The sequence below is a fragment of the Elephas maximus genome, chromosome 20 (assembly GCF_024166365.1).
Source record: "Elephas maximus indicus isolate mEleMax1 chromosome 20, mEleMax1 primary haplotype, whole genome shotgun sequence".
NCBI classification, from domain to species: domain Eukaryota; kingdom Metazoa; phylum Chordata; class Mammalia; order Proboscidea; family Elephantidae; genus Elephas; species Elephas maximus.
Genome location: NC_064838.1, coordinates 56056389 through 56293656, shown reverse-complemented (window position 1 = coordinate 56293656; position 237268 = coordinate 56056389). Strand labels below are relative to the sequence as shown.

At 50.0% G+C, this 237268-nt stretch overlaps 12 protein-coding genes across 22 annotated transcripts; 7 read left to right on the top strand and 5 right to left on the bottom strand.

Annotated features, from left to right (window-relative positions):
- The first annotated feature begins 17391 nt into the window (after positions 1-17391).
- DUSP7 (dual specificity phosphatase 7) lies at positions 17392-24914 on the top strand. The gene is made up of 3 exons (XM_049863068.1): positions 17392-18101; positions 19605-20039; positions 22804-24914. Exons 1-3 carry the CDS (start codon positions 17585-17587, stop codon positions 23109-23111), a joined length of 1260 nt encoding a protein of 419 aa, XP_049719025.1. The 5' UTR covers positions 17392-17584; the 3' UTR covers positions 23112-24914.
- A 57111-nt stretch (positions 24915-82025) lies between these two features.
- On the top strand, positions 82026-84400 carry RPL29 (ribosomal protein L29). Of its 2 annotated transcripts, none has more exons than XM_049862619.1 (4): positions 82026-82084; positions 82497-82541; positions 82878-82942; positions 83918-84400. In XM_049862619.1, the coding sequence occupies exons 2-4, from the start codon at positions 82505-82507 to the stop codon at positions 84293-84295; spliced, it is 480 nt and encodes a 159-aa protein (XP_049718576.1). In that variant the 5' UTR covers positions 82026-82084; positions 82497-82504; the 3' UTR covers positions 84296-84400. The 2 variants fall into 2 exon arrangements, with proteins under 2 accessions (XP_049718576.1, XP_049718577.1); XM_049862620.1 differs by having other exon boundaries at positions 82036-82084; positions 82503-82541.
- A 74-nt stretch (positions 84401-84474) lies between these two features.
- ACY1 (aminoacylase 1) lies at positions 84475-92013 on the bottom strand. The gene is made up of 15 exons (XM_049862609.1): positions 91497-92013; positions 90989-91100; positions 90009-90073; positions 89818-89922; positions 89389-89483; positions 89000-89076; positions 88820-88909; positions 88662-88718; positions 88237-88310; positions 88104-88153; positions 87864-88008; positions 87693-87761; positions 86990-87069; positions 86749-86809; positions 84475-86662 (listed from the first exon to the last, which is right to left on the bottom strand). Exons 2-15 carry the CDS (start codon positions 91080-91082, stop codon positions 86498-86500), a joined length of 1227 nt encoding a protein of 408 aa, XP_049718566.1. The 5' UTR covers positions 91083-91100; positions 91497-92013; the 3' UTR covers positions 84475-86497.
- Positions 92014-93218: 1205 nt separating this feature from the next.
- ABHD14A (abhydrolase domain containing 14A) lies at positions 93219-102080 on the bottom strand. 6 transcript variants are annotated; one of them, XM_049862612.1, is made up of 5 exons: positions 101822-102080; positions 97932-98143; positions 97652-97767; positions 93777-94012; positions 93219-93563 (listed from the first exon to the last, which is right to left on the bottom strand). In XM_049862612.1, the coding sequence occupies exons 2-5, from the start codon at positions 98123-98125 to the stop codon at positions 93381-93383; spliced, it is 729 nt and encodes a 242-aa protein (XP_049718569.1). In that variant the 5' UTR covers positions 98126-98143; positions 101822-102080; the 3' UTR covers positions 93219-93380. The 6 variants fall into 6 exon arrangements, with proteins under 6 accessions (XP_049718569.1, XP_049718568.1, XP_049718571.1 ...); XM_049862611.1 differs by having other exon boundaries at positions 101832-102079; XM_049862614.1 differs by having other exon boundaries at positions 101877-102079.
- On the top strand, positions 101670-106362 carry ABHD14B (abhydrolase domain containing 14B). Its single transcript, XM_049862617.1, has 4 exons — positions 101670-101740; positions 102837-103058; positions 104687-104928; positions 105315-106362. The coding sequence occupies exons 2-4, from the start codon at positions 102848-102850 to the stop codon at positions 105492-105494; spliced, it is 633 nt and encodes a 210-aa protein (XP_049718574.1). The 5' UTR covers positions 101670-101740; positions 102837-102847; the 3' UTR covers positions 105495-106362.
- A 1026-nt stretch (positions 106363-107388) lies between these two features.
- PCBP4 (poly(rC) binding protein 4) lies at positions 107389-118123 on the top strand. 3 transcript variants are annotated; one of them, XM_049863055.1, is made up of 15 exons: positions 107389-107555; positions 112425-112514; positions 112837-112975; positions 113605-113749; positions 113949-113972; positions 114079-114111; positions 114318-114434; positions 114672-114803; positions 115357-115485; positions 115747-115821; positions 115990-116034; positions 116113-116176; positions 116305-116357; positions 116445-116614; positions 117232-118123. In XM_049863055.1, exons 4-15 carry the CDS (start codon positions 113669-113671, stop codon positions 117518-117520), a joined length of 1212 nt encoding a protein of 403 aa, XP_049719012.1. In that variant the 5' UTR covers positions 107389-107555; positions 112425-112514; positions 112837-112975; positions 113605-113668; the 3' UTR covers positions 117521-118123. The 3 variants fall into 3 exon arrangements, with proteins under 3 accessions (XP_049719012.1, XP_049719011.1, XP_049719010.1); XM_049863054.1 differs by lacking the exon at positions 112837-112975; XM_049863053.1 differs by lacking the exons at positions 112425-112514; positions 112837-112975.
- A 726-nt stretch (positions 118124-118849) lies between these two features.
- Positions 118850-119950, bottom strand: GPR62 (G protein-coupled receptor 62). Its single transcript, XM_049862074.1, has one exon. The coding sequence runs from the start codon at positions 119948-119950 to the stop codon at positions 118850-118852; it is 1101 nt and encodes a 366-aa protein (XP_049718031.1).
- Positions 119951-129496: 9546 nt separating this feature from the next.
- On the bottom strand, positions 129497-138045 carry PARP3 (poly(ADP-ribose) polymerase family member 3). 3 transcript variants are annotated; one of them, XM_049862803.1, is made up of 13 exons: positions 137548-138045; positions 137219-137325; positions 136788-136974; positions 136011-136136; positions 135597-135785; positions 135245-135377; positions 134928-135154; positions 134545-134691; positions 134251-134337; positions 133827-134004; positions 133299-133388; positions 131425-131580; positions 129497-130128 (listed from the first exon to the last, which is right to left on the bottom strand). In XM_049862803.1, exons 3-13 carry the CDS (start codon positions 136965-136967, stop codon positions 129959-129961), a joined length of 1683 nt encoding a protein of 560 aa, XP_049718760.1. In that variant the 5' UTR covers positions 136968-136974; positions 137219-137325; positions 137548-138045; the 3' UTR covers positions 129497-129958. The 3 variants fall into 3 exon arrangements, with proteins under 3 accessions (XP_049718760.1, XP_049718759.1, XP_049718761.1); XM_049862802.1 differs by having other exon boundaries at positions 137219-137320; XM_049862804.1 differs by lacking the exon at positions 133299-133388 and having other exon boundaries at positions 129504-130128; positions 137219-137320; positions 137548-138040.
- Positions 138046-138310: 265 nt separating this feature from the next.
- RRP9 (ribosomal RNA processing 9, U3 small nucleolar RNA binding protein) lies at positions 138311-149401 on the top strand. The gene is made up of 15 exons (XM_049862805.1): positions 138311-138503; positions 138788-138870; positions 141396-141505; positions 141883-141950; positions 142030-142071; positions 142295-142421; positions 143050-143174; positions 143264-143356; positions 143758-143858; positions 143943-144077; positions 144150-144212; positions 144410-144555; positions 144630-144709; positions 145342-145415; positions 145553-149401. The coding sequence occupies exons 1-15, from the start codon at positions 138417-138419 to the stop codon at positions 145644-145646; spliced, it is 1428 nt and encodes a 475-aa protein (XP_049718762.1). The 5' UTR covers positions 138311-138416; the 3' UTR covers positions 145647-149401.
- Positions 149402-170597: 21196 nt separating this feature from the next.
- LOC126064241 (IQ domain-containing protein F1-like) lies at positions 170598-176327 on the top strand. Its single transcript, XM_049863074.1, has 3 exons — positions 170598-171570; positions 171749-171862; positions 172784-176327. Exons 1-3 carry the CDS (start codon positions 171436-171438, stop codon positions 173228-173230), a joined length of 696 nt encoding a protein of 231 aa, XP_049719031.1. The 5' UTR covers positions 170598-171435; the 3' UTR covers positions 173231-176327.
- On the top strand, positions 171839-214457 carry LOC126064242 (IQ domain-containing protein F5-like). The gene is made up of 2 exons (XM_049863075.1): positions 171839-171862; positions 213950-214457. Exon 2 carries the CDS (start codon positions 213967-213969, stop codon positions 214387-214389), a length of 423 nt encoding a protein of 140 aa, XP_049719032.1. The 5' UTR covers positions 171839-171862; positions 213950-213966; the 3' UTR covers positions 214390-214457.
- Positions 214458-222637: 8180 nt separating this feature from the next.
- On the bottom strand, positions 222638-224012 carry IQCF2 (IQ motif containing F2). Its single transcript, XM_049863218.1, has 3 exons — positions 223995-224012; positions 223722-223819; positions 222638-222998 (listed from the first exon to the last, which is right to left on the bottom strand). Exons 1-3 carry the CDS (start codon positions 224010-224012, stop codon positions 222638-222640), a joined length of 477 nt encoding a protein of 158 aa, XP_049719175.1.
- Between the last annotated feature and the right edge of the window lie 13256 nt (positions 224013-237268).

Genomic DNA, 237268 nt, shown 5'->3' with positions numbered 1-237268 from the left:
AAAACGAGTTCTAGCTAATGTGGGGCCTGACCCAGACACCACACTGCTCTGAATGAGGATCTGGGGGCCCAGGTTGCTGCTGGGGGTGGGAAACGGGGGTTCCTGGCCCATCTAGACTCAGCTTCTCGCCCCTGACCTCTGAAGACACACCAGGACCCTGAGCTGGCATGACTGTCTGGGATGGAGGCAGGCAGGAGTGGGTGCAGGGCCTCCCAGCAGGGGGAGGGTGGGCTCCAGGTAGCTTGGCAGACAGGGCCACCATCAGGGCCCACCCACGTGTGTGCCTATCGGGGTTGAGGGCTACATGGCGGGGCTTTTCTTGTGGCATCTCCATGAGTGACACCCTGCCAGCCTTTCCCGTGGCTCCCCTGTGGTTTGGGCTACAAAAACAGCCCTTCTGGAAATGCAAACAGTTCTCAGCCCTCATCTCCCCCTCGCTTTGGATTTTGGTAACCGAGCTCCCAGAACACCAAATTGCAGGCCTTTCTCTGTTTTTTTATTAGAAGACGAGGTGAGGCTAGGGGCTTGGGGTTAGGAGATGCATCTCAGCAGCAATTCTCACAATGCCCTCCATGCCCTAATTTTCCTAACACATGACAGAGAGAATAGGTGTCTCATTTAAATTGTTCTCTCCCACCTACCATTTATTAAATTCTCAGGGTTCCAGGAATGAACCTGCACTTCCAGGAGCTGAGGGGCACCAGCTAGGTGGGCCTGGATGACTGAACCAGGCAGCCCCCAGGACAAAGCAGTTGCAACCAACCCCGAACCCTCTTCCTCTGCTCCCCCCACCCCCTGGCAAGCCCTGGGTCACCTCTCCCCAGGAGCCCCTGACAGGCTGTTAGTGGGCCTCAAAAGCCTGTGTCGTCCCAGCCACCCAGCTCTCCAGAGGCTTCCTGACATCCCTGGGACAGCAGGGCTCTACTGGGAGCAGTGGAGTCAGGGGTCTCTGGAGCCTACTGCCAAGTTCTCTGCTCCCTACTAGTCTGTGGCCTTGGCCAAGCAACCTGACCCTTATTTGCCTCTGTCTCTCAGGTAGCAGCTGTCTTGTTAAGGCCATGTATGCACACCAGGTGTTCGGAGTAGTGCCTGGCACCAGGCAGGCATGATCACTGTCGGACTAGTGCTGTTACCCCACCAGCGGCTGGGGGTGGAGGCTCTGGTAGGTCATGTCCCCTCCCTGGAACTTGGCTCTGTGTATCCTGAAGGTTCATAAAGGCTGACAGTCCCAGGGTCTCTCTAATTCTGATACCCTTAAGCAGCCAGAGTAAGTTGTCTCCTGACTTCGTGCCTCCGAACATGTGTGTCCCCAGTGGTGAGGATGGAGTTGGGCCAGTAGGCTGGAGGCTCAGGGCGGCCCCTCCCCACCTGAGGAGGGCCTCAGGCACACCAAGACCACCTCCCTTGCTGTCACCACTAGAGCAGCCCAGGCTTTCGGGTGGGCGTTTGTGATTGCCTGGAATCCCGGAAACCCAGCCCGCTGATCAAGCGAGAGCCGTGATGAGTCATGCTGGCCCTGTTATCCCAGCTCCCTGTCATTAACCTCATCTTCTTCCTAAATGATTTGCTCAAGATGGGCTCCTGATGGCTGCAGCCTTAATTGGTGTATGGCCATTTAAGGAGGACAGGAATCTGCCCAGCACCCCTGCTTTACCCGCCCCATCGGTGGCTGGAGGCAGCCCAGAGCCCTGGAGCATCGCCTACTTCCTGTGAGCATCGCCTCTGGTACAGGGCCTCTTCCCGTTGCCAGCAATGCTCCAGCCACCCCAGCTGGTTGCCCTGGCGCCATGGGCTCATTCATTTGGTCACTTTGGAGAAGTGTTTCGCTGGAGGTTTCACTCTTGCCTCTCTGACCCAAGAGGACCCAGGACATGGGGCCCTCTGGTCACACTTGAGACTGGAGCCAGCCCAGAGAGCCTGTGGCAAAGCCATTAGGAAGCTTCTGTACTAGCCCCTCCTCCAGCAGGAGCTGCCCATATGGAAACAGTCTCCCAAGAACCTATTTGTAAAGCAAAGCCAGGCAGTGTTCTCACTTTGGGGAGGGCCACCTAGAGCCCCTCGGCCTGGAATGCTTTCTATGGTGGGAACCCCCGCCCCACTCTTTCCTACCACCCACAGGAAATCTGCACTGGGAACTCGGCAGGAGAGGGAGTGATGTTCTACAGCTTCCCATTCTTGGCCCCAAGCTTCTCTCAGCACAAGCATGTGTTCCTGAAGGTGGGGCTTGGACATCTTTCATGGGTACAAGGTAGGCAGGGACCCAGCCCATAGGAGCTGGGTCCATGCTGAGCAGTGGCATCAACCCCAGCCCATCAGTGTCCTGGTCTCAGGCCTGGCCAAGGGGTACATCTGCCCTCTACATGATCTGTTCAACTGGCTTCTTCCAGGCTTCTGCTCCCCTGCCCACCCTCCCCTGGCTGGGCCCAGGCTGGGACCTCGTCTTGACCAGACAGGTCTCTAGAACCATCCAGCTCCCCTAGGAGCTCCTATGGCGTGTCACCCCATCTCTGTGTTAAGCCCCTCAACTCTGACCCCAGCCTGAGCCCCTTCAAGGTTGGGATGGTCATGTTTCCTGGGACCAGCAAACCTGCTCACTCCCCAGAATCTTCCTCCCATGACAGCTGCTCCTGGATTTGCTCCTCAGAAGGCTCTGAAACTCGGAGTGGGGCAAGCAATGTAATTAGCTCTCCCTGACCGCTCTGAGCAGCAGCCCCCATGTGGATGTGCCTGCTAAGTGGAAGCAGAAGGTTACCTTCTCTTGCACAGCCCGTGGTCTGGGCTTCTGCCATGGGACTGCTTGGCTGGGACTGTGAAGCTGACCTCTGCTCCTGGGGTTGACCCTGGTCCTGAGATTGGGTCCAGCTCCCCTAGTCACTGGGGTGCATCCTGGAACGGAGACACTTGTGAGGCCCCATTAGGATGACCACAGTCCTTTGAGAGGTGTCCCAAAGTCTCCTGTTGGGGACAGATGCCTCCAGCTTTGGGGTACACTGGTCAAGCCTCAGTTCCACAGGCCCCTCTGGTGGCGGATGGGAGCCTCAGCTTGGAGCAGATTGAGGGAGGGTTCCCTTCAGCCTCACCCAGAAGCCTGGGCCTACCTCGTTTCAGGCCATCCCAGAATGAGCTCTCCAAGGAGCCAGGACTTGCTGAGCTGCTGCCCAGCTAATTTCCTACCTGGTCTCTCCACTTCTGCCCTTGCCCCACCCTGTCCTCAACACAGCAGCCAGAGACTGTTAAGATATATGGTTAAAACTGATAGTAAAAAGAACAATTGAGGAGTCCTCAGGCGGCACCAATGGTCAAGCACTCAGCTACCCAAAGGTTGGCAGTTCGAACTCATCCAGAGGTACCTTGGAAGAAAGGCCTGACAATCTGCTTCCAAAAGGTCACAGCCTAGAAAACCCTATGAAGCAGTTCTCTACACACTTGGGGTTGAAAAAAAAACAAGATAGCTCATTCTTAATTGAGCTCCGCATCCTCGTCCAGGGCTCACCACAGCTATGAGGCTCCTACCACCCTTCTTCCTTCATGCCCCTCCAGCCGTACAGGCACATTACAGCCCCAGGGCCTTTGCACATGCTGTTCCCTGCCAGGAATGCTCTGCATTCACCTCTCCATGCCTCAGGCTTCCTTCTCTATAACATCGGGTAAGAGCAGGTTTTATGCCTACTGAACTCTCATCTATGTATGGCCTGGGGAAATGAGTGGTTGTAGAGGGTGAAGACTGGGCCTCAGCATTGGAGCCCTGCAGGCCAGCCGACCGGCTCCATGCCCAGCCTCTCTGGCTGAGTGGGCTAGCCTGGGAGGGGGCTCCATCGTACCCCGTGAGGCCCTCACCTCTGCTCTCTACCTGCCATCACTCCCTCTCACTGGACGCTCCCCACCTCAAGTGCCAACATGGCTCCTGCACAGCCTCTTCTTTTTTAAAAAAAATAATTTTTATTGTGCTTTAAGTGAAAGTTTACAAATCAAGTCAGTCTCTCACACAAAAACCCATATACACCTTGCTACACACTCCCAATTATTCTCCCCCTAATGAGGCAGCCTGCTCTCTCCCTCCACTCTCTTTTCGTGTCCTTTTCGCCAGCTTCTAACCCCCTCCACCCTCTCATCTCCCCTCCAGGCAGGAGATGCCAACATAGTCTCAAGTGTCCACCTGATCCAAGAAGCACACTCCTCACTAGTATCCCTCTCCAACCCATCGTCCAGTCCAATCCCGGTCTGAAGAGTTGGCTTCGGGAATGGTTCCTATCCTGGGCCAACAGAAGGTCTGGGGGCCATGACCACCGGGGTCCTTCCAGTCTCAGTCAGACCGTTAAGTCTGGTCTTACGAGAATTTGGGGTCTGCATCCCACTGCTCTCCTGCTCCCTCAGGGGTTCTCTGTTGTGTTCCCTGTCAGGGCAGTCATCGGTTGTAGCCAGGCACCATCTAGTTCTTCTGGTCTCAGGATGATGTAGTCGCTGGTTCCTGTGGCCCTTTCTGTCTCTCTTGGGCTCGTAATCACCTTGTGTCCTTGGTGTTCTTCATTCTCTTTTGATCCAGGTGGGTTGAGACCAATTGATGCATCTTAGATGGCTGCTTGCTAGCGTTTAAGACCCCAGACGCCACTCTTCAAAGTCAGCCTCTTAATGAGGCTTCCAGCCACCAGGCCAAGCCAACAGTCCCCATCAGACAGGGAGGGAGACAGCCAGCCCATATGCCAGGCCTCCCTGCCTGCTCCCTGGCAGGGGCAAAGGTGGACTTTCGGGAGCAGGGCCTCTCTGGTTGGTGGGGAACAACAGGCTGAATTTGAACCAGCATCTTACTGGTGGCGAGCTGGACATGTCAGGGCTTTTACATGCCTTCATGGACCCTCCTACATCCATATTCCTAGCCTGCCCCCCTGTTGGCTTAGCGCCACAGCCAAGCAGGGCCTGGCATTGTGGGCTTTTTCTGTCTGAAGGAGAGGAGCAGGAGCTCTGACGTGCCTCTTGCCTCTCTCCCGAGCAGAATACTGCCCTGGGGCCCCCTGCAGGGGCTTTAAGCCTAGCAGCCAACCTAATGGGGGGTGGGCAGCAGGGCTTCAGGGAATAAGTCTTCCCCGTCCTTTCTCATCCTCCTCCTCCCTTCCTCCTCCCTTTCGTCCCCCTTCACAAACACATGTTTCCAATCCCCTCTCAGGCCCCCTCCGGCCCCTTCCCATTTCCTCTCTGAGGCATCCACTCACATGTGGAAGTCATTAGGAGACCCTCGGGGCTCAGAACCCAACCCCAGCCTGGGCTTGAGGAGGGGGCCCTGTCCACAGCCTCCATGCTGAGACACAGCGGCTGCCCCGTGGCTGGACTCTGTCTGGCCCTGTGCAGCCACGAGCTGGAGACCACAAGGAGCTGCCCGTGGCCAAGAGCCAGCTGGTGCTGGTGGGAGGGGGCGGGGCCAGGCAGGGGCCAGGCATCTCTGAGCATCTCATGCCCCTCCCACTTGCTCTCCTGGTGCGCTTTTAATCTTCCTACTTTACCCAGTGGGAGTAGCTTCTGATCCCACTGGGGCAGCTGGAACTTTGGGTGAAAAATGAACCTCAGGGCCCCTAGAGCAGGCCAGAGAAAGGGTATGGGGTTCTGAGCAGCTGACTTGATGACCCTCCCTTTCCTAGGGAAGAGAACTGGGGCTAGGACGGTCACTGAGCAACAGAAGACCCCATTCTCCCCTGAAGGGCGCCCTGAGGGCCCAGGTGTCCTGGGCCACTAGTAGGTGTCGTGCAAAAACCTGGTGCTATAGTCACCAGAGTTTGGGAAGTACCAGGAGGAACACAGTAAGATCAACTACTTCCTCGCAGGACTTGTCAGAGTCAACACTCCTGGGCAGCACAGCTGGGGCCACAGAGTTCACAGTATTCTCTAAGCATCTGACCACATGTCCCTGCTTATCACGGTGCCTGTGGGCCTAGTGTTCTGTGGGACCCACTGGGAAAAAGCTGTGGGAAGTTCCCTGAGGGGCCAGGAGGGAATGTCATAGCCTCCTGATGGGCAAGGTTCTTTCCCTGAGGGTGTCCTGTGCTGGGTCTCAGCAAAGGGAGAAGGTCGAGTGGGGTGGCCGGCTGAAGAGGAGGGAGCAGGAGGCCAGCAGGGCACTGGTGTGGCCAAGATTTGGAGGTAGGACTGCATAGAGCCAGGCCAGGGCCCTGGTGCTTCGATTCCCTCCCTGCCCTGGTGTTTCTTCCTTATGGGAGGACAAGCAGGTGGGTAGGCAGGCGTAGGCACAGAGGCAGGAGGCTAGCGGGCAGGGCCTTGCCCCATGGGATGAGACCTGCACAGGCAGGCCCGGGGTGTAGGGAGAGGCCGTGCTACCACCCCCACTTCGACATCCGCCTGGAGATGGGGCAGCCACGGGCTCCAGGCTCAGAAGAGCTGCTGTGTCTCAGTTTCCCACCCTTTGCCCACACTCCCTGCACAGCTGCTCACTGTCCCATCCCCAGCCCTCTGCTCCAGGAAGCCATCCCACAGGGCTCCGCAGGCCTCTCCCTGCTGTCCAGGCACAAGAAGGCCTGAACAGGGGGCCTGTGCCCAGCCCTGGAGTGGGCCCTTCACAGGGCTGTTTCCTCCCGCCTCACAGAGGTCCTCCGTGGTAAACTGTGCCCCCATTTCACAGAGGAGGACACAGAAACCCGTAGAGGGGATGTCGGTGGTGGAGTCAGGATTGGAACCAGATTTCTCGGTCAGGCTCCCCCATCCTCACTCTTCTCCACCTCCCCACCCCCTTGGGCACACTGGCACCTTAGTGATCTGAGGGCCACATAGGGCCATCCCACTATGCACAACATGCGGCCTGGCCGGTGGTCAGCCCTTGACATTGTCTGACATGGGTGGACCAGGCCAAGCCTACTCTGCTGCTCACAGTGGTGGTCACGGGTCCATGCCTAACTCTTTGGTCCAGAGAGGCCCAGCCCTCTACAGTTCCGATGCAGAACCTGCTGCACCACTGGGAGGTAGGCAGACAGTATTGTCCCACTTCGTAGATGAAGAGGTTGAGGCCCAAAGACTCAAGTCTACAGCAGGCAGCAGAGCCATGTCCCCTCCAGCCCCGCAGGCCCACTGTTGGCCCCAGCTTTCATATTGCTACCTCCTGCCTGCGAATCCAGCCACTCCCTAGCCCTAGTTCTTGTACCGGGCCTGGTGGTTCTGGTGCGGCTGCTGCTTCAGAGTCTTTGGCGGGGGGGGGGGGGTTCCAGTTACCGCCAAACTGCCCTAGCAGCCCCTACTCCCACTTCCCAACATCAGCCCTGGGCTTTAAGCACTCTAGGGCTCTGGTCAGTGTTGTCCTGTCTGGGGGTGGGGTGGGACTATGCTGTCCTTTGCCTGAGCCACGGCTAGCGGCAGGGAAGTGGGCAGGGGTACCCCAGGTGGAGCTGGCCCCCCATCCACCTGTCTCCACCTCAGAGGACCCCACTAGGAGGCCTGAGAGAGTTCATTGGACCCCTCTGCTCTTCTAAGGGGACCTTAGTCTTTGCGGGAGGAATCTCCCAGGTCTTGGGGCATGTGCCACCATGGCAGGGGTGGGGCTGGATGGGACCGGGCCAGGAAGAGGAATCCCCCAGACTGTTTCCTGGTGCCACCACCAGTACCTACCAACCCGGGAATAGCCCATGGGATGGCACTGGGTGTGAGACCTGGGATGAGGGTGGGCTGTGAGGCCTCAAGCCAGCAACCCCATGCCTGGGCCAGGCCAGCTGGTTCCCGGGCCTGGTCATGGTCACCATCACTGTCACCATCAATGCCTCGTAGGAGGGATTCCTGAAAAACAGGGCTGTGTGGGACTGTGGGGAGGGGACCAGACAGGCCTAGGCGGCAGGCAGATGCTAATGAGGCAATTAGGCCTGGCAGCTACAGAGAGACTTGCGCCCCACCCCTTGGCCCACCTGAGGCAGACCCAGCCCAGGCCTCTGGCACATCCGCCTGCCAGGTGCCCTGGGAATTCCCAGCCTTCCCCACACTCCCAGGCTTAAAGGTTCGTCTGGCTTCACTGTCAGGAGACTACCACTGCTGGCTCTCCAGATCAAAAAGCAACAGCCTAGTTTAGCAAAGACAGAACCAGGGTAACCCCCTTGCCCCGCCACTCCACTGCCACTCCTTGCCTTTGCTGTGCCTGGGAATGCCTGCCAAGATGCCCTCCTGCTCCCCACAACTTTCAAGCCATCGGGGGATCCAGGCCCTTCCTGGCAGAGGTAGCCGTGGAAGGATCAGAAGCTTCAAGCAGGTGGCCACAGGTGACATGGTGGCCAGGTAGACAGGCAGTCAGGGACCTCTGCTCCCCAAAGTCCTGGCTTCCATCCGTTAGAGCCCCAGGTGGGCTCATGGGGTGCTGCCCACAGGCCTTGAGTGTTATGTGAGGGAGGCCAGCCCAGGGAGAAGATTCTGGGGAGGGGGAGGCAAGAGGAGAGGGCTCTAACCTCACTGATAGCTTTGCTGTCCATCTGGGCTTATCTGAGTTCTATCCCTCTCTCCTCGGCCTGCCTCCGGTAGCCCAAGGAAATTGGACCAGCCCTCCTGGTTTCCCTGGGCTGTTGGCTTCTCCTGGCCCCCTAGAGATGACCTCAGTGTCAGCAGATGGGGCTCCCAGTTGAGTCAGAGCTCCCCACCCAGCCCGGTCCCTCCTCCTGGCTCGGGGCATGGGGTGTGGGGGTGTGCAGGAGTAGAACATAGGCTTGGGATCTCAGGGGCCCCTGGGTCCACAAAAGAGGTGGGAGTTTTGGCTCAGCCCACAGAGGAAAGATGAGCTGTGGCTGGTAGGGAGAGAAGGGCCCTGTCTGAAACAAGGAGATGAGGCCTACAGCCTAAGGCTTGGGCCAGGCCTGATGAGAGAGGCATCCATCCCTCCATGGCAAGGAGCCTTCTGGCTTTAAGGCAGCTCAGTAGGTGACTGGGCAGGTCATTCAGGACAGGCTGAGGCCCTAGTGAGGAATGGAAGTGAGAGGCTTCTGGAATTGTCCATGTGGCAGGGGAAAGCCAAGTGTCCTTTACATCATAGGACCATGTGCTCATGGCTGACAACACAGAAGAGTCTAGAAGTAGGCTGGGGTTCCAGTCCCGGCTCAGCCACTTCCCGGGTACCAACTCTGGTCCAGTAGGATGAGTATGTTTGTGGGAGAAGGTAGTCAAAGGAAAGAGCCAGGAGAAGAACAAATGTGTGCAAAGGCCCTGAAGAGGGAGCTAGCAGGACAGTGAGCCAGCAACCCCCACTGGGGACCCCAGGGTTAGGGGAAAGGAGCTCTGGGCTCTCTCAATCTGGGGCCCAGCCCTGCCACACCTTGATCTGTGACCATGGACCTCAGTTTCCCCATCTGTCAAGTGAGTTGACAGCCTCCCCTGAACAGTGCAAGGCCAGAAAAGAATATGATTTGAGACAGGTGTGCGTCTGCCACCTGTGGGTGGGAACTCTTGCTGGGAGCCCAGGCAGATGCACCTGCCCTCCCCCCAGACCGCCCTCCCACTTGGCCGTGTTTACGTGTTTCCTTCCCATCACCTGGGCCACAATGACTCATCTCAGCCCTGGTGGGTAAGTGAGTAACTGGCTGGGGCTCGAGCCAGGCCCTTGGGCAAGACACTTCTCTTCCTCGGCCTCAGCTTTCCCATCTGTAGAATGGACAGGCATGCCCTACTCTGCACACCTCACTGGGACATCTGCAGGGACTGCAGGACTGAGGACGTGGCAAGAGGGGGTGAGGGCAACATGGGCCATAGCTTAGTGCAGTAATGGGAACCAGGACCCCAGGACATCAGGCCCCAGGCAGCGCTGAGCAGAACTTGAAATAGTCCCTTGCCCAGGCCGACCAGCCCAGCAGACCCCCACCCCTCCTAGAGCTCTCTGGGGGGAGGGGAGCACCATGCCTGGGAGAGCTTGGAATGGAACATGGGGTAGAACAATGCAGAGGCCTGCCTGGGCTCTGGGCAACCTCCTGGAGCCTGGGATTCCCGTGAGAAAACGGAGGTTCACATAGGTGAAGTCACATAGGTGAGGTCCCACAATCAGACCTTCTCCACCCAGACCCCAGCCTTTCCTGAAAGCTGAACTGCATCAGTTCCCACTCATGGGGAGCCCATGTGTGCAGACGTGAACTTCTCCATAGGGTTGTCAAGGCTGTGACCTTTCAGAAGAACATCACCAGGCCTGTCTTCCAAGGCACCTCTGAGTGGGTTTGAAATGCTAACCTTTTGGTTAGTAGTCAAGCGCTTCACTTTACACCACCCAGGGACTCCTTCCTCAGTGGGCAGAGGGTGGAAAATGCTGGGTCCCATAGAGGAGGACTGGGAAGAAGGAGCAGACCCTGCTGAGACCAGGCAGGGAAGGCTTCCTGAGGCTGCCTCAGAAGCTGGGGGCATGGAGCAAGGCCGCATGTGGAGACAGGGGCACTGTAGAGGGAGCAGAAGGATGTCGGGGTGAAGTGAGCTGGGGGTAGGGACTGATAAGTCTTGGCAAATAGGTTTTCTCTCCTGTGCCTACTACAGACAATTGATAGGTTTTTTGTTTCATTTTTTTAATTTTTATTGTGTTAAAGTGTAACAAAAAAACTTGCTATTTTAAAGTGTATAATTCAGTGACGTTAATTACATTTACCACCTTATACACCATTATCTATTTCCAAAAGTTTTTCATCACCCCAAGAAGAAATTCAGTACCCTTAAGCAATACCTTCCCCTTTCACCCTCCCCGCAGCCGCTGGTAACCAATAAGCTTTGGTCTCTATGTATTTGCCTATTCTAGATATTTCACATAAGCAGGATCATACAATATTTGTCCTTTTGTGTCTGATTTATTTCATGCAGCATGATGTCAAGGTTCATCCATGTCATAGCATGTACCAGGACTTCATTTCTCTTTATTGCTGAATAATATTCCATTTTATGTATGTACCACATTTTATTTGTTCATCTGTTAATGGACACTTGCATGGAAGGGTTTTGAGTCCATGGAATGGCTCAGCAAGAAATAGTGCTGTGATTGACTAGTAATGTCTGCCGGAGACAAAGCATGGGAGAGTAGTGGAAGTGTGTCTTCTGCTTCCCATCCTCAGGCTGGCCCCAGTAGACTGGGTATGTAGGTGGGAAAGGCCACATGCTCAAAAGAGTGACCGCAGGAGAGTCCACTTGGGCAGGTTGGTCAAGGACCTGAGGGGCCTGTTCTGTCACTGTTGGGTTGAGGAGCTCTGAGGGAGGAACTATGTCTGTCTGGTCCCTCTCTGAATCCCCTTTCACTGCCCTGCACACTCCCTGGCACAGGGCAGGTACTTAGGAACACAAGTGAGAATGAATGGGAGGGAGAGGCTCCCACCAAGGCCTGGCCTTCCCGTTCACTCCCTTTCCCCTTTGCCTTCTCCAAGGAGCCTTGGGGATTTACCATGGATCTCCTAGGCTTTGCTTCCATCTTGCTGGGTCTTGTTCTCTGACTTTCTTGGGCGTGACCACGCTTCTGCCAAGGCTGTTTGCTCCCCAGGGCCCTGCTGCCACCCTCTCTCCCCCACACACCTGGGCAGGCAGCTCCCCTGTACCAGAGCTGCCCCAGGCAACAGCGTCCCCACTCCATACCGCCGTCGCCCAAGGCCTGGCAGCCCCCACTGGGAGGAAAGCAGGGGTGGACCGACTCCTGCTCCATCCAGAACTTGTCACCATGGGGATTCCAGCAACAGCCAATAGAACAGGGTGAGCCCACTGAGACGTGCCTGGAGAGCTGAGGGGAAACGGCCGTGGGTCCCACCAGCCTGGTAACAACCCCTCTGAGGGTATCTGTCTGTGGACACCCCTCGACAGGAGTAGCAAGTGCCCAGACATGGTTCTGTATATGTGTGCACATAACAGTGAGTGTGTGTGCACACATGTATCATGTATTTCTGCACATGTGCATAGGTCTGTATCTGTGCATGGCTGCACACGTATATATGTTATATGTGTAGATATGCCCATGAACACATGTGGGTATATTTAAGTCTAGGAGCTCCTGGGTGGCACAAATGTTTAAGCACTCAACTACTACCTGAAAGATTGGTGGTTCAAACCCACTCAGAGCTCCACTGGGAGAAAGGCCTGCTTCCAAAAGGTCCCAGTCTTGAAAACCCAATGGAGCACAGTTCTGCTCTGCACATATGGGGTCTCCTTGCCTCGGAATCAACTTGATGGCAACTGATTTGGTTTTGGTTATGTGTGTGCTTATGCCTGTCTTGTATGTATGTCTTTACATGTATGCGTGTACATGTGAGTGTGTACATTCACACACATGTGTATAGCTAGGAGTTCAGACTAGGGCAGAGGACTTTCTGGGCCTTTCATGCTCCACTCCTGGCCTGGCTTAAACGTTACCTGTCCTGACTGCGACCCAGGAGGGGCCTCACCAAGGGTCAAGGCAAGCAGAGTGATTCCGCAGTCCAGGTCTCAGGCAGACTTCTGATGGGACACCTCCTAGCCTGGTGGAGCTGCCCTGGACAGAGGCTGGCTCGAGTCACTCAACAGCAGGCATCATGGGCTGGAGTGCCCAGCTCTGCCCGAGCTCTTGTGCTTTAGGCTGGGTTCTTCAGAGAAGCAAAATCGGTGAATCTTATATATATACAGAGAGAGAGAAATTTATCTCAAGGAAATGGCTCATGCAACTGTAGAGGCTGACAAGTTCCAAGTCTGTGGGTCAGGTGTCAGGCTGGAGGCTTCTCCTGACTCATGTAGCTGCAGAGGCTGACGAACCCAAGAACAGCAGGTCAAATACCAAGCTGCTGGCTCACAGGCTGTGGAGACTGATGAATCCCAAGATTGGCAGGCAATACTGCAGGCTGCTGGCTCAAGTCCCAAGAACTGGAAGCCAGATGATGACGAGCCAGATGCAGGATCCAGAGTCAGCAAAAGCCAGCAAGCTTTGCCAGAACATCCATATATAGTACATGCAGGTCACACCTCAGAAGAAACTCCCCTTACAACTGATTGGCTGATCACATCTGATCATATCATGGAGGTAACTACATTATATCACAAAATGGAGGATAACTATATCATTACGTAACTGCCAAACTACATCCTTACATAACTGACGAACCACTGAGAATCATGGCCCAGCCAAGCTGGCACACAGCCTTAGCCATCACACCCTGCTTACCTCTCATGAGAAATGTGAAATGGACCCAGATTAGAAACCTGCCCTCTGGCAGCGAGCGGGAGCGCATCCTAACTTTGTGCTAGCCAGTGAGCTCCTCTTAGGACTGGGAGGTGAAGAAACCAACACCCCTGGCATAAACCAAAACCCATTCTCTCCAGTCACTTCTGACTCGTAGGGACCCTATAGGACAGAGTAGAACTGCCCCATAGGGTTTCTAAGGCTGTAATCTTTAAGGAAGCAGACTGCTACGTTTTTCACCTACAGAGCAGCTGGTAGGTTTGAATGGCCCACCTTTCGGTTAAAGGCTGATCACTCAACCGCTGTGCCACAAGGGCTCCTTCCCTCTGGCATATGCCATTTGAAAAATAGCAGCCTATCCACGGGCACCAGTGGCAAAGTCTGTTCCAAGTTGCTTAAACTGTTCTTAGTGACACAACTCCTGCATGACCAAGCCATGTGGATGTGGGGGGGGGGCACACCTTCTCTTGAGGACCCTCCACTCCTCCCAGAGGAACAACGAAGGGCCATGACATGTCCCACCATGGCAGGCAGGCCTTGCCCTGCCAGGAAGCCCCCTTCTCTATGTGATTCTTGGGCTGGATGTGTGCAGAGAGGGAAGGCAGCTCCAAACATGCCTTGGGGGCTTGGGCCTGGCACCTGGGTGAATAGGGACTGTCATTTTCTGAGATGAGATGGGATGGCAGGAGAAGGAGCAGGCTTGGGGAGGAACAGACATGCTGTTGGGCGTCCAAAGGGAGAAAATCTGGCAGGGGGATGTTGAACAGTGAGCATGAGAGAGGTCAGAGCAAAGATGGAGGACAGTGGAAGCACGGAGCAGGGTCATTAATTTAGCCTGGGGGCTCAGAGGAGGCCTTCCTGACGATAAGGGCAAAAAGATCAGAAGGGTGTGGCAAAAAGCAGCCAGGTTGAGGAATAGCTTGTGCAAAGGCCTGGAGGTGTGTGAGAGAGAGATATAGCCCTCAGAGGACTGCGAACAGATCCCACCTGCTGTTTCCAACCTGGGACCAGCTCATTTCCAGGGACCCAGACCTGTTCTGGGGACTTCCTTCCCACCCCTCCACCCTGCCCCTCAGGGGCCATGGTGAACTGGGGGTCTCTCCTGGGGGCTGCAGGTGAGGGAAGACCTGAACCCTGGAGGGCAAGAAGGGCCACATTCTTGCTGGGGAGGAATGTCTTTGATCCTGAGGCCTCACCCAGGGTGCTGGGTTCTGGCCAGGAAACCCCCCCCTCCCAGGCAGGGCTTCGAACAGGTTCATTCCAGTTCAAACCCCCGCTGAGAATTTGCATTTCCCACCCCCAGATAGACTGAATCAGAATCCACATTTTAACAAGATCCCCAGGTGATTCTTATGTATCATCTTCTGGGAAATTGTTAGAAATGCAAATTGCCAGCAGGGGTTCAAGAACCAGTTCAAACTCTGCTCCCAGGTACCTTCTCCCAGCATCCTTGAGGACAGAACACAGGTGCAGGCAAGGCCCTGGGCAGGAGCAGCTCTGAGAGCCTCTTGTCAGGCAAGTTCCTGCCCCATTCTGGGCCTTTTAAGTCTGAGGGTTCTGCACCCGCCCCTGCCCTGCCCTCCCTCAATGGGGTAGCCCAGCTGTGATCATTTTACGAACTGTGTTGCTTCATGAATTGTAGCTGTTCAAGACTGGAGGCAGGACTTCCACATGGAAACCAAGGCTTTAGGTCTCTCCTCCAGCCTGGATGATGGGGCCAGGGCCCCTGCTGGCACCTCACAGGCTAATTCTCCTGCCACCCCTTTGCTCCCACTGTCACCCCACCCCACATGCTGTCCCTTCTCCTGTGCTCACCCAAACCCTGCCTTTTACTCCCTATGTCCCTGCTGGAGGACCCTTTCTTCCCAGGAGTTTTTTCCAATTCCACTCCTCCCCCTGGCTCTCCCTCCAGGGTGTATGTCCCCCACTACAGGAGTCATATACCCTGAGCCATTCGAAGCTAATGTGGGGGTTGGCAGGCTCCCGTAGCTTCTCCAGAATGGTTCCTCCTCAAACATGGGTAGGCGGCCGTGGGGGCACAGTGGAGTCCCCCATTACAGTTGCACCCCATTAGAGCAAGCAGTGGCCCATTACTCACCAGGCTCTTGGAAATAAGCACACCTCAGTGCGGTGAGGCAGGTGGCCCAGCCTCACCTGAGGACAGCATGGCTGATCATGTGACTCTGACCTGCCCCACAAGGGATGTCATCCTGACTTTTGGGCATTAAACAGCTTGCTTTACCACACGAGTGATCATGTTAGCAGAGCGCAGTTCCACTTGGGACCATCCTGCCATGGACCTGGAGGAACACCCAGACAGGACCTCTCCCCAACCCTGGTGGAGCAGCCAGGCTACTTAGGGCTACTAAATGGAGGATGGCGTGTCTGTGGCCGTCGCTCCTTTCAGCTAGTAGTCAAACAATCTTTTGCACCACCCAGGGACTCCCGTGGTCAGCAAACAGCAGGACAGAGGCTGAGTCTGCAAACCCGGAGGCTCCTTCCACCGGGTCTAGGAGCCCAGGTTCTGCTCAGTACCCCCGGGGACAAGCCTGGGCTAGAGCCAGAGAACTGGTTCTCCTTTCTCCTCTCTGGACACCCCCTCCCCGCTGATAAGACCTTTTCTGGCTGCACTGCTGTGGCCTTTCTGGAAAAAAGGAGACTTCTGCTCCTTTGGGATACAGCCCTGGGGCCAGGATAAAACCCTTCAGATGAACTATCCGTTTGTCTGGGAGGCTGTTCTTGGGCCGCCCCTCTTCATGAGGTCAATGCAGTGCTCAAATTCTCTTAGTTCCAGAGGCCCTCCCTTCTGCAAATCTCACGTACCATCGTTTCCCCCCAGCCCCGACCAATCTGCCCACTAGGTCCCCCTGCCCCAGTGCTGGTAGCCCAGAGCTAACCCGCCTAGGGCAGGGATAAGTCTAAGGAGGTGGAGGCACCCCGGCGGGCAGTGAATTGACCAGGCGGACGGCAAGGCCCAGCAACCAGCCCCCCTCACCCGGGAACCCACCCTAGCTCGGTGGGGAAAGCGCGGCAGGTCTTGCGCACGCGCGCTGCCGGAGTCGAAACGCTTTGTTCCAGCGCTACCTGCGGCTCCATTCACCTCCTCCGCCCCGCCCCCCCGAGCCGATACACTGAGTTCGTGGAGGCCCCACCTACTTCCCCGCGCGGGGGCCCACCCCCCCACCGCGACGTCTCTTTGGCCGGGATTGGCCATCGATTCAGCGCGTGCCCGCCTACCGCGACAGTTGATTGGTACACTGAGAGGAAGGTAGGAGAAGGAAAGCAGACTATAAAAAAGTGCTCCACTCCCACCCGCCCCTGTGGAAAAGTCACGTGGCACTTCACTCGGCGCCTGTCACCACTTCGCTTGTAAAGCTTTCTTAAAGAGCCTGAGATCCCTTACCAGGGTTGGTCCTTTTCGGGATTCCTTCACGCGGGTAGAGGGTCAGCGAAAAAGAGGAAGACCCTCAACGAAATGGATTGACACAGTGGCTGCAACAATAGGCTTAAGCGTAACAATGATTGTGAGGATGGCCCAGGACCCGGCAAGTTTTCGTTCTGTCCTGCATAGGGTCGCTATGAGTCGGAACCGACTCGATGGCACCTAACAACAACAGCCAGCCCTGTTAGCGAACAGGGGCGTGGCCCAAGGCCTTTCTGTCCCCCCAGTCGCCCAGGTTTTGATCCTCCATTAGTCCTGCTGGGGTGAGACCCCTCCCTCCCTCCAGGTCTCAGCGTTTGTGACTGTCATGGGAACGATGCGGTCACACAAAACGGTGACCGCCTAGCACAGTGCCTGGCACGTAGTAGCCGTTCCATTTATTGAATGAACTCGCTGACAAAATGAATGAATGAAGTTGGCTGGCGGTAAGGAGGGGAGGTTGGCTCAGAGTGACACCCCCACCCGCCCCATCCCGGGGAAAACTGCTTCAGTGAATGTGAGGAGGAGGGCGAGGCACAGGATTGCCCCCAGGGCAGCCCTTCAGGCTTGGGCACAGAAGAGCTGGGAGGGCGGGCGGAGAGGATCCAAAAGGGCATTGTGGCCGGGCCCCCTAGGCGAGTCATAACCAGCTCCGGGCCAGGCCAGACGGCGGCGGCGCGGGGGCGGGGCGAGGGCCGGGGCGCGGGTCTCCGGGCGCCCGGGACCGCGAGCGCGCCCGCATAGTCCGTGGGGAGGGGCGGCGGAGGCGCGGCGCCTTTAAGCCCGGGGGCTGGCCCCGTGGCCCCGCCCCCCGGAGGACGTCTCGGCGCGCGGCCGCCGGAGCCGCCGTTTAATTGGGGCTGTCAGGCCGCGGTCGCACCGAGGGCCGGGCAGGCGCGACGGAGGCCGGGAGGCCAGGGCGGCTGGCGTTCAGCTCGGCGGGAGACGGGCGCCCAGAGACGCGGCTGGGGCCCGCGTGGCCGGGGCGCCGTCCCAGGGCAGAGCTGCCCGGCCCCGGCCCCGGGCCGCCCGCGCTCCCCATGAAAAACCAGCTCCACGGCCCCCCAGCGCGGGCGCACATGTCGGCCTCGGGGACGGCAGCGGCGGGGGGCACCCGGGCGGGGTCCGAGCCCGGTGCAGGGTCCGGGTCCGGCGCGGGCACCGGGGCGGGCGCGGTGACGGGAGCGGGGGCCATGCCTTGCAAGAGCGCCGAGTGGCTGCAGGAGGAGCTGGAGGCGCGCGGCGGTGCGTCGCTGCTTCTGCTCGACTGCCGGCCTCACGAGCTCTTCGAGTCGTCGCACATCGAGACGGCCATCAACCTGGCCATCCCGGGCCTTATGCTGCGCCGTCTGCGCAAGGGCAACCTGCCCATCCGCTCCATCATCCCCAACCACGCCGACAAGGAACGCTTCACCACACGCTGCAAAGCGGCTACTGTGCTGCTCTACGACGAGGCCACTGCCGAGTGGCAGCCCGAGCCTGGCGCTCCCGCCTCAGTGCTCGGCCTACTCCTGCAGAAGCTGCGCGACGACGGCTGCCAGGCCTACTACCTCCAAGGTGAGGGCTCCACCGAGACCCCGAACCGGGATCCGGACTCCCCGGCAGTTCCCCAACGCCACCGCCCGAGGCTGCTTCCTCCCCAAGCGCTGGATCTGCCCGGCTGGGCGCCACGTCTTCCCTGGCCCGCGTCCCCCCTCCCGGGAGCCCGGTGCGGGTTTGGGCAGGCGTAGAGCCCCCTCTGCGCTCCTTTTCTCGGCACGATTCGAGTGGGTGGAACAAACTTTTCCCCGCCTGGGCTTTCCATTTTTCTCCCTGTTGATGGGGTGACGACAGCGCCCAAGCGCAAGCTGAGCCCCCAGAGGAGGGAGGGCCTGCTTCCTGGGACCCCGAGGGCGGCAGGGACCGCCAAGACTAGCTCCCCTAGACTGGAGTGCTTATCCCTTGAAGACCAGGTCAGGCATGGGGACCGCTTGGGTCGAGGGACTTCAGATATCCCCGATGTGGCCTCCAACACCTGGAGTTGCTGGCTCTGGGAGGCGCGGCAGTGTCCCTTACCCTAGCCGGGTTTCCCAGGTCCCCAGCCTGGGCTGCCCTGGTCTTGCGGAAGGAGGAGGTGGCGCTAGGGGGCGAGTGGCTGCAGCCGGTGTTTCTAATTAACATTCCAAAATGGCCTCTCGCTGGCAACGGGGCGGGCAGGCGAGGAGGGGAGAGGAGGCCTGCAGCACCCTCAGGCGCAGGGCCCATGCCTAGCTCCATGGCGCTTCCCATCTCCCCTGTCCCTGTCTGTCCCCCAGTGGACCTCCTCTGTGGACCCAAGGCAGAACCTGTGTTCTAAGAAGGGCCTCAGGAGAGATGGAACTGGGATCTCTTTTACCAACTTGCTCCCACTGGGGGAAGGGGCCAGGCACCGCCTTCACCCTTCCTTCCCTGACTGTGGTTGGACTGTAGGGGTAAAGCCAGCACTGGACTCCCACGGTGGAGACCCAAGCCCTCTCTGCCTCCAACTGACCCAGTGCAGCTCTGCCCTTGAGTTTTTATCTGAGGGGTTTGCAGACCTTTACCTCTCAGCAGTTACTGAGCTCTTACCTCTTAGCAGTTGCTTTTCTTTACCTCTTAGCAGTTACTGAGCACCATGGGTGCCAAGCAAGCACGGGGACTGCAGAAGGGGAATGAGCTGGCCCTGTCCTCACGTGCCCCAACACTGCTGGGAGGGTCAGGGGCCCCGAAGTGACATGGGTAGGTACGGAGCTCTGGACTCCAGCTGACTGGGTCTGGTCCTGGTTCCATTGCTTACCATTTGTGGGACCTGGGGCACATTACTTCACCTCCTGAGGCCTCAGTTTCTCATCTGTGAAGTGGGCCATAGGGTAGATGTGGAGGACACAGGAAAAGTGTGCACGTGTGACATGCTTGGCATAGCCCGTGTTGGCCGTCGCTGGTGTTGTGCTTGACGTGGACAGCCTGGCCGTCACTGGTGTCATGCTGCCTGTTTGGGCTGGGGGCACTGGCCAGTGGCATTGACAGCCTCTCACCCAGTCTCCGTCTTACCCCTGGCCACAGGTGGTTTCAACAAGTTCCAGACCGAGTACTCTGAGCACTGCGAGACCACCGTGGACAGCTCATCCTCACCGAGTGGCTCACCACCCACCTCAGTGCTAGGTCTGGGGGGCCTACGCATCAGCTCTGACTGCTCAGACGGCGAGTCAGACCGAGAGCTGCCCAGCAGTGCCACCGAGTCGGACGGCAGCCCTGTGCCATCCTGCCAGCCGGCCTTCCCCGTCCAGATCCTGCCCTACCTCTACCTTGGCTGTGCCAAGGACTCCACCAACCTGGACGTGCTCGGCAAGTATGGCATCAAGTACATCCTTAACGTCACGCCCAACCTGCCCAACGCCTTTGAGCACGGCGGCGAGTTCACCTACAAGCAGATCCCCATCTCTGACCACTGGAGCCAGAACCTCTCCCAGTTCTTCCCCGAGGCCATCAGCTTCATTGGTAGGTACTGCTGTGCGCTGGGCAGAGTGGGTGGGGGGCGTGTCAAGGTGTGTGCAGGACTCTGGGTGTCGCCTGCACACAACTGGGCACCTCTGGACCTGTCGAGGCCTGTGTGTGCTCCGCGTGTGCCAGCATGTGCCCATGGGTGTATCCATGCTTGCCGTGAGTCACCGAGGCCCTTGGGCCCATCCGTCTGTCAGGGTCTGGGCAGTCCCCTGACTGCTGGGCTCCCCCCAGCTGCCAGCACCTCATGGGTTCTGCAGTCCAGCTTGTGTTTTTCTGTCTTTGCTGCTGTTTCGGGCTTAGCAAGCTACAACATCGCAGCTCGCAGACCTCCCACGGGGCTCCCTGGCTCTGCATCATGCCCCAGCACATGTGTCTCTCCAGGATGGGGCCTGCCATGGTGCCTCTTTGGGCCTTACTGTGTACCTCAGGGGCCTAATGGGTGGCACTGGAGCTAGAGGCCTGCCCCAAACAGCAGCTATCAGAATGTGGACTCAGGGTGCCTTGATAGAGCTCCAGGTCCTCCTGGGCAGTCTGTGGGGTTTGCTCAGAGCACAGTGGGTACACAGAGAAGGTGAGGAAGGTCTTCCCCGGAACGCTAGCACTCTGTCTGGCTTAGGGCCTTGGCTGATCCTAGCCCTGCAAGCCACCTCGTCTCTGGCCTCCTGTCCTGTGGGCTCCTTGGCTAGCTGGACACTCATAGATTTCAGGTCACCTCCCCCGGCCTCCAGCTTTCACCCAGGGGGTGGGGAACGCTACATAGGATCAGGACAATGATAAACCCTGGTTTCTCTGAGCCTGGTGGCCTGAGTAGTCTTCTCCTGCTGGCGGCTGTTTCTGGAGGAGGGCGTTTTGGTGGCGGCTGGGCTGGGCTAGCTTTAATAACAGGAAGTGGGAGGCTTCCCCGCCTCATCCGCTTACTGGGAACCAAAACTAGGTTCCTGGCTGGGAGGAAGGAAGGAAGCGAAGGCCTGGGGGAGGGGGCTGGGGCTGTCCGAGCTTCCCAGCCCTGCTTTGCCCCAGGAAGATGTGGCCAAGAGGGCTGTGGGTCCTGCCTCAGCCTTTGAGTTCTCCCCTGCAAGAGGGAGAGCAGTGGAGAGGGGGAACCCGATTCTCCAAGGCTGAGCCTGGCTTGTGGGTGCCTTCATCCTGCCTAAAGGCCCCAGAGCTTCTTGGGGGGGGGGGCAGGTCAGGGGGCAGAGGTGAAGGGAACCTTTTTCCCACTTTGACAGGTGAAGGAACCGAGGCCCAAGCACCCTAGAGGTCTCGGGGGAGGGGCAGGATCAAGCACCAGCCCCCCTGCCCCTCAGTCACATCCTGAAAGGGCTAAAAATAAAGCCAACGGAAGCAGTTACGCTGTGGCTTGCCTGGGGTGGGTTTGGGGGCCGGGTGTTCCCCATGTCCTGGTGTGTTACCACTGGAAGCTCGTCCCCATCACCCCCTCCCCTGCCCCAGATCTCAAGGTCAGACCACAGGGCTACACACAAAGCCACAACATCTCTCTCCCCACTGCTGGTCCTGCCCCCAGAGCCTTAGCCACGAAGCTGTCACCGACTATGTTTAGCTCTGGGGACCCCCGGATGGGGTGGGCGCAGGCAGGGGAAGCTCTGCCAGGCCATAAGCCATGATCCCCAGATGAGGAACAGTTTGTGGGCCTGTGCATCATCTTATAGGAGAGCATTAACTGAGTGCCAACTGTGTGCCTGGCACCCAGTGGGCTATCAGTCAGGGAGGCGGGGGCCTCGAGAGCCCCAGGACTGCCTCTTGATAATCATGCCCCTGGCACAGCCATGGCACAGAGAGAGGCAGCTGCCCCAGGGCCCGGGGGAGAGGAGATGACAGGACTATTAGTAGGTTAGCCTGCACTGATGGCTCTCTGCTGTGCATCAGGCAGAGGAATCAGAGGGCCAGGAAGCAGGTTGTGAGAGCGGGTGGCATGGGAGGGGTCAGGGGAGGGTAGGCAGAATGGCGGACTGTGTTGGGAGATGTCATTGGCACATGGGCCAGCTGGCAAGGGTCTAGCAAGTGGGGTAGACACTGCTTTAAGCAAACCCCACGTATGAAACCCAGCAGCCCAGGCTGATTGGTGGCTGAACTTCAGTCACCATCCACCATCAGGAGTGGAAACTAAGGCCTTTGGGACTTGCCAGCCAAGCTGAGTGCAGGCCCCAGCCCCCCACTCCCTCAGGCCCGTTGCCCAGGAGTCCCGGGGACTGCTGATAGGAACTGCAGCACGCTCACATCCCACCCCAGGGCAGGGACTGGCAGCAGGGGGGTTACGAGTTAGGAGGAGCCTCTGTGTGGCCTTGGGCTCATGGCTTTGTCTCTGAGTCTGTCTCCTCATTTATAAAGTAGGTGACCTGGGAAGATTCGGGTGATACCCACGGCACCCGTCATGGCGCACAGTTGTGGCAGCAATAGTGCTAACCATGGCCATAGTTGTTGCAGTAGCCAACATTTGTTGAACTGTCACTTGGCTCAGGTTCTTACAAGAGCACTGTGAATAAGGAAACCCATTTTATAGATGAGGAAACTGAGGCGTAGGGATGTCCAGTGACTTTGAGCTAAAGCATGACAATGCCCTCTCCACAGCCAGGTTGCTGCCCCGCATACATGGGACGTGGCCAGGTCTCTCAAGGAGTTGGGCAGTACCAGCCAGCGACCATACCACCCTCTGTGCCCCAGCTCTGACCCCTCTGCTCACCGATATGGGAAAGGTCCTTGGAGAAGTGCCTCCCTGACTCATGCCCCTGTGTTTCAGACGAGGCCCGCTCCAAGAAGTGTGGTGTCTTGGTGCACTGCCTGGCAGGCATCAGCCGCTCAGTGACGGTCACTGTGGCCTACCTGATGCAGAAGATGAACCTGTCGCTCAACGACGCCTATGACTTCGTCAAGAGGAAAAAGTCCAACATCTCTCCCAACTTCAACTTCATGGGGCAGCTGCTGGACTTTGAGCGGACGCTTGGGCTAAGCAGCCCATGTGACAACCACACACCCAATGAGAAGCTCTACTTCTCCACGCCCACCAACCACAACCTGTTCCCACTCAACACGCTTGAGTCCACGTGAGGCCAGGTGCACAGGTGGCAGGGCCAACTGGGAGGGCCCAAGCCTACTGCCTCTGGCCTGAGAAACCCACAGATGTCACCTTTGACCAGTGGCCCAGGCTCATAGGTGGCCGAGCTTCACTCACGTCATCCCGTGGGGGGCAGGGCCCACAGGCAAGGCATTCCCCTGCAAGACTTACTGAAGAGGCCCTCAACTCTCAGACACATGGCTTTGGGGGTCCAGCAGGGCCTCATCCTTCCCTAGGACTCTACTTTCTGCTGATGGCCCAGCCAACATGGCTCCTTTTTAAAGACACATCCACGGACATGAATTTCCTTTTTACTTTTGGCAGGTAAATCCAAGCTCCCTGGAGCGCGGAGAGTATTCAAGCTCTTCTGATTTTTCTTTTTTTAACGGAAAGTGTTATCTCCAGGCTACATGCAACAGTGGATTGTATAAACCAGTATTTCATCCCTTGATACTGCGAGAGAGAGAAACGTCCCAGTTTTGTTTTTCTATTTCAAAAAGTAATTACTGGTGTTTTTTTTTTTTTTTTTTTTTTTAATGGAAAAGACAAACCCCGCGTTGATCTTGACCAAATGCGTTTTGCACATGTGTGAAGCCTCCGTTTCCATGGCGGGCCCTTTTGGAAGGGACAGCTTGCTGCTCTCTAGGTGTCGGACTGTGCCCACATCCCCCACCCTCGGCTCAGCCCACTTGGCAGTGCATTTGCCTGCCATGGCGGCTGCCGTTGTGATTGGTGGGCTGTGCAGGTGGCTTTTTCGTTCTGTGTCTTCTCCACTACCCTTCCACTCCCCGAGGCAGGAGGTGGGGGCCCTGCCCTACTGGAGGTAGCATTAGCCCTTGGGCTCAGCCCCTAGGAGGCCCTGGGCCCTGGGCCCTTTTATATATTCCACCCACTACTTGTATCTGCTTTTTTCTTTCTCTCTCTCTCTCTCTCTGTTTGCACCTGGGAGTGGAGGCCCAGTGGCCAGGGAAAGCTTAGGTAGGTGGAGGCCCAGCCCTGCCTCCAAGTTTCTTCCCCTTTCCCTGGCCGTTGCTTTGGTCCCGCTGCCACTCTCAGCCCCCTTGTCCCCGTGGACGCCTGCACTGCTCTCATCTTGTCCATGCCTTCTACTCCCAGGAGACTCACACCCATTTCCACCCCTGGGTAGGGTGGGTGGGGCAAGGATGCAGGGAGGCACCCTGGGCAAGTGGAAGGGTTGTGATGCTCTGTCTGCCCCACCCCACCCCGAGCAGCCACAGAACAAAGCCACGGATTCCGTTATCCTCCTCCACTTTTGTTCCTTCTCCAGGTGTCAGGGCTGCCTGGGGGCCTGGGGAGGGTGAGCAGTCAGGTGGGAGTCCCTGAGGGAGCCAGCACTCAGCATGTGAGCGAGGCCACGGAAATTCTGCCCCCACTGCATCTTACCTCACAGGGGCTGTTTTCAGGGATTCTCCAGGGCAGTGCAGTCAGATCTTGCCACAGGTGAGAAAGTAGACAGCAGGCTCCCATGCTGTACATGCTTCTCTTTCTCTCTCTTTTTTATTTTTAAAAAGAAAAACCCAGAAAGACGCATCAGACTCGTGTAAATGAGGGTATGCCAAGAGGGTGGCCAGTTTTGCTTTATGATCTTATGAAGGGAAATTTGTGACCCTACGTATATATACACATACACATATATATCCCGAACCAGCAACGGGACTTTGTTTATATTGCAAATAAATACTATTTTTTCTTTAAAATGAGTTGTGGTGTCCAGTAAAGCTTGGAATCAGGGAAGGTGAGGAGGGAGCACTCTGGGCTGTCCTCCTGGCCCCTCCTGAGTGTGATGTGTTGGCCTGGGGTCTGCTGGGCACTGTCAGCTGGCCTCCTGGCCCCTCCTGAGTGTGAGGTGTTGGCCTGGGGTCTGCTGGGCACTGTCAGCTGGCCTCCTGGCCTCTCCTGAGTGTGAAGTGTTGGCCTGGGGTCTGCTGGGCACTGTCAGCTGGCCTCCTGGCCCCTCCTGAGTGTGAAGTGTTGGCCTGGGGTCTGCTGGGCGCTTGCTTTCAGGATCAGAGGCTCCCTACAGATGGGAGGGAACGCCAAGGCCTCTGGGTAAAGCTGGGCCGGAGTGGGGGCGGCAGCATTTCCCCACCTCTTCAGTAGAGGCATCAGGGCTTTCTCCATGGGCTTCTACTGACGGTTTGACAGGAAATTGAGGTTCAGGGAGGTTGTGCGGGCCAAGATCACACAATTGAGCCCCAACTCACTCAGTGTTGCCCTAGGCCCTCCTTATGGATATTGTCCAAGGCCTTCAGGCTCCTGAGCCCCCAGGTCACCTTTTCCTTGCTGTTGTGGTTGGGAGAGGGTAGTCTGCATGTAACCTCGCTCTCCCCTCCCCCCACAGTTCCTGGGATGCCTTGTGGGACTGGGAAACCTCATCAGCCCTGCTTTGCTCCTTAGGAGCTGAGTGGCCTTGGACAGATCCCTGAGCCTCAGTATCCATCTTTGTAAAATGGGACCAATTCCACCCAGATACTGAACGCTTTCCGCATTTAGGGCAAAATGAGCATGTTATGCTCACTTACAGGTCTGAGCCTGGAGTCACAGGGAGGAATCAGCCACCCTCGGGCTTCTCCAGAGCAGGGTGAACATTGGCCCTCTATCCAGGCTCCCACTGTGGGGTCCAGGAGAGGCCCCAGGCAGAGCAGGAAGCAGGGAAAGGGCCTGGAGAAGGACAGTAACAGCGGCTTGGTGGGCTAAGGCCCCACGGGCAGCACAGCCTGCATGACGCTGGGAAATGGACTGGCCTGTCTCCTGAGCCTCTGGCTGGATTGCGTGAGCCTGTCCAGCGCCTTAGGAAGCCTGGTTACTGACTCAATTTCCCCATCTTTGCCTCTTGCCTGATTATCACTTCAGCAGACTCTGTGACCAGCACTGGGCTGGACCCAGGTAGCGCGTAAGCGGGTATGGCTGTCCCTGGGAATCTCCCTGTCAAACTGTCTAGGCTCTGCCTTCTGCCCCATATCTGCCCAGGAGGTGCTTTTGACCAGAACACAGTCACCACCTTCATGGCTTGGCATGTGGCGTGGGATAGGGAGCAGGTTCTGCAGGCAAGGGACCTGAATTTGAATCCCCGTCATGTAACAGTGCCCCCTCCTCCCGAGGTTTCCCATCTTTAGAATGGGGAACACTGCTGAGCAGCTAACAGACCGCGGAAGTGGGGAATAGGGGGTTCTCGCAGTGTCGCAATGGGGTGGGTGCCGCTTTTGCTCTCAGGCTCCCGCAGAGCCCTGGTCCCTCTGTGCCAGGCAAGGGGGTGGGGGCCTGAACAGGCAGAGACTGGGCCTTTGTTCCCTCTTGCTGCCCTCGGCTAGGGCTAGGGAAGCCCGCGGGTGCTGGGCTGGGGGCTGGGCCCTTGACAGGCCGAGTAAGTGCCTGGCAGTGCCAGTGTGCCCAAGTACAGGGCAAGGGGTGGGAGAGCAGCCATTTCCTGAGCTGGCTACTCAAACTGAGGACGAGGGGTGGGGGGAGGCTTGGGAGTATGTGACGAGGGCCAGCTCTGCTACTTGCCTCCTGTGCAGCCTCAGGCAAGCCAGGTGGCCTCTCTGACCCTCAGTGTCCTCATCTGTAGAATTCCCCCCTTGGCACTGTGCCTGGCTGTGGTTCCCTTCAGCTTCCCTCTGGCAAGGGAAGAAGGCGAGGTCCTGGCTGAGTGGCTGGGTCCCTGGATCCTCATTCTGTGACTTTGGGCTAGGCCATTTTTACTCTGGACCCCTGGATCCCAGGCTCTCCCTCATAGTCCTTCACTCTGAGCTTCTGTTATTCCATCCCATCTCTGCTGTGCCTGCTTGCCATGAGCTCTGTTGGGTCTGGGCCATCTTTGGCCAGCGGACTGGATGCCAGTGTCCCCTGAGCTCCTGGACTACCTAGCTCTCTGGGGCAGCATCTGCTTTGTCTCTGTACTCTAATTCCTATTTCTCTCTTTCTAACCCTCCATGTTTCTGTCTCCATCTCAGCCTGGGCTCCAGGGGCCCCCTCATCCGCTTCTTAGCTGCTTCTTAGGGTTCTCATGGGAGAAAGATCAAAAACACTCACTCACTCACTGGAACATTCATCCAGCAGCCATTTCCTGTGCCAGCTGGGCTGTCCCAGGAATGGGAACATGCCCGAGGGAAACAGTGATGTCAGGCTGGGTGGCAGGATGATGAGGCCTTCAACTTGTCCTCTGATAAATGAATCAGGTGCAAGAGCAGGAGTGACTAAGGCTGGGCACCAGGAAGAATCTCTAGCGCTGTGGAGCGGTCACCTTGAAGGGGGCCTGACAAGGAGAACACAAAAGAGAGGAGCACTGCCCTTCTCCAGGGTGGTCCTGCTCTGAGCCTGGGGAAGGGGAAGGGAGCCTTCAGGAGAGGGGCCTGCTTCAACCGACACTCCCATGGGGCCCCTCCCTGGAGTGCAAATAGTCAACCCCCATGAATGGGGCAAGAGTGGGGGCGGGCAGAAAGCCCTTGCTGGAACTCGCCCCGCCCCTGCCACTGTCAAAGCCTGTTCCCGCCACTGCGTCTGCATGTCTGCGTCAGGCTGGCCATTTGCATTCATCTGGATGTGTCTGAGAACACTAGAACCCACACCAAAATCCTCGGGCAGAAGTCAGAGGGTCTGATGTGGGAGCCAGGTTTCTCTGGAGAGAGCATGATAACCTCTGACCTCTAGGTGCCTGGGTCAGGGAAGGGTCCAGGTCCCAATCTTTGACACCTTTCCCCCTGCTTGTCCTGGGCCCTGCCGGGACATAACTCCTTCCACCTCCTGCCAGAGGCTTCCTGGGATTGGCCCCAACAGACCTGAGAGCCTCGGGACGGCTCATAATTGTTCCTTTCCCATCCCCACAGATGGAGGAACCGAGGCTCCAACAGGGGTGTCACAGAGTGAGTCAGAGTAGCAGCTAGGCCTCCCTACTCTGCTGCACTGAGCCTTGTCACCCAGGTCCTGCCTCTCCCATCAGACTGGGAGCCTTCTCCCTCTGTCCCTGTGAGAGACCAGACACACACACACAGTCACAGACACACACACGGTCCTCGGTCCTCTCATTTTGCAGGCAGGACAAGCCCAAGCAGCTCCCATAGCCACCTGCCTCTGACTCCAGCCTCCTCTCATCCAGGTGTGTCCCGGGTGAGGTCACCCCCTCCCAGGAACAGCCATTAAGGGCCATCATTAGCAACTGTCCAGAGATAAGATGAGGTCTCAACTCCCCCGCCCCCCTTACAGGCCATAAGGGACTCCAGTCCCAGCAGGAGCCCCTTCCCAGGGCTGCCCTGTTACACACCTCCAGGAGGCGCCGTCCACCCCGTAGGCTCTCCATATGCCCCTTCCTCTGGCCTCAGGGCCTTTCCACCCCTGCTGCCTAGAAAGGAGAAGCTTCTGTCCCTTCACACAGGGTTTGGAGGGCCAGAGAGCCCCAGGCCTAGTTTGCAGGGCAGGGGAGCCCCTAAATAGCTTTAAGCACAGGGCTGACAGGGTCTGGTCGTCACATACAGATCCTCTAGTGGCTGAATAGAGAATAGCCTGTGTGGCATTCATGGAGAACTGAGGACAGTGAGGGGGCTGGGAGGGTCATCCAGGGTGATGGGTGCTGGACTCTTGAGGCTCGGGAGGAGAGGGTGTGAAAAGGACACATCTGAGAACCAACAGGATTTGGGCCCCATGGGACGTGGGACTCATGGTGCAAGCAGAGGGTCACAGTTGAACGCCAGCACCATGCCATGTGGAAGGCTGGGCCTTTCCGTATGGGTTCATGGGGGAACCCTGGCCACTGGAGTTCAAGTCCACACTTACCTCCCCCAAGAGGAACCTACCCGACCCCTCACAGTGACCCCATGTGGATCTATGGGGAGAGAGCGTGATGAAGGGCCTGCCTTTCAGCTAGGCCTTCGCGGTGTGAGTGGCGATGATGCTAATTTAACTGGGAGCACCCCCACCACTTGCTGAGGGCACCTCCCAGCCCTGCCATTGCTGATTTGCGTGACCTTGAACGAGCGTCTTCCCCCCATCCAGGCTTCAGGCTTCCCATTTGCACAAGGAGAAGATGAAAATATTGACCCCAAGGAACCAGCTCGTAAACTTGGGACTCAGGGCTTATGGCCCAGACCCTCCTGTGTGGACCTTGGTTCCTCAATCAATCCCAAGGACTGGGCAGTCTGACATCAGTACCCAAGAGTAGCCCAGGAGCCAGCACCCAGCTTATCAAGAGGGGACTGGAGTCTAGCACCAAGGGCCCTTGACTGGGGATGAGGGGCTGCAAGCCAAGCCAACAGGAGGAGTGGGGCTTCTTGAGGACCAGAGAACCAAAGAAATTTAGAATCCTTCCAAACGAGAAGGGCTCCCCTCAGGCCCCACCCAGGAACCCAGGTGAGCCCTGGACCCTGGCCACAGCTCCATGATCCACCCCTCCCTGCTCCAAGCCTATGTCTGGGAATGGTTTGATCATCGATGCCAGGTGTCCTCCTGGGGCTGTCAGAAAGGGGCTGTCAGCCAGCTGCCTCCCACCTCTATGCCTTTGCTCAGCCTGTTTCCTATACTGTGTGCCCAAAGACCCTCCCACTAACCCTCCGAATTCCCAAGTCCTACCCATCCTCAGCACTGCACCCATGTGAGCCTGCCTCCCCTCCCCCACCTCTCTCTCTCTCTCTCTCTCTCTCTCTCTCTCTCTCGCACACACACACACATTCTTCAAACCTAGGCTCCTCCAGGAGCTGCTTCTCTTTTCTCCCCACAGAGCCTTGGGGGCTTAAGATGGTGCTCCCGTTGAGGGAAGAGCAGGCACAAAGGCCCAGCTCCCACTTCTGCTCAGATCCCTGGAGCCATGCCCTGCAGCCCTCTCCCCAGTCCCTGGGAAAGAGGAGGTTGGACCCAGAAGCTGCTCTTGCCATTGCCCGTCCTCCCTCTGTGGACAGGTCATTACAGGAGAGGCCTCCTACCCCTGCCTCCTCCTATGCAATCTACCCCCAGACCGCCATCACTGGAGGCCCTCAGCTTGTCTCCACATCCTTCTCGTGGCATCAGCACCTCTAGGCAGGGGTTCTGCGTGTCCTGTTTTCTGCATTTCAGACCCTTTCCATGGGCCTCGTGCCCAGAAGTGGCTTTCCAGGGTAAACACCTGTGCTCCATATTTCCAAAGCAGTTTCTGAGAGGAATAAGCATTGCTGGTCTTTTACTTTGGGCTATTATTGTTGCTAATTCAGAGAATCGGTGTGTGTGCATCTCAGTAGTGACCAGCCCATGGTAGGGGTCCAGCAGAGCTTTGAGGGCTGAGTCATCCTGAGCTTGAGCCCCTGCCTGGGGCCAGGCGGGCTGCAGCTGTGGCTGCCCCTGATGCCTGTCCCTGCCTGGGAGTTCTGCTGACATGTCTGATCCTCTTGGAGCTCCATAATTGCAAAGAAAGAAATAATACTAACACACACGGCATAGCCCTTACTCTGGGCCAAGGTGTCCTGCACGATGAACTCATTTAACTTTTCCAACAGCACTGAGAAGGATGTTCTTGGTTATTTCCACATGGAGATGAGGAAGCTGAGACAGAGCAGCGTAATGATGTATGCGGAGGGGTCCTCTGGGGTCTGGGCTCAGGCCTGTGGCTTTGGAAGTCCCTGCTCTTGACCATCCCAGGCCTGAGAGGTCGAGGGGGCTTTGAGCCTTTGTCCTCCAACCCTGACACCACCTGGGCTCCCACCTGTCCAACCCCAGAGAACAGCATCTCCCAGGAGGGAGCCTGGAGCCCGGGATTTGAATGCATCTGTGGGTTACCTGGGCTGTGCAGAGGAGGTGGAGGAGGAGAGCTAGAGGAGGAGGCCTGGGAGGGAGCATGGAACCAGGGCTGCCCTCCTGGAGTGAAAGGCTGGACAGCATCAGGGATGCTCCAGGTGAGGAGGTCGGAGAGAGTTCCCAGAGAAGGTGATATCTCCCAGTGAAGATGAATTTCTGCTGTTCCTGCCTCTAGGCCTTTTCCAAGAGCTGCTTCCTCCCCCTGGAATAAAAAAAAAAAAAAAAAATTTCTTCATCAATTGGCTACTTCTGTCTACGCTTTCTTTGAGTTTAGCTCAAAAGCTTCCTCCTTCAAGAAGGCCTCGTTGATCCTATGCCCTAGCTGGGGTTCTGGTACTTCCTTGGGCCCCCACAGCCTCCTGTGCAACGCCAGTCCCTGGAGACTGGCTGGCTAGGGTGCTGGGTCCTGATGTGCATCATCAGCCCTCTGGCCATATGTCTGGGGCATGACCTGTGCACACATAGGTGCTGTGTGTGTCCTTGGGAGGACACGCCTCTCTGTGTACCCTTGATAGCCAGGCGGTGCTGATTCTGCACCTGCCCAGGCCTTTGGTGGTGCTGAGGAGGTGGGGCCGGGCAGGAACTCAGGCTTTGGCCTTTGCAGCCCCTCTCCCTGCGGCCTCTGTGCCCACCATTATCGCCTCCCTCAGCTGGGATATTCGCCAGAGAAGGGTCTGACAGCTCCTGTTTATAAATCTCCGCCACTGCCACAGCTAAGTGGAGGGGTCTGGAGGCCACGCTAATTGATTAATTAAACCCTCTCAGTTAATTAGCTCCATTCCTCCAGGGAAAAAAGTCTAGAGCTGGAGCCAGGGCTTCCTCTGGGCTTGGAGAGGGTTGCACGAGGCTGGGTCAGGCTGAGCCTGGTGCCGGCTGCTGGGGCCGGTGGAGAGCCCAGGAGGAGAATCGCTCTGGGCACTGGATCCAGCCCAGACACCTAGGGTGGGCTCCCCCTTCTGCCTGGCTCAGCCGCTCCTGACCGCCCCCCTCCTAGCCTCTAGCTCTTCACCTGAGCTCCAAAGGCCCAAGGCAGTTGGACCACTGAGGAAGAGTAAAAGGGTACCCCGGGACCTGGAAGACCAAAAGGGTAGAGGCTGGATCTGGGAAGATAGAACCATCTTTACAGTGGTCAGCACTCCCTCAAAGAGGCTGAACAGACTCCAGACAGCGTCTCCCACCCCAATCCTGAACTTCAGCAGAAGACCTTGAACTTCCTCTGACACAGTGGCCGTCGCAGCTTTTAAGCAGGGGAGGGTCTTGACCAGGTTGGGGTTTTGGAAGGATCTCAGGGGGTTGCTGCTAAGGGGAGAATGGGTTGGAGGCAGCACAAGAGGGTGCTGGGGACCTGTCAGGAGGGAGGTCTAGCCTGGGCATCCGCTGACTAGCTAGTGCTATGTGGCCTGGGGGCTTTGGATCCCCTTCTGGACCTTCCGCACGTCATCTGCAAGGTGGGGGTGGGTCTGGAAGCCCCAGCCTCAGGATGTGAATGTCACTGGCATGTTGCCCTGCCCCAAGACAGAAATCCTGCACTCCTAGGTCCTTCCTTACCCCCAGGCTCTCTGAGGCCCTGGGAAACATCCTGCCCAGAAGGGTCCACATGTCCAAAAAGAGCAGCCCAGCCCCCAACACTGGGCGAGTGCCCCATTCGTGGTCTGCAGTGTCATGAATCCAGACTGCTCACAGGAAAGGGGCATCTCAGTGGGGGAGGGATACCTGTGCCCGGGCTGGCCCTGGGGGGTGAACTGGTCCTGGGTAGGCCGGGAGCCCAGGATACCCCGACCAGCCGCAGGCAGCAAGCAGGACCGCAGCACTGGCACGCAGCCCACTCTGGGCCGGTCCTCCAGCTCCCTGAGTGGCTGCCCAAGTGGGAACAATGACCCTTTCACGTCACGCCTCCTCCAGTCACAGCAACTTTGGCGCCGCAGAACAAAGGGGCTGCTTCATCATTGTTGGGCTGGATCAACAGCCCGCCTGCTTGAGCCCTGATAGCCCCACCCAGCCCAGGACTGGAAAGGGAAGCCGATTGCCTAGCCTGGCCAGAGCCTGGGCCCTTCTCCCCATCAGTCAGGTCCTGCCACATCCATCCCAGAGGCCCTAACCTTCCCTTTTTGACTCACTTCCCCCCTGCTCTGAGGGTGCCGGGCTCTGCTCCTGGTCCTTCCCCTCCCTGACCCCTAGTTTCCGCGTTTGTGGGAGGGGGCTTGTAAGATGGTCCCCAGGCTCCATCCAAGTCTACGACCTTCAGGTGTAGGAATTTCCACTTGAGCTCTCTGCCACCAGCCTGCCTGGCCCCCTACGTGGGGGTTGAGGTGTGGTAGGGAGACACTTCCCAGGGGAGGGGTAGGGAAGGCAGAGGAGGCCTCTGGGCCGGGGTCCTTGCCAGGCCTCGGACCAGCCTTATGTTTCCATGGTATGAGCTGGCCCAGAGCCACATTTGCCCACTCTTGGACTAGCCTCAGCCTTCCATGGCCACCTGGCTGTACAGAGGCCCAGAGGGCCAGGACACTACCCAGGGCAGACCTCTTTCCCCATGGCCATCCTTTCCTACTGCCTCCTTTTGTTAGGGGCCCTGAACTCCATGCTCCCCCCACCCCATCTCCATTTGCCCAGGCTTTGCCAGGGCTTCCCAAGGCCTCTGCCCTGCCCTTGAGGAAGAAACCCCAGTCTGGGGACCAAAACAGAAACTGCACCCTCATTCTCTGTGTCCAGAGGTGGGTCAGAGAAAAAAGCCTGAGAACCAACCATCAGGGGCCTAAACCATGCCCTCAGAAGTAGGGGCTGGGGACAGGGTTGTGGCCTTTTGGCAGGGCCCACATCCTTGGTCTGCTGACAGTGATGGTGTTGATAGGTCACCACGCAGTGGAAGGCAGGGAGGCCGTAGCATGGGGATTCAGAGAACTCTGCTGAGGGATCACCACTGGGGCACCTCTGCACAGCACACACAGTTCATCACCAGCCTTGAGAGGGCCCTGTCACTCTGGGCCTGGATCCCCCTTCTGCTCAAGGAGGGTGAGGACTCTATCCTGGTGGGTTCTTCCTCCAGGACCCTGAGGGTGGGTTCCTGATGGGGTAGGAAAGCTGGGGTCACATGGGTTCCACAGTCTCTCCCATTTTACAGATGAGAACCCTGGGGCTCTAAGAGGTCAAGTGACCAGTCTAAGCCACACAGCAAGTATGTAGAAGAGCAGGGACATGGCAGCCATCTCAGGAGGGAGCTGGAGGTGACAAGTGGCCTGGGGCCTGGCCTCAGGGGTGACTCACTTGAGGACTGGGCAATGGTCTGGCTGCTGCGGGCAGACATGGTATGTGTGGGTGTGGGGGCGCTATAGGGCCAGGCTTGCTCCCTAGTTCCCACGGCAGGCTGCTCCCCACCCCCACCCCGGCCCCTGCCAGGCCCAGTGGCGCTGCACACACATTGCCCGTTTGCCCTGCCTCACTTCCTCTGACTAAGACTAAAGAATCACCCCTTCAGGGGACGGGAGCCCTGGCACTTGTTGGCAGGAAACACTCGGCCCAGCCCTCTCCAGAGCTGGCCTGCCCTGGCACCCTTCATCTGAGCTCTTCAGCCAGAGCCAGCCCAGGAGCACGTGGTGGGAGTGGGGGTGGGGCAGCTGCCCAGGTTGGAGGGTGCTGGACTCAGCCTAGGTCAACAGCAAGTGGTCTGGGGGTGGAGGTGGGCACTCTCCCAACCAAACCTGGTCATGGGCCCCTTCTGTCCTGGCTGCCAGTCTTGCTGACCCCCTAGCCTCAGAATCCTTGATGCCTAATGCCTTGCCAGCCCAATCAAGCCCAGAACCCCAGGAGAGAGGGTAGGGGCTGACCCCCCACTTTGACTCCAGCTCTGAGCACAGTTTCAATCTCCTTCCCGTCTAAGACAGCCCTGAACTGGGTCCCACCAGGCAACAGGGAGGCTGAGGTGCCTGGGAGAGAGGCAGAGGCCCAGCGTGATGACATTGGGGCTGCCCCTTCCAAGATTGCTGGAGGAGATGCCCCAGGCACCATCAGGAGAGCCAGTCTTCTTGTGCCCCACCTCCACCCTAGCCTCCATCCCTCCCCCCAGCCCAGGGGACCCAGCAGCCTGCCCTTTGGACAAGTCATTTGATTCCTCACCTTTGGCTCTAGTGGACCACACTGGGGAGGGGCCAGAACAGGGGAATGAAAAGCAGAGACCGCCAAGAGGCTAAGGCCAGGCCCTGGTTCCAGGTTGCCACAGCCCACCCAGGCGAAGCCCCTACCCATGGCTTGTCCTTCCAGGTCCTGCGCAGTCTAGCCGGCTCACACATCTCCTTCTCTAAACAGCAAAGTGTGAGAAGTCAGCCCCATGCCAAGCCGTGGTGGGGGCTCCATGGGTAAGGGACTGTCACCCTGAGCATGCCCAGGCTGGGCCCGAGTGGGGAGAGGCAGGCTGGCTCAGGGCATGACATAAGTTCAATGAGTGACTTTCTGTGTGACTTCAGCAGCTAACATTCCCTCTCTGTGCATCAGGTCCTCATCTGTACCCCAAAGGAGAGATGTCCACTCTACGGAGTTATCACCAGGACCAATGACAAGGCATGTAAAGCCCCGGATGTATGGACAAAGGTGGAGCACAAGAATGGCAACCCCGGGCCAGGGGTCTGATCAAACCAGCCGCTCCCCTCTACACCTCTCCCTACCCTTCTGGAGGCCTGCCCTCAGCCCTGCTCTAGGTCCTCTGCTAACACTCTCGAGGCTCTAATATAGCTGTTCTCCCCACAGCCCCCCAGAAGGTGGCAAAATGTGGAGCTCTCGCTGCCCAGGGGTACTCCATTGCTGAGGCTGGGAGCTCTTGCTGGGGTGACTCAGGGTGACTCTGTTCTGTGATTTGTTTCCCTGGAGAGGAGGAGGGGGCAAGGAACATGTAGGAGCAGGCCCTGTGGGGACCCAAGAGGGGAAGGGAGGCCAGATGGGGCAAAGGGAGAGGCCAGGTGCTCAGAGGGGCCAAATACCAGGCAAGACAAGTTTTGGTGACAGAAATGCTCATTTCTCCCCACCCAGTGACCAGGTGCTCCTGGGGGCTGGGAGAGATGGAGTCCAGCCTGGGGCTGGGGTGTGAGTGTGATCATGCCCCACCCCCTGAGCCTGGCCACATTGGTCCTGGACTGACCCCTGGGGCCACAGGATGTTGGGCTGGGCCCTCCCTGCCTCAGTCTTCCCACAGTTGACCCTGGATAGGCTTCCAGATTGGGGTCCCAGACCTGTCCAGTGGCAGTGCCCTCAGCCTTCTGACCCACCCCTTTGCTCATGGGTGGGTGGAGAAAATGAGGCCCAGCGAAAGCAGTTACCTGCCCAGGGTCACACAGCTAGTTGTGGAAAAGCAGAGGTGGTAACCAAGAGCCCTGACCCCCAGTCCTGGCCCTTCATTCTCCTCAGCTGTCATCTCCTGGGGCTGGCTGCCCTGTGGGGTTTGTAATATGTTCCGAGTGGCTATGACAGGGCTGCCTTCTATTATTAAGGCCTTCTGAGGCCTTAGCTGTGTGCCAGCTCTTTACGCCATGACCCCATTTCATTCCACGAGGGGTCAATGGTGGCGCCATGTAATTTAGGGAAGGAGTCTGAGGGGCAGAGAGATGAGGGTCCTGGGAGAGTTGAGGCCCATGTGTTCTGCCTCTGGCATGTCCTTGCTGGAAAGGCCAGACCAGGGGCCTCTCCTTCAGAACCAAACAGTGTGGAGGTGAGACCCAGCATCACCTCTGGGAGAGCATTCGCTTCGAGGTGAGACCCAGCATCACCTCTGGGAGAGCATTCGCTTCACTCTCCACTACCCTTCTCCCCACCTCCATACCTCCCTTCAGGCCTGTGTGCCCAGCCCAGGTGCCCAGAGGGAGGGGCAGGCTGGGGGTGTGGGGTCGTGCCCCTCTGCCTGCTGTGGGACCACAACCACACACTCTCTCTCTCCCTCTCTCATGCACACACCCACTCACACGTACATACACACACACACATACACACACAAGCATGCACACACACACCGCCTGGGACTGGGCCACCACCCACAGCCTTATTAGAGTCACAAAAGAGGCACAAAGCAGCCAGACGGAGACACACAGAGTCAGAGACGGCAATTTGAGAGGTTCGTGTTGGGCGCAGCCAGGTCCCTCTCTGCCCAAGGGTGTTGTGTGTGCTGGTAGAAGGAGCCCTGGGTTCTTGACTCTGTCTGACCCTGGGTGGGTCACTGTCCCCCTCAGGTGAGGCAGGTCTCTAAGCACTGGAGAATCTGCAGAGGTAGAGAAAACTCTCATATCAGGAAAGAGAACTAGGGCCAGCTATGCTTGTGGGGAGTTCACACGCACTACCGGCGCCCTGTTAGCCCTCCCCAAGGTTGAAGCTCCATACCTCTTCACTCGAAGCCCAGACCCTGCTGGGCTGCTCTGGGCTCTGGATTAAGAGCCTGAGTTAAGTGCCTTTGCTGTGCCCACCTCCCTGCCCACCCTGTGTTCCGAGGGCTTGCTTATCTTCGGGGGCCCTCTTCAAGACCTCCTAGGGCAGGGTTGGTTCGCCCCCTGCTGTGTCCCTGCAGAGGGAGCAAATCAAGTGGCAGTAACCGCAGGGGAAGGGCTGGCTGAGGCTTTGGGGTTTGATGCCTGCACAGGTGGGTCCTTCTGTCCTCAGGGAAGACCTGTGGCTTTGTCCCAGGCCACAGGTGTGATTGAGCTTCCAAAATGAGGGTAGGTGGCTTTCCCTCCTGGGCTCTCCCCAGCTGCCCGGCTCATAACTCACCAAGGGCGTGGAATCTGGAGGCCATTTGGCAACATGAGTCAAAAGGCCTGAAAATATGCACAACCTTCAACACAGCAATCCGGTTCTGGGGAACTTGCCCTAAGGAAATCCCCATCATAAAGAAAGAAGCTCTTAGCCTCAAGCTTGCTTTTTGATCTTGACAGAGCTACTTTTTGGACCTCAGTTTCCCCACCTATGCAATGAAGGGCTGCAAATATATGGCCATGCCCTTCATCTGTCACATCATCCATCCATGGCAGACCTGGCTAATCAATTGCAGAATTCTTCACTGCAGGGGCCTGAGTCTTGAGTCTTCTTACATGCTCCTGGCCACCCCTACCAATGGAGCAGAATCCCTGCTCTGTTCCCAGGATGGTCCCACAAGTACCCTCCAGCTGGGGTGTCCTGTGGGATCTAGAAGCCTTTGGGAGGCTCAGGAGACCCGGCCTTCTCTAGGGCTAGAAGTTGGTAGAGGTGGTCAGCTTTGCAAGCTGTGGGAAGAAAACTGTCCTTCCAGAAGCTGCCGCTCTCGTGCTCAAGGAGGGGATGTCAGGAGCACCTTGTCTAGAAGCAGGCCTGGGTCTGCGACCCTGAAGGCTGATGTCCAGCGTCTCCCAGCAGCATCACCCCTCCCAAGGAAGCATGTCCAAGCCTTAATGCTCTGAACACGCCTTTCACCCTCCAGTGTGCTGGGCTGTTGTCTCCTTACGTCATCCTCATGTGAGGAGGGGCTTATTCTCCCCATTTCTCAGATGGTGAAACAAAGGACCACTGTGCCCATACCACTGCTCAGGCCTGTTTCATATCCATGGCCTTTCCCTCCTCCTGGGACTCATCCTTCTTTCTCCCCAACCAAGGGCTCTCAAAGCTCTCCTCCTCCAGAGAGTCTGCTCAGGTTTCACCCTGTATGCTCTCCCAGGTGGGGGTTCCTGAGGGGTCTCTGCCTTCCCTAGGGGTCCTGATTGGTGCTGACGTGGGCATGGGCTCTGATCTCCCCACAGTGCTGTTTTTTCTCAGTCCTGGTGTTGTTAGGTGCCATAAAGTAGGTTCCATCCTGTTCCCTGCTTAATCCCAAGAGTCTCTGCAGAAGGTGTGAGACTGTGGGCCTTCTTGGGTAGGGTGGGGGGCTAGTGGGTACCTAGACGACCACCACAGACACACACCTAACAAGGGCACCTTCATGTTCCTTCTCTTTGGCCATCTCCAAGTCTCAGCACGGGCTCAGCCTGGATCCATGGACATAGGCCAAGGCTCTGCTCTTCCCCTCCCTGTCTAGGCCCTGAGAAGGTTAGAAGGCTGGGCAGGTCCTAAGGGGGTTGTTGGTCCCTCCCCTCCTGCAGGCCAGCCTGCTGCCTGCAAACCTGTTGTTTTCTTCAAGGAGATGAGTGAGGCTTCTGACTTGCGTGCTGCATGTGAGCCCAAGAGACACCAACAGAAACTGTGAGCCAGGAGTGCAGCAGTCACAGGTTCATTAGTCTATTCAGCAGGTTTAAGGCTCCATAGCTGCTTCCCAGGTGCTCACGGGCCAGGTGTGTCAGGGAGAAGAAAACTTCATAAATGAGCCCTTCCAATGTGCTGGGCTCTGTTCTATCACTGTATTTCGTTCTCATGTGAGGAGGGGATTATTATCTCCATTTTTCAGACAATGAAACTGAGGCTTGCAGGGAGGTTAAGGCACCAACCTGAGGAGCTCAGCTGTGATCCTGCAGGCAGTGGGGAGACTGGTGGCAGGAGGAGACCAGGGAGAGGGATGTAGGCCAGGTGAGGGTCCCTTCACCCACCCACTACCCCTAAAAAAAAAAACCCCTAGGGGCTCACAAAGCCTGTCCTCCTGAGACCTGGTGAGGTCACTCTCCATGGTCCTGCAGCGGGTGCTGGGGGCATGTCTGCTCTGGCCTCTCAAGCCACGCAAGCCTAGGTCCTGGCTTCGCCCCCGCAGCCTCTGCTGCAGCCCCAGGATGTGCCTGGAATTCCAAAGACAAGCTGCAGAGTCGTCTGCCCAGAGCCTGCCAGGCCCAGGCAGGGCCCAGTGCCTCTCTGCGCGCGCACGTGCACACACGTGCTGCCGCAACCCTGCTGCTGCCTCAGGGAGCCCCCACGGACTAAAGGGGAGCGCATTGACTGCGGCCATGCTCCTGCACACGTTCTGCCTGGCCCCAGAACCTGGAAGGGTGGTGCTAGACCCAGGGAGGGGCTGATTTGCAGAGCCCTCCGCCCTCTGTGCAGGCTGAGGCTGCACAGCTCAGCCACCCAGCCTCAGAGCCCTGTCCAAGGGCTGAATACAAAGTGGGCAGACCTACTGGAGCCTTCTCCCCTGGTGTCCTGCAGGCACAGACATCCTGAGACACAGCCCCAAGAACTCCTCAGTGTGAAATAGGCTGCCCTCCATTGAGGGCCACTGATGCCCTCTGTCTGCAGACCAAGCAGGTTGTCACCATGGGGCCAGACTGCAGGGGCAGGACAGTAGGGCTTGACCTGAAGCACTGCCAGCTACAGCTGTGTGACCGTGGGCATGTCACTAACCCAGCTAAGTCCCAGATTCCTGGTAGGGGAAATGGGGTGTCAGGGCAGTACCTCAGAGTGTTAGGTGGGGTGGTATGGGGCCTGGCGTGATAATGAGAATGCCCTCCCCCCACCCCCACTTAGTGCAGCCTCACTCTGTGCAACCTGACACGAAGTGTTTGCATGCATGGTCTCTCTGCATCTTCACAAACATCCTAAGAAGTAGGCATCGTTTTCCCATCTTACAGATGAAGAAACTGAGGCTCAGCAAGGCTGAGACATACTCTGTTGTCAGGAAGCAGTGATAGGGGTGGGGGATGCAAGGGCCTACAGTCTTAAGGGGGCAGCAGCCTGTTGGGGCTACAAGCTGGGAACAGGAGTCAGGAGGGGAGCACAGTACTGCCCTGGGGGTGGGAATAGAAGAAGGAGGCAGTCCAAGCAGGGCTAGGCACTGGGCCAGTCTGTTGAGGGCCAGGGGTGGAACTGGTCCTGGACTACCTCCCAAACCGCTGGGAAGCTGCAGGTCTATGCTTAGAAGACACCCCTCCTAAGGCCTCCAGCCCATGCTGTGGGAGCTTCTAAGAGACCCTGCTCCTTGCTGCTCATTAAATGCACAGCTCAGCCTGGCCAGGCCTGAGACAGGTGTGATCACAACCTGGAAAGAGGCAGGAAGATCCCAGGAGACCAGGGACATCAAGGCCAGCGACCAGGCCTTTGTTCTGTCCAGCTCCAATTCAACCCAAGCCAGGCAGGAAGCAGAGCTTGAGTGAGGCTACAGCCACCACAGGGTCAGCCTGACCCCAGACAGAGGCCCGGAGTCAGCGCAAGACTCTGGGGGACAGGAGAGGCCCCATGTCACACGTGACTAAGGCAGCATGATGTGTCACATGTGAGGCTGGCGCCACCAAGGACTTCTCCTTGGGACCTCTCAGAGGTGAAAGGAAGGTGGGAGCAAGTGGAGACCATGAGAGAGAAGGAGGAAGATAGGAGGTGGAGCCAGTGAAAAGGGGTTCCCAGGCAGCAGAGCCAAGGCCCACAGACCCTCACTCTCTGAGCCAGCCCTGGAGCCCCCCAGACAGGACTGCCCACCCTGAACCTGGGCCTAGTCTGCTGGAGACCCTCTACCCCCAGCCAGGAGAATAGGGAGGCCGAGGCAGAGACAGAGAGAGAGAATGGGGAGGAGGAGTGGGGGCCCTAAGAGGGCCGTAAGCTCAGAGATACTGAGTGTGGGGTGGTGTGGTCCTCGGGCTTGGTCAGTGGGTGCCCTCCAGCACATGTGTAGTAGGGTGACCCATCTGCCCCCAGAGCTTCCCATGTTTCACATAAATGGGATAGACCTATACTGGCTATAACTACCTTCCCTCCAAGGATATGCTTGGCCGCTTTCCACGCCAGCCTCCATGTCCATCACACCTCCTGAGGACTGGCTGGGTGTATCTCCCCTGGAGCTTACATGAGGTGGCCCAACAAGTATCATGGAGCAAAACAATCTTCCACATCCCAAGGTTCCAATGAGGCCAGCCTTGGCAGAGGCTCCCAGACGGATTCAAGGAAGGGTCCTTCCAGATGTGGGGGACACAGATTGTGTCAGGTGGGCACCACAAGCAGCTTCCCAGGAGCCTGGAGTGGTGGTCATGTCTGTCTCCTCCCCTTCTTGGGACAGCCCTTGTGGGCTCCCTTCTGCCTGACTTCCATGCTCACCGATTCCCTCCCCGACCCCGGGACCCTTCCCTGCCCAATCCAGACCATCTTCCTGCCCAGCCTGGCCCTGGATGAAGAGCTCCCAGAGCCTCCCTGAGGGTGACCTTGGGCAGAGAGGCTCTAGGGACCTGGAGAAGGACAGAACAATGTCAGGTGCACAAGGTAGTGAGGACAGACAGGCCTCAAGACACAGTAAGTGCCCAGTGCTGCAGCCACCGTTTGGATTTCCCTTCCTGCCCTTGTTTAGGAGGGCCGAGGGCTGGGTCAGGACCTGTGCTCAGTCCTCTGACAAGATCACCCCAAAACCCACCCCTTGGGCCTCAGTTTCCCCTTTGTAAATGGGTGAGACAGAGTCATAGGGACCTCACCATGGCACAGAATACAAAGAGAAATGTATGCATGTCACACCTGACTGCTGTGTGAGCTCCTTGTTCACCACAAAGTGCAGCAGGGTTTTTCCATGAGGTAAGACAGCCAGATGTCCATGGCCGGTAGGTGTAGGGGCAGGGTTCCTGAGCTTGGGGACACGGGCCTGTCCGTGCCCTCACAGTGACCCCAGGTTATCACCCCCAGACAGCTCCTTCCGCCAGCTCTGCCCTCTGGCCACTCCTTATCTCCCTGATAAATGGCCCCTGCTGTCCTGACAGAGGAAAAGCCGGCTATGTCCTTCAGAGCCCTCCCTGCCTGGGCAGGACACAGCTGACTCGGGCCTCCTCAGCACGTCAGCACGGTGGCTAAAGCCCCAGGCCACTGGCCCAAGAGTCTCATCAGGGAGGGACGGGGGACTCCGGCTCCAGCGAGGCTGTCTTCGCACAGGTCATCTTTCTAGTTAAGGTCCTTGGGTCACTGGTCTGAAGGGGAGACAAAGCCTTATGTTGAGGATCTGAGGGGGTGGGACTCAGGCCTGCCTTTGGAAGTCTGAGGTGGAAGCAAGGCCTTGTTCTCACAAGGGCTTATCCCTTCCTCCCAGAGACACCCCACACCCTGTACACCCCCTATACCCGTTGCCTCTCCACACTGACACAGACTCACACATAGCCTTCAGGCAGCAAGACACCGAACATGACCCGGCAGTAGGAGGAGCTGCTATGAGCCCTGGCCTATACATTCCCCTGAGCAGAAGCTGGTTAGGGACAGGGAGTGAGCATCCTGTGAACGGGGAGGTAAGTAGGCAAGGCTGTAAGTCCATCTCTATGGGGTCCTTTGGCCCATCCCAGAGCTAGAAGTCACTTGACCTTTGACCCAAAAGAGAATGGGCAGTGGGCCCAGGCCCCAGCACAAGGATAGGTGCCCCCAGGACCCCCGGCTGGCCTCGGCCTCGCTGGAGCCTGCCGGTCAGGGTCAGTCTGTGCTTCCGTGCAGACAATAGCTGTGCTCTGAGAGCCCACGTTCCCAGAGGAAGCGTCTTCCCTTCCCTTTGGTCAGAGGACCAAGGGTCCTGTTCACTGATCCTTCTGATGCTGATAGAGGCAAAGGCAAGGTGTTTGCCCACAGCCAAGTCCTGGGTGCCCTGCCAACCCCTGTCACATAGCTGGTGCTGAAGAAACACCTATTGATGAGTAACTCTTGGCTCCACCTGCTTTCATACTCCAGGGTGCACTAAAACATGACATCTCATTGGAAAAAAAAATTCCTCACTTATTGGGTATGGAAGTGGCTCCCAACATCCGGCTCATGTCCTTGCCTTTGCCATTAACTTCACGGCTGCCCCCAAACCAGCCACTGCCAATGATGTTGGGGCTGCCTCCAGGATGGTGACCTTTTACGAGCGACTGTCCTCAGCAGGTAGTGTGAACACGCATTTTTAAAAAAAATTTTTATTGTACTTTAAGTGAAAGTTTACAAATCAAGTCCGTCTCTCTGAACATGCATTTTTAATGTTATCAGCCTGATGTGCTTGAACTTAAATTTCTATGAATGAAACTCTGTGGTGTTTACTACATTCATTGACTCAACACTCAGCATATATTGATCAAACACATGCTCTGGACAAGGCAATGGGGTACAGCAGCGACCAAAAGAAACAAGCCCGCTCTCTTCGGACTGGGGTCAGCATTAAACGAGGAAGCACCGGTCAGGAACCTAATCACAGGTGTGGTGAGTGTCCCGAGGCACAGGTACCGGGGGCCTGCTGATGGGGCCAGGGAAGCTGCCCTGGGAGAGGGCTGGGAACTGGATCTGAACGGTGAGTAGGAATTAGCAGGTGAGATGGAGGGAAAGGGTTTTCCAGGCAGAGAGAACACCCTGGGCAGAGTGTTGTCAAATTAAAACCTGAGAGCATTCAGGCACAGCTGGAGTGGAGGGAGGGAGTAGAGCGCTTTAGGGAGAAGGCTGGAGGTGGTGGGACCAGAGAGCACCAGGACCTCGTGGGCCCAGCAATAGGAAGTCGTGGCAGGTGAAGCAGGAGGACCAAGGGCCCATGGGTGACCTCAAGAGGTCTCTCTGCTTGCTGGGTGGAAGGCAAGTTAAGTAGGATTTTGCTCCCAGAAGTCTGGGGCTGATTTCTCAGATACAGCCTGGGATGCAGGTTTTTAGTGTCTCCTCTTTCCTCTCCATGCCCATCTAGGCCTCCGAATTGCAAGGATAGGGGTTGGGTCTGCGTCTAATTCATTTCCAAGGGCCCAGCACCCATCACAGGGCCAGACACACACGGCAGGGGTTCAACAGATGGGTGCTCAGTGAGGGAAGGCCCTGACTGGGTGCCTGCCCGTCCGTCTGTCTGTCCATGCCTGTGGAGCTGGCTGTCAGGCCCTGCCTCTTCCCACTGGCTGTGTCCTCAGCTAGGCTGGGTGGGCCAGGCAGGACGTGCCTGACAGCAGGCTGGGCATCCAGGAAGCAGCCTGTGTGCCTCTCCTCACGCCTGCTCACATGCTGGCTGCCAGCTGGGGAGACCAGGGTCCGGAAACCATCCCAGCCATCGGTGCCAGAATTGTAGGCCCCAGCCTCCCAGGACAGATCCATCAAATTGGCAGCTGGTGCCATGTAGCCTGCAGAAGCCCAGGGCCTTGCCTGTGGGGCCCACCCTGGCCCCAGCCTCACCTTGGGCAGAGGAGATGAAGAAAAAAAGCCAGGGGGGAGGGGTTAGGGTCCAGAAAACCTTGGGTGGGTGCTTGAAGAAAGCAGCACCTCACTTAGGAAGGACTGCCCAGGAGCAACAGTGGGGAGGCAGTAAGCTCTCCATCTTGGGAGGTGTGTAAGTGAGGTGGGAAGCTGCATGGTCCCCCACCTCCTGCAGTGATCATCCCTCCATCCTCCTGCCATGAGAATCCCTCACTCAGCATGCTCCAGCCAGTCCCCTCCTGCTCCTGGGGGACATCACTGTGGTGACGGCTGTGTGGCCCCACACAGGTCCCTCCCACCCCGTCCCGCTTGCCTCTTCTGTAACACCAAGTAGGTGAGCTCAGGGGGGTGTTTTCCTTTTATTCTCTGCACTCAGCACCAAAAAATAATTGCATTTACCCTCAACATCTATAATAATTTTCACCTAAAACAAAACACAAAAATCCCAAACCAATTAGCAAAGACATATGAAGCACCTTAACTTCAGGACACACAAAAATAAAATCGTGGTCCTGCATCTTCCTTGCAATAAACTGAATTATTTCTCCACATCTTGAAGGGGTCTGAGGGAGACCGGAGTGGCTTGCTCTGCCCCCTCCACCTCTATTTCACTTGCCAGGAGCCCTCAGGCAGGGCTATGCTTCTGCAGCCCCATCCTCTTCCACTCCCCTGTTTAGCCTTCCTCCTCCCTTGTCCCCCTGATGCAATCCAGTTCCCCAACATGGCTGACAAGCCCCCAGGATCTGGATAAACTGGTGCCCCTCCTGCTTCCGGGTGCCCACCCCCGACTCTCACCCTGGGGCATTGCACATGATGTTTTTTTCTCTTGGAACTGACTTTCACTGTCTTCCTCTGGCTAAGGGAACATTCATCCTTCAAGTCTCAGCTTATCTGTCCCTTCCTCCAGGAAGCCATCCCTGACCTCACCAGGCACTCCCGCAGCCACTTGTGCATTCCCTGCCACAGCCCTGCTCACTGTGTGTTGGACCTGCCTGATCACAGGTCTGTGACCTCCACTGCACTGGGGCCTTGCTTGAGTCCCAGGGCTGGGTCCCCAGGGCCACTCAGTGTCCCAGGGACCAGCACAGTACCTGGCACAAAGAATGCACCCAGGAAGTATTTATTGAATGAATGAATGAATGGACCCCCAAATGCCCTCATAACTCTGAGCTGGTCTCGGCTGGACCTCCTGGCTCCAAGCTCACTATCAAAGCCCAGGTGGGCATAGCCTTGCCCTGAGCCCTAGATGCTGGCCTGGGGCCTGGGACCCAGGGATCCCTGAGCCCAAGGGTGGTAAGGTGTGTATGGTCAGAATTCTCTCCTAGCGTGGCCCTGTTATTTGGGGATGGACTCACCAAGGGCCATCTGTGAGCAGGAAGCGGGAAGGAGATTTGGGCTTTCTTCTCCCACCCCATCCCCAATTTGGAGGAAGTGCAGCCTGTAATTTGCCAGGCTAATTTGGTCTGGGGTTAGGAGGGAACTCTGTGTGCCAAATGATGCCATACTCTTCCAGGGGAGGAAGTGTCCCCTCCCTGCCGACCTGGGGCCTCTGCTCTCAGTCACAGGCCATCTGCTTCAGCCTGCCCCTGAGGCCAGGGCTGAGACCTCTAGAGGGTCAGTCAGCTAGCCCTCAGCCGGGTGTGGAGGGAGGGAGGGAGAGGTGGAGGGAGAAACCTGGGGTCCAGCCTTCTTGGCCACTGACTGTGCTGAGGTCTCTGAAATAGTGGGCCCTAGAAATCAGGAAGAGCCAGTAGAGGGTTCCCAAGGACTGTGGCCACATGGTAAGCAGTGCTCCAGTGCATCCCCAGCCAGCAGGCCACACCCTTTCAGCTGCCCATGAGCACCACTGGGGAAGGGGCCTTGTAATGACCTGGCCCCGGGAGCCTCACACCCCAGCACCCCGCTCCTGTCACTCTCTGAGCCCACCACATTGGGTCACTTAGCATCCCCCCAGCACGATGACCATGTCACAGTCATGCTGTCTCCAACTTTGAACACTCTTCACCTGTGTGTATCTCTCCTCCCTGGAAGCTCTCTCTGAGCCCCAGCAGAGTCAGAGCAGACTTTGGGCCCACGTAGCCCTGTGCTTTCCTCCGTGACATGGTGTGCTGCCTCGCAGGGGCCTGCCTGCTGTTCCATCAGGCTGGGGTCACCTCAGGGCCCCAAAGCCCTGCCCAGGATCTAACTTGACAGAGCTGGTGATGATGGGACTGGCAGAGAGGCAGTGAGTGGGGTCCAGTGAGAGGCTGCTACACTCACAGCTGTGTGGCCTTGGGCCAGGCTGGCACTTCTCTGGCCTCAGTTTGCTCAGCTGTGGGTCAGGCACACAGCAGCAGTTCAGTATTTGATGAATGAATGAATGAGGAGTTGGACTAGATGGTCTCCAAACACCTGGCAACTCAAGCCCTCTACAGCTTCTCTGTTCTTATCTGAGCTACAAGACCCTGCCCAGAGGTGTATCTGTGAGGTCTGGCATTGGGCTTGGCATGACTGAGAGGGCCAAAGCCCCAGAAACTGTCAGGGCAGGCAGGAGCTGTGGGAAGCCAAGACACTGGGACTCAAGTGGGGTTTTGGGTGACAGAGTCTGTATGGGGGGAGCATCAAGACTTTCAGAGTGATGGGTGAGGGCCCCCATCTCTGAGCCTGGTGTTCGAGGTCCCCCAACCCCATGCCCACACCACACCACCCCAACTCACCCGCACTCCAGCGGCTGCTCCAAAAACTTCTGCTTGGCTCTAACCATCTGTCACCAGGGCTGGTGATTCACACACTCCACTCTTCCTTCCTCTCCCAACTACTTATAGCTCCTGCGTGTTTCCTCTTGGAAAAAATGTCTTCTTCAAAAAACACATCCCCAAGCCAGTGGTAATTAATTTGGTGAGCACCATGGTGTACAATTCAGACTGACTCTGAGGACAAGAAGGTCCCAGGTGTGGGGGGTTGTCTACTGTCCAACAGAGGAAGGGACAGATGCAGGGGCACTTCCAGGAGCAGAGGCTCAGTCCATCCCTGTCCCACCCACTATGGCTCTGGAGACCCTGGGGTATAACGGTCACGGTAACAGTAATGGGGACTCCGCTGAGCACTACTATGGACTGGCACAGTGCTAGATGTCTGCCACCTGCACTGACAAGGAATCCTTAGGCATCTGCTGAAATAGCCCCTGATATCGGCCCCCGTTTTGTAGAAAAAGACACTGAGGCTCAGAACCTCACACCTCATAATGGATGAAGGGAAATATGAACCCTGTGGATGACGGGAGTTGGGAGCTTAGGCGGGGCCACGGCCAGTGGCCTGGGCAGAGCGGGTTCAGGGCCATTAGTCCCTCCAAGGGATAGGCCAGCCCATGGGCCTCTGCCCTGTCTTTCACTCACCTGCCCTCTGGGAATCACAGCAGCTCCCTGGGAGCTGGGCCAGAGTCAAGACCACAAGTATTGTCGGAGCTCTTCATGGGGCCCGGTGAGCAGACATGGTAGCAGATGGCCGAGCAGGCATCCTGGCCAAGAGGGAAAGGAAGATGTTGCCAGGGAGGGGTTTCAGGGAAACAGTGACAGGAGGCTGGGATGCTCTAAGACTGGATCAGAGAGAGCCAGACAGAGCTAGTGAAGCCCAGAGTCACAAGTGGCAATCACAGAGACAGAAAAGGGCAGAGATGAAGACTAATACAGAGAGAGCAGGCCTGAGGCAGAGACCCGGGGATAAAGACCAGAGGAGACAGAGAAATAGGGTAGGGGACTGAGCTGAGAGAGGGCAGCTGGAGTCCCAAGCTGAGCAGCAAGGGCAGCTGAAATGAGAAGAGCCCAGACCTGCTTTGGTGGAGGCACTGGTATGGAAAGAGACCCAGAGTGCTGGGGACCCAGAGAGGGTCCCGGGTACATAGAGAGGAATATGGCAGAAGAGAGGTGAAAACTCAAAGCCTTCTCAACGTCAGGCTCCATTCATGGGGCTCCACGGAGACAGGGCAGTCATGGGTACTCCAGGCCTGGTTTGGGAGGTGGGACCACGGTGCCTCCTGCCTTCTTCATTTAGGAAGACGGCCTGGGGAGGTAGCCCCAGGGTTAGAGATGAGGGTGGATGGGGTGAGTGGGCAGGTGGGGGGTGGCAGCAGCCCTGGGCCCCATCGTGGAAAGAACCCACTGAAATGGAACTGGGTCTCTGAGGCTGCCAGCTCCCCCCCCCAGCTGAAGAGACGAACACTTCCAGGGGCTGATATAACCCAGGCAGGGCTCGGCCAGCCCTCCACTTCCTGGATAGAGCAGTGAAGTCCAGAGGCTGTCTGTGTGCTCATTCTGGGGCCAGGGAGCTCTTGCTGTCCCTTATAGAGCCACCTCCCTCCCAGCTGAGTGGGAACAGGGATGGAGGCAGGGCAAGAGCTGCCTCCCCAGCCTAGGCTTTTGGACAGCCTTCCATGTTGTCGTGCTGGGCTCCACTCCCCGCTAACCAAAACCAAACCATGAAGTTGATTTTGACTCATAGCGACCCTACAGGACAGAGAACTACCCCATAAGGTTTCCAATAAGCACCTGGTGGATTCGAACTGCTGACTTTTTGGTTAGCAGCCAAGCTCTTAATGGGTCAGCAGGGAACATAACCCTTCTATCAGCCCCAAGGCCAGGGGCCTGCCCTCCTCCTCAGAGCCCTCAGGACAGGGCCTATCTCTTCCCTCAGACTCTCCAGGCCAGGGCAGTACCCCTCCACCAGCTCCTGGCCCCTGCTCTGCCTTGGCAGCTGGGAGGTGTTGACAGCCTCGCTAACCACAGGCAGATGGCCCCTGGCTCTGGCCATCGCCTCCCCCAGCCTCTCTGGACACCTGACATGGCTGCCTCTGCCCTGGGTCAGGGCCCAGTGCCCAGGACCCGTTAGCTAGGCAGCTGTCGGGATTTCCGGCCAGTGGCCTTTGAGGGTGACACCTCTTTCAGCCACTTTCTTGTCTGGAATCTCCCAGCCAAGTCTGTGCCCTTCTAGGGTCCGTGTCTGGACCATGAGCATCTGCCATGGGAAGGGAGGGGGACGCAGTCCTGGCGTGGCAGGGAGCAGGTGGCCTTGGATGGCCTTGAGCCCAGAAGACCAGCATGGGCCCTAATGATCCGTCCTTGAGTCCTGGGAAATGGAGAGAAGTGGCCAGTGATCCCCAGGATGGGGTTTGGCCAGCGCAGGAAGGCCCCTATGTGGGCTCCTCATTCATGGTCCAGCTACCCCAGTGGCCTGGGACACTGTGCTCACTGGGGCATTTTAATGAAAAAACCTGGTTTATGGACCCCAAAGCAAACCAGAAGCCTTCTTTTGTACCAGGGTAGAGTTTAGTTAGAGTTTAGAGTTTGACACACTGGGTTGGTCCACCTTGGGCTCGGGGCGGGGGGTGGGGGGGGTGACTGAGCCTCAGTTTCTATATCTATAAAATGGGGCTGCCGTAATTCCCTCCTCAGAGAGTGCTGTGACTAAATGAGATTTCACACACAAAACTGAAACATGACCAGCTATGCTTTTTAAGTGGCCCAGCTTCCCCTGGAGGCTCCAAGCTTCTCCCTGTAGCCTCTTGCCCTCTCCAGGTTCCTCCGGACAGGAGGAGGCAGGCATCCCTGACCCCCAACCTCTGCCCTGTGGAAGGCAAGAGTGGACCAAGCTGAAGTTTGAGAGGCGAGAGAAGGCCTGGGTGGTGGTGGCCTCCTGGGAGGGGCCACCGGCAAGCCCTCTCTCTCTCTCAGGTCTCTGAGCAGCGGGATTGAACTGACTGAGAGCCTTACTACTTGGCCCTGGAATCCTCAGCCAGTGCCCCCCAGGGCCTAGCTACCCTCTGCACCCTACCCTGGCCTTTGGCCCCACCTCTTCCAACAAGAAGAGAGGGAGGAGGACTGGCCGAGCTCATCTCAGACCCTTTTTTAGCCCCTGAGGAACTCGGCGTCCTCCCAGCCTGGGTACGTGGGTCGTAGCAGGGTATTAATAGCTCAGCTGGAGGAGGTGACCAGGACTTTCACAGCCAAACCCAGAGGCCTAGCATCCTGAGCAGGCAGGGCAACCCTCTTGTGGCCCACAACCCCCTGCTGGCTCCAAACTCTGCCATTCTTTCCCCCAGGGGTGCCCTCCCTCCTCCAGCTTCCACCCCTCACACTTGCCTGGTTCCCTTCTTGGTTGGCCCTTCCTATGGTCTCCTGGGGCAGGAGGAGGCTCTTGGGTTGGAGCCCCAGTGGTGGGTGGTGGCCTGAGGCTGATCCAAGACCAGGCCCTGTGGGAGATGAGAACAGAGAAGCTTGTGATAAGGCTTCCTCCTCAGCACCCTTCTCCGCCTGCTGGCCTCTCATTCCTGCTGGCCACTCCACCTCCAGTTCCTCCACTGGCTGCTGTGTGGGCTTGTCCCCAAATATCTGTCCATGCGGGATACAGAATGGAGAAGAGACAGGAAACCCAGTGGCAGAATGGAGGCCTGGAGAAGGTGCCCCACAGTGTGGCCTGCACACTGCTCAGATGGGACAGCCGAGGTCTGACCAGTGGTAGCCCAGCTCTCAGAGGCAGCTTGGGAAGTGATAGGGCCGTGGGCTGTGACTGGGGACCCAGAGCCTTGGCCCAGTTCTGTCCCTGAGGCCCCTCCATGCCCTGGAAGCAGGTAAAGGGCATGAGTCCATACGAGGCATCTCACAGACACCTGCCACAAATACTCGCCCTCACTATATTAGGAGCCCTGGTGGCACAACGGTTAAGCACTTGGCTGCCAACCAAAAGGTTCGCAGTTCAAACCCACCCCGCAGCTCTACAGGAGAAAAGACCTAGCAATCTGCTCTCATAAAGACTACAGCCTAGAAAACCACGGAGGCAATTCTACTCTGTCCCATTGGGTGACTGAGTTGAAATTGATTTGACAGCTCCTAACAACAACAACCACCCACCCACCTCCCACCGCAGGGGCCCACAGTCCCAAGGGTGGAGATGACCAAGCACAATCAATGAGCACAGTCAACACGGAGGTGGGTGCTAGGGTCATCTACATTTCTGAAGCACTGCCCCAGAGCAGGAACCTGGGACCAGAGGCTAGGCCACCTGCCGGCCCTGCTCTAGAGGCTTTGGCATAAGACCCAGTCCCAGCCCTTGTCACAGTCATGTTCAGCCCCTGGTAGCCTCCGTCTTCCTTATTGCAGGAGTCCCTCCATTGCCAGTACTGCTCAGGGTCATCTCGGGGCAATAGAAAGGCTTTCAGGTTTTTGGGGTCCTCCTCCTTAGTCAGCTGTGGCCTTTGGGGCCAGGCTGGTCCCAACCTCTGACCTCTGATTCTACTCTAGCCTGAGTCCTGACCCTGACCCCTGACTGAGCTTGAGTCTCCATCGTCATCAAGTTGGAGCAGAGCAGTGACCCCTACCCTCTGATCCCCGACTCCAAGTCAAGCCTGGACCTCTAATCGTTAGACAACCCTGAAGCCCAAACCTCTGGCCTCAGCTCCAGTTTAAGCCTCAACACTCAGTCCCAGGTTGAATCTGAGCCAACAGCCTCTGACTCCCACCCCAGGCAGAGCCTGTAAGCCCGCCCCAGGTTTAGGGCAGACTGTCCCTGGTCCCTTTCCTGAGCCTCCATCCTGAGCTCACTCCGGATCCCCAGCTCCAATTGTCTCCACTTGGAGCAGACCCTGTGCTCTTCTCTCGCTCACTCAGCCACCCCCACCCTTACTTTCAAAGCAAGCTGACACGCGGAGCACATCACACCGTGTGATTTATGACTTGGACCAGCAGAGGCTGGAAACATATGCTATTTCTAGGCTGGATCTTGTTGGTTTGTGCCGCGGGGGAGGCAGCACTTACAGCAGAGGAGAGGGAAACAGATAGGCAGACGGACCCTCATTCATACACACAGACACCATGTGGGGGATACAGAGGCCCTGGGTAACCTATGGCTGGGGCCAATCTCCCTGGGCAGAGAAGCAGGCGTATCCACACACCCCATCTACAGGAAACAAGTCATAAATGTGACCTCCCCACACACAACTCTTGAACCTAGTTTACTTTCTAGCTGCAGAACTCATGTTCCTTGTGACTCAGAGTGGGAACTAGGGTTCCAGCCTCAGCTTTCCTTCTGACAAGCCATGAGACCTGGGCAAGCTGCTTAGCTTTAGCCTCAAGTAGCCTCAGCATCCTCATCTCTAAAGTGAGAACACACCATGCTACCATCTGCTCAGGTTTTATAAGTACAAAATGCAATCATGGAGGCAGAGTCCCTGTGTGTGCCTGGCACCCAGCAAGAGCTCACAAGGGGCCAATTACTTGCTTTATCCGAGGTCAAAGTCAAATGACTCCGGCTGGGGTTCAGGAGCCTCTCCTTCCACCCCTACCTGAGGGCTCCTGGGGGACACAGTTTAGAAACCCTTGACCTAGATTCTAGGCTGGCAGCAGGACCAAAAGTAGCGTTAGCTGATGATTACAGGAGCCGGAGTGGCATGGAATTCAGTATCGCGGAATTAGGTCACGGAGTTCTTACAACAGAGGAGCTGCAGAAGCCCCAGAAACTCGGCACCCGAGAGCACAGCACTCCTCTGATTTTCTGGATCGAGGATCGTGTGAACCAACCAGGCAAGGGGAGGGTCCCTCAGTCTCTACCTTACCTGCTGAATTCCCCCATTTCCTGGGGATTCCTGCTTCGCCCACCCCACCCCAGGTGCCCAGGAAACCTAGAGCACTCCCCTCCCAGCCAGCCATCCTCACCATCCCCTCCAAGGACACCCACCCAGCTGGGGAGATCCCTTGAGGTGAATCCCAGCGGACCTTCCCTGCAGCTCCTCAGTCTCTGGGAACCCACCAGAGTGGACTCTTGGCATGATGGTGACTCTGGGCCCTAGCCCTTCTGGCCTCCCTTTCCTCTGAGCGAAGGGAAGGTCTGGCATTTGCTGGAATGTGCGGAACACTGTGCTGGGCACCGACATTGTACCAGCATTTTACATCCACTAAACTGAGGGTCAGACAGGGGCAGCGATGAGCCAAAGGCCACACAGGTGGGAAATGGCAGAGGAGAACATGACCCAAAGCTGCTGCCTTGAGAGCAGAGGTGAGCACCTGTCCCAGATGTCAGAGGGCCTCCCCTCTACGGCAGCAGCAGAGACCTGAGGCCAGCGTGGCCTGTACCCTGGATGTCTAGGTGCGGCCCAGCTTCCACCATGCTGGCCAAGCCCCTTACCCTGGCACCATTCCCACATGACCTTTCCAGGTGGCTAATGAGGGCCATGGCACCACTCCGTAATTGGCCTCATTAGGTGGCTGGGGCTGCCCAGGGGATGGGGTGGCCGATGCTCAGTCCCGTAGGGATGGGCCAGATAGCCGCCCGTTAATTACCTGAAAAATCAGACAATTAGGCCTCCTGCCACCCGCCTGCCCACGTCCTGCTGGCCCCTAATTACTGAGCGGCTGCTGAGCAGACCAGGAGTGACCTGGATTTGGACGGAGGACCAGCCACTGTCATCTCCCTGACACAGGCTGTGGGGGCAGAGCTAGGGTGGCCTATGTCTTTCAGGATTGTGCCTTGTAGCCCTGGCCCCCAGTCCCCCTTCCCCAGCCCAGGACCCCTCCTGCCCACTATCTCTTCTGCTGAGGGCAGCTTCAGAAGACATCGGTGCCTGAAGCCCAATTGTCCTCAAGGGGAAAGAGGTGGGCTGCCGAGAAAGAGGCAAAGACCAAGATGGGCCCCAAGAGGCGGGGGTGGTGGTGGTGAAGGGACTGACTTCCCTTCTGCCTGTCTCCTCCAGGACAGAGGCATCAGACTGGCACAGGCATGGCAGAAAGGCCCTGACCCAGGGACCACTGAGGGGTCCAGGCCTGCCCTCGGGGTGTCCACCACTCAGAAGGAGAGAAAGACCTGGACAAATCACACCAATGTGCAGCTTCTGGTGTAGCGGGAGGTGCGGAGAGAGGGGCCTGGCCTGGCTGGGGAGGTCCTGGCAGGCCTCCCAGAGGTGGTGGCATTTGGGCTGAGTCAGGTGGGATACATGGTTCCAGGCAGAGTGAACAGTGAGTGTGAGGATCGGAGGTGGGGCCTCCCTGGCTGAAAGCAGAGACCGAGAGCATCCACCATGCACCAGGCAATTGGGTGGAGGCAGCTAGATAGGACCTGCCCCAGGAGGGATGGGCAGGAAGCTGGGATGGACACAGCTGGGGTGAGGTAGGACAGTGGTAAACGTGCTTCTCCATTTTCCCAGAGGAATGGGAAGCCTGAAGGCAATCCTAGCCCAGAGAGGTCAAGGAGATAAGCTGAGGTCTCCCACCCAGCTGGTTGGAGTGGGCCTCAGAGAGGCATCCACCCTGGTCTTTCAATTGAGATCATGGCACAGCCTGAGACAGCCACTGCAGTGGGGTGGGAGAGAGACAGGAAGGGACGGGACTGCACTGGGAGGCTGGGCCCAGCATTTGGGCGCTTATTTTCCCTGTTGTCAAAAGCCATGTCAACACCCACCCACCCCCAAGCCCAACCCGGGGGGCACTCTAGAGATCGTGCCCCCAGCTCACCCCTTCCTCAAAGCCATTGCTGGCAGGACAAGGAGGGACAAGACTAAGATCCCAATGAGACCCTGGCCTTGAAGTTTTCTAGCAAAGTGGGACAGGGCTCTGGGTGGCCCACCTCCTATGGCCACTATGAGATGGGGACAGGCCCATGGAGAGACCCTCAGAAAGGCCAGAAGGCAGACAAGTGTGAGGGGTTCAGACCGTCCAAGTGTTCCCGTAGACAAAAACAAAAAAAAAACCAAACCAGTTGCTGTCGAGGAGATTCTGACTCATGGTGACCCCTTATCTGTCAGAGTAGAGCAGTCTCCACAAGGTTTTCAAGGCTGTGAAGGAGATCACCAGGCCTTTCTTCTAGGTGCCTCTGAGTGGGTTTGAACTGCCAAACTTTGGTTAGTAGTTGATTGCTCAACCGTATGTACCACCCAGGGACCCCCTGAGAGACAGAAACCAACCGAAAGAACCTGCTCTTGCTGCTTTTGTAAAGTAGAGGGTCACTGGGCATTTTTCTAAGTGAATCCACCCCTTACTCGCTACTTGAGCTCTGCCTTTCAGAGCCTCAGTTTCCTCATCTAAGGAATGGGAATAGGAAGAGAGCCTACATTGTAAGTTACTGTGGAATACAATGAGGCAAAATGTGGGTCATTGGAGGCTGACTGCTCTTGAATGCTCCTGTCTTCCCATCTCTCCAATGATCCCCAAGGTGCAGAAGGTCAGAGGCAACCCTAATTTCGAACCCTCTGTATTTCCACCCCTAGGCATCATTGAAATGGGCTAGAAATGCCAGACTCTAGGGTTCTGAGTGGCACTTCCCAGACAGGCTGGTATCTGGAAATGCAGCAAGAAGACTCATCAGATGTGGGGCCAGGTTTGTGGTCCAAGAAGAGCCTGGCTGTGGCAGTAAGGGAAGCTGGGCAGGGTGGGGTGGGGAGGGACAGGGAGCAGGAATGTGCATGCACGCCCGTGTGCGCATGTGTGTGCGTGCGTGTGAGACTCAAGGTCAGAGGGAGGTTGGGGTAGGAGGTCAGTGATGGACAGAAGAAGAGAGGGTAGGGAAAGAATCCCTGCAGAAGGGGAAACTGAACTCAGATCAGAGATGGGCATTCCTGGGGAAGGAACCTTTGTGAGCCCAGGCAGGCAGGCAGGAATGAAACTGACTGTGGCCATTGCTGGTTGAAAAGACTCCCAGCTGCAGTGGAAAGGTGAGTTGGATCATAAAGATAATGTTCTACATCCTAGCTAGTGAGTAGCATCTGGGCTCTTAAAAGCTTGTCAGCGGCCATCTAAGATACAGCTATTGGTCCCAACAGTCCGGAGCAAAAGAGAAAGAGGGAAACCAAAGATTCAAAGAAGAAACTAGTCTACAGGACTAGTAGTCTACAGGAAACACAGCTTCACCTACCTCAGGGCACAATAGATGGTCCCTGATAGAATGGGTGAAAAATATAGAACAAAACTCAAATTCCTAAAAAAAAAAAAAGACCATAATTACTGGACCGGTAGAAACTAGAGAAACCTCTGAAACTATTGCCCTGGGATACCCTTTAAACTTGGAACTCAAATCACTCTCAGAAGTCATCTTTCAGCCAAATGACAGGTTGACCCATAAAATAAATAAGGTCACCCATGAGTAAGTACTGTGCTCCTCTAAATAATCATCCAAATGAAACCAAATGGTAAACATTTACTGTAGATCAAAGATGAGAAGGTAAGGGGGACAGGGAAGCTAGATTAACAGAAACAACATTAAGAATGGAAATAATGAGAATGCTGACATATCGTGAAAAAAGTAACAAATGTCACTGGGTAATATGTATGCCGGTGCTGCTGCTGTTGTTAGGTGCCCTCAGGTTGGTTCTGACTCATAGCAACCCCACATGCAACAGAAGTAAACACTGCCGGTCTTGCACCACCCTCACAATCGTTGATATGCTTGAGCCCATCGTTGCAGCCATTCCTTCAATCCATCTTGTTGAGGGTCTTCCTCTCTTTCCCTGACTCTCTACCAAGCATGCTGTCCTTCTCCAGAGACTGGTCCTCCTGGTCCAAAGTATACAAGACGAAGTCTCTCCCTCTTCATTTTTAAGGAGCATTCTGGCCGTACTTTGAAGACAGGCTTGTTCATTCTTCTGGCAGCCCATGGTATATTCAATATTTTTCCCCAACAGCATAATTCAAAGACATCAATTCTTCTCTGGTCTTCCTTATTCATTCCCCAGCTTTCACACACATATGAAGCAATTGAAAATATTATGACTTGGGTTGGACGCACCTTAGTCCTCAAAGTGACATCTTGCTTTGTAACACTTTAAAGAGGTCTTTTGCAGCAGATTCGCCCAAAGCAATACATCATTTGATTCCTTGACTGCTGCTTCCATGGGTGTTGATTGTGGATTCAAGTAAAACAAAATTCTTGAAACTTCAATATTTCTCTGTTTATCATGATGTTGCTTATTGGCCCAGTTGTGAGGACTTTTGTCTTCTTTATGTTGAGGCGTAATCCACACCGAAGGCTGTAGTCTTTGATCTTCATCAGTAAATACATAAAGTTCTCTTCACTCTCAGCAAGAAAAGTTGTGTCATCTGCTTATAAAAAAAAAAAAAGATTGTTAATGAGTTCTCCTCCAATCTTGATGCCACGTTTTTCTTCGTATAGTCCAGGTTTTTGGATTATTTGCTTAGCATAGAGATTGAATAAGTAAAGTGAAAGGATACAACCCTGACGCACGCTTCTCTTGATTTTAAACCATGTAGTATCCCCTTGTTCTCTTAGAATGAGTGCCTCTTGGTCTATGTACAGGTTCCTCACGAGCACAATTAAGTGTTCTGGAATCCCCATTCTTTGTAATGTTATCCATAATATGTTATGATCCCCATAGTCAAATAACTTTGCATAGTCAATAAAACACAGGTAAACATCTTTCTGGTACACTCTGCCTTCAGCCAAGAGCCATCTTACATCAACAATGACATACCTCATTCCACATCCTCTTCTGAATCTAGCTTGAATTTCTGGCAGTTCCCTGTGGATGTACTGCTACAACCGTTTTTTTGAATATCTCCAGCAAAATTTTACTTGTGTGTGATATTGATGGTATTGTTCAATGATTTCCTCATTCTGTTGGATCACCTTTCTTTGGAATGAGCACAAATATGGATCTCTTCCAGTCGGTTGGCCAGGTAGCTGTCTTCCAACATCCTTGACATAGAAGTGTGAGTACCTCCAGTGCTGCATCCATTTGTTGAAACATCTAAACTGGTATTCCATCAATTCCTGGAGCCTTGTTTCTCAACAATGGCTTCATGCAGCTTGGACTTCTTCCTTCAGTGCCATCAGTTCTTGATCATATGCTATCTCCTGAAATGATTGAATGTTGACTAAAGCTTTTTGGTACAGTGACTCTGTGTATTGCTTCCATCTTCTTTTGGTGCTTCCTGCATTGTTCAATATCTTATGCATAGAATTCTTCAATATTACAACTCAAGGCTTGATTTTTTCCTTCCGTTTTTTCTGCTTGAAAAATGCTGAGTGTGTTCTTCTCTTTTGGTTTCCTAACTCCAAGTCTTTGCACATTTCATTATAATACTTTACTTTGTCTTCTCGAGCCACCCTTTGAAATCTCCTGTTTAGCTCTTTTATTTCATCACTTCTTCCATTCACTTTAGCTGCTCTACATTCAAGAGCAAGTTTCAGAGTCTCTTCCGACATCCATTTTGGTCTTTTCTTTCTTTCCTGGCTTTTTAATGACCTCTTGCTTTCTTCATGTATGATGTCCTTGATGTCATTCCACTACTTGTCTGGTCTTCAGTCATTAGTGTTCAATGTGTCAAATCTATTCTTGAGATGGTCTTCCAAATTCAGATGGAATATACTCAAGGTTGTATTTTGGCTCTTGTGAACTCGTTTTAATTTTCTTAAGCTTCAACTTGAACTTGCATAGGAGCAATTGGTGGTCCGTTTCATAGTTTTCCCCTTGCTTGTTCTGACTGATAATATTGAGCTTTTCTGTCATCTCTTCCACAAATGCAGTCGATTGGATTCTTGTGTATTCCATCTGGTGAGGTCCATGTGTATAGTCAGAATTTATATTGTTGAAAAAAAGGTATTTAATAAGTCATTGTTCTTGCAAAATTCTACCATGCGATCTCTGACGTTGTTGCTCTCATCAAGGCCATATTTTCCAGCTACCAATCCTTCTTTGTTCCTAACTTCCACATTCCAATCGCCAGTAATTATCAATACATTTTGATTGCATGTTTCATAATTTTCAGACTGCAGAAGTTGGTAAAAATCTTCAATGTCTTCATCTCCGGCATTAGTGGTAGGTGAGTAAACCTGAATGGCAATTGTATTAACTGATCTTCCTTGTAGTCATATGGATATTATCATATAACTGACAGAGTTGTACTTCAGGATAGATCTTGAAATGTTCTTTTTGATGATGAATGCAATGCCATGCCTCTTCAATTTTTCATTCCTGGTATAGTAGACCATATGATTGCTTGATTCAGAGTGGCCAGTACCAGCCTATTTGAGCTCACTAATGCCTTAGGTATCTATCTTTACATGTTCCATTTCATTTTTGATGACTTCTAATTTCCATAGATTAATACTTCATACACTCCACGTTCCAATTATTAATGGCTGTTTACAGCTGTTTCTTCTCATTTTGAGTCATGCCACCTCAGCAAATGAAAGCTCTGAAAGTTTTACTCCATCCACATCATTAAGGTCCACAGACGAATGGTGGGATAATATGTATAGAAATTGATAAGCGAGAACCTAATTTGGAGCCCTGGTGGTGTAGTTGTTAAGGCCTCAGCTGCCAACCAAAAGGTGGGCAGTTCGAATCTACAACCACTCCTTGGAAACCTTATGGGGCAGTTCTACCCTGTCATAAAGGGTCGCTGTGAGTCCGAATCAACTCTGTGACCCCAGGTTTGGTTTTGTTTCTAATTTACTGTGTAAAGTTTCACCAAAAGCAATAAAATACTTTTTTACAAAAAAAAAGTAGGCTTGCACTCTGGGGAGAGGGGGCTGGACAGGTGGTAGGGTGGGTGGAGGGAGCAGGGAAGCACCCATCATCATAACAGCAGCAGCACTGATGGTGCCACACGCAGGACTGGGTGGTTTACATGTCGCCCTCGCTGAGTCCTCCCGAGAACCTGTGTAGGGTCCCGGCTGTTATTTTGCTTCCTCGATGCCACACCCAAGTACCCGGCAGCCAGTTGCTCCTCTGAGGCTCTACATAAGGAAGCAGCAGGGCTGAAGGTTCAAAGAAAACGTGTTCATCCAGAGAGTACGAACTGTGCACCAAGGGCCTGGGCTCGGCCCTCACAGAGCTCACATCCCAGGTCGCAGGCAGAGCCCTGGCCTGGGAGTCCACACCTGGAGCCTGGAGGTGTGGGCTCTCCTGGACTCGTTGCCACCTTCTGCTCAGTGTGATGGAGGAGGTACCAGGCCTCAAACCCAGATCTCCTGACTCCCTGAGCAGTGCTCCCTCCCCTGCACCCTGTTCGAGTCTCTCGTGGGAGGGCATTTTCCAAGCCAGGGAAGTTCAGGTGCCCTCGCTGTTCAGGGGATACTGGAGACAAACCTGGGTTGGGGCCCAGTGGTGCCCCTCCCAGACATGTGCCCTAGACAGCACTCATCCTGAGCCTCAGTTTCCCTGTCATCTAACCCATGGCGCTGTAGTGAAGGCCATGGAGAAGCAGCCAGGAAGGCTTTGTAAGCCAGGAAGGGATTCCTTTTCTGTGAGTACTGGACCCTGAAACTCAGTGTGGCTGGAGGCAGAAGCTGGGAGAGGGTAGCATACTCGGTGGGGCAGGGTGGCTGAGGCCCTGTCCGTTCCATTGGTCTAGGCTTGCTGACTATCACTGGTGGCGTAATTACCCTGCGTTCCACCAAGCCCTAATTGCCATGGCTACCCAGATATTTCCTGTTAAACACATTAATTTGCTGTATGGAAATCACTGCAGGTATGTGGGGCCTCCAGACTCCTGCCAACTGTTCCCCGGAGAGTTGGAGCCTGTGACACACACACTTATGCGTGCACACACGTGTGCACCCAACCCTGTAGCCCCAGTGGCCTTGCTGCCTCTGGGCCCAACTCCACTGCCTTCTTGTACAGTTTGTCCTGCACAACCCCAAGGAGTGCTGTTCTCACAGGTGGCACTTGGAGGCTTTGCAGAGCAGCACTGCTCATTGCCCTTCTGTTCTTATTAAACTTGTCACGTGTTTATACTTTCTGACTCTGAGGGCAGGCCTGGGCCTCACTCATTTTCATCCTCTTCTGACACAGTGCCTGAAACACACAGGGTGCCCTATACATGCATGTGGGTGAATAGCGGTCAGGTGGGTGAATGGATGGATGGATGGACAGATGGACTGACTGGTCCAAGGTCCCATAGCTAGTTGGTAGCAGATGTAGGACTTGAAACTGGGTCCTGGGCTCCTGCATGCTGCTGTCTTATCCCATGCCCAGCCATAGCACCCAGCTGGGATGACCTTTGGGGTATAAGGGTATCTTAACAGCAAACACTCTCTATCTGTGCTCTCACCTCTGGCTATGGTACCACTGGGCAGCCTGGGTCACCAGGTCCCAGGAGAGCCTGGATCTCTGCCTGGGCAGCCTAGCCAGGCCCAGGAAGGCCCTGCATATCTGAAGGAAGATGACATTGCCTGGGTCAGGGGAATTCTACCACCTGATCTCACCTACAGGGTCTAGAGTTGGGCAGAGAAAATAGCTGGAAGGAGGGGAGAATGGGATAAACAAGTGGGGCTTCTTACACCTCACCCCATTCCCACAAGATCCAGTGAGGGAATCATGAGCATCAGGACTCTCAGGCAGGAGGCCCTTAGAGGTCAGCTTCTGAGTGAGGAAACCTGGCCCAGGGGAGGAAGAACTGTGACAGCTCAGTCAGACAGCAGGGTGGTCTCAGAGCCTGAGGGTGACCTTCTCCCCACCTCAGCCAGACCCAGGCTGCAACCACCCTCCATGGCTCACAAATTTACCAGGTCTGTGAGCTCCGGCAACCTGCTTCCTCTGGAAGCCTCCAGAATCAGGTGAGCAATGAGAGTAACATGCCTGGGACATCGGCAGAGCTGGGACTGGCACCCGGGCCCCGGCACACAGTGCACCGTTCTGGCCACGCTGACCCCTGGCTTGGGGCAGGCCACGTGCAGCAGGCCCATGAAGCCAAGATCTGTGGTCCCACTGTGTGTGTCCAGGGAAGCCATTGGCATCTAGTTGGAGGTGGGCCAAGCAGGGCCCCAAAGCAGCACACCTCAGTGATCCTCATTGAGGGTGAACGTGACAGGAGCTGGGAAAGACCCTGTCCAGGCTGTCCTGAGCAATCTGCTCTGAAATTCCACCCTGAGCCCTTTTTTCATGTCCCTCCTCAGTGTTGAACCACGCTCCTGACTCTCCCTTCCCCCACCTGGGGCAGGCTGCCCAGGAAGCTACCCTGGGCCACACTCTTGGCCTGAAACATCTGCTGGACATGGCCAGACACACATCCTGCCTGCGACGAGGTCAGGGCAGGGTGAGCAACACCTTCTTAGCTCATTCTTAGAACCATAGTGAGGTACAGGCTGTTTTGGCGTGGGTGGTGCGGGGAGGGGCATGACACAAGCTGGGCCTGATAGGGGCTGTGCCCCAGGCTCACAGTGCTCTAGGCAGCTCTCTGGCCATCAGACTGCAGGCCCCCCTGTGACCAGCTTCCATGGGGCCACAGCTTGGCCTGTGGCCCAGAGACAGAGCTGAAAGCTGGTGCTCTCCTAGGGGGAGGGGTTGAGTACCTCCTGGGGAAGGAGGTATGGTGGTGGGGCTCCTATATGCCAGGACCTCTACAAGGTGATCTTGAGTGTTAGCTCTCCCGATCTAGACTACAACCCTGGGAAAAGGGGCTGTGATTATCCCCATTCTACAGGTGAGGGTGTGAAGACACAGGAGGGCAGTGCCTTGCCTAAGATCACACAGCCCTAAGTAGAAACGCCAGGCCTTGAACCAGGCTCAGCCTACCTGTCAAGCACCTGCTCCTGAGTGCGACAAAGAATATGGAGGTCATGGCTATTACTATCTTATGGGCTTGGGGCTCAGTTTGAGGCAAGAGTACACTCCAGAGGGCCAGGGCTGTGCAGAGAATGTGGCAGGCATTAGCCTTGTGCTGGGAAGCAGGAGCTAGAAGTAAGTGAGCAGGGGGACCATTCTGGCTGATCTCGGCCCCTTGCCCTATTTCCTGAGGTCAGCTTGCAGGTAAAGGACTAGCTGCAGACCCACAATTGTCCTGCGGGGCTCCCTGTCCTGTTCTTGCCACCAAGACTGTTGAAGCCACAGGTCCTCCCGTAAACCTTCCCAAATGCTTCATGTTCAACCATTGTAGCAGTGAGGATCCTGGATTAAAACACTGCGTCTATCTCCCCCAGTGGATGGGAGCTCTGGGAGAGGAGCAACTGTTCTCTTTCACAGCTTGGCAGCTGCCACAAATGAAACAATGAATATTTATTTGGATGGCTGAATGGACAGACAGGTGAATCCATGGATGGTTGGATAGATGGTTCCATTATTGGTTGGCTGATGTCCTGTTGCTGCTGTAACAAATTACCACAAACTTAGTGGCTTAAAACAACCAAGTTTATTATCTTACAGTTCTGGAGGTCAGACATCTGAAATGGGTCTCACTGTGGTAAAACCCAATTGTTGGCAGAGGTATGTTCCTTCTAGAGGTTCTAGGGAAGAATCCATTTCCTTGCCTTTCCAGCTTCTAGAGACTGCCTGTATTCCTTGGCTTGCGATTCCATTCCTTTACCTTTAAAGCCTTCTTCTCATGTTGCCATCTCTGTTTGTCTCTTGTTATTCTTCCATTTTTAAGGATCCTTGTGATTGCATTGAACCCATCCAGATAATCCAGGATAATCTCCCTGTTTTAAGGTCAGTTGATTAGCAACCTTAAATCCATCTGCAACCTTAATTCCCCTTTGGCGTGTTAGGTAACATATTCGCAGGTTCAAGGAATTAGGATGTAGACATCTTTTGGGGGCCATTATTCTGCCTACCACAGAAAGATAGATGGCTGGTTAGATGGATAGAAGGGTGGGTGGATGGCTGGGTGGATGGCTGGATGGATGGCTGGACGGCTGGATGGAAGGCTGGAAGGACGGCTGGACGGACGGACGGACGGACGGACGGACGGACGGATGGATGGATGGATGGCAGACTGAGCCCCCCAGGTGGGGATGGACAGCTTGAGACAGAGCAGACTTGTTACCTCCCATCTTCTTCACATTCTACCTCTATTAATGCAGTCCAAGAGTTCTGGGCCAGGGTAGGGATCTTTGACAGACCCTTCACTTCTCTCCATCGAGTTTTGTCTCCCCAGCTGCCTCTGGTGCTCCCAGACATGGGGTAGTTTATCCTACTTACCAGCCTGGCACCGCAGGCCATATTCAACCATTGCTTGCTGATCAGTTACAGGATGACCTTGTGGGACACTCAGCTGGGATGGGAGATTGGGACAGGAGTCTAAGGCTTGGGACTCCTTCCGGGTGGATGTGATGGAATGGCAATGCACCGAAGAGGGAGAGGAGCTCAGCCATCAGAGCTCATCCACTTGGGTGTGTTTTTTTTTTTTTTCCTGGGATGGAGAAGGTCAATTAACTTTGTGTTTATGCCTTATTTATCTGTTTTTATATAAAATTTGATTAATATAAAAGAACATCTGTAAGTGGCAATGCATAATAATAGAATGGACACCTACCACCCACCACCCAACACAAGAACCAGAGCAAAAACTTGCCTTGTGAGATTGTAAGCTCCGTGAGCCTAGGATTCACGTCTGTCTTGCTCACACCTGTATCCCCCTAGACGGTGACTAGTGCCTGACACCCTGTGGGGCCGCAGTAGACACTCGCTAGAGGAAATCTCCCCATGTGTGCTCCCCTACCCAGCCCCTACCTCCTCCAGGTGTCACAAATATTGGTTTCTTATTTCCTGGAATTTTTGTAAATTGTTCTATCAAATGCAGCAAACCCTGCGAATGCCAGAACCTGTGTAAGGTGGAAACCTGTTAGAGAAGAAAAACTCGAATATTTTCCAGTAAAACAAGCAATAAAAAAATGGTAAGATGGCACCCTGTCAAAGGCAGAAAACATGCAGGACCTGGAAAAACAAGGCAGTCTCATTGGGTTCCAGCTCTCACAGGTTTCACTGTACATATAACTCCCTAACACATGATGTTTAGTTTTACTTGGTTGCGGGGAGGCTCTATAAAAATGGCTTTGAATTAAATGTAGTCTCCTGCAATTTGCTTTTTTCGCTCCACATATGGTCTAGGATTCACTCATGTTGCTGTGGAAGCCACAGTTGATGTCTTGAGTCTCCTGTCGTGGATATTTGGGTCGTTTCTAGTTTCTCCTTAGGAACAGTGCTGCTAAAAGCATCCCCAGAGTGGAGGGAGGGGCGGTTTATTATCATTATTGTGATTTCTTGTCTCATTCCCATCCACCCAGAGCTCACACTCCTCCTTTCCCCTCCCATCTTCCTGCACCCAGGCTCACTGACAAGAGGCCCCAGATCAAGGCTCCCCATGACCTAAGCCAACTCAGGGCAGGGGGCAGGGCTGGGTGGGAGGCCACTTGCGGGGACCCCATCCTTCTCATATCTGGTTTCACACCTGTGCAACCCCGCCTTGAGTCATCTCCAGGCCCTAAGCTTAGAACAGGATGGGATGGAAAAATACAGAGCCACCACGGAAGGAAGCCCTGGTGATCTGTTTCTGTGAAGATTAAATCAAAAACACTGAACTCATTGCCGCCGAGTTGATTCCAGCCTTATGGCCCATCCAGCTCGTGATCGCAGCTGTGAGGATGACAGCAAGAAAACCTCCTGGAGCAGCTCTCCGTAACGGATGATGTCACCGTGAGCCGGAATCGAGTCAACAATAATGGGTTTGGCTTTTTGTTGGTTTGCAGTTAGGCTGTCCTGGGTTCGAATGTCCAGTCTACCATGTACAAGAGTGTCGCCTTGGTCAGGTCACTTCTGAGTCTGTTTCCTCAGTGTAAAGAGGTGGGTGGTCTCAGTACCGCCCCCACAGGGCTGCTCAGAGCATTGCATGGCGCACAGTAAGCCCCCAGTGAGGGCAGTGGGAGCCGGTGGGGCTGCTGCTGTTTCCTCAGCTTCTACTCTCCATTCAGCCCAGTCCCCGTCTACTAATGAGGAAACTGACACACAGAGTGTGGAGGGCACCTGCCCAGAGATCCGCAGCCCCCGGCTCAGGCCTCTGTCTGCTCTGCCTGTATTCCCTGCTGAGGCCTGACTGGTGCCACACCAGCACGCCTCCCACTGTCTCCCCTGCCCTGGGATGGCAGAGAGTGGAGCACTGGAAGGGTCACCATGAAGGCCTATCCTATGGTTTCAACCATACCCCAGCCTCTTGCCTGGGCCCGGTGGTTACCTTCCACCCTCCTGCGGGCATCCAGAGCCCCCACCCTCCTTGACCAGCCCTCCTTTGTCCCCGAGGGCCCTGGGTCCTGCCTGCTTTAGGGCCTCCCCAACCCTGACACAGCCCCCACCCTGGCTCTGAAGGATGGTCACAGGATGGGCCCTCTCAGCCCTCACCAAAGGGGTGGGCAGTGACAGGGAGCCTGTTAGGTCTCTATAGACAGATGAGGACACTTCCCACAGAACTGGCGGGGGCGGGGGTGGTGGTGGTTGCAGGGGCAGCCTTGAGATACCCAGGAGCCAACTATTTAACCTGCATTGCACCCGGTTTTCAGATAAGGCAGTTTGGGCCCAGTGTCAGGCTGCAGGGAAAGGAGACAGGGGGCACAGGAGCCCAGATCTCACTCCTCAGCCAGATACTGCTTGGTGGGGATCCTGCCCTGAGCGTGTGAGGGGGTGTCCCCTAAACACAGGCTTTGTGCTGGAAGGAGCCCACTGTGCCCATTCCAGCCAGACTGGCGTAACAATGCAAGTCCAGGGGTCAGTGCCAGCCTTTGTCCCCTCAGGTCTGCTCTGCCCCCTGCCCTGTCACCCCAAACCCCAGCCCCATGCTGGCATGAAGCCTCTGGAAGCAGTGTCTTCAGAAACCCCCTTCAGTGACCTGCAGCCCTTCCCACCTGCCTGCTCTCCCTTTTCTCCTTGTCTTCTCAGGGAACCCCCCATCCTGACTGCTGCAACGTTTGTTCCCTCCTGGCTCCCACCCCCGCAGCCCCTCAGGCCCCTCCTCCACTCCAGGGTGGGAGCACAGTCATTCAAGTTATTTTTAGCCAAGCCATATCCTCCAAGAGACGCAAGTCAAGGGGAAGCCGCCCCCGCGCCTCCAGGAGCTGCTTGCGGAAAGAGATCGATTAAAACCAGCGTCTGGAGGGCTCCGTGCCAGGCGGGCAGCAGGCCTCGAGACAGGCAGAGCCCGGACAGTGGGCCTCTCACCCGCTGGCTCGGGCACTGGTGCCAAGGTGCTAGGAGCGGCAGCGGTCCTGACGTGTCCCTCACTGCCACCAGTCAGCTTCTGCCCCTTTGCCTGACCTCTCCTGGCCCTGCCCCGGCCATCTCTGCCCACAGTACGGAGGGCCATCTGTGAGCCATCCCCACTCTCCCATCTCCCTCTGGGCAGGACAGGACACCTTGTGGGTGGGTAGCCTCTGTGTGTCCAGGGGAGATTTGGGGGTAGAGAAGGACACCCATTGTGTCTGCCAGAGGTGGGGGCTTCTGTCCAGTTTGAGCCTTGCCCCAGAAAGGCTGCTTGGTGGGACAGAGATAGTTCTGACCCCCTGACTGCCAGCAGCTGGCCCTGAGGAGCTATGCGGAAACAGAACGCAGATCAGGCAGGCAAATGAACAGGCTGAGGTCGCAGAAATTAACCAGGGCTAATGAACAAAAAAAAAAATTTTTTTTTTTTTTTTTTAATGAACAGGTACCGAACAGGTACCGGGGAGAGCAGGAGGGTCTGAGCCTTGACCAGGGCCATGGCCAGGTCACATGAATATGTTCCTGGAGTCTCACTGCACCTGCTGAGTAGGTAGTGCCCTGATCCTCAGCTCATTGACAAGGGGTTGAGTATTTGCCCAAGATCGCCTGGCTGCTGAGTGTCAGGCGGGGCCTGGGTCCGTGCCTGACCAGCCTTCACCAGTAGAAGGACAGCGAGAGGGCTCCTGAAACCCTGACAAACCAAAGAATGAATGAGCGTGGGAGGGACACAGAGAGGAGGGACTGAGCAATGGAGTATAGGGGCACACCTGGGGTGAGATGGGCCCCAGCCTCTCAGACCCCCCACCCTCTGCCGCCTGCCATGGGTGCCAGAACACCCCTTATAGGTCACTTTTCGGGTAAGAAAGTGTCTTCCTCTTCTCAAGCTGTCATCAGTGCGAGAGCCTCAGGCAATGACCAAGCCCAGAAGAGCTTCCAGAGTGGCTTTGATGGAAGAGGAGAAGCTGAGTGATCCTGGGCAAGTTGCGTCACCTCTCTGAGCCTCGGGTTTTCTTATCTGCAAAACGCAATTAATAAGAGAGGCCACTCCAAGGCTGTGATGAGGACTTGCAATAACAGATGCAAAGCTCCTGGCTCCAGTCTGCCAGCAGGAGGCGACCCTGGGCCTTAGGGCTGTGTGCTGGGAAGGTGAGGGCACCCTTTGTAGGCCAGGCCTCTGGGGCCGCAGGGGTGTAGAGGCAGCTCAGGGAGGCACTGATCAGCTGGGAACTGGCATCCGCAGCTATGCAGAGCAAATACCAGCCTCTGCCCTCGTCAGCCCCTTGTGTCCTCCCCAACTCCTCCTGATCCTGCAGGGCCTGCCTTCAAGCCCCAACTGCATGCCTCCTCTCCCAGGAAGCCTTCAGGCTCCCTCCTCCAACCACCACAGGCTCTGTGGAGTCCCCAGCTTGGAGCGGAAGGAGCCCTCTCTGTTCTGCATCTCGGGTGCTGTGCCCGCAGCTTCCTCCTGTCCTAGTCTCCCAGAGTTTGCACACAGTAGATGCTCAGCACATTCTGGACCTGCCAGTAGATAGGAACTGCTTGGAGGCCTGGAGTGGGTGCCTGTCCTGAGTGTGCAGGGGATCTTTTCCAAACACAGGCTTTGTGCTGGAAGGAGCCCCTTTTCCCTGTGGCAGCAGCCCTGGCCTGGCAGAAACAAAGGGTTTCAAGCTTGGGGGCTCACAGGGTCTCTCCACAGATCTGAGGGATGAGGCCAGGGGTGGCCCTTTATGAGACATCGTGAGAACCTCCCCCAGCCTGTGTGGCTGATCCTATTTTAAAGGGTGAGGGGCGACTCAGCCCCTGGGAAGTTGAGTAACTTGCCAAGTGACACATAGCTAGGAAAGGGCAGTGTTTGGGCTGGAGCCCATTGCCCATGACAAGCTCTTGTCGCTTGGGGGACTCTTGACTGGACCTTTGGGGTCCCCAGCCTTCCTGGCTCTACCCCCTCTCCAGACCTTCAGCTCCTCTCTGCTCTTTCAGAGTTCCTTGTGTCTCCCTAGCCAGGCCTGGCCTTATTCTCCTTCACTTGCCCTCTGGCATGCTGGGGCCTGATACTGAAGCCCTAAACAGAACCCAGAAACACTGATGCTGGAGAGGCAGGCAGTTCTCAGGGAAGAGAAGAGGGCGAGAACAAGCTAGGAGCCTTCCGGGGACCCCTGGAGGAAATGCCAGCAGTGCCCCTGTGGCCTGCAGCCTTCCTGTGGCCCTCACTGCCTGTCCATCCGTCAGCCCAGCAGTAGCAATGGGCTGCCCCCACCCCGGCTCAGGACTCTGTGGTTCCTCCATGACTTCCCCATTTACTCCTTGTGTGCCCTTCGGCAAGTCCCTTCTCTTCTCTGGGCCTCAGTTTCCCCACCGATATGCTGGGAAAGGGGGATTAGATGATCTTCAAGGCCCTGGCCCCAGTGCTGGTTTTCTAAAGTCTGCCAAGGGTTCCTGGGGTCCCAGCCTCTGTCTCCTGGGAAGAGCGGGATCAGGATGGGGAGGGGTGGGGGCTGGGAGAGTTGATGGCTTGAAATCTTTCCGAGGTGAAAGCCCCCCTGTTCATACTGCAGGATTCTCTCAAAGGTTGCTTCATCCTGCCCTCTCTTCCCATCTGCTCCCAGGAGAGGCGGTCCTGTAATAGGCCAGGGCTTTAACCCCAGGGCTGCTGGGTGAGGTCCGGGGAGGGAGAGAGGGACGGAGGTAGAGAGGGAGGGAAAGAGAGAGGAAGGAAGGCAAGCACAGTCCAGTGGGACAGCCAGGCAGGACAAGGTTAAAGGAGAAAGGGGAGCTGGGAGGGAGCTGTGGTTGCCATGACAATGTCCTTGCTGGCACCAATGGAGCCTGCAGGGGAGGGAAAAAAGAGGGGTGTCCTCCCACCCCTCAGCTTCATTCTTCCTTTTCAGATGCTCTTGTTGGGTTTTGTGAAAAAGGATCTCCTTAGCTCTTGTGTTTTTTACCTCCGAGGCTAGAAATGGAAGTAGGGGAGCCACCCAGGGGCTGGGTCCTACCCTGTCCAGCACCTCACTCAGCCACCAACTCCATCCCTTCCTGGCTTCCCTTCCCAGTCAATCAGCTGTCAGCTTGCTGCACTGGCTGCTCCTCCATCACCCCCTGCTGGTCCCTGCCTATCTGATACCTGTGGACCCCAACCCAGCCTGAACCGGTGGACCCTGCCTTCCTCTCAGAGATGCTGTCACAATTACCACTCCCCCTTTTTAGGCATGGAGGGTGGGTCTGAACAGAAGCAAGGGCCAGGACAGAGGACAGGGGCTTCATGGCCTCACTGTGCTTGCACCATCCCATGCTCCTTTGGGGTCTCGGCGGACACCTGGGCAGAAGTTGGTCTCCATTTGGCTGTGAGACCTCTAGCAAGTCATGCCTAAGGACTCCTCCCCGATCTGGGAAGTGGGGTGATGAGAACCCCACCACCTCCCAAGGCTGCCGTGCAGTCTCAGGAACAAATGCACAGGCCTCTGAACACACATCAAGGCTCAGGGAGGTGTCCTGCCTGCTCAGCCTGGTTGCGCTCTTCCCCTGTGACAGATGGGGAGACTGAGGCTCGGATGCAGTCCCTCAGCTAGTGAGCCAAGTCAGAATCTGAACTCAGGTCTGTCTGAGGCCAGAGCCTACTCTTTTAGCTCCTGAGGGGCATGGCCTCCAACTCCAACTCCAAGGTGGCCCAGGAGGGGCCCTAGGACAGGGAAGCCCACAGCTCAAATTTCCCTGCCCTGCTGCCTCTCTAGGGAAAGACAGCTGCCACCACCGCCACCAGGAGCATGGAGCCAGGGAGACCTGATCTACTCCAGAGAACCTGCCGAGAATGGGTCAGCCGGGGAGCCAAGGGCGTAGTCCGGGTGGGGATCAGGAGTGCTGTGAAGCAGGGACGTGAGAGGCTTGGAGACCCAAGGGGCTTCGTGCCAGGAGGGGAGTTGGTGTCCACACAGCAGCATGACTCCATCCGCAGTCCCATGCTGCCCCTGTGTGGACAGCCAGCTCACATTCCCTTTTGGGGGGCACTTCTTGGTTTACCCCTCAAAGAGTGCCGCCCTCCCCATCCAGGGGAAGATCAATGGCTGCTGGAAATGGGCAGGCGGCGCCTCCAAGCCTCGGCCTGGACTGTCCCCTCTCTTAACCTTCAGACCCCGAGCCCAGCCTGGCATTGCATGCTGAATTCCAGACTCCTGGAGGGAAGCCAACTTCACACTTGTCTTGTCCAAGCCTCCCTCCCATACTTCAACTCCCCACCCCAGTCATTCAACTGCTGTTTGCACCCCTTGTATCAGGGAGCTCACTACCTCTGGGGGTAGCCCACAGTTCAGAGGAAATTCTGACTGCAGAAATGGCCCCCGTCTATGGAAGTTGCAGTTGCCTCCTTTAATCCTAGCTGTGCCCTCTGGGGCCACAGAGCAAGGTGGTCCCTCACTTGGGGATTTCCAAGGAGATCCAAAGCCCAATTCAGTGCTCAGGGACCTCTGCCCCTCAGTCTTCTCGCCTTCTGGTAAAACAAGCTGGTTCTGATAGCCCGCATATAGTCCCTCTTACCTGGACACACTGGTGGTCCCTGTCTCTCTGAAGCAGCAGGAACCGAGGGCACCCAGCACCCCCAAGGGCTGTCACTTCCCTCCCTCCTGGTGCTGCCTCACTATTCCCACAGCCTTTAGCAGCCACTGGCCACCAACCTTCTTACCCTAAGCCCTGGCCCCTCCCCTGAGATCTTGTGGGAAAGAGAAATGGATGGACTAGCAAAGATTGAGCTTGTACTGTGTGCTGAGCTTTACCTGAGTTATCCAGTTTAACTACTCGAGGTGATGACTTTTTTTTTTTTACTAGAGAAAGAATAAAAACCTGGGTTATTTGGAATGCATGTTTATTTATTTTTTATTTTATTGTTGCCATTGCTGAGAATATACATAGCAAAACATATACCAATTCAACAATTTCTACATGTACAATGCACTGACATTTATTACATTCTTTGAACTGCGCAACCATTTTTACCCTCCTTTTCCGAGTTGTTCCTCCCCCATTAACATAAACTCACTGCCCCCTAAGGTGAGGCAATGACTATTTTTATCCTCATGTCACCGAGGCTTAGAGGGCAGGAACCTGACCCAGTGGAAGAGCTGACTCTTATTTCTGTGGAATCCCTCCAGGCCAGCCAGCCTCTCACCTCCTGATTCATCTGCCTGCATTTGTGAAATGTGTACATTAAATTTGTCAAGCGTGTATCAGGTCCCCACTTGTGCCTGGGACTGTGGTAGGTATTGCAGATGTCTCCATCCCTGTTACTTTGCTGAGTAGGCCTCACCGCAGCCCACTTAGATGGGGGACTTGGCTGTGACTCTGGACAAGGTCTAAGCAAGACAAAACCCTGCAGCCACATGGCTGAAGTGGATCCCACCCAGGCCAAGGTTTGTCTTGTCACTCAGGCCTCACATTTCTCTCTCACTTGTGCCCAAGGCATTTGAGGGTGGCTGGGCTGGTCAATGCTCTGCTGAGTCCAGTGATCAGCTCTGCCAAGGCTGGGCCACAGAGGACAGCAAGTGGAGTCAGGACTCCATGGGGAAAGGCCCCTCACTCACGGAGGGTGGGGGTGTGTGGGCTGGGAGGAAGGGTTAAGTTCTTTGTTTTTGTGCTGGAGCCTCCTTTGGTTCTGGTCATGTCTACTGACTTCTTCTCAGGATAACGTTTTAAACTGCATAAAACACTGAAGGTTACAATGGGTTTTCATGCACAGGGAAAAAGATGTCCACAGATTATGACTGAATGAATAAAATCAGATTACAGAAAAGTTTGTATAACAAGGCTTCATTTATGAAGCGAGAAAGGAAGGACAGAGGGAGGGAGGGAAACAGAGAAAGAAAATCTTAGTTTCTTAGTGCTGCTGTAACAGAAATATCACAAGTGGGTGGCTTTAATGAACAGAAATTTATTTTCTTACTGTTTAGGAGTCTAGAAGTCCAAATTCAGGGCACCTGTTCTAGGGGCAGGTTCCCTCTCTGTCCACCATGGGGAAAATCCTTCTCTTAGCTTCTCCTGTGTTCTTCTATAGGGTCACTATGAGTTGGAATCAACTTGATGGCAAGGGGTTTGTTTTCGTTTGTGTTCTTCTAAGTATTCCTTGGCGTCCTCCACCTGGTGTCTGTTCCTGGCTTTTGCTTACTTCTCTGTGCCTAATCTGCTTGTTTTGTATCTTAAGAATGAGTAGGTTTAAGATCCACACTACACTAGCAATGCCCTCATTAACATAACAAAGAAAGCCTATTTCCTATAGAATTATGTCCACAGGTATAAAACCCCTGTTGCCATCGATTCCACTCATAACGACCCTATAGGACAGAGCGGAACTGCCCCATAGGGTTTCCAAGGAGCAGCTGGGAGATTTGAACTGTTGACCTTTTGGTTAGCAGCAGTAGCTCTTAACCACTGTGCCATGAGGGCTCCCTCCACAGGTATCATAAGGGTTAGGATTCCAACACATATTTTGGGGGGCACAATTCAGTCCATAACAGGAAGGAAGGGAGTCAGAAAAGGAAGCGAGGAAGACAAACGTTCCTATACATGTGGCTGGTCCCAGCATGCTTCCCTGCGCTTCCAGGCCAAGGTCCCCTGTTGTCCCTCTGTGGCCCCACTCAGCTCACAGCCAAATCACTTCATTCTTATTACTGCCAGGATTTCAACCTGGGCCTATCCCTATCGCATCCCTAACAGTACTGCAGGGCCATTCTCGGTCTCTGACTCTGCCTCCCCTCTCAGACTGTGTCCATCAGAGGTTTCACTGCTCACTCTGTCATTGTCATAACAGCCTGGCAAAACCAAGTCCTAGGCAGGTGCCACCACTCACTTTTTAGGAGCTACAGGAACCACTACCCAGCTATAGGACCACATGGCAGGGCAGCCTGGTTCTCTTTAAAATCTCCACAGTCCCTCTGCCAGGCTGCTTGCTTCTTTTTCTCAAAGGTGGCACAATCAGACCTTCTCCTTGCTGTTCCAACCTCCAGCCCCACCTTGCCCACTCCCCCCCCAGGCTGAGGCCCTGACTCCATCAGGCATGGACCCTGCATCGTGTGTTATGGATTGAATTGTGTCCTCTAAAAATATATATTGTAAGTCCTAACCTCTATGCCTGTGGTACAGTACCTGTTTGTCAGTTTGTCTTACTGTGGTGGCTTGCGTGTTGCTGTGATGCTGGAAGCAATGCCACTGGTATTTCAAATACCAGCATGATGGTCAGGTTTCAGTGGAACTTCTAGTCCAAGATGGACTAGGAAGAAGGACCTGGCAGTCTACTTCTTAAAAAACTGGCCAGTGAAAACCTTATGAAAAGCAGTGAAACATTATCTGATATAGTGCCAGAAGGTGAGCTCCCCAGGTTGGAAGGCTCAAAATACGACTGGGAAAGAGCTGCCTCCTCAAAGTAGAGTCAACTTTAATGACGTGGATGGAGTAAAGCTTTCGGGACCTTCAGTTGCTGAGGTGGCATGACACAAAATGGGAGGAAATGGTTGCAAACATCCATTAATAATAGGAGCATGGAATGCACATAGCATGGATCTAGGAAAATCAGAAGTCATCAAAAATGAAATGGAATGCATAAAGATCGATATCTTAGGCATTAGTGAGCTGAAATGGACTGGTATTGACCATTTTGAAGCAGACAATCATATGGTCTCTAGGCCTGGGAATGACAAATTGAAGAGGAATGGTGTTCCATTTATCCTCAAAAAGAACATTTCAAGATCTATCCTGAAGTATAATGCTGTAAAGTGACAGGATAATATCCATATGCCAACAAGGAAGACCAGTTAATAAAACTATTATTCAAATTTACCCACCAACCACTAATGCCAAAGATGAGGAAATGAAGATTTTTACCAACTTCTGCAGTCTGAAATTGATAGGACATGCAATCAGGATGCACTGATAATTGTCGGTGATTGGAATGTGAAAGTTGGAAATAAAGAAGAATAACCGGTAGTTGGAAAATATGGCCTTGGTGATAGACATGATGCTGAAGATTGCAGGATAAAATTTTGCAAGACCAACCACTTCTTCATTGCAAATTGCAAGTATCTTTTTTCAACACATTAATGGCAACTACACACACAGAGCTCACCAGATGGAAAACACAGGAATAAAATTGACTACATCTGTGGAAAGAGACGATGGAGAAGCTTAATATCATCAATCAGAACAAGGCCAGGGCCAACTGCAAAACAGACTATCAATTGCTCATATGCAAGTTCAAGTTGAAGCTTAAGAAAATGAAAACAAGTTCACAAGAGCCAAAATACGACCTTGAGCACATCCCACTCGAATTTGGAGACCATTTCAAGAAGAGATTTGATGCATTGAACACTAAAGGCCAAAGACCAGACAAGTTGTGGGATGACATCAAGGCCATCATACATGAAGAAAGCAAAAGATCATTAAAAAGGCAGGAAAGAAAGAAAAGACCAAAATGGATGTCCAAAGAAACTCTGAAACTTGCTCTGGACCATAGAGTAGCTAAAGTGAATGGAAGAAATGATGAAATAAAAGAGCTGATCAGAAGATTTCAAATGGCGGCTTGAGAAGACCAAGTATTCTAATGAAGTGTGCAAAGGCTTGAAGTTGGAAAACCAAAAGGGAAGAATACGCTCAGCATTTCTCAAGCTGAAAGAACTGAAGAAAAAATTCAAGCCTCGAGTTGCAATGTTGAAGGACTCTACGGGGAAAATATTAAACGATGCAGGAAGCATCAAAAGAAGATGGAAGTAATACACAGAGTCACTGTACCAAAAAGAATTTGTCAGTGTTCAAACATTTCAGGAGGTAGCATATGATCAAGAACTGATGGCACTAAAGGAAGAAGTCCAAGCTGAACTGAACGCATTGGCTCCAGGAATTGAGGTGTTTCAACTTCAACATCATGATAAATGGAGAAAATATTAAAATTGTCAAGGATTTCATTTTATTTGCATCCATAGTCAACACCCACGGAAGCAGCAGTCAAGAAATCAAATGACGTATTGCATTGGGCAAATCTACTGAGAAAAACCTCTTTAAAGTATTAAAAAGCAAAGATGTCACTTTGAGGACTAAGGTGCAGCTGACCCAAGCCATGGTGTTTTCAATCGCCTCATATGCATGTGGAAGCTGGACAATGAATAAGGAAGGCTGAAGGAGAGTTGATGCCTTTGAATTATGATGTTGGTGAAGAATAGTGAATATATATCACGCACTGCCAGAAGAATGAACAAGCCTGTCTCGCAAGAAGTACAGCCAGAGTGCTCCGTGGAAGTGAGGATGGTGAGACTTCGTCTCACATACTTTGAACATGTCATCAGCAGGGACTGGTCCCTGGAGAAGGATACATCTCGCTTGGTAAGGTAGAGGGTCAGCGAAAAAGAGGAAGCTCCTCATCCAGTGGCTGCAACAATGGGTTCAAGCACAGCAGTGATTGTGAAGATGGCGGCGGACCGGGAAGTGCTTTCTTCTGTTGTACGTGGGGTTGCAATAAATCGGAACCGACTCAATGGCACCTAACAACATGCCTGTGGTTATAATCCCATTTGGGAATGGGTTGTCTTTGTTATGTTAACGAGGCAGGGTTAGTGTAGGGTGTGTCTGAGTCAATCTCTAACAAATTATAGAAGCAGCAGAATAAGTAAGCGGAGATAGGGGAAGAGAGATACCAACCCACATGAAGGTTGCCGAAGAGCAGAAGCTCAGAAGAGATGAAAATTTTTCTCCAGACCCAACAGAGAAAGAGAGCTGGCACTCTGAATTTGGACTTCTAGTCTGCTAAACTGTGAGAAAGTAAATGTCTGTTTGTTAAAGCTGCCTACTTGTTTATTTCTGTTATAGCAGCACAAGATAACTGAGACAGAACTTCTGTCGAATTGGAAGTTAAGAATACCACCCAGTCACTTTGGGCTCCTCATGCCTCTGGATCAACAGGCAAGGAAGGGAGTAACCATATTGACTGGTGTGATTGATCCAAATTACCAAGGGGAAATCGGATTGATATTACATAATTGAGGTAAAGAAGAGTATGTCTGGAATAGAGGAAATCCCTTAGGGCATCTCTTAGTACTACCATGCCCTGTGATTAAAGTCAATGGAAAACTACAGCAACTCAATTCCAACACGACTACTAAGGGCCCAGGCCCTTCAGGAATGAAGGTTTGGGTCATCCCACCTGGCAAAGAATTACAACCAATTGAAGGGCTTGCTGGGGGCAAAGGGAATACAGAATGGGTGTTGGAAGAAGGTAGTTCTAAATACCAGTCACAACCACGTGAACAGTTGCACACACCCTCTCCTCATTTATCAACATGGTTAGGTTTCAAAGACCGGGTCGTTAGGTGAGATTGCTGTTATGCAAAAATGAAGGATGGCTACATTATAACTGCCAAACTACATCATTACATAACTGCCAAATTACATCATTACATAACAGCCAAACCACTCAGAATCATGGCCCAGCCAAGCTGACACATAACCTTAACCATCAAAGCCAATGTTACTCTTTCCTCTCACCTTGGCGTTCATTACTGCCAGACGTATGTTGTTAATGTGCAAAATAGTTGGGTAGTAGATTTTTTTTTTTATTATTGTTGTAAATGCAAAATGTCAGATAAGGAGATAGTTGATACGAGAGGTGAAGGTGTGTATCAAGATTCTTTGTTTCCTTCCCTTCCTTATTCCATTACTTATTACAAAATATAAGCTGTAAATGGGGCTACTGTGTTTTCAGTTGTACGCATGTGTCATGGATTGAATTGTGCCCCCCAAAATCTGTATCAACTTGGCTAGGCCATGATTCCCAGTAATTTGTCCACCATTTTGTCATCTGATGTGATTTTCCTATGTGTTGTAAATCCTACCTCTCTGATGTCAATGAGGCAGGATTAGAGGCAGTTATGTTAAGGAGGCAGGACTCAATCTACAAGATTAGTTTGTGTGTTAAATCAGTCTCTTTTGAGATATAAAGAGAGAAGCAATCAAAGAGACTTGGGGACCTCACACCACCAAGAAAGCAGTACCAGGTGTAAGGCGCATCCTTTGGACCTGAGATTCCTGCACTGAGAGGCTCCTAGACCAGGGGAAGATTGATGACAAGGACCTTCCTCCAGAGCCGACAGACAGAGAAAGCCTTCCCCTGGAGCTGGCACCCTGAATTTGTACTGCTAGCCTACTAGACAGTGAGAGAGTAAACTTCTGTTTGTTAAAGCCATCCACTTGTGGTATTTCTGTTATAGCAGCACTAGATAACTAACACAGCATGTTAGTTGTGTCATGTTAGGCACAAGTATGACTTTATAATTGTCTTTATTTGCAGGTTATGTATAGTTTAAGGAGATGTGTACAGGTGCCATGGTCTTGGGGAACATCTAGCTTAATTGGCATAACATAGTTTATAAAGAAAGTGTTCTACATTCTACTTTGGTGAGTAGTATCTGGGGTCTTACAAGCCTGTGAGCAGCCATCTAAGATACTCCACTGGTCTCACTCCTTCAGGAGCAAGGGAGAATGAAGAAAACTAAAGACACAAGGGAAAGATTAGTCCAAAGGACTAATGGACCACAACTACCATGGCCTCCACCAGACTGAGTCCAGTACAACTAGATGGTGCCCAGCTACCACTACTGACTGCTCTGGCAGGGATCACAGTAGTGGGCCCCAGGCAGAGCTGGAGAAAAATGTAAAACAAAATTCTAACTCACAAAAAAAGACCAGACTTACTGGCCTGACAGAGACTGGAGAAACCCAAGAGTATGGCCCCTAGATACCCTTTTAGCTCAGTAACGAAGTCACTCCTGAGGTTCACCCTTCAGCCAAAGATTAGACAGGCCCATAAAACAAAACAAGACTAAAGGGGCACACCAGCCCAGGGGCAAGGACTAGAAGCAGGAGATGGCAGGAAAGCTGGTAATAGGGAAACCAAGGTTGAGAAGTGAGAGTGTTTGACAAGTCATGGGGTTGTTAACCAATGTCATAAAAGATATGTGTACTAATTGTTTAATGAGTAACGAGTTTGTTCTGTAAACCTTCATCTAAAGTACAATAAAAAAAGAAAAAGTTATGTGTCTACTTGGCCAGGCCATGATTCTCAGTGGTTTGGCAGATATTATGTAATCATCCTCCATTTTGTGATCTTCTGTAAGCAGCCAATCAGTTGAAAAGGGAGTTTCCTTGGGGGTGTGGCCTGCGTCCAATATAGACGTATCCCCTGCTTTTTGGAAATTCACTTTACACCACTTGGCTTTTACAAAAAACCTACGTTAGTACCTGTTTTCACCAATCGAAAGAAATTCAGAGAGGATTTTCACTTCTTTGAAAAAAGGCAAAAATTGGAAATAGTGTTCAGCATTTTGCAGCGAGCTATTAAAGATGCAGTGTACAACCCAAGCAGCAAGAGTGGCATTACCAAGCTCCTTCCCTGGGAACTATACTCAGCATTCCTGCTTTTACTATATGTTGGTGTTATGTTAGGTTTTATGTGTTATTTGGTATGATTTGGTACATTATCTTTGGGGTCTGGGAGTGCTCAAAATTTTTTCTTGTGTAAATTAATGGTAGCTGGGTCTTCACTTTATGACATTTTGGCTTACGAAAAGGTTTCATAGGAACACTCTACTTTCGGATAGCGGGGGAAACCTGTATATGGCTCTTCTGGCAAAACTCACTCTCTCTTGATCCTGTATCCAACTCATCATCCTCTGACTTCTGGTTCTTGGGATGTGAGCTAGCAGTCTGCTGCCCGACCTGCCAGTTTTGGGATTCGTCCACTTGCGCGGCCCTGCGAGCCAGCAGCTTGCCATCTGACCTGCTGGTTTTGAGTTCATCAGCCCCTGCAACCATGTGAGTCAAGAGAAGCCTCCAGCCTGACACCTGACCCACGGATTTGGGACTTGCCAGCCTCCACAATTGTGTGAGCCATTTTCCTGAAATAAATCTGTCTATATATATTTATAGAAACCCTGGTGGTGTACTGGTTGAGAACTACAGCTGCTAACCAAACGGTGGGCAGTTCAAATCCACCAGGCACTTCTTGGAAACTCTGTGGGACAGTTCTACTCTGTCCTATAAGGTCGCTATGAGTCAGAATCAACTCGACAGCAGCAGGTTTGGCTTTTTTGGTTGGCTCTGCACTAAGTGCTGTGCCAGGTAATGGGAAGACAAAGGTGACCAAACCAGTCTCAAGCTCATGGGACTTGTGACAATGGTCACAAACACAAGTAAATAAGCAACATAATTAGAGTCTGGGAAAGTGCCCTGAAGAAAGCAAACAGCATAAGAAGATACAAAGCAACTGGGAGATGGGGCCAAAACCCAAAACCAAACCAGTTGCCATCAATCAATTCCAACTCACAATGACCCCAAGTGTGCAGAGGAGAACTGCTCCATAGGGTTTCAAGGCTGTGAGCTTTCAGAAGCAGATCACCAGGCCTTTCTTCTCAGGTGTTTCCGGGTGGGTTGGAACCACTAACCTTTACAGTTTGTAGCTGAACATCTAAGGAGCCCTGGTGGCACAAAGCATTAAGTGCTCAGCTTCTAACTAAAAATGTCGGAGGTTTGAACCTACCCAGCGGCTGTGGGGGACAAAGTCCTGGCAATCTGCTCCCATAAAGATTACAGCCTAGAAAACACTATGGGGCAGTTCTACTCTGTCACTTGGGGTCACTAGGAGTCAAAATCGATTCTAAGGCACATAACAGCAACAGTCGAGCGCTTAACCCTTTGCACCACTCGGGGACTCCGCAGAAGGTCTCTATTTTAAATACGGCAGCCCAGGGAGGCCTCTCTAAGGGCATACCATCCAAAGAGCAGAGGGAACTGATTTATTTTCAATGCAAGGGGAAGTCTTCGGAGACTTTCAGTGGCAGGACCTGATCTGTATCTTAGAAAGAGCCCTCAGGCCCCATTGCTGTGTAGAGAATGACTCGTATGGACAAAAGAGTCAGAGACGGCACCGGAGTTGTTAGGAAGCAATGCTTTCTCAATTTGGATGTCCAATAGCCATCTCACAGAATGCATCTAAAAAGAAACACCTTGATCACTGACCCCCTCAAACAACAAAAAACCCTACTCTCCCTTAATCTTCCCTATCTCTGTCAACGGCTAGCTCGCGGCTACCTGAGTCTAGGAACCTTTCTTCCCAGCGCTGGGGGAAGCTTTTCCAGTAGTAACTTCCGGTCTCGTCCACTCTATTTCCCGTGCTGCACCGCGGCCTTCCTCCCTCTTTTCCGGTCCCTGGCGTTTCGGGAGCTGTGGGAGACGGTGAGTCCTGTGCGCTCGGCATCCGGCTCCATCCGCGACCCTTCGGCGGCGTAGGGACGCACGCCAGGGCCAGCGAAGGGGGACCGGCTGCGTCGCTGTGGGGAACAGAGGCTGCGGGCCGGGGGGTGGTGCTTGTAGGTCCCCAAGGGATGAATGAAAAGGGGAGGTGGGAAAACTTGGTATTTGGGGGTTCTCAAGTTCCCAGGAGCACAGGTTTGGGTGACGGGGTCCCTGGGCACCATTACCTGGATTTAAGAGGCGGGGACCGGCATCGGGTCGTGCAGTGAGTCGGGCGGGTGAGTGCCGCAGGTCCAGGTCTCTGGTGAAGCCTGCTTCAGTCCTTTCCAGAAGAGGGCAGAGGATGGGCCCAGTCAGCGGGTTCCCAGTCCTGATCTCCTCCACTCTCTCCCAGGTGCAGACATGGCCAAGTCCAAGAACCACACCACGCACAACCAGTGTAAGTTTCCCGGGCTCAGCCTCCAGGCCAGGACCCAGACCCTGGCCAGGAATGGCTTAGGAATGCTGGGGGTGGGTGGGAGGTGGGGGGTAGTCAGGGGGGTGCATTACCACCGTGAGTCTGGGACTGGTTTTGTTTTCATCCATTGCTATTTTTGGGATTATAGGTTTAGGATCCAAGGATCCATTTTGGATACCCCCATGCTTTGCATTCAGTGATAAGGGGCTTACCAGATCTTTGGAAAGTAATGGTTCTTCTAAGCTTCCCAGCTGTGTTGTTGTGTGGTCTTATTGAAATAAATTATTTCTTTGGTCTAATTCCGTTTCTTCCTCGCAGCCCGAAAATGGCACAGAAATGGCATCAAGAAACCCCGATCACAACGATATGAATCTCTTAAGGGGGTGAGTGTGTGCCTGAATCATGTAGAAGTTTGTTCCTTTTTAGCTCCATTGTCATTGTCAGGGCCCTTCGTGGTGACCTTCCCTAGCTTCAGCCCTTGCCTGAGCACCTCAGGTGTCACCCATCTACTGGCCTGCCACAGCCCACAATTCCTTTTGTCTACCCAGCCAGCTTTTGTCTGTATGTCAAGCCATGCCAGATCCATAACAAAACCTCGCCTGATTATCTCCCTTGCTCAGCCAGAGCACTGCAAGAGAAGAGATAACTTTGTTTGTCTGTACTTGGCACCTGGTACTTAGTGGGCACCTTGTGAGCCTTCCATTCCATATTGACCAGCCATATAACCTCCATAAGATGTGATGCTGCATTAGGGGGCAACTTTGCTGCCTATGTCAGGGGTTCTTAGGATTAGCTGAAACAGGTGAGGGCCTGGGTGAGGAGAACTGAGCCCTGTCCCCAGACTTCTCCCTTGCACAGTTGCTCTCTGTTTGTGGAGTGAATCACCACACTTCTTAGCCTCAGTTTCCCCTTTTGGTCTCTTATTCTACTTCTTCTGCTGTGAACGTGTTGTAGCCTGTTATACCAGGCTTAGTGTGTAACTGACATCTCCCTGTAAAGAAAACTCAGCTGAAGCACTGTTGTAGAAGTTGGAGGCCTGCAGCCCTGGCAGAGGGGGCAGCCATTATTTGTTCCTTCCTTCTGCACTTGCGTTTGACTGTTGACTTTTCCAGGGCCTGGGGTTGTAGTCCTGAAAATGTGATCTTTGTGTACCACATTAGCAGGCTGAAGTTTTGACTTCAGGGGGTGGTCTTAACATCTTTCTCTGGAAATAATTTCTAAGGGTTGAAATATCTTAGCACGTAATGCTGAGTCCTCAAAAGACTTGGCCTGGGGCCTGATACACTCTTGGGCCCCCACTATGGAGTCGAGCACCACACACTGCACTTACAGCTGCTGGTACCTTTCTTGCCTTCCAGGTGGACCCCAAGTTTCTGAGAAACATGCGCTTTGCCAAGAAGCACAACAAGAAGGGCCTGAAGAAGATGCAGGCTAACAACGCCAAGGCCATGGATGCACGTACTGAGGCTATCAAGACTCTCTTAAAGCCCAAGCAGGTCAAGCCCAAGATCCCAAGGGGCGTCAACCGCAAGCTTAGTCGTCTAGCCTACATTGCCCATCCCAAGCTTGGGAAGCGTGCTCGGGCTCGCATTGCCAAGGGTCTCAGGCTCTGCCGGCCAAAGTCCAAAGCCAAGGCTCAAAGTAAGGCCGAAGCTCCAGCCCAGGCCTCCACTCAAGATCCGGCTCCAGCTCAGGCTCCCAAAGGTGCCCAGGCCCCCACAAAGGCTTCAGAGTAGAGTTCTCCGTTTGAGGACAGAAGGAGTGGTGTGACCCCTGGGCTGCCATCTGCATGGGGCTGGTGTCCTCCTGTGCAGTTTGTACAAATAAACCTTGAGGCAGGAGCTGTTGTCAGTCTGCTTGTGTCTGTGGCGCTGGGGATGAGGAGTAGTGCCTCCATTTGTATGAGAAGAGTTTAGCCTTCTCTGAATGTGTGGTTGGATGTGGCTGGGTGAGACTCATGGCCCTGGAGTGCAAGAGGAGGAACCTAATCAATGAGAAATGGAGCCTGCTGGTTGGACTGGGCAGACTGCTGAAAACAGGAAGAAATCCCAGATGCCCTTGTTAAGTCTTGAAGCGTGCCCAGAGGAGGTGGAAGGGCCCTACTCGAGATTTCTGTACTTTAGCCTGACAGGTTCTAGGCTTAGGCTGTTTCTGGTGCACCTGGCAAGGGTCCACTCTCTGGGCCCCTAAAGTGATGGCACTGCCTTTCTGGCATGAATGGGCCAAAGCCTAGGAGACACCCTCATGGTGCCCTCATGAGATACTGTACAGGTCACATGCTGTGCCTCCTGACCAGCTGCTTCAACTGTAGGGTCTTGGAGTAACAGGTATTTGTGGAGCCTTCCTGTAGAAGGCATCTGGTGGAGCACTGTCCCTAGGCACAGTTAATCCTCATAGGCAGCCTTTGAGTATGGTGGTCATGTGATGTATAATCCAAACTTGGGTGCCAGGATGACAGGCAGTCCCTGGTATATGGTCCCCTTAGGGCTGAAGTAGCGATTTCTCTTACCTTTGTTTTACAGGCGGGGAAACCTGTTCATTTCAACCCAGGCAGTCAAAGTAGGGCCCCAGGAAGCTTAAGTAATTTGCCCAACCAAGGCTGGGGCTGCAGTCCTGCTAGCTCTTGACTGAGACTGGTACCCACTGTGGGTGGTCAACTGCCCTTCCCCAGGGGGTGTCAGATGGAAGGTTGAGTCTTGAAAGAGCCAACTTTGTACCCTGGCCCACTGTTTTCAGTAGCCGGAGGGAGAAGGGTTTCCAGAGCTGGCACCTTGGACAGGGAGCTTGCTTAGTCATTCCGCCCTGAGGGAGAAGCGGTCCCTTCATGGAGCTCCTGTGTGGCCAGACCCCAATCCCAAGGTCAGAGGCTTCAACTAAGTTTTCCTAATATCTTGACCCTCAGTTTCCTCCAGCTTCCACATGGAGCTTGCCCTGTGCAAAGGAAGGAACCCAAGTCCCCAGGATCAAAAGCTTGAGTCTCAAATCACCACCTCCAAGCTGTGTAACCTTGGGCAAGTTACTGTTCTGAGCTTCAGCTGCTCTGTCTGTAAAATGGGGCTTGTGATGGCACCTGTGTTACATGGGAGGCTGGTGTCAGGGTTCAGTAAAGATGGAGCCCCTGAAAGGGAAGGCTCCTTGTTAGAAGTCCATGAGCCAGGGATAAGAATTACTATTAGTCCTATTAGTACTAAGCCTGCAGTTCACAGATCCAAGCCCAGGACTTCCCCTCTGACCAAGGAACTTCAAAACAGCCCTGCTGGCCCACCCTGCCCCGTGCTCACGGAGGTCAGGACCAGATTAGACCAGACCAGCTGGAGGAACAGGCTCAGCTCCTGGGCCACAGCTGCCTGGGGACCTCGTTAAGGCCAGCCGACTGAAGCCCAACTCCTGGGCCTTTCTGCACACACTGCCCCACGCCCTGGATAGGGTGCTAGGGACCCTGATAAACTGACCCAGCCTACCAGGGTCCCTGCCTCTCTCTAACTCCCTGCTCCCAACACCAAAGCAGGGGCCACACCTTCCTGTCTGTGGGTTTGACAAGTGCCAATTGTCATACCTTGCTAGCTGTCATTCTGCCTGCCCAACATCTGGTTCTGGTCCTTTTGTCTCAGGATGTCGAATGTGCCCCTGAAAGCCAGGGCTGGCTCCCTGAGGCCCTCGTCTTGGTGCTCCTCGCAGGCCAGATGTGAGCATGATGGCCACTAAGAATAGGAATGTGGGCGCTTGTGGCTGGGCAGACACACCTGAGTGGTGACTGAGTGGTAGCAGATGGGAGTGCTGGTTGTGGGGCACAGAGCTGTGAAATGAGTGGAACACACCATCTCCCCAGAGAAGCCAATGTCCTCACTGTTAATAGTCTAGAGGCCGCCCCTGTCTCCACTCCGACTTTATTGTTGGGTCCTTGGCACTGGTCTGGGTAGACGTGGGGAGCGTGGGGCTCAGCTGTTGTGGGGCAGGGCAGGCACGCTGGCCAGGGCAGGCAGCAGGCGGGTGTATATGTCAATCCCACGGAGGAACACGGCCTCATGCAGCCGTTCATCGTGGTCGTGCAGTAGCACGGGTGTGCGGTTCATGGGCGAGAAGCCCAGGGCTGGGACCCCCACCTGCAGGGGTGAGGAGGAGCCGTTAGAGGAAGGCTAGCATCCAGGCTCATGCCAGGGCCCACCCCACTGCCACACGAGGGGCTCACCGCACGGAGATAGCGGCTGTCGGTGGCGGCAGAGAAGATCTCAGGCTCCAAAGTGAGGTTCCTTCAGGGGAAAGAGCTGGGTGAATGGGGGAGGGGGGAGGCAGGGAGAGGCAGGGCAAGAATTGGAAGGGTGAAGTGAGAGGGAGGCGGGAGGGCAGAGTAGGAGAAGGGGAAAGGAAGGCACTGAGACAGAAGCTGGGCTGCCTGAGGAGGGAGGGCACAGGCTGGTCAGTGTGCTCACATGTCCTTGCAGACTCCACTAAATGCCGCCCACCACGGGTCCGAGTTGTCAGTACCTGTGATTCTGGGCTCCATCCACTTCTGCAGGGAGGGAAGGATAGCAGGATCAGGACAGGGCCAAGGGCATCTTGCCCTGTTCCTTCCAGGGCAGACTGTGCCTGACAGGGCACCGGCCCACCCCCACAGACATCCACTGGGCCAGTCCAGACACAGGCCCTCTTTCAGTCTCTTAAAGGCTCCCAGCCCAGGACCATCCCACGCCCTCCATCTACTTATTTCCTGTCCATCCTTCAAGTCCTAGCCCAAGTGCTTCTTGGTCAAGATGGCACCCTCTGACCTCTCAGACCAAATAATCACAGGCCCTCAAAGTGCCAGGTCCCACCTGTTCCTGGGCCACGTGTGTTCACTGTAATATTACTTTTATACGAATATTTGATTAATGTCTGTCTCTCACTTCAGGCTGTAAGGACTATGAGGGAAAGAACTGCGTCTAATTGTACTCCCCACAGTCCTCCCCAGCACCCAACATTGGCCTCCACAACTAATGCTTGTTGGGTGAATAAAATGTGTCTCTCATAGCTTACAGCTAAGGAAATGCCCAGTCACACGCAGACATGCCAAGCACACACTCCTACAGTGTCACACACACGGTCAGCCCAGCCTCAGCTCCCAGAAACCCCCTATCCCAGGTCCTAAGTGGATACCTGAGCAAACTCAAAGGTGATCCCCTCGCCAGCTGCCTGGCACCAGCCCTGCAGCTGCTCCTCGAAAGCCTAAGAGAAGGGGGATGTGCTGATCCCTGAGGCTCTCCCTGAGCCTCTTGGAAGGCAGTGAGGACTGGGGATCCCTCCTTCAAACCCAGGTGGAGGTAGCACCTTCAAGTCCACATCAGGTGCCAAGCGGAAGTCAAAGCTGGCGCTCATGGTAGCAGGGACCACGTTATAGGCCACGCCACCCTCTAGCTTAGTCAGATTCACCGAGGTCACGGCGCCCAGCTTCAGGTGGGGATTTGACTGCAGCCTGTGGGGGGGTGGGGGGAAACAACAGTAGAAAGTGGCTCAGCTCCTCCTCTCCTGCACAGCCTCCCAGAGCCCCACTTTCCCAGGCTGCCTCACCTCTGCTTCTCCTTCTCTCGGAAGGCCAAGATGGAGCTCACAACCTTGTGCTGGGAGAGTGAGAAGAGATGTGAGAATGGTCCCAGGATAGAACCTCCCAAGCCTCCAAGCTCCCTTCTTGTGCACCACGCACCAGCTTCTCTGCTGCTGTGTCCTCGATGAAGCGCGAGCCATGGCCAGGCTTCCCGGTGCATGTGATCTGCACCCCTGGGGAGACATGGGGTATCTTCAGCATGGGAAGGGCTGGAAATGCAGGGCAGCCCTGGAGTGGGCCCAGGTCCTCCCTCATCCCAAGCTCCCCTAGCAGGGCCCTGCCTCCCTCAGCGTCCCCGGCAAAGAGCTAGCTTCTGCCCATAGTCAGGGCCTGCCCTCAGAGAAGCTCTTGGTCAAGGAAACAGGAAGGAGAAGCCCAGTCAGGAAGGGGCTGGGAGACAGAGTCCCTGGGTTCAAGGTCTATTCAGGCCCCAACTTGCTGTGTGACCCTTGGCAGGCCCTTGCCCTCTCTGGCCTAATCTCCCATCTGTACAGTGACCATCTCCCCCTGATGCCCATACTCACACCAAGGGCTCCGCTCACTGTAAAAGACAGTGAAGGCGTCAGTGGGGTTGGCCAGGCCTGAAGGGGGAAAGGGGAGTCAGGCGGTGGAGTGGCCCAGCCCCCACTAGCAGCCTCCCTACCTCCTCCCTGAGTGCTTAGCAGCCTGCCAACCTCCTCACCCTCATCCAAGGCGAAGCCAGCCTTCAGGGCCCGGAACTCGGGCCGCTGCACAAACAGCTCCATCCCTCGGTGGCCCCCGACCTCCTCATCTGTAAAGGTGGCAGGGTTGTGAGATGAGGGGGCTATCCCCAATACACTCCCTTCCTTCCAGCAGGTGCCCCTCCCTGAGCCACTCCTACCTGGCACAAAGGTCATATGGATAGTTCTGGGGAAACGGTGGCCTTCGGCCTTCAGCCTCCTCACAGCCTCCAGGTACCTGAGGGGGCAGTGAAAAGGACACAGAGCCAGCTGCTGGGGAAACCAGCAGGGCCAGGCAGGGCTGGGAAGCTGGACCTGCAGGTCCTGGACTCAGTTCCGCCACAGCCTGGCAGGTGACTCTGGGAAGTCCACGCCCCTTTCTGGACCGCAGTCTCCCCATCCACATCATGGTCACAGCAATAACTCCTGTCTACAGTAAAGGGTCAAGATGTTCCTTGGCCTTGGGGTTGTCCAAACACATCCCAGGCCTTGAGTCAATCCACTGGGCTAGCAAGGACATTGTGAGGAACTGGGAACAGAGGACACTCACTGGATGCTGACACACTTCATGTCCTGGGCACCCCTGGCGTAGATGTAGCCCTCAGCGTCCTTAAAGGCCTCAAAGGGATCATGAGTCCAGTACTCCTGGGTGCAGGGATGGGAAGAGGGCCAAGCCCCAAATTTAGTCATTAATGTAGTCTGGCCAACTGTGGCCCTGCCCTTGGAGCCCTCCATCAGGTTGGGGTGACAGGCAGGGTGGTGGTAGTGGGGGGGACTGAAGAGGGCAGATAATTGCCACTCCCCATCTCTGCCTCTTCCACCCCCACTGAATCGTTGCTGGACAAAGGCTCTGGAGTAATGTCGTATGAATGTGTAGGGTCGCACCAGGACCAGTAATGCTTTCCCCAGGGTTCCGTGAGGTTGGGTAGCCATCTCTTCGTCCAAGGCATCCACACCCCCCAACACCCCCAACACACACCTGGAAGACAGGCACCACATCCATGTGGGAGTTGAGCAAGAGGGAGGGGAGCATAGGGTTGGTGCCTGGCCAGGTCAGCACAGTCACCACGTGGCCAGGTGCCACCTGGAGGGGGTGAGGAGGGGGACGGTCAGCTCAGGGTGAGAAGGTACCAGAGCCCCATCTCCCCCAAATCAGGACCCCAGTCTCACCTCCACTTTCTGACAGTCCAGGCCCAGCTGATGGGCTCTCTCCTCAAGGAAGGCCACAGCAGCCCCTGCGGGCACAGAGAGTCTTGGAGGGGCTAGGGGCTGCTCCTGCCCACCCATAGCTCCCACTGGCCCAGGCACAGCTAAGAGGAGAGACACCCAGGGAGGGGTGCAGATCCAGAGCTGGGCTGTTGCTTCCCCAACACAATTCTACACTCCTCAGAGACACTTGCATTTCTGTCCCCAAGGAAGATTTTTTGGCCAGCTAGTGATCCTTTAGGTCCCTGAGATCCCTAGGTGGTGCAAATGGTTTGCGATTGGTAGCTAATCTAAAGGTTGGCGGTTCAAACCCACCCAGCAGTACTGCAGTAGAAAAAGGCCTAAAAGCCACGGCGATCTGCTTCTGAGAGGTCCCAGCCTTGAAACCCTATGGAGCAGTTTGACTCTGCACACGTGGGGTTACCATGAGGTGGAATCGACTCAACAGCAATGGGTTTAGTCACCCTTTGTGGACGGGCTGGAAGCAGGCGTTATTATCTTCCTTAAAGATGGGCACAGACACATAAGGTGATTCCTCAGTGTCTCCCAGTTGAGAAATCACAGAGCAGGGATTTGGACCTATGTACAAAATACCCAGCCCCCTGTGAGGGCTGTGGTCTTTGTCCAGCCCCAGTAGACTTTTGAGGGCCTCTCTTTCCCTTTTTTGCTGCCTCAGTCTCCCCAGTGGGGAATGAGGTGAAGTTGTTCCTTAACTAGCCGCCAGGAGTAACTTCTGCAGCAGCACAGCCTCTGGGGAAAGGGTTCCTCCACAGCCTGGAGAGGCTGCCACAGTCTGCTGACCTAGGGAGTGGCTAGAGGGGCTGAGGAGACAGTTGGGGCCGCCCGTGGGGCTCGGCTGGGTGACAGGGGTTGGAGGCTGGTTTAGAGCACAGTTCCCACCCATTTGGCCCCCAACCCAAGCCCTGGAACCTTCACATTCTCACCATAGTCAGGCTCAGGCTGGACAGTGGGGATACGCAGGTACTGGCGAAAGAGCGTCACCGAAGGGTGCTCGCCCTCAGGACTCTTGCTGTCCATGGCACTGCGTGTGGAGAGCTGGGGGCAAAACAAGCGGCTGACGTCCCCTCCCAGCTGAGGTTCACTTCATCTACACCTGGCCCGCTCCCCAGGACAAGTTTCTCCATGCAGCCCACAGGATGGGACACCCTGAAAAGGAACTGTAGTCTCCCCCAGTTACGAAGCACCCATTCAGTTCCAGGGGCGGTGCTGACTGCTTTCAACACATTTTCTCATTTAATCCCCCCAAAGGGCCCTGTGAAGTTCCTGCTTCTGCCCACTTTACAGAGGAGAAAGCTGAGGCTCAGAGAGGTTCAGGGACAGCTAGAGAGTAGCTCTGCCAGGTTTGAGCCTAGGCATTCATTTCTCTGCCCTCCTCAAAACATTACTCCCTGTTTCCCGGCTTTCATGCCAGGGAGCCCCAGATCCCTCTACCTTTCTCCGGGATCCCCCACTTCGCTCTGTCCTGGTCTTGAGCCTCTGTTTGCTTCTCAGCGCCCACCCCGGAGTGTGGCCGGGATTCAAGGTACTGCGAGGTCGCGGGGTCAGAACCGCCCCTGCCCGCCCACCACGTGGCTGGAACTGGGGCGTGGGGCGGGGAACGAGGATTGAGAGCAAGCGCTGTTCCGGTCCCAGCGGCCGCGTCAACGCAGGAGCCGCGGCTCTGGACCCCGCCCGCCCCTGGCTCGGGCTACTCAGCGGCGCCGCGGCGGCCAACTCCGCCCAGCGCCAGACTGTGAGCTCCGGGCTGGCCACGCCCCTCAGGCCCCGCCCGTCCCGGCAGGGCCCGCCCCCAGGCCCTACCGGGTGGGGCAGCGAGTTCAGGCTGGTCCCGCCCCTAGAAGTCTCCTTCCCCTGCAGCCTCGGGATAGGGCCGATGGAGAGGAGGGCGGGCCCTGACGCTACCAGTCTCTGCAGCCCCCTTGGGGGCCCTCTCGCTTTTAGGGTCCAGCGCTGCAAAGCCCTGTCCGACCAGCCCATGCCTGCTCCCCTCCCTCCGACGATCTCCTACCGCTCCCCTCAGCCCCCTTTGGGGTGAAGTCATTCATTGATGTCTGTTTCTTCAGGACTAAGCTCCAGAAGGCAGGTCCATGTACCCACAGGCTTCCTGCCCCCAGCCTGGCACACCGCTGGCGCCCGGAAAACGTGCAAGGGGTGAAGAATAAATGAACGGGTGTGACTGTGTGTGTGCTCATGTGAACGTGCCACTGTGCAGGCAAACTACGTATTAGTGGGTAAGACCCTGTGTGTGGCAATGTGTGAGACGGTGGGTGGGTAGGTGTGCCAGTGCCTTTGTGACAGGGGACGTCACGGGGAGAGGATGTCATCATGGCACTGTATGACTGTGTGTGAGAGGTGGGGAAACAGCGTGAAAGCATACATGTGGCACAGCTCACTCTGGGTGAACCCGTGCCTGGCTTTCTGGCTCTGCAGCAGCCACCCCAGAGGAGGGATAAACAGAGGTACAGTTTAGAGTTGTCCCACTGGCCACTCACCTGTAAGCCTGGCTGCCCTTTGAACCCCCAACCAGTTCTGCTCTCTGCTCTAGGGGCTGAGTCAGCTTGCGGAAGGGTGGGTTCTAGGACTTCAACCTCTGGACCCAGAAGAGGCAGGCCATGAGGGTTGAAGAGGGGTCCATTCCAACCTTACTGCGACTGAAGTCTGGGCTGCTCACCTCACACACCACTGGGGAGCAAGCAGGCTTGGTGGTTCATTGACAGTGCTGTTAATTCTTAAGCCATGTCCCTAGCCCTACCTTTACATACCCTGCTCCCTTCAGCCAAAAGTCCTGCATTCACGACTCACTCAGCTCAGCTGCCCAGACCCTGGATTTCCCACCATTCCCAGTGGCCAGGCAGCATCAGTAACCCCCACCCCAACCCCCCAGCCCTAAATGGCTAAGTGCTCCACTCACCCAGTCTCATTCAATCTTACAACCACCCTCTGAGCTAGGTGTTACCATCATGCCCATTTTACAGAAGAGGAAACTGAGGGACAGAGTGGTGAGGGCACACAGCTAAGAAATGGCCCATGATCTTAGTCTCCTAGGTAGCTGGAGAACCTTTTCCGGTCCCCAGCCCCAAGCAATGCCAGACTTGCCTCCCACTCCCACCCCACCGGTGGCATAACCAGGAAACAGGACCTGTTACTCCCCAGGCAAGACAAATATGCTTTTTTATTGTGCCAGTCAGATGAAATGAGAGGTCTTTACTGGGCCTGGCACTCTGGCCTCCAATCCCAGGGGTTGCCGCCTTGGTTGGGGGCCAGCCCAGATCCTCCAAGTTCAGGCTCTGCCTGGGGCCTGGGCAGTTGGTGAGTTCAAGGCAGATGGTCAAGGAAGGTAAGGAGGACAAGGTGGAAGTCTTGTGGCTTGTGGAGGTAGCAGGCATGGCCCGCGTCACGCAGCTTCACCACGGAGTGATTAGGCAGGTGGCGGAGCTGACGCAGCGACTCCCGTGCCAGGATGCGGTCCAGTTCCCCATAAAGGATAAGGGTTGGGGTCTGCAGGGTGGGACAACAGGCTGTGACTCTGCGGCCTGATGGGGAGCTGACCCCCAAGCCACCTCTTCAGGAAGCCTTCTCCAAACACCCGCCTCTTCCATCCAAGATCAGTGATGGAGCCATGTCTCCTCCAAGTGAGACCTGAGCCCTGCCCCCTCATGACCCAAGCAAGGGACAGGAAGCCAGAACCTTTGGGGACCTTCCTCCCAGTACCTTCACTGCCCAGAACTGCTCCTGGGTATAGTTCTGAGTGGAGGCAGGTGCGATGGGCACAAATCCACGCAGCTGGTGGTGACCTCGCATCAGGAAAGGCAGGGCATAGCGGCCGCTCAATGATGGGCTCACCAACACAGCATTGTGCACCTCCAGGTCCTGCAGCACTCGCTGCAGGAGCTCCGCCCGCCCAGCCTCTGTGCTGGCCTCCTCCGAAGGTGCTGAGTTCCCAAAACCTGAGGACAGCAGCAGGCACTGGCTGAGGGAGGCTGGGAAGGGGCCCGGGACTTCCTGCCCACCACAGCAGGAGAGAGGTTGGGAGGAGTGGCATATGACATATGCTACCCCAAACTTCCCAGAAGCTATCTTTTGAAATGCAATATATTTGCCAGAAAAACATATCTTTCATTCATCATACTGACTAAACTAACGAGACTGATAATACCCAGCTCTGGGGAAGATGTGGGGAAATAGGCACTTTCATACATCACCGATAGGAGAAATCTGTACAGCCTTTTTGGAGAGTAAGGTAGTATTTGTGAAAATTTAAAAATGAGTGTCCTTCAAGTATTGTATGATCCCGCTTACGTGAAATACACAAAACAGGCAAAATACATAGAGCATAGATAGTGGTTACTAGGGGTTATGGGGAAGGGAGAATGAGGCATTATTGCTTAATGAGTACAAAGTTTCTGTTTTGGGGGATGAAAAAGTTTTGGAAATAAAGAGTGGTGATGGTTGTACAACACTGTGAATATAATTAATGTCACTGAATTGTACACTTAAAATGGTTAAAATGGAAAATTATATGTTATTTATATATTACCACAATAAATTTTTTAAATGCAAGAAAAAAAAAAAGGTATGTCCTTTGAACTATCAATTGTCCTTTGTAGCTACCCTAGACAAATTCTTTCTGATTTTCTTGTATTTCTTTATTGATACCAGTTTTAGGTTTTTGTTATTTACTTATATTGAATATATGCAGGTGAGGACCAGCTAATGCCACTTGTCACCACGTCTCCAATCTGCTTCCTAGTTATTAATGTGTTTCTTTTCTTTTTGTTGTTGTTGTTAAAAATATACACAGAACAGACACCAATTCAATACTTCTACATGTACAATTCAGTGACACTGATCACATTCTTCAAGTTGTGCAACCATTCTCACCCTCCTTTTCCAAAGTGTTCCTCCCCCAGTAACATACACTCACTGCCCCTTAACCTTCCTATTTAACATTTGAGTTGCGGTTGTCAATTTGATCCCATATAGATAGTTCCTTAAAAGAGCACAATGCTCAAGGCAGGCATTCTTTACTAATTAAGCTAAACTATGATTTGGTTTAAAGAAGACTTCAGGGAATAGTTTTGGTTTAAACTTTAAAGATGTTCTCAACTAGAGAAATTCTTGCCCATGTGCTCAAAGACACATGGCCAAAGATGCTGCTGGTATGTCACCCACGCATTTCAACTCACACTGAAAACCCTGAAACAACCTACATACCCACCAGTTGAGGAATGGCCAGATAAAACCTGTCCCTCCCTCCTATGGCACACGCTGCAGAGTTAATGAGAGGGAGGGAGGTTTGTAGGGACTGGCATGATCCACGAGACATGGGGTAGGAGAAGAAAACCAAGTTGCAGATGGATTTGCTGAGGAGGACATCAATCATGTTTACAACCCCCACTACAATCCTTCATATTGTCTGTATCTCTGGGTGTGAAAATGGTCAGAAGCAGGGCTGGCAAACTCCTAAATTTGTGGGTCCCAGGGGGCTTTGAAGCTGTTTGATTTTTAAATGACTTTTTTTTTAATGATAAGAATGTCCGCATGAATCATTTGTGAAGGTAAAAAAATAAAAAGTTACAAGGTTTGCCACAAAAAGTACAGTGAGATCTACCCACGCAATCTCTTGTGAAATGGATCACATTTCTACTTGCTCTGTGACATGCAAAAATCCACACTGTAGCTTTCAAGGTGATAAATAAAAACAGACCTTTTCAGAACAATAAAAACACAAATAGCAAAAGACAAAATAGATAAATGTAGCCTCATAAAAATTAGATACTTTTGTTTATCAAAGGTCTTTATCAACAAAGTGAAAAGACAACCTACAGATTGGTTTGGGAAGCATACATCTGATAAGGGTCTAATATTTACAATATATAAAAAAACTTCTTCAACTTAACAAGAAAAAAGCAAACAACCCAATCACAAAATGGGCAAAAGTGGCCCTCTAAGACACAGCCATTGGTCTGGGAACACTAGGCGCAAACAAGTATGAAGGTAACCAAACGCACAAAGAAACAAGTCTACAAGAGCCATAACCTCATCGACCCGGAGACAGTTCTGACCAGGGCCACAACAGTTAGTCCTGGATAGAACGGGAGAAAGATATGCAGCAGAACTCAAATTCTTATAGATTTAAAGATAAAAATAAAGGCGTAACTGGAACAGTAGTGAACAGAAGGCTCTCTGAAACTATCGCCCTGAGACACTCTTTAAACGTAGAACTGAGCCTATCTCCCGAGACCACCTGTTAGTGAAACAGCAGAGTGGCACTCAAAATAAAGGATATTACCTGTAAGATAGGTGCCCTACTTAAAAACCATCAGTATGAGACCAAAAGGTCAACAATTTCTCAAAAGCAAAGATGAGAAGATAAGGGGGCAAGGAAACTAGAGTACTGGAAAGGGAACAAACAGAACACAAAGAGAATGTTGACAGGCTGTGATCAATGTAACTAATGTCACTGAACAAGCTGTGTGGAAATTTTCAAATGGGAACCTAACTTGCCGTGTACACTTTGACCAAAAAGTCAATAAAGTATTACTATTATTATTTTTTAAAGCAAAGTATTTGAACAGACATTTCACCAAAGAGGATATTCAAATGGCCAACAAACACATGTCATTAGCCATTAAGGAGACGCGAATCAAAATCACAATGATATACATACTGCTGCACCCCCATGAATGGCAATGATCAAAAAAACAGAAAACAGGTGTTGGTGAAGTTGTGGAGAAACTAGACACCCTCACTCATTGCCAGTGGGAATGTAAAATGGCACAGTTGCTATGAAAAAAGGTTTGGCAGTTCCTTAAAAAGTTGAACATAGAACTACTGCATGGTTCAGCAATCCCAATCCTAGGTATATATCAAGAAGTGAAAGCAAGAACGCAAACAGAAACCTGTACGCCAGTGTTCATTGCAGGACTTCTCACAATAGCCAAAAGGGGGCAACAAATGAAATGCCCATCAATAGATGAATGGATAAACAAATGTGGTATGTACACATGGTGGAATACTACTCAGCCATAAAGAGAACTGAAGTCCTAATGGATGCCACTACATGGGTGAACCTTGAAGACATTCTGCTGAAGTCCAGTCAGTCACAACAGGACAAATACTATACGATCTCACTTACATGAAATAAGCAAATACATAGAAACCAAAGATTATTAGTGGTTACCAGGGGGTGGGAGGAAGGGGTGGGGCGTCTTTGCTTCGGGGGTTGAGTTTATGTTCATGGTGGTGGAATAATTTGGAAAAGGATATGGAGAATGGCTGCACAACTTGAAGAATGTAATCAATGTCACAGAATTAGACGTGTAGAAACTGAATTGGCAAATGTTTTGTTGTGTATATTTTCACTACAGTTAAAAAAAAAAAAAACCCAAATCACAGAGCTTTTCGTGGTGTCATCTTGTGTTGTGACCTGCCACAGCTTATCCAGAGAGTGGAATCCAGATGCCCCCTCCCCTCACCACACCTTAGGGCTTTCTTACCCCACTGCCCCCCGCCCCCATCTGGGAAGATGTCCCCTTGTTCCTGCTGCACCCTGCCTCCCTGGACTCAAGAGTGGGGGCTCTCACCTGGGAGGTCAAGGGCCACGGCCCGGTAGCCCCTCTGTGACAGTAGCTGCAGTGTGCCCAGCTGCTCCCACGTGTGGGAGTTAAAGGCCTTTCCATGGAGCAGCACCACCTCCACCCTGCGGGCAGACAGGGGAATGTGTGTCCTGAGGGCTTGGGGCAGGCCACCCTTCCTTCATCAGAGGCTTCTCCCATTACCCTCCCAGGCCCTGAATACCCTGAGTCGAACTGGACTCCCACACTCTCACCAGTCTCTCCATTGCAACCTGGGGTCAGCACCCACCTGCGTGCCGGGTGGAGTGGAAGCACCTCACGGTAAAAGATGGGGGAGTTGCCAGGGGTGAGACCAGCCAGGATTGTGACATTGGGGTCTCCCCAGAGCCAGGAAGTCTGCTCAGGGGGACCCGGCAGCCCCACGTACAGTAGCAGCATGAGCAGCAGGCCCAGGCCCAGCAGGGCCACCTGAGACCGGCTCATGGAGGTCTGTACCACAGTCTGGAGGAAGAGAGGAGAGGGAGAAGAGGCTGGGGCTGAGCCCCCACAAGGCCCCCTGGGCCCCAAAGCACCCTATAAAAGCACCCAGCAGAGGCAGAGCTCCAGTCCTTGACCCTTCCCCTGCTCTGGGCAAGAGTCTAGCGGTTCACACTCCACATGCCAGGGAAGCGGTCTCACTTCCACAGTGAGATGGCACATCTGAGATGTCCCCCAGCACACAGCGCACTCACTGGCCACCATCACTGTGCCAGCTAAAGCTACTTTGAGTGCATATAAGAGCCAGGCCCTTTGGCCCTTCTCAATCAAGGAATCACAAATCCTCACCAGAGCACTGGGAAGCAGGTATGATTATATGTCTCTTATAGATGAGGAAACTGAGGCACAAAGAGGCAAATTCTCTTGCCCAAAGTGGGGCCTCCCCTTGCCAAAGAGGAAACCAGGGGCTGGGGTGTGATAGACAACCTGGAGCCTTGCTGGTAAACAGAGTGGTGAGTGCTGTCGAAGAAGTGACCATGGGCAAAGGGATGCCCCCTTGATGGAATGTTTGGAAATGTCTCTTTTCATCACATTGAAATATATCTTACTGCTAAAATCAGAATGTGCTTTACAAACAATGGAAAAAGGAGTCCTGGTGGCATAGTAGTTAAGAGCTAAGGCTGCTAACCAGAAGGCTGGCAGTTTGAATCCACCAGCTGCTCCTTGCAAACCCTATGGGGTAGTCCTTCTCTGCCCTAAACAGTCACTATGAATCGGAATCAATTTGAGAGCAACGGGTTTGGCTTATTTTTTTTTTTTTCCTAATACGTAATGCTTTCCCCCAGATATTAAGTGGGAGGGGGCTCATGGAGAATGGTGGATGGAGGAAATGCTGAGCCATGAGGGAGTGCGGTGCCAGGGAAGGGCATGGTACAAGGAGAAACGGAAAGAGGAGCAGCAGCAAAGCTGGAGCAGTGAGCACCTAACACCTTCCCCCGGCCCCGTGCCAGTTTCATGCCAAATGACCTGCTTCATAGAGTCCTCCAGTCTTGGGTGCTTTGGCAGTCCAGAGGACAGACCTCAGGACCCAGACAGGATAGGGAGCCCTGGCTTTGAAACCTGGCTTTGCCACTTCCTGGCCATGTGTCTTCAGTTTGTCAGTAAAAATGGGGAGAAGGGTAACCCCGTGGCTGCTCTAAGTCTCCTGTGAGATTTCAATAAGACAATGGACTTAACCCCAAGGCTATCTCTGTCATCATTTCTTGGGCTAGGATGACCAGTCCTGCCTTGTTCCTGGATTATAGTAAATGTATCTTTATTGAAGCGCCAACTGGGTGCCAGCCCCTATCTAGGAGCTAGAGACTAGAGACCCACTATCTCAGTCCCCACCCACTTCCCCAGGACACTCTGGGGATGTTTCGCAGCCCTGACCCCCAGGCTCGTGGGTCAGGTGGTGCATGGGCAGTTAGAGCCCCTCTGATGCTGATGGAGAACCAGGAGCTGTCAGGAGGAGGAGCCTTGGACGCACATTTTCAATGGCATTAACCCAAGTTCCCACCAGGCATCCTCACTGAACCTCTCCTAGCTGGGGTTGCCTCAGTGCCTGTTTCAGACTTTGGCCAGGTGCCTTGGCAACTCAAACCGCCACAGCACTACACAACGATGTCCTCCCCAGTTGGCAGCCCGGTCTGCACTACAAACCTGTGCCTGGGTGAGGTCCTAGGTCCTAGGGCCTAGGTCCTAGGCATATGTGCCAACAATAACATACAGGTGTGCACACACACACAGAGACATGAAGCCTGCACTCACATGCTTTTCTTTTTGCACAAGCTATTCCCTACATGTACATGCAGACGCACTGACCCATATGCAATGGATAGCTTGCACACACACACCCTCAAAATCACACACACAGTGTCAGGCATCAGGAAGACAGAAAAACGGACACACTTTCAAAATCACACATGGCCCCTAAGAAATACTAGACACGGGCATACACACAACTCTCAAATTACACACGCATGCGTACAAAAACACATGCACAGGCATACAGACCCTCAGAAATACACAGACACACTGGTAGGTACACACACACACACACACACACACACACACACGCCTCCAAAATCAAACGCACACAGAAATAGACATACGCAGGCAGACAGGCCGATGAACACACCTTCTTAACACAAGCACACAGAAACACACAGACACACGTACACAGACACCCAAGAGCACTCGCAAACAAGCACACGAACACACACTCGCTCGCCGGGGCAGCGCCGGCCCCTCCCGCGGGGCTCTGCCCTGGGGCGCCGGGGCAAGGGGCGGGGCAAGAACGGCCGCCTCCGGGTCCCCTGCCGGCCTCCCTCCAGGGGCCACTTACCGGGCCGACCGGGATGACACGGCCTGCCTTGGCTGACCAGGCCCCGCCCACGCGGAACCAGCAGCCAAACAGCGCCGCGACCATGGTGCTGCCTCCTCCGCTCGCGGGTGCGGCCGGCAGGGCGCCGCCAAGCGCGTGGCCACGGAGGCGCGCCTGCGCAATCGGCAGTGGCAGCCCCCCGCCTAGTTGCCAAGTAACGGAGGGGGGGCGGTGCCCCAAGGCACGGAGGCCCGCCTCCCGCCCAGATTTTCCAGATGGTTTTTGGCCTGAGAACCCGCGCAGAGTCGCACCGGGATTCTTGCCACCAGAACGTCTTCACTCTCGCCCTTATCACTTACTCTCCGCAAGTGTCAGTTCTCCCGTCTGTACAATGGGGTTAAGTGTAAGACCCATTGCACAGGGTTGTCGTAAAGACTTAACAGGTCAAGCCTTAGAACAAAATACCTGGTGTGGACGCCGGCTGCATAAATGTGCAGCAGCTCCAGGTCTCGGTCCAAAGCACTTCCCTGATGCCTGCACACCACACACACACTCGGTCAGGCCGGCGATGGCCTCCGGGCTCCTTCACATCTCTTCGTCACCTCTCCCTGAGGGCAGGCGATGTCTGCGCTCAGCCTGGGGGCTCTGCGTGGGGCTCATGCCAGGCACAGGGAGGCTGCGCGGAGCACTCCGGATCCACTACTCACTGGCATCCAGCAAGGTGGGCAACGTCTCGCTCATTCTACAGGCGAGGAAACAGCCTCGGAGGCATTGGAAAAATGTTCAAGGTCACCTGGCTTGACCTTGGTGAAGCCTCGCACTCAGACCTGTCGGGCCTCAACTCAGCGCCCAGTGACAACTCTGGGCCTGGGTGGGTGGTCCCCGCTGGTGGGAAGGAGTGGAAGGAAGCAGCAGGGATGTGGCTAGAGGCACAGCAGTGCGGTACCAAAGGAGCCCTTCTCAAGGCGCGCTATGTGCATGTGGAGCAGGTCGCTGAGAGTCTCAGGGTTGAGCCCAGTCCCTCGCTTGGGGAACATGGGGCCCAGGGCTTTGGGGAAACAGGTGCAGTCAGAAGAAAGGTGAGGGGTCTAGCTGCGCCGACGGGCCCTGCGGTGGCTGACGGCCACCAGAGGGCGCCCCCGTGCACGACTTGGCTCGGGTCCATATCCCAGCCCCTTTCCTGCTTCCCCGCCCCCGGCGCGATCCGCCGCCGCACTCGGCCGCCTCCGGTCTGCGCGAGCTCCGCAGCTCCCCAGGTACCCCGCTCCCTCGGTACCCCGCTCCCTCAATCCTCTCTTTCCCCAGTCCGCACCCACCCCACCTACCCCAAATCTCACCCCTTCCCACCTCGGCTGTGCAGGTTCCCTCCCTCGGGAGTGTCTTCACCCTCACCCGTGCCCCCTACCCGGCCCAGCGAGCAAGAACCGAGGTCTGCGGAGGGGACCGAGCGGCCGCTACTGCGCCGTGGTCAGCGCGTTGGGCTCCGGCGGGCGGGCAGCGCGCTAAGCACCGCGTCCATTGCAGGCCGGAACTCTAAAGCCTTTCCTGAGCTGGCTCTTTGGCTTCCGCCCCTGGAAAACGGGCTTTTCACCCCAGCTCGGCCCCTTCCTGGCCGCGGTGCCAACCCCCACCAGTAACAGTGCCTTGGGGCAGGATGAGGTTGACAAGCAAAATAGTCAGCTACCTGCCTTGATTATTTACTAAGTGACAGGCTTGGAGCCCTGGTGACGCAGTGGTTAAGCGTTCAGCTGCTAACCAAAAGATTGGCAGTTTAAGTCTGCCAGCCACAACTTGGAAGCCCTATGGGGCAGTTCTACTCTGTCCTGTAGCGTCGCTATGAGTCGGAATTTACTCCACAGCAACGGGTTTGATTTGTTTGTTTTAGGCACGGTGCCGAGTGTTTTACTTGTGTGGCCTCGTTAATCCTATCAATCCCCATGACCTAAGTACTATTGTACTATCCCAATTTGCAGAAAAGGATAATAATGGTAAGAAAAACAATGGTAATGGGAGCCCCATGTATTGAGTTCTAACTACCGCCAGTCATCCTCACTTATTAATTCTTGAGGTAAGCTTTATTGTCCCCATATTTTGGATGAAGAAACTGAGGCCCAGTGTCACACAACTGAGTGGCAGAGGCAGAAATCACACCTACATCATCCTGACCCCAAAACATAAGAGTTCTGGGACTTATCCTGGAGGCCTCCTTACTGCTTCCTGCTGAGATTCGCACCAGGCCCTCTCAGGGGAAGCCTGCTCACCCCGCCAGGGCAGGGTGTTATGTGGCCCTATGTGGACCCTGCGCCTCACCAGTTTGGCTTTGAACTAACTGCAGGCACTTCACCCGCACAGCGTTGGCAGGTATGGCGGACGTGGAGCAGCAAGAAGGGAGCATCCAGGTGCAGGGTCAGAACCTCTTCTTCCGGGAGATGCTACCAGGTGGTGGGCAGGCCTCCCGTTTCTCTGTGCTGCTGCTGCATGGGGTCCGCTTCTCCTCTGAGACCTGGCAGAACCTGGGCACACTGCACAAGCTGGCCCAGGCCGGCTACCGGGCTGTGGCCATTGACCTGCCAGGTACTTCCCTGAGTGGGCTTCCAGACAGGGGTTGGAGGGCCTTATCTGGAATCCAGATCACTGTGTTTGGTGGCTGGGAGCTTCGGGACTGGTAAGACCCAGCCAGGCTGGGCTGTGACGCTGGCAGAGCTTGGTACACCCTGCAAGGTGAGCCTCTCCTGCCTTAGTCCAATGTTGGGACGCTGCCTGGCTGCTCCTCACTGGTGTGACACCCACAGTGTTGTGAACCTCTGCTTCCTCACCTGTAAGGGGAGATAACCACACTCATTTTCAAGGTTGACCCTAGTGAGAATGGAATGAGAGAACCTATGTGAGTACCTGGCCAGTACTTGATACATAATAATCCTTGCTCAGCAAATGGAAGTAAAATATTTTGATAGAGCCCTAATCATAGGCTCTTGTAAGCCCTGGGGATCCTGAGTCTCACAGCACCTTAGGGGGCAAGACAGGGCCTGGTTGGTGGCTAGGCCCCAGCCATGATCCCACTTGCAAAGTCCTGAGCTCTGAGCAGATGGGGACAGTCCCCAGACTGTTGGTCACAACCAGTAGGCCCAAGCCCATGGGGCTAAGTACAGAAGGGGCAGCCTGGCTGACCTAATCCCCTCTGTGGGGTATGGCTGATATGGTTTTAGGACCCATGGGTGGGTCTCCAGCCCAGGCCTGATTGGTTCACAAAGAGAGCTGGGCTGACCTTCAGGGTGGAGGTCTTGAGCCAGCCATGCTTGGGAAGGCGGGCACTGACTAATTGGAGGGGGAGCTGTGTGTGTAGAGTCAATTCCTGTCACTATCCTTGAAGTACCCTCCCCCCCCCCCCCGGAGCCAGTTCAGCACCAGAAAAGAAAAAAACACAAAAAACCTGCTGCTGTGAGTCTATTCTGCCACATAGTGACCCTATAGGACAGAGTAGAACTGCCTGATAGGGTTTCCAAGAAGCGACTGATGGATTTGAACTGCCGACTTCCTGGTTAGCAGCCATAGCTCTTAACCATAGCACCACCCGGGCTTCAGTTCAGCACCAGGTGCCTCTTAATTAGTTAACTCCAGTAATTTTCACAACCATCTTAAGTGGCTCAAAAAAAAAAAAAAACCAAACCCATTGCCGTCAAGCGAATTCCAACCCATAGTGACCCTAGAGAACAGAGGAGAACTGCCCCACAGGTTTTCCAAGGAGCAGCTGGTAGGTTTGAACTGCTGCTGACCTTTTGAATAGCAGCTGTATCACTTAACCACTGCGCCACCAGGGCTCCGTCTTAAGTGGCAGGTACTTTTATTATCCCCTTTTAACAGATGGGGAAACTGAGGAGCAGAGAGAGAGAGCTGATCCGAAGGTCACATAGTAAATGGAGAACTGGATTTGGATCCAGGCCTTTCAGACTTCAGCACCTCATTCTTCCAGGACACCGTACTGCTAGGGAAGACGAGCCCAGACGTGGAGGGAAGCGCTTCACACTCATCAGAGATATGACAGATCTAGGTCACTGTAGGAATAAACTCAGGCATTCTGGATGTTGCAGGGTCCGGGCACAGAGGGACTGACCGAGGAGGGCTTTCAAGAGGCGGAAACCCTCTCCCTTTTTTTTCTGGATCACTGCCCTTGTCTTGTCTTTCCCTCACCCAAATCCCTGTAGGCCTGGGGCACTCCAAGGAAGCAACAGCCCCTGCTCCTCTTGGGGAGCTCGCCCCTGGCAGCTTCCTGTCATCTGTGGTGGATGCCTTGAAGCTGGGCCCCCCGGTTGTGATCAGCCCATCGCTGAGTGGCATGTACTCTCTGCCCTTCCTCACGGCCCCTGGCTCCCAGCTCCGGGGCTATGTGCCTGTGGCCCCCATCTGCACTGACAAAATCAAAGCTGCCGACTATGCCAGTGTGAAGGTACCCCTGTGTGGAAGGCTGAGACGCACCTACCAGGAGCAAGGAAGGGTCCATCCTGGGAACTTTTCCTGATCGGGGACTGGGTAACCAAGGGAGGGTGGCTTCAGGGAGGAGCTGAACTGCAAAGTCCACCCTTTTGGTTCAGTCAACAGCAAATTCCTGTGCCAAGTCCTATGCTATGTTGTATGCTGAGGCAGACACCAGTCCACCACCCTGTCCCTTGGGAATTGGGCCTCCTCCCCCACCCACTGGGCTAGTTTGTCTATCCTCATTTGGGGTGACCTCGGGAGAGACTGAAGAGGTTGGGAGGGCTGGAGCTGACCTCTAGGAGGCTGGGGTTTGTGTGGCAGGTCCCTGTTGACTCTGCCCCCTTTCCTTTCTCTCAGACTCCCGCTCTGATTGTATACGGAGACCAGGACCCCATGGGCCAGACCAGCTTTGAACACCTGAAGCAGCTGCCCAACCACCGGGTGCTGGTCATGGAGGGGGCAGGGCACCCCTGTTACCTGGACAAGCCTGAAGAATGGCATGCGGCACTGCTGGACTTCCTGCAGGGCCTGGCATGAGGCCCAGGCTGCTCGTGGGGGTGGGCCACATGCCTGCCTTCGGCTCTCTCTGTCTCCTCCTCCATGGGCCCTGACTCATGCACACGCAACAGGTGTGTGTATCAGCCTGTCTGTCTACCTGGGTTCTTGTCTGTTGGGGTCTGTCTTTCTCTTTTTCTCTTGCAGTGACAGTCTGAGGAGGTGAAACCAAGACAAAAGACCTCGGGAATCAAGGGACATAATCTGGTGGAGGGTAATCTATTAGCTGAGCTTCTCCTGCAGGCTTTCCTGCTCAGCTTTCCTTCTTTCCTCTGCTCTGGCCAGCCTCCCCCTCCTGCAACCTCTTTCCACTGCCCTGTAGGCCAGTCACCCCCACCTCCCCACCAGGGCTTGGGTTACAGATATATACATGCCCACATGCATGCTTATACATTTAGAGCCATCCATGTTCCCAAATATGACCCTTCACTTGGGAACAACCACACAGTTCTGGACGGACTTGCACATTCCCATGTGCAGCTGTGCGTGCATGCACACACACATGCACACATGTGCCTCCACACAAACACATGTACAGGCACTAGCTCCCAACAGTTGAGCACCCTGCTGTCTGGGATGGTGGGGAGCCCAGGGTCAGCCCTTGCAGGAGACCCTCTGCCAGGCTTGGGGTGTAACCAGCCCTGGACTCCACTCACCCACAGGATGCTTTGGCCCCAGCCCAAAATTGCCCCCCTAAAGGAGAGGGCCCCCCTAGCTCCCCTGCTTTCCCCCTTCTTTCTGGGTGCTCCCTGTTCCCCTGGTATAGCAGCCAGACTTGTTTCCTGCTCTGAGGTTTGAGGGGTGGGGAGACTGAGTGGAGGTCGGTGAAATAAAGTGATGCAATTAGACCCCGCAGGCTCTTGCTGTCTTCAGAGCGCCGCTCCTCCCCCGCCCCTTGGGACAGACACGGTGGGCCCTTCCCCCACTCTGGCGGGACCAGATGGTCCCCCTGCCCTTTGTCCTCCAGGCCAGATGGAGGGGAAGGGAGATTGGATTCCCATCCCCACCCACACAAACCCAGGTGCCAAGAGACTCAGCTGTGGGGGGAGGTGGAGGTCAGTGGGACCAGGCTGAGCCGATTAGAGAGAGGGGGAGGAAGATCTGCTACCGTGGTGGGGGTGAGAGGTGTCTCGGAATCAGCTCAGCCATTCTCCCCCACGCTTACCGTTCCCTAGTAGAGGACTTAACTGACCCCCGCCCGCCCCTTGAGGCCCTAGCCCAAAAAGGAATTTGGGGGGTAGCTCTGGGGGAATCTCGGAGCAAGGTGCACAGGGTCGCAGCGCTCTCAGGCCCCTCCTCCAACCGGCCTGGTAACCTGTCCTAGGCCGACCTAGGCCAGGCATCGCGTTAGCAGAGGGGAGTGGACCTGGGTGGGCGAGAGCCCCGCGGGGGGGACGGCGCAGAAGCGAGGAGAGTCGGGCGGGGCGGAGGGTCGAAGCTCGAGCTCCGAGGGACCGGCGTCAGAAGCAAGACCGAGCCGGGCGGCACGGGGACTGGCGGCGGGACCGAGGCCGAGATGGGGGTTTCAGGGGGCTCGGCAGAGGCGCCGGGCGAGTGGCCCTGGCCGGAAGGAGTGGCCGGCAGGGTGTGGAGGGGCTCGGAGCCAGGCGCAGCGCGGGCGGAACTGGGAGGACAGCGGCTGGGGCGGGGGGGCGCTTCAGGCCGGACCCCCACCCCTACCCCGGGGGCTCTGGGAGCAGCCGGGGAAGGGTCGCCCGAGCCCGCCCGGAAGCGGCCGCCGCTCGGGGCGCACCGCGGCGCGGGGCGGGGCGGGCGGCTGCGGCACTGGGGCTGCTGGGGCGGGCCCGCCGGTCTGTAATCGGATCCGGGGAGGGGGCGGGGAGGGGCCGGGCCGGGCGGGACGGGGGACGGGGGAGGGGGGCGCGGAGCCGGGCTCCGGGCCGGCCGGGCTCCGCGCCTGTCAAACCCCTCATTGTTCGCAGCTGATGTCACTCGCAGTTGTGAGCGGCCGCCTCTCCCGGGGACAATGTGGGACTGAGCGGCCCAGCCGCCGCGCCGCCGCCGCAGGACAGCCCCAGCGAGGTAGGGCGCGGGCCGGGCGGGGCACGGCGGGCCGCGAAGTTTGGGGGTTCGGCCCGAGGGCGGGGAACCTGAGCCCAGGTCCCCGGCCTGGGGTCCTGGGTTTGGGGAACTGGGACACTGCAAGGAACACGTTTGCTGTCCTACATGGCCGAGGCCTGCGCAGGTGGGGGGCGCTGGTCTGCCAGGGGAGCCCTCAGCACCAGAGAGAGGCTGCCTGGACCTGAGACCCCAGATCTGAGGCCCCCATCCCACCTTCTCCCCCTGTGCTTTGGGCCTACTCTCCTCTCGACCTCCTATCCTGGGTTCTGGTTCTGCCCTGTCTGCCCCCATCTGCCACTCCCTTGCAGCCCTCCTGGCTTGGCTCACACCCCTTTCCATTCTCTGCTGGTTCTGGGGGGGGGCTGGGCTCAGATCTCTAGGCCAGGGGTGTATGAAGATGGCATTTGTGGGCTCAGGGTAGTCCTCCATCCCCTGTGGCTCTTCAGCCCCTCAGCTCTGACCTAGCTCTTTGGTTGTGCTGGAGGGGGTCTGCTACTCTGGCCAGCCTGGCCCTCACGCCTCCCTGGCCAGGAGAGGGAAGTGCTTGCCTCCTTACTCCCCTATCCCAGGTCCGCCATCTTGAGACCTGTAGCACCCAATGCCCCACCCAGCCCCCAGCACCCTGCGAAGTATGCTTCAAGGGAATGCACCCAGGGCCAGTTGCATCCCTGTTTTTCAAAATGTGGGTCTCTGGACCCCCACTAAGCCCAGAGTGACCACCTCCATGGAGGACTAACAGGACATATGTCCCCAAAGCCTTCTTTCCCCCACAAAGATTTCAGACCCTAGGGACTCCCCAAGGAGATTAAACCTTAGCTCCAGCCCTCTCTCTTCCCTGGGGTCACCCTTGTTGCCCCACGGCCAATGCCTGGGACCCTATCCTTTCCCTATCTGAAGGTCCCCAACTCCTCTAGGCCCTACCCCTCATCTTCCAGGGCACCCCATCCCAGCCCCCACCCCCCAGCCTTCATCAGCATGCAGGCTCAGGCTGCCCAAACACAAGGAGATTGTTCTTGTTGCATGCTCAGGGTGGGGGGCTGGGAGCAGGCGGCCTACACACCCTGGCGGGCCCAGGCCATGGGAAGGCCAGCTTGCCGCACCCTGTGTCCCCAGACAGGCTCTGTCCACCCTCCCTGCTCCCATTACTGCCCCCCCCACCGGCTCCATCACCATTGCCCAATGGCACTGACCTGAGGAATGGGCTCCAAGCTGGACATGTGGACCCCCGGGTTTTCCCAGCTCTGCCAATTGTTTCCCATGTGGCCTTATAAACAATTCCCTTTCCTTATGGGCCTCAGTTTCTTCTCTTGGTTAGTTGAGGCCCTTCCAGCTGTGACAAGCTGAGCCTGACTCTTTGAGACCTATGCTACTCCCCAGCTCTTCCAGCCTCCCTCTCTGTGAGGAGGCCCGTCCTGGGGCCCCAAAAGTCTCAAAGCACAGCCTAAATCTCCAACCCCAGCAACATGCCCTGGGAGCCCTTAGACCCAGAGAAGCAGAAGCAGGGGTTGGGAATGCTGAGGAAGAAACCAGAGTTCTGTTCAGGCAGGTTCTGGCTTAGCCCATGTGGCTGGTGTCAAGACATGGGTCTTCTCACTCCACCTTCACTTCTCCTTAGGGACCCCCAGTGCAGTCTTTGGTCCCTAATGCCCTGAGGCCCTGTGATCTCTATCTCTTCTCCCTGCTCACTGAGACTACTTCTGTCTCAAATTTCCTATCCTCTGGAGCTCTCAGTGTAGTGGGAAAGATAGGGTCAGAAATGCCCAATTCAGACTCCTTTGAGTTACAGGCATATCTGGGGGAGCACAGAGGCCCAAGTGATTATTTCTGATTTGGAGGCTGACAGGTTGGAGGAGGTAGCATTTACGAAGAATTTTGATAGACTGAGACTGGGGAGGATGGGCATTTTGAGCTGAGAACAGAGGCCTGGAGGTGCTGGGCGTGTTCTGTAGCCTGGTGTGTGCGGGGGATGAAGGAGAGATGAGACAAGAGAAATTGGCAGGAGCCAGATCATGAAGGTCCTTGAGTGCCCATCTATGGAGATCAGGCTTTATCCTTTGGGCACCAGGGAGCCATGGATGGTGGCTGAGCAGCAGAGTGACCCAGTCTCCAGCATAGAGAATGGAAATCAGAGACTTTTCTCAGTTTGGGTGAGACAAGGAATTGGTACCAGTGGGTGGCACCACTCCGCAAGCTGTGGCCTTTTTCCCAGAGTCCAGTCTAACCCTAGGCCTGCCTCAGTTTCCCTTGGCTGCAAAGAGAGAGAGGACTGTTAGGAGGTTGGCTAATGATGCTCTAAGGAGGCTATAGTGTTTTGGGCACCCATCAGCTTGCCAGGGTGCCTCCTCCTTGCTTGGCACTAAGTCTACAAGACAGACCTGGTTCAAGAAACCAGAGGCTGGAGCTCACGGACCCGAGGCTGCTCCCCCAAGATCCCCCCTTCCCCAAGAACTGGGTTTGACAGGCCATCCTGGGAGGCAGGAAGGGTAGGAGGCTGGGTGCCTGGGTCTGAAGATGCTGGGGCAGTTCTTGTGGAGGTCCGGCTAATCAGGAAGTGTGAGCATCTCCAGAGGAGGCGGGTGGCAAGGGAGTCAGTAGCCCTACGTGCTGACCTCCCCCCAGGCCTGGTGTCCACCCCCTGCCACACCCTGCCTCTCCTGATGCCCTGAGCCGTTCCCAGCATCACTGGGTGTGGCCAGCATGGCCGCTTTTGAAGTGGGAATAGGAGAAAAAGGCTGATAGGTTGGGAGCTGGGGCTGCTGAGGGGGTTGTTGGGGGATGTAAGGTAGGAGGTGAGGCTGGAGACTAGATCTCCCTCTCTCCCCAGTCTAGGTGGGTCCATAGGCCCTGGCTGGTCCAGACACTCTGGCCAGCAGAGCCGAGGGAATCCCCCAAGGGGTGGGTCAGTCCACTGGAGTCGCCTGGCCCCAGGAGCCCTCCCCTCCCCCGGATTGTTCTTGCTCCAGAACAAAGCCAGGGTGGACACTTGATCCCTGTGTGGGGAGGGGCTGGCTAAGCCCCTGGCCCTTTGATTGGGCAGCTGTCATGGGAGAGAGACAGCTGGGGGGAAGGGGCAGGGAGGGGGCAGCCACCATCGCTTACACAGCTGTCACCAGTCCTCCCCCGCCCCCTACAGCCTGAGTGGCAGGAAGCCAGGGACAGGAGGAGTGGGCACTGGGTCTGGGGAGGGGGCCTGGGGAGCAGGAGGGTACAACCCAGGTCAGGGGCTGGTCAGAGCTTGGTGTGTCCAGCCAGGGAGCCCTGCTGGCCAGAGGGGGCTGGGCACCCCCAGAGGTGAGCTGGAGGTCAGTGTGGCATGATGCGTGGCTGCCATGTGGGTGGCCCAGCGGGGACCCAGGACCCACCAGAGTGAAACAGCTAATAACTCCCAGAGCTCTGGTGGCGGGGGGTGGGGTGGGCAGTAATGTCTAATGGGGCTGCTTGTTCTTAGGGCCCATGAGATATAATTTGGGGTACACGGATCAGGACTTCTCATTCTCTCCCAAAGACAGGAAAAACCTTGAGGGTCCCTCAAAACAGGAAGGGCACAAAGGGACCAGCAATCCCTTTAATCCTAAGGTAGTACAGATGAATAAACTGAGGTCCAGGTCAGGTGAAGGCCCAGCCAAGGTCATCTTGAGCCTGGAGTAATGGGGCTCTGCTTCAGACCCAGGTGTTTTTTTCAGGGCAGGAGCCGAGTACTAACCATGTCCCAGCCTTCCTGTCCTGTTTTTCCTGGAGCCTCATGCCCACAAGAGGTGATGCAGAGATGACATGGGAACAATGTCATAACTACTACTGGCCACCACCCCAAGGAGCCCCTGAGCCCCAGAAAATTCTGGGGCTTAAGACCTATGGCTCTAGACAAGTTATCAGTCCTTTCCAAGCATGATGCATGTATACTCCTGGCTGGGCAGGGGTCTCAGAGACTACTAAAGCCTGGTGCCTACCTTTGAAGAGCCCACCATCTGGGAAGAGGACTGGCAGACTCAGACAGGAGCAGCCCAAGAGGGGAGGAGATGGGTCTGTCGCAAGACCCCTGGCTTCACCAGGCCCCATCTCTCTGTGTGACCTTGGTAGATTACAGAACCTTTCCAGGCCTCAGGTTCTCCTGGCAGTGAATTTGTCCCTTGGGGTAACCATTATGTTCTCAGCACCTTCTCTGGCCTGACTGGGCTGAGCTTTGGGGACTCAAGAAGAAGGCGGTAGCCTTGGCTCCTACACTAAGGGGCTCCTGGGTTTGGCTGGCCAGAGAGATAGAAACCAAACACGTCATGCTTTGATGGGGGAAGTGCAGGCAGCTGGGGGAATGTCTAGCAAGGGCAGCCAGCGTGAGGCTGGCCAGGATGCTCAGAGAGCAGTCTTTGCACCTACTGCTGACCTCTGACCTCTGGAGAGCCTGTGGGCAGATCTTGAATGAAAGGAAGATCAGGTGCCAGGTGCCTGGGGAGGCAACAGTGAGTGGGTGCTCTGGGGAACAGTGTTGTCACCCCCATCGTACAGATGAGGAAATGCAGGTCTCTTGCCATACAGTGGCTTGCTTAGGCTTTCTGGGAAAGAGCCAGGCTGGGAGGCCCCCTTCCTGTTCCATGTCCCGCTCTGGCTGGCAAGGGAGGTTTGGGAGAGGAGTTGGACAGAGCTCCATGCCCTTGACCCTAAGGTCAGGATGGAATGAGGGCTCAGGAGGAGGGCACCCAGAGGCCTCTGAAGTGCTCAAAACCCAGCATACTCTTCCTTGGCCCCCACGCCCTCTTGGTAGAAGGAATTTGCGGGGCTAGAGCTTGGCCATGGGCCAGGTTTGGCACCAGTTGGTCCCACTCCTGTTCTCCTCAGGTCCTGGTCCCTCAGCGCGCTCCCCATCAAGACTGAGCCTTGGCGGGCAGGAGATAGCTGCTGGAGGAGGGATTTCCAAGCAGGATTAAGGTTCAGGATTAAGTCGGGGCATGAAAAGGGGTCGGGTAGGGAGGGCTGGCGGCTGGGCTAATCCCAACAGCTAATCTCTGGCTTTGCCTTCCCCCACCCAGTTAACAGTCTTGACATTCCTACAGCCCCCCACATCCGTTTTTTACCCATCACGCATCTCCCAGTACCAGGGGGAGGTATTCCTTCCATCTGATGGGTGAGGAAATTGAGACTCAGAAAGCCCGAGTGACTTGTTTCTGGTGCAGCAGAAAGTGCTTCAGGCTGGGAAGGTGGCCAGCCTGGACTGCCCTCACCTCCTGTTCTGGGCCATTCTCCCACACAGGAGAGGGATTGGATATTCACTGTGCAGACTGTTGGTCCCCTGACACCTCACCCCCTCAATGCTGAATGAAACCTGTCCGAGCTGTGTGCAAGGAGCCTCTGTTCAAGTGACCTCAAGTGGACAGAGGTTGTCTCTGGAGGTGGGGCTCCCGGGCCCCCAAGCCTTTCCTGGCAGGGGCTAGAGGGCCTCACCACCTCCATTGCCACCCTTCCTTCAAGATCTTTTGTGGCTCCCCATGGCTGCCCCAGCTTCCTCTCTAGTTGCTTCCCCACACTCTACCCAGTTGGGGGGCTCTTCCCCTGGATCCTAGTGCCTCTTGTTTGGAATAACCTTTACTCAACATCAAGGCCCAATCCACAGGGGGCCTCTCTTCCAAGAGGTTAGGGAGTCCCACTTTCTAGACTCCCACAGGTATCTTAGTTAATCCTTCTAATGTCTGAGGGCATGGACAAAGATACTCAGAAACTGGGTGCCTGCCACCTTAGTGCCTGTCTCATTTTAATTCTGATACCTCTTTGGGGATAGTTATTGGTATCCCCCTCTTACAGACAGGGAAGCTGAGGCTCAGAAGGGCTAAGTGACACCAGGGTCACAGCCAGCGAGTTGCACACCAGCACACCCATCTGTGGGATGATTGGAACTCAGGGTTCATGCTGTCTCTTCTCTGGGAGTTTGGTTAGCCCGGGTCTGGGGACCCCATATGAAGGTTGCAGCGACAGGGTGAACTGGGCTCTCCTCTAACCCATCTTCCTCTGCCCCTTCTCTCAGAGTGGGCCAGGCCGCAGCGTGGACGCACTCCCAGACCTCTGCGGCCCCAGCCCCGCCTAACAGGATGAGCAGCTCAGATGCGGGGCTGGAGGAGGAGCCGGAGCTCAGCATCACACTCACGCTGCGGATGCTGATGCATGGGAAGGTGAGCGTGCACGTGTGTGTGTGGGGGGGGGGTGCCGCCGTGGTGGGGAGTGGGCTGCGGAGCAGGCAAGGCAGCAAGGCGGGGCAGGGCCAGTCCGAGTTTGACCTCTGGCGTCTTGGGTGGAGCCACTGCCCCGATGCAGGGAGGGCAGAGCCTGGGTGGTTGGTCCCCTCTGACTTTACTCTTGTCTTGTCTACAGGAGGTGGGCAGCATAATCGGGAAGGTAGGTGCCGGCTCTGCGCTCCGTGTCCCTCCCAACCTGAGGCCTCAGCCCAGGGAAGGAGGCGCTGACTGCTAAGGCTAAGAGCGATTCTCTCTTTTCTCCGCAGAAGGGAGAGACTGTAAAACGAATCCGGGAGCAGGTGAGGACCGAGTTTGGGGGAGGAGCCCAGGGTAGCAGGTGTGAAGGGGAGGAGTGATTCTGCCCCGCCTCCCTCACTTCTCCCCGCCTCTGCACTACTGCGTCTGGGATGACCCAGCCCCTTGGCTGGGGACCGATCCGCGGGGTGGGCAGACAGGTTCCTGGAGAGGGTACCCTTGCTGCCCAGCACTCGTCCTGTACCCACAGAGCAGCGCCCGGATCACCATCTCCGAGGGCTCCTGTCCCGAGCGCATCACCACCATCACAGGGTCTACAGCGGCAGTCTTCCATGCCGTGTCCATGATCGCCTTCAAGCTAGATGAGGTTCCTAGCCAGCCCTGTGGGAGGCCAGAAGCGGTCGGGGAGGAGCGCAACCTCTACTCCAGATAGTGGCTACAGGCTGGAGGGGAGGCTACCTTAAACAGAGAGGCTGGAGGAGTGGGGGAGGAGTTCTTTCTGGATTCACTTAGCAGGAAGGTGTTCTAGGGGCAGGGGGAGCAGCAGGGGGCGCTTTGCGAATTTGTGCATGCGCACAGCTGACTCACTGTCTCCCGGCCCCAGGACCTTTGCGCGGCCCCCGCAAACGGTGGGAACATATCCAGGCCTCCGGTGACCCTGCGCCTTGTCATCCCCGCTAGCCAGTGTGGCTCACTGATTGGGAAGGCTGGCACCAAGATCAAGGAGATCCGGGAGGTGAGGGGAAAGGGATACTATGCACAGGGAATCCACATTCTTCAGCACAGAGAGGGGACCTTTGCTATGGTTTCCTGTCCCCTGGGCCCCTTGGAAGGAGCCCTGGTGGTGCAGTGGTCAAGCACTTGGCTGCTAACCAAAATGTCATCAGTTTGAACCCATCAGCTGCTCCTCAGCAGAAAGATGTGGCTATCTTCCTTTGGTAAATATTAAAAAAAAAAAACAAACCAAAACAAAAAAGTCTTTTCATGGATTCTGACTCATAGTAACCCTATAGGACAGAGTAGAGCTGCCCCATAGGGCTTCCAAGGAGTTGTTGGTGAATTTTTGAACTGCTGACCTTTTGGTTAGCAGCTGAACTCTTAATCTCTGCATCACCAGGGCTGCCTTGGAAACCCTATGGGGCAGTTCTGCTCTGTCCTACAGGGTTGCTATGAGTCAGAATCAACTTGACCGCGACAGGTTTGATTTGGTTTGGGGGCCGCTTGGAGCCCGGTCAGCCTTTCTTCAGGCAGTGGGAACATCTAGAGTGACCTCTGTTCTCTGCCCTCAGACCACAGGTGCCCAGGTGCAGGTGGCAGGGGACCTGCTCCCCAACTCCACGGAGCGTGCTGTCACTGTGTCTGGGGTGCCTGACGCCATCATCCTGTGTGTGCGCCAGATCTGCGCTGTTATCCTGGAGGTGCAGCCCTGGGGCAGGGAGAAAGGGGGGCAGGGGCTGGGACCCAAGCCCTATGCATGTGACAGCAGGTGAGGACAGGGAAGTCCCAGTAGGGGCAGGGCAGGGCAGGGCAGGGCAGGGCTGTAGGAATTGATTTTCAGCTTCAAGCCATAGAAGTGCATTTACTTGGGAGTCATGGGACAGCTTGTAGCCAGAAGGCCCTTGGGAAAGGGGGTGGGGCTTGGGAGGGTATGATAGAGCCTCCTCATTTGTGCCTTCCAGTCCCCACCCAAAGGAGCCACAATCCCGTATCATCCAAGCCTCTCCCTAGGCACTGTCCTTCTCTCTGCTAACCAGGTAAGGGGGAACAACAGAGGAGGGGTGGGGAGCATTACTAGAGGAAGAGGAGGAGGTCTGAGGTGGGGGAGGGAATGGAAGAAAGAACTGGTGGGCCAGGGAAAGAGTGGGAGGAGTGACACTGGCCAAGCTGCCCTGACCCATCCTTTTCTTTGTTCGTCCCCACAGGGCTTCTCTGTCCAGGGCCAGTATGGGGCTGTGACCCCAGCTGAGGTGAGTGACCCTCAGCTCAGGGAGCCCGCTCCCTGAGCCAAGCTCCCTCTGACCTCTCACTGCTCTTCTTTGGCACAGGTCACCAAGCTCCAGCAGCTCTCAGGGCACACGGTCCCCTTTGCCTCACCCAGTGTAGTAGCAGGTGAGCAGCTGCTGCAGCAGGAGGCAGGGCTGGGCAGCGCCACCCAGAGAGGCTAGGCAGCCCCCCTGGAATGGATGAGGGGCTGGGGAAGGCCCAGCACCATGCTGAATCCCTCTTTTCCCCCTCAGGACTGGATCCCAGCACGCAGACCAGCTCGCAGGAATTCTTGGTTCCCAATGATGTGAGCAGTGAATGGGGCAGTGTGAGGGTAGGCAGGGGGCCCTGGGGTCTGGGCCTTGCCCTGGGTTAAATTCCATCCTCCCCCCAGCTGATCGGCTGCGTGATCGGGCGCCAGGGCAGCAAGATCAGTGAGATCCGACAGATGTCAGGTGCACATATCAAGATTGGGAACCAAGCGGAGGGTGCCGGTGAGCGGCATGTGACCATCACTGGCTCCCCAGTCTCCATCGCCCTGGCCCAATACCTCATCACTGCCTGGTGAGCTGGGGCAGGGGTCACAGGTCACAGGGCCTCTTGGGTGGGGTGGGGGTAGCTGACACCCTTCTGTCTGTCTGGGCCTGTCCCCTGCCTCCTCTAATCCTATCCCACCTTCCCATGACTCTGCCTAACTTGCCCCACATTTCCCCACCTTCACCCTCTACATGCTTCCCTCACATCCTCTCTCCCTGGGCCTGTCTCTTGGCTCTTTTCTCTGGGACTTTGGCCTCCCAGGGATGGATTACCCAATAAGCAAGGTATATGTGGGCTTACTGATCTGTCATGCACAGTTTCACCTGTTTGATATGGTGAAACCCATGTGAAATTGCTCACCACAGTAAGTAAACACGTGTAAACCCAAATGTACCTTGCTTACTGGTTAATCCACCCCTCCAGCCTCCCCATCTCTCCCCTCACTCCGTACTACATTTGCTTGTTCTTCCTTCCCATCCCCACCCTTCCACCTTTCCCATGTTCCCCCCAAATATATCCAGCCTAGGTCACTGTTCTCCCCTTGCTTCCTCTCTCCGGTCCTTCCTCTAATCTCTCCCCCTGTATTTGCCCTCCTCTTTTACACCCACCTTCCCCTTCATCTCCCTCTATGTCCCTCTCTCCAGTCTAGAGACGGCCAAGTCTACCTCTGGGGGGACACCCGGCTCGGCCCCTGCAGACCTGCCCGCCCCCTTCTCGCCACCCCTGACGGCCCTACCCACGGCTCCCCCAGGCCTGCTGGGCACACCCTATGCCATCTCCCTCTCCAACTTCATCGGCCTCAAGCCAGTGCCCTTCTTGGCTCTGCCACCTGCCTCCCCCGGGCCACCTCCGGGCCTGGCGGCCTACACTGCCAAGATGGCAGCAGCCAATGGGAGCAAGAAAGCCGAGCGGCAGAAATTCTCCCCCTACTGAGGCTGGCTGAGGCACAGGTGGGGGCGGGCAGGACCGCCAGGCAGGGGGCTGCCTCCGTACCCTGCCTGCCCAAGGAGACACCACCCCTGAGTCCCCAGTGCCACTAAAGCCCAGACGCATGGATTCACCCTCCACCCTGCCCCAATCTGCAGGAGTTCTTTCTCTGAGTGGGGACAGTTTCTGGCCAAGGGTTCTGGGAGCTTTGGCAGCCCCAGGGCAGGGAACTCCACCCCTTCAACCCTGTGCTTGGATGCGGGGAGCAGCCAGGGGCCTCCTTTATTGCTCCCACCTTGGTGGGTTTACTCATACACTCCCTATCCCCTAGGGCTTCCCAGCCTACTGCCCTCCTGTGGGGTTCAAGGAGGAGGGCTGGGGGGTGCTGGGGGCCATGCTTCTCTCCCCACCTCCCTGCAGATTCCTCCTGCTTCCACTGGCACCCTTTTGACTGGAATGGACTGGCTGGGCTTGGCAGGGGGGGCCCATAGGGGAGCCACTGCCCAGTAGCTGAGGGGGTAGTGTGGGGGCAGGGGCCGAGTTCTCAGCAACCGACACTCTGTACAGTTTTTTCAATCCCTGTTTTTGAATAAATATTCTCATCAACCAGGAAGCTATGAAACACTGTGGGGAAGGGCTTGGGGGTGGCAAAGAGAGACTGGGTACAGCCAAGGCCCCAGAGGACTGCCATCTGTGAATCCGCCAGCCCTAGCTGGGCCTTAGCCCCTTCCACATGCCAGTCAGGGCCCTTTGGGCTCTTATTCAGGCTCCTGGCTCGGGTACTAGATTGATCTGGTTGTTTCCTGGCCTAAGATCTTAGAAGCTGATCGAGGAGTTTCAGTAGTTTTGTCCAGCCTCTCCTCTCTGTGACGTCAGTGAAGTCCTCTGGAGTGTCTCTCCACTGGTTCCTCCTGCTGTGGCTTGCACCCAGGTCCTGCCTTGCTTGGCCCATCCCTTTGGCTGTGAGCCCCCGGGGCCTTCTTATCTTCCCTTGGCCTGGTCTGTGACCCTGCTCACCTCCGCTCCTCTCTGGGCCTGAGAAACTTCTGTGAATGTCACAAACCACCTAAACTGGAGAGATAGTCCAAGAAACAGATGGGAAAACTGAGGCCTAGGAAAGGATTAGTCCATGCACAAGGCCATATAGAGTTGGGTCTAGAATCCAGAATTCCTGGCTCCCAGAAGCCCCTGGGCCTCACCAGGCTGCAGGCACATTTTTTCCTCCTATACCAAAGTCCAGGCAGGACATGTGCCAGGACCTCTGCAGGGGGCTGGGTGGGCCCCTCTAATGCTGCCCTCCTTTCTCTAGTCCCAGCTCTGCTTGGGAGAAAGATCTCAGGTGGCCTCTGGCATACTCAGCCTCCCCTCTCTCTCCAACTCTGGGGGCTGTTCTGGGACCTCAGAAGGGCCTAGGGCAGGGCCGTCCGGGTGTCCCTGGAGAAGCTGCAGGAGAGCTCGAGGATGCCAGGCCTGCAGTGCACAGGTCCTTGGGGGTCTGGGCAGCACACGTCGGGCGAGACGGCCTACTGCTCTGCGCACAGGGCGCTGCAGCAGGCCGTACAGGAATGGGTGAGCTGCGAAGGCAGAATAGGCCACCCAGGTGACTGCAGCCTCGGCAGATGCGGCTCGCGCTGCAGGTGCCAGGCACGCACAGAAATAGGGCAGCCAGCAGGCTGCGAATTGGCCCACGGCCAGTGCTGGGGCCAGGGCCGCCTTGCCCCAGGGCAGGCGAGGCCGGAGGGGTGGCAGGATGGAGAGGCGGCTGTCTAGAGAGTCGGAGCGCAGCCGGGACCCTCGCGCGGACCGCAGGGGCCGCGGGGGGCGCAGGGCGGCGCGGCGGGCCACAAGGAAGATGCTGCCGTAGGCGCCAAGCAGCAGGAAGGCGGGCAGCGCGAAGGCCAGCAGCGCCCAGAGTGGTCGGAAGGGCCCGAGACCACCAGCCAGGACCGAGCAGCGCGCAGGAGCAGGGGGCGGTGCGGGCGGCGGCCCGAGCAACGAGAGCGCGCCCAGCAGCCCGGCCGCGGCCCACAGGACGGCGAGCACGAGCGCGGGCTGTGGCCGCGCGCCGGGCCTCAGCGGGTGCACGATGAGGCGGTAGCGCGCTAGGCCTAGTGCGGCCACGCCGAGAGTGCAAGCCGGCAGCAGCGCAGCGGAGAGGAAGCGCGCAACGCGGCATGGCGCGGGGCCCAGGCGCACGCGGCCTAACCCCGGCGGAGGCGCGGCCAGCAGGCCCAGGGGCATGATGGAGGCGGCTGCCAGCAGGTCCACGACGCAGAGGTGCACCAGATAGAGGGCGTCGCACAGCCCTGGCGTGCGCAGCACCACGGCCAGCAATGCGCTGTTGCCCAACAATGTCGCCGCCTCCACGAAGGCCGCCAGGACCAGCCCCACCGAGCCTGCGACTTCTGTGGCGTTCAGCCCTGTGGTGTTGGCCATACAAACGTTCTGGCTTCACCCTGTGCTGGGATGCAAAGAGCGAAATGGAGCCTCTCGCTCCGAGATTCTAATCACCCATCCCTTGCTCCTCTGGCCCCTCACCTTATAGGCTGCCCAGGCACTGCCTCCGTCGCCCAGGCTGCCGACCTCTGTGGGGTTTGGCCGACCCCATGGAGAGATGCAAGGCTGAGCCTGCCAGCTCTCGCCCCTGCCCCAGCCCAGCACCGGCAAGTCGGCCCTGCTGGAGATGGTACTGGCTGTTACTCTGATGTTGCCCTTTAGAGACACCCAGAGCTGGAGATGGAGGGGGAGGGCCTGGCACTGCCCCCTGGGTCCTAGCAGCTGCCAGCTGGAGGCCAGAGCTCTGCTGTGCAAGTGCCTTGGGGTGCCCCTCAAGGCAGGCCCAGAGCAGGCAGGCACAGCCTGAAGTCTAGACTGAGGAGGTTAGAGTGTGGGCTTTGGAATCAGCCTTTCCCAGTGGTGGGAAGTGGTCCCCATCTGCTCTCCTCCCCCATCCCCATCATTGGAACAGTTAGATCATTCAGCCTTTGTACTGAGGGAAAATTGAAGTAGCTGTGAGATGAGCTGGAGCAGGAAGACCCTTAGGTACTCTCCGGCCCCCAGCAGGTCTGGTTCAGAAGGAGAGGAGGCTGGAAAAAGTGAAGGTGAATCACAAGCCATGATACGTAGGAGGTGCTCGCCCGGTATTAGCTTGGCACAGAGTAGGTGCTTCATGATAGTGTATGGAATAAATGAGCGGAGGCCTTAGGGGGCAACTACTGGCTCTTTGTTTTTTGGCCTGCTGGCAAACAAGTAAATTTCATCTCAGGAGTTTACCTTGACTCCTTCCTTTCCCCAAGACCCACATCCAAAAAAAAAAAAAAAACCAACCCATCAACATATCCAGAATCCACACATGATCACTGCTGCCGCTACTCTAGTCCCAGTCCCCAACATCTCTCACCTGGACTGTTTCAGCAGCCTCCTAACTGGCTTCCTGGCCCCTGCTCCTGTACCTTATGCTGGTCATTTGCCTATTTGCTCCATTCTTCCTCAGTGTTGCTCAGTCTTCCATACTTCCCAAGCTCATTTGCCAACTGGCTTTTGGGAAGGGATCTAGGGGAAGTTACCAGCCGAAGACTGGAGGGTGGGAGGAGGGAAAAAGCCAGGGTTACTTCCTCTCTTGTGCTCAGCGTGGGGCTTTGCATCTACTACAGTGGAAGACAGCGTCTCCCTGCATAGCCCTTGCTGCCTTTGGACACTCCATTCTGTGGTTCTGGGTTCTGCATCTTGGCCATTGGGCATCCAAACACCATCTCCTTCCTTTATCCCTCCAGCCTAGGGGTGAAAGTTACTTCCTCTGTTGCTAATCTTTGAATTGCCTCATCATCACCTGTTTGGTGGTTCAATTCTTTCCCTGTACCAAACTCCTCCTCTAGAATACCTATAATGATTTCTGTTTTATTGACTGGACTGTGGTTGACACACTACAGTCCACTCTTCACACAGCAGCTAAGGTGGATCCTTCTAGAATCAAATCAGATCAGGTCATGAGCCTGCTTCAAGCAGGGCTTCTAGAACTACTTCATTCTGATTTGAACCCCTGCTAGAATTTTTATTTCCATCCCAGATATACTGAGTCAGAATCTACATTTAACAAGATCCCCAGGTAATTCCTATGTATGACTTCCTAGGAACTTGTTAGAAATGTAAATTCTCAGCCAGGGTTAGAACCAGAATGAACTGGTTGGAAGCCCTGCCTCCAAGAGCTCCTCTGTGCTGTGAGTGGGCCTCTCTGATCTACCTTCTCCCCACCTCTCTGACCTCACCTTCCTTCTCCTTCCATTTCCAGACACAACAATCATCTTGCCAAACTGGCTCCCACCTCAGGGTCTTTGCGCTTTCTGTTCCCTCCCTCTGCCAAAACACTGTTCCCTCAGATCTGTCCATGGCTTCCTCTCTCGTTTAATTCAGGTCTCTGCTCGAAAGTGGCCTTCCCTAACCTTCTTTTCTAAAATTGTTCTACCGTCCCATTGCTCTCATCCTTTTGCCCTGCTTTATTTTTCTGGCACTTTCCCTACCTGATATTATATTTCATATTTATGTGTATATTTGTTTAGCACCCATTTTACTAGAATGTAAGCTCTGTGAAAGCAGAGACCTCATCTGTATCTTGCTCATGCCTGTGACCACATGGCGTCACAAGCACATGGACAGTACCATACAGATCTAGATGGTGCAGGCTAGGGCATGAACCTCCAAGCTTGACTCATTTCATGCTGGAATTGGAAGAGCCCTGGTCCAATTCTTCACTGTTCAGATGAGAAAACAGGCCCAGATCACACAGCTGAGCTGGACCTGTAACTCCAGTAACCTGCCTCCTAGAGCAAAATCAAACCAAACCTGTTGCTGTTGGTCGATTCCAACTCATAGCCATCCTATAGGACAGAGTAGAACTGCTGCATACAGTTTCCAAGGCTGTAAATCTTTACGGAAGCAGACTGCCACATCTTTCTCCTCCCATGCCACAGCCAAAAGTATAGACCTCCAAAAGTAAAGATTACAGCCTTGAAAGCCCTATGGGGGCAGTTCTACCCTGTCCTGTAGGGTCGCTATAAGTTGGAATTGACTTGCTAGCACTGGGTTTTATGGGTGTAACAATTCTGAAACTCCTTTTTATGTAAGATCAAGCAAATGATAGATTGATGTTGATAGAAACTACTTTCCTACTGTTAGAGAGAGAAAAACAAACCTGTTGCTGTCCAGTGGATTTCAACTCATAGCAACCCTGTAAGCACAGAGTAGAGCTGCCCTATAGGGTTTCCAAGGAGGGGCTGGTGAATGTGAACTGCAGACCTTTTGGTTAGCAGCCAAGGTCTTAACCACTATGCCACCACGACGCATACTATTAGAGAAAGGGGGCAATAAATATGGAATTGGGGAAGGATGGAAGAGGACTGTGGTGTTGACTGGAATTAGAGAAACAGATGTAGATAAATATGTGTTTATTTTTTTACATATACATATATCTTCACTCTCTTTGCTCAACCCAGTACCCATGGACAGCAACGGTACTCTCTTCGCTAAAAGGACTTAAAAGCAAGTAGCAAGGAGCACATCTACCCTTGGATTCTAGATCTTGGGTTCTAAATACCATTTCCTGCTCCAAAGAACCCAGGCTCCTTGGAGAAATGGCTGATTCCAGGTTTATGCAAGGTGAGCCTAGAACATCTTGTTATGCCAGAAAGTAAGGAAGCTCTCAAAAAATGATGGGGAGTGGTGCCCTTGCTTCTCTCGTCCTCGGAGAGAACTGCCAAGTCAGTGCCGGCAGAGAGCGCAGTTAGAAGCAGAGCGCGGAGAGAGTCACCGGGCCCCTCAGGGGCCTCCGGGCCCTTCAGGCCATCCAGCCTTAGGCTGGAGGGTAAACTGGGGGGCCCGGCCACGGTTCCCTGCCCTACAGAGACCCAGAGCCCTCGCCGGGGGTTCCCCTCGGCCCGGCCGTGGCCTTGAGGCAGGGGCGACCCCTCACACCTCGGTGACCTGATGGCGGCCTCTCCGAGCCCGCACTCCGCTGGCTGCCGTGTCTCCCTGCCCAACCCTCCTGGGCTGCAGCGAAGGCCCTGGCAAGTTGTCGAGGATGCGGCGCCTTAGGGCGACGGGCGTGGTAGACCTAGAAGAACGGCGGCCACCCGAACGCCGCCGAGGGCCGTTAGGGGCCTCGCGGGCCCGAGGAGGCCGGCCTAAGAAGACACAAGCTCAGCCACCTCTTCAGGCCGTGGACCCTGAAGGTTCGTGAAGCCGGGACCTGGGGTAGCCGCCCTGTCCCAGTTGGACGAGATGCCACCTCGTCCCTGATGAAGGCCTTAGCGGGCGTGGCAGGCTAGCGGAGCTCCCGACAAGGACGGGTGGAAGGGTTAGAGGGCCATCGGGTGGTTGGTCAGTATTCTAGCAGACCTTGATATTGGAAGAGACGTGGTGGAGTAACGTACCACATTTGACCAGTAAGAAGTGCCCACCACCCTTTGAGAAGGTTTACTGGCCGCTTATGGAAGGCTTGTATATATAATATGAAAAAGCTGCTCTCAACTCCCTCTCTCCCCCAGCATTTTAAAAGAAAACTTTTGCTACATTTAGGCCTTCTAGATGTCAAGAGGTTGCCGATGTATGATAAAAGTAGAGTTAGGAAATCACACGTCTTGGAAACGTCCATTTGTTTTACAAAAAACTGAAAGAAATGTCTTGTGGAAATGACTTTAAATGGAATCGTTAGACACCTCTAGAAGCAACATCAGGAGTGCCACATGTCCACCTTTGTTCTGTGGGTTAGAGGAAATGGAGTAGAAGGTCCTGAGGAAGAAGAGAAGAAGGTTCTATGCCAGACTGGTCACATTTAGAAGGTATTTGCGTATTATATCCATTGCTCTGTGTGTACATTTTATTCCACTGTTGTATATATAGTTGACAGTAATAAGTACTTTTTTTAAAAAAAAGAATCTAGTTTTTCAGGATGTTCTTAAGTGCCTGATGTATGTTAAAAGTAGAGGTAGTAAAATAACATTTTGTAAATTTATTTTTGTTAAAATTCATGACGTATTGGGTTATTTTTCTGTTGGTTTTTTTTTTCTTTTGAATGGCCAAATCACCTCTTTGGGCGGTACATGCTTTGTGCACTGGTTTTCGGGAGGACGGAGAAGGAAGTACAAGAGACTCTATGGCAGCGTGTTTATTGTAACGAGGCAAGTTTAACCATTGTTCCTTATATTTGTACATTTTGTTTTACTTTTCTGTGTATATAGTGTATATAAAGGACAAATAAGCCATAATTTACAACATCTAGTCTTTCTAGATGTTAAAAGGGGTTGCCAGTGTATGACAAAAGTAGAGTTAGTAAACTCACACGTTTTGTACATTTTGTGTTAAAATTCTTAAGAAAGATTGTCTTCTGAAAATTTGAACATTATAGCCCACTGGGTTAATGGAGGAGGGAGAGAAAGGAGGTTCCAGGCCTGAGTATTCTTATCTTAGAAGACACTTTTAGATTATAACTGTTGTTACATGTATGCAGTTTAGTCAAACTGTAAATAATATACTGTGTATATAGTGGACAAACTAAGTCCTTATTTGAAACATCTAGTCTGTCTAGATGTTTAGAAGTGCCCAACGTATGTTAAAAATGGAAGTAGTAAAATATCACTTTGTACATAGCTTTTTGCAAAAACTCAGAAAATACTGTCTTTCGGGAATGGGATTGTTAAACCATCTCTGAGCAGTATATTACTGTCTATACTTGTTCAATGGCTTGAAAGAGACGGGAGGGAAGGAACTACAAAAGATAATATGTTAGCGTGTACATGCTTTGACAGACTCAGACAAAACCATTTTTCTGTGTATTATATGCATTTTGTTTTGCTATGTATAGTATATATAATGGACAAATGAGTCCTAATTTTGCAAAGGTTGCCAGTGTATGACAATATAGAGTTAGTAAAACTGGCACATTTTGTACACTTTGTGTTGAATTCATAGGCAAGTTTGTCTTCTGTAAATAACTTTTGGATATGCATTTGTTCAACCACCTCTTAAGCATTACACATGCCTGTACTTGTCTACTGGGTTGGTGGTGGAGAGAAGGAAGTGAGGAGAGGGAATTGTTTAAGACCAAAATGGTCATATTTAGAAAATACCTCAGATTACAACCATTGTTGTGTGTGTGCAGTTTTATTTAACAGTACAAGTAAGTTCTTATTTGAAATACCTAGTCTTTCTAGATCTTTAGAAGTGCTTGATGTATTTAAAAAGTAAAGATAGTAGGATAATACTTTGTAAATAGCTTTTTAAAATTGATGGAAAATAGTCGTTGGAAATGGAATTGATAAACACCTCTGTGAGCTTCGTATTTATTTATTGCTTGTTCATTGGGTCAAGGGAGATGGGCGGGTAAAAATTGCAAGAGGTGTTTTGCTAGTGTGTACTAGAACATTTCAGGTTATCCATTGCCCTATATGTTATGTGCATTTCATTTAACTTTGCTGTACTGTATGTATTGTATATATATTAGACAAATGAATCCTAATTTTATAATGTCTAGTCTCTAGATATTGAAGAGGTTGGCAATGTATGACAAAAGTAGAGTTAGTAAACTAACACATTTTGTACACTTTGTGTTAAAATTCATAGAAAGGCTGTCTTCTGAAAATGACTTTTGGAAATGGTAAAACCACATAGAAGTGACACATGTGCTTGTACTCATCCACTGGGTTGTGGTGGAGAGGAGGTGGAAGAAATAAATGGTTCTAGATCAGAATGTTCCTATTTAGAAGACACTTTCAGATATAACCATTGTTACATGTGTGTAGTTTATTCAACACTACTGTGTATATAGTGGACAAACTTAAGTCCTTATTTGAAACATCTAGTCTTTCTAGATGTTTAGAAGTGCACAAAGTATGTTAAAAGTAGAGATAGTAAATAACATTTTGTAGATAATCTTCTTGTTAAAATTCATATGAAATACTACCTTTTGGAAATGGAATGGTCAAACCGCCTCTCTGAGCAGTACTCATTATGTTTGTGTTGGTTCATGGGAGGAGGGAGAAGAAAGTGCAAAGGGCTCTAGTATGTTCATAGTGAGGTAAGATTAACCATTCATCCATACGTTCTGTGGGTTTTGTTTTACTTTGCTGTGTATATAGTGTATATAAATGCCAAGTCCTAAATTTGCAACATCTAGTCTTCCTAGACGTTAAAGAGGTTGCCAATGTATGACAGAGTTAGTAAACTAATACATTTTGTGTTAAAATTCATAGGACAGACTGTTGTGAAAAATGACTTGTGGAAGTGAAATTGTTAAAGTCCTCTCAGCATTGCAGATGCTTATATTTATCCACTGGGTTGATAGAGGTGGGAAGGGGGAGGGGTTCTAGACTAGAGCGTTTATTTAGAAGACACTTTCAGATTATAGCCTTTGTTACAATTGTGCAGTTGATTCAGTGGTACTGTATATAGTATTTTAAACAACTAGAAATAGTCTTTCTAGATGTCTAGAAGCATACAATGTGTTAAGAGAGGATGTAAGATAACACCCTCTATTTTCTTCTGTTAATTCATAGGAATGGTTGTATGTGGGAATGGAATTATAAAACTTGATGCCTTGGAGGCAGTATACTGGGTAGTGGTGGTGGGGGGCTGGGAAAGGAGGTGCAGAGGGAAGGGTTCTATGCCTGTGATTTAGACAAATGAAGATTGTCTAAACATTGTTTTATATATGCATTTTAGTTAATATTGCTGTGTATTAAGGGACAAATCCTAACGCCCAAAGTATGTTACAAGCAGAAGTAGTAAAACAATATAAATGTCCTTTTGTTAGTTTATAGGAAGGGCTGTCTTTTGGGAGTGACCTTTGTTAATCCACCTCTTGGAGCTAGATGCGTTTCTGTATTTAGTCATTGAAATGGTGGAAGGAGGAGAAGAGGAAGGGCAAAGGGAAGGGCTCTTGTCTAGTATTTCCATATTTAGAAAAGTTTTAGATTATAACCATATGTGCATTTTTTTATAAAGTACCCTTGTTTATTGTAGACAATGTTTATTTTGCAGCATCTAAGCTTTTTAGATGTCTTGAGCTGACAATGTATGATAAAAAGTAGTGCTAGTGAGTTAATCAATTTATAAGTATCTTTTAGTCATAATTAATAGAAGAGCATCTTGAATATGGAATTGTTAAACCGCTCTGAACAGTGTACATCAGGATTGATTGGGTTGGCTGCAGAGGGGCAGAAGGAAATGCAAGGGCAGGGATGTATGCAGAAGTCTCCATATTTACATTTTGATGATAACCATTGATGCATCTGTGCATCTCTTGGCTCTACTATATGGAAATACCTTGCTAATATTTTAATAGACCTGAGAATGAATTCCTTAGAAGCATTTATACTTACTGTACTCTCTTGCTTTATATTTCATTTTTAATTGAGCATTAAAGGAATGCAGTATTTTAACTCTGCCAGTATCTCTCTAGAGGCCTGTACCATTTTTTTTTTTTAATGAAATTTTTGTCCTCGAGAAGGGCAGGATTTCTTTTTCTTCCTGATGGAGTCCATGTAGTGATTCTTGGTTGTCAAAAATACTCTTGGCTTTGGGACTTTGAATTGGTAAATATTCATGATGTGTGAAAAAGCATGATCCATACAGTGTGACCTCAGCCACCTAAAAATGTATTCTCAGTTGTGTATATATTCATAGCATGTAGAAGGACATGGCAAACGAATCAGATCATCAAAATGATTTTGGATGCCTTTTGTGTTCTTTGCTTTACAGTTTTCTGTAATGCACATATTTTAAAAGTTTGAAAAGAAAAAATAAATGTTATTTTCAAAACCTGAAAAAAAAAATGATGGGGACACAGGAGCCAGCTTGAAGGTGCTTCCACTGGCAAAATCTGGTACAATTAAGGATCAAAATAAATAATGACAGTAATGGATTATAACCCACTGAGTAAGATAAGAATCCATGAATCCAGACTGACAATAGATAAACAAACTGGGAACACTAATAAGTAGAAAAGAAATGATGGAGTTAGGTAACTACCGTTTATACTATCTTAACAAAAATTGATTCAGGTTGTTGAATTCAGGTAAAAATCATCAATGCATGTGAAAGTTAGTGGATGCAGGTTTGATAAGGAATAGGGGCGTTTATACTCTCAAAATATTTCCCTCCAGGTTACTGATTAATTACAAAGGGAAGAAATAGTAATTTTACAGTGGAGAAGCCTGGTGACCACCACCCTAATTAAGTGGTCAAAGTTAATTAACATCACCAAGAATGGGGCACAATGCACCCAGGACATATCATTTATGTCGTATGCCTGCCCAAACTGCAATACTGTGATCCAATCATGACTAGACATCACACAAACTGCAGTTGAGAGACATTCTGTAAAATCCTGGCCTGTACCCTTCAAGTGTCAAGAATGTCAAAGGTATGAAGGAAAAAGAAAGAAAGAAAAAAAGGCTGAGGTAGGGTTCCAGGTTAAAGGAGACCAAAGAGACATGACAGCTAAATGGAATGAAATGTGGGACCCTGGACTGGATCCAGTACCTGCAATACTCTCTGGGGACAAGGTCGCCTGAAGCAATAACCAGCATTCCTGCTGGGCACAGAATACCTACACTGCCTCCTTTCATGACTGCAGAGCTGGGGACCTGAGCCCTTTTGCTATATGCTCAACCCGTTTATAACACTCGGAGATAAGACACACATGGACATTTGTGGCAAGATGTGAGGACTGCCTGATTCGGCAACATCTGGGCTGAAGGAGTGTCTCTCACAGGAAGTCAAAAGCCCATGACCAACACTTCTGAGTTGATGGTGAGGGTCCCCTCTGAAGGCTTAGTTACTAGAGGAGGTGGGTTGTTAGGGTGATGGGCATGGACTGACCAGGGTGGGTGGGTGACCCACATCAACCCTGTGAGTGCTTGCCCCCTGGAGTGGGGTTGGAGCCGCTGTGTGTTGGGTCCTGTGGAGAGACAGAAGTGCCAAGAGTAGTGCAGCTGTGGCACAGACAGTCAGAGGCTGGAGGGTGAGTGAATACAATGTTTAATAAACCCGCCTGTGCTCGGCTGACGTTTAGCTTCTCTCTGGGTGTATAGTCTGGACCGGGTGGCCAGCCTGGGGGGATGTGGGAACTGACCCACTTCAGGGCTGTGCCCCTCTAACCACACAGCCTTGAATAGACTGCTGCCTGTATGCCCAAGTCATAACTCCAAGTCTCCAGTCACACCCGTCATCTTAGGAGGGGAGATTCTGGGGCCACAGCCACAGCCAGTGTAACAGGGATGGGAAGCTGGGTGGTCACTGTCTGGGATACAGGAAAGCCTGGCAAGGGGTGATATGGAGGCACCAAAGATGGGCAGGAAGATTGAAGATCATGGTCTCGCCCTCCCAGCAGGGTCCCACAGGATGGGGCAGGTAGCTCAGAGGTGAATCTCCAGCAGGTAGCGCAGGCGTAGCTCAGAGGTGAATCTCCAGCAGGTAGCGCAGGCGGCACTGGCTCTCGCGGTAGATGAGGTACTCACTCTGAGAGAAGTTGGAGCTGCTGAACTTGGGGCAGGGCACAGGCTGCCCCTGAGGCACCTTTACTTGATGCCCATCCAGCTCCAGCTCCGTGTCTTGGGTTGGATCTGCGGGGCACAGAGGGGGCTGTGGGTGACCTAAGGGTCACTGGTCCTCAGCCTCACCAGGAATAGGCAGGCCCAGGGTCTGCCCCTGGGTTAGTTCTACCCCTACACTTTCCATGTCTGCCACAGGGAGCGCCTGCTCATTCCCACCTTGTCCACCTCTAAGCCTTTGCACAGACTGGGCCTTCTGCCTGGAATACACTTCTTCACTTCTCTGCCTAGGAAACTCCTACTCATCCTTTAATGCTCAATGACACCTCTTCTTTGAAGCCCTCCTGGGTGCCCTGAGTGAATATTTGTCAAATAACTGGGCAAATGACTGTAGTAAAGAACTTTTTTTTTTTAATTGTGCATAAGGTAGAAGTTTACAAAGCAAATTAGATTCCTACTCAATAGTTTGAACATAAAGTGTTTTTCACTGCTTGGTTTCATTCCCCACAATGTGTTAGCATTTCCCCGTTTCTGCCCTGGGTTCCCCGTTTCCTTTTGTCCTGATTTTCTACCCCTTCTTACCTTCTCATCTTTGCTTTTGGGCAAATATTGCCCTTTTGATCTTATATAATTGATTGTTCTAAGGAGCACGTTCCCCTTGGGTGTTGTTTATTTTATGGGCCTGTCTATTGTTTGCCTGGAAGGGGGTCTCCAGGAATGGCTTCAGTTCCAGGTAAGAAAAGCGTCTAATGGGGCATAGTCTCGGGTTCCTCCAGTCTGTCAGACCAGTAAGTCTGGCCTTTTTTGTGAATTTGATTTTTTGTTCTACATTTTTCTCCTGCACTGCTTGGCGCCCTCTGTTGTGATCCCAGTCAGAGTGGTTGGTAATGGTAGCTGGGTACCATCTAATTCTTCTGGTCTTGGGGTGTGTAGGCTGTGGTTCATACGGTCCATTAGTCCTTTGGACTAATTGCTCCCTTGAGTCTGGTTTTCTCACTCTCCTTTGCTCCAGATGAGAAGAAACCAATAGTTGTATCTTAGATGGCTGCACACAAACTTTTAAGACCCTAGATGCTAGTTACCAAAGTCAGATGCAGAACACTGTCTATGAACTATGTTGTGCCAGTTGATGTAGATGTCCCAAGTCTCTGGTCCTTTGCCTTGGGGCCTAGGAACTTCATCCCACAAGGTGTTTGGTTATGTCTCGGTTTCCCTGACTGTTCCCCTTATGTACTCTAAGAAACCTGCTTCTTTACTTTGTCCCTCCTCACAGTCCCTTCCCTGGTTGCCTCCTCCCTGAAAACACCCGAATTTCAGCACCCTCCCCCCACTGCCATCCTTAGGTCTGCCCAGCTCCCCTGGACTCACCAGGCTCTGTGTGGCCTCGGGCGACGACACTGTCAAAGCCAGGGGGCGGCTGGTTCAAGCTGGGCTCATCGATGGTGATGTGGTGCTCTCGGCCCAGTGCTACCTCACCCAGGAACATGTAGCAGATGTGGTGGGTCCCGCAGGGGATGCCAGTAACTGGAGACACAGGGAGGCCCAGAAGTGGGCAGCCTAGCTCTCCTGCCTGACTCCCTGGGCTTCCCTGGTTCACTGCTATCTCCTGTGGCTTTGCCATCCCAGGAAGGTGCTCATTCCACCTCCATCCTTTAAAACACCCCCTTGCCTGGCCTGCTCCCTCCCACCTCTCTATCATGCTTCGCTCCCTGCAGCCAGGCCTCAGCCCCACTGCTGTTGCCCTCACCAAGGTCAGCAATGGCCTCCCAGTGTCCACACTGGGGGCCTGTCTCTCAGGCCTGCTCTGCTGCCTTCGCCACTCCCATCCTTCACCCCCTACCCTGGGACCTCCCTGTGCTGGCTCTCCTGAGCCCCTGGCCACTCTCTCTTAGACTCTTCCTCCTCTGCTTGCAGGTAGATCCCTTGGCCTTGGGCAACCTCGGACAGTTCAGAGCTTGGATGAATCCCTGTATCTTGCTGTCCCGGGTGGGTGGGTAGCAGTGGTCTCCAGTGATGGGGTCAGCCTAGGCTGAGAAGCCAGTCTCCAGGAATCACCTCAGTGAGGATACTCCCAGCCAGAAACTTGGGGCTCACTAGAGACACCTTCGACCCTTTCCCACATGCTGTTCAGCCCACCTCCCACAAGCCCCTCCTGTGGGTTCCCTTCTCCCCACCCCCACTGGCTGGGGCCGGGCCCCACCCCATCTGGCCTGGATGACAGCACAGCCTCCTACAGCCTCTGGGCTCCGCTCTGGCTGGCTTCCACCCTCCTCACAGCTGCAGCTGCTGACAGCCTGGTACCCACAAGTCCAACGGCACTTGCCATCACTCTTTGGATAAGGCCCCCTTGATCCTCCCAGGCCTCCAGGCCCTCTGCTCCTGTCAGGCATTAGCTCAGGAAGTGCTCGGAGGTCCTGACCTGTCGCAGCCACCCAGCCTCCGTGACCATCCCCTTACTGCTTTACCTTGAAGGCTCCTCTTGCACTCCTCCCAGGTCTGGTTTGCTCTCTCATCCCATCTGTATGGCCTTCTCCAGGAAGTCATCCCTGACTACCAGGTGCTTCCTCAGAGTTCCCCCAAGCCCTAGGATGCCTTACTGAGCACTCCTGTCAGTAACCATTTAAGGATCTACAGTGCAGTGAATTACTTAACATGGCCTTTCTAGCCATAGTCTTTGTGACTCCCACACAATGATTGGGACCACGTAAATAAGGTGCTTGTGGCCCACCAAGGGGATTGGAAAGCTTGCTAATAATGCAGATAAGGTGCAAGGAACCCAGCAGGGGTGGGACCATGCAAATAAGGTGTATGGAACCCTAACGAGGGGACTGGTCAGTTTTGCCATCCCCCTAGGCTTAAAAGAGAGCCAATCCCAGAGCAGAGAAGGGCCTGACTACCACCAAGAAGAAAAGACAGGTATGAAGCATGTCCTTTGGACCTGAGATCCCTGTACTGAGACCATCCTGGACTCAAGAGACACAGAGAGGCATGAGACAGCTGTGGTGGGGCTTCAATCCACGGAGCTAAGAGGTGTAAAACTTTCCCAAGAAGGCCTCCAGCAGGGCCCGGTGGCAGGAGGTCCCAATGAGGCCTGGCGGCAGAAGGCCCCAGCAGGGCCTGGCCACAGAGAGCAAGAAGAAGCGGTCCTGATGGAGGATCTGCATCTTGAGTTGTTCCTGTTACTCCCAAGTTGATCTCTTTCCCGAGTTACACCCTGTTACTTCCCTAATAAACCACTTAACTGTAAGCGTGCTTCGTGAATTCTGTGAGACGCTGCAGTGAATTACTGAACCCAAAGATGGGAGGCAGAGTACCGAGGCGGCGGGGAGTACCTGGTGTTAGAGATGGTGGAGTGGTACAGCAGTTTGGAAAAGCCAGACATTTAGGACCTCTTTAACCTCTGCCTCATAGGAACCAGCTTTGTACTGATACTTATAAAAGAAATTATTCATTTAGGGTCTCTCTCCTAGAAACAAAAGTTCCTGGGTGGCACGAACAGTTAAGAGCTCGACTCCTAGCCTTAAGGTTGGCAGTTCGAGCCTACCCAGAGACACCTCAGAAAACAGGCCTAGTGACCTACTTCCAAAAGGTCACACATTTGAAAACCCTATGGAGCAGTTCTACTCTGCACACATGGGATTGCCATGAATTGAAATAGACTCGAAGACAGCTAACAACAACAGCTCCCGGACACACCGTGAGCTTCCAGTGGGCAAGGACTGGGCCCAGTCCATTCCCTGCCCAGGACTTGGCCCAGAGGAGTGCCTCACCATAGCCAGCTGACTTGCTGTTCTCCGAGGCGAAGTAGATGCCCTTGCCAACGCGGCCACCAGAGTGTGGCATGATGCGGAGCCCGCTGGTAAGGATGGCGGCCACCACAGCCACGTTGGTGCCATGCCACAGCAGCCGCCGGTTACCCAGCTTGGAGTGGGCCTGGAACCTGTCCTCCTGAGTTGGGAGGCAGGGAGGGAACACAGAGTCATTCCATCCAAGGGCTCAGGTGCCTCTCTCTGCTGCCCAGGTGGCATGCGGAGGCCATAGCCCCTCTGGTCACTAACACGCACTCACACACGCATGCGTGTTAGACCTGGGTTGGCGGCCAGAGTTGCTAAGCTGGCTGGCTAAAGCGTAGATAGGCAAGGTTACCTCCCCAAGAACAAGGTGGAGATGGGGGCTTGGGAGACCCTCCCTTACTTCTCCTTCTCGGTTCACTTTCCAAACGTGCTGAAGAGCAGGGCGCCTGTAGTTGCAGGCAGTCTGTTCTAAGTAGGTCTGGATCACCTGCGTGGAGAGTGGAAGCTGGGCATCAAGGGTGGGGGATGCGTGGACTAGCCCTTTCCAGTCCCCCAGGTCCAAGAGCTCTCCTCCAGCCCTGGAAATACAGGGAGAGAAGGCCTAGAACAAGGAACTCCTCTGGGCACCTCAAGAACAGTAGGCAGAGGGCCAGTAACCACTGTCAGCTCAGCTCCTCTGTGGGGTGCAGCCCACCTTGTACTCGGGTGCCTCTGAGTCCAGTAGCTGAAGCTGGCACTTGAGGAGCTCATAGTCTCGGTCCAGTGGGTGTGGCACCTCCTCCACCTTTTTCTCCTCAGAGGTTGCCTGCAGGGTCTGGGCCAGTTCAATGTCCGCCAGCACCTAGGATGATGGGCACTGACAGTTTGTCCACCCACCTGATCCCCAGCCACATGACTGGCACCATGGCCACCTCACCTCTCTGTCTGCCTGTCTATCCCCACCCTGTCTACCCGGCTGGCCTTCCCTTCCCCCATCCTTTGCCCTGCCCAGTGTAGTCCGCTCATCTGGGCCTTCTCAGCCATCTGTCCCTCATCTCCCATGCCCAGTGTGCCTGCTGTCAAACTGCCAGCCCTCACCAGCAGCATGTCCTTCTTGGCCTGCAGCAGCTCAGGAGAGTTGATGGGCAGTGGCCGGGTGCGGCCGAAGTTGTGGGGGATGACAGTGTAGAAGCGGGAGGACAGCTCCTCCAGGCTGGGGCCGCCATCTGCAGGGGCTTTGAGGGCCACCTCCAGCGCCTCCAAGGCCTCAAAGCCGAGCGCGATCTGTTGCTTGCTCAGCTTTCCCAGGGGCATCTTCTTCACGTCTGGGGGGGGGGCATGGGCAGGGGGAGCGGGGAGGCTCAGGCCTACCGCCCTGCCACTTCGGAGCCCCACCACTCTGCTCAGCCACTCACCCAGGTTCATGAGGGCCATGGCATTCTTGAACATGTCCTTGCTAAATATGTTGGTGATGAGCTTCTGTGTGGCTGGGTCCAGGGAGCAAGGCTGCACCCGCTGGACCACGCTCACCACTGGGCCTCCATCTACCTAGGTGCAGAGGGCATGTGTGAACAGGAACAGCCAGCAGGATACCTGCACCTGGAGCTGGACCCAGCACTGGACAGAGATGGCAAGACGAGGCCAGAGCAGGAGGCCTACCTATGCCTGAGGTTGCACAGCTGGGCAGTGGCAGAGCAGAACTGACTGGGTCTCCCCATACAGTGCCCTCCTTCAGCCCAGGTCACCCACCCTCCCCAGCCACTTTACCTTCATCACAGCCTCCTGGGTCTCGTCCTCTCCCTGCACCTCGATAAGTGTGTACTTGCCAGGGTGGGCCACGAAATGGGCTCGCTCAGCCCAGTTGTTCTTGGTCTTGTCCCAAAACTTCTTCTCAAAGTCTTTCTTTGCTGCCTCCAGCGACGGGAAGTGGCTAAGCTTTGACTGGCCCACCTCTCCCTGCAACTGACAGCCTTCAGGGGTGCGCCCACCATGGTGCCCCCCGTAAACATTAGTTGGCCTCTGTGCTGGGCCAGGCCCTGCACTGCAGAAGCAGGAGGCAGACAGACACCAGCTGTGCCCTTTTGGCCTGAGTAAACTGTGTGGACCCTGGCGGGCAGGGAGTGGGTGCTGAGCAGGAAAAGGTGGGGAGGAGGCGGCACAGGGTGGGTGGGCGGCACTCACCACACGGCCCCAGCGGTTCCAGCAAACGAAGCTGTCGCTGTCTTCTAGCAGCTGGATGATGTAGAACTTGTTGTTGTTGTTCCCGATGTTGGTCTGGTTCAGGGTGCAGTCATAGTCTTCATGTACCTGGGGACGGAGGGCATGTGGTGGGAGGACAGGCTGGCTGGGACTGCCCTCAGGCTGGACAGGGGACCCAGACACACACAGAGAGGGACCTAATGGGGACAGAAGCCAGGCTGCACTGGAGAGCCAGAGGCGGCCCTGTCTGCGAAGACTTGAAGGGGTCATGGCTTTGCCCTAGAGGCTGCAGTCTAAGGGGACATGGCAAAACCCTGGCCAAGCCCTTGCTGGGGTAGGGGGTTCTGGGAGGACATGGCTGTGTCCTAGTGGGTCTAACAGAGACGTGACCCTGTCTTGGAAAGAATCTGAGGGGGATACGGCCCTACCCTGTGGAGTTGGCTTGAGAGGATTACATGGGTGATCCCTGGGGAGACTGAGGGAGATATAATCCTGATTTAAGTGTGGTGGTGGGGAAGCCTGAGAAGCTTGGGGGGCTGCCCTGGGATCTGAAGGGCAAATGCAACCTACAGTCCTGACCTTAGCGATGCTGGGAAAACATGGCCTTTCTCTGTAGCTTACTCGAGAGACTGAGCTACTTGGCCAGAGCTAAGACCCAAGGGGGAAGGGGGCAGGTGTGGGTATATGGGTATATTGGTATTTGTGAGGGGGCAGGTCTTGGACCCTCCCTCCAGGTCTGGCTGGGGGCTGCAGGCTCACCTGGGTCCCAGGTCTACGGCTGAGTGGGCACGTGGGGTCTACCCGGATTTTGCGCTTCTCCGCAGGCGCAGCCCTGAGGGCCTCAGCTGTGGAGCGAAAGCTGTCTTCCTCCTCTGCTCCCTGCCGCCCCTTCTTCTGAGGGCCCTCACTCTGCACCAGGGCCTTGCGCTTTGGAGCCATGGCCGTCCTGGTGCAAAGAGGGGGTCCTCGGATCTCCATGGCCACCACAGTCCACCTGGCAGCAGAGCACCAACCTCCCCCTGCTTGGGCTTGCTCTTTGGTGGCCTCCCATCACCTCCTCTTGCCTCTGAGGCCTCCATTCCCAGCCCTGGACCAAAACCACTTTCTGCATCCCAGACACACCCCTTTCCCCTGTCATAGGCGCAAGACCAGAATGCCCCCTTTAAGGTTAAGGATCTTGCTGTATCTACCTTCTCCGATGAGGCCTGATGTGCTAGAAAAAGTGAAAGGAAATTCTTCTGCCTCCCACTTCTGGGCTCCTCTCCTTTCCAGAACACTCTGGGCTGAGTCACCTGAGCTGAGGGTGGGGAGAGAGGGCAGTGGGCAGGAGGGCAGATCTGTCCCGCCCCCCCCTCCCCAGCTTGGGATGAAGTGATGTAGAAGCCTTTCCCAACTGACCCAGTAGTTCTGGGGTGCCAGCCAGGGTGCCAGACCCACGGATTCCCAGAAGGCTGGTTCCAGCCCCACCCCGCCCCGCCCCTCCTGCGGAGGGCTGTGAGCAGGGCCATAGGGCACTCACCTAAGAGGAGCAGGGACCTAGGAGAGGTGGCTGCCACCAGGCCTGCTGTCAGCACTGCTGTGCACCTCCCGCGGCAGTGCCAGGTCTGAGGCCTCCTCTAGCTCCTCTTTGAGAGCCTTAGGCGTGACTTAGGGCGGGACTTCCCAGCAGTCGCCAGAGGTGAGATAGAGTTGAGTGGGGGATAAAATTTCAGCTATTTGGCCACCAGTCGGTCTGAGTCAGAGAGGCCGGGGCTGGCAGAGGCAAGGGCACGGACACTTGAATGGGGAAGGCCAAGGCTAAGAGACTGGCGCGCCCTTAGCGCGGCTCCTCTTATGGCCTGGGAATGCGGCACGTGTCCGCCGGTTACCCAGTGACCTTGGGTCTGGGGACCGCCCCTGCTCTCCCCGGGTGCTGCCTGGATCTCGCCCGTTATCCAGCAACAGGCTGCTTCACCTCTTGGCCCCACCCTAGACCGGAAGAAGTCGCGCTCCGAAACTCGCAACCCCGTATCTCTGTCGCCCCCCAGTGGCCAAGGGAAGCAAACACAGAGGTGGTATTTCAGGTTCGACCCTTCCGGGTCCGACCGCTCCTTAGACGTCAGTCAGCAGCAGAGCTCAAGCGCCTCTGCCTTGGGCCGGAAGCAAGAAGCTTGCTTCCTATTGGAGCCTGGCGCAGGAGCCTATCGGAGCCCTAAGAGGCGTAGCCACAGGCGCCTGTCCTATGGGTGCTTGGGGGCGAGACAGAGCCGATAAAGGACCCAATGAAGCTGTGGGAGGCGGGGCCCTTTGGCTATGGGAACCTATCAGAGTGCAGAGTCTTGCAGGACCGCAGCGGTTTAGCCGCCACGTGAGTCCTCTAGACTCTGGGCTACAGGTATTTTGGGCAGCATGTCGGCGACAGTGGCGGCTCGCAAGCGGGGAAAGCCGGCCTCGGGAATCGGCGCCGGTTCAGGGGCCGGCAGGCGGCGGCGGAAGGTGAGCCTGGCGCTTCCGCCGTCCGTGTCAGCCCTGCTGGTGGGACCATCGTCTTCCCATGCAGGAGACCTGGGCCTGGGTCTTCTCCCCAGCCCCGCTCCTGGGACCTTGGCGGGAGTCAGCTTCTCCCCTCTTCCTGTAAACCAAGGCCTGAAAATCCTTGCGCTTGAGCCGCAGCCATCACCTCTCCCAGTCCTGGGGCACTCGAGGGACGGGAATAGGGCCTTCGTTAGTGTCGGGATGATTGGGACCCCTGGCCAAAGAAAGGATCTTGTAATTTTCAGGCCGATTCTGCTGGGGCCAGGGACAAGGCCAAGGGTGGCGGAAAGATGAATGAGGAAATCTCCAGTGATTCTGAGAGCGAGAGGTGAGTTTTTATCTTCCATCTCGTGGAATGAAAGTTGAGGCCTACGATGCATGGACATAATACTCAGCTGGGGCAGAGCTGGGGCTAGGACCCAGGACTCTGGTTCTTGGCTCTCAGCTTGGGACTCTTTCCTTCAATTTCTGGTCCTGAGGAGTCTAATTTCCTGTCTCTGTGGGATCTCCTTGTGGGGAGGACCCCTGGCTTCAATGGGAGATCACTGAGACCTCCCTGGCTTATGGCAGGAAGCTGAGCACAGAGCTGGACTGACTGGCAAGGGGAAAGAGATGCAAGAAATGCTCGCTGGTGCTTCATTTTGTTTTCCCACACTTTCACAACTACTTGTGTTTCTCCCACTCAATACTGGCCTCATTGTTGCAGAACAGAGAAAATCAGGCAGGTAACGAAGGAATGGGCTGCAGTGGATGTGTGTATCACAGCTCTGTGTCCTGGGAACATGGCGGCGGGGGGGGGGCGTTTAAATAGAGCCTGGAGAGATGAGGGGTCCTCCGTGGAGAGGTGGGGTAAGCATTCAGGGATCAAAGAAAAGTCTGGGGTGTAAGTGTGCCAGAATGGAGGGTGGGCAGAGACTGGTGGTGTGTCTGATTGTGGAGGGTTTAGAATGCCTCCCTCATTCAGCAGGTAATGGAGCGGAGCATGGTGCAGGGTTTCACATGGGAACGAGGTGTCAGGCCTGATTTTGTGGGATGGGGAGCTCTGGGGAATCCTGTAGCCTTCCTTATGCGTTGGCCTCAGAAATTCTGCTTCTGAAATTGAGCATGTGTTGGCTTTAATCTGCTCATGAAAATACTTAACATGGTTTCTTTAATTTTAAGTTTTTTGTGTGTGGATCAGTGACAGATCCTGCACTAAACATGTTTAAATGTTTCTTAAGTGTATTGTGAAACGTATTAGATACGTAAGAGTGATGAAAACGTATTTGTACTATAGAGAGTGATGATAAAATGGTGAACATTCATGCACCCACCAATTAGATTAAGAACTGGAGGATTTGCAGACCTTGGAAACCCTAACTGCCGTTCCTTAAACTGATAATTAAACAAAAAATTTTTTTTATTAGGGTATAATTTACAGAGAATAATATTTACCCTTTTTTTTTTTAATGTACAGCTTGGCTAGTTTTGATAGGTGTATACATCCATGTAAATATCACCATGATGAAAAGAGCAAATGATTTTTTCACCCCCCTCCCCAGAATCCCTCTGTGCTCCTTTGTAATCAAGCCTTTCCCCTAGCCCCGGCCCCTGTTAACCACTGTCCTTAGAGTTTTGCTTTTTCTAGAATGTCACGTGAATGGAATCGTATAACGTATACTTTCACAATTTTTTTTTTATAGAGTTCTACAATCTATGTATGAATCCCTAACAATAGATTGATTTGTTTGGATAAACTGAGTGGAAGTCCCAACACTAGCTGTGTCAGGGCAAGGTAGCACCAGCACTCTTGGCAGAAAGCTTGCTGCCACAGGCACTGAATGGTCTCTGGGGCTTGGTCTGGCCATGGCTTCCCTGAGAGTTTTCGAGGCCCCTTTTGAGGAAGTCCTGAACGAGATCATGAGAGAGTCCTGGGAAACAGCCTAGGGTCGCCTGACAGGGACTAGATATCTACAGGCGTGTGGTCAGAGGGAGCAGGCTGCCCTGGATTTTCTGCTTCTGAGCTCCCATGACCCACCTCCAGCTCCTGGGAGCAGGTTAAAGTGGGACTGGTCTTGGAGTGGCGTGAGTGCCCTCAGCTGGTCCAGGGAGTGGGGCATAGAAGGGAAAGCAGGCACTTCACCAGCATAAGGTCAGGCTAAGCCAAGGGCAGTGGTAAGGGTAGTGCCGAGGTAGCTGGGGTGGAGCCCCAGCGTGTGTGTCTGCCTGTTGGGTCCTCAGATCCAAGCTGGACTGGCTGTCCTCTATGTCTGGGGCTGGTTGTCATTCTGGGATCTGTCATTTCAGCACATCCTTGTTGGATGTCCTGTACACCGTGCTTCCCTCGTTATTATTTAGCCCCTTGTTTGGGGAGCACACCCTCCATTCTTGAAAGAGGGGAAAGGACCAATTTTGTGACTGTTTGCACGTCTGACAGTGCCTTTATTTGTCATTGATGGTATAATTGGGTGCAGCATTCCAGCGTTTCCTTTCAGACTGTGGGGCTCGTTTGTCTTGTTCTCAGTGATGCTGTTGAGATGGCTGAAGCCGTTTTGGCCCCTGACCTTAGGTACATTAATTACCTAAGTTTTCTCTGGAAGCTTGTCTAATCTTCTCTTTCTCTCAGAGTTGAGTGATTTCACCATGATCTCTTTGGGTGTTGGATCTGTTTTCACTCGTGCTGGCCACTGGGCAGGCCCTTCCAGTTTGGTAACATGTCCTTCAGTTTTCTTCACATGTGACCATTGGCCAGGAGGGCTAGCAGGGATTGGGGGTCAGGGCCCCAAGCGCCTGGGAACATTGTGAATAGGCATGGTCTCAGAGGCCAGAGGGGTGGTATGAGCTGCCTCAGACCCAGCCACCTCCTGCCCACAGCCTGGCTCCAAGGAGGACTGAGGAGGAGGAGGAAGAGGAGCTGGAGGAGACCGTGCAGGAGAAGAAGCTGCGCTTGGCCAAGCTCTACCTTGAGCAGCTCAAGCAGCAAGGTGAGTCTGTGGGTGAGCAGGTGAGGTGCAGGGCCTGTGGCTAAGCCTGCCTGTTGCCTACTGATGCAGCCCCAGCTACTAATGGGTGATAGTTGCAGGTACCCGGTGAGCTGCCGGGGCTGGTGGTGCTGGCTGCCCTGTGGCGGCTGGCCAGGAGCTCTAAGGGCCCTTTTTGGGGTGGGCTAGGTCTGTGGGGGTCTTCAGACTGGTCTGATAAGCAAAGGCAGGGGGTGAGCTGGAGACCATCCAGCCTTCCCTTTTCTCTGCCTAAAGCAGCATGAGTTTGGGGCACAGCACGGGGGTTTGGTGGGGTAGGGATGGGAAGGGAGAAATAGTGTCTTGGCTTTGGCCTACTTGGTCCGATCTATTCTGGACAGAGGAGGAGAAGGCTGAGGCCTGTGCGTTTGAGGAGGACCAGGTGGCAGGGCGGCTAAAGGAGGATGTGGTGAGTATGGACAGTAGGGGTGGGAGGGGAGAGGGGCTGGTCCTGCTCCTGGGGTCTCATGCCTGTCTCCTCCATGCAGCTTGAGCAGAGGGGCAGGCTTCAGAAGTTGGTGGCAAAGGAGGTGAGTGGGCAAGATACTCGGGTAAGGTTAGAGGGAGTTGGGGGGCCCAACCTGGGTTGGTGGGCAGATGACCCAGTTGGTGGCTCAGGGGCTCTTTGCTTTGTCACATGGTGGGCACTTGGGCAGGCCAGGCCAGGTGAGAGTCTGGTTCTCAAAGCCTTGGGTCTGATTTCCTTCTGGCTGGGTTGGGTGGGAAAGAATGACCCAGCTCCTTCCTGTCCAGATCCAGGCCCCAGCCGCGGCCGAAATTCAGGTCTTGCGGGGCCACCAGCTCTCTATCACCTGTTTGGTCATCACCCCCGATGACTCAGCCATTTTCTCTGCCGCCAAGGACTGCACCATCATTAAGTGTGAGTGAGTGCCTGGGTGGGGGTGCCCCCCCACCCTGCAAGGGTTGTCAGAAAGGGCTGGTTTGGGAAGGAGGGAGGGAGAAGTCAGGGAAAACTGAGCCCTGGTGGGGGAACTCTCTGGAGGCAGGCATGCTCCCAGAGAACGAGGTGCTTTCTGGGTGGCAGTGGAGGCTCTGTCCAGCACTGGCCATCATAAACTTTCTGCCCCTGGAGAGGGCTGAGCAGAGGCAGACGACAGTTTACTGGGAGTTGGTGTTGCAGGTGGGCAGGTGGACCGGAGGACATTTGAGGCCTATTATAGTCTTGGGCTGAGTTCCTGGTCCTCCTGGGTCCCCACCCTTTGGCAGCAGACTCTTTCCTCACCCACCGTGATGGTAACAGAAAGAACTCATCATCAGTCCCAAAGCACTTCCATGGTCCTTCTCTTTTTTGGGGCTCATGCTGCCTTGTAGAATTATTGCCTCCACCTGACAGATGAGGAAACAGGCGGCTTGCCAGGGGCTCCCCGTGGCTGAGCCAGGTCTTCTCCCCAAGTCCGGGACTTTTCCGTGGCCCCATGCTGCCCCTTGAGGGAGGTTGCCAGCAGCCCTTGCCCCCATCACGCTAGCCTGTCCTCTTCCCATGGCAGGGAGCAGGGAGAGTGGACGGAAGCTGCATGTGATTCCTCGAGCTAAGAAGAGTGCTGAGGGACAGCCGCTAGGCCACAGTAGCCACATTCTCTGCATGGCTATCTCCTCCGATGGCAAGTACCTTGTAAGCCAGGGCTGTCCCCGGGACAGGCGGGCGGTTGGGCGGTCTGGGTGCACAGTGGGTACCTGTGGCCATTGTCCTTATTCCCACAGGCCTCAGGCGACCGCAGCAAGCTCATCCTTATCTGGGAGGCTGAGAGCTGCCGGCACCTGTATACCTTCACAGGACACCGGGATGCCGTGTCGGTGAGGAGCCTGGCTTCCTAAAGTACAGAGTCAGCGAACACCTGCGGAGGGGGCCAGGCCTGGGGAGCAGGGGGGATGAGGTGGGACTTACACTCTAGTGTGATGAGTGGTGCTATAAGGGAAGTAAACGGTGGGAAAGGGTCGGGAGAGCCGGGGGAGACCGAGTTGAGTTTGTGCGGCGGTCAGGAAGGGCCTCTCTGAGAAGTTTGCGGCTGGAGAGAGCCTGCAGAGAGCATATGGACATGTCCCTGACTCTAGACAGGGCCACACAGGGCTCTCTGCGGGGGCTGGCTTCCTGTGCCACATGATGTGGTTTACAGGAAGGCCTCCCAGGTCTTACCTGCTGTAGACCAGGCCCCCCTTTTTCACTAAGCCCTGGCCCTTTCTCTGTGCACCCTCAGGGGCTGGCGTTCCGCAGAGGCACTCACCAGCTCTATAGCACATCCCATGACCGTTCTGTGAAGGTGTGGAACGTGGCGGAGAACTCCTACGTGGAGACGCTGTGAGTGTGCTCAGGGAGAGGGTGTGTGCATGTGTGTGCCTGCCCAGGCGTGGCCCTGATTGTATGTGTTTGTCCTGCTTTCAGCTTCGGGCACCAGGATGCAGTGGCTGCACTAGATGCACTGAGCCGGGAGTGCTGTGTGACAGCTGGAGGCCGGGATGGGACCGTGCGGGTGTGGAAGATCCCTGAGGAGTCCCAGCTTGTCTTCTATGGCCACCAGTAAGGCGGCCTGTGTGCCAGATGGGGCTGTGGGGTGGGCCTGGGCACGCCCCTCACAGCCCCTTTCTCCAGGGGCTCCATCGACTGCATCCAGCTCATCAACGAGGAGCACATGGTGTCGGGCGCAGACGACGGGTGAGAGCTGCCTTTCTGCCGTCTCCTACCACTGCTCCTGGGCGCTTGCCCCCATAGGGTTTCTGGCAGCCCTGTGTGGGAGCCGGTTTAACCCCTTTCCATAGAGAAGGACCCAGAGGGCTTGGGTGACTGTCTGCATCCCACAGCTGGCCTTTTCGCCCTCCTCCGGGCCCCTCACCACTGCACTCTGCCCACAGCTCTGTGGCCTTGTGGGGCCTCTCCAAGAAGCGGCCACTTGCCCTGCAGCGTGAGGCCCATGGGCTGCGGGGGGAGCCGGGCCTGGAGCAGCCCTTCTGGGTGTCCTCGGTGGCCGCCCTGCTCAACACAGACCTCGTGGCCACAGGTGGGTGCCTTGTGTGGCAGGGTGAAGGTCGCGGGGGACTGGTGCAGGTGGTGCTCACTGTCTTCTGTCCCCAGGCTCGCACAGCTCCTGCGTGCGGCTCTGGCAATGCGGGGAGGGCTTCCGGCGGCTGGACCACCTCTGCGACATCCCCCTGGTGAGTGGGTATTGAGTGCTTAGCCTGTCCTTGCCTCACTCTTGAGGCCCTGGAGTTCATGGGCCTTGGAATTAGCTCTTTACTGTCCTTGCTGCCAGACGGAGCCTCTTCAGGGCAGGGCCAGCTGTGACTTCTCCGTCTGTCCAACTCCTAGCTCAGGGCTTGCAGCAGCCCTCCCTTCTTCCTCTCCTCCTCCCCCTCCCTGCTCTAGGTCTGGGCTGCAAGGCCGGGCACAGCCTGGGCAGAGGCACGGGGGTCTAGTGCAGTGATTGATACTGCACGGCTGGCACCAGATCGAGAGCCAGGCTAGAGCGGACGTGACTGTGTTGGCACTTGGGTGACTGGGGACGGGGAGGCGCAGGCTCAGTCAGTGGAAGCTGCTGAGAGTGCAGGGCCCGGGCCTGAGGTAGACATGGGGCCTTCAGTCCCGCACAACCAGGAGCCAGACCCCGGGCACGCCCTGGGCACACCCAGTGCACACGGTCTCCTTAATCCTCACAAACTTGCTGTCTCACCCCCATCTCACGAGTGTGGAGGCCGGGTAGGTGCTGGACAGACTGTGATTCTGGGGCTCTGGCAAGGGCTCCGTTCTCAATTCTCACCTCTTTCCCTGTGTCCCTCCCTCTCCTCAGGTGGGCTTTATCAACAGCCTCAAGTTCTCCACCGCAGGGGACTTCCTGGTGGCTGGGGTGGGGCAGGAGCACAGGTGGGTGGTGCCCCTCGAGGAGAGGGTGAGGGGCGAGGTGGTGCTGCCTGGGTGGCTGGGTGGGAATGGGGGTGGTGCCCAGGTAGAGAGGCGGCTGGGGCTGCCTGGGCCTGAGCTGTGCCTCTTGCCCCCCACAGACTCGGCCGATGGTGGCGGATCAAAGAGGCTAGGAACTCCATCTGTATCATCCCTCTCCGCAGGGCCTCCGTGCCCCTAGCTGCTGGCTCGTGACACTCTCCCTTTTTTATTTAATCCTTCCCAGGCTGTGCCCCACCCTCTTTGTATTAAAAGCCTTCCCTTTTGGGCCCTGTCTCCTGCAGTTTCTTTGGTGGGGACAGGGACCACAGTTTGGGAGAGGCCTGGGGAAGGACAAGACTCCAACAGCCTTTCAGCTCTGCTGCTCTGCTGGCTTGAGGGCTGTATCCTTCTCCAGGAAACCTGGGGACGGAGACCTCAGCTGGCTCCCGGTCCCTGGTCCGCCAGTATCTTTTACAACCTTATCAGGCCAGCTCCCCACCCACCTGGTAGACGTCAGAAACCGCCACCCTCAGCCAGGAAGCCATGAATATAGGTATCCAATTTTGTGTAAGGGCTGCTTTTGGGTATGCAGGCTGAACTGAAGACTGCCAGACCTGCAGGCCGGGCTACCCTGACTTCCCCGCTAGACCAGGTCAAGAAGCTGAAGGGGCAGACTGCCCCTGAGGTGGGGGTCAGGAGTTGGAGGTGGGACCCTGCACTAGTGGGCCTGTTGTATGCAGATGAGGGTCACAGTTGGGGAGAGTTCTACCCTTGGTCCCAATGACAGGCAGACCGCATCGTTTGTCACGGCAGTGCCCCTGCTAGGTAAATGAGTGCTGTTTTTCCCTGATTTGGGTAAATCTCTCTTGCTGTGGGTGGGGCCAGTGAGGAGGTAGAGAGGTGGACTGAGATGTAGAAGTGTAATGAAACCCCTTTCTCAGAGGAAGGATGAGAAGGAGCTATGCAGGGGCCTGCCCTAACCTTCCCCAGTGTTTTCATCTCTTAAGCCATGGAAACGCATAGCTGAGCCTGTGGTTCTCAAGGGGTGGCAGGCTTCCCTCAGGGGAGGAAACCACTAGCTTCTGTCTTGCTCCTCTGCTCAGGAGGCCTCCCCTTCAGAAAGACAAGCTTCTGTATGCACCTTCCTGGGTCCAGAGGGGCCAGGTTCAGACAGAGCCCCTGAAAATCTTGAAATGGGTCAGAAGATATTGATAAAATTCACTCCCAGTGTCCTGCCTCAAATTGGGCTCAGCCACATTATGTCCTCTAGATCTCTGGAGGTTATCTGTTGAGCTCAAGGATGGCTTAAAAATAGCCTGAATAACATTGTAAGCAACACTGAAATGCCCTGAATATGTGAACCCTTTCCTATCAGTATATTCCCAGGGAGAAATTAAATCCTGAAAATGAACATCCTTGGAATTCAAACCAAAAGTGATTTCTCTCATTAGATTTCTCTTCTGCCCAGCCTTGGCCACCTGGGACTTTCTTGCTGTAGTTGGGTTCTTGAGCAGTGGCAGCATCAGCGATCAAGGTGCCTTCAGTCTGTTCTGGGACCCTTCACCACCCCTCTGCCTTGACGCACGTCTGGCTGTCTCATGAGGGCGTGCCTTCCGCTCAGCTCTGAGGTGGAGGTAGGGCCCCTGCGTCAGCTGGCTGTTGCTCTGTAACCATTCCAAAACTCACTAGCTTAAAACTGTTTCTGCCCCCGAGCCTATAGGTCAGCTGAGCATTTCTTTTGGTCTCAGCTTAGCCTACTCATGCTTTTGCAGTCAGCTGTGGGTTGGGGCTTTGCTGATCTTGGCTGGTCTAGGTTTGGGGATTGACTGTCAGGCTGCTCTAAGACCTGGGCTGGGACAACTTCTGTTCCTTTGCTCCTTGGTGATCTTCATGTGGTGGCATGGCATCTATCTTCCCCAACCTCTGTTTGCTTAATCTGCTCCTTTTATATCTCAGAAGTGACTCAAAGACACACCCTATACTATTTCTGCTGTATTAACATAATAAAACACACTCCCAAACAGGGTTGTTACCACAGGTATCAGGGTTAGGATTTACAACACATATATCTGGGGACCACAATTCAATCCGTAACGGTTCCAGTGATACCCCAGATCCTGCTGTCAGCCACGAGGATAATGAAATGAACGAGGCATTGAAGGAACTTACACTGGTGGAGGAGACGAAGTAATCAAACAAGCCGGCGAACAATACAAATTCAGATGATGAGTGTTCTGGAGAGAGAAAGCAGGGTAAGGGGACAGAGACTGAGGGAGAGGACAGGTTGGGGGAGATCAAGAGCCCAGCTGAGGACTCGTTAACATTTGCAATGTCTAGTAGATATGAGGGAAGCCGAATAGGCAATGAGCTTACTGCCAGATGTTTTCTAACGTATGTAGCCATGTAGCTCTGGGATGCTGACTCTCCCCCATCCAATTGAAGTATCGTTTTCCATACCCATGGTGACTGATGAGGGGTGGGCACATGAATCTAGATAGTCTAGTTGGACTCAATTTGGGACTTTTGTTTGGAACTTTTGGGAAGTAGCTCTGTGAGGGTGAGGTGGGAACTGCTGACAGTAGTCCTGGCACTATGGGGAGTCGGGTCTGCTGGGAGTAGATTCAGCAGAAAGAAGCAGATGGAGAAAGTGAAAGTGAGCTAGGACGGTATTGCCTGAAGCTCTAGATTCAGCAGTACCCGTGCTGGCCAGTTCCTTCTTTTACGACAGTTTGAGTTTTCTCTCACGTGGAACAGTCAAGTCAATTCTGACTTACAGCCACCCTATAGGACAGAGTAGAACTGCCTCATAGCATTTCCAAGGCTGTAAATGCTTATGGAAGTGGACTACAGCATCTTTCTCCAGAGGAGTGGCTGGTGGGTTCAAACTGCTGACTCTTCAGTTAGCAGCCGAGTGCTTAACCACTGCACAACCAGGGCTCCTTTGACTAATAACGTTAGGTGCTGCTGAGTCAGTTTCGACTCACAGCGACACCATGTACAACAGAAAGAAACACTGCCTGGTCCTGAGCCATCCTGACAATCATTGTAATGCTTGAATCCATTGTTGCAGCCGCCATATCAATCCATCTCATTGAGGGACTTCCTCTTTATCGCTGACCCTCTACTTTGCCAAGCATGATGTCTTTCTCCAGGGACCGATCCCTCCTTGGACATGTCCGAAGTATGTGAGACAAAGTGTTGCCATCCTTGCTTATAAGGAGCATTCTGGCTGTACGTCTTCCAAGACAGACTTGTTCATTCTTCTGGCAGACCATGGTATACTCAATATTCTTCCCCAAAACCATAATTGAAAGGCATCAATTCTTCTTTGGCCTTCCTTATTCGTTGTCCAGGTTTTGCATGCATCTGAGGCAATTGAAAACGCCATGGCTTGGAACAGGCACACCTTATCCTTAAAGTAACATCTTTGCTTTTTAACACTTCATTTATTTTATAATTTTTATTGTGCTTTAAGTGAAAGTTTACAAGTCAAGTCAGTCTCTCACACAAAAACCCATATACACCTTGCTACACACTCCCAATTACTCTCCCCCTAATGAGACAGCCCGCTCTCTCCCTCCACTCTCTCTTTTCGTGTCCATTTCGTCAGCTTCCAACACCCTCCACGCTCTCATCTCCCCTCCAGGCAGGAGATGCCAACATAGTCTCAAGTGTCCACCTGATCCAGGAAGCTCACTCCTCACCAGCATCCCTCTCCAACCCATTGTCCAGTCCAATCCCTGTCTGAAGAGTTGGCTTCGGGAATGGTTTCTGTCCTGGGCTAATGGAAGGTCTGGGGGCCATGACCACCGGGGTCCTTCCAGTCTCAGTCAGACCATTAAGTCTGGTCTTTTTACTTGAATTTGATGTCTGCATCCCACTGCTCTCCTGCTCCCTCAGGGGTTCTCTGTTGTGTTCCCTGTCAGGGAAGTCATCGGTTGTAGCCGGGCACCATCTAGTTCTTCTGGTCTCAGGATGATGTAGTCTCTGGTTCATGTGGCCCTTTCTGTCTCTTGGGCTCATAATTATCTTGTGTCCTTGGTGTTCTTCCTTCGTCTTTGATCCAGGTGGGTTGAGACCAATTGATGCATTTTAGATGGCTGCTTGCTAGCGTTTAAGACCCCAGACGTGACTCTTCAAAGTGGGATGCAGAATGTTTTCTTAATAGATTTTATTATGCCAATTGACTTAGATGTCCCCTGAAACCATGGTCCCCAGACCCCTGCCCCTGCTACGCTGGCCTTCGAAGCATTCCGTTTATTCAGGAAACTGCTTTGCTTTTGGTTTAGTCCAGTTGTGCTGACTTCCCCTGTATTGTGTGCTGCCTTTCCCTTCACCTAAGGATAGTTCTTATCCACTATCTAATTAGTGAATACCCCACTCCCACCCTCCCTACCTCCCCATCTCTCGTAACCACAAAAGAATGTTTTCTTCTCAGTTTAAACTATTTCTCAAGTTCTTATAATAGTGGTCTTATACAATATTTGTCCTTTTGCAACTGACTAATTTCACTCAGCATAGTGCCTTCCAGTTTCCTCCATGTTATGAAATGTTTCACAGATGCGTCACTGTTCTTTATCGATGCGTAGTATTCCATTGTGTGAATATATCATAATTTATTTATCCATTCATCAGTTGGTGGGCACCTTGGTTGCTTCCATGTTTTTGCTATTGTAAACAGTGCTGCAATAAACATGGATGTGCATATATCTGTTTGTGTAAAGGCTATTATTTCTCTAGGATATATTCCAAGGAGTGGGATTGCTGGATGGTATGGTAGTTCCATTTCTAGCTTTTTAAGGAAGAGCCAAATTGATTTCCAAAGTGGTTGTACCATTCTACATTCCCACCAGCAGTGTATAAGTGTTCCAATGTCTCCACAGCCTCTCCAACATTTATTATTTTGTGTTTTTGGATTAATGCCAGCCTTGTTGGAGTGAGATGAAATCTCATTGTAGTTTTGATCTGCATTTCTCTAATGGCTAATGACTGTGAACATTTCCTCATGTATATGTTAGCTACGTGAATGTCTTCTTTAGTGAAGTGTCTATTTATATCCTTTGTGCATTTTTTAATAGGGTTATTTGTCTTTTTGTAGTTGAGTTTTTGCAGTATCATGTAGATTTTAGAGATCAGATGCTGATCGGAAATGTCATAGCTAAAAACTTTTTCCCAGTCTGCAGGTAGTCTTTTTACTCTTTTGGTGAAGTCTTTGGATGAGCATAGGCATTTGATTTTTAGTAGCTCCCAGTTATCTAGTTTTTCTTCTGCATTCTTAATAATGTTTTCTATACTGTTTATGCCATGTATTAGGGCTCCTAACGTTGTCCCTATTTTTTCTTCCATGATCTTTATCATTTTAGGTTTTATATTTAGGTCTTTGATCCATTTTGAGTTAGTTTTTGTGCATGGAGTGAGGTATGGGTCCTGTTTCATTTTTTTGCAGGTGGATACCTAGTTATGCCAGCACCGTTTGTTAAAAAGACTGTCTTTTTCCTGTTTAACTGTTTTGGGGCCTTTGTCAAATATCAGCTGCTCATATGTGGATGGATTTATATCTGGACTCTCAATTCTGTTCCATTGGTCCATGTATCTGTTGTTGTACCAGTACCAGGCTGTTTTGACTCCTGTGGCGGTATAATAGGTTCTAATATCAGGTAAAGTAAGGACTCCCACTTTGTTCTTCTTTTTCAGTAATGTCTTATTTATCTGGGGCCTCTTTCCCTTCCATATGAAATTGGTGGTTTGTTTCTCCATCTCATTGAAGAATGTCATTGGGATTTGGATCGGAATTGCATTAAATGTATAGATCGCTTTTGGTAGAACAGACGTTTTTATAATGTTAAGTCTTCCTATCCATGAGCAAGGTATGTTTTTCCACTTACGTAAGTCTCTTTTGGTTTTTCGCAGAAGTGTACTGTAGTTTTCTTTGTATAAGTCTTCTACATCTCTCGTAAGATTTATCCCTAAGTATTTTATCTTCTTGGGGGCTACTGTAAATGGCATTGATTTGGTGATTTCCTCTTCGATGTTCTTTTTGTTGGTGTAGAGGAATCCAGGTGATTTTTATATGTTTATCTTGTATCCCGATACTCTGCTGAACTCTTCTATTAGTTTCAGTAGTTTTCTGGAGGATTCCTTAGGGTTTTCTGTGTATAAGATCATGTCATCTGCAAATAGAGATACTTTGACTTCTTCCTTGCCAATCTGGACGCCCTTTATTTCTTTATCTAGCCTAATTGCTCTGGCTAGGACCTCTAACACAATGTTGAATAAGAGTGGTGATAAAGGGCATCCTTGTCTGGTTCCCGATCTCAACGGGGCTTTTTAACACTTTAAAGAGGTCTTTTGCAAAAGTTTTGCACAATGCAATACATTGTTTGATTTCTTGACTGCTGCTTCCGTAGATGCTGATTTGATTATGGATTTAAGTAAAATGAAATAATAGACTAACATGGTATGGATAGATAATTTGAAGGTTAAATCTGGATACAGGGGAAAGAGGGAGAGTGGAGCTGGCTTGGGCACACTTTTGGGGCATCCCCAGATCCTAAATGAGCCACATGGCACTCTAATGACTGTATATAAAAGCTGCAGCTCTGTGATCCTGTGACAACACCAGCATGGAAAGAATAAACACTGTCACTATACCAAAAAGAACTGGTCAGTGTTCAACCATTTCAAGAGGTAGAATATGATTAGGAACCAATGGTACTGAAGGATAAGGTCCAAGCTGCACTGAATGCATTGGTGAAAAACAAGGCTCCAGAAATTGGAATACCAATTGAGATGTTTCAAAAAACAGATGCAGCGCTGAAAGTGCTCACTGTCAATGCTAAGAAATGTGGAAGACAGCTACCTGGCCAGCCAACTGGAAGAGATCCATATTTATGCCTATTCCCAAGAAAGGTGATCCAACTGAATTTGGAAGTTATCGAACAATATCATTAACATCACACGCAAGCAAAATTTTGCTGAAGATCCATCAAAAGTGGCTGCAGCAGTGTATTGACAGGGAACTGCCAGAAATTTAAGCCAGATTTAGAAGAGGACGTGGAACCAGGGATATCATTGCTAATGTCAGATGGATCCTGGCTGAAAGCAGAGAGTACCAGAAAGATGTTTACCTGTGTTTTATTGACTATGTAAAGGCATTCCACTGTGTGGATCATAACAAATTATGGATAATATTGCAAAGAATGGAAATTCCAGAACACTTACTTGTGTTCATGAGGAGCCTGTACATAGATCAAGAGGCAGTTGTTTGGACAGAACAAGGGAATACTGTGTGGTTTAAAGTCAGGAAAGGTATGTATCAGAGTTGTGTCCTTTCACCATACTTATTCAATCTGTATTAAAAAAAAAAAAAAAAAAAAAAAAAAAAACCGCTGCTGTCGAGTTGATTCTGACTCACAGCGACCCTATAGGACAGAGTAGAACTGCCCCATAGAGTTTCCAAGAAGCACCTGCAGATTCGAACTGCTGACCTCTTGGTTAGCAGCCATAACACTTAACCATTATGCCACCAGGGTTTCCTGAGCAAATAATCCAAGAAGCTGGAGTATATGAAGAAGAACAGGGCATCAGGATTGGAGGAAGACTCATTAATAACCTGTGTTATGCAGATGACACAACTTTGCTTGCTGAAAGTGAAGAGGACTTCAGGCACTTATCGGAGAAAGCTATAGCCTTCAGTATGGATTACACCTCAACATAAAACAAAATTCCTTACAACTGGACCAATAAGCAACATCATGATAAACAGAGAAAAGATTAAAGTTGTCAAGGATTTTGTTTTACTTGGGTCCACAATGAACATCCATGGAAGCAGCAGTCAAGAGATTGACCCATTGCATTGGGCAAATCTGCTGCAAAAGACCTCTTTAAAGTGTTGAAAAGCAAAGATGTCACTTTAAGGATAAGGTGCGCCTGACCAAAGCCATGGTGTTTTCAGTCGCCTCATTTGTATGCGAAAGCTGGACAATGAATAAGGAGGACTGAAGAAGAATTGATGTCTTTCAATTATGATGTTAGTGAAGAATGTTGACTTCCGTGGATTGCCAAAAGAACGAACAAATCTGTCTTGGAAGAGTACAGCCAGAATACTCCTTAGAAGCAAGGATGGCGACACGTTGTCTCACATACTTTGGACATATTATCAGGAAGGATCAGTCCCTGGAGAAGGACATCGTGCTTGGTAAAGTAGAGGGTCAGCAATAAAGAGGAAGACCCACAATGAGATGGATTGACACTGTGGCTGCAACAGTGGGCTCAAACATAGCAATGATTGTGAGGATGGCGCAGGACCGGGCAGTGTTTCCTTCTGTTGTACATGGTGTTGCTATGAGTGGGAACTGACTTGAGGGCACCTGAAAAAAACAACAATGGTTGTGTAGCGATATCCCATTATGGTTTAAATTATGTCTTTCCCTAATGACTTATGAAGTTGAGCACCTTTTCATGTGCTTGGTGGCCATTTGTCTATGTTCTTTTATGAATTATTAGTCGAAGACTTTCGTCTGTTTTTGTTTTTTTTTAATTGGGTTGCTTAAAATTTCCTGGCTGGCACAAATACTTTGCACTTATCTACTAACCTAAAGGTTGACAGCTCAAACCTACCCAGTGGCATCATGGAAGACAGGATTGGCAATTTGCTTTTGTAAAGATTACAGCCAAGAAGACCCTATGTAGAATTTATTGTCTGCAACATATGGGGTTGCCATGAGTTGGAACTGACTCGATGGTAATGGATGTTTTTGGTTTGTCCATTTTTATTGGGTTGCTTGTCTTTTTTTTTTTTTTTTAAATAATTTTTTGGTGAAAGTGGACACAGCAAAATAGTTCCCATTCAACAATTTATACACATATTGTTCAGTGACATTAGTTACATTCTTCGCACTGTGTCAACATTCTCATTCTGTTCTTGTTGTTTCATTCCCTTTAAACTAATTTCACTGCCCTCCATCTTTCTCATTTATGCTTTAGAGTAATTGCTGACCATTTGGTCTCAGTATTGATTGTCCTTTTATTATTGAATTGTAGATGTTCTTTAAATTCTGGATATGAGTCCTTTGTCAGATGTGTATTATAAATATTTTCCCTTAGTCTGTGGATTTTAAAAGTGTTGTCTTTTGATGAACAGATGATTTTAATTTTGATGAAGTCCAATTCATGATTTCTTTATATTTATTTTTTAAAAATAATTAGTGCTTTCTGTGTCACGTCTAAAAAAATCTTTGTCAACTCCAAGGTTACAAAGTTACTTTCATAGGTTTTTTTCTAGAAGATTTATAATTCTAGCTTTTAGTTTAGGTCTGTGATCCAATTTGAATTAATTTTTAGAGTCTATGTTGGTAGATACAAGTCAAGATTCTTTTTCTTTTTTTATTGAAAACTGTACTTCCTTTCTGCATTGAATTTTCTTGGTACATTTAAAAAACTTAGCAGATCGTGAGTTTATTTCTGGAGTCTATTCTGTTTCATTGATCTATTTGTCTCTTTTTACACTAAAACCATATCGTCTGGAATATTGTAACTGTAGAAATTCATTGTCATCAAGTCAATCCCAACTTGTTGTTGTTAGGTGCCGTCGAGTCAGTTCCAACTCACAGTGACCCCATGCACAACAGAATGAAACACTGCCCAGTCCTGAGCCATCCTTAAAATCGTTGTTATGCTTGAGCTCATTATTGCAGCCACTGTGTCCATTCACCTTTTTGAGGGTCTTCCTCTTTTCCGCTGACCTTGTACTCTGCCAAGCATGATGTCCTTCTCAGGGACTGATCACTCCTGACAACATGCCCAAAGTATGTAAGACGCAGTCTCACCATCCTTGCTTCTAAGGAGCGTTCTGGTTGTACTTCTTCTAAGACGGATTTGTTCGTTCTTTTGGCAGTCAACATTCTTTGCCAACACCACAATTCAAAGGCATTAATTCTTCTTCAGTCTTCCATATTCATTGTCCAGCTTTCACATGCATATGATACGATCGAAAATACCATGGCTTGGGTCAGGCTCACCTTAGTGTTCAAGGTGACATCTTTGCTCTTCAACACTTTAAAGAGGTCCTTTGCAGTAGATTTACCCAATGCATTGCGTCTTTTGATTTCTTGACTGCTGCTTCCATGGCTGTTGATTGTGGATCCAAGTAAAATGAAATCCTTGACAACTTCAATCTTTTCTCCATTTATCATGATGTTGCTCATTGGTCCAGCCACATTATAGGACAGGGTAGAATTGCCCCATAGGGTTTCCAAGGCTGTAAATCTTTTTTTTTTCTCCTTAAAAAAAATTGTGCTTTGAGTGAAAGTTTACAATTCAAGTCAGCTTCTCATACAAAAACTTATGCACATGTCATTGTGTGACCCTAGTTGCTCTCCCTCCAATGTGACAGCACACTTCCTCTCTCAACCCTGTATTTCCCATGTCCACTCAACCAGCTCCTGTCCCCCTCTGCCCTCTCATCTCACCTCCAGACAGGAGCTGCCCACATAGTCTCAGGTGTGTACTTCAAGGCTGTAAATCTTTACAGAAGCAGACTACCACATCTTTCTCCCGCGAAGTGGCTGGTGGGTTCAAACCACCAAGATTGGGTTAGCAGCTGAGTGTTTAACCACTGTGCCACCAGGGCTCTTTTGTAACTGTATAGTAGTCTGGATATCAGATAAAGTCAGTCCTTCAATTCTGTACTTCTATATCAAGAATTGTTTGGTTATTATAGGTCCTTTGTATTTCCATATAATTTTAGATTCGGTTTGCTCTTTTCTTAAAAAAAAAATTCCTGGTGGGATTTTGATTATATTGAACCTTAAGAGAAAAAAAAAAAAAAAGAAATGAGGCAGAACTGATAGTTGAGTAACAATGAGTCTTCCAAGCCATTAACATGTTATTTATTAAGGTCACCTTTCATTTTTTTCTCAGCAACATTTTGTTGTTTTTGGTATTGAAGTATTGAATATTTTAAAAAGTTATTCTGGGACCTTTTTTTTTGTAATTGCACATTGTCATTATATTTAAATTTTCATTTCCCAACTGTTCATTGCTATATAGAAATACAGTTGTTTTTTTTCAATTTTATTGTGTTTTAGGTGAAAGTTTACAGAGCAAATTAGTTTCTCATTCAAAAATTTATACACAAATTGATTTGTGACATTGGTTTCAATCCCCACATTGTGTCTGCACTCTCCCTCTTTCCCTTTCCACCTCCAGTTTCCCATGTCCCTTCTTCCAGTTTTCCTGTCCCTTCCTGCCTTCTTGTCTTCCGTTTTGGGCAGGTGTTCCCCATTTGGTCTTGTATACTTGATTGAGCTAAGAAGCACTTTCCTCATATGGGTTATAGTTTGTTTTAGAGGCCTGTCTAATCTTTGGCTGAAAGGTGGACTTCAGGAATTACAGTTGGTTTTTAAATCTTTCCCTTTTATCTTACTAAATTCCCTTATTAGTTTCTGTAAGTTTTTTTTTTTTTCTACAGATTTCTTTGGAAATATTTACGTACATAATTAGGTTGTCTGGGAATAGCAGTTTTATTTCTTCTTTTCAATAATTTTAGTCATTTTATTTTATTGTATTTTGCCCTGTTGCACTGGCTAGGGCCTCCAGTACATTGTTAAATAGAAGTGGTGAGAAAAAAACCTTTTTACTTTATTTCCGTATCTTTATACATTAATTTAAAATAATATTTTATTGTGTTTTTGGTGAAGGTTTACACAGCAGTTTATGTTCCCATTCAACAATTTCTACACAAGTTGTTCAGTGACATTGGTTACGTTCTTCACAATGGGTGAACATCCTCATTTCTGTTCTGGCTGTTCCATTTCCATGAATCTAGCTGCTTTGCCCCCTTACGTTCTCATCCTTGTTTTAAAGTCATTGTTGACCATTTGGTCTCAAATATTGGTTTTTTAAAGGGGGTTACTTGGGGGTTATATTCCTTATTTTTTGAGCCAATTTGTTATTTAGCTAAATAACAGTGACCTTAGGGATTAGTTTCAGTTCAAGGTTTGAAGAGTATCTCAGAGCGATAGTCTCGGGCAGTCCTCGTCTCAACTAGTCCAGTAGGTCTGATTTTTTTTTTTTTTTAAGGAATTTGAGGCTCTGTTCCACGTTTTTCTCCCGTTCTATCAGGGTCTATCTACTATGGCCCTGATTAGAACGGTTGGTAGTGGTAGCCAGGCACCATCTAGTTCCTCTGGTCTCAGGGTGGATGACGCCGTGGTTTGTCCTGTACACTAGTTTCTTTTTTGAGTCTTTGGTTTCCTTTTTTCTCTTTTGTTCTGGATGAGTAGAGGACAATAGTTGTATCTTATCCATATTTTTAGTTTTTGAAAGGTATTTTCTCTGAGTATGGAATTCTAGATGGACTTTTTTTTCCTTTTTCTTTCAGCACTTTGCAAGCATCATTTCATTTTCTGATGGCTTCCATTTGTTTCTGATGAAAAGTCAGCAGTTCTAATTTTTCTTCCCCTAAAAATAATGTCACTGTTTTCTCTGGTTTATTTTTTAAGATTTTATCTTTCGTTTTCAGCAGTTTGACTATATTGTGCAGATATGTGGTTTTATTTGTATTTATCATGTTTGTATAATTTCTGACCTATCTTTAAGTTTAATAATCCTTTCTTTTGTTATCCTACCTAGTGAATTATTTACTTCTGGATGCTGTATTTTTCAGCTCTAGAGTTTCCACTTGGTTCTCGTTCATTTGTTTGTTTTTAGAGTTTTCATTTCTGCTGAAATCCTCCATCTTTCATCTATTTTGTCTACCTTTTCCTCAAAATTCTTTATCTATAAACTTTTCCTTTAAATTCTTTATTATATTTATGTTAGTTATTTTAAACTCCTTGACTGTTTTTTTAATATAATTTTTATTTATTTTGTGTTGTTGAGTATATACACACAAAACATACACCAATTCAACAGTTTCTGTATGTACCATTTAGTGACATTGATTGCATTCTTCAGAGTTGCGCAACCATTCTCACCCACCTTTTTTGAATTTTTCCCCCATAGACACTAATCCACTGCCGCCTAAGGTTTCTATCTAATCTTTCAAGTTGGTATTGTCAGTATAATCCCATACAGGTAGTTCTTAGCAGAGCATAATGCTCAAGGCAGACAGTTTTTACTAGTTAAGCTAAACTATTATCTGATTTTAAGATGACTTCAGGGGATATTTTTGGTTTAAGGTTTAAAGATTATCTCAGGGTAATAGTTTCAGGGGTTTATCCTACCTTCCTGGCTCTAGGAAGTCTGGAGTCCATGAGAATTTGATGTTCTATTCTGCATTTTTCCGTTTTTGATTAGGATTCTTCTATGAAACCTTTGATCGAAATATTCGGTAATGGCAGCTGGGGAAGCTCCAGTTCTTCTGGTCTCGTGGCAAAGGAGGCAGTTGTTCATGGAGTCATTTAGCTACACATTCCATAGCCTCCTCCTATTCCTGACTCTCCTTCTTCTGTTCCTGGAGGAAGAGACTACTGAGTGAAGGTCTGAAGGATAGTTTACCAGTGAAACGAGTTGTAATTGGGTGGGAGAGGGGACATGTTTGTTATCCATTGTTATATATATATTTTTTTATGATAAAAAATTTTTATTATGCTTTAGGGGCAAGTTTACAGGGCAAATTAGTTTCCCACTAGATAGTTTGTACTGTATTCCTTACAATGTGTCGGTACTCTCCCCATTTCAGCCCTGGTTTCCCTGTTCCTTTTGTCCAAATTTTCTACCCCTTCCTGCTTTCTCATCTTTGCTTTTGGGCAAATGTTGTCCTTTTTTTCTTTTTTTAATTTTTTAAAATTGTTTTTTAGATGAAGGTTTACGGAGCAAACTAATTTCTCATTAAACAATTAATACACATATTGTTTTGTGACATTGGTTGCCAACCCCATGACACGTCAACACTCTCCCTTTCTTGACCTTGGGTTCCTTATTACCAGCTTTCCTGTCGTCTCCTCCCCGTCCTTGTCCTTGGGCTGGTGTGCCCAGTTAGTCTCATTTTGTTTTATGGGCCCATCTAATCTTTGGCTGAAGGGTGAATCTCAGGAGTGACTTCATTACTGAGCTATAAGGGTGTCTGGTAAGTCTGGTCTTTTTTGTGTGTGTGTTTGAGTTAAAATTTGGTTCTACATTTTTCTCTAGCTCTGTCCAGGACCCTCTATTGTGATCCCTGTCAGAGCAGTCAGTGGTGGTAGCCGGGCACCATCTAGTTGTGCTGGACTCGGTCTGGTAGAGGCTGTGGTAGTTGTGGTCCATTAGTCCTTTGGACTAATCTTTCTCTTGTGTCTTTGGTTTTCTTCATTCTTCCTTCCCCCAGACCAATGGAGTATCTTAGATGGCCTTTCACAAACTTTTAAGATGTTACTTACCAAAGTAGAATGTAGAACATTTTCTTTATAAATTGTTGTTTTTGATGTTAGATGCCGTTGAGTCGGTTCCGACTCATAGCGACCCTATGCACAACAGAATGAAACACTGCCTGGTCCTGCGCTATCCTTAAAATCGTTGTTAAGCTCGAGCTCACTGTTGCAGCCACTGTGTCAATCCACCTTGTTGAGGGTCTTCCTCTTTTCCGCTGACCCTGTACTTTGCCAAGCATGATGTCCTTCTCAGGGACTGATCCCTCCTGACAACATGTCCAAAGTATGTAAGACGCAGTCTCGCCATCCTTGCTTCTAAGGAGCGTTCTGGTTGTACTTCTTCTAAGACAGATTTGTTCGTTCTTTTGGCAGTCCACGGTATGTTCAATATTCTTAGCCAACATCACAATTCAAAGGTGTCAATTCTTCTTCGGTCTTCCTTATTCATTGTCCAGCTTTCACATGCATATGATGGGATTGAAAATACCATGGCTTGGGTCAGGCACACCTTAGTCTTCAGGGTGATATCTTTGCTCTTCAACACTTGAAACAGGCCCTTTGCAGCAGATTTACCCAATGCAATGTGTCTTTTGATTTCTTTCTTTTTTTTATAATTTTTATTGTGCTTTAAGTGAAAGTTTACAAATCAAGTCAGTCGCTCACACAAAAACCCATATACACTTTGCTACACACTCCCAATTACTCTCGCCCTAATGAGACAGCCCACTCTCTCCCTCCACTCTCTCTTTTCATGTCCATTTCGCCAGCTTCTAACCCCCTCCACCCTCTCATCTCCCCTCCAGGCAGGAGATGCCAACATAGTCTCAAGTGTCCACCTGATCCAGGAAGCTCACTCCTCACCAGCATCCCTCTCCAACCCATTGTCCAGTCCAATCCATGTCTGAAGAGTTGGCTTCAGGAGTGATTCCTGTCCTGGGCCAACAGAAGGTCTGGGGGCCATGACCACTGGGGACCTTCTAGTCCCAGTCATACCATTAGCGTCTTTTGATTTCTTGACTGCTGCTTCCATTGCTGTTGATTGTGGACCCAAGTAAAATGAAATCCTTGACAACTTCAATCTTTTCTCCATTTGTCATGATGTTGCTCATTGGTCTAGTTGTGAAGATTTTTGTTTTCTTTATGTTGATGTGCAATCCATACTGAAGGCTGTGGTCTTTGATCTTCATTAGTAACTGCTTCAAGTCCTCTTCACTTTCAGCAAACAAGGTTGTGTCATTTGCATCACACAAGTTGTTAATGAGTCTTCCTCCAATCCTGATGCTCCATTCTTCTTCATATAGTCCAGCTTCTCAGATTATTTCCTCAGCATACAGGTTAAATAGGTATGGTGAAAGAATACAACCCTGACACACACTTTTCCTGACTTTAAACCAATTGGTATCCCCTTGTTCTGTCCCGACAACTGCCTCTTGATCTATGTAAAAGTTCCTTATGAGCACAATTAAGTGTTCTGGAATTCCCAGTCTTTGCAATGTTATCCATAATTTGTTATGATCCACACAGCCAAATGCCTTTGCATAGTCAATAAAACACAGGTAAATATCTTTCTGGTATTCTCTGCTTTCAGCCAGGATCCATCGACATCAGCATTGATATCCCTGGTTCCACATCCTCTTCTGAATCAGGCCTGAATTTCTGGCAGTTCCCTGTCGATATACTGCTGCAGCCGTTTTTGAATGATCTTCAGCAAAATTTTACTTGAGTGTGATATTAACGATATTGTTCTATAATTTCCACATTCAGTTGGATCACCTTTCTTTGGGAACGGGCATAAATATGGATCTCTTCCAGTCAGTTGGCCAGGAAGCTGTCTTCCATATTTCTTGACATAGACGAGTGAGCACCTCCAGCGCTGCTTCTGTTTGTTGAAACATCTCAATCGGTATTCCAATTCCTGGAGACTTGTTTTCCACTAATGCCTTCAGAGCAGGTTGGACTTCTTCCTTCAGTACCATCGGTTCCTGGTCATATGCTACTTCTTGAAATGATTGAACATTGGCCAATTTTTTTTGGTACAATGACTCTGTGTATTCCTTCCATCTTCTTTTGATGCTTCCTGCTTCTTTTAATGTTTTCCCCATAGAATCCTTCACTATTGCAACTTGAGGCTTGAATTTTCTCTTCAGTTCTTTCAGCTTGAGAAACACCGAGTGTGTTCTTCCCTTTTGGTTTTCCATCTCCAGCTCTTTGCACATGCCATTATAATACTTTATCTTCTCGAGCCGCCCTTTGAAATCTTCTGTTCAGTTCTTTTACTTCATTAATTCTTCCTTTTGGTTTAGCTACTCAGTGTTCGAGAGCAAGTTTCAGAGTCTCCTCTGCCATCCATCTTGGTCTTTTCTTTCTTTCCTGTCTTTTCAATGACCTCTTGCTTTCTTCATGTATGATGTCCTTGACGTCATTCCACAACTTGTCTGGTCTTCGGTCACTAGTGTTCAGTGGGTCAAATTTATTCTTCAAATGGTCTCTAAATTCAGGTGGGATATACTCAAGGTCATATTTTGGCTCTCGTGGACTTGCTCTGATTTTCTTCAGTTTCACCTTGAACTTGCATATGAGCAATTGATGGTCTGTTCCACGATTGGCCCCTGGCCTTGTTCTGTTTGTCGTACTGTGGGGGTTTGCGTGTTGCTGTGATGCTGGAAGCTATGCCACCGGTTTTCAGATACCAGCAGGGTCATCCATGAAGGACAGGTTTCAGCTGAGCTTCCAGACTAAGACAGACTAGGAAGAAGGACCCGGCAATCTACTTCTATAAAGGATTAGCCAGTGAAAACCTTATGAATAGCAGTGGAACATTGTTTGATATAGTGCTGGAAGATGAGCCCTCCAGGTTGGAAGGTACTCAAAAGATGACTGGGAAAGAGCTGCCTCCTCAAAGTAGAGTTGACCTTAATGACATGGATGGAGTAAAGCTTTTGGGACCTTCATTTGCTGGTGTGGCACGACTCAAAATGAGAAGAAACAGCTGCAAACATCCATTAATAATTGGAACCTGGAATGTACGAAGTATGAATCTTGGAAAATTGGAAAACGTCAAAAATGAAATGGAACTCATAAACATTGATATCCTAGGCATTAGTGAGCTAAAATGGACTGGTATTGGCCATTTTGAATTGGACAATCATGTAGTCTACTATGCTGGGAATGACAACTGAAGAGGAATGGTATTGCATTCTTCGTCAAAAAGGACATTTCAAGATCTACCCTGAAGTACAACGCTGTCAGTGCTAGAGTAATATCCATACGCCTACAAAGAAGACCAGTTAATATGACTATTATTCAAATTTATGCACCAACACTAGGGCCAAAAATGAAGAAATAAAAGATTTTTATCAGCTGCTGCAGTCTGAAATTGATCAAACATGCAATCAAGATGCATTGATAATTACTGGTGATTGGAATGTGAAAGTTGGAAACAAAGAAGAAGGATCAGTAGTTGGAAAATATGGCCTTGATGATAGAAACAATGCTGGAGATCAAATGATAGAATTTTGCAAGACCAACGGCTTCTCTTTTGCAAATACCTTCTTTCACTAACATAAAGGGCGACTATACACATGGACCTCTCCAGATGGAACACACAGGAATCAAATTGACTTTATAAACTATGTTATGCTAATTGAGCTCCATGTTCCTCTAGACCATGGTCCCCGTAGCCCTCAGCCCAGTAATTTGTTCCCTCAGGGAGTTTGGATGTGTTTATGGAGCTTCCATGATCTTGACTTGGACAAGTTATGCTGGCTTCCCCAGTATTGTGTACTGTCTTACCCTTCACCAAAGTTATCACTTGTCCATTGTCTATTTAGTTTTTTTCCCTCCCAGTCCTTCTCTCCGTTTTAACCATCAAAGATTGTTTATTTTTGTGTGTAGACCTTTTCATGCGTTTTCATAGTAGTACTCTCATACAATATTTGTCCTTTTGTGATTGACTTACTTTACTCAGCATAATGACCTCCAGATTCATCCATGTTGTGAGATGCTTTGAAGATTCGTCTTTGTTCATTATCATTTCGTAGTATTTCATTGTGTGTATGTACCATAGTTAGTTTATCCATTCATTTGTTGATGAACACCTGGATTGTTTCCAGGATATATTCCTAGGAATGGGATTGCTGGATCATATGGTATTTCTATTTCTAGCTCTTTAAGGATGTGCCATATCATTTTCCAAAATCGTTGTACCATTTTGAATTCCCACCAGCAGTGCGTAAAAATTCCTATCTCCCTGCAGCCTCTCCAACATTTGTTTTCTGTTTTTTCTATTCTTGCCAGTAATGTCAGGATGAGATGGTATCTCATTGTGGTTTTGATTTGCATTTCTCTGATGGCTAGTGATCACGAGCATTTCTTCATGTGTCTTTTAGCTGCTTGAATGTCTTTGGTGAAGTGCCCTTTGCCCATTTTTTAATTGGATTATTTGTCTTTTTGTTGTAGAGGTGTTGGATTTTCCTGTAGATTTTAGAGATTAGGCTTTTGTTGGATTTGTAATAGCCAATTTTTTTTTCCCAGTCTGTAGGTTCTCTTTTTACTCTTTTGGTGAAGTCTTTTGATGAGCATTAACCGTTTAATTTTTAGAAGATCCCAGTTATCTAGCTTATCTTCTGGTGTTTATGTATTGTAAGTTATGGTTTGTATCCTGTTAATGCTGTATGTTAAGGCCTCTAGCATTGATCCTGTTTTTTCTTCCATGCTCTTTACAGTTTTTGGTTTTACAGTTAGGTCTTTGATCCGTTTTGAATTAGTTTTTGTGTATGGTATGAGGTATGGGTCCTGTTTCATATTTTTGCAGGTGGACATCCAATTTTGCCAGCATCATTGTTAAAAAGACTGTCTTTTCCCCATTTGATGGACTTTGGGCCTTTGTCGAAGATCAAGTGATGGTAGGTGGATGGATTTACATCTGGGTTCTCAATTCTCTTCCATTGGTCAATGTGTCTGTCTGTCATTGTACCAGTACCAGACTGTTTTGACTACTGTAACTGTATAGTAGGTTCTGAGGTCAGGTAGTGGGAGTCTACTACTTTATTTTTCTTCTTCAATAGTGCTTTACTTATCCAGGGCCTCTTCCCTTTCCATGTAAAGTTAACAATTAGTTTTTCCATCTTGTTAAAGAATGCTGTTGGTATTTGGATCGAGATTGCATTGTATTTGTAGATTGCTTTGGGTGGAATTGATATTTTCATGATGTTAAGTCTACCTATCCATGAACATTGTATGTTTTTCCATTTATGTAGGTCTCTTTTGATATCTTGCAGTAGTGTTTTGTAGTTTTCTTTGTATAGGTCTTTTACATCCCTGGCTATATTTATTCCTAAGTATTTTATATTTTAGGGGCTATTACAAATGGTATTGTTTTTCTGATTTCCTTTTCCTAGTTCTCTTTACTGGTGTATAGGAATCCAACTAATTTTTGTATGTTTATCTTGTATCCTGCTGAAACTTTCTATTAGTTCCAGTAGTTTTCTTGTGGAATTTTGGGGTTTTCTATGTATAGGGTTGCTATAAGTCAGAATTGACTCAATGGCAGTGGGTTTTTTTTTTTTTTTTTTGGTTTTATGTATAGTATATCACTCACAAATAGGGACAGTTTTACTTCTTCATTACTGTCTTAGTCATCTAATGCTGCTACAACAGAAATACCACAGGTGGATGGCTTTAACAAAGAGAAGTTTATTTTCTTATAGTCCAGTAGGCTAGAAGTCCGAATTCAGGCCGCCAGCCCAGAGGAAGGCTCTCGCTCTCTGTTGGCTCTGAAGGAAGGTCCTTGTCATCAGTCTTCCCTTAGTCTAGGAGCATCTCAGCATAGGAACCTCAGGTCCAAAGGATGTGCTCTGTTCCTGCTGCTGCTTTCTTGGTGGTATGGGGTCCCCCTGTCTCTCTGCTCACTTCTCTCTTTTATGTCTCAATGAAATTCCTTAAGATGCTATCTAACTATCTAATCTTGTATATCTCACCAATATAACTGCCACTAACCAATCTCATTTCATCACAGTGATAGGATTTACAACACATAGGGAAATCACATAAAGTGGTGGAGAATCACACAATGCTGGGACTCATGGCTCAGCTAAGTTGACAGATATTTTGGGTGGACACAATTCAACCCATGACAATGGCCGATTTGGATGCCTTTTACTTCTTGTTCTTGTCTTACTGCTCTAGCTATGACTTCCAGCACAATGTTAAATAGGAGTGGTGATAAAAGGCGTTCTTGTCCTGTTCCTGTTCTCAACGGGAATGTTTTCAGCCTCTCTACATTAAGAATGATGTTGGTTGTTGGTTTTGCATACATGCCCTTTATTATGTTGAGGAATTTCTCTTCTATACCTATTTTATTGAGAGTTTTTATCAGGAATGGGTGTTGGGCTTTGCTGAATGCCTTTTCTGGTCCCATTGAAATGATCATGTGATTCTTTTATTTATGTGGTGAATTACATTGATTGATTTTCTAGTGTTGAACCATCCTTGCATACCTGGTATGAATCCCACTTGGTCGTGGAGTATTATTTTTTTGATATGATGCTGAATTCTATTGGCTAGAATTTTGTTGAGAATTTTTGTATCCATGTTCATGAGAGATATTGGCCTGTAATTTTCTTTTTTTGTGGTGTCTTTGCCTGGTTTTGGTATCAGGATTATGCTGACTTCATAGAATTTATTTGGAAGTATCCCTTCCTTTTCCATGTTCTGAAATAGTTTGAGTAGTACTGGTGTATGCTCTTTGAATATTTGGTAGAATTCTCCAGTGAAACCATGTAAGCCAGGGCTTTTTTTGTTGGTAGTTTTAAAAAAATCTTTTTAGTCTCTTCTCTTGTTATGTGTCTGTTCAGGTTTTCAACTTCAGTTTGTGTCAATTTGGGTAGGTAATGTGTTTCTAGAAATTTGTCCATTTCCTCTAGGTTTTCGTATTTGTTGGAGTATAGTTTTTCACTGCATTCTGTTATGATCTTTTTTATTTCAGTTGGGTCTGTTGTAATGTCCCCCATTTCATTTCTTATTTGGATTATTTGCATCCTCTCCTGTTTTTCTTTTGTCAATTTGGCCAATGGTTTGTCGATTTTGTCGATCCTTTCAAAGAACCAACTTTTGGTTTTGTTGATTCTTTCTATTGGTTTTCTGTCCTCTATTTCATTTATTTCTGCTTCGATCTTTATTATTTCCTTTCTTCTGGTGGCTGTGGGCTTCTTTTGCTGTTCTCTTTCTATTTGAGTTGTGTAGCTAATGTTTTGATTCTGTCCCTTCTTTTTTGATGTGTGCATCTATTGCTACAAATTGACCTCTGAGTGCTGCCTTTGCTGTGTCCTGAAGGTTTTGGTATGTGTGTTTTCATTCTCGGAATTTTTTGATTCCATCTTTGATTTCTTCTATTACCCAGTGGCTTTTAGGTGAGGTGTTATTCAGTTTCCATGTATTTTATTTGTTTCCTTTCTCTTCCTGTTGTAAATTTCTACTTTGATGGCTTTGTGATCAGAGAAGATACTTTGTATTATGTAAATGTTTTGGATTTTGTGGAGGGTTGCTTTGGGGCCTAAGATGTGGTCTGTTTTGGAGAACGTTCCATGTGTGTTGGAAAAGAACATTTACTTTGCTTCTGTTGGGTGGGGTGTTCTATATATGTCTATGAGGTCAAGTTGGTTGATTGTGGCCTTTTGATTTTCTGCATCTTAGTTGAGTTTTTTTCTAGATGTTCTGTCTTTACCAAGAGTGGTGTGTTGAAGCCACCTATTATTAGTGTGGAACTGTCAATCTCTCTTTTCGGTGCTGTTAGAGTTTGTTTTATGTATTTTGGAGCCCTGTCATTGGGTGCATAGATATTTATTATGGTTAAGTCTTCATGGTGGATTGTCCCTTTAATCATTATATAATGACCTTCTTTGTATTTTATGGTGGATTTTGTTTTAAAGTCTATTTTATTTGAGATTAGTATTGCCACTCCTGCTCTTTTTTTGGTAGCTGTTTGCTTGATATATTTTTTCCACCCTCTGATTTTTACTAAACTTATATTTATGTTTCTAGGTGTGACTCTTGTAGACAGCATATTGATGGGTCCTGTGTTTTAAGCCATTCTGTCACTCTCTGTCTCTTTATGGGTGCATTTAAGCCATTTACGTTCATTGTGATTACTGATGAGTTTATTGCTGTTATTTTGTAGTGCTTTTTTGTGGTGCAGACATTTTCTTTGTTCCTCTTATTCTTCTGTGCTGAATTCCTTTTGTTTATGGCTAATATTGCCCTTTTGATTGTGTATAATTGATTGTGCTAAGGAACATGTTCCTCTCAGGTGTTCTTGTTTATTTTGTGGGCCTGATGTTTGCCTGAAAGGTGGTTTCTGGGAATGGCTTCAGTTCCAGATCAGAAAGGTGTCTTAGGGTCGTAGTCTCAGGGCTTCCTTCAGTCTCTGTCAGACCACTAAGTTTGGTCCTTTTTGTGAATTTGATTTTTTGTTCTGCATTTTTCTCCTGCTCTGTCTGGGACTGTCCGTTGTGATCCCAGCCAGAGCAGTTGGTAGTGGTAGCCTGGCACTGTCTAATTCTTCTGGTCTTGGGGTCATGTAGGCTGTGGTTCATGTGGTCCATTAGTCCTTTGAACTAATTGCTCCCATGAGCCTTTGTTTTCATCACTCTCCTTTGCTCTAGGTGGGAAGAGACCAATAGCTGTATGTTAGATGGCTGCTCAAAATCTTTTAAGACCCCAGACTGTACTTACCAAAGTGATATGCAGAACACTGTCTTTATGAACTATGTTGTGCCAACTAATGTAGATGTTCCCTGATTGATTGCTGTTCCTAACACATGAATCAGCTGTGGGTCTGCTTCTATTGATTCTTTTTCTTTTGATTGCTGGTCACGTTTTCTTGCCTCTTCATATGTTTCACTAAAAAAAGTTCTATGTCAAACATTGTGGATAAAAGCAGTAGGGACTGAGGCAGGTGACTTTTTAACTAGTCAGTTCAGTTGGGTTGGGAATGGGTTGCCACTGTAGTTTCATTCAATTTGGTTTCAAATGTCTTGAGGGTGGGATCAAACCCCTTTCTCTAGCAGTTTTGTGGACTCTCAGCACAGTGTGACTTAAGATCTCCCAGCCTCTAGCTTCCTGTGCTGCTCCTGAACCAACAGAAGTCCCAAGAGGGAGAATGGTAAGTTCAGAGGTCTCACTCTGTGTGTGAGGATTTTCCAGATTCCAGTAAGGCCAGCAGCTCACGTGCAACTATTGAAAGCTCAGCTGGTTTCTCCTTATCCCAGTAACATTCCTTTGCATATGGCAGGTTCTGTGTCCAGAGACTTGATAAATATCCACAGGCATGAAAGCAGCAAGCAACCACCAATCTCTGCACAGCTAGAAAAGGACAGTCCCATTCTGGAATTCTGTTTGTTTAAACTTCCCCTCTTAGCCAAAGTTCTTTGATGACTTTAAAGAAAAACATGATGTTTGTGGTTTATTCAGTGTTTTGTTATTATTATGGTTAACATGGGAGCGATACCCTTTTGTGACCCTGTGCATTCTAACTGGAAGTGGAACTCTCTGACGTTCTCATGAAGTGGCATCCTTTGTCCTTTCTGGTTCCTCTTGAGGGAAGCCCTTCCTTGCCTTCGCCTGCCTTTTATACTATCTTGTTTCCTCTTTTGATGTTACCAGAACTTCTTGGTCTGCACGGGATGTGAATTATTCCCACGTATCCTGATCAGTAATTAGATTTTGAATTTAATTATTTCTGTCTTCCTCTTATCTCTCAAATAAGTCGATGCCCACCATTTAGGCTGTGAGGAAAATGGAGATTATCCTTCCAGACAAGGCTTTTATGATTGTGTGTGGTGTCAAAAACTGATTAGTATCAGAACATTATCATTCTCAAACTGACTGATACAGCACCTTCTCTGTCACACTCCACCCTATAAGTTCCCAAATCCTCAAGTGTAACCCTGACTCCCTACACCTTCACCCATTAACTTCACATTGACACCCCTTAGCCTCAAATAGTCTTCTCTTCTTCCGTACATTTCTCACAGTCCCACACCAGCCTTCCCCTCCTTACTCACCCTTGTTTGTGTTGTTGTTGGGTGCCATCGAGTTGATTCCAACTCATAGCAACTCTACGTGACAGAGTAGAACTGCCCCATAGAGTTTCCTAGGCTAAAATCTTCAGAGGGACAGATTGCCAGGTCTTTCTCCTGCAGAGCTGCTGAGTGGGTTTGAACCACCAACCTTTTAGTTAACAGCTGAGTGCTTAACTATTGCACCACCAGCCCTTCTTCTGCTTATCCTACATATTCTAAATGCACTTCTCAGTGACCTTGGGACTATAACTCTGAGGCAGGACCAGAACCTTAAGTTTACCCCTGGGCCTTGGCCAGAGGTCCTTCTACTCAGCTCTGACTTTCTGGCTCCAGGTGGGTCTCCGAGGCCAGGAGCTGATCAAGGTAGGGTGCTGCTCTGCATTGGTCACTTCTCACCTATCTCCTGACTCTGGCCTTGAGGCTTTCAAGGGGAGAGGAATACAGGAGAGCAATTAAGGCCATTTTAATCTGAGATATGGGCCCAGGCTTCTCTTGGAGACTTCATGGGGTTCCCTGGGCACTCTGTGGATGGGTCAGATATGGGTCAGCAACTGAAATCTTCTCTCTAAAGGTAATCATTGATAGTAGTTTGGGTATGGACTTTTTCTGCTCCTTTATATGTACTTACAATTTAAGTTTATAATTATATACCTAGCTAAATTTGTTTATATAGATGGAATCAGTTATCTTCAAGTTTTTAACTTATAAATACATCTTCAGTATATGTCCTTATCACTCAATTTTTTTAAAAATAATTTTTATTTTGCTTTAAGTGAATGTTTACAAATCAAGTCAGTCTGTCAGATATAAGCTTATATACACCTTACTCCATACTCCCACTTACTCTCCCCCAATGAGTCAGCCCGCTCCCTCCATCCAGTCTCTCCTTTTGTGACAATTTTGCCAGTTTCTAACCCTCTCTACCCTCCTATCTCCCCTCCAGACAGGAGATGCCAGCACAGTCTCAAGTGTCCACCTGATACAAGTAGCTTACTCTTCGTCAGCATCTCTTGCCAACCCATTGTCCAATCCCTTCCATGTCTGATGAGTTGTCTTCGGGAGTGGTTCCTGTCCTGAGCCAACAAGAAGGTTTGGGGACCATGACCGCTGGGATTCCACTAGTCTCATTCAGACCATTAAGACTGGTCTTTTTATGAGAATTTGGGGTCTGCATCCCACTTCTCTCCTGCTCCCTCAGGGGTTCTCTGTTGTGTTGCCTGTCAGGGCAGTCATCGGTTGTGGCCGGGCACCATCTAGTTCTTCTGGTCTCAGGATGAGATCACTCAATATTTTTAACAGTTATGCAGTATACTATAGCATGAAAGGACTGTAAACCATTTAATCCATCCCCCTATTGATGGATGTTTAAGTTTTTGTAGTTTTATGCTATTACCAATGACTGACTATCTTGATATGCCTTTACACCAATGGGTCAGTATTTCTGATGTCTTACCTTTGTAGGCAGGTCTTTGCCCATTTTTGGCAGAAAAGAATGGGCAGCATTTTTGTCTTTTCCCTGGAGAGAGCTCAACTGTTGGGATCCATCCTGGTGCCTGAGTCATAGCTGCCCTTATGACATCCAGTCATAGCTGCCCTTATGACATCATAGGCCTTCCCTCCTCCACTCTTTCTGCCTATGTCATGAGTAGGAGAACACAGACCCAAGGGGATTTGAACCATCTACACCCAATCCATGTGCGACCAATGGTGAGTAAGAGAGAGCCAGACACAACAGTCTTATTAAGGATGTCTCCATAGATCTCTCAGAATGAGAGGACTCCCCTGACGTCTGAAGACTCTGGGGAGACCTGGAAGTTTGGGATGTGTGGGATACTAAACAGAGAGAGAGAGAGCTGTGCCTCAGTCTTCCTCATGTTGATTACAGGGGGAGAACCAGCCTGAAAAAATTGGTAAACACATTAATGATGCCGTGCCTCAGCAGGCAGGGAAGTTGACTGGTCCATCTTCAGTACCACTGACCTCCATGAAGAAGGTGAAGGTAGGAGGAGCCCTGGCTTGGATGTTGCTGATCCCTGTGTCCTATTGTTTTGGCTAGAGTCTTTTGCATGGTCCAGAACTTAGAACGAGGGTCAACTCATTCTTGTCTGTCCTCTTCCCCATTTCCTTTTGAGGCTAAAAGTGTTCATCTGGCTGAGACAGAGAGTAGGTGATAATAAGAAGACATCCAGAAAATTATGAGCTCCAGATCACACAGGGCTGGGGATGGGAAGGTGGAAGCTGTGGTTCTGGAATGGAATGGGCAAGATATGGGAAACTCGGCTTAGTTAGAACTATCTGTGTGTGCACATGTGTGTTTGAGCTTGTGCGTATGTATTTTCTTGTTAATGAAGATTTAAAGTGTGAAAGTAAAAAAAAGTGAAGATGAGGAAGAGATAAAGAGGTCAAACTTTCTGGGATAGGGGAAACTTAATACCTTGATGTAGGAGAGAGCAGGTTGCGAATTTTACCTGGAGTCAGGGATGAGAGGGCACTGGGAACAAAGGATGCCACTTCTCCAGCAGGTGGGTGGGGTCTGAAGGGACAGGACATGGATACTGGTTAGGTGGACAAGCCCAGGAGGAACATGCTAACACTTTGACCCATAGATCACGGTGGTCTTGCCCTAGGCTAGCCAACCTAATCCATGTAAACTGAGCAGCCAGGACCAGTGTACCCCCATTTTACATTATGGGGACACTGAGACTTGGGGTAAGGCAGTATACCTCTGATCATTAACCAGTGAGTGGCAGAAGCAGGACATCTGCCTTGTCTTCTGGCTCCAGTCAGTGCTCTGCCAGTGCGCCTGAATTTCAGAGGAAGGGACAATTATTGATAGAGGATCAGAGCCCTTTCCTGGCATATTGTGGGGCTGAGGTGGGCAGGAAACATTCCTTTAGTGTCCCCTGGTTTTTCTTGCAAGCCCCCAGAAAACCAAAAGAAGTCCCCCAACAATGATCTGGAAGTTATAAAGATCCAGGCCTGGTGGCGTGGGACGCTGGTGCGCAGGACACTGTTGCATGCAGCCCTCAGGGCCTGGGTCATTCAGTGCTGGTGGCGGCTGATCCTGGCGAGGCTTCTGGAGAAGAGGCGGCAGGCTGCGCTGGAGGTCTTTACAAGGAAGGAGTGGGCGGCAGTCAGGCTACAGTCCTTGGTCCGCATGTGGCGCATCCGCAGGCACTACTGTCATGTGCTCAAAGCTGTCCGCATCATCCAGGCCAACTGGCGGTGTTACTCCTGTGCTTCCCGGGGTTCCATCAAGGGCCACTACAGAGTCATAGCCAACCAAGTGCATGTCAAACTGGAGTTCTTCCTGGGCTCAGGGCCTTGCATTATGACAGAGCGTCTTCTCCTCCCAATAAAGGAGTGAAATGTTCTTCCCTCAGCCTCTCTGTTTGACAAGGTCCAGGAAGTCAAGGCACACAAAGGCAAATGATGGCAGCTTTGAGGAATCAGCAGGGGTTGTCTGAGGCCCCGCGTAGAGGATTCTGAGCCCTTTGTCCAGACTGAGTAGGGACCGTGATTGATTAGTGATGTGGCTGAGCACTCGGCTGATAACCAAATGTCTGGCAGTTCGAACCCACCATCCACTCTATGGGAGAAAGATGTAGCAGCCTGCTTCCGTAGATTTACAGCCTTGGGAACCCTATAGGGGAGTTCTACTGTGATCTATAGGGTCACTATGAGTTGGAATCCATTCGACAGCAATGAGTTTAGTTTTTTTTTGTCTGCCATAGACAGGAGTGTTGGGGGTGCAGGGCCACTATGTCAGCCAACTCTAGAGAGCTTCATTCACATGTGGCCTGTGTAAATGGCCCCCCACACCCACCCCACCCCATGGTTGGTAAAATAGAAGTGTGGAATTGTGGTACTGGTGATGGCACTGGAAACACATTTGTCAGGAATTTACTCACCTGGGTTTAGTTACTCAGACCTTGTTCCCCCATCCCCACCAATGGTTGAGAGGAGCCCACTTACCCCTAGCCCTGAGATGCTGTCCAGCTGGGGCCATATACTCATACTTAGCCTCTAAATCAGAATCTGAGACCCAAATTTGAAGCTGTTAGAGAGCGCAGCTCAAGTCCTCATTACTACTTCAAACTCCATCTGTCCCTTGCTCTCCAGTCCTTAATGGAGGCTGGGCTCCTCCTTGTCCAGACCTGGCTAGTACAGGGAGTTCCAAAGGGATGGGGATGAGAAAAGAAAGTGTTCTACTATTAGAGAGCCCTCAGGCAAATGCCAGGCCGTAGACATAAACCCAGGTAAACCCTCAATAAGGCTGGCTCAGACAGAGTTGGCTTCTGGTGGTTCCCCCCATGAAGACTTGGGATGGGATTACAGCCCAGGTGATGATAAAGGGGCAATTAAGAGGTCAAGGTTAGGCTGTCCCTCTGCCCTTTTGGATACTGTAGACAGGGAGGGGTCTGGGGTCTTGGGTTATTCCCCTACCAAGTCTGCAAGCTCAGAAACTATGTCCTAGCCCTGCTGTCTTACTTATCTACTGCTGCTGTAACAGAAATACCACAAGTGGATGACTTTAATAAAGTGAAATTTATTCTCTCACAGTCTAGTAGGGTAGAAGTCTGAATTCAGGGCACCAGCTCCAGGGGAAGTCTTTCTCTCTCTGTTGGCCAGGAGGAAGGTCCTTGTTATCAGTCTTCCCTTGGTCTAGGAGGTTCTCCATGTGGGAACCCCAAGTCCAAAGGATGATCTCTGCTCCCAGCACTGCTTTCTTGGTAGTATGAGGTCCCCCACTTTCTGCTCATTTCCCTTTTCTTTTATCTCTTGTAAGATAAAAGGTGGTATAGGCCACATCCCAGGGAAACTCCCTTTACATTGGATCAGGGATGTGATCTGAGTAAGGGTGTTATATCCCACCTTAATCCTCTTTAACATAATCTAGATTAATCTTGCCTCGTTAACCACAGGCAGAGATTAGGATTTACAACACACAGGAAAATTATATCAACCACAAAATGGAGGACAATCACACAATATTGGGAATCATGGCCTAACCAAGTTGACACATGTTTTTGGAGGACACAATTCAATCCATGATACCTGTTCCATCTACTCTACCCTGGCGAGCTGGACTCTCGGCTCACGTGGTTATGAGATGATGCCTGGATGTCTCAGGCTCCAGCTCTTGCTTTGCATCTGGGATGAGTACTGTGTTTCCTGGCTCTGTCCCTCCATGTCCTGCCCCTTGTTTCTCACTCAGGCCATACTATTGCAGCATATGGGTCTCTCACTCCTGCTCTGAAGGATTTCCGTCTCCTTGCCTCCCATTGTCTAGTGAGTGTCTCAGAGCAAAGAGTGAAGACTTTGGAGCCAGACTGACCTGGGGCAGAATCCTGGCTCCACCACTCACTGATGTGTGGCCATGTGCAAGCCATTTCCCTTCTCTGAGCCCCAGTTTTTGAGCCGTGTAATGCATTTGGTTAGCCCTTCCTTTCAGGTTTGCTCTGAGGATTTGCTATAATTCTCTATCTTTTACATGTAAAAAGTGATCAGTGTTTCTTTCTCTGTCTTGTGTGTGTGTTTCTGTCTTGTAGTGGGCACCCGTCCCTCTGTGTATGTCAGTCCCCGTCTCCTTCCAGGAACTGCTCCCCTCAAGCTCTGGTCATGTGGTATCTGCTGCCATATTCTCATATGATCCCACCTCCTTGTCTACAAGGATTGTTCCAGGGATAGTCACTTTACCAGGCGGGGCTATTCACGGCACCTTGCCCCTCTGGGCACTGTTGTTTGGCCCAGGTCTGGACCTCTGACCCAAGGTGTGTGAGTCAGATCCTGTCCCCAGGCCTGAGGAAGGGGGCAGCTCCTCTCTAGTGGGGAAAGATATAAAACACTAGGCCCAGATGTTGTCAATAGCCCCTTTCTCCCAGGGGCAGGGGCTTGGTTCAAGAAAAGAGAATGAAGCCAATAAAGAAAAGTGGCAGGGATGAGGGTCAGATCAGTTTAGTTGTCTTTAAGCCCATTATGTCCCAGCTCTTCCCTGTTTTGGAGTTCAACAATTTCTGTGGTTTTGTGAAATCATTCAGTAGTCTCTCAATAAAGTACCCTTTCACCAGGCTGAGTTTGAGTTTTGTATCCAATTCCTGGCCAGTGTTGCTGGGCCTCTGTCTCTGTCTGAAGGGGTCTACATTCTGGCCAAGGATGCTGGTACCTCCCTACTGAGAACTCCCGAGAATTCAATGCGTGAGTATGCCAGGGATGGCAGTGATGGAGGCGAGTGCCCAATTAGGCAGCGGTGAGATGAATGTGGTGGTGGAATGAGGGCAGGGGCCCAGGAGGCCACAGTCCACTGTGGTAAAGGGAGGTGTCGATTAATCCAGGCCCTGCTTCAAGGAGTGCAGAGCCTTGGGGAGGTTTGGTTACAAGGTCAGTTTGTAATAAGTATTTGAAAGAAGAAAGGAAGGATGGGAGCCAGTCAGTGAAGTGGTGGACTCCCCTCCATCCGGGTCTCCCACAAGCTCAGCATGTCTCTTTGGTAGGCTTGGCTTCACCACAGTCTCCCAGTAACGCTGTGTCAGCCAAAAAGTATGCTGCCTTTGAGAGACCTTGCCTTTGTATGGCCTTTGTCAAACCTGAGTCTGGTTCATAACAATGCAAGCTTAACAAATAAATGAATGGAGGACGAGACAATAAAAATAATGTTTAAAGCATACCTAAAGGAATATTTTGGTAAAACTTAACAGTTACCATTCTTAGAATTAAAAGCAGACTATACACCTTCTAGAACACTGGATACATTAAAAGTAATGATACATATTTTATATACCGAAAGATCTAAACTCAAAAAAGTAAAAAACACAAAAGAAGTAAGAACTTACTTGAAGTTCTACAAATATTCAGTGAAATGTCTGCAACGTGCTAGGCAACATGGGGAACATGGCAGACAAGATTTCCTTCCTCAACAACAATGCAGCCTAGCAAGGAGACAATTAAAGAAGCTGTTATAATACTGGTGGTAACTGTATGTTCAAAGTACCATAGAAGCACATCAGAGGGAGACATCCAGACCAGGAGAATCAATGGAGACTTTCTAGAGGAATTTAGGAGAGCATCAACACTGTAGGACCAAAGATCAAGAATGAGCTGAGACAAGAAGGAGGAATAAATTGGCCACATGAAAGGCTAGGAGTGGCGTGGGGAGGGGATTGTGTTTGAGGAGCTGGAACTGCATGGACAAGTGCCCAGAGGGAGGAAAGAGCATCTTTCATGAGTAGACCTGGAATGAAGTACATATGGGTACAGCATGGACTGCAGCACGAGTGTTACATGATGAGACTGGAGGTATTCAGTGGAGACATTGGTGAAGGAGTGGAGACCTTATCAAGAGGCGATGGGAAGCACTCAAGGGCTTTAATGAAGTGCTTTACTTGATCACATTTGTATTGAAGAAACTTCACTCCTGCAATTTGGAGAATGACTCTAAAGGGGCGAGGGAAGAAAGATGTTACAATGATGCAGAGTTCACATTACGGTGGCTCATGTTCTTAGAGTAAGTTGTTGTTGTTAGGTGCCATCAAGTCGGTTTTGGCTCATAGTGACCCCATGTGCAACAGAATGAAACACTGCCCAGTCCTGTGCCATCCTCACAGTTGTCGTTATGCTCGAGCCCATTGTTGCTGTGTCAATTCATCTCATTGAGGGCCTTCCTCTTTTTCGCTAACCCACTATTTTACCAAGCATGATGTCCTTCTCCAGAGACTGATCCCTCCTGATAACGTCCAAAGTATGTGAGACATAGTCTTGCCATTCTTGCTTCAAAGAAGCATTCTGGCTGTACTTCTTCCAAGACAGATCTGTTCATTCTTTGGGCAGTCTATGGTATATTCAATATTATTTGCCACAATTCGAAGGTATCAATTTTTTATTCTTTATTTATTTATTCTTTATTCATCATTTCAAATGCATATGAGGCGATTGAAAATTCCATGGCTTGGGTCAGGCACACCTTAGTCTTCAATGTGACTTCTTTGTTTTTAACACTTCAAAGAGGTCTTTTGCAGATTTACCCAATGCAATGCGTCTTTTGATTTCTTTTTTTTTCACATCCTTATTCAATACATTATGCACCTTGACGATGACTACGAGCAAAGTATACTCAGAGTTCACTGTGTGCCAGTGACTGTGCTAAGTGCTTGAAGTGTTTTATAAAGAGTAATGTGAACTAAGACGGCATTGGTGGTTCAGTGGTAAAATTCTCACTTTATATGCAGAGAGACTCAGCTTCCATTCCTGGCCAGTGCACCTCAGGCACAGCCAGCACTTGTCTGTCGGTGGAGGCTTGCATGTTGCTATGCTGCCGAACAGATTTCAGGATAGCTTTCGGACTCAGCTGGACTAGGAAGAAGTCCTGGCGATCTACTTCGAAAAAGTCAGTCAATGGCAGCCCTATGGATCACAACAGTCCATGGGGTTGCCATGAGTTGGGGGCGTCTTTTGATTTCTCGACCGCTGCTTCCATGGGTGTTAATTGTGGATCCAAGTAAAATGAAATCCTTGCCAACTTCTATCTTTTCTCCATTTATCATGATGTAGCTTACTGGTCCAATTGTGAGGATGTTTGTTTTCTTTATGTTGAGGTGTAATCCATACTGAAGGCTGTGGTTTTTGATCTCCATCAGTAAGTGCTTCAAGTGCTCTTCACTTTCAGCAAGCAAGGTTGTGTCATCTGCATATTGTAGGTTGTTAATGAGTCTTCCTCCAATCCTGATGCAGCGTTTTCTTCATATAGTCCAGAGGCTTGGATTATTTGCTCAGCATACAGATTGAATAGGTTAAGGTAAAAGATACACCCCTGATACACACCTTTCCTAATTTAAAACCATGTAGTATCCCCTTGTTCTGTTCGAATGAGCACTTCTTGATCTATGTACAAATTCCTCATGAACACAATTAAGTGTTCTGGAATTCCCATTCTGCAGGTTTTATCCAATGTTATCCTTCTACCTCTTCTGTCTTTGTCTGGAAGCTCAGCTGAAGCCTGTCCGCCATGGGTAACCCTGCTGGTATTTGAATACCAGTGCCATAGCTTCCAGCATCACAGCAATGCGAAAGCCCCAACAGTTTGACAAACTGTCAGACACGTGAGGGCCTTAGGGTAAAGTGGGAGGGAAATAATGCAGTTTTGTACAAATAATAGGTCTGGGTGGAAGAAACACCAGTCAAAGATTGGTAAGCTAAACACAGAGGAGCCCATACAAAAACTCATGGAGAGAAAAAGAAACATGTAAACAATTGTTTAGGAATTTATTTCCAAGGAAAGTTAATCTTCCTGCTTCCAAACAGAAGAAAATTTTACATAAGAATACTGAGCCTTTTCAATGAAATTAATGAGTATGAACTCTGTGAAATAACTTAAAGATTTACCCTGAAATGAAGAAAAAATAGAATTTGCAGTTCAAAATGGGGCACCCGGTTTTGGGATGATTTGATATTAAGACAACACTAAGGCAAATTCTGGTTAAGTGAATAGTTGTAATAGAAAATAGATTAAATGTAGAAGAGAATATTAAAATATTTAACAGAAGAAAAATTTTCCTGAAATGAAAGACATTAACACATAGATCAAGAGGACTTACCATGTCCCAGGAAATTTTAATAGATAATGGTAAAACACTAAGCAATTTTCTATTAAAACTTCTGTACTTCAAGTTAACTGATCCTGTGAATACCAGGAAGAAAATGAGATTCATTTACAAGGACGAAATTTAATAATGTCCAGTTCCCAGCATCATTCAATACCAAAATGAGTTTGTCCTTAGAGTTTTTGAGGTCAAAGAGTTTTACCCCTGAATTCAGCCAAGTGCTTATTCTTGTATGAAGTTGACAGAAAGAGACTCCCAATTAACCCATGGAAGATTGCACCCATGGACTCTTTTTGCAAAACTATTTTATTATCTAATCGTGCTTCCAAGAGATTCCACAAAGTAATGAACTCAGGAAGACTCCTGGTATCAAGATGATGGACTAGTCATTCTCTAAAAAATTTCTTCTCCTGATCTAAATCCGTAAAAATTATAGAAATGATAAAAATCACAACTGAAAAATCCCAGCTACTATTCCGAGCAAAACCTGAAACCACAATGTGTTCCTGAAAGGAGGGGCACACAGCATGCCAGCGGGAAGCCAGCACTGCCCTGGGGACGGCCAAAGTAACCTCACAGGAACCAGCCTCTGCCACATACCGGGAAGCCATCTTGGCTCCCCCACTAGGAGGTCACTGTGCCCACTGCTCTGAGGAGCCACTGCAGTCATGATAATCATCTAGCTAGATGCCAGTTAGCTCCTGAGTGGCACAATCTGTTGAGCGCTTGACTACTAACAGAAAGGTTGGTGGTTTGAACCCACTCAGAGGTACCTTGGAAGAAAGGCCTGGCAATCTGCTTCAGAAAGGTCAAAGTCTTGAAAACCCATAGAGTGCAGTTCTATCCTGCACATATGGAGTCTCAGTGAATTGGAATCAACTCGACAGCAACTGGTTTGGTTTCGTTTCTTTTTTTGGATGCCAAATCAGCCAACTCATGGGATGCACATGAGGCACAAGGAAAAATCTGTTCCCACAGTTGAGTGCACAAGCAAGGATCACCGGACAGCACCTGATTGGTCATGGTGAACACAAAGAGACAGATACCCTAGCTGCCCTAGTAAGATACATGCCTACCAGAGGGTGGGAGAACCTTGCAAAGACTCAGGGATCAGTGACATGAGTGAAGTCCAGTGAGTGGGGCATGCCAGGACATCTCTTCTAAGATAAAAGACAAGCTGTGACACCTGGTGCCTGGTAACATTGCTTTGATTCATTTATTTGGTACTCTGGATGGCTGCCAGTTTTAAATGGGACCCAGAGCAAGTGAGAGCTCTACAGCAGGCCAAGTCCGTGGGACAAGCAAGCCTCTGACACTCGGGCCATATGATTCAGCAGATCACGCTGTGCTAGAATTATTTGTACTAATAGGCGAATCACAGTGCAGCCACCAGGGCTCTGTGCAAGGCCATGAACTACTGTCTACAATGGCAGAGAACTACTTTCCATTTGAAAAGTAGCTTCTAGCATGAGGCCTAGTGGGTACATTTGAGACCAATCTAGAGAAGGTCAAGAATGCATGAGCAAATTATAAGAGCAGATTGGCCTAGATGCCCATGTTTAGTGCTTTTAATTGCTATTATATGGCCCTTCTAGCCATGGTCTTGTAATGCCCACAAAATGATTGGGTTGGACTATGCAAATAAGGTGCTTTTGGCCCACCACCAAAGGGACTGGACAGCCTCTAATGCAAATAAGTGGAACCCTTGTAGGAGATTGGTCAGTTTTTCCTATCCCACTAGGTTTAAAAAAAGCCAATCCCAGAGAGTGAGGGGTAGGGGATGGGGGGCTCACTACCATCAAGAAGAAGAACCAGGAGCAGAGTGTGTCCTTTAGATCCAGGTCCCTGCACTGAGAACCTCCTAGACCCAGGAGACAGAGAGAGAGCTGTAACACTGAAGACAGCATGAGACAGCAGCGGCACAGGACCGGCAGTCTAGGCTTGCGGACTCACAGAGCAAGAGAGTGGAGTGCCTTTGGGCACTTGTTGCTGGAGCTAAAGAGCTTTGTAATAGTTGCCTGAGTGAGGGCCAAGGCCAAAAGTGGGGACCCCACGGCAACAGCCTAGAGTAAGCTGTCCTGATCGGAGAACTGTATCCTGAGTAGCTCCTGTTACTTTCAAGTTGATCCTGATCCTGCATTGTAACCTGTTAATTCTCTAATAAACCCCATAATTGTGAGTGTGGTCTATGAGTTCTGTGTGTCCATTGCCATGAATCATCAAACCCAGCAGAGAGTGCCGTGGGAGGGATGGATGGTGTCAGAATTGGTAAAAAGGGTTGGAGGGTAGAGGTATGTCTGATCTCCACTTCATAGGAATCAATCTTGGCTGATGTTGATAGTGATTCTCTCTCCTCCCCCTGAAGTTAGACGAGGTCTGACGCCACACCATTTTTACACCATGTCACCTACCTCTGTGGTACAACTTCTTTTCCATTTGTTGTTGTTAGGTCCTGTCAAGTCGGTTCTGACTCATAATGATTCTATGTACAGAAGGATAAATGAGACACCGCCTGGTTCTGCATCATCCTCACAATCGTTGTTATGCTTAAGCCTATTGTTGCAGCCACTGTGTCAGTCCATCTAGTTGAGGGCCTTCCTCTTTTTCACTGACCCTCTACCAAGCATGATGTCCTTCTCCAGGGACTGGTCCCTCCTGATAACACATCCAAAGTATGTGAGATGCAGTCTTGCCATCCTTGCTTCTAAGGAACATTCCAGCTGTACTTCTTCCAAAACAGATTTGTTCATTCTTCTTGTAGTTCATGGTATATTCAATATTCTTTATCAACACCATAACTAATGCTTCATGGTGGAGGGGTCTTTATACCCAGCTGATGAAGGAGGAAAAGACGGAGACCTGTTTCACAGATGTGTTAATGTAATATGTTGGTACTAGGGAAACTGGTGCTGTATAATAGCCCAATCAAGGGTAGTCCTGAAGGACAGCTGAGAAAGGCAATCTCACCAGTGGGCAGAGAGTTGAGAAGTACCCTTTGTCATCTACTTCCTATGGTTGTCGGGGCTGGGGATGGGCTGAGATCTGAATATACATAAGTCTTGTATAGTGGCAAATGGCTTGGTTGGTTGGACAGGGGCCTGGAAGGAATAAGATTGTAAGCTCAGTGATAAGGGAGTCTGAAAAAGAAGTATGTGTCTGGGCCAGTGGACACTGCACAAAGTGTGCATACTTTTGGGTCTCATTTTCAGAAGAAAAGATACATCGCAGAGGAGGGTGTCAATAAACAAGTGCGTTTCGGCAATTGTCTTGTAGATGTTGGTCAGTCTCTCTCCTTGGCCACCCCAGTGCTCACAAAGTAGGCCATGAGCTGAGCTGCCACAGTGGCGATAATGGGGACTAAACACAGGCCTGAAGACTTGGTTTTTCTTCACCATGGCTGCTATATATAGTATCAGGGCTGAGTGTCCAATGTGCTAACAGCAGAGACCTATGGGGCATTGCTTTCTCCTTGCCAGAACTGGTAGTATTTTGGATATAGGTTTGCCTTTTCCACTATCTGAGTGCTTATGGAATGCATTCACCGTGATAATTCCACAGGGCAAGAAACCCATTTTATGACAAAAAAGTGTGGCAATGGGCCCTGATCATGGAATCTACTGGTCTTACACTATATCCCATCACCTAGTGGCAATTATCTTGATAAACACGGGAAGGCTCAATTAAAGCACCAGGTGGGGGACACCTTGTGAAGTTGGGATGCTGTTCTCCAGGATGCGGAATTTGCCTTGAACTAATGTATGGCAATGAGTCCCCTAGAGTTAGAATATATGGATCTGGGAATCGAGGGTTGAGGTTGGGAGTTGCCTCTTCTGGAACGTGTGCTTCCTCCCTGCAACCGTAAGACCTGTTTCTGAGGGAAGAGACATTTTCTTTCAATGGATATAGGGAGGGTTCCACTGAAATCAAAGCTGTGTGTACCGTATGGACACTTTGGATCCCTTATGTCAGTGGATGAACAGGCAAAAGAAGGAGAACTCTACTGGAGTCACTGGGTGGCACAGTTTAATGCTACACTACTAGTGGAAAAGTTGGCAGTTTAAGCCCATCCAAAGGTGCCTTGGAAGGCAAGACTGGTGATCTATTTCTAAAAAGTCACAGCCTTGAAAACCCCATGGAGCAGTTCTACTCTGCACACATGTGGTCGCCATGAGTCGGAATTGACTTGAATGCAACTAACAACAACAACTGGCTGGGGTAATCGGTCCACCATTACTATGAAGTCCTAGAGTTGCTACTACACAATGAGGGCAGGGAGGAGTATGTATGGAACTCTTGGGATTCACTGGGGACACATTAGAGTACTTCTTTGCTTGATAATGACTATTAATGGGCATATGTACAATCACAGCCTACTACTGGCAGGACAACCAAGGGCTCAGACCCCTTGGGGAGGAAGATCTCGATCTCTCCACCCATGAAACAGCCCAGACCAGCTGAAATCCTAGCTGAGTCAAAGGAACTCTAGAACAAGTGGTAGAGGAGAAAGATGATGAATATTACTTTTTCAAGACCAGCTACAGCAGCGGGACAGTGAGGACTGTAGCCTGTTTTATTAACCCTCTAATGTTAGTCTTCCAGGATCTCATGACTGTCTATGCCTTGAAGAGGATCGATCGATTGATTGAACTTTACCTTTTCTTGTAGGGGAGTGAAGAAGTTTACATTCTAATGGAAAATAGAGACCTCATGTTGTAGTATGGAGTACTGGATCTGAGTGACTTGCCCTAGGCTATTTTAGATGTTGTACCTTCTCAGAAATAAATCGAAGACTCAGACAGCATTATTAAATAAATTGGAAATAGCAAGAAACATGATAGACGTGGTTGAAAATGAAATAACTGTCAGAGGAAAAGTTTGAGGTGATCATAGATGCTGTAGCTAAAAGAGACAAAGGTATCAAAGCTAATCAGTACCGTAATCAAGATACAGAACGGTTCTGTCTACACAAGGCTCCCTTGGGCTACTCCTTTGTAGCCACTGCTCCTCGATTTCCCCATCTGTAACCTCTGGCAACCACTAATAAGTTCTTCTTTTCTACACATTTGTTATATACTAATGTTATACAAATGAAATCATACAGTATGTAATCTTTGAGATTGGCTTTTTACACTCAACATAATTTCCATAAACCCATCCAAGCTGTATATATCAAAAATTCATTTCTTTTTATTGCTGAGTAGTGCTCCACGGTATGGATATACCACCATGTATTTAACCATTCACCCACTGAAGGGCATTTGGGTTGTTTCCAGTTTTGAGTTATTATGAATAAAGCTGATATGCACATTTGCGTACAGGTTTTTGCATGAATATAAGATTTTATTTCTCTGGGATAAATGTCCAAGAGTGCAATTGCTGGGTCATATAGCAAATTCACAAGATAATTTTTTGTGGTAAAACATATATATTGCCATTTCAACCCTTTTTATGTGTACAATTCAGTGACGTTATTTACATTCACCATGCTGTGCAACATCACTATCCATTTCCAATTTTTTTCTTTACCCTTAACAGAAACAAAGTGCCCTGTCTTAGTCATCTAGTGCTGCTACAACAGAAATACTACAAGTGGACGGCTTTAACAAACCGTTTATTTTCTCACGGTCCTATAAGCTAGAAGTCCAAATTCAGGGTGCCGGCTCCAGGGAAAGGCTTTCTGTCTCTGTTGGCCTTGGAGAAGAGTCCTTGTGATGCATCAGTTTTCCCTTGGTGTGGGAGCATCTCAGCGCAGGACCTCAGGTCCAAAGGACACACTCTGCTTCCAGCGCTGCTTTCTTGGTGGTATGCAGTGTCCCTGTCTTTCTGCTTGATTCTCTCTTTTATATCTCAAAAGACATTGGTTTAAGACACTAATCTTGTAGATCTCACCAATAAAGCTGCCACGAATCTATTTCATTACACCGTAGTGATAGGATTTACAACACATAGGGAAATCCCATCAGATGACATAATAGTAGACAATCACACAATACTGGGAATTATGACCTAGCCAAGTTGACAGATATTTTTTGGGGACACAATTCAATCCATGACATGCCCTATAAGCAATAACTCCCCCTTCTCCCTCTCACCTGCCCCTGGCAACCATTAATAAACTTTGGTCTCTATGCATTTGCCCATTCTAGATATTTCATACAAGTCGGATCATACAATATTTGTTCTTCTGTGTTGGGTGTATTTCACTTAGGCTAATGTTTTTTGGTTCATGCATGTTATATCTTGTACCAGTACTGCATTGCTTTTTATGGCTGAATAATATTCCATTGTATGTATATACTACATTTTGTTTATCCATTCATCTGTTGGTGGACACGGGTTATTTATGCCAGATTTTAAAAAATTATTTATTTATATTGTTGTTACCGAGAATCTAAGTGGCAAAACGCACACCAATTCGACAATTTCTACATGTACCATTTAGTGACATTTGTTATATTCTTCAAGTTGTGCAACCATTCTCATCCTCCTGTTCTGAGTTGTTCTTCCTCCGTTAACAAAAATTCACTGCCCCCCTTCCTATCTAATCTTTTGAATTGCTGTTCTCAACTTGATCCTGCACAGATAGTTCTTAAAAGAGCATAATGCTCAAAGGAGACATTTTTTTTACTAGTTAAGCTAAACTATTGTTTGGTTTTAAGAAGTCTTCAGGGGATATTTTTGGTTTACGGTTTAAAGATTATCTCAGGGCAATAGTTTCAGTGATTCATCCAACCGTCATGGCTCCAGAAAGTCTGGAGTCCTTGGGAATTTGAAATTCCATTCTGGATTTTTCCCCTTTTGATCAGGATCTTTCTGTGGAATCTTTGATCAAAATGTTCAGAAATGGTAGCCAGGCACCATCCGGTTCTTCTGGTCTCATGGCAATGGAGGCAGTTGTTCACGGAGGGGAATTAGCCACACGTTCCATATCTTCCTCCTATTCTTGACTCTCCTTTCTCTGTTGTTCCAGGAGAAAAGAGACCAATTGTTGTGCCTTGGATGGCCGTTTGCAAGCTTTTAAGACCCCAGGCACTATGCAACGAACTAGGTGGTAGAACAGAAGCACTAAACATGTTATTAGTATGCCAGATTTTTTAAAGATTTTCTTAGAAACAATGAGAACCAGAACTTCAGAAACGTGGAGCCTGGTCCAGAGCTGAAGTCTCTAAGGGGAGACTATCCTAGGGTGGAATACTGGCTCCACCACTTATTTATAGGTATTTAATATCCCTGAGCCTGTTTCCTTGCTTGTGAAATGTGGATGTTACTCCCATTTTTAGCACTAAAGGCAGCAGTGTGGTGTGTGGTGCTTATGAGTGTGGACCCTAGAGTTAGATTGCTTGGGTCTAGTCATGGCTACTACACTTAATATTTGTGAGCTCTTAATCTCTTTGGGCCTCGGTTCCCTCATCTTTAAAGTGGGCTCATGAGGTACATATCTCTTAGGGTTGCTACAAAGATTAAGTAAATTCGTGTCTGTAAAGCACTTAAAGCAATGCCTGGCATTTAATGAATGCACAATAGAGTTGAGCTTTTATTGTAATCTATCTCCTAGTAGACGTTGAGGAATCAATGCAACTTTGTCACAAAGTGAGTTAGGAACTGTTAAAACCCGGAAGTTTGGAGGAGGGAACCCGTGGAGCTGGAACTGGACCTCTGAGAACAGGGCTCCTGCTGGCTGAATCTGGGGTCTCTGAAGAAGCCCAACAAGGCTGGGGTCAGAAAGATTGCAAAGTGGATTCAGCAACTACAGTGGGAAGGAAGTGCCACTGTGAGTGAAGCAGCATGGCCGGGCCAGCACACAGGAGCTGGGAGCAGAGAAGCATTCAGGAAGGAACGGCCCCTCCTCCCTCCTACACCTCACATTTTTTTCCCTCTAGCGCCTCCTATGGGCAGATTCTAACACAGACTCCCTGGCAAAACGGAAATGTAGTCCCCGAGGCTCACTCAGCACCAGCATCGCAAAGCCCAGTATTAGAAGGGTGGGTTTGGAGCTGAGAGATACGACCTTAGTAACGAGCACCGTCTACCTCTTTGGCTACTCAGTATCCATTCACTTCCTTCTACACATATTTGAACTTCCATTCAACAATAAAAATAACTATGTTTCCATTTAACAAGATGCCACTAACCTTGGTGTAATTAAAGAAGCCCTCACCCCCACCTCCCAAATGAGAAAACATAAAGAGTGGGCTGGAAGCTGAGATGCGCTAGCTTACTAGGTAACACCACCCCCACAGTCACGGATCAGGAATTAGGTTTGGTTTCCCTGTCTTCCTCTTATCGCTCAGTAAGCTGGTGCCCGTTATTTTGGCCCTGAGAGCAATGAAGATGATCTTTCCGGAAGATACCAGCTTTTGCTGCTTTCACGTCACTCTTTTTTGTTTTTTTAGTGTCATCTTCACCCATCTATGTCCCCTCCCCCGTCCTTTCTCTTTCACACACCAAGACATGGGATATATTGTAAACAATATTTTGAACTTATGTTTAAAAAAAAAAAAAAAAAAACCCGTTGCCATCAAGTTGATTCTGACTCATAGTGACCCTGTAGGACAGAGTAGAACTGCCCGACAGGGTTTCCAAGAAGCGCCTGGTGGATTCGAACTGCCGACCTTTTGGTCAGCAGCTGTAGCTCTTAACTACCAGGCTTCCAGGGTTTCCAAACTTATGTTAGGGGACCACAAACTAATTGGTGGTACAGCCCCTTTATACTCAGATTAATCATATTTGGTGTTCTTGTCCACATGCACTGCACCCCATGATTTCACACTGATCGCTTCACTTACAGATTACCCTCGACTTTTTCTCTCCTCTGATTCAATTATCTTCACACTGACACACACCAGACTCAGATGATCTCTTCTTCACTCTATTCTCTCCCATAGCCCCACACTGTGACTTCCCATACTGATCCTACGCTGGCACAAACCCACACTTCAGTGATCCCTGGGCCTATGACTCTGATGGTAGACCAGGTCTCGATTTGATCCCTCGGCATTGTCCAGAGGCCCTTCTGCTTAGCACTAAAACAAATTAAAAATGCATTAAGAACCTAAATGTGCAAACTAAAACCTTAAAATTCTTAGAAGAACAAGCATGGCTAATGCTGTCAGGCCTGGCTTTCAACAATGGTTTATCTAATATACTAGCAAAAGCACAAAAAGCAAAAGACAAAATACATAAATGGGACCTCGTAAAACTAAAAACTTTTGTTTATCAGAAGACTTTATCAAAAAAGTGAAAAGACAAGCTACCGACCAGGAGAATATTTTCAGAAACCATGTATCTGACAAGAATCTGATAACCAAAATTATATAAAACCTTGACAGCTTAACAACAAAAAGATGAATAACTCAATCATAAAATGGGCAAAGGACTTGAACACAAATTTCGCCAAAGAAGAAATTCAAATGACCACCAAACACGTAAAAAGATGCTCAGTGTTGTTAGCCATCAGAGAGATGCAAATCAAAACCACAATGAGATATCATTTCACTCTCACTAGGAAAGCTAAGATAAAAACAAAAAAATCCAGAAACTAACAAATGTTGTTGAAGATGTAGGGAAATAGGAACCTTTATACATTGTTGGTGGGGATGAAAAATAGTAGGCCATTGTGAAAAATAGTGTCGCATTTCTCAAAAAACTAAAAATAAAAATACCATATGACACAGCAGTTCCACTCCTACATATATACCCAAAAGACTTGAAAGCAGAGGCTCAAAAAGAAATTGATGTAGAGACATCAATGTTCATTGCAGCACTATTCACAATAGCCAAAAGGAGGAAACAACCTAAAAAAGCCCATCAACAGATGAATGGATAAACAAAACGTGGTACATACATGCAGTGGAATACTACTCAGCCAGTAGGAGAGATGAAGTCTTGATACATGTTACTACATGCGTGGAGTTTGAAGACATTATGCTGAGCAAGGTAAGCCAATCACAAAAGGTTAAATATTATATGAACTCGCTTACATAAAAAGGTAAGAGCAGGCAAATATATAGAGACCAAAGTTTATTAGTGGCTACCAGGGGCTGGAGGGAGTGGGAAAAGAGGTTAATGGTGATAGAAAAATCGTATCCATCAAAGGTTGGGGTGCACAACCAATTATTGTAATTGCTCTCAAGTTGTACACCTGTTAAAAGTTGAAGTGCCAAAAGTTATTTGATAGATGAATTTACAACAATGAGGAAATGAAAGAGTTTCTGCTGAGGCTGTTTATGTACAGCCAGACACCTCATGGTATTTGGTTACTTGGTTTGGAGCTTTAGGGTCGTGGTTTCATGGGACATCCTGGCTAATTGGCCTAATAACATGTTTAGTGCTTCTGTTCTACCTCCTAGTTCATTGCATAGTGCCTAAGGTCTTAAAAGCTTACAAGCAGTCATCCAAGACACAACAATTGGTCTCTATTCATCTGGAGCAATAGAGGAAGAACGAGAGTAAGGAATAGGAGGAGGATATGGAATGTGTGCCTAACTGCCTCCCTGAACAACTGCCTCCTTTGCCACGAGACCGGAAGAACTGGATGGTGCCCGGCTACCATTACTGAACATTTTGATTAAAGATTTCATAGAAGAATCCTGATCAAAAGGGGGAAAACAAAAACAGAATATAAAATTCTCATGGACTCTAGACTTTCTGGACCGATGTAGGATGGACAAATCCCTGAAATTATTGCCTAGAGTTGCTGCTATGAGTTGGAATTGACTCAACCGTAACAGGTTAACCTTTAAAACTTAAAGCAAAAATATTCCCTGAAATAACCTTAAAACCAAAAATAGTTTAGTTTAACTAGTAAAAAAGGTCTGCCTTGAGCATTATGCTGTTTTAAGAACTATCTATATGGAAGCAAATTGACAACAACAACTCAGAAGATTAGACAGGAATTTTAGGGGTAGTGAGTTCATGTTAATGAGGGAGGAACAACTCAGAAACAGAGGGTAAGAATGGTTGCACAACTTGAAGAATGTAATCAATATCACTGATTTGTACATGTAGAAACTATTGAATTTGTGTAGTTTTTGCTGTGTATATTCTCAACAACATCAACAAAATAAATAAAATTTAGAAAAAAAAAAAAGCGGGGTGAAGAATTGGTCTCTATTCACCTGAAGCAACAGAGGAAGAAGGACAGTCAGGAATAGAAGGAGGAAATGGAATGTGTGGTTGATTGCCTCCAGAAACAACTGCCTTCTTTGTCATGAGACCAGATGAAATGGATGGTGCCCAGCTACCATTACTGAAAGTTTTGATGAAAGATTCTATTGAAGAATTCTGATTAAAAGTGGGAAAATGCAGAGCAGAATATCAAATTCTTATGTAATCCAGACTTCCTGGACAAATGGAAGGTGGATGACTCTCTGAAACTATTGCCCTGAGTTAGTCTTTGTCTTAAACCAAAAATATCCCCTGAAGTCTTAAAACCATGGTTTAGCCTAACTAGTAAAGAGTGTCTGCCTTGAGCATTGTGCTGCTTTAAGAACTATCTATATGAGACTGGAGTGGCAACAGCAACTCAAAAGATTAGATAGGGACCATAGTGGGCAGTGGGTTTATGTCAATGGTGGAGGAACATTTCAGAAAAGTGGGTGAGAATGGTTGTGCAACTTGAAGCAGTAATCAATATCACTGAATTGTACATATAGAAATTGTTGACTTGGTGTATGCTCTGCTGCATTTATTGTCAACAACAACAACAACAAAATAAAATAAAATATTGAGGAAAGTAGGGTGAAGGTTAAAAAAACAACAATAACAGCTAGCACATGTATCTTTGTCTCCAATGCCAGGCGGTGGGTGGCAAGGAAACTGTAATTGGAGACTGGAAAAATGGCAGCCGTCCTATGCAGTGGCTGATTACTTGCAATACTCTTCCCTACAATAGTTGGAAACTTCATAATATATCTAATGAAGGTGAAGGGATTGAGAGACACAATATTGCTAGTGTGCTATTGCTGATATTAGCTCCAATTGGCAAGGCATCATAAGAAAGAGATGAACTCAGGAAAGAGCTGCCCATTTTATCAACAGGGATGAAAGGGAAAGGAGAGAATCTAAAATTTGCGGCTTTGCTAGAATAAAAGATGAAACTGCTGCTCATATCCAACTAGCAGAAGTAAGAATTGAGAAATATTTTTAGTAAGAAAGCCTGATTAAGATTCAGCTTCAGGGCAAAGAGCAAAACAAGAATGAACCATTACATCTTCTGTTTAAATCTCTGAATGGATTTTCACTGGGAAAATGGCTCAGAATAAAGAGGCTAAGGGCTGGCTTTCCCGAAGAAGTTGGATAAGCCCCAAATGCCCATTATTATCTACAGAGAGAGATGGAGAGAGAGTCATGTCTTGAAAAGAATTGTGGGTGATGTTATTAGTATATGGCACTAACTGAAATCAAATAGATGAAAATCTAGAAAAAATTTTCAGAAAGTTTTGTGAGACTGCTACAAGCTTCAATAGCTTAGATTAAGAGCCAGTGACTGGGAGTCCCTGGGTGGCACAGAAGGTTAAGTGCTCAACTTTTAGCCAAAAGGTTGGTGGTTCAGATCTGCCCAGAGGTGCCTTGGAAGACAGGTCTGATGATCTGCTCCCAAAAGGTCACAGCCTTGAAGACTCTATGGAGCAGTTGTACTCTGCACGTATGAGGTTGCCATGAATTAGAATCAATGCTATGGCAACTAACAGCAAGAAGAATGGATGAGATAGGCAATGAATAAAATTACAATGGCTTTCCCAACTTTATGAATGCTTGTGTCCACATATGTATTTATCATTTAAATATAAACTCATGGGATTTAAAATAATTCTGAAAGTTAAAAAAAAAAAAAAAAAGAGAGAGAGACTGTGACCTCTGGGCTCTAAAATAATCTCTGGTAGTAAGCTTTCTACAGGTAGGAAGCAAGCTGAGAAAGCAGTTTGTCCATCCAGAAAGGCAAATTTTCCAATCACCTTTTCAGATGTGGCCAAGGAGTAGAGTGGAAAAGAAACTTCTAGAAGACTGATCTAAGAGCCATGGAGAGCAATGTCCAGGGAACAGCTATAGGGCCTAATCAAAGGACATTCTCTTCCCCAGGTTCAACCCCCGGCGCCGCCAATGTTTGCCCGTGGAATTTCAGACTTGCTGTGGAACAGTGACTGCCTGTGGTTCCTGTTCTTTCTCTTTCCAAATGAGAGTGTTATTTTGAGCATGTTCCACCATTGTATTTTGGCTGAGCAGAGGGCATATAACTTGAATTTTTAGTTTATAGCTTTCCAGGAGAATAAGATCCACACTCATCCAAAGCCATGAACTATCATGAAATCCTGGTTTTTGAGCTTGATGCTGTGATCAGAAAGGCCTTTGAAGTATTTTCCTCAAGAAAGGGACAGAAGTCAAAATTCGTGGACTATGATAGATTGTATAATTATTGCCTGTTGCCCCCTTCCCTGTCAGAGGATTAAACTTCCCTATCCATTGCCATGTGATTTTCAGCACATCCCTGTCAAAGGAGGATACACTGCCCCAAGTATGTAAGGCTTAGACGTGTGATTACTTTAGCCAATGGAATGTGAGTGGAAGTGACATCTGCGACATCTGAGCAGAAGCTTTAAGAGTCATTAAGTGATTCAGCCATGTCCTTTGTCCATCTTCCAAGAGAATGGCATGTTCTAAATTGGGACTATCCTTCAGCCCAGATCACAGAACAAAGAAGATATGTGGAGCAGTGCCAAAGTCTACTTGCAGCCTGGAACACAGCCACAGCTGCTCCAACCCACGGTGGATGTGTAACCTGAACAAAAATAGATCTCTGCTTTTGCAAGTCATTGAGAGTTTGGAGTTACATAAACCAGTGCCATCGAGTTGACCCCAACTCTTAGTGACCCCATGTGTGTCAGATTAGAACTGTGCTCCATAGGCGTTTCGGTGGCTGATTTTTCAGAAGCAGATACCAGGCCTTTCTTCCTAAGTGCCTCTGGGTGAATGTGAACTTCCAACTTTTTGGTTAATAGCCAAGTGTGTTAACCATTTGCAGCACCAGGAACTCCACAGTATAACATAGTGAAGGTTAATTGATTCAATAGTGTTACTTGGTACAGGTGGAGTATAGTTGATTTAAATCATCCCCTCTTGAGGGATATTCAAATTGTCTCCAATTAGGCTGTAATGATTACCTTTATACATATTTGTGTCCAAAGTCCAGTCCCACTGAGCTCTTGTATTTCTCTTGTAGGCTTTGGCCATCTCTGTCGGTATGAGAACAAACAGGACCTCCTGGGGTAGGGTTGGGGGGGAGGCTCAACTGTTGGGAGTCCTCCCAGTCCCTGACTCATACCTGCCCTTATGACATCATAGCTTTCCTCTCTGCCCTTTCAACCTGTGCCATGGCTGGGGGAACAGAGACCAGAAGGGACTTGAATGGTCTTTCCCCAAGCCATGGGTACTCAATGTTGTGTAAGAGACAGTCATATCTACCCAAGTTGGCTGGGAGTTTTCCCTGAAAACTTCAGGATGGGGGGCTCCTGTCTGTTGAGGTCCTGGAAAGGTTGGGAACCTGGGGCTGTGTATGACTGTACGAAATCATCAGGAGAACAAACTGTGACTTACTCTCACCCATGTCTTTGCCCCTAAATTTTGATTTCGGAAACAGGAAAAAGTGAAGAGGAAAACCAAAGAAATTTACAAAGCAAAGGCACCATTTTCAAAGGAGGAGGAGGAGGAGATAGGTGGAAACTACACAAATTGGGAAGAATCCAGGTCCTTATTTGTCTTTGACACCTGGTGTCTCAGTGGCGATTGCTGGTGTCTTTGTCATGATCAAGAGCTTAAGGACAGGGAAAAACATATTATTGGTCTTTATTTCTCCATCTATCATCCAGCCTGAGATTGTGGGTCTGGCTGAGTCATGGAGAGATCAAGGTGAGGAGGAGAGAGCCAGGAAAATGTGAACCCAGAATGGTCAGGACTTGTGGGTGAGGAGAAGCTGGGGCCGTGTTTGGAGACTGGAACTCAGTATGGGAAACCTGGGTCAAGAGTGTGTGTGTGTGCATGCACGTGCTTGTGCATGCAAGTGTGCACACACGTACACTTGTATATGTGTGTTAACTGAAGGTTAAGGTTTCTAGAGAAGTGGTGGCGGGAAGAGGTGAGGAAGAACCTAACCTTAGTTGGATGGTTGGAAACTTACTGTTTGAGAGCCATCTGAAGGGCTGATTGTAAAAAGAGAGAGGAACAGGGCTGCTTCCTGGCAGACCCTGTGCTGTGGTGGGTGGTGGAAAGGACCCTGAGTGTCCCCTGTTCTCCGTGCCCAGAACAGAGCTATGAAGGTGACAGATGAGGAAAGAGCAGAGGCAGCCAAGAAGATCCAGGCTTGGTGGCGGGGCACCCAGGTGCGCCAGAAGCTGCTGCACATAGCGCTCAAGGCCTGGGTCGTTCAGAACTGGTGGCAGCTGATGCTGGTGAGGCGGCTAGAGAAGAGGTGACGGTATGCTCTGGAGGCCTAGAGGGAGCAGGAGTGGGCGGCAGTCAGGCTGCAGTCCTGGGGGAGCATGTGGCGCATTTGCCAGTGCTACTGGCGTGTGCTCAAGGCTGCCCGTATAATCCAGACCTGCTGGCGGTGGTACATCTGCCACACCCGGGGCTTTGTGAAGGGCTTCTTCAGAGTCAGCATCAAACATACGGCAGACCGAGCTTGAAATTGCGTATGGCCCAGAGGCTTGCAAAGTGACGGAGTGTATTCCCCTCTCAGTAAAGGAGTGAAGTGATCTTCCCTCACCCTCTCTCTGTCTGACAAACCCCAGGAGATCCTTGTCTCTGCGGAGGGTGAAGGAGAATGATGGTAGTTACTTGGCATCTTCTATGCCACCTCTGAGGAAGGGGCAGACTGGGGTCCTGTGTGGAGAAGGGCTCAGAGCCAAGCGCAGGATGAGCAGGAACTGTGACTAATGAGTGATGGCTGCCATAGGCAGGAGTGTTGGGGGTGCAGGGCCATCTTGTCGGGCAACTCCAGGAATCTGGCACCCCTGGAAGTTGCACAGCTTGGAGGCCTGTGGGAGGAGGTGGCATCCTGCCAGGAGTTTGCTATCCTTGGTCTAGTGATTTGAACCTTGCTTCTGCTCCCTGCTGTCTCTTTCATGGTGAACCAGTTTAAGAGAAGCCCACTTGCCTCAGGCCCAGAGACCCCAGCTTCCTTCTTACCCCTCACTCTTGCCCTGCAAATTGGAATATGAGCCTAAAGCTGGGAGCCAGTACAGAATCAGCCTGGTGTTTTGTTCCCACTCAAACTCTGCCCATCTCTTTCCCTCCTGAGTCGGGGCTGGGACTTATTCTTGTTCAGACGAAGCCAGAGTCCCCACATTTCCCCTCCCTGCCCCAGATTTCTTCCTTTCTTCCTGTGCTTTCCCAGTGTCACCACCTTCCCCCCAGCCCCAAAGTGTCCCAGCCTCCTCACCTCAGACCTTCAGCCCATGCCCACCCCAAGCCCTGTGGGGCAGAGGGTACAGGATCTGTTCCCTGGGAATAGAGAAAAGGATCCCAGGCCCTGAGGACTTTGGGTCTCCCCAGAGAAGTGAGCTAGGGCTGGATATTCCATTCATTCATTCAAAGATCAATTATTTAGCACCTGATATGTTTTTTATGTCCCAGCACTATGCATTCTCTGGGGTCACAAACAAGAAAAACGCCCAGGCCCTGCCCTCAGGAGCCAGCAAGGGAAAAGCCAGTCAGCAAACAAGAAACTACAATAGGATCTGATGGTCCCACAGTGGAGATCTATGATAGAGTGTTCGGGATTTCCTAGGGTGCAGAGCCACCAAGTCACCTGTAGGGGAGCTGCCCGGAGCACAGCTGTGCTGAGGCAGCATTTGACGGTCACTTAGCAAAAAAAAAAATTTTTTTTTTTTTAGCTGGGATGTGGGGACAGGGGCAGAAAAAATGACGGAGGCAGGGGCTGGTGGAGAGGCTTTGTCTTAGCACAGCTCACTTCCAAGACACATGCATCTGTTGGCTGGGGTGCTAGGGGAATACTGAGAGGGCTGCTCCTGTTGAGACTCTAATGGATCCCTTCTTCCTGTTCTTCTTTCTACCCCTCCCTGCAGGGGTCTGCTGAGAACCACTGGGGAAAACTCTAGGAGAGGTGCTAGAGAAGGGGGGGTGGTGGGGTGGGAGATGGGGGATACCCTGGAATGCTGGTACCTCTGCACCTGGGATGTCACCCACATTGGCCCTGAGGGGCCCTTGTATGTTGTTCCCTGTGCTATGTGTCTTATCATGGCTCCAGGAGACTCACACCCACCATGCTCGCCCTAGGCCCCTCACCCAGCCCACCCTCAAAACCTCCTCTTGGATGGCGTCACTCCTCTGATCCTTAGGCCCTGCGGTGGCTCCTTTCTGCTGCCTGGCTCAAGTCCACACTGATCTAGGTGGCACTCAAGGTCCTAGAGCTCTCCTTGTCCCTGGGATCACCATGTCTGACAACACTCCAGTCCCTGGACCTCTTCCCTGGCTGGGTCTCCCTCCTTCCTGGGCCCCAGCTCCCTAGTTCCTCTGGGCTCCAGATGTGGGATCTTCCCCGTGCCTTTGGAGCATAAGGAGTTCCTTCCCTCCTCTAGCGCCTGGAACACACTTGGACCTTAGTATGAGTATCCATTTATAAAAACAAGAAAAACCAAACCCAGTGCCGTCGAGTCGATTCCAACTCATAGCGACCCTATAGGACAGAGTAGAACTGCCCCATAGGGCTTCCAAGGAGCTCCTGGCAGATTCGAACTGCTGACCCTTTGGTTAGCAGTCATAGCGCTTAACTACTAAGCCATCAGGGTTTCCATTTATACCCAAGATAAATGGAGATATTTTCAATCAACTTTAATGAAGTATAATTTAAACAAACATGATAATATGTATCCATTTTAGGTACACATTTTAATTAATTTTTTTGGACAAGTTTATATATCTGTGTGACCATCATCACGCTTAAAATATACAGCATTTCCATTAGCTACAACATTCCCCGTCAGTTAATTACCCCCAAGCTGGGGCAACCAGTGCTCTGTCCCCATCGATGAGAGTGGTCTTTCCTGCATCACACATACATGGAGTCACACAGTGTACCCTCTTTTGCTAGGCTAATGTTTTTAACATTCTGAATGGAGGTTTCTTAGCAAAATTTTTTCTCAAAATTAAAAAAAGTTTTATTGTGGTAAAATGTATATAACAAACATGTGCCTTTTCAACCCTTTTTACATGTACATACAATTCGGTGACGTTAATTATGTTCACCATGTTGTGTAAACATCACCATTACCAGTTTTCTAATTTTTTTATCACCCCTTAAGCAAAATCTTCCCATTTCCCCGTCCTATCCCCAGTAAACACTAATAAATGTCAGTCTCTATGGATTTGCCTATTCTAGATATTTCATGTAAGTGGGATCATACAATATTTGTCCTTTTGTGTCTGACTTGTTTCACTCAGCATAACGTTTTGAAGGTTCAGCGATGTTGTAGCATGTGCCAGAATTTCATTTCTTTTAATATTGTTGTTGTTGTTAGGTGCCGCCGAGTCGGTTCCGACTCGTAGTGACCCTACACACAACAAAACTAAACACTGCCTGGTCCGGAGCCATCCTTACAATCTCTTAATAGCCAAAGAGTATTCCATTGTGTGGATATACCATATCCCTGGGTGGCACAAACGACTTGGGCTTGACTACTAACCTAAAGGTTGACGATTTAAACTCACTCAGCAGGGCAGCAGAAGAAAGTCCTGGTGATCTGCTTACTTAAAGATTGGTGCTGTTGTCGTTGTTAGGTGCTGTTGAGTCAGTTCCGTCTCCTAGTGACCCTGTGTACAACAGAACAAAACACTGCCTGGTCCTGCGCCATGCTCACAATCATTGTTATGCTTGAGCCCATTGTTGCAGCCACTGTGTCAGTCCATCTCGTTGAGGATCTTCCTCTTTTTCACTGATCCTCTACCAAGCATGATGTCCTTCTCTAGGGACTGATCCCTCCTGATAACATGTCCAAGTATGTGAGACATAGTCTCACCATTCTTGCTTCTAAGGAGCATTCTGGTTGTGCTTCTTCCAGGAGAGATTTGTTTGTTCTGTTGATAGTCCATGGTATATTCAATATTCTTTGCCAACATCACAATTGAAAGGTGTCAATTCTTTGGTCTTCCTTATTCATTCTTCAGCTTTCTAATGCATATGAGGCAATTCAAAACACCATGGTTTGGGTCAGGTGCACCTTAGTTTTCAAGGTGACATCTTTGTTTTTCAACACTTTATAGAGGTCTTTTGCAGCAGATTCACAATCAACACCCATGGAAGCAGCAGTCAAGAAATCAAAAGACTCATTGCATTGGGCAAATCTGTTTCAAAAGACCATAAAGATGACAGTCAAGAAAACTCTATGGTGCAGTTTTACTCTATTAACACATGAGGTTGCCATGAGTCAGAATCAACTAGATAGCAATAGGTTTGGTTTGTTTATGGATATACCACATTTTGTTTATTCATTTATCCATAATATATGTAAAGACATATGGAGAGAGAGAGAGGGAGAAGATTTATCTCAAGGAGATGGCTCACTCATTTGTAGAGGCTGGAAAGTCCCAAGCCCATGGGTTAGGCATCAGGCTGGATGTTAGACTCATGTCACTCCAGGGGTTGAAGAATCCAAGGTTGGCAGTTAAGATGGCAGGCTGCTGACTCAAATCCCAAGAACTGGAGTTCAGATGATGATAAGCAGAATGCAGGATCCAGAGCACAGTAAAAGCCAGCGAGCTTTGCCAGAAAGTCTATATGTATTGGATGTAGGCCATAACCCCAAGGAAACTCCCTTTCAGCTGATTGGCCGCTCATAACAGATTCCATCATGGAGGTGATTACATCATTATAGAAATGACAAACCATTGAGAATCATGGCTCAATTCAACACACAACCTTAACCATCACAGTTAACCCCTTGTCAACTTTGCACCTGTACATATCTCCTTAAACCATACGTAATCTCTAAACAAAGACAATTATAAAGTCATAATTGGCCCTAATATGATACAACTAACAAGCATACAACTGAAAATACACTAGCCCTATTTACATCTTATATTTTATAAGTGAAGAAAACAAAAACGTTTGATGCACACATGCAATGAAGAAATACTCATAACAATTATAACCCTCGTTTCTGCAACTGTTCACGTGGTTGTAGCTGGCATTTAGAACTACTTTCTCACACCACTCATTCCATATTCCCCTTACCCTCAGTCAGCATCTCAACTGGTTGTGCTTCTTTGCCTGGTGGGGTGATCCAAACCTTAATTCCTGAAGGATCTGGGCCATTAGTCATATCGAAATTGGGTTGCTGTAGTTTTCCATTGTCTTTAATCACAGGGCACAGAAGTACTAAGAGAAGCCCTAAGGGATATCCTGCATTCCAGACATACTCTTTTTTACCCCTATTATGTAATATCAATCTGATTTCCTCTTGGTAATCAAGACCAACCACACCAGCCAACATGGTAACTCCCTTCTTTGCCTGTTGATCCAGAGGCGTAAGGAGCCCAAAGTGGTTGGGTGGTATTCTTAACTTCCAGTTCAATGGAATCAGTGATGTGTCTTCATTTGGGAACATTCCTCCCTTTGGAACTAAGATTTCTAGACCTCCAGAGCATAGGGTCACAGATACAGGAAGCAAAAGTTTTGTGAGTGGATCACTAAGGGTAATAGTGGTGCCACTCCCACTTCCACCCCTTCTTTCCTGGACCCGTGAATCCTGGTTATGGGACAAACAGCACCATTTATCGGACGCTGGTTTAGAGCATATTTAGCCTCATGGAGAATATTGCCCCAATCCTGCAAGGTATTGCCACAACGCTGGTGCCATAATTGTGTCCTTAGAAGGCCATTCTGTTGTTCTGCATAGCCGGCTCCTTCAGGATGATGGGCAATATGGTAAGACCAGTGAATTCCATGAGCATGGGCACATTTATGCACTTCATTTGCTGTGAAGTGAGTCCCTTGATTCAAAGTGATGTGTTGTGGGGTACCATGATGGTGGATAAGGCATTCTGTAAGCCCACAGATGGTAGTTTTGGCAGAAGCATTGTGTGCTGTTGTTGTTGTTAGGTGCCGTCGAGTTGGTTCCGACTCATAGCGACCCTATACACAACAGAACGAAACACTGCCCGGTCCTGAGCCATCTTTAAAATCGTTGTTATGCTTGAGCCCATTGTTGCAGCCACTGTGTCAATCCACCTCGTTGAGAGTCTTCCTCTTTTCCGCTGACCCTGTACTTTGCCAAGCAAGATGTCTTTCTCCAGGGACTGATCCCTCCTGACAACATGTCCAAAGTATGTAAGACGCAGTTTCGCCATCCTTGCTTCTAAGAAGCATTCTGGTTGTACTTCTTCCGCAACAGATCTGTTCCTTCTTTTGGCAGTCCATGGTATATTCAATATTCTTCACCAATACTGCAATTCAAAGGTGTCAATTCTTTGGTCTTCCTTATTCATTGTCCAGCTTTCACATGCATATGATGGGATTGAAAATACCATGGCTTGGGTCAGGCGCACCTTAGTCTTCAAGGTGACATCTTTGCTCTTCAACACTTTAAAGGGGTTCTTTGCAGCAGTTTTACCCAATGCAATGCATCTTTTGATTTCTTGACTGCTGCTTCCATGGCTGTTGATTGTGGATTCAAGTAAAATGAAATCCTTGACAACTTCAATCTTTTCTGCATTTATCATGATGTTGCTCATTGATCCAGTTGTGAGGATTTTTGTTTTCTTTATGTTGAGGTGCAATCCATACTGAAGGCTGTGGTCTTTGATCTTCATTAGTAAGTGCTTCAAGTCCTCTTCACTTTCAGCAAGCAAGGTTGTGTCATTTGCATAACGCAGGTTGTTAAAGAGTCTTCCTCCAATCCTGATGCCCTGCTCTTATTCATATAGTCCAGCTTCTCGGGTTATTTGCTCAGCATACAGATCGAATAGGTATGGTGAAAGAATACAACCCTGACGCACACCTTTCCTAACTTTAAACCAATCAGTATCACCTTGTTCTGTCTGAAAAACTGCTTCCTGATCTGTGTAAAGGGTCCACATGAGCACAATTAAGTGTTCTGAAATTCCCATTCTTTGCAATGTTATGCATAATTTAATATGATCCCCACAGTCAAATGCCTTTGCATAGTCAATAAAACATAGGTAAACATCTTTCTGGTATTCTCTGCTTTCAACCAGGATCCATCTGACATCAGCAGTGATATCCCTGGTTCCACGACCTCTTCTGAAACTGGCCTGAATTTCTGGCAGTTCCATGTCGATATACTGCTGCAGCTGTTTTTGAATGATCTTCAGCAAAATTTTGCTTGTGTGTGGTATTAAAGATATTGTTCTATAATTTCCACATTCGATTGGATCGGCTTTCTTGGGAATAGGCATAAATATGGATCTTTTCCAATCAGTTGGCCAGGAAGCTGTCTTCCATATTTCTTGGCATAGACTAGTGAGCACCTCCAGTGCTGCATTTGTTCATTGAAACATCTCAATTGACGTTCCATCAATTCCTGCACCCTTGCTTTTCGTCAATGCCTTCAGAGCAGCTTGGACTTCTTCCTTCAGTGCCATCGGTTCCTGATCATATACCATCTCTTAAAATGGTTGAACATCTACTAATTCTTTTTGGTATAATGACTCTGTGTATTCCTTCCACCTTCTTTTGATGCTTCCTGCATTGTTTAATATTTTCCCCATAGAATCCTTCACTGTTGCAACTCAAGGCTTGCATTTTTTATTCAGTTCTTTCAGCTTTAGAAACGCCGAGCGTGTTCTTCCCTTTTGGTTTTCCATCTCCAGCTCTTTGCACATGCCATGATAATACTTTACTTTGTCTTCTTGAGACGCCCTTTGAAATCTTCTGTTCAGTTCTTTTACTCATCAATTCTTCCTTGATGTTTGAGAGCAATTTTCAGAGTCTCCTCTGACATCCATCTTGGTCTTTTCTTTCTTTCCTGTCTTTTCAATGACCTCTTGGTTTCTTCATGTATGATATCCTTGATGTCATTCCACAACTCGTCTGGTCTTTGGTCACTAGTGTTCAATGGGTCAAATCTATTCTTCAGATGGTCTCTAAATTCAGGTGGGATATACTCAGGGTCATATTTTGGCTCTTGTGTACTTGCTCTGATTTTCTTCAGTTTCAACTTGAAGTTGCATATGAGCAATTGATGGTCTGTTCCACGGTTGGCTCCTGGCCTTGTTCTGACTGATGATATTGAGCTTTCCCATCATTTCTTTCCACAGATGTAGTCAATTTGATTTCTGTGTGTTCCATCTGGTGAGGTCCATGTGTATAGTCACTGTTTATGTTGGTGAAAGAAGGTATTTGCAATGCAGAAGTCGTTGGTTTTGCAAAATTCTATCATTCTATCTCCCGCATTGTTTCTATCACCAAGGCCATATTTTCCAACTACTGATCCTTCTTCTTTGTTTCCAACTTTCACATTCCAATCACCAGTAATTATCGCATATTGATTGCATGTTCGATCAATTTCAGACTGCAGCAGCTGATAAAAATCTTCTATTTCTTCAACTTTGGCCCTAGTGGTTGGCGCATAAATTTGAGTAGTAGTTGTATTACCTGGTCTTCCTCATAGGCATATGGATATTTTCCTATCACTGACAGTGTTGTACTTCAGGATAGATCTTGAAATGTTCCTTTTGATGATGAATGCAACATCATTCCTCCTCAGTTGTCATTCCCAGCATAGTAGACTATATGAATAAATGCCCGATTCAAAATGGCCAATACCAGTCCATTTCAGTTCACTAACGCCTAGGATATCGATGTTAATGCTTTCCATTTCGTTTTTGATGATTTCCAGTTTTCCCAGATTCATACTTCCTACGTTCCAGGTTCCGATTATTAATGGATGTTTGCAGCTGTTTCTTCTCATTTTGAATCGTGCCACATCAGTAAATGAAGGTCCCGAAAGCTTGACTCCATCCACATCATTAAGGTCGACTCTACTTTGAGGAGGCAGCTCTTCCCCAGTCATCTTTTGAGTGACTTCCAACCTGGGGGGCTCATCTCTCAGCACTATATCAGGCAATGTTCTGCCGCTATTCATAAGGTTTTCACTGGCTAATGCTTTTCAGAAGTACACTGCCGGGTTCTTCTTCCTAATCTTAGTCTGGAAGCTCAGCTGAAACCTGTCCTTCATGGGTGACCCTGCTGGTATTTGAATACTGGTGGCATAGCTTCCAGCATCACAGCAACACGCAAGCCCCCACAATACGACAAACTGACAGACACTTGGGGGCATTGTGTGCAGGGAAGGCAAATCTGTACCCAGAGCAAGTGTCTATTCCAATAAGAACAAAATGCTGCCCTTTCCATGAGAGAAGTGGTACAATGTAGTCAATCTGCCACCAGGTTGCTGGCTGATTACCTTGAGAAATGGTGCCATATCAGGGGCTCAATGTTGGTCTCTTCTGCTGGCAAATTGGACATTCAGCAGTGGCTGTAGCAAAATCGTCCTTGGCTAGTGAAAGTCCATGTTGCTGGATCTGTGAATAACCTCCATTCCTGCCACCATGGTCACTTTGTTCACGAGCCCATTGGGCAAAAACATTGGGAATAGCTGGGGAAAGAGGATGACTAGTTTCCACAGAATGCATCATCCTATCCACTTGATTGTTAACATCCTCCACTGCTGAGGCCACCTTTTGGTGAGCATCTTAGTTATCTAGTGCTGCTATAGGAGAAATACCACAAGTGGATGGCTTTAACAAAGAGAAATTTATTCTCTCACAGCCTAGAAGGCTGGAAGTCCAAATTCAGGGTGCAAGCTCCAGGGGAAGGCTTTCACTTGCTGTAGGCTCTGGTGGAAGGTCTTTGTCATCAATCTCTCTCTGTTCTAGAGCTTCTCATCACAGGGACCCTGTGTCCAAAAGATCCACTCCCCTCCTGGTTCTTCATTCTTTGTGGCATGAGATCCCCCTATGCTTGCTTTTCTCTTTTATATCTCAAATGAGATTGACTCAAGATACAACCTAATCTTGTAGATTAAGTCCTGTCTCATTAACATAACTGCCTCTAATCCTGATTCATTAACATCACAGAGGTAGGATTTATGGCACATAGGAAAATCACATCAGGTGACAAAATGGTGGACAATCACACAGTACTGGGAATCATGTATGGCCTAGCCAAGTTGACACACATTTTTGGGGGACACAATTCAATCCACAACAGTGAGCATTCAAATGAGACACAAATACCTTCACTTCTTTGGCCCATTCAGAGAGGCCTTTCCCATACCTCTTCCTCATACCTCCTTGTCTCCAATTTTCCATCATATTCCTTCCAAATCCCTGACCGTCCAGCCAAACCACTGGCCACACAGCCCATGAGTCAGTATACGATTACACATCTGTCCATTTCTCCTTTCAAGCAAAGTGAACAACCAGGTCCACTGCTTGAAGTTTTGCCCATTGGGAGGATTTTGCTTCACCACTGTCCTTCAGGGAGATTCCAGAAAGGGGCTGTAGTGCTACTGTTGTCCACTTTTGAGAGATGCTTGCATATCGTGCAGAATCATCTGTAAACCATGCACAAGTTTTCTCTTCCTCAGTCAACTGATCATAAGGAACTGCCCATGAAGCCATAGGTGCAGACTGGGAAATGAAAGGTAATATGACAGGAGTGGAGACCATGGGGGTTTGGGCCACTTTCTCACGCAACTTACTTGTGCCTTCAGGTCCTGCTGTGGCCTGATCTCATATATACCACTTCCATTTAATGATGGAGTTCTGCTGTGCACTTCTGACTTTATGGCTCTGTGAGTCAGACAACACCTATATCATGATGGGCAGCTCAGTCTGCACGGTGACTTGGTGGCCCATGGTTAAGTGTTCAGTCTCCACTAAGGCCCAGTAACAAGCCGAAAACTGTTTCTCAAAAGGAGAGTAGTTATCTGCAGAGGATGACAAGGCTCTGCTCCAAAATCCTAAGGGTCTGTGCTGTGATTTACCAATAGGGGCCTGCCCAAGATTACAAACAGCATCTCTATCTGCCACAGACACTTCAAACACCATTGGATCAGCTAGATCATACGGCCTAAGTGGCAGACGGGCTTGCACGGCAGCCTGAACCTGTTGCAGAGCCTACTCTTGGTCTGGGCCCCACTCAAAACTAGCAGCTTTTCGAGTCACTTGATAAATAGGTTGGAATAGTACACCCAGATGAGGGATATGCTGCCTCCCAAATCCAAAAAGGCCCACCGAGGTATTGTTCCTCCTTTTAGTTGTGGGAGGGGCCAGATGCAATAACTTATCCTTCACTTTAGAAGAAATATCTCAACATGCCCTACACCACTGGACTCCTAGAAATTTCACTGAGGTGGAAGGTGCCTCAATTTTTGTTGGATTAATTTCCCACCCTCTAGCATATAATTTTTTTTTTTTTTTTAACAATAAGTCCAGAGTCATTGCCACTTCTTCCTTACTAGGTCCAATTAGCACAATGCCATCATTGTAATGGATCAGTGTGACATTTTATAGAAGGGAAAGGCAATCAAGTTCCCTGTGGACTAAATTATGATGTAGGGCTGGAGAGTTGATATAGCCCTGATGTAGGACAGTAAAAATGTATATGCTTAGTGGGTATATATCAATAAACTCAGACTGATCCAACTTTGTGCTCCTTGCACCATTATCCCACATCCTTAATAGCCATTCCTACTCATATTCCTCAGGTTTCTGTTTGCACATATTAGAAAAGTCAAGAATTTCTTTTGTAGCGTAGCGTACCTCCTGGGGGTCACACTTGTACTTCACCTTTTGGGTGTCACTGAGACTTAAGTCTAGTTATGGGTCTAGAAGCAAAAATGGGTGGTACGGATGTGATTTGAGGACATTCAGCCATGTCTTGTAAGGCATCTGCCTCATGCGATGCCCCAGGCAACTCAGTGGCCACCCCAGGCATTATCTGAGACAAAAGCTCCTCAGATACAGCTGGGTTAATCTTATCAGATGGGGGTGGAGGACTAAGGGTTTTGTTGGCAGAAGCAATTCAATGGAATTTAGGGGTTCAGTGCCTGAGCTTCCTCATTATCTTGCCCATATGTCTCCTTCCCAAGTTTCGGGAACCCATTTCTCCCCAATCAATGCCCTCACTTTAATTTCAGGCACCATTCAAGGTTGGGAACTCGGTTAGCATTGTAATTCAGCCACATTTAAGATATGACTCTGGGTTTGGTTTTCAGCAATATCAGCTCTGTAACTACAAAAATAAGGTTTTCATTCAGGGCACAAGTGGCAACTTCGAGGTCATTTATGCAGTGCCAGAGTTTTGACTTTGAAGCTCTGAGCTCATCTCTTTCTTTCACCAGTTTGTCTAGCAAAAGTAGGGGCTACCAAACAGCTTTCTCATTCTGATAAAATTGTAGAAAAGTATCAAACATGTGATCACCCAGAACCTCATCTTTCATCAATATCTGATCTATTGGTGGTGATACTTTGTGTATTTCTGTTGCCACCTCAAGCCATGGATTAACAGTGCCCTCTTTACTACTGGATGCAGAGTCATCAACATCTTTAAGACTAGTTTAGAAAACTCAGCCTTGTAATTTTGTTTCTCTAGAACCACTCTTGGTACTAAATGTCTTAGGCTGGATTCTCTAGAGAAGCAAAATCAGTAAAGCGTGTGTATGTTTTACATATATATATATATGGAAACCCTGGTTTCGTAGTGGGTAAGTGCTACAGCTGCTAACCAAAGGGTTGGCATTCGACTCCATCAGGCACTCCTTGGAAACTCTGTGGGGCTGTTCTACTCTGTCCTATAGGGTCACTATGAGTCAGAATCGACTCAACAGCACTGGGTTTGGTTTTACATATATATATACAGATATATATATATATGCATACAGATATCTATATCTATATACACAGAAATTTATCTCAAGGAAATGGCTCATGCAGTTGTAGAGACTGGAAATTCCCAAGTCTGTGGGTCAGTCATCAGGCCTAAGGCTTCTCCTGACTCACATAGCTGCAGGGGCTGATGAATTCAAAATTGGCAGGTAAGATGACATGCTGCTGGCTCAAGTCCCAAGAGCCTGATTGCAGATGATGATGAGCTGAATGCAGGATCCAGAGCAAAGTAAAAGCTTTGCCAGAAAGTCTATATATATTGGATGGAGGCCACACCTCCAAGGAAACTCCTTTTCAACTGATTGGCTGCTCATAGCAGATCTCATCATGGAGGAGATGACATTATATCAGATCTCACCATGGTAGTGAATACATTATTACATAACTGCCAAACCACTGAGAATCATGGCCTAGTCAAACTGACACACAACCTGAACCATCACATGTGATAATTCTATGTTTAACCTTTTGAGGAACTGCCACACTCTTTTCCCATCAAATGTTTTGTGAGAGCCAATAGTGTTCTGGGGACTGCTAAGGGCAGTGGAGATACAGCTGTGAACAAGGCAGTCAGGGGCCCCACCTCCATGGACTTTCTTTCTGGTGAGGAAGATAGAAAACAAATAAAAATGTGTACACATTTAAGATAATTTCGCATGGTGGTATATGCCACAAAGAAAATGAAAAATGATGGAGAATTAAAAATTAAAACGGGATAGAGAATGAGTTGAAGGGAGGGAGCTGCTTTAGATAGGGTTGGTGAGGGAAGCCCTCTCAGAGAACTGACCCATGGGAAGGTGCCACTATGTAAAGATAAAGCCGGAAAAACCCATTGCTGTAGAGTCAATTCCGACTCATAGTGACCATATAGGATGGAGTAGAACTGCCTCACAGAGTTTCCAAGGAGCGTCTCGTGGATTTGAACTGCCTTTTGTTTAGCAGTCATAGCTCTTAACCACTACACCACCAGGGTTTCCAGTGCAAAAATACGGGAGGAGAATATTCTAGGCCAGCGGTTCTCAACATTGGCCAGCGACACACTGGCATCATCTGGGAAGCTTAAAAAAAAACAAAAAAAGGTGTTGTTCTCCCCTCCCCCATTCTCATTTTATTATTTAGGAGTACAACCTGAGCATTGGGATTTTGATAGGGACATTTTAAAACTCTCCTGGTGATCCTAATATACAGCCGAGGCTAAAAGCCATCAGTCTCGGGAGAAGCAATTATAAGGGATTCACAGTGATTATCAAATTATCTTTGGGTGGTAGTAAAATGGTCATTTTTACTATCATTTTTTAATATTCTGTGTTTTACATATTTTCTGTAATGGTCATGCATTTCTTTCATAATAATTTTTAACACTAGTTGACTTAGAGATAGTATATTGTAGTATCTAGGAATCCAGATTAGAATCTAGGTCTGGGCTGAATCTAGGAAATTTGAATTCTGGACAATGCTGAGCTAACTACTAGCAGTGCGAACCAGGGCAAATTATGTTGCCTCTCTGGGCCTCAGGTTATTCTTATCTCTAAAATACACTCTATAATTCTATTATTCCATTAATTGGAGCTACGAATGGCAGAATCCCAACTTCGTCCAGAACAATTAAAAACCTTATTGCATGTAAATGAAAAGTCTCCAAATAACAGCCATCTCTAAGCTTCTGGCATTTTGGAGAACTTTATCAGATACTTGTTTTCTTAGCAGAATTTTCTTTTTCTGGAAAAAATGAGAACAAGAAACATCAAAAAAGCAAGGAGATGTAGAGCCCATGTGGTATAGTAGTTCGGCACAAACTCTCTGAGTGGGGCAGACTTGGAACCAAATGTTGGCTCCATGACTGTCGTGGATTGAATTGTGTCCCCCTGAAAATACATGTCAACTTGGTTAGGCCATGATTCCCAGTATTGTGAGGTTGTCCTCCATTTTGTGATTGTCATTTTATGTTGACAGGATTAGAGTGGGATTGTAATGCCACCCTTACTCGGGTCACCTCCCTGATCCAGTGTAAAGGGAGTAGCCCTGGGGTGTGGCCCGCACCAGCTTTTCTCTCTGTAGAGATAAAAGGAGAGGGAAGCAAGCAGAGAATTGGGGACCTCATACCACCAAGAAAGCAGCACCAGGAGCAGAGAGCATCCTTTGGACTCAGGGTCCCTGCGCCTGAGAAGCTCCTTGACCAGAGGAAACCTTCCTCCAGGGCCGATGACAGAGAGAGTAAGCCTTTCCCCTGGAGCCAACACCCTGAATTTGGACTTGTAACCTACTAGACTGTGAGAAAATAAATTTCTCTTTGTTAAAGCCATCCACTTGTGGTGTTTCTGTTATAGAAGCACTAGATAATGACTGATCAGTTGTGACATCAAGGTAAGTCATGTAAGGTCTCTGTGCCTCAGTTTCCTCATCTGTAAAGTGAGGCTAATGTTACCCCTATTATTATGACCAGAGACAGTGGAATGTGGTGACTAGGAGCATGACCAAGGAGATCAAATTTATTTTTTCTAAATCATTATTTGGTATGCTGTTGTTGCTAGCTGCTGTTGAGTTGGTTCCCACTCATAGTGACGCTATGCACAACAGAATGAAACACTGCCCAGTCCTGCACCATCCTCAAAATTGTTGCTATGCTTGAACCCATTGTTGTAGCCACTGTGTCAATCCATCTCACTGAGGGTCTTCTTTGTTTTTGCTGACCTTCTGCTTTACCAAGCATGATGTCTTTCTCCAGGGACTGATCCCTCCTGATAACATGTCCAAACTATGTGAGACATAGTCCTACCATCTTTGCTTCTAAGGAGCATTCTGGTTGTACTTCCTTCTAGATGGATTCGTTCATTCTTTTGGCAGTTTATGGTGTATTCAGTATTCTTCCCCAGCACCGCAATTCAAAGGCGTCAATTCTTCTTCCATCTTCCTTATTTATTGTTCAGCTTTTGCATGCATATGAGGCAATTGAAAACACCATGGCTTGAGTCTGGGGCATCTTAGCCCTTGAGGTGACATCCTTGCTTTTCAACACTTTAAAGAGATTTTTTGCAGCCAATTTGTCCAATGCCATGCATCTTCTGATTTCTTGACTGCCACTTTCATGAGTGTTGATTATGGATCCAAGTACAATGAAATCCTTGACAATCTCAATCTTTTCTCCGTTTATCAGGATGTTGCTTATTGGCCCAGTTGTGAAGATTTTTGTTTTCTTTATGTTGATGTGTAATTCATACTGAAGGCTGTTGTCTTTGATCTTCATCAAGTCCTCTTCAATTTCAGCAAGCAAGGTTGTGTCATCTGCATAATGCAGGTTGTTAATGAGTCTTCCTCCAATCCCGATGCCCCATTCTTCTTCATATAGTCCAGCTTCTTGGATTATTTGCTCAGCATACAGATTGAATAGGTATGGTGAAAGGATACAACCCTGACACACAGCTTTCCTGACTTTAAACCCTGCAGTATCCCCTTGTTGTGTTTGAATGACTGCCTCTTGATCCATGTATACTTTCCTCATGAGCACAATTAAGTGTTCAGGAATTCCCATTCTCTGCAATGTTATCCATAATTTGTTATGATCTATACAGTCAAATGCCTTTGCATAGTCAATAAAACACAGGTAAACATCCTTTTGGTATTCTCTGCTTTCAGCCAGGACCAGCCGACATCAGCAATGATATCCCTGGTTACACATCCTCTTCTTAATCAGGTCTGAATTTCTGGCAGTTCCCTGTAAATATACAGCTGCAGCCACTTTTGAATGATCTTCAGCAAAATTTTGCTTGCGTGTGACAATAATGATATTGTTTGCTAATTTACACATTTGATTGGATAATCTTTCCTGGGAATAGGCATAAATATGGATCTCTTCCAGTTGATTGGCCAGGTAGCTGTCTTCCAAATTTCTTGGCATAGACGAGTGAGCACTTCCAGTTCTGCATCCGTTTGTTGAAACATCTCAGTTGATATTCTGTCAATTCCTGGAGCCTTGTTCTTCACCAGCGCCTTCAGTGCAGCTTGGACTTCCTCCCTTGGCATCATCAGTTCCTGATCATATGCTACATCTTGAAATGGTTGAAAGTCGACTGATTCTTTTTGGTATACTGATTCTGTGTATTCCTTCCATATTTGTTTCATGTTTTCTGCATCGTTTAATATTTTTCCTGTAGAATCCTTTGTTATGGCAACTCGAGGCTTGAATTTTTTCTTCAGTTCTTTCAGCTTGAGAAATGCCGAGTGTGTTCTTCCCTTTTGGTTTTCTATCTCCAGGTGTCTGCACATGTCATTGCAATACTCGGTCTTCTCGAGCTGCCCTTTGAAATCTTCTGTTCAGCTTTCTTATTTCAGTATTTTTTCCTTTTGCTTTAGCTACTCGATGTTCAAGAGTAAGTTTCAGAGTCTCTTCTGACACTCATTTAGGTCTTTTCTTTCTCTTCTGTGTTTCTAATGACCTCTTACTTTCTTCATGTATGAAGTCCTTGATGTCATTCCACAAGTCATCTGGTCTTTGGTCATTAGTGTTCAGCGCATCAAATCTATTCTTGAGATGGTCTTTAAATTCAGGTCATACTTTGGCTATCGTGGACTTGTTCTAATTTTCTTCAGTTTCAGTTTGAACTTGTATATGAGTAACTGAGGGTCTGATCTGCAGTCTGCCCCTGGCCTTGTTATGACTGATGATATTGAGCTTTTCCATGGTCTCTTTCCACAGCTGTAGTTGATTTGATTCCTGTGTATTCCATCTGGCGAGATCCATGTGTATAGTCACCATTCATGTTAGTGAAAAAAGGTATTTGCAATGAAGAAGTTGTTGGTCTTGCAAAATTCAATCATGCAATCTCCAGCATCGTTTCTATCATCAAGGCCATATCTTCCAACTACTGATCATTCTTTTATTTGGTATAGCGTTGTTTAAATGAACTAGGATCCATTTTAATGAATACCAGTCAGGTTTTAATGAACACCATTATACACCTTAGTGTCAGTGGGATGTTCTGTCTTTGTATCCAGGGCTCTAGCCATTTTGGCAGTAAAGAAAGGACAGATCTTTTAGTTTTCCCTTAGAAGGGGTTCAACTGTTGGAAGCCATACTGGTGCCTGCATCATAGCTGCCCTTATGACATCACAGCTCTCTCCCTTCCTTCACTCTTCCTGCTGGAGCCACAGCACAAGGAGCACAGACCTGAGATGGCACCATCTACCTCCTAACCATGGGTAATTTAGTAGAGTATAGTCTTCAGAGGATTTGACCACCCACCCCCAAGTCAAGGGCCTTCAATGTTGTGTAAGAGACAGATTCACCCAAACTTGCTGGGAAGGCAGGCTACGTTTCCCAGAGTTACTTCAGGCTGGGACACCCCACCCCCACCCCACCCTGTTCCATGGTTCCAGGAAAGGCCAGGAAGATGAGTCTGGGGTTGACTTGGTGCTGAGCAGTGGAGAGAGCACCCTCACTTTCTCCCATGTTCCCCCCACCCCTCAAAAAAAAAAAAAAAACTTTGGTTACAGAAGACAGTACCCTTTCAAATTACAGTTGAAGCTAATGATGAAATAACATAGAGCAGAGCTTGAAGGAGCAAAGGTGAGCAGAGGAAGCGACTCTACCCCCAATACCCCCATCCACACCACCACCACTGCCCTCCCCACCTCTCCATGGGTGGATGGGTCCAGGCTCTACAGTGTTGGGGAGAGCCTTGACCTGTGACATGTTTGATCCTTCTGGTCCAGTGGTGGTGACCAAAGGTTGGTGATCATGTAATTTCTTGTCCAAAGAGAGATGTTTCAGTGAGTGAAAGGATCACTTGTCATTATCACACCAGGACAAGTATAAACAGAGGATGTCCCAGGGAAATGGGACAAAGGGTCACTGTACACAGAGCTGGAATAAACAGGGATTGGCCCCTCCTTGGCTGTTCTCTTACCCCATTCCCTTCTTAGATGAAGAGATGTGGGTTTGGCTGAGATATGGAGAAGGGTTGAGGGGTGTAAGGTGGGGACTGTGCTTGGGAAATGCCTGGGTCTAGAAGTGAGTGTATGTTCATACTTATGTATGTGTTAACTGAAGTTTAAGCTCCTAATAAAGCATGTGGGTTGGAGAAATCTTTTAATGTTTTGGTGTGGCAGAGGAGAGACAGCAGATTGTGGGTTTGAGCTGAAGTCAGAGGTGAGAGGGCAGGAGGAACAAAAGATGGTACTTCCCCAAGTCTGAAGGAAAGGGATGTGGATCCCAGCTAGGTGGGCAATCCAGGTGGAACACGGTAACTTTGATTGATACATCATGGTGTTCTTGTCCTAAACTGGCCAACCAGATTCATGTAGAACAGGGTAAGGTAGCTAAGGCAGATGTATTCTCATTTTACAGAGGAAGACACTGAGCCTCAGGGGCAAGACAGGGCGCCCAAGGCCATTAACCAGAAAGTGGTAGAGGCAGGCTTGGGCTTCTGGCTCCTCAGTGTCCTGCCCAGTGCTCCTGAACTTTGGATGCAGGGGTGATTGTTGACTGAAGATCTTGGTCCCTTCCTGGCACACCCTGGGGCTGAAATGTACGTGTTTCCTAAATATCCTCTGTTTTCCCTTGCAAGACCCAAAAAAGAACGCCATGACGAATGAAGCCGCAACCGTGCTGATCCAGGCCTGGTGGCGCGGCACCCTGGTGCGCCGGACTCTGCTTCACGCAGCCCTCAGGGCCTGGATCATTCAGTGCTGGTGGCGGAGGATGCTGGCAAACCTGCTAACCAAGAGGCGGCAGGCAGCACTGGAGAACTACGCACGGCGAGAATGGGCAGCCGTCAGGGTGCAGGCCTGGTTCCGCATGTGGCGCATCCGCGCGCCTTATTGCCGCCTGCTCAATGCTGTCCGCATCATCCAGGCCTACTGGCGTTGGCGTAATTGCCACACCCGTGGCTTTATCCAGGGCCACTATGAACTCAAAGCAAACCTACTGAATCTTCAACTTGAAATCTCGTTGGGTTCACAGGCTTATAGGGTGACGCAATGCATACCCCTTCCAATAAAGGAATGACCAGGTCTGCTGTATCTCTGTGTCCTCAGGTCTCTCTGTCGGATATTTTTTCCCCAGGAATTCATTGTCTGAGCTAATAATGGCAAATACTTGAAATCTCACAAGTCAGCTTTGAGAAATCAGCAGGGCCTGTGATTCTGAGAGGCCAGTGAGGGATGAGCAGGGACTGTGATAAATTAGTCATGTCTGGAGGTGTGCAGGGTTAATGTGCTCAGCTGCTAACCAAAAGGTTGGTGGTTTTAGTCCCTCCAGAGACACCTTGGAAGAAAGGCCCGGTGATCTACTTTCAAAAAATTGCTGTTGAAAATCCTGTGAAATACAGTTCCTCTCTGACACATATGAGGTCACCACATGTTGGTCTCTACTCCATAGCAACTAGTGGTGGTGATGGTGGCCATAAGGAGGAGCATTGGTGGTACACAGCCCTCATGTTGTCCAACTCCAGTTAGCCTCATTCCCCTTGTGATCTAAGTTAATGGTGCCCCCCCTGGAGTTGTGTGGGAACCCTGGCGTCACAGTGGTTAAGAGCTATGGCTGCTAACCAAAAGGTCAGCAGTTCGAATCCACCAGACGCTCCTTGGAAACCCTATGGGGCAGTTCTATGCTGTCCTGTAGGGTCACTGTGAGTTGGAATTGACGGCAATGGGTTTGGTTTTTTTGGTTGGGAGAAAGAGGGAGGTTGTGTATCTTTTGCTCTTAATCCAATGTCTTCTGATTAAATTTAGAACAAAATCAAAAGCCCTCTTCATGGTCCACATAGTCCTAAATGGTCTGGCCTTGGCCAGCTCTCTGAACTCAACAACCTATCACTCATCCTCTTATGGTCCTCTCTGGCCACTCTGATATTTATCAAATATCCCAAGCATGTTCCCATCTCAGAACATGGTACTTGTTTCCTCCTCTCCTAGCATTGTCTTCTTTTAGGCTGAGCACTTCATTCAGGTTTGTCTCTGCTCAAATGCCATTTCCTCAGAGAGATCTTCCTTGACCACCTTCTCTAAATAGTTCTTCCTTCCCTCCATGGTTATGTTATAGCTCCTGACTCTGCTTTTCTGTTTACATAGCCCTTATCATTTTTAAGTGCTGAGTGATCCTATTTCATCGTTTGTTAATTTTCTGTTTCCCCCACTACAAGGTGAGCCCCAGGACAGCAGGGACTTTGAGTTCAGTGCTGCGTTCCCAGGACCTAGAACAGTGTCTGACACACAGTAGGTGCTCAATGAATATTTATGTAATGAATGAATACATGAGCCTACCCAGGTCTGGGATTTGTGGCTTTGCCATAGTAAATTCTTCTCTAGAAAAAACTGTCCCATCCCTAAACGGTTCTCTTGGCCAAGATCCCAGATTCATCATACCCAATAGACATGTTGTTGTGGATTGTGTTGTGTACCCCCAAAATGTGTGTCAACTTGGCTAAACCATGATTCCTAGTATTGTGTGATTATCTACCACTTTGTCATCTGATGTGATTTTCTTAAGTGTTGTAAATCTTACCTCTATGATGTTAATGAGGCAGGATCAGAGGCAATTGTGTTAATGAGGCAGGACTCAATTTACAAGATTAGGTTGTGTCTTAGTCAATTTATTTTGAAATATAAAAGAGTGAGACAGAGTTCCCACAGTGTTGTATTAAAAATCCTGTTTCCTCTGCTGGGCTTTCTCCCCCACTAGCTTTGCATTTGAATTCTGCTTTTGCTTGGGGGTTATATGTAAACCCCATTGCGCCTGTATAGTATGATTCAGAATGTTGCTGACATAACTTGTATGAACTCCCTATTTGTAAGCCCCTTAACAGTAACTTGTCTGGTAGCTCCTGAGGAACAGTCTTGGCAGCAGCAGCTCTGACTGACTCCTTTTCCTTGTACAATGAAATAAAGGTGCCTTTCCTGTTCTCCCACCTCGGTCTCTTGTTTATTGGCCAATACAAGTCATGCCGAGCAAGAATCTGGTGTTTCCACCTGGTAACGAGAAGTGAGCAGAAGGATGGGGGGACCTCACGCCACCAAGAAACAAGAGCCGGGAGCAGAGTGCATCCTTTGGACCCTTTGGTCTTCCTGCCCCGAGAAGCTCCTAGACCACGGAAAGACTGATGACAAGGACCTTCCCCAGAATCGACAGAGAGAGAAAGCCTTCCCCTGGAGCTGGCACCCTGAATTCAGAATCTAGCCTCCTAGACTGTGAGAGAATAAATTTCTCTTTGTTAAAGCCATCCACTTGTGGTATTTCTGTTACAGCAGCACTAGATGACTAAGACACATGTGTTCTTAGCCTCTCTGAGTTAGTATTTCTTTCTGGCAATTTTTCTGTGTGTGTATGTGGGTGGGTGCACATGCATGTATGTGTATCTGTATTGGGTGGTGGTGGTTGCTTCTCTATTTCTTCTGTCTATACAACTCTATTTCTGACTCTACCTCTCTTGGTTTCTGTCTCTGTATCTCCATATCTCTCTCTCTTATATTTTTCTCTCACTTTTTTTATATCTGTAATTAACTCCTTACCTTCCTCAGCTGTTGCTTTCCTTTGTCTGCATGTCTCATAATCTCATGTCTGTTTGTGTCTGTTTCTCTGCCCCACTGGGTTTCTGAATCAGTAAGTTGCTGGCAGGTCATTAATATTTAACCTGACAATCCACAGACATAGCTCTGTTCTTCTAAACCCTAATTACCCACTACTCTCCAAGAGCCCTAGACAAGTGGGATGGAGAAGCCTCTGAGAAGCTGCCAATGCAGTTGCTCGTGGGTGACAGAGCATTTACTGAGCACAGACTCAGTCTAGAGTGTGCAAGTGTTTAAAGGAATATTAGGACACTTTATCCATAAGGCCACAGTGATTGGCTCACTGATGGCCAAGCCAGGCCAATGAGACTCAGTTCTGGTGCTGTGTTGGGACTACTGGAACTATTAAGATTATGAATCCTGAGGTGCTGGGAGCTACTACGTGGAAATAGCTTGCTGAGAATGGAACCAGCAGGGAGGAAAGGAGAACCATAAGATGGAAAGAAAGAGACAAAGTCTTAAGAACTCCTTTAGGGTCCCTGGATTCAGCCATGCCTGAAGCTACACCTAGCTCTACTATGAGAATTCTTATTTTTGTGAGTCATTTTTTACTTGTCAGTCTGCTAAGAAAGATAGCAAACAAGTCAGACATCTCAGCAGATTAATGAAACTGAATTGAGTTTTATGTGAGCTGGTTTTTAGGAAGTGGCTTAGGGAATTACTGACAATAATTGTGGAATTATCTCCCATTTAATGGGCCCAGAATACCAGAACATTTTTGTAAAGCTACTTCCAGGTGGTAGTGGTAAAAAGAGAATGTGGTGCAAATGGATAGATAAATCAGCTAATCATCTAGAATTAGAATGGCCCGAGTGTGAGTCAATCATGGATTGGTCACTTGAAAGCAAAACATGGAGTTTTGTAATTTGCTTAGTTCAACAAGTTAGCAGGAAGAGCCCTAGGTAATCATCAGGCTGTTCGTTAAATAATCACATTAGAGATATGTGACCTGGTCAGGTTTTTCTCCTGCCCTGTACCGCACTTATGCAAAACATATGTATGGCAAACTTCATTTCCAATGTAACTCTGAGTTCTGCCTCCTGAAGAAAAGTGGGCAACCTTCCCGTGCAGAGATCCTACTGTGGGTGATGGGCCTAAGAGAGAAATTAATTTAGAGCAGTGCTCCTCAAACTTTAGTCTACATCACAAGCATATGGAGGTCTTGTTAAAGCAGACTGCTTAGTCCATTCCCAGTGTTCTGATTAAGTATGTCTGGGTCCCAAGAATTTGTGCTTCTACCAAGTTCTCAGGTGATGCTGAGACTGCTGTTCTGGAGACCCCACTTTGAGAACAACTGGAGTAGAGCTTGACATTTAGGATTAAGGTCGACAGTGAATGACAGCACACCCAAAGTGATAATGGTTGAAACAAATTGGAAGTTTATTTCTCTTTTCCATATAAGCCAGGCATGGTGTCTTAGGCTGGGTTATCTAGAGGAGCAAAACAAGAAGTATACAGAAAGATTTACTTCAGGGAAATGGCTCATACAGTTGTGGAGGCTGGCAAGTCCCAAATCCATGGGTCAGGCATTAGGCTGGAGGCTTCTCCTGACACATATGGTTGCAAGGGCTGACAAACTCAAAATTAGTACATCAGGCAGAAGGCTGCTGGCTCACAGGGCTGTGGGGGCTGGTGAATCCCAAAATCTCCAGGTCAGATTGTAGGGTCATGTCCCCAGAACCAGAAGTCAGAGGGTGACAAATCAGATGCAGAATCTAGAGAGAGTGAGCTTTGCAAAAACATTCGTATATATCAGATGCAAGCCATACCCCCAAGAAAACTCCCTTTTCAACTGATCGGCTGCTCACGTTAGGTCAGAAAATGTAGGATGATTACATAATGTCTGCCAAACCACCGAGAATCATGGCCTAACCAAGTTGACACATAACCTTGACCATCACACATGGTATGGCGCTCCATAGGCTGAGGAATATTGGCCTCTTCCTACTTGTTTTTCTGCTATGTGTGACCTTCATTTCCAAGGCCACTTCATGACACAAGATGGCTGCTTCAAATTCAACAATTATATCCACAGTGCAGCCAGCAGCAAGGAGGAAAGATGAGAAGAACATGATCCTTTCCTTTAAGAGAATGTCCTGGATGTTACATATCCCACTTTTGCCCACCAAAAAAACCCATTACCTTCGAGTCCAGCCCAACTCATAGTGACCCAGCTCAGGATATAAAAGGGCTGAATAAATGGAGACATATACTATGTTTATTGATGGAATGACTTAACACAGTAAAGTTTTCAATTATCTCCAAGTTAATCTATAAATTAAACTCATTTCCAACAAAAATTTCATCAGGAACTTGAAAAACTGATTTAAAACATCATATTGAAGAGTAAATGTCCACAACTGGCTAAAACAATTTTGCAAAAAGAAGAGATAAGGGGGTGGGAACACATTTGGTCACATATCAAGTGCGTTACAAAGCTGTAACAATAAGGTTGTGTGGAACTGAGGCACAACTGGCTAAGAATCTGAGATAGAGAATAAACATTTATTTAAGGATTTGTCCATTTCATTGAGATTATCTAATTTGTTGGCAAACAATTGTTCACAGTATTTTTTTCTCTTATAATATTTTTTATTTCTGTAAAGTCATTAGTAATATCCCCACTTTCATTTCTCATTTTAGTTGTTCGCATCTTCTGTTTTTCCTTAGTCCGTTAGCTAAAGGGCTCTCAATTTTATTGATCTTTTCAAAGAACCAACTTTTGGTTTAACAGATTCTCTTTTTTCTTCTATGCTCTAATTCATTTTTCTCATCACTGACCTTTTTTATTTCCCTCTTTCTGGTAGCTTTGGGTTTTGTTTGCTCTTCTTCTATTTCCTCAAGGTATAACAATAGGTTATTGATATAAGATCTTCTTTTTTACCATAGACATTTACAGTTATAAATTTCACTTGGAGGACTGCCTTTGCTTCATTCCATAAGTTTTGGTATGTTGAGTTTCATTTTTATTCATCACCAAGTATTTTGTAATTTCGCTTGTGTGTCACACTCAGCTGCTAACTGAAAGGATGGAGGTTCAAGTCCACCCAGAGATGCCTGGGAAGTAGGGCTTGGCAATGTACTTTCGAAAAATCAGCCATTGATAACTGAATGGATGTTCACTCATAAATAAATAAAATATTTTTTAAAGGAAAAAAAACCTGTGGAGCACACTTCTATTCTGACACACACCAGGTTGCCATGAGTCAGAATTGGTTTTGGTTTTAATCAACTCTGTAGCCTAATGCAGAGATGACACATAAGGTAAAAATAGAAGTAACCACTGGCTTTGGCCAGTTGTAACACTGATGCTGCTGCTCAGTGTAGTCTTAGTGGAGGGAAAAGGATAGAAGCATGACTGGAATGAGTTGAGACAAAAATGAGAGGAATAGACGTAGAAACAGTGATGACATGTTTTGATATGAGGAGGAGCAAATACTGCAACAGATGTTGGTCAAAGAATATTTTTTAAAGATGGAAGATGTAGGCATTAATAATTTAGATAAAAGCACTATGAGTGCAGGGCCAAACACCTTCAGAAGGCAGTAGGGTAGTGGAGGCTTTGGCCTTTGATTGGGCCAAGACCATTCATTTCAACTGGAGGGAAGGCAGCAAGTATAGTCCAGATGCAGCTGGGATAGAAGATAAGGTGGTAGAGAAATGGAGGTACAGTCAATTCCCATTTTCTCAGTTAGGTGTGTGGTGATATCATAATCTGTCTTCAAGGGGAGAAGAATTTAGAGTTGGACATTTGGAGAGGAGACAGTATGGATTATTTAACTCAGAAAATGGAAACACAAACATATGAGAAATTTATTGGGAAAATTTTTCAGTCGAGACCTGTAGTCGTAAGTATAAACTGAGACCATGCAGCAGGTTGGTCGTTTTGCTCCAGCCATGCTTCACTCTTCTGTAAGCACAGAGCAAAGTGATGGTTGGGTTCATCGTGAACATGTTGTTTGCAGAGAGACAGAGGGCCAGTGGCGGTCAAGTTGTGCAGCACAGTGATTATAATAATTAACCACAAAATCTAAACTGGGTAAAGAAAGATGCGGGCGGATGTCAGGAGTGAAAGCTGTAACAAAATTGGTAAGGTCAATAGATCGAAATACCTTATCTCAGCCGAAGGTACACTCGATTGGGAATATTATAAAGGTGAACTGGAAAGAGAATAATCTGAGAATAGAACACTAGAAGAAGATTTTGGCAATAATACAGTTATTAGTGATGGTGAGGTCTAGAGCCACACTATCCAATAAAGCAGCACTAGCTGTGTATGCCTATTTAAACTTAAATTAATTAAAATTAAATTAAATAAAACATTCAGCTCATGGTTGTACTAGGCACAGTTCAAGTGCTCCACAACCACGTGTGGCTGGTGGCTACCGTAACAGACAGCACAGACATAGAACAGTTCCGTCATCACAGAAATACGATTGAACAGCGCTGCTTTACTATGACCATGGGAGTGAGTGGTTGAGGAGAGCAGCGGAAATGGTTTATTAGGGCTAAGAAGTAGGGACTGGTGGAGACAAGTATATGGATAGGAATGCTACCAGAGGTAGCCTTGTTTGTGGCATCTTCTTTGGGGAGAGGAATTCCGGTGAGGGAATTGTGGAGACAGAGTTGAGGTGCTCTGAACTCTTGTTTTCTACTAGTCCCCAGAGTCATCACCCAGGTTAACCCACCCACCACTAATGTCTTGCACTGCTCCCAGAAGTGTCAGCCAAACGTTGGCATTCTCTCTTTGTGTTTGCTAAAGAGCAAATTGATGCACCCCAGACTCCAGCTCACCCTCTAAGCTGACAGAGTTCATTCTTATGCTCAAAGGTGCCCAGAGTCTTCAGGACAATGGAGCCCACCCATCTCCCAGCTCCTTGGGCAAGAAGACGGAAATGGGCAGGACAAGGAATTGAAACCTCTGGCTCTCCCATATATCAGGGCAAACTGGGGCCTCAGTTTCTGTTTTGACAGCTGGGTTACTGGCATACGGCCATTGTCAGTCCACAGCAGGGTTCATGGGCACAGGGCGCAAACTTCTTTTCCAAGAAAAGAAGATAGCAAGGCCTAAATCCCAAGATTCCTAGGCACTGGAGAGACCATGTGTCATAGATTAAATTGTGTCCCCCAAAATATGTGTCAACTTGGTTAGGCCCTGATTCCCTGTATTGTGTGGTTATCCTCCATTTTGTGATTGTAATTTTATACTAAAGAGGATTAGGGTGGGATTGTAACACTTTTACTAAGGTCACATCCCTGATCCAATGTAAAGAGAGTTTCCCTGGGGTGTGGCCTGTACCATCTTTTATCTTATAAGAGATAAAAGGAAAGAGAAGCGAGCAGAGAGTGGGGGACCTCATACCACCAAGGAAGCAGCGCCAGGATCAGAGCACATCCTTTGGACCTGGGATTCCTGTGCAGAGAAGCTCCTAGACCAGGAGAAGGCTGATGGCAAAGATCTTCCTCCAGAGCTGACAGAGAGAGAAAGCCTTCCCCTGGAAATGACACCCTGAATTTGGACTTGTAGCTACTAGACTGTGGGAAAATAAATTTCTCTTCGTTAAAGCCATCCACTTGTGGTATTTCTTTTATAGCAGCACTAGATATCTGAGACATCATGAGACACAGCAGATCAGGTTCGTTAGACCTTTACTGGGCATAGGCAACACAATGCCCCTTCTCACCAGTCTTTAGGGATTAATGACCTCAATGTGGAACTGCAGGTGAGTAGTTGTGACCACACAGTGGCCCCGGAGCAGTGAGCAGGTCTGGCAGGTGTGGCATTTCCAGTGGCATTGGATGACATAGATAGCGTTGAGCACCTGGCAGTATCGCCAGTGGATGCGCCACATACGGACCAAAGACTGAAGCTTAACCACTGCCCACTCTTTCTTTGCATAAGCAATCAGGGCTGCGCGCCGCTTCCTCTCCAGCTGCCTTGCCAGCATCAGCCGCCACCAGCACTGAATGATCCAGGCACTGAGGGCCGCGTGCAGCAGCGTTCGGCGCACCAGTGTGCCACGCCACCAGGCCTGAATCTTTCTAGCTGCCCTGTCTCTTTTCCTTGTATATTTCTAGGCAGAGATAAAAGAGGCCACTCAGGCAACTTCCTGCCACCAGCTTCCAGGGTCTTCCTAGGAGAGGCCTGGGTTCTCTCAACAGTCAACCTTTCCTCAGAGAGTTCAGGGGAGTTAGCACGACATTGACTTGGAGCTAGAAAACTAGGATGGTAGTCTGCCTCTGCCATTATGGACACATCACCTTGTACTCAGAGTTACAGACCCCTTGATACCTCACAGGTACATAGATCAGGGAAAAAGCAATTAGTAGCTAGAAAGATACATTAGGGGTGTGAGAGACTTAGTCACACTCCACCTGTTCAGTGTTAATTGGGTTTGGGAAGTTTGACCTCACTGTAGTTTTGCCTAGTTATTCTCTGCTAATTCCAGTCCCAAACCACCACTGGCTGACCTCTCTGTCACGGCAATGTACTGTGATACTGTGATGGATTTTCACACTCTCGCCCTATAGTCTACTCCCAGCCTGCCCATATTTTGAACATTCTCACCTTCCAGCCTATACATTTCTTGATGGTTTTCATTCTCCCCAGCCACTCTCCATATCACAGCCAAACCCAGACTCAGGGATGGGGATGGAGGGAAAATGAGCCAATATTGAGTTGAACCTTCATTACTTTAGACTCTGGATCCCTAAAAGACACAATCTCACACCCTTAGGGCACAGATTTTAACGTTCTGGGTTTCTCTTAACTACATGGAGTTTTTGCCTACCTTGACAAGCTTCTTCTTCTGCTGCCATTCTATTGTCTCTTCTACACTCTCAATTACAATTGTAATGAAATTGCCGTCCTTCTATAATCAGATTTAAATGGGAAATGCATGAGTGGGTTAAGACCGATGTTTCTCCCTATGGCTTTGCACAAAGGCACAAAGGCCTTAGCGTCTCCTCTTTCCCCAAGACTTACAAAGTCCAGGGTGATTCTCTCCCACCCCCAGCCCTCTTGGTATATGTGGCCATGTCTCTTACACAAAATTGAATCCCCATGACTTGTCTATAGATGTTTCATTAGCCCTGATTTCTCTGCTTTCCAAGGCCTGGTATGAGTAAGATGAGTGAGGGGGAGAGCTATGAGTTCACAATTGCAACTATGATATAAGGATTAGGACACCTGCCACACAGTTGAGTCTCTGTCAGAAACAAGCCTCCTGGGAACTTATCATACGTATCTACTTTCCTCCTGTCAGAGATGTGCCAGAGTCCAGGATATTAGGGCATTTGAGCTCTGTTTCACACCAGGGTTCTCCTCCCATGAAGTCCATCCACAATCCCGTCTCATTATCAGTCACAGAGAAGAAAAGGAGGGACCATGGCAAGATATCCCACCTAGGTCTGGACTGTCTTGACAGACTTAAACACCTCCTGTCCTTTCTTGGGAAACCCTCCTGGCGTAGTGGTTAAGCACTATGGCTGCTAACCAAAAGGTCAAAAGTTTGAATCCACCAGGCACTCCTTGGAAACTCTAGGGGGCAGTTCTACTCCTTTATAGGGTCACTATAAGTCGGAATCAACTTGATGGCAGTGGTTTTTTTTTGTTTGTTTATTTTCTCTTGACTCGGATTTCAGTACCTCAGTGTATCTTTTTTTTTTTTGCTGTGCATATATATGTTTTTAATTTTTATTGTGCTTCAAGTGAAAGTTTACAAACCAAGTCAGTCTTCCATACCAATACTTATATACATCTTGGTATATACTCCTAGTTGCTCTCCCTCTGATGAGACAGCACACTCCTTCCCTCCAGTCTCCTTTTTAGTGTCCATTCGGCCAGCTTCTGACCCCTCTGTTCTCTCATCCCTTCTCCAGTCAGGAGCTGCTGCCCACGTAGTCTCATGTGTCTACTTCATCTCAGAAGCTCACTCCTCGCCAGTATCATTTTCTATCCCATAGTCTAGTCCAATCCCTGTTTGAAGACTTGGTTTTGGGAATGGTTCCTGTCTTGGGTTAACAGAAGGTCTGGGGACCATGACCTCTGGGGTCCTTCTAGTCTCAGTCAGACCAATAAGTCTGATCTTTTTATGAGAATTTGAGGTCTGCATCCCACTGCTCTCCTGTTCCCTTGGGGGCTCTCTATTGTGTTCCCCTTCAGGGCAGTCATCGATTTTAGCCAGGCACCGTCTAGTTCCTCTGGTCTCAAGCTGATGTAGTCTCCGGTTTATGTGGCCCTTTCTGTCTCCTGGGCTCATAATTACCTTGTATCTTTGGCGTTTTTCATTCTCCTTTGTTCCAGGTGGATTGAGACCAATCGATGCATCTTAGATGGCCACTTACTAGCATTTAAGACCCCAGATGCCACTCTCCAAAGTGGGATGCAGAATGTTTTCTTAATAGATTTTACAATGCCAATTGACTTAGATGTCCCCTGAAACTATGGTCCCCAAACCTCCGCCCCTGCTATGCTGGCCTTTGAAGCATTCAGTTTATTCAGGAAACTTCTTAGCTTTTGGTTATTCCAGTTGTGCTGACCTCTTCTGTATTGTGTGTTGTCTTTCCCTTCACCTAAAATAGTTCTTATCTACTATCTAATTAGTGAAAACCCTTTTCTCTCCATCCTTCCCTCCCCCCGTCTTGTAACCATCAAAGAATATTTTCTTCTCTGTTTAAACTATTTCTCCAGTTCTTATAACAGTGGTCTTATACAATATTAGTCCTTTTGCAACTGACTAATTTCACTCAGCATAATGCCTTCCAGATTCCTCCATGTTATGAAATGTTTCATGGATTCATCACTGTTCTTTATCGAAGTGTAGTATTCCATTGTGTGACTATACCATAATTTATCCATTCATCTGTTGATGGGCACCTTGGTTGCTTCCATCTTTTTGCTGTTGTGAACAGTGCTGCAATGAACACGGGTGTGCATGTATCTGTTCTTGTAAAGGCTCTTATTTCTCTAGGATATATTCCAAGGAGTGGGATTGCTGGATAGTATGGTAGTTCTATTTCCAGCTTTTTAAGGAAGCACCAAATCCATTTCCGAAGTGGTTGTACCATTTTACCTTCCCACCAGCAGTGTGTAAGTGTTCTAGTCTGCACAACTCTCCAACATTTATTATTGTTTTTTGGTTTAATGCCAGCCTTGTTGGAGTGAGATGGAATCTCATTGTAGTTTTGATTTGAATTTTTCTAATGGCTAATGATCGTGAGCATTTCCTCATTTATCTGTTAGCTACCTGAATGTCTTCTTTAGTGAAGTGTCTGTTCATATCCTTTGCCCATTTTTTAATTGGGTTGTCTTTTTGTAGTTGAGCTTTTACAGTATCATGTAGATTTTAGAGATCAGATGCTGATTAAAAATGTCATAGCTAAAAACTTTTTCCCAGTCTGTAGGTAATCTTTTTACTCTTTTGGTGAAGTCACTGGATGAGCATAGGTGTTTTGTTTTTGGGAGCTCCCAGTTATCTAATTTCTCTTCTGCATTTTAGTGATGTTTTATATACTGTTTATGTCATATATTAGGGGTCCTAGCATTGTCCCTATTTTTTCTTCCATGATCTTTATTGTTTTAGATTTTATATCTAGGTCTTTGATCCTTTTGAGTTAGTTTTTATGCATGGTATGAGGTATGGGTCTTGTTTCATTTTTTTGCAGATGGATATCCAGTTATGCCAGCACCATTTGTTAAAAAGTCCATCTTTTCCCTTTTTAACTGACTTTGGGCTTTTGTCAAATATCAGCTGCTCATATGTGGATGGGTTTATGTCTGGATTCTCAATTCTGTTCCATTGGTCTATGTATCTGTTGTTGTACCAGTACCAGGCTGTTTTGACTACGGTGGAAGTATAATAGGTTCTAAAATCAGGTAGAGTGAGGCCTCCCACTTTGTTCCACCTCAGTATATCTTTAAAAAACTAGAAAAAGAGAGCCCAATCAGCCAAATGAATCTAGAAAGCAGAAAAATAAAGATTAAAAAATCAAATCAATAAACTAGGAAATGAAAGTTAGTAGCAGAAGGTAAGTTAAAAAGACAGTATTTTGAAAAGACCAGTATTAAAGATAATACTCATAAACCTGATCTAGAAAGAAAGAGAGCAAAAGTGGAATGAAAAAGGAAATAACCACCAAATCTGAAAAACCCAAACCCATTGCCCTTCCGTCTTGTGGCAACTGAAGTGTTACAGAGTAGAACTGCTCCATAGGATTTTCTTGGCTGTAATCTTTACAGAAGCAGATTACCAGGGCTTTCTTCTGCATCACCACTGGGTGGGTTTCAATCACCAGCCTTTAGGTGGGTAGTCTAGCGCAAATTGTTTGAGCCACCCAGGAACCTTTCCAGGTCAGATAAAGTCAATTCTTCGGGAATGAAGCTTTGAAACAGTTCCCTCCTTCTTTTTCTTCCTCCAGTGAGTGCCAAGCTGGTCTGGAATTCAGACTGTTAATTTCCAAGGCTACCACTGAGCTGGAGAGTGGGAGATGGGACTAGAGCAAATTAAAATGCTACAAATCTTGCTGTTCTTAACCAAGAGTCACCTGTTTTTCTTCAATAAATACTTCCCGAGTTGCTGCAAACCTTTGGTTAATTTCCAAAGTTCCAAAGATGTTGATTCTGACAATTTTGGGCAGGTTTTTTTTTTTTGCTTTTATGGAGGGGCAAACTTTTGGAGGTCCTTACTCCACCATTTTTGCTGACATTACTCTACTTGTAAAAATCTTTAATAGAAAATTCTTTCACCTATAGTTGAGCCAGACACTGTTCTAGGGGCTGTGGATCATCACCCTGGCCTTCTAAATTTCAAAAATAGTTTATTTGGAAACTGTTTCAAACTTTGAGAAATATTGGAAAAATTCTTGTATACCTTTTGCCCAGAGAACCCATTCAAATTTCATAAATGGTTTGGTGCTGTTGAACACGTTGATCAAAGATTCCATAGAAGAGTCCTAATCAAAAAGTGGAAAATGCAGAATATAATTTCAAATTATCATGAAACCCAGACTTTCTGGAACCACAGAGGAGGGGAGAACCCTTGAAACTATTTCTGTGAGATAATCTTCAAACTTAAACCAAAAATATCTCCTGAAGTCTTCTTAAAACTAAACAATAGTTTAGCCTAACTACTAAAGAATGTCTACTTTGAACATTATGCTCTTTAAGATTTAACAATATGGGATTAAATTGACAGTAGCAACTCTAAAGATTAGATAAGAACCATAGTGGGCTGTGAGTTTATGTTAATGGACGAAGAGCAACTCAGAAAAGGAGGGCGATAATGGTTGCACAGCTCAAAGATTGTAATCAATGTCACTGAATTGTACATGTAGAAACTGTTAAATCAGCATGTTCTGCTGTGTATATTCTCAACAACAAAAATAAAATAAATTATTAAAATTTTTTTTTATCGACTGTCTAAGTAACAGGGACCCTGGTGGCAAAATGGTTAAGAGCTATAACTGCTAAGCAAAAGATCGGCAGTTTGAATCCACCAGCTGCTCTTTGGAAATCCCATGCGGCAATTCTACTCTGTCCTGCAGGGTTGCTATCGAGTAGACTCGACTTGACAGCAACAAGTTTTTTTTTTTTTTTTTTTGGTTTAAGTAACAACCTTCATTTCAAAGAATTCAATCCAAGATCACATGTTACGCCAAGTTGTCATGTCTCTTTAGAGTCTTTAATCTTGAAAAATGTCTGTTTTTTTCTTCATTTTCATGACCTTGACATTTTGAAGCTTATAGGCCAGTCATATTGTGTAATTTTTTTGGGTTTTTCTGATTTTTTTCTCACATTTAGTCCCTGCTTATGTGTTTTTGGCTGGAATAACTCAGATGGTGTGTTCTTTGCATTGCAAGCTATTTGGTCACACATCCATCTGGTTGAGGGTATTCCTCTTTTTCACTGACCCTCTACTTTGCCAACCATGATGTTCTTCTCCAGGGGCTGGTCCCTCCTGATAACATGTCCAAAGTATGTGAAATGAAGTCTCGTCATCCTTACTTCTAAGGAGCATTCTGGCTGTGCTTCCTCCAAGACAGATTTGTTCGTTCTTCTGGCAGTCCATGCTATATTTAATATTCTTTGCCAACACTGTAATTCAAAGACGTCAATTCTTCTTCAGTCTTCCTTACTCATTGCCCAACTTTCATATGTGTATGAGGTGATTGGAAATACCGTGTTGTCTTAGTTATCTAGTGCTGCTATAACAGAAATACCACAAGTGGATGGCTTTAACAAAGTAAAATTTATTTTCTCACAGTCTAATAGGTTACAAGTTGAAATTCAGGGAGTCAGCTCCAGGGGAAGTCTTTCTCTCTCTGTTGACTCTGGAGGAAGGTCCTTGTTCTCAATCTTCGCCTGGTCAAGGAGCTTCTCAGGTGCAGGGACCCCGGGTCCAAAGGATGTGCTCTGCTCCTGGTGCTGCTTTCTTGGTGGTATGAGGTCCCCACTCCCTGCTTGCTTCCCTTTCCTTTTACCTCTTGAGACATAAAAGGTGATGCAGGCCACACCCCAGAGAAATCCCCTTTACCTTGGATCAGGTAGATGACCTGAGCAAGGGTGGTGTTACAATCTTACCCTAATCCTCTCAACATAAAATTACAATCACAAAATGGAAGACAACCACACAATACTGGGAATTATGGTGTAACCAGGTTCATACACACATTTTTAGGGGGGCATGATTCAATCCATGACACATGGCTTAATGGAAAAACATACCATGCTCATGGATAGGTAGACTCAACATTGTGAAAATGACAATTCTACCTGAAGCTATTTACAAATACTATGCAATTCCAATCCAAATACCAACAACATTCTTTAAAGAGATGGAAAAACTTATCATTAACTTTATATGGAAAGGGAAGAAGCCTCGGCTAAATAAATCACTATTGCAGAAGAATAAAGTAGGAGGGCTCACGTTACCTGAGCCTCAGAACCTACTATACAACTATGGTAGTCAGAGCAGCCTGGTACTGGTACAATGAGGAATACTTTGACCAATGGAACAGAATTGTAAATCCCTCCACCAATGGTTACCTAGGAAACCCTGGTGGCGTAGTGGTTAAGTGCTACTGCTGCTAACCAAGAGGCCAGCAGTTTGAATCCGCCAGGTGCTCTTTGGAAACTCTATGGGTCAGTTCTACTCTGTTCTATAGGGTCGCTATGAGTCGGAATCTACTCAACAGCAGTGGGTTTGGTTTTTGGCTACGGTCACCTGATCTTCAACAAGGGCCCAAAGTCCATCAAATGGGGAAAAGACTGTCTTTTTGACAAATGGTGCTGCCAAAACTGGATGTCCATACAAAAAAAAAAAAAAAAGAAACAGGACCCATACCTCACGCCATACACAAAAACTAACTCAAAATGAATCAAAGACCTAAATACAAAACCAAAAACTATGAATTTCATGGAAGAAAAAATAAGATCAATGCTAAAGGCCCAAATACATGGCATTAACAGGATACTAACCATAACTAACAATATATAAACACCGGAAGATAAGCTAGATAACCGGGATCTTCTAAAAATTAAACACTTCTGCTCATTAAAAGACTTCACCAAAAAGGTAAAAAGAGAACCTACAGAATGGGAAAAAAATTTTTTTGGCTATTACAGATCAGACAAAGTTTTAATCTCCAAAATCTACAAGAAAATCCAACACCTCAACAACAAAAGACAATCCAATTAAAAAAATGGGCAAAGGAAATGAACAGACACCTCACCAAAGAGGACGTTTAAGCAGCCAACAGACACATGAGGAAATGCTCACAATCACTAGCCATTAAAGAAATGCAAATGAAAACCACAATGAGATACCGTCTCACCCCAGCATTACTGGCACAAATTAAAAAAAAAAAAAAAAAGGGAAATAACAAATGTTGGAGAGGCTGCAGGGAGATAGAAACTCTTATACACTGCTGGTGGGAATGCAAAATGATACATCAATTTTGGAAAACGATGTGGTGCTTCCTTAAAAAAACCATATGAACCAGCAATACCATGCCTAAGAATATATCCTAGAGAAATAAGAGTTGTCACGACTAGACATATGCACACCCATGTTCATTGCAGCATTGCTCACAATAGCAAAAAGTTGGGAACCACCTAGATGCCCATCAACAGAGGAATGGATAATCAAACTGTGGTACATACACAGGATGGAATATTATGCAACAATAAAGAACAACAATGAATCTGTGAAGCATCTCATAACTTGAATGAATCTGGAGGGCATTATGCTAAGTGAAATAAGTCAATCACAAAAGGACAAATATTGTATGAGACCATTACTGTAAAAACTCATGAGAAGGTTTACACACAAAAAGAAACAATCTTTGACGGTTACAAAGGAGGGGGAGGGTGGGGATGGAAAAACACTAAATAGACAATAGATAAGTGGTAATGCTGGTGAAGGGTAAGACAGTATACAGTACTGGGGAAGCCAGCACAACGTGCACAAGGCAAGGTCATGGAAGCCCCCCAGACACATTCAAACTCCCTGAGGGACTGAATTGCTGAGCTGAGGGCTGTGGGGACCATGGTCTAGGGGAACATCCAGCTCAATTGGCATAACACAGTATATAACAAAAATGTTCTACATTCTACTTTGGTGCATCTAGTTCTCAACGTGACATCTTTGCTTTTCAACATTTTACGGAGATTTTTTGCAGCAGATTTGCACAGTGCAACTTGTCATTTGATTTCCTGACTGCTGCTGCCATGGACATTGATTGTGTATCCAAGTAAAACGAAATCCTTGACAATTTCAAGCCTTTCTTCCTTTATCATGATGTTGCTTACTGGTCCAGTTGCGAGGGTTTTGCTTTGTTTATGTTAAGTTGTAATCCATACTGAAGGCTGCAGTCTTTGGTCTTCATCAGTAAGTGTTTCAATTCCTCTTTGCTTTCAGAAAGCAAGGTTGTGTCATCTACCTAACTCAGGTTGTTAATGAGTCCTCCTCCAATCCTGATGTCACATTCTTCTTCATGTAGTACAGCTTCTCAGATTATTTGCTTACCATACAGATTGAATAACTATAGTGAAAGGCTACAACCCTGACACACACCTTTCCTGACTTTAAACCACGCAGTATCTCCTTGTTCTCTTTCAATGACTGCCTCTTACTCTATGTGCAGGCTCCTGATGAGTACAATTAAGTGTTCTGGAATTCCCATTCTTTGCAATGTTATCCATAATTTGTTATGATCCACACAGTCAAATGCCTTTGCATAGTCAATAAAACACAGGTAAACATTTTTCTAGTACTTTCTGCTTTCAGTCAAGATCCATCTGACATTAGCAACGATGTGCCTTGTTCGGTGTCCTCTTCTGAATCGGGCTTAAACTTCTGGCAGTTCCCTGTCAATGTACTGCCTCAACTGCATCACCAAAATTTTACTTGTGCATGATATTTACAGTATTGTTTGATAAAGGCCTCTGTAGTGATGTCTGCTCTCTTAGTCAACACTCTACCTGCCACCCTGTGCACCCCATAGCTCAGGCCTCTGAAACCAACAGGACAGGCCTACTGGGGAGTCAGTTCTGATCTGTCTGCTCCTCACTTCAGTCAGTGCTGATGACTGCTAAGGCTGCCGTGTGCTAAGAAGTAGGCATCTTTAGTGGATGTTACACTCACAGCCAACATATTTAGTGGGGGGGGGGGCTCTGATAGCAACAAAGTGGACCTCCCCAGGGATCTATTTGGAGTGTGTCAGCACCTCTGCCACCTGGACACTGTTGGCTGTAAGCCAATTGTGAATTGATACAGAAGGCCCATGCAGTGGAGTCTGCTCCTGTAGTAAACACTCTACTGACCTCCCTAAGCACCCCATTGCTCAGACCTCTGAAACCAACAGAACAGACCTCCCAGGGGGTCAGTTCAGGTCTGTGCTGAGGACCTGAAGTAGGCATCTTTATTGGAGGCTACACCCATGGCCAATATACTACAGGGAGGGCTTTGATAGCCACAAGGCAGACCTCCCTGGAGGTCCATTTGGGGTGTGACAGCCCCTCCCTGACCCAGACACTGTCACCTGCAAGCCTGCTGTGAATTGCTACAGAAAGATCCTGTTCCCATAGTCAGCACTGTACTACCTCCCTAAGTGCCCCATACCTCTGGCCTCTGAAACCAACAAGCCATACCTCCCTGGGGGTCAATTAGGGTTAGTCTGCCCCCAGTTCCAGTTAACACTGAGGACTGCTGACTGAAGCTTCTGTGTGTTAGGAAGCAGGAGCCTTGAGTGGAGGCTGGACTCACAGCCAACAATCTACTGGGGGGACTTGGATACAACAAGGCAGACCTCCACCAGGATCTGGTCAGAGCATGACACCTCCTCCCCCACCTAGTAATTGCTGGTTGCCAGGCCATTGCAAACTGCCACAGAAGGCCCCTGCAGTGAAGTCTGCTCTCATAATCACTCCACCTGCCTCCCTGTGCACCCCATAGCTCAGGCCTCTAAAAACAACAGGACAAACCTCCCTGGGGTTCAGTTTGGGTCTGCCTTCTCTCTCTTATGGTTAGTGCTGAGGACTGCTGACTGAGGCTGCTGTGTGCTGGAAGTGGACATATTGAGTGGAGTCTACATCCACAGCCAATATACTCATGGTGGGCTCTGATAGCAACAATGCAGACCGCCCTGGAGGTTCAGTGAAGTGTGCTTCTCTCTCTGCCAATTGGTAACTATTGGCTGCTAGAGTGATACAAACTCCTACAGGAGGATCCCTGTAGAGTAGTGGAGTCAAGAGGTGCATCACCTAAGTGGAAGCTCCTTCCCCAACCACCACAGGGTCACTGGGGTTATGAAACCAACAATGACAGATCTCTCTGAGGTCCTTCTGGGGAGTTCCAGCCTCTCCTCCTCTTGAAACAGAAGAAAGTCTGCCTGTGCTTTCCCTGAATGCCAGCTCAGTTATAAGCAGACACCACAGAGCAGGGAAGGAAACCTTCAGCAAAACCAGAGGGCAAAACTGAAGGGGGCTTTCTGGGCATGTGCCATGGGTTTTCTGACTAAAAAATGTGAATGCAGAAACAGAGAGTGGAAGGGAGTAATAACCAGAAAGAGGGGACTGTGCTCCTTGATGGACAGCCAGACCAGTACCTGATAGCTCACCTGAGTGACAGTGCCCGCTGGTGGCCTGACTAAACACAGTGTTCTCTGATGTGTTTGGGAGAGACTGAAAGTTGAGAAATGACATCTGGAACTTTCAAATCCCAACTAAACCAAAAAGCTCAGAGAACCCCAAGCAGGATAAACTCAAAGAGATCTACACCAAGACACACCATAATTAGGCTCTCAGAAACTAAAGAGAAAGAGAGAATCCTGAAAGCAGGGAGAGAGAAGCAAAGCCACATACAAAGGATCCCCAATAAGATTAAGTGTCAGGCGGGGTCAAGATGGCGGACTAGGTAGACGCTACCTCGGATCCCTCTTGCAACAAAGACTCAGAAAAACAAGTGAATCGATCACATACATAACAATCTAGGAATGCTGAACAACAAACACAGATTTAGAGACGGAGAACGAACAAATACCGGGAAGCAGCGACTGTTTTTGGAGCCTGGAGCCAGCGTCCCAGTCAGGTAACCTTGGCGCAGAACTTAGATCTGGGCCCAGGGGAGCTGAACTCAAAATCTTGTGACGGCTCAAACAAGGGGTGCAGCCCTACACCCCTGAACTGACCCCGGGAGGGGGCCCAGCCGGTCCGCTCAGGCGGCCTGGCGACGCGGCTGGTGGGAGAAGTCCCCGGGAGGCAGTGACTGGTTTTGGAGCCGGGAGTGCAGCGTCCCAGCCGGGGAACCTTGGCGCCGGGCTTTTGACCGGGCACTGTCATGGCGTAAGCACGGGGCGTAGCCCTACTCCCCTGAACTAACCCCGGGGAGGGGGCCCAGCTGGTCCGTGGGGGCGGCTTGGCAATGCCGCTAGGGGGACGAGAAGTCCCTGGGAGGCAGCGACTGATTTTGAAGCCAGGAGTGCAGCGTCACAGCAGGGGAACCTTGATGCTGGGCTTTGGATTGGCAGCGGAGGATCTGACTGCGGCTTCAGCGGGCCGGACCCTCAGGGGCAATCTCCACACAGCCAGCACACATAGGTGACATGCCCCTCGGGAATCTCAGATAAAATAGTCATTCCAAGCAAGATAAGCAACTTTGGCTATATTCCGGGGTGTTACTCTCCAGTTTCTCTGAACCCTCCCCCACCCTTCCCAAGCGGCTTCATTAACATTGGAATTTCCTGAGCCAGAGGGAGAACGGCTCCGGCTCCGCGGAGGCTTTGCTTTTCCCTTTTTTTTTTTTGGTCTTTTCCTGACCCATTCTTCCGGCCTAAGAGAAGGAACCACAAAAAACCCAGGGACCAAAAATCCATCCCTAATTGGACTAAAAACACAGAACCAGCTGCAGCCAAGCATATATGATCCAAATCTCGGACTTTCATCCTTACAGGGAACAAGGTGGCGGTTATAATGCAAAGGCAGTTCTGATAGGGAACTGACTGCATTTTTTTTTTTTAGCGGATTTTCTAGAAAAACAAGTTTCCCAGGTCTGATATCTCTGCTTATTCAACAGAGCCCTAACTGACCCACAACAGGGAACTGAGGGCTGAAGCTCCCCCCAGACCACCTAGCCTCTTGCCTTAGGGGTCTAAGGAGGGTGACACCTACCAATCAGTAGAGGTACTTGCATTGGAGGCCTAAGGTACAGCTTCAGTGCCCTCCCACCAAGGTGCTACAGGAATAGAGACACACCTACCTCACTGACACTTGGGGGAAGCCTGTCAGCATCCTGCCCCCCCTGGAGGGTGAACCCCAGCTGCTAATAGAATCTGGTGCCCACAACTATCACCACTACTTCTCGAGGTGGATCGGTGTTAGGGTGCAGCACACACTTGATGACCCAAAATCAGATTCTACTCAAGAATAGTGAACAGACTCAGGCATATATATCTGGCAACAGCCCAAACCAGCTGGTAATAGGTCATAAGTAAGTCAAGGGCTACAACAAACAAGACAGCACAATCTAGTAGCCCATCCACGTATATTGAAAGAAAACAAAACAAGATAAGACTCAGTGAGCAATTATAGAATAAACCACTACTATATCTTAATATCTTAGTGATGGCTTGGAGACAGCAGTTGATATCAAACCACATAAAGAAGCAGACCATGACAGCTTCTACGACCCCCCAAACAAAAGAATCAAAATCTTTCCCAAATGAAGATACAATCCTGGAATTATCAGATACAGAATATAAAAAACTAACTTACAGAATGCTTCAAGACATCAGGGATGACCTCAGAAGTGAAATAAGGCAAACTGCAGAAAAAGCCAAGGAACACACTGATAAAAGAGTTGAAGAACTCAAAAAGATTATTCAAGAACATAGTGGAAAAATTAATAAGTTGCAAGAATCCATAGAGACATAGCATGTAGAAATCCAAAAGATTAACAATAAAATTACAGGATTAGACAACGCAATAGGAAGTCAGAGGAGCAGACTCGAGCAATTAGAACGAAGACTGGGACATCTGGAGGACCAGGGAATTAACACCAACATAGCTGAAAAAAAATCAGATAAAAGAATTAAAAAAAATGAAGAAACCCTAAGAATCATGTGGGGCTCTATCAAGAAAGATAACTTGCGTGTGATTGGAGTCCCAGAACAGGGAGGGAGCACAGAAAACAGAGAGAAAATAGCTGAAGATCTGCTGACAGAAAACTTCCCTGACATCATGAAAGATGAAAGGATATCTATCCAAGATGCTCATCGAACCCCATTTAAGATTGATCCAAAAAGAAAAACACCAAGACGTATTATCATCAAACTTGCCAAAACCAAAGATAAAGAGAAAATTTTAAAAGCAGCCAGAGATAAAAGAAAGGTCTCCTTCAAGGGGGAATCAATAAGAATAAGTTCAGACTACTCAGCAGAAACCATGCAGGCAAGAAGGCAATGGGATGACGCATACAGAGCACTGAAGGAGAAAAACTGCTAGCCAAAGATCATATATCCAGCAAAACTCTCTCTGAAATATGAAGGCAAAATTAAGATATTTACAGATAAACACAAGCTTAGAGAATTTGCAAAAACCAAACCAAAGCTACAAGAAATACTAAAGGAAATTGTTTGGTCAGAAAACCAATAATATCAGATACCAGCACAACACGAGGTCACAAAACAGAACATCCTGATATCAACTCAAATAGGGAAATCACAAAAACAAATTAAGATTAATTAAAAAGAAAACAAAAAAAAATGCTCATAACAGGGAATCATTGAAGTTAATACGTAAAAGATCACAATAACCAAAAAGAGGG

Coding starts and splice junctions, on each gene's coding strand:
- RPL29 (XM_049862619.1), top strand. CDS start 82,505: ATGGCCAAGTCCAAGAACCACACCACGCACAACCAGT. Junction 82,542..82,877: donor CCACACCACGCACAACCAGT/GTAAGTTTCCCG, acceptor TCTTCCTCGCAG/CCCGAAAATGGCACAGAAAT. Junction 82,943..83,917: donor GATATGAATCTCTTAAGGGG/GTGAGTGTGTGC, acceptor CTTGCCTTCCAG/GTGGACCCCAAGTTTCTGAG.
- RRP9 (XM_049862805.1), top strand. CDS start 138,417: ATGTCGGCGACAGTGGCGGCTCGCAAGCGGGGAAAGCCGGCCTCGGGA. Junction 138,871..141,395: donor AGTGATTCTGAGAGCGAGAG/GTGAGTTTTTAT, acceptor TCCTGCCCACAG/CCTGGCTCCAAGGAGGACTG. Junction 143,175..143,263: donor CCTCCGATGGCAAGTACCTT/GTAAGCCAGGGC, acceptor TTATTCCCACAG/GCCTCAGGCGACCGCAGCAA.
- ABHD14A (XM_049862610.1), bottom strand. CDS start 100,589: ATGGTCGCGGCGCTGTTTGGCTGCTGGTTCCGCGTGGGCGGGGCCTGG. Junction 98,144..100,505: donor GTGTCATCCCGGTCGGCCCG/GTAAGTGGCCCC, acceptor CTCTTCCTCCAG/ACTGTGGTACAGACCTCCAT. Junction 97,768..97,931: donor CCACTCCACCCGGCACGCAG/GTGGGTGCTGAC, acceptor GTCTGCCCGCAG/GGTGGAGGTGGTGCTGCTCC.
- LOC126064242 (XM_049863075.1), top strand. CDS start 213,967: ATGACGAATGAAGCCGCAACCGTGCTGATCCAGGCCTGGTGGCGCGGC.
- PCBP4 (XM_049863053.1), top strand. CDS start 113,669: ATGAGCAGCTCAGATGCGGGGCTGGAGGAGGAGCCGGAGCTCAGCATC. Junction 114,435..114,671: donor TCGCCTTCAAGCTAGATGAG/GTTCCTAGCCAG, acceptor TCCCGGCCCCAG/GACCTTTGCGCGGCCCCCGC. Junction 116,035..116,112: donor GGGCTGTGACCCCAGCTGAG/GTGAGTGACCCT, acceptor TCTTTGGCACAG/GTCACCAAGCTCCAGCAGCT.
- DUSP7 (XM_049863068.1), top strand. CDS start 17,585: ATGAAAAACCAGCTCCACGGCCCCCCAGCGCGGGCGCACATGTCGGCC. Junction 18,102..19,604: donor CCAGGCCTACTACCTCCAAG/GTGAGGGCTCCA, acceptor CCCTGGCCACAG/GTGGTTTCAACAAGTTCCAG. Junction 20,040..22,803: donor CGAGGCCATCAGCTTCATTG/GTAGGTACTGCT, acceptor CCTGTGTTTCAG/ACGAGGCCCGCTCCAAGAAG.
- ABHD14B (XM_049862617.1), top strand. CDS start 102,848: ATGGCGGACGTGGAGCAGCAAGAAGGGAGCATCCAGGTGCAGGGTCAG. Junction 103,059..104,686: donor TGTGGCCATTGACCTGCCAG/GTACTTCCCTGA, acceptor AAATCCCTGTAG/GCCTGGGGCACTCCAAGGAA. Junction 104,929..105,314: donor CCGACTATGCCAGTGTGAAG/GTACCCCTGTGT, acceptor CCTTTCTCTCAG/ACTCCCGCTCTGATTGTATA.
- PARP3 (XM_049862803.1), bottom strand. CDS start 136,967: ATGGCTCCAAAGCGCAAGGCCCTGGTGCAGAGTGAGGGCCCTCAGAAG. Junction 135,786..136,010: donor GGAACCGCTGGGGCCGTGTG/GTGAGTGCCGCC, acceptor TGTCAGTTGCAG/GGAGAGGTGGGCCAGTCAAA. Junction 134,005..134,250: donor AAGTGAACCGAGAAGGAGAA/GTAAGGGAGGGT, acceptor CTCCCAACTCAG/GAGGACAGGTTCCAGGCCCA.
- ACY1 (XM_049862609.1), bottom strand. CDS start 91,082: ATGGACAGCAAGAGTCCTGAGGGCGAGCACCCTTCGGTGACGCTCTTT. Junction 88,719..88,819: donor TGGCTTCGCCTTGGATGAGG/GTGAGGAGGTTG, acceptor TTCCCCCTTCAG/GCCTGGCCAACCCCACTGAC. Junction 88,009..88,103: donor CGAGAGAAGGAGAAGCAGAG/GTGAGGCAGCCT, acceptor ACCCCCCCACAG/GCTGCAGTCAAATCCCCACC.
- IQCF2 (XM_049863218.1), bottom strand. Junction 222,999..223,721: donor AAGGTAGGCAAAAACTCCAT/GTAGTTAAGAGA, acceptor GAAAAGAGACAG/GGCAGCTAGAAAGATTCAGG.
- LOC126064241 (XM_049863074.1), top strand. CDS start 171,436: ATGACATCCAGTCATAGCTGCCCTTATGACATCATAGGCCTTCCCTCC. Junction 171,571..171,748: donor CAATCCATGTGCGACCAATG/GTGAGTAAGAGA, acceptor TGTTGATTACAG/GGGGAGAACCAGCCTGAAAA. Junction 171,863..172,783: donor CCTCCATGAAGAAGGTGAAG/GTAGGAGGAGCC, acceptor TTTTCTTGCAAG/CCCCCAGAAAACCAAAAGAA.
- GPR62 (XM_049862074.1), bottom strand. CDS start 119,950: ATGGCCAACACCACAGGGCTGAACGCCACAGAAGTCGCAGGCTCGGTG.